General features: G+C 38.3%; 6 protein-coding genes across 13 annotated transcripts; 3 read left to right on the top strand and 3 right to left on the bottom strand.

Annotated features, from left to right (window-relative positions):
- Positions 1 to 6,921: 6,921 nt before the first annotated feature.
- Positions 6,922 to 14,803, bottom strand: zpax2 (zona pellucida protein AX 2). Of its 2 annotated transcripts, XM_079889040.1 has the most exons (21): positions 14,665 to 14,803; positions 14,538 to 14,590; positions 14,370 to 14,462; positions 14,163 to 14,287; positions 13,842 to 13,982; positions 12,487 to 12,540; positions 11,808 to 11,975; positions 11,637 to 11,733; positions 11,330 to 11,547; positions 11,105 to 11,255; positions 10,813 to 11,021; positions 10,619 to 10,736; positions 9,950 to 10,152; positions 9,646 to 9,760; positions 9,397 to 9,566; positions 9,220 to 9,317; positions 8,570 to 8,700; positions 7,852 to 8,041; positions 7,621 to 7,780; positions 7,395 to 7,506; positions 6,922 to 7,326 (listed from the first exon to the last, which is right to left on the bottom strand). In XM_079889040.1, the coding sequence occupies exons 1-21, from the start codon at positions 14,718 to 14,720 to the stop codon at positions 7,256 to 7,258; spliced, it is 2,733 nt and encodes a 910-aa protein (XP_079745166.1). In that variant the 5' UTR covers positions 14,721 to 14,803; the 3' UTR covers positions 6,922 to 7,255. The 2 variants fall into 2 exon arrangements, with proteins under 2 accessions (XP_079745166.1, XP_079745167.1); XM_079889041.1 differs by lacking the exon at positions 6,922 to 7,326 and having other exon boundaries at positions 7,469 to 7,537; positions 14,665 to 14,802.
- A 989-nt stretch (positions 14,804 to 15,792) lies between these two features.
- kcns3b (potassium voltage-gated channel, delayed-rectifier, subfamily S, member 3b) lies at positions 15,793 to 18,624 on the top strand. Its single transcript, XM_079889018.1, has 2 exons — positions 15,793 to 15,864; positions 17,164 to 18,624. Exon 2 carries the CDS (start codon positions 17,221 to 17,223, stop codon positions 18,511 to 18,513), a length of 1,293 nt encoding a protein of 430 aa, XP_079745144.1. The 5' UTR covers positions 15,793 to 15,864; positions 17,164 to 17,220; the 3' UTR covers positions 18,514 to 18,624.
- A 16,017-nt stretch (positions 18,625 to 34,641) lies between these two features.
- LOC307168974 (disks large-associated protein 2-like) lies at positions 34,642 to 127,671 on the bottom strand. 2 transcript variants are annotated; one of them, XM_079889294.1, is made up of 13 exons: positions 127,551 to 127,671; positions 117,831 to 118,978; positions 98,429 to 98,634; positions 85,454 to 85,610; positions 83,681 to 83,900; positions 62,951 to 62,986; positions 52,651 to 52,710; positions 43,399 to 43,733; positions 39,644 to 39,729; positions 39,024 to 39,427; positions 38,181 to 38,272; positions 36,337 to 36,489; positions 35,021 to 35,310 (listed from the first exon to the last, which is right to left on the bottom strand). In XM_079889294.1, the coding sequence occupies exons 2-13, from the start codon at positions 118,905 to 118,907 to the stop codon at positions 35,095 to 35,097; spliced, it is 3,042 nt and encodes a 1,013-aa protein (XP_079745420.1). In that variant the 5' UTR covers positions 118,908 to 118,978; positions 127,551 to 127,671; the 3' UTR covers positions 35,021 to 35,094. The 2 variants fall into 2 exon arrangements, with proteins under 2 accessions (XP_079745421.1, XP_079745420.1); XM_079889295.1 differs by lacking the exons at positions 62,951 to 62,986; positions 83,681 to 83,900; positions 85,454 to 85,610; ... (1 more) ...; positions 117,831 to 118,978; positions 127,551 to 127,671 and adding an exon at positions 54,443 to 54,783 and having other exon boundaries at positions 34,642 to 35,310.
- A 52,910-nt stretch (positions 127,672 to 180,581) lies between these two features.
- On the bottom strand, positions 180,582 to 184,658 carry grcc10 (gene rich cluster, C10 gene). The gene is made up of 4 exons (XM_079888152.1): positions 184,549 to 184,658; positions 183,878 to 183,966; positions 181,572 to 181,748; positions 180,582 to 181,497 (listed from the first exon to the last, which is right to left on the bottom strand). Exons 2-4 carry the CDS (start codon positions 183,927 to 183,929, stop codon positions 181,358 to 181,360), a joined length of 369 nt encoding a protein of 122 aa, XP_079744278.1. The 5' UTR covers positions 183,930 to 183,966; positions 184,549 to 184,658; the 3' UTR covers positions 180,582 to 181,357.
- Positions 184,659 to 185,145: 487 nt separating this feature from the next.
- On the top strand, positions 185,146 to 187,360 carry saysd1 (SAYSVFN motif domain containing 1). 3 transcript variants are annotated; one of them, XM_079888149.1, is made up of 3 exons: positions 185,146 to 185,243; positions 185,308 to 185,499; positions 186,341 to 187,360. In XM_079888149.1, the coding sequence occupies exons 2-3, from the start codon at positions 185,317 to 185,319 to the stop codon at positions 186,650 to 186,652; spliced, it is 495 nt and encodes a 164-aa protein (XP_079744275.1). In that variant the 5' UTR covers positions 185,146 to 185,243; positions 185,308 to 185,316; the 3' UTR covers positions 186,653 to 187,360. The 3 variants fall into 3 exon arrangements, with proteins under 3 accessions (XP_079744275.1, XP_079744276.1, XP_079744277.1); XM_079888150.1 differs by having other exon boundaries at positions 185,146 to 185,238; positions 186,341 to 187,335; XM_079888151.1 differs by having other exon boundaries at positions 185,163 to 185,221; positions 186,341 to 187,335.
- A 931-nt stretch (positions 187,361 to 188,291) lies between these two features.
- Positions 188,292 to 200,062, top strand: bpnt1 (bisphosphate nucleotidase 1). Of its 4 annotated transcripts, none has more exons than XM_079889299.1 (10): positions 188,330 to 188,427; positions 189,110 to 189,283; positions 192,174 to 192,278; positions 192,358 to 192,465; positions 193,517 to 193,565; positions 195,355 to 195,420; positions 198,237 to 198,328; positions 198,423 to 198,620; positions 198,702 to 198,807; positions 198,894 to 200,062. In XM_079889299.1, the coding sequence occupies exons 2-10, from the start codon at positions 189,164 to 189,166 to the stop codon at positions 199,043 to 199,045; spliced, it is 996 nt and encodes a 331-aa protein (XP_079745425.1). In that variant the 5' UTR covers positions 188,330 to 188,427; positions 189,110 to 189,163; the 3' UTR covers positions 199,046 to 200,062. The 4 variants fall into 4 exon arrangements, with proteins under 4 accessions (XP_079745424.1, XP_079745423.1, XP_079745425.1 ...); XM_079889296.1 differs by having other exon boundaries at positions 188,342 to 188,427; positions 189,156 to 189,283; XM_079889298.1 differs by lacking the exon at positions 195,355 to 195,420 and having other exon boundaries at positions 188,292 to 188,427.
- Positions 200,063 to 202,216: the final 2,154 nt, after the last annotated feature.

The raw sequence follows: 202,216 nt of genomic DNA, 5'->3' as shown, positions 1-202,216 counted from the left end.
AGGCGGTGAAGTGCACCAAAGACACAGCCATGTTTAGCGGGATCCGTGAGCTAGTGTCCGTGTGCTAGTGGTGGTGACGTTTCAAACGCGTCGAAAGCAGCGAAGAGTTGTAGTCCACAAAGTGCTCTCACACAAAGTCTAACCGTATCAAACTTCTACCCGCTAAATTGTAGCATTCTTTACAAGAAAAATTATATTAAAAATTCACAGACAACATATGTTCACATTCATGGCACAATTCAAACGGGACCAGAAAATAATTATTTTCTCCCATTCACTTGCATTGACGATTTTTCAACCTAGAGGTCCAGTGGGGTTAGCGGAAGGGGCGGGACTTACCAGCTCTATATGAACTACCCGTGGCGTTAGTGTACGCTGATTGACTGAACGCACGCGGAACATCAGCACCCGCCATTTTTAAAACAGCTATAATGTAAACACACAGATTATAGCCTATATATTTACTCCAGAAACTAACTATACAAACATGGAAAACAGCGATAGATGGGTCTCTAAACCTTTATGCTGAAGAGAAAATCCAACGCAACTTTGAGGGGACCAAGCCAAACATGATTATATTTCTGCCCAGCTAGCAACACTGGACATCAACCACACACGGCATAGGCTAATAACCTTTTTTTCATATACTGTCTACTTTCTATAACAATTCTATCTAATAACATGTTAAACAGTACTGTTAGACAGATCACTAACTAATGAACACAGAGAATGCAAGCATTGTTTGCTCCCAAGCGTGCCGCACAAGCCCTGAAAAGTGAAGCCAAAACGTCTCGATCGCCCCCCGGTGGCTGGTCCTAGTATAGGTCATAAGCCCCGCCTCCCCGTGTTATTCAACGGGACGCGAGACCAACTAAACAATTAAATTACACTTCAAATATCTTTTTCCAAAGGTGGTTTCTTTCATTTGCTGTCGTTTTTATCACGCTGATGTAAGTTCAAGTGTCTGTTTCAAAAATAAGTTGGTTTTTAGTTAGTTACGTGATGCGGTGGTGTAACGTCATGATTGACAGCTGTGATTGACAGGTTCTCCAAGCGAAGTCACTAAAGCACTAAAGTCGCCGTGCTTGCGTCACTCCCTTACCCCTCCTACAGTTCCTATGGCCACTTGGCCAGTGCGAACGCAAACAGCAAAACCGAGTTTGGGGGAGAGTAGTTCATAGAACGGTTTAGAAGTGGACAGTTCCTATAACTAAGTTCCTGTAACTACTTGGTCGGAAAGCGGCTAATGTGTTGGGGATAACAGGGGGGTATTATGAAGACCGAAATGTCGCAAAAATTGGGTCCAGATTTTAAGACTGTTTTTAACAATTATATTATTTGAATATTTCATTGGGGACAATGTGTATGGGAGGCATAAAAGAGCCACCAGGGAAGATGATATACATGAGGCATTCTCGATATGCAGCCAGGATGGGGAATTGACGGAGTTGCTTGGCTGGAACCAGTAAAGAGTGGTGCGTATACTTGCTGCCCAGTAATATATTAGAAAATTAGGAAGAGCTAGACCACCTAATTGTTTTATCTTCTGCAGAATGCCTTTTCGAATCTTTGGGGTCTTTTTATTCCAAAGAAAACTAGAAATAGAGCTGTCGAGTGTAACAAAAAAAGACTTTGGAATAGGAATACACTGAAATAAATATAAAAATTTAGGGAGCACGCTCATCTTAATACAATTAACCCTACCGATCAGGGATATAGGAAGGAGAGACCAACGATTAAAATCCTGAGATAGACGATTAAGCAGTGGGACAAAATTGTGGTCAAATAAGTCTGAAAAGTTTTTTGTCACATTTATGCCCAAATATCTAAAACTTTGTAAGGAAGATCTAAAAGGTAGGGATGCTAATGGATAATTCAAGGCAGCTGTGTTGATGGGCATTAATTCACTTTTACTCAAATTTAACTTATAGCCTGAGATTAGGCCAAAATCCATTAGCAAATCAAGCACCAAGGGAATGGAAGTACCAAGCTCAGAGACATATAAGAGAAGATCATCTGCGTACAAAGATAGCTTATGCTCCAACCCTCCCCTTTGAATGCCAGCCATCGCACTGGATCTTAGAGTGATTGCCAAAGGCTCAGTGGCTATTGCAAACAAAAGGGGGGAAAGTGGGCAACCTTATCTAGTCCCGCGACCGAGGGAGAAATACTCAGAAGAGTTATTATTAGTTCGAACACAGGCCAAGGGAGATGTATATAAAAGCCTAATCCAAGATATAAACTGATCAGGAAAGCCATATTTCTTCAGTGTATAAAACAAATAGTGCCACTCAACTCTATCAAACGCCTTCTCAGCATCCATGGAAATAACTAACTCTGGTGTTTCATTTAAAGAAGAAGAATAGAGAATATTAAAAAGGCGTCTAATATTATGAAAAGAATGTATTTTTAATAAAGCCTGTTTGGTCAGTAGAAATTAAAGTTGGAATGACCACCTCCAGGCGTCTTGCTAGGACTTTAGCTGATAATTTCAAGAACCATTTTTCTTATACCAAACGAAGAGAGTTGTAGGCTAGCATGCAGTAAAAAAATAAATCATATAGCCTAACACAAGTCCATGAACACATAACACACAAAAACTATTGTTCATGCGGATTTTCCTCCAGTGCGACCAGGTCATCAAAGAGTGAACTTAAAGGTGAACTTACAAAATTTATATATAAAAAAAAGTTTAACAAACATTTCCTATGTAAGTCGTTGGGGACCAGAAACTGTTTACCGACATTCTTCAAAATATCTCATTTTGTGTTCAACAGAAGAAAGAAATTCATACAGGTTTGGAACAACTTGAGTGTGTGCAAATTATGACATAATTTTCATTTTTGGGTGAACTATCCCTTTGAGAACCGATCAGTCTGATTCATAAACGAACCAGCTCAACCAATTAATTGCAATCTGATGTGAACAAATGACCAAATTTGTGTGAAATAATCATTTAAAAACACCACCAATTCATTCTCTGTCGACCACTGGGCTGGGAAACAAAAATGTAGGCTACTTACATCATGACAGTAAACTAAAAGCATACTCTCTTATAGCTGTAAGGCCGACTGAATGGGGAGGGGACTTAGCCTACTGCAAATATGTATGTTTTTCGCTACTGACTATTACATATGCCTACTGTAAGTTGACCTATCTGTTTCCTGGCAGCAGTTATGCTGTGCTTGGAAAGATAGCTCTCACGCACAGTTCATTCTCCTCTTCCAAACTTGGACACAGAGCTGTGCAGTGCGCACATTATTAATGCCATCTAGTGGAGACAGTGCAATCGCTCAGTGAGTTATTATACACAAGGCCAGTGTTTATGTCCACAGTAAACACATCTGATGTGTGAGTAGCGACGCAGCAGAAGCTAATGTAAAGTTAACCAGTGAGATCACTCTAGAGAGTCTTGACACTTCTGGTGACTGTGAACGTTATGTTCTTATTAAAAAAAAAAAAAACGTTTGTTTGTTTGTTTGTTGGTCAGACACAGGAACCGCAACTGACTGATATTTGTACATTTTGTACAAAGTGACACATTATTTTCACACAAATATTGAAATATTAGCCTAGGTGAATATTTCACTCTTATATAAGTAAAATATAATATTTTTTTATGATGGATTTATGATGGTATAGACTACTTTTTGTATAGCCTTCCTTTAGGATTGAAATTCTGGGTCTGGGACAAAGTTACAACAATAAAATAAAAATATAAATAATACATAAAAGTTGAAAAGCATCAACCTGTTCTAATAAACTGTTAAAGAAACATCCAGCTGAAAAAACAAACAAACAAAAAACAAGCAGACTGTATGCAAATAATTGATATTTATAAATTTGACAGGGAAGAGAAGAAATTGAATTAAGACGTTATTTTATTTGTTTTTACGCTCAAGAAGTATTCTCGTCGCTTCATAACATTAAGGTTGAACCACTGTAGTCACATGGACTATTTTAATGATGTCTTTACTTCCTTTCTGGGCCTTGAAAGTGGTAATGACGTTGCTGTCTATAGGGGGGTCAGAAAGCTCTCGGATTTCATCAAAAATATCTTCATTTGTGTTCCGAAGATGAACGAAGGTCTTACGGGTTTGGAACGACATGAGGGTGAGTATTTTTTATTTATTTTTTTTCCCAGAGGGTTGTTTGAATGTAAATATACACCTGCTATTGTCTGACTGGTGTGAATGGCATATGTGCTTTTTTTGCAAGGACAGAATCGAAACCCAGAGGAAAATGTGCATGTCTACAGTCTTGATCACTGCCGAGAACATCGAGGTCTTGCTGGTTTGTGGCCCAGTCACCAGCCCCTGCTGGTAGAGGCCATAACTACACCATTCTGGGGACTTTCAGTATTGAAGACCATTTGAAAGTAGTAGTTTTTTCAAGCAGTATATGCACAAAGCCCAACGGGTCTAAATACTTAGCTGACCTCATCGAAAGAAACTGCCATAATCCAAGAACTCTTTTTAAAACCATAAATGATCAGGATTTAATAAATGCCATTCTACAGAACCAGCACGTGTTAGGGTGAAATTACGTAATATTAATTGGTGCTACTGGCAGCTCTTTCGTGCTTGTGCTCTTAGATTTAAGCACTGGCTTTGACACAGTGGACCATACCGTCCTGTTGTCTCGCTCAGAAAAATGTGCAGGCATCCAAGGGAAAGCTTTGAATTGGTTTCAGTCTTTTCTAGGGTTCCATTTAGGCTCTGATGAATTTATCTCCCCCCAAAACAAGATAAAAATTGTGTAGATTCTTTACTAGCCTGACTTACTGATTTGAAAGCCTGGATGTCAGTACAATTTCTAAATTTAAATGAAAGTAAGTCGGAGATTATAGTATTTGGGCCCTCTGAGGCCAAAAAAACAACAAACACATCTAGGTCCTCTTTCCCAATGTAAAAACTTTGGAATATTTTTGGATAGTGCCGGCTACTTTTTTAAGAGTACTGCAAATTTGGACATACTTTTGTCACATACTGTTTTTCACCTACTATATATAGGGAAGTATGTGCTTTCGGATGCAGCCATTGACTCATTTCAAAGTCCCTTTCAAGGAAAGTCTTTTTACTTGGTGGACATATTTACAAAGCCTCCAGCCAGCTATTTCAGGCACCCAAGACAAATCCTTTTTACTTGAATGGGCGAATCCTGAAACTTCAAACTGCATGGTGAATTCACAATTAAATAACACAAAAATCTGACATGAACTGTCCCATAAATGTTGTTTCTTATGCTCAACTTCTAAAGCTTATTTTTCAGGCTTGACCAGACAATGTGCATGTGTCTTAAACGCGAGTCTCAGGGGCCGGTTGCACCAGCTAGAAGCACACCCGGGATGTAAAATGTGTTTTAAGTCGTGTAGAATTATAATACCTGTTGCACCATCTAGGCGTAGTGCACGTCTGAGATTAAATTTTACGCCTAGTCTAAGGTGTAAAATGAAGTCATAACTTTTTCAGACTATTGATTTTAAGAAAGACATGGAACTCTCATTTAACAGTAAAACACAATGAACCTGCGTCACTTTCACTTTTGTTTCAACAACAACATATCTCTTCAGGGAAACCCAATAAAAAAACATGCCTAGCGCACCTATAGTGTATAAAAGACAAAAAAAAAACCTACATGAGAAATTGCTTACCTTAACAGCTTTAACTTAAAATATACACAAGCTTAAGATAAATGATTCTGATAAGAGTTTTCCAACACAAAATAATAATTTCATTTCTGAATTAATTGTTACTGTGGACGTGAACTGTAATGTTAATTTGCACATAAGCGATTGCAATAGTTAAGATGGGTGTGTATTCTGCAGACACAGGTAACAACTGACAAAATTTATGTATGTAATTATGTTAGAAATATTAAATATGAACATATATTCAACATAACTTTTATAGGCCTACCATTTATCTTGGAGGAACAGAATGCTTGGAAATAATATTTAACGTCTTTAAGTCCATTCACAGCAAGCAATATAGCCATTACCACCAACACTGACTTATGAGGCGGTCATTGTAACTCCACAAGAACGTAATATGAAGTGTGCCATTTGGGACAAGGCCTATTAATTCTTATATTTAGTAATGTTTAGCTGCATACAGGTGACCCCAATACAAAACATATGAAGTGCGACTACCTGGCTGTTCAGGTTTAATCTTGAGGAACAGCAATAATCACTACTGTTCCTAGACTTTCTCTCGAGTTTAATTCATTTCAGGTTGTTCTGAATCAGTGAATCATCTGAAATTGGCTCGCTTTCAACCCAGCCTACACAACTGGACAGCTATACATTTAATAACCATGATTTTTGCATACTTAACCCTCTAGTGCTTTTCACATGGCAAAAAAAAAAAAAAAAAAAAAAAAAAACTTTTTGCAGTAAAATGTACTAGATTTTATTTTGTTATATAATAAAATCTAGTTGTTTTTCAGTTACAATCTGAAAAATGAAACTTCCAACTTAAACTGTCATACTGTAAATCTTGAATGCTTTGGAGCACAGACTTAAGTCTAGTCACTTTTTAAAAGCAACACTTGGCAGATTATTGGTTGAGAAAAAAAAAAAGTTCTAAAACTTCAAGAAAAATCAAAGCCATGCATCTAAAGTTGTGCTCAATTTGAGGTAAAAAAGAAAAGAAAAAGGCTTCAGTAAGATTAGGTGCAGTACCAAAAGTTTCCACTAGATTAAAACTGTTTCCCATTCATTTCCCAGAGAACCAAAGAGGGTCAAGATAGCCGTGTGTGGTATGCGTTCAATATTCCAGTACCTTCCCTGGTCACCTTTTAATTATTCTGGTTTGGCCAATATTTCCCCAATTACTGTGTTTTTAAACTTAGTCTACAGTGCCTGCTTTTTTCTTCAAAACAAGTCTTAAACAAATAAAAGACAAAATAACAATTGTTTGGGTTAAAATGCTTTATTCAACTTGAGACACCATCTTGTGGACAAAGCATCTACAGTTACATTATGTAATTGCAATGTGAATGCCAGTAATCTGTCCTTGCAAAAATGCCAGACATTTTATTTGTGAGAAATGATTTTTGAAGTTTCACAGGGCAGATATGCGATTCATCACAGAACATGTCCAGCATCATCTGCATCAGCTACATTACAACTTTGAGTTAAATGTTGCACCAAGCGGTATAAAAAAAAAGACAGGAGTCTCCTTGTGCTGATGCCTTCAGAAGTATTAAAGTGCATTTCCAGAGATAAATTGGAAAACTAAATGCACTTACATGTTCATATCAACAGAATGGGGCCAGCAGACACATGCTGCAGGGCTTCCTCTGAAAAGCTTGAACTTCTGCGAACTGTGGAAGAGTGTGAATGGTCAGAGTTGAGAAACTGTACTTTCACTAGATTGAATTTAGACCATTACCCCGTTTTGAGCCGCTCCCGATCTGATTCGGATTCGCAGTGCACTGTTTGTAACACCGTCCATCAGCAGTGTTTTCAGCATGACAAATGACAACGTCACAGTGGACAAATACCTATTTTGAATGTAAATTTAATCCACATTTACTAGAAATATAAAAAGAATAATGTAGAAAATAGACTTTTAGAAAACATTTGTATTTTTAATGCAAAATGAAAACTCAGCTCACCCGTCTGGCCATGTTGTCATCCTCACTTTCAGAACTCCCATCATCCTCTCTTAAAGTAAGTGCTTTAACCTCAAATCTCTTGAAGTGATCTGGGATGTCCACTCTGTCATCTTCACTTACAGGATGGATGATGGTCTGTTCAGGGCCAGGATTCGGACATCTGATTAGAGATGAAGAATTAGAGCCCTCATCAAGAAATGTTCAAACAAACAGTCAATGCTTCAAACATACCCATCAACAATTAAATCCCATTTAGGTTGGGATTCTCTGTCCTTGGTGAGTGTTGCCCAACAGTTTTCCAGGCCTACTGCTACCCTGGAGTCCCTGGAGTGATCCATACCCACCTCAAAATACAAAGGCTGTTTCAGAAACTTTAAAACAGGGTAGTCACCATCATGATAGAAGAGTCTGTAGACCATATCTTGGGAAAGAGGAGAAAAAAAAAAAAAAAAAAACTCAGACCATATATTTGCTCGGACTGACAGGCTCTCTTATTATAAAAAAAAAAAATAAAAAATAAAAATGAAGAAAGCCTGTCAGTCTGAGCAATATATGACATTTATATAGCAGCACCCTGGATTGTCAATATAATTTGTCAACATGAAATCATATTGGATCCCATTTACTTAGATATGCATTTCTGGTCTTATTGTGAATGACTCATAATTGCATGTTATTCCAAAGAAGAAAAAAAACTTGTGATCTTTGATAAATGTAATAACTTGTCATTTAGGAATTGTATTTGCCAAATTACATGCTGTCTGGTTCTGTTTTGGTTTCGTAACATTCACTTATGATCCAATACATTCCAAATGGATACATTGAAGTCCAATTCTACAATCTCATTTAATACAATTTTACTTGAAAATGAGTCAAAATGAATGCCAAAATATAATGGATTCAACTTTAAGTGGAACCATTAGTAAAACTAATGGAGTAGTTTACATACCCTGAGAGAGCCTCAAGCTAACAGTGAGTTCACCCTTCCCAACATCAGTCTCCGGCTCTTTAAAGTGTGAAACGGAATGGAAGATCATGCTTTGGGTGGAATTTGCGCTATAAACGCAGGACACGTAAATCCTGGATGAGATGAGCAGTTTCAGGAGGAAAAAGTAACATTTCAGTGATTGTTGTACTTCATACAGTTGCTCAGTATGTACACCTGGAATCACTGTGGTAGCTAAGAAGTCTTTTATAAAGAACTAAACATATGCTGATACTTTAACATAGCAAACTGAAAAATTAGGTGAATTCAACCATTTAAATGGACAAAAAATAAGTAGTTTAAGGTTACAAATGTTCATAATAAACATCTACCAAATGCTTGATATGCCCACTATAATTACCTAATTCTGCATTGATAAATTAAGTGACTTAGTATTGTATATAAAATATTGTGACAGTCACTGATAATGCAGCACTGAAAGCACATTTTTATTTTAGTGGACACTGTGGATTGTTTAGCATAATTTTTTTTTTTTTTTTTTTTGCCATATAGTTGATTTATTCTGTTTAAACAGAACCTTGCTTGTTTCAAGGGGCAAAGCTTACTGATGCATAAACTATAAAACTTTCACTGGGAAACCGCCCGCCCATAACCTGTATTCTGGCTCAGGTTGAAATTCGGAGGTCTGGGGCAAAGGCTCATCTTTCTTCCAGGTGACTACATTCTCATATTTCATGGTGTCCCCGACAAACTAAACAAATAAAAGAGTAAATAATTTGGTCACATAACAGCAGTAGTGTGAATGCTTGATGTGAGTGCCCTCATCGTACCGTTCGTGTGGTTCCACAAGTGGTGACATCAAAGCGAAAAAAAGCAAAGTGGGCTTCATTGTAGTAGGGTTTGCAGGCCGGGTCTCTTAGAGAGAGTTCACCGGGAAGCAGACGTGGTACAGATTCCAATTTGGGAACCACCACACCAATCGTTCCATTAGAAAAACACTCTGGCACAACAACAAAGAAACTAAATCGTAAAATGGCAAAAAGACATCATTAGAGAAGTAATGTCAAATATGAACCAACCTGACATTTTTACAAAAAAGGGGCAGGCAAGGGAGAAATCTTTGACTTGCAGATTATTCAAGGTATCATAAAGTTCCACATCAATTCTTCCCAGGACTCCAGTCAACTGAACAGACTTGGAAAAAAAAAGGTATGAAATCAGTCAGCAATGGGTTAGAAGCTACATGAGGCTTTAGCCAAATAGACTGAGTTGCCAATATTTGGATGAATGTCAGTTTAAATACAGGTTAACCACTCATGACTAGTAAACTGTGCAATGGAAACAACACTATCACCAGTGCAACGCAGGAAATCTGAAGAATACCTCGAGAGCCACAAGTGGGGCTAGGAACGGCACAATAATGATGAAATGGGTTTCATTTGAATGGTGTTCATACTCCTGTAATACTTCATCACTCAGCTCCACCTGACCCAGTTTGATCTGTAATTGGGATCTTGGGGTGCTTCCATATTTGACATGAATTCTGAAGATATCCTCACTGCATCTTCCCCCTGCAGTTGGAGGGACTGCAGAAGAAAAAGGACACCAAGTTAAATATCAGCACAAAGCCCAGCTCCGCACAATTCTGCTCTTAGTGATCTGCCTTTACTGCAGTTCAAATCAAAAAGTATCCATTATCATTCTCAGTGGCAAAGTGAATCAAAGAACATGATCTTACTTCCATTTTTGCCCATTGCCACTTAGTTCTTGACAATTTACTTTGAGCCTAATCACCTAATTGAGCCATAAATGCCATGTGGACAACTATTGAGCTGCAGGAAAATGATAGTCTGAGTCTGACCATGCTGATGGAACCTCAATAAGGCACAGTCTCAAAGCCCTTCACTAGAAATAATCCACTATCCATTCATAAGGCATTACTATATACTACCTGGATTGTGCCAACCAATAAACCTTCCCCCCTTGGCACAAAGGGAGATCTCCAGGAGCACTCTTGTAGTCAATATAGAAAAGTTTTTGCAAAGGCCTTACCGATGTCACTTAAAGAAGCTTCTAGTACTGTGGAGTATGAAAATGATGCCTGTTCAGGTAAGATGACAAAACCAAAGACAAGAGGAAGAAAGTAGGTTCTTCTATCAGGACGAAGAATCTGCATTATAGATGAAACCATGTTAAGACAGGGCAAATAATACAACAGCTTCATAAACAAGAAGTGAAATGCACACCTTTTGTTGAACATAAGGTTGAGAGAAGGGAACCTGGAGAGCAAAGGCTTTGGTGCCATTGGGGAAGCTTTGCTCTTGCAGGCCGATGCCTTTAATAATGACCTCAGAGACAGTGAGCAATTCTGAGCCAAAGGTGATATTCAGCAGCACAACATCAGGTAGAAAGTAACTCAGCAATGCTTCAAACACCTTCTGCTTGGGTTGAGTGTCTGATCACATAAAAACAATTCTTAAAAAAAAAAAAAAAAAAGGTATGTACAATAAGCCGTTCTGCCCTAAATTCATCACTCACTGTCTGTGATATGGGGGGGGCATGGTGTCAAAGGGGTGGTGATGGGGAATAAGACCTTATATGTGGTCTTATCCTGACCCTCCATCCACATAAGCTCAAGCATGGGTTCTATGGTGTAACTTATATGGTACTGGTTCTCAACAGCATGACTCTAAAAATAAAAAGGTGTTACTCATATTCAGGTTCGATGCATTAAGGAAAACTTAAGTCTGTAGAAAACCCAACCTTGTAGTATCCACCAGGAGCCCCAATAGGAATCTCAACAACTACATGGGACTTTGTGAAGATCATGCCGTAGTTATGGCTACTCATCTCTTCAGATGTGAGCCTTCTACCATCAACGCCCATGTGCACCTCCAGGATTTCAACTTCTGAGGACATCAAAGGAGTTAAGTGCAGAGGAAAGCGCCAAGAAATCATCTGACCCACAACAGAAGCTCCATCTGAAGTTAAATCAGAGCAAAGGACTTCAGGACTACATAGTCATGGGACACCAACGTGGCAAAATAAGTGTGTGAGAATGAAGTCTCACTGGTTGGACAGGCAGCTGTCGACTCCACAATAGCCATCATCCAACGATCTCTGAAAAGGACCACTGATTTGAACACAATCATATCAACATCGTCAACCTGACAAGGAAAAATACTTCAGGCACTGTAGGGAAATGAATGTGTTATCCACTGGCATATGAAACATTTCATACATTTAGGACAAAGTTTTCGGCCATGTTGTATGGGCTTCGCATGACCAGCCGTGTTGGAGAACTGTAAACATTGTAGCCCATCCCTTGGAGTGTCTCTCTATCAAAAGCCTTCTCTCCAGGGGTGTAGAGTAAGATGTTCCAGAGTTGCAAGTTAGGTATAACTGTGGGCTGTTACAGTAGGACAAATGTAAGAATCTTTATCAAAGTCACCAAAATCACCATTTTGATGAAAAAAATAAAACCGTGAGTGGTGCTTGCACACGCAAAACTCGCAACCAAAAGGCTATGGCAGTTGCTAGAAGTTTTTAGTTGTTGGCATATCAAATTAATATCCCACCCCCCCAAGTCTCTATGGTATTTTATTACCTATGAGGACTGCTAGTATAGCAGTGTCCATAATCGCATACAGAGTTGGAACCAAATTTGATAAAGAACTTCATGATTTAAAAAAAAAAAGTTGAAGTATATTCAATATAGTATGAATGGATGCAATCTAGATGCCTGCCATTTTGCCATTGTTTACAAGGTCCTTAAAACATGCAATTGCTGATATCATTCATGTGGTGTAAGTGGTGTTCAGGTCACACCATTTGTACCCAAAGTATGAACAAATTTTAGTGTTTGCTTACTGAAGCACCACTTAAAAAAAGTGAAAAGAAAAGAAATAAAGGGTACATACCCCCCCTTTCACTGATGCTTCCTTGAATTCTGGTATTGCAGTCCTTACAGATACCTGACAGAACATAAACAGGCATGCACAGGCTGTGGTAGCAATAACACTGAATTTCCATTGGCACATTAGAACACTCATTGTTCAAGATTCTCGAATTGGTTTAAAAATAAAGAGCATTCAAAGATTATTTTGTGGAGATCTAGCCATAGCAGGTAACACAAACCCTTTCAATGAGTTACTGATTGCATTGAGTTGCAGCAGTGGTAATCTTGGCCTACTTGAGGCCTGTTGCATGATGCTAGTTGAACAAACTCTGGGTTTCAGTTCAGAGTAGGTTTAGAGTTGACAAAATCATACAAATCCAGCATGGTTTAGATCAAGTTCAGCAGGCTCACAACGCTCTATATAAACGTTCTCGGTCAACTCAGGGTTTGTGATTAACTCTAAACCGTGTGTACCTGAAAGTGTGACACGTGCTGCAAACAGCCAATCAGACGGAACATGTAATTTGTCTCTAAAATGTTTAGGTTACGTTTACATGACAACAATGTACTAAAAACAGAAAAGTTTTTCCTTTTGCATTCAGATGACAACATTGTCAAAACGATCCCAGTTCACACAAAGTAGTGAAAACCACCAAAGACGCTGTATTATTCTTGCCAGGCCAGTAGTTGGCGATGTTACTGTGTAAAGAAACACTACGCACCTATAGACTGAACACATAATACGCATGTGCATTATGTCTCCATTTTTACAATGGTGCGTTTTTGTAGTTTACGCAGAGACAATAGCGGCATCGTTTTCAAAAAACATTTTACTTTGAATCCCATTTGTGGTTTCAGGTCGTTGTAAAAGAACGGCCAAAACACAAAAAGTTGAAAACAGTGTCATGTAAACAGCCCCTTAATTTGGAGTGTGAGATACAGGGGAAGTGGCTTTATTGCATCAAATATATGTCACTTTGCTCACAGCTGATTGGTCCAGTTTTGGTTTGCGTAGAGCATGTTACCATGGAAATAAAGCAAATAAAACCCAAAGTTTGCTCAAACTGATCTCAAACTTACCTGGCAGCAACATAAACCGGCTTCATGCAACAAGCCTCTGGAGTCAAGGAGAGATTAAATTCACTAATTTATATTTTAAGTATTTAAAACAAGTTCTTTATTTCAGTACAAGGCATGATATTTTAGTCAAATGCAAGTAAGGTGATCCACCTCAAATTAAGCAGCCATCAATCCCATAAACTATCCAGCTGCCATTGGTCAAACTTGATACATACAGACAATATGTAATGTCTAAGATGCCCATATTTTAGCCGAAATGACAAAATATTTTCTATATAAGAAAATGAAGTTACTTGCCTCCATGAAGTTTGTATCACACAAAATCTCACGTGAAGCCACAGTGTGACGGCAGGACTTGGACGCTTCAAGGACTTTTGCAGATAGCATGGGGAATTCATAGAGTTTAAACTGTATGGCTACTTTAAATTCCTTGTCTCCCTACAAAAATGAAAAATAAATAAACATGGTTGGGTCTATTTTATTTTATTTTTTTTCTTCTCAAACACCCACTCTATGGTGGACATGCACAAACCTTTCTCCTTAATATTTTCTATGATAAATAATAGTTCCAGTATTAGAGTTGGATAAAGGAATGCTTAATTTATAAAAGACACAAACCTGTTTCTCTGCAAAACAGTTATTTAGGGAAGCGGACACTCTAGTATTCCCCCAAGGATCCAATTTCTGTGTGTAGCCACACTGTGCCGCCAGGTGAGGTGTGAGAAAGACGGTCTGTGCGTTATCTGAAACGCCCAGAGAAGCTCTGAATTGATTCCTGGGGGTATTAAACTCATTGGCACACGAACAAAGGGATAATCAACTTACTGACTGCATAAACCTCTAAAGGACTTCCTTCACTCAGAGAACTAGGAAGAGTAAACTGCACCCTATTTCCAAGACACTCCGCTCGTATTCCACCTGCAAGAATAGTCCATTAAGTAATGAATTACATGACTTGACACACAAAAAGTTTAAATGTTTAGCATGGCTTACCTGCAGAGGTATCTGCATCAATGCTTATTATATTGACTATAAGCCAGAAAGCCCTAAAAGCATTATAAATAAATCAGCACATTTCTTGATGAATTCAAACACACTTATTTCCATAGCCAGAACATACCCTATTTCAAAGCATCCCATTCTTTGAAATCTTTGTTCATGTATTTTACAAACCATCAACTGTGTTTTCTACACAAACGAGTGACCTCACTGGAAGGTGATTAATGAACGGTGTCTCAAGCGCGTTTTGTCTGATTGCACAGTATTGCGCACAGGTGAGGAACTCAAACACCTATCATAGAACTCTCCGCCCAAAGGTGTGAACATGGATTTGAAGGTTAACGGGAAACTGTTGGCTCTTTGTAACCATGGTGATCATGTATTATTAAGTGAACGTTTCTTTTGCGTTTTGCGCTTTTTAAAACGTCAATGCGGAAAGGCACAAATGATTTGAAGCCGCGTGGGTAGGTATAGCAAAAAGTCTTAAGTTGATTTATTTTTTATTTTTATTCGCGGTAAGCATTGTCTCTTTTGCCAGTTTTGTTTGATGTCTTATTCTAGGTATGACTCATAGGGAGCACTGGGTCTAGAAGTTTCACCGTTAAAGGTGTTTTAAGGACTAGCTGTTTCTCAGTAACTAGGCTAATGCTTTTGAATAGCATAAATGCTTGGATTCTCTAGCAGTAATTTTTTTTCAATGTTTTTCAAACATCTTGGAAGCCAAAATCCCAGGATCATATTTGTTTTGCTATAGCTGTTGGTACATAAGTGAACGCAATATAAACGTGATACAAGAGTCAATTAATTTGGTAACTGTTTTCTCAGGACATAGTTATTTTCTGTATTTCTATTTTAAGTATATATATATATTTATTTTTAAATGTAAATATCATGTTTTCATATGTGTTCATGTTGTCATTTTTACGCTTACATTGCCGTTTCATCAATTGTTTAGTTGCTGTTTAGCTGCTGAAAGCAATTTACAGATTATTTAAGTTCAGTTGCCTTTATTCATTTACCTTTGATAAGATTTAGGCTATATATATATATATATATATATATATATATATATATATATATATATATATATATATATATATATAAAGCTAGCCTATTCTCAAATCAGTGTCAATAAAATGTCAAAAACACAGAACATTAAAACATAATCGGTGCATATCTGTCATTATGTTAAATGCAGTGTTGTATTCTGTTGCAGTGATGTGACGTCACCCTTTAAATATGTTGACTTACAGAATAGGCTAGACGAGACGTTTCGGTCGCTTCAAGTTTCGGTCTCTACGAGAGGATCTGTTTACAGCAGGTGAGTTGAGGTCAAGGAAGCCATGAGTTTAAATTTTATGTTATAATTAATAGAATTCTGATATATATTAATATATAATACAAACTTTTAAGATCAGTCCACACTTTGTGGACTTTTTTTCTGACAGAGCTCTTCAAGAAATGTGTGCAACAAATTATATATTTATTTATTTGATTGATGGATTGAAAATGTTATGATGAACAATCCTTCTGTCAAAAAGTCATGGCACACAAATGGCACAATTACCTGAAAATGCTCTGTCAGAGATTACATAAAATATTTTTAACATTCTTGCAAGCTTAAATGGCAGTCCAACAAAAAATAACATTTTGTCATGAGTATAAGTACTATGCAATCATTTAAGATATTTCTCCTTATATAGAACCTTTTTGACAAAGTGCCCTCACCCTCTGGTACTCTTGGCGTGGTGGTCAAAAATGACAGAATTATTATTTTCAATGAAATGAATGTACTATATTTTAGTTTGTATTTTTAGGGGATTATATTTACACAGTAGTTGTAAAAAAAATGTTTCACGTTTTGAGCATTATAGACCTGAAAATTACATTTCTAACTTAAACTGTCGTAAATATTGAATGCTTTAAAGCACAGACTTAAGTTTGATCTATTTTTAAAGATGACACTTGGCAGATTATTGCTGAAGTGAAAAAAGTTCTAAAAAAGTGAGCTTAAAAAAAGTTACAGAATTTACGTTTATTGTTATGAAAAATGCACAAAATTACTATTCATTTTTTTAATATGAAATCTATATTTTAAAAAACATGTTTTACTCTAAAACTGCAAGAAAAACAAAGCCATACATTTAAACATGTTGTGTTCCAAATTTGAGCTTGATATCTCAAAAATTTGCTTTCAGTAAGATTTTGTTTGGGGCAGTACCAAAAGATTTTACTAGATGAAATTCGTCTCCCATTCATTTCCATTCATTTCTGTCTCCCATGTCATTTCTGACTGCGAGGAGCACAAGTGTGACAGTTTCTTTCAGGACCATTTAACCTTTTCAAATCATGTCCATGATTTCTTGTGTGTTCACATAGCAAGTGCCAAAACCTTTACCAAATTTCGTACCATTCCTATGAAGTAAAAAAAAAAACAAAAAAAAAACAAGACCACCAGAATTGAGTCGAGAACCCTAGGGTTCTATATATAACCCACATTAACTTTTTTTCCCTAATAGTTTAGTTATTGACCAATTTATCAACTGAGTTCATTAGCTGATTGATTTAACAGTTTTTAGTGTTGTTGATGTAGCTAACATCCACATTTCTGTATTTTTAGTAGAGAATGCAAGTATATCATTGGCAAGACTTCCAGATTCAATGAATCCGTACCACCATGATGTATGGACAAATTCTCCACCATCAAGGCAGGGAGGAGGATCTCATTAACCTCAACGTTGGAGGCATCCAGCACAAGGTGGAGCGCTGCGTTCTGCTCCGGTTCCCCAACACACGTGTGGGTCAGTTAATCCAGTGCTGCAGCGATGCCGCCATCTTGGAACTCTGTGACGACTACAGCCCCACTGAACGGGAATACTATTTCGACCGGAGCCCTCAAGTCTTCCACTGTGTTCTGAATTTCTACCGTACAGGACACTTTCATGCTCTTGAGGAACTGTGTGTGTTTTATTTCAGCCAGGAGATCGAATATTGGGGCATTTGTGAGCTGGATCTGGAAGCCTGCTGTCTCGATTGGTTCCTTGAACGGAAGCAGAACGCTTGTGGCCAGTCTAGTAGTGGCGCGTCATCTGAAGATATCTCGGTTGTGAACAGTGACCTGTGGAGGTTTGAGGGCACCTGGTGTTCAGAAGCGCGTAAGCTCATGTGGCAAACTCTTGAAGATCCAAGTCACTCCAAATGTTCCAAAGGTGTAGCTGTGGTTTCTGTCCTGGTCATTTTGACCTCCATTGTGGCCATGTGTATCCACAGTATGCCGGAATTCAGGCACACAACTGGCAGTGAGAATTCTGTCATAGACTCTATGGAGGTCATCTGTATCGTTTTCTTCTCAGTGGAGTTTGTCCTGCGGGTCGTAGCAGCTCCTCGCCCATGGAGGTTTTTGGGAAACCCTCTGAACATGATCGACATGGCTTCTATCTTGCCTTTCTACTTGACGCTGGCCTTTGAAAATTTGGACGAAGATGATGGGGAGGAAAACCAGAGTCTGGTCAACATGGGCAAGGTGGTTCAGGCTTTCCGGTTAATGAGGGCCTTCAGGGTCCTAAAGCTTGCAAGACATTCAGAGGGGGTGAGAGCGTTTGGGGAAACTCTAAAGAACTGTCACAGTGAGCTGGGTCTCCTCATTCTTTTCATTACTGTTGGAATATCGTTCTTCTCAACTTTTATGCACTACACTGAAAAGGAAGACGCTTTGTCCAAACTCTCTTCCATTCCTGTTTGTTGGTGGTGGGCCATTATTTCAATGACAACAGTGGGATACGGAGATGTATATCCACTGACAGCGGCTGGGAGAATTGTAGCTACACTTTGCATTCTCTGTGGGATACTTGTGGTTTCTTTACCCATCACCAACATCATGAACACCTTTTCTAAGTACTTTGAAAGAAATACACCTAGGAGGTGCCTTTCAGAAGCTAAACCATTGGAAAATGTCAACCATTCCCTGTGAAAATGTTGAAAGGCTGGCTTGCTTTTTGCAATCTTCAGAAACATTAAAGGAAAAGTCATTGTTTTGTACATTATATATTGTATAGACATTCTATTAATCTTTACATGAATAAAAAATAATAATAAAGCCATCCGACATCTAGGGATCAAATACTTCATCATGTTTCTAAAAACAATGCCAGATATTTGGAACTAGTAAATTAATTAGAATACACTAAAGGCACCCACACACTACAAGATAATCTGGCTGATTTTGGGCCCAATTCTCCCCTTCTGACAATCCTAGGTAAAGTCCCATTTAACTTGATGGTTCTACAGATTATTTTATCAGATTTTACTGTGGTGTGATGTGGTGTGATAAGAGTGACTGAATCTGCTCAGAAGAACGTCCAGCCCAGGCACATTAGAAAAACTTACCTGTGGCAACAGTTTTGCAAAATGCAAAATACATTGCGTCCTGCACGTTTCGCTACAGTTTCAAAGTGAAATGTCCAGTGAGAGATGAACGTGATGAACGTGAAACAGATGAACATGAATATGGCAACATTTTATTACGTTGAAGTTCGTACGTATCACCGCAGTTCTGAATTGAAATGTCTGGTGAGTGGCTCTAAAACAGGGTTCACCAATCTCGGTCCTGGAGGGCCGCTGTCCTGCAGAGTTTAGCTCCAACCAGCTCCAACACACCTGTTTGAAAGTTTCTAGTATGCCTAGTGAGACCTTGATTAGCTGGTTCAGGTGTGTTTAATTGGGGTTGGAGCTAAACTCTGCAGGACATCGGCCCTCCAGGACCGAGATTGGTGAACCCTGCTCTAAAAGCTCAATGCTCCATTTTAAAATAACGTACACCTATACTAAACTCTAAACCTACCTTATAGTGTTAACAAAAGCAAATGTGACATAAAAACACAATCGTAACCATGGTATTTTATTTTTTGAACTCTTGTCTTATCTTTCACGGGATTGGTATCCGAGCTCTCTGCATTGCAAGTACAATTCTGTACAACTGAGCTACCGAATAAGCTTAGTAAGTCAGTAAAAGCGAACATATGGAGCTGGTTAATGATGCAAACTCAATATATATTAGTTTACAAATCATGCACTATGGTAAAAGTGTTTTGAGGTCATAACCTAATTGTGCAAGGAGCCACATTAAAACAAGTATTTATTAATCCATAATTTGCCCCTGTAATTATAATTGTGTGTGAAAACGATTAAAATTGCTAGCTGTTTTACTGCCTCTATAGCACACAAACATCTTATTTTATCTGTATTTTTTTAGTGTTTGCTCATCTGCAATACATCTCTGAGATGTCTCTTGTCAGATGTCAAATAGACATCTAGAAGATGTCTGTAAGATGTTTATGGTTTCGATTGTATGTAAAACTGATCATTCTCAGATGTTTATCAGATATATTTACACAGTTTTCCATATCTCCAGATCTTTAGCAGACATCTTACAGACGTACATGTGCTGTTTATTTCTGTTATAAACTGCAGTGATATGTGCGTATTGGTACGTATTTTGTGTTTTGCAAAAATGTTGCCACAGATACGTTTTTCCAATTAGCCTGTGTTGCGAATGTCAGGGCTACACCGATCTCGAATCGTAAATATCCAACATGTTGAATATTTACGATCAGTAATCCTATCGTGTTGGGGGAACCCTGAAGACAAGAGCGCACACACTCTGTAGATTGTCACATGGAACAAACCGATAGCCAATCAGAAAGTGAGCTGACGGAAGACAAAAGCAAAACACAAATTCATCACCTTTACCCCGCCCACAACCGCTGATGGACTGTCCCGTATTAGCATATTTCTGCCCTCAGCCATTTGTATACTGTCTGCCAAGGCAGCACTTTACATCGACACGCCCCACTGAAGAGAGGGGTGGGGTGAGCAGTTGCTCATTATCATTTAAAGAGACATGCACCGAAACAGGTCGCTGTGAACAGAGCTGTTTTTGAGGAGGTAAAAGGGTGTTGTTTTACACAACCATTAAAGGGGGGGTGAATTGCTGTTTCATGCATACTGAGTTTTTTACACTGTTAAAGAGTTGGATTCCCATGCTAAACATGGACAAAGTTTCAAAAGTTAAGTTGAACGTTTGAAGGAGTATTTTTGGAACAAACTTCCGGTTTGTCACAAGTTTCGGAAAGTTTTTTTCGAGTATGGCTCTGTCTTACGTAAGATAGAGCGGAATTTCCTTATATGGGTCCTAAGGGCACTTCTCCGCGGCCGCGCGCGCACTCGCAGACCAGAGAGAGAAGAGAGCGAAAGCAGTACGTTACCTCAAAGCGCTATGCTCGGCTTTTAGGGAAGTCAATGTCACCAAAGAAGTGGGTTTTTGGTTGGCAGGGCAAGACAACCCTGCACAGATTCCCAAAGAACCCAGCGTTAAGGGAATAGTGGATGGAGTTTGTTTTTTCGAAGCATCAACGGAGGTTGTGCACAACTCTTTGTTCCCTGCATTTCGACGATGATTGTTTTATAAACAAAGCCCAGATCGACTTATTTGCAGATCGTCTAATGCTTAAGGATCGAGCAGTCACGGTGAGTAAACTACTTCAAATGTCTCTCTGTGTTGTTGTTAGATCAGTTAGCACAGCTATAGCACACCGCCCACACGGCCCGCCCCCAGCCGCTCGTTTTTTTCCGGAAAGACTCGGTACAGTCAATCTTTCACTTATAAATATAATAAAACTAAAGACGTTTTGGAGATATGAAGGATGCAATACTACTCTATAGGTACTCAAGATTAACAGGAGATTGAGTGAAAATGAGCATTTCACCCCCCTTTAAGGAATTTTAACCAAAGTATGTTACAAACGTTCCATGAAGACCCTAAAGAATCATACCAACTTGAGGAAAATGGGCATCCGATGACCCCTTTAAATCTATGATTTTTTTTTTATCATCATGTTTGTGGTCTCTCACATTTTGAAAATCTGATAAGATTTTAAAAATCTTATAGTGTGGGCAAGTCTTAGCAGTTTATATTCAAGTAAATTATGACAGAAGAAATAAAAACGAGCAGCACAATTTTTTCTTTTCTTCAAAAAAGTTTAATAGGAGTTCTATGTACAACAAATTATCATATTTAATATTCAATTATTCAAAGAGGCAGATTGATCAAATCTGAAATTAGGCAGAATACTGAAGCAAAACTAAAGCAGAGAAGGACCAAAACCCTTCATACAATCCTCATCTGCAAAAACCCCAACATTTCATATTTAGAGATATGAATATGACTCAATAAATTATAGATAAAAAGGCAAATTAATTGTACAAATACCAAACTATTTGTAAAATGCCAAAACAACTAACAGCAATGAAACATCAAATCATACATTCAGTTTTTGTTACGATCCTGCATGCTGTCATAGCTTTATAAAATAATCTTGACAAAGTTCAAATAATCATGGGTTAGAGCAAAAAAAAAAAAAAAAAAAAAAAATTATCTATTTAAATTAGGCATATATTCATTTATCAATATAGGCTATGTATTTTTATATAAATAATGTATATTTGGCATTAGATTCATCCTCATTATTGATATATTTAATGATTCAAAACAAGTTTGAAGCTAAACCATTCTCAAAACTCTCTGTTATAGCCCATTTATGAGAGGTCTCATGTATTCAAACAACATTACATCAGATGTGCTGGAAAAAAAAAAAGAGTACATCCCTCCCCCTGATGAATTGGTTATGAAAAACTAAGACCAGAGTATTTTCATATTAGTGTTATGGTTAACCTTTGAGAGTAAAAACTGTAAATACATAGCAAAACTGCCTGTAATCTCTCCTCACACTCAGAAACGTCATCACAACACCACAGACAGATCTCAACATCCTGCTTTGTACAAGACTTTGATTATTCTGAGCATTTTAACCCTTAAATGCATGAATGTTTCGCCAATCATTATTACGAATTCGGGTCTTTAGGTTTCCGGATCTCTAACACGGATGGATATCTACCTGTCGCGATACTATAAAACTCTCCTGATATGAGAGTTAAAGAAGAATAAAATATAGCATATTTTGTTACCTTTTGGTTAATTTTGAGCAGATGTTTTATACCATCATCACTGTCCTCGTCAGAGCTTATTTCGCAGTACATTCAGCATCTGGCTCATATTCGCAATTTCATCATCTTCAAAGTCAATATTTTGATCGCTGACAGCTTTTTCACCAGATCCACCATCAAGTGACAGTGACAGTAATATTTGATTGTGTTCAGTACTTGATCTGCAGTAAATCGCTGAGCCATTTTAAGTTTTGCTGATGATACTTCCTATTCTTTTGTTTTCTGCCTGCAGTAACTATGAGTGAAACGTCACTTCATCATTGTGTAACAGACATTGACACCTTCTGGAATAAAGGTTAATTGAACTTATTCAGTCATCAAACATTCAATTATTGTAGTGCAGAAAAAAATAGATACTTACACTGTTACACATCTCGGGTCATTAGCGACCCCATTCAATTTGTACAAAAAATGTATGTGAAAACAGGCATCCTTTTATTTTTTTTCTTGTTATAGTGTTTTATAACAAATATATTGAGGAATATCACAAAGACTGATGTCTAACTTTAAAAAATGAACGAGGAGGAGGGTAGTGAATGAAGTCCCGGGTCACTAAAGACCTGTTTAAGGGTTAAACGGAAAGAATCACTATTTTCACAGTCTACCAAAGCGAGGATGTTAAATTGTGTCTGTGCCACGATCTTTAATTGAAACCATTCAGGTTATTGCTGAACAGGCAGCGAAACATCTATACTGAAGTTCTACACAGCTGAACACTCACTCGACTGCCTACGATATTGTGATTTCTAAGCAGAAAAGCCTTGAATAACTGACAAATGAAAAGGAAAGGTGGAGTGTGGTGGAGTAGAGAACAACTGTTAAAAGGTATGATTTTTATGTTTAATTTTGTATTCATAAGTACAATCTTAAAAAGATAATGGTGCCGTTTGGAGGGTGGACAGTGAGGCCTATACACTACTGAACATATTGTTTCTTTGTGAGAGCGAGTGTATTCATGTTGATTGTCCTGGTAAAACCAATCCGTGCCTATATGAATCCAACACACCTCTATGACAAAAGCACCAGTTTTAATCTCTCAAATGTCTCAATGTATTTTTAAACAGCTGTTTACATTGTTTCACATTTTCAGTAAAAGAAATAACAGCATTATTCATAGAACAATAACTGTCTTTGCATTATGGAGGAACTGACCCTCAAAGAGGAGAATCGGAAACTAACAAAACCTATTAAAGGGCTTCCCTGCAGTACGTCAGTAAACTGAAAGTGGCAGCGCAGTTTTTTTTTTTTTTTTTTTTTTTTTGTAATGATGTAATGCATTTGCTATACGTCTTTACTGTACATCTGTGCACACACTGGCCACAACTTTATAAAATGTTTTATAGGTGAGAAATGTCCTCAGGGGAAGTGGTGAATAAATAAACTCACGACCATGTTGAAAAGAGCAGCGTTGCTTGTCACCAGCATGTTGTGTTTTAGATGCGGTGAGTGTCCCTTCTTAACTAGCTTAACCAGCAGGACTTCCTACTGCCCTACAAATGCAATAACTATGGCAATAAATGACGTGATTGATTTATTTTACTTTTTTTGAACTCTTTCCCCACCCTCGATTGAATTTTCTGTAATTTCACTGTTGTATGGTAGGGAGCGCTATGACAACTTCTGAAAGAGTACAGAGTCTCGAGATTCAAATCACAGACAAAAAAGAAACAAGCGATAAAAGCATTGCTTAATGAAGTTGTAGTATTTAAAAAAAAAATATATATTTTGTTGCTAATTGTAACTTACTAACATTCAACTGTTGATAAAAAAATGCATGAAGCTAGAATATTTTGTTTTGTTTTGTTTTGTTTAAAAGCAGAGGCTCTGTTCTTTCTTTTGATATATTGCATGCTCATATATTCATACAACAACACAATGTTTTGTGAAAATTACCAAAAAACGCTGGCGGTGGCTGGCAACAAAAAAAAAAAAAAAAAAAAAAGGCAGACGGGGAAAGAGTTAAAATCCATTTTCTCTTTGATTTTGAGCATAGTTGAGCTAAATCAGACAGATCAATTTAAAAAAATAAAAAAAGTTGTAGGACCACCGTGATTTTGCCAATATTTTATGTTCCTGGGTCAACATATTTCCTTGATCCTGGAACAACATTCTTGTCCAAAAACATAGTCCTAACCCTACCCCTAAATCTAACCCTACCCATAAGTTATCCCTAAACTCAGAGGGAATCATGTAAGGGATAATGTATAGGGAGGCGGTTGTTATAGCGAATAACAACCCCGACAGGCTGAACGGGACCCTGACGCGAAGCGGTCTTGAATCAGCCTGAAGGGGTTGTTATTCGCTATAACAACCGCCTCGCTATACATTATCCCGCTTATTACATGGCTTCCTACAAAATAAAGAAATAATTTGACACAAATTATTGATTTAAAAAGGAGTTTATTGATTTAAAAAAAACGATTGTATTGCTTCAGCTAAAGAAAATAGTCCGTTCCGCATCCATAGCAACACTGTTTTTCATCGCAACGGTCTGTTATAGTTCGCAGTGGTCTGTTATCAAGAAATAACACACTGCATTCTACATTGGAATTCAGCCAAGCCATGTAATAAAGCTGAATAACACTGATGTAGAAGCACCTAACCCTGGTTATAAAGCCTAAACTTGACATAAACTCTAAACTTGTCCCTCAAATCTGATTGGTTGATTGGAATGTTGTTCCAGGATCAACAAAGATAGTGATCCAGGAACATGCTGTACTTGGTGAAATCACGTTCACTGTCAAACAGCTTCACAACACGTCTCACGTTTTTTGACTAGTATTGTTACTGGTGAACAGCAAAGCTATGCTGGTCCACTAGCTAGACCAGCATCATACCAGCTCTAATCTGTCTTTTCAACAGGGTTACAAGGCCTATTTTGTTATTCCTCAATAAAATATATTCACAAAAATGGGTAAAAGAAAGTTTCTGTGAATAAGTGTCTCTTATGAAATTCAAAAAGTCAGACTAGAGCTGCTGCATAGTAGAAAGGCATGACAAATAGCTCTGTTTGCCTTGAACTGATCGCAGAGAGACTCTACAAGTGCCAGTGTAGTGTCCTGCCATTAATACCACACACTAAGAGGTAATGACACCATGTGCCTGCCATGTATTTATACACTATTGCACATTCTGGCAAGTCTGGTAGAGTGTGTAAGCACGCGAGAGGAGGACACTGGCATTTAGTCTAATACTGTGTATTGTGTTTAATAGAGATGAACAATGTGAAGCCCTCATGTGTCCGTCATAACAGAGGACAGATATAGAACAAAACTAAAGTTTCTTGCATTTGACACTTTTCTCAGTCATAAGGTGCGGTCACACTTCAGACGTCATAATGAATATGGACAACCGGATATGATGTCAGTAGTTGTTAATAAATAATAAATCACAAATAACACATAGCCTACATTTAAAATCGACTCGGGCTCATTGGAAAAATATGCCTGTTTCGACAAAATTATATAACATTTTTGGGACACTTTCAAAGTGAAATATCCAGTGAGTGGTGCCAAAGGCTTTTTTAGTTTTATCCGAAACAGATGAACGTTACTTCAATGTTTTATTACATTGGTTTTTTTACATACTGTATTGCCGCAATTCGTAAATGAAATTTCCGGAGAATGGCGCTAAAAAGTGAATGCTCTATCGTATTCTAAATAGTGTTAATGAAAGCAAATGTGAGATAAAAGCACATTTGCTAAAGCCTTGATATTATTGTTTCCTTCTACAAGTCTTTAAGCTCTTTTATTGAGTGTTGTGATTCGTGTTTCACAGTACTTGAACAGTACCTGATAATCTGTGCCTTTAATCATAATTTGCATGAAAAGGAATACAAGTTTTTGGTGTTTTATAGCCACTAGTGCAGTGAATAGCATGTATATTGCACAAATATAGATAGAGGGAGAGGCACGTTTTTTTCAATGAGCATATGTTGCTAAAATGTTAAATGTTATATTTTATCCACTCCACCTTTCTATAACATACAGGTTTGAGGTTTGCATTCTTGGAACTGAAGACTTTTCATTAAATGAAAAGTCACTCACCTGTATTCACAATTATATGAATGCAAGTGAGTGGAACACAAAGTGTAATGTGACCACACCTTTAGACTTAAACTTTGATAATACACTATATTAATACTCTTAATCACTTTTTTATTTATTTATACTGAACACATCACTATCACACAGTCCTGATCAAATACAGAACCCACGATAGACCCACACGATAATCCAAGAGATGAAGCAAAAAATTCTCATCATAATGTCACCCGCTGGACAACGATCCAACGATCATGCATCTGTTTTAACATCTTTGAGCCCCTAAATGATCTGAAATGCATGAAAAGAAACAATACTGCAGGGTTTCGCCAGTCTTTGACCATAAGCGACATTTCCTCTGCATAGGTCATATCTCATGCAAATCATTTTAAGTCTCCAACACTGATTATAAGGCACCTATGGATGTTTCCACCTTTTATAATCACCGATATCTGCTAGATCTCTACTTTAAAAAAAAAAAACAACAAAAAAAAACAGACACATGGCATGTGTCAGGTGACGGCACTCTACAACTATTTACATTTACACAAGCAGTGAAACATCTATGCCACAACTTGTCCGCACTGCCTAAACACATTATTCCATTACAATATCTTTTAAAACAGGGCAGGAGGTTTGTGTTTGAAAAAGGGACCTAGTTGTAATATACTCTTAAGTTTAAATAAAAGATGCAAATCATTGAGAAAAACACCTGTCCAGTGGACTATCATATTTCAGCTGTTGTCTGTTCATATAAAATGTGCAAGATGATAACTGTACCTCAATGTACATATTTAGCAGCAGTTGGTAGCATGTCAATGTCTTTCCTCTGGGTGTCTTACAGTTGCCGCGAAGGGAAACGCAACAGCCGCAAAGAAGAACCTCAAGCACAAAATTTCTGAGTCCACCTTTCCCAGATAAATTCCTCTCAAGCTATTTGGACTAATTGGAAAGCGCTGATTGTTTCTCTGTGTACGTGGTGCTTTCAATACATTGAGACAAGAATTGAGACAGCAATACAGAGCCACTACAGTATGTAAAAGCACAGCATTACACACTCATCATATCTCACTTCAGCCTTATGCTTCAACAACATTGTGTTTCTTAAAGGGATAGTTCACCCTAAAATGAAAAGTCTATCATAATCATATCATTTAACGGAATGTTAAATGTTAAAAAAAAATATTTTGCTGAATGTCCTGGCTGCTTTTGTCTTTGCATTGAGGTATGGTGACCCAGACTGTCAAGCTCTAAAAAGGACAAAAATATATTCATGCACTATATTTATGCTCTTAAACATGAAAAGGATATTATATTTTCCATCTGCTTACTTTCAAGTCACAGATCAGGTGTGTGACGGCAAAACAATAACCACCGTAGTATGTTTATGCCGTTATTGTTATAGTTGTGGTGTGGACACTGCTGTTCTTTTACATTTTATAACAGTTTTTATAACTACATTTTTATCGTTATCATTATGATCCCTGATGTGGACGGGCCTTTAGTTCTGTAGGCTTTATATGTTGTTCTCTTCAAAAACGGCATTGATTGTTGACATGCAAAAACATATAGAATGAAATGTAAATATATTTCAATGGAATGAAGGATATAGAATGTACTGCATGTTAGCTTGGATATTGCGCTCAAGAGCTTGATTTATTTAAGTCCATGTCATGCTAACAATAAACTATGCCCCTAACTACAAGTCGAGAACTGTAGTTCCAACCACACAAGTTTGCAGTGCTGTTAAAAATATGGTTTCAGGAAATGGTAAATCGTTGATGTGTTAATAATGACGGAACTTGCGACAATAGTTGATGCTTTTGGGAAATGCACCCCAGTACAGTTGCTAGTGACTGGGGCTGTTTTGGTTCAAGTGAAATGGCATTTATGTTTTAGAAAATTTTGCTTAAAACCTTCCCATGAACAAAAATGGCAGATTTCAAACGTTCTAGTCTCAGCCTTAGATGTCACGCCCACGGGCTGATAGATGAACGTCTGATGTATATGGCACACAAAATGGGAAACACTTTTGTCATCTGATTGAAAGAATTCTCCAGGATTTCTGCGAGATGTATTTGTCACATTCTTTAATGGTCCGCCTGGAAACAAAGCCATTGTGACAAAAGAAAGCCCTTATGGAAAAAGAAAGCTATTGTATTTACAACTGTGACAATGAGCGCTTATCAGGATCACTGGATTTTCAAAAGTATGTGAAGTTCACAGAACCATTGTTGCGCCATTGTTGCAGTAAACTTGCACAACGTTCTTGAATGAATTTTATTTGGAGACCCTTAATGGACATGGTGGTGGAAAAAAAAAATGTTTTCAATGCTTTTGCGTTCCCTCACAAAACTTTTGCGTTCCCTCGAGAAACTTTGCCGTCGCTTGCAAAGAACTCAAATGTTCCTCAGGGGAATGCAAACATTTTGCTAGTGAACGCAAAGTCTCTCAGGATAACACATTTGAGAGAGAACGAAAAAGCATTAACAAATTTTTTATCTTATTTTTATTTATTTATTACCATGTCCCTTGAGGGTCTGCACAGAATTGCATGCCGGTCTTTAATTGTGAAGACATCGACTTTGCATGTCAATCAGAAGGCCTCCGGGCGGTCCTTGGCCAATGAAAGGAGCTATGGAGTCCAGAACTTCTGCTGCCCGTCTGAAAGTCTGGCTACGCGAGACCAACAGTAGTCCTGCATCATTTAAGCAAATGCCATTGAGAGGAATAGAAATATCTCCTACTTTTTTGCCTTTTTTAAATCTTCCCAGTTAATGGTCACCATCCTTTTTAAATGAGCGGCCTAAAAATTTGCTAAATAACACATTTTGTGTTCAATGGGAAGCAAAAACCATTGGGGTTCTGATCGACATATTGTAAAGATGAGGAGATGATCATAAGTAGATTTTTGGTTGAACTATCCCTTTCCTTTAACCATAGCTGTAAACAAATGATTACCAAATGCATTGTATTTCCCATACAACAAATAAGAGTTTACTTAATTTTTTTAATGAGCGCAACGTTATTGGCAGTTCCTTCTCTTCTTCTTTTTTTTTTCTTTTTCTTTTCTTTTTTGCAAGAGCAGGGCAGTACATTCACAATGCTTTCTGTTTAAGATGTTGTAAGGCTGCCAGGTAAAGGAAATAGCTAAAAAGCCAGGATTTATTTGCTGCCTTATAACGCCTTATGAATGTAAGCAACAGTAACGCTAAGAGGATAGATAGTAAGCAGCCCTCTCTGGGATAATTAGGCCTGGAACCAGGGGGGAAAAAACCCGGAATCATTTTATGCACAGTTAAAATTGTGGCAGTAAAGGGAAAAATAACTGCAAATGTTGTATTTACAAGTATAAGGTATTGAATCTAATGCTGCTGTTGGTTTGTATGTAGTCCACAATTAATGTAATAAAGAACCTCAAGCCAAATTTACAAATAAAAAGGGGCATTGTTGCCACCCCTCCAAAAAAAAAAAAAAAAGGTATTTAAATTCAACAGTTCATCATAGAGACCTCTGTCTATTGCACATCCGGGTTTCTGTTCTCGAAGGTGACAAGGCAAATGGGCACATCTTTGTGCAAATGCTGGACCGAAAATTGTGATATACAAAAAACATAACTGTCTAACCTAAAATAAATCTTATTTCTTTTCAACAAACCAGTGACCATAAATATGATAATCCGAGATGCATTGAGACACTGTTAAACCTCCCTTTAAAAAAGTCCACAGGTGGTTTATAGTGCTGTGCAGAAAGGAGAGGAGAGGGGCTTCTACATTTTAGAGTATAAAGCAGCACCATTTACAGTAATATTATTAAAGTTTCTTTTGCACCTTTATATATCACAGACTACCTTGAGGGTGAATGTTGAAGAAGATTGGTGTTGTAAATACTTCTCTGTAAATGTTTTTTTGTGTAGAACCGGTGGTCAGTTAATGAAAGTCAAGCTGTTACTTTATGACTGAATGATATCAAGGCCTTTTTGGGCTGAATGAACTTTAAACCTTAGTCATTGAATAAAAGGATTTCTTTAAAAAAATCTCTTGACAGTGCAGTTTAGTCCAGAACAAGATTAAATCTATTAATCCTGAAGCTAAACCTAAATTGAAGTCTAGAAGCAATACCTTCATGCAAATCCCCAAATGCGATAACATCACGAGGATCAAGATCAACATTTCCGTTGGAAATACAAATGTGGATAATTTAAGAAGTAAAACTGCTGTGTACATCTTTTCAAGAAGTAGAAACTTTATAATTTAGTTTGCAAACTAATCTTAATTTTGCTTATTTAAATCTAAACGCCACATAAAGCCACATTTTATGTTCGACTGTGGGAATAATGTTGTTGATGAAATGACTATGCTGTGACGTTTTGTGCCAGTGCTATAGAATACATATTCTGAAAGGAGTGTTAACTGTGCCTATGCTGAGGGCTACACTAGGCTTTGTTCAGACAGGTAGCAAAAATCAGATATTTTGGAATCCGATGTTTCCAAACTACAGTACATCCAAATGAGATCTGAAATCAGATTAAAATATTTTGCAATGTACCTGAGGAGTCAGATTACATTTCAAGTACTTTTTTCATCATTCCTGCAGTGTTGCATACTGTATGACTCTTTCTTTTTATTTATTTTCCTCATATAATGAATTAAGTGACATTCTACGGTGCCCCTAATGGGACATTAGATGGAAAAATTGGATTTCAATGCATTCTCAAAAATGTTGCATTTTCTCGCAAAACTTTTGCGTTACCCCAAAACTTTGCGTTCACCTGCAAAAGCATTGGAATACAGTTCCCTTTTCAAAGTGGATCTCAGCACTGCTTCGTAGATTGATGCTATGGGGAATGCTATCAGTGTCCAACGACATTCCATGACGGCACTAGCAGAGTGCCCGCAAGTATAAGAGGGTGCCTGTAATACACGTCATCAGCTTTTTTGTCTTCAGGAGCTGCTTGTTTGTATACTTGTGTAAATAAACACTGGATGTGCTCATTGTGTTGCATTTGCCGTAAGCTCTGTTCTTGCTTTATTCTTTCCTGAGGGAGGAGAATATAGCGTTTGCATGGAGTGTGTTTGGCTAGAGGGAATAGGCTGCACTCATGGTGATGCATTCATGGTAAGAAACTCTGTTATTGTTTGAGTCTCTCTAAACAATATAAGATTCTAGTGTATGTTTGGAGTGTGTTCAGCTCTCGAGAGAATGTGATGCATTCACGTAAGAAGCTCCACCCTGGCTTGACTCTCGAGGGATGAGAGTCTTGAGTTCTAATAAAAATGTGGCGGGGATTAGATGCAGGAAGAGTTGAGGTAAGTGTTATTAAGATAATAATAATAATAATAATATCTGCTTCCTCCGCTGCCCCGCAATTTCCATATTGAGGTGATGAAGGAATTTGTAATAATGTTATTCTAGGATGCCAGAGTTGAAGAGCTGCTTCAGAGCTATATCTCTCCTGGTGTTGCATCCTTTGTGAAGGCTCCCACCTTGCCAAAAGAGCGAGTGTGTTCAGCTCTGGAGGGGGCGGAATGTGCTCTCTGTTTTGTGACGCTTTGAGGGCGCTCCCCCTCACGGTTCAGGCCCCATGTCTGCTGGAGTAGCAAAATGTCAGCTTCGATCGTGGGCTCGTATGTGGGCAGAGTAGAGGCAGATATTATAAATTAAGTCTGGCTTCCTCTGCTGCTGACCACCTTGCGGATCTTGGCAAGGCATATGCAAAGACAAGACAGACCTGGGAGGCCTTGCACACCATGAAAAAAAAGATGTTGCAAGTGCTCCATGCCTGCCTTTTGTGGCAGCGTGCTCCTCTGGAGCCTTGATATAAAAGCAACCATTGCTGAAATGGCACAGAAATGGAGCAGGTTTTTGGTTAAAAGAAAAACAGGAATCAGAAACCGCTCTCTCTGTCGCTTGTTTCATGGTGTACGCTAAAATAGTGCTTGGTTACTTATGCATGCAGGTAGGTTTTTGGCAAGACACTTTCACCTGGTCCCCAGGGTGAGACTGGTTAATTGTCTCTGGAAGACATCTCTCTTGCTCTACCCTGATATCCTGAAAGGGTATCCAAGGTTGAGCTATATTCTCACCTATCTTATGGTCTAAAGGAGAATTATGCTCCCCTGTGAATGGGTTGCTTAATAAGTTACCCTCTTAAGGGTTGATGCAGGGCGAACTGGGTTATTTAGGGCAGTATAGATTCCCTACTTTTCCCTTCTACTCTTCAAGTACAGTTGGGTGTTGAAGTAGGAATGTATGATCCCCTTTTGGATGGGTGCTTCATAGGCCTCACTAATATTGCCCATGTTCAATATTATAGCTGGTCCTGGAAGAAGTGCCTTAATTCAAGTCAGGGTTGAGCTGCTCTCGCCCAGTGTAATGTTTATTTATTTATTTTTAAAGTAGAGAATAAGCTTCCCTGCAGCCTCCTTGAGGTTAGAGAATGGTGGATGAGAACTATTGGCAAACTGCAGCCTGCCTTTCTCTTGTCTGGGACATATCTTCCTTTTGGATGTCCCTAAGGGTTGATGCAAGGCGAATGGAGTTATATAGGGCTGTATAGTTTCCCTCTACTTTGTTTTCCTCCCTTTCCAACTACTGTTGGGTCTTGAAGTAGGGATATAGCTCCGCTTTGGAAGGCTCTACTATGGCCCTGATTTGACAATGCTAACAAGTAGAGGAAGTTCGCCTGCCGGTGTCCCTCCTTGTTATCTGTCACATACTATGGTCTGGTGCTAAAATAAAAATATGAAGCGCTAGCTATAGTAGGGCTTAGGTAGAGTGCATTTTCCCCCTGGGAGTAGCAATTTGTATGCCCTCCCTCCTGTTGTTGGGTCTTAAATTAGGGTCTATTTGCTCCCCTTTGGTGGGTTTCACAAGCAGGGTGTGAGCGCACTCCCCTAATTATTCCAGGGCATTTAAGTAGAGCTGGAGCTCCCCTGCAGTTTTCCTAGGGGTTGAGTTTCATGGCGAGAATCTTTGACAACTATATTTTGCCACTTGTATTAGCATCCCTTCTGATGAAAATTTGGGTTGCATTCTCGCCCTGGAAGTAGTGGTAATATCCAAGATCGTTGTTGAAAATATTCTCCCTTTGGTGGATACTCCCTAAGGGCTGTGTCAAGGCAAAAGAAACGGACATAGCTGAGCCATTTATTCCTTAGAGCTCTACTCTTGGGGCCTCATAAGGCTGACGACCTGACCCACAAAGGAGGAAGGAAGGTTGTAATGGATGGGCCCCTTTTTGATGCTCTGACTCCAGCTAAGTAATCCATTGAGTCAACTTATGCTATGCCTAATATGTTTGTGCATATTCACAGCTTAATGAGGCAGGCATTCCCTCAGCATGGCATGTGGGTATTTGTTCCCCATAGCGTTAATCCAAGAAGCAGTGTTGACTTCCACTTCGAAAGGGAACGTCTCAGGTTACAACTGTAACCATGGTTCCCTGAGAAGGGGAATGAGACACTGCATCTCATTGCCATGCCTTGGGGATGTCTGTGCGTCTCCTTCAAACAAAAGAGTTGATGACGTGTATTACAGGCACCCTCTTATATAAGCTCTCTCCGCTAGTGACGTCATGGACTGTCAACTAATAAATTTGGCGTGTTTGTCAAACGTGCTTCAGACACTGGTCATGCTGATGCCGTTCCCCATAGCGCCAATCCAAGACACAGTGTCTCATTTTACTTCTCAGGGAACCATGGTTACAGTCATAACCTGAGGCATTTTCCTCCGAAATCTTATTACAGTAGTCAACATTTGAAGTGGATCAAAAAAGTTAATCAAAGTTGTCCTAAGACAAGAACGGGTATTGTTCAAAACTTTGATGAAAGGTTTTGATCCACTTCAAACGTTTGCTGAATGCAACATTTTCTGGGAAACTCAAAAGTTTTAAGTGAACACAAAAGTTTTGTGAGAGAACGCAAAATTTCTCAGTGGGACACAACAAAACATGAAAGTGTTTAAATATAATTTTTCCTCCTATAATTTTTTTTCCATAACCATGTCTATTTAGGGGCTTCATTGTATTCACTATGTAGTGAACAGTGAGTAAGTGAACATGTCAGTGGTTTTGGAGTATGTGCATGAATGCGAATATATAAGAATTGTCAAATTGTGTCCTAAACATTGGATGTGGAAACCAAAATGGATTTGTGCACAGTGTGAACAAAGCCTTAGTTTTGTCCTCTGAACATACTACAATGAAATCCAAACTGGGTTGCAGTAGCTGCGGGTTTTGGAGGGCATAGACTGCCATGACCTTTTTGCATTGAGCTCTGTTTGAGGCATATATAAACTCACCACTGTTCTCAGCTCAGAGTAGATGATGAGCAGAGGAAGAATACGTGTAACAAATGTGACAATGTGTAAGGGTGGAGGAGTGACATGGAGCAGAATGATGTACCCTGTTGGTGAAGCGCATTGGTGAGGCATAGCATATGTGTGTTTCATAAACGGGTTTGGGCTTCAGGGATGTAAATCTCTATGCTGTCGGCCCGCTCTGTAGCTGAGTTCTGACGGAAAGATGCAGCCCGTTTAGCAGCCAATAGCCTGCGGCGGGCCTCTTGCCTCTGTCGGTCCTGCAGATCCAAGGAGCGCTCGCGCATAACAGCTCCGCGACCTTTAGGAGGCCTCTTTGTAACAGGAGGTGGCCATTTTCTTTCCTGTGGAAAAGAAGTAGGGTACATTAACATTTTATTTTACTATTTACTTGGTTTCTTAGAATTAGTATATATATATACTATGTACACACACACACACACACACACACACACACACACACACACACACACACACACACACACACACACACACACACACACACACACACACACACACACAGCCATTCAAAAGTTTGGGATCAGTAAGATTTTTAATGTTTTTAAAAGAAGTCTCTTCTGCTCACTAAGGCTGCATTTATTTGATTAAAAATACAAAAAGAAACAGTAATATTGTTAAATACTATGACAGTTGTGACAGTTTTATATTTGAATATATTTTAAAATGCAATTTATTCCTGTGATCAAAGCTGAATTTTCAGCATCATTACTTCAGTCTTCAGTGTCACATGATCCTTCAGAAATCATTCTAATAGGATGATTTGATGCTCAAGAAACATTTCTCATTATTATCAATGTTGAAAACAGTTATGTACAATTTTGTTTTCAATATTCTTTGATGAATAGAAAAAGCAAAAGCTTCGGAAGGATCACGTGACACTGAAGACTGGAGTAATGATGCTGATAATTCAGCTCTGATCACAGGAATACATTACATGTAAAAAAACTATCTATCTATCTATCTATCTATACACACACACAAATATATATATATATATATATATATATATATATATATATATATATGTGTGTGTGTGTGTGTGTGTGTGTGTGTGTGTGTGTGTGTGTGTGTGTGTGTGTGTATGTGTGTATACATATATGCCAAACTGCATTCTGGCACTCTCACACACTTCCTTTCACATACATATATTTTTGCTCTTTTGCTCTCATGTTCCCATACTTTCTAACGCACACATTCTAACATTTTACTCTTATATTCATATATTTTTTATCACACATTCACAGCCTACATTTTGTGTACTCATATATATTTATATGTATGTGAAAGGAGAATGTAAGTGTGTGAGAGTGCCAGAATGAATCATGGCTTGTACAGCCCCTATAATATACCTTCTTCTCCGGACTCTCCACTATCCTCCACTCGTTGCTCTTGATTTGCTGCAGCTCATCAAACTTGGCAGTGACATCATCGATGGAGAGCTGCAGGAGATCCCAAAACCCAGCCAGGTCCTGAGCCGTGGGGCGGGGCATAGCGCTGGGGTCCTGCACAAAACCAGAAACAGACCAATTATATTTCAAACACTGACACTCCTCACAAACACAAACAACAGTAATAAGTTACACTTCAGCTCAAACCCCATACACAATCTCAATTATATTTTTTAAATTATAATAAATGAAATAAAAACAGGGATCATAACAATGCATTTTGTTTTTTATTTAGCTTTGCCCTGATAAAACTATTGTACATATCGGAATATTTGCTATAAGTGTAAGTTCTTAATATATGGTTCTTAATCTCATATGTTGCCCATTGAGTGTAAATTATTGATTTGAATCTTTTTAGGTTTGTCCTGAGTACTGTGAGCAGTGAATCTGCCCGCTTGACAAAAATCCTCAGGGTACAGTAAGTTCTTTTGTGTCTCAGAATGCTCTGCACGTTTGAGCTCTTCCTCACAGTGGCGCAGTGATATCGAGATCCAGTCAGGACAATTGAGGGACTCATCCACTATCAATTATTCTGAAAAGGCTATGAGCAGGAGGCGGTACTGATAATGTAAACTTCTGAACAGCATAATTTGGTTAATTTCAGTTATATTTTGCCTGGTGTTATGGAGCTTCTTCGGGGTCTTACAAAATAATAATAGTAAAAACTTATGAGAAAGGGGTGTAAACTTATGACCCCTCGAGCAATCAAACTAAATAAGGATCCTGATCCCTATCTACGCATCACTGCACCAAGTGCCATGAATGAATAAATTACCATGAATAATCACTAGAGGTCGCTGTAGTCTAGCAGCTCTCATCCAAACTGAATATTTGACCATGTCAGGTACACTTTTGACATTAACATTAAAAAAGCACAAACAAATGAATGATGTATGTGTATTGTTAACTGACAGTGTTATGTATATACACAGAGTAAATATAATTATTTTCTGTTAAACCAATTATCGATTGAACCATTTCTCAGTTATGAATATAAATATTTGCTATATTTATTCTGGCTACATCCTCTCTTATCGTTTTATAATACTAAGCTAAACCGTTCAGTCTCTTGGACGCTCATAGAGAGGACAAGCTGGTCTCAGCCTGTCCATGTGAATGTATTACAACATCCATCATTTCACAATCTCCAGAGAGAAAGAGAGAGAGAGTGAGAGACAAAAACAATCACTGACCACTAAACAAACCCTTTAAAGTGTCATTCAACCCACCAACTACCAATTAACGTCAGGATCTTTTACTCTAACGCATCTTGAAAAGGGTTAAAGCTTCTTTCAGGCTAAAATTACATTTAGTGGAGTTGACACTGCAACTAATCATTGTGTAATTCTGTCAACTATCTTAGAAAACAATTTTAAACAGTATTTTGTATTGTTTATCAATACAAAATTAACACTGAATTCTGAAATAAATACTTTATGTGGGATTTTATTTTAGAGTTTTACAGTTAACAACAGTTGTACATAATACTATCTTGTACAATTTTGCTTCTCAAATTTTTAAGGATCTTTATTCATATTAACTTAATTTGAAATGCTAAAGCAGGAAAATTGTTGATGTATTTAATAAATGCAAGGTAAACACTCTCACCAATACTTTTTGATAAACTACCTATCAAAGAGGCATCCTGAATCTTTCATGACAGAACTGGTGCATGGCTGATGCATTTTATGATGCAAAGGGAGCATTAATGTATATCTCATGGGGATCTTAGAAATGCCACATACCAGATTTTGCTGACACAACCAGTAAAACTGCTGGAATTTCTGGGACATGAGGAGGTGAGCGCTGCCCACAGCACTCCGGATCTTTCCAAGAACTGCAATACATATTGAGAAAAATTGAGAAAAAAAAAAAGATCGGTTATACAATTTATATATGCACACATTTTGTCTGAATTGTCTATGATAAATATATAATTTAGATCTAAGAACTGTTTAGACCAAAATGTTACGAGGTGGTGATTTTGTATGAATTCGTATGATTTTTAGAAAAGAGTAAGGATGTAAGTAAGGCTCCACCCCTAAAAATAAACATCACAGGGGCATTAAGGCCTTTGCATACTTCATTTTTTCGCATTGCACAGTCGGGTTTGCACAGCTTTCGAAGTATACTCAACCGCGGATGGTTGCGGATCAACGATTTTTTCCTCCGAGGATAGAGGAAGAAAAGTAGAAGATCTGCCATTGCATGCAAAGTTTAGAACAAGAATCAAAACAAAAATGATGAAGAAGGATATGGTGCTTTGGTGACAGTTCTTGGAAGAAGGAAGCGCCAGAGATGGTCTTATTAGTGGGAGATACGAGGGTCCGTGGCTCTACCATTGGTAATAACGTAACTGCTAAATTGGATCACGTGTGCCTTGATAACCAATCACATTACAAGGAACACGGATGGCGGAGGTAAACTTTGGGTTTAAGCAGATCTAATGAAAATTAACAAATGAGATAGCACAAACTCATACGAATATGGAGCCACCAATTCACCAAAATGTAAAATAGTTATGAACTGCCTTGAGATTGTGTGGTTTTAGACTTATTATTTGTTTCTTGGATGTCCTGCACACTCACTCTCCTCCGACAGGTCGTGCTCCTCCGCCTCGCGCTCCATATCTTTGCACCATCCCTCCAAACGTTTGGTCTCGCTGTGCAGAAGCTGCATGAACCAGCTGCCATCGTGGCGGAGCGGCGACACGCGTCCGGATTCGGCTGTTTCATGAGCGGGTTCCACCAGCCAGGGTTCGGGCTGTGGGCTAGGCGGCCCGCTGGAGGGCCGATAGTCCTCACGGTAGCTGAAGAGGCCCTGTGTGCGTACGGTCCGAACCACGTTGTATTGTGTGGGCGTACTGGGCTCAGAATGCCGCTGAAATCCTCCAAACTGCAGACTCTTGTCTTCGGTCGATGGAAACCCCTCAAGCTCCAAATCAGCCTGAACTGCCGTCGTCACACTGTTGGACCGTTTAAAGCGCCCAAGTCTGAAAGTGCACATAAGAAGGACAATATTGACAGCAGTTTGTGTAGGCTATTTACACCCAGAATAGTGCAATCTATATTTATTTACCTATTCATTATCTCGCTTTATTTATTTTCTGAGCTACTGGCTCAGGGATCCCTAAAAGGGATCATCAATTTAGAACAACCTTTAATTCTGCGGATCAAATGTCCTGTTTATGACTGATCAGTAGACTTACCTCCTCTCATCCTCTACCTGGATACCCACGGACTGATACTGCGGGAGACCTTTACTATCTGTCTCAGAATCTGTGGCCGCTTCCACCTGAAGAATGAATAAGCAAAGGAAGAGATAAAAAAGGAGCACGTATGAGAATATATATATATATATATATATATATATTTACAAATGCTACTGAGTATCTGAGGTGAACCAGACAAGAACAGAATATAGCTGCAAGCTGCAATTATGGGGCAAAGAACATCACTAAGATAATGTACACTGCATTAAGCATGATCCAATGAAATAAAGCACCATGTTTTTTATGCCAATTATTGCAAAGATTGCAGATTTAACAATAATAATTTATGACAAGTAATCCCCGCCCCCTCCACGTGTTCTCATGTTGTGTTTTATATTCTCAAGTTGTGTTGCCAAAGCATTGTCAAGATACAGTTTCACTTCCAATTTTGGATTTAAAGTCCCCATCATCAATCATCCATTTTATTTTACCAACAATTATCTGGAGATTTCCCAGGTAACATCAGGGAATGATTTACAATTACACATACTAGTTTTCATTTCAATAGAGTGGAATAGAATGCTAAAAATATATATATTTTTATTAGGGCTGTCAAACGATTAATCGCAATTAATCGCATCCAAAATAAAAGTTTGTTTTACATAATATATGTGTGTGTACGGTGTATAATTATTTTCTATAATCGTTTGACAGCCCTAATTTTTATAGGACTATCTGGAAGTTAGCATCAATCTGGATCCCTTGAATAAAAAGACAATATAGGATTTTTTCAATGGCTTTTGAATTATTGAAGAAAATAAGTTCTGTGACAAACATTATGATTCTTACACATTTTCTTCAACAAGATAATGTTCACAGCTTTTATGAATTTTGAAAACTAAATACAGTCACCAGAAGTCAAAAGCTAAACGTGGTTATAAACTCACCACACCACAGTCGCATTACTTCAACGTCACCATCACTGAGCTTCCAACAACTCTTTTAGTCTTTATTTAAAAAGCATTTCCCCTGAAAAATTTACACAATGAGGCTGTAAATGCAGAAAAATCCCACTGGTTTTGGGATAAAAGTGCAAAAATACTAACTGATTTCCAGGTTTTATGCTCATTCCTGCAGCACTCTATATCTAAGCCACTGGTAAAATACAGCACTTTACAATAAAATCCAAAATGGCTGACAAGAAACACGGCCAATGTTTGAAAATCTTGGAATATCATTCTCTGTACCATTCACAAGGTTCTGAGCTGTACTCCAAATAACAAATGAGTCTCTCACAAAATGTTTTGTTATATCAAAAATCTTTAAAAACTTTTGATAACAATGGTCTCAAGATTATTTGTAACACATTTGAAAAAGATCAAATGAAGGCTATAGGAGAAGTTTCAAAAATATATTTGGGTGGAAATTGAAACCACTTGTATGACTGATGGCATGAACCAAGGATTCACAAAAAAAAAAAAAAAAAAAATGATATACCTAATGGTTTTAAGATCAATCTGCTGCTCCAAACTTGCTGTCATATTGGCCTAAGTTGAGATGTTCCTCTTAAGTGTTGAACAATATGGTTCTAGGAACTGCCATAGATTCTCAGTCAGTCAGAACGATAAATACAAAATTAACAGATAATAGTTTCACACCTTCAGTGAGTAATAATGAAAGTGTCAAGGCAATACTTACAACATAATACAATACTGCTATATGCAATATCCTGTGGGTGGCATGAACACATTAGCACAGACCCAGATGAGACAACAACAGCTTAGAGGCACGCATTTGAGACTTCCCAGCTGTCATTTCACAAACAATTTGTTATCGCAAGCAATTTATACCACACTTACTGTAAGGACAGCACCTAAAGCACCATGATCAAGAGCCCAATGGAAACGGGGATTCAAGTAACCAGTCACAGTTCATTAATGTTCACAGTACTATCCTAGACTGCAACCAATCATTGGAGACATGGCTTATTGTTTAGTAAAAGTCTTTCATATACTCAATCACCTTCCTCTGATTGTATCCCTTTTGCTGGTTCTTAGTTCTGATGGTGACAGCTACTAGTTTCCTCAGCATCCAGAGTAATGAATCCCTGCAAATTGCACCATGAACATACAGAGATGTATTTTAAACAAGTTCAAAGTCTTTTGGAGGTTTATGACTTATTGATGCATTTTCTGTCTTGTGCTACAGCTAGTGGTGTAAACAGAAGTCTTCTCTAGTCTCATGGTTAAAATCATCTAAAGTCACTAAAACGCATCTATACATTTCTAATTAGTTCTCATCCCAAGGCTTATTACTGTTTGGAATATGATTGTAGTTTAATACTTTTATCTTCCTGTCAAATGTTTTGTTGAGAAATGGTTAGGTTTAGGGAAAGGGAGTTGTGTTAGACACTCAAAAATGTTTATATATAAAGGGATAGTTCACCCAAAAATTACTCCCTCTCATGTTGTTCAAAACCCATATGACTTTTGTTCATCTTCAAAACACAAATGGAGATTTTTTTTTTTTAATGAAACCAGAGAGATTTCTGTCCCTAAATTGAATGCAACCAAGTCCATATGAATGGAGCAGTTTAACCCAAATCTTCTGATGATTTAATTTAGACTTTTATTTACATATAAATATTGATCAACGCACATACTGTACATAGAGCACATCAAATATGGTAAATTAAAGCTTTTACTTGCACTTACTTGATGCATGAGAACAAACCTCATTGGTTCTCGCTTGACGTGTTCTATGTATGTGCAGTGATCAATGTTAATATGTGTATAAAAGCCTAAATTAAATCTGTTCATAAAGCGATTGTGTCTCTTCAGAAGACATCAAATAAACCGCTCGATTTATATGGATTGCTTTTATGATCTCTTTAAGTGTCAGTTTTAGTGGAATGGATTCTCAATGGAGGGACAGAAATCTCTTAGATCAGTGGTTCTCAACTCCAGTCCTCGGGACCCGCTGCTCTGCACATTTTGTATGTCTCCCTTATTTAACACACCTGAATCAGATCATCAGCTCGTTAAGAGAGACTCCATGAACTGAACTGAGTGTGTCAGATAAGAGAGACATACAAAATGTGCAGAGCAACGGGTCCCGAGGACTGGAGTTGAGAACCACTGTCTTAGATTGTTCTGAATATGAACAATATGAGTGACATGAGGGTGAGTAATTCATGACAGAATTTAAATTGTTGGCTGAACTAACCCTTTAAATATATAAATGTAAAAAAAAAAATACCTCAAAATACTGTATGACAATAGAAAGGGTTGGTGGTTCACTAGATCAAATTTAGAGCCTTGTTTAAGTGAGCAGTGGAAGTCTTTACGGATGGGTGGTTTGAGTTCTGGATTTAGCTAAATAAGTCATTCCAGCCTTCGTGGATTTGGTTGTTAATGATGCATAGCTTTATAGGTGTAATATTTTCTTCATCTCCACAGCTGCGTTCTGCGTTTGGCTGCTGGTCATGTGTAGGAATAAGCCCACAGAGAGAAGCATCATCATTAATCTTTGTTGTTCAGGGTCAATCTGCAGTCTCATCTTCTCTGCCACAGAATCTGGCGATATGAGGAGACTTTGTGTGCACTTTCTGGGTGGGTGAGTCACAGTCTGAATGCTGTCGGCTATTTTTGGATTGGAGGCGAGACACAAAGCCATTGGAACACAGATTTTATACTCTTTTTACAAAGAGCAGATTTTAATGACAATAACTTAAAACCTTGAGGGAGGTTTACCTGAATCCCGATGGAAGAGCGTGGAGTCTTGAGGTATTCCTCTGCTTTGGACACCAGGATGGCCTTATCACAGGTTTGAACAGAGCTGTAGCTCCCTGCAGACGTGAGGCGCTTGGAAGCCGTCTCCATTGCTAGGGTCACGGCTTTAGCGCTGTCCAGACTGTCGGTGGAGTTGTAGATAACCCGTCCGACGCGTGGCAGCCGACCCTCGTGGTACGCATCCTGCGTCGACTCTGTGCTGCTTTGGGCTGTTACAGAAATCACCGGCTTAGTGGTGGAACGAGGAGGAACAGGTGGAGGAGTTTTCTTGTAGCCAGGTGTATATGTCACTACTGCTATAAAGGAACAGATGAACGATACGTTAGGCTTGAGGGTGTGGTAGATGTTTAATTTAAACCATTTTAAAGCTTCTATAACTTTTGAATGACAGAGGCCATGGCACACCAACAGACATCAAAAAACTAGCGCCAACAAAAGCTGACTGTGTTTGGGCCAAAAAAATGTACTTAAAGGGATAGTTCATCCAAAAATGAAAATTAGCCCATGATTTACTCACCCTCAAGTCATCCTAGGTGTATATGACATTCTTCTTTCAGACGAATATAATCGATTTTATAAAAAGAGTTATATTAAAAAGCTTTATAATGGCAGTGAATTGCTGTTTCTGTTTTGAAGTCCATAAAAGTGCATCTATCCATCATAAAAGTGCTCCACACGGCTCTGGATGGTTAATAAAGGCCTTCTGAAGCGAAGCGATGAGTTTGTGTAAGAAAAATATCCATATTTATAAAGTAGAATAACTAGCTTCCGGCCAAACGAACATACGAATTCCACTTAAGTGTAAAGCCCAACTTATGCGAGTAATGCGACGTACTGCTGATATTTACGCTACGCCATGACGCACTACGCAACTTCCGACGTCATGCGTTGCGTAAGTTGTGCATTAGATGCAAGTAGACTGCTTATGGCCGGAAGCTAGAATTTTACTTTGTAACGTGTTAAATATGAATATTTTTCTTACACAAACGCATTGCTTCAGAATTCCTTTATTGACCCCCCGGAGCCGTGTGGAGTTCATTTATGATGGATGGATGCACTTTTATGGACTTCAAAACAGAAACAGCAATTCACTGCCATTATAAAGCTTGGAAGAGCCAGGACATTTTTTTATATATCGAATAATGTCATATACACCTAGGGTGACTTAACGGTGAGTAAATCATGGGCTGATTTTCAGTTTTGGGTGAACTATCCCTTTAAACACACTACAAAGACTCCAGCCAGCAGTCAACTGTGTACTGGTTTGCTACAACAGTATCCAATTGCAGAGCCGCAGCGCTATACTTCACAGCCGTTTCAGGATAGCAAAGCCAGGCTAGCGGTCTCAAACTGGAAGTTAGGGTTGAGGTTATAGCCTCATAAAGGTTAGGGTTAGTGGTGGGGTGGGATTAGGCATTTGCTTCCGGTCTGAGACTGCTGGCCTGGCACTGCTGGCACCGCTGTCCTGAAACTGCTGTCACATATGGCGCTGCGGATCAGCAGTTGGACATTTGCTAAGCTGAACAGCCAATGAGAGTGATCTGTCTTACCGACTGCCCGACGTCGATTCAACATGCTCAAACTGCCAAAAAGCCGCCGACATGCATATGTCTAACTAATGGGAACGGTGCGGAACACAACCGCGAAACCTGAGCTGACAGATGCTCAGTGACGGCACGATGTTGGCTGGTGGTCAGCTTGGTGTGTCATGGTGCTCTTCGCTCATTATTTTTTTGTTTTGTTTACTTAATCGGAATGGTACGAAACTTGGTAAAAGTTTTGGCACTTAAACACACAAAAAAGTCATGGAGATGATTTGAAAAGGTTAAATGGTCCTGAAAAGAATAGTCAAAAATGACCGCATTGGAAATGAATGGGAGATGAATATCATCTAGAGAAATCTTTTGGTACTGCCCCAAACAAAATCTTACTGAAAGCTAATTTTTTGAGATATTAAGCTCAAATTTGGAACACAACTTGTTTAGATTTATGGCTTTGATTTGATATGGCTTGCAGTTTTAGAGTAAAACATGTTTTTGAAAATATAGATTTCATATAAAAATTGAAAATAGTATTTTTGTCCATTTTTCACAATAAAAAAGTTACATAAAAAAACTTTTTTTTTAAGTTCACTTTTTAAAACTTTTTTCACTTCAGCAATAATTGGCCATGTGTCGACTTTAAAAAGAGATTAAGTCTGTGCTTTAAAGCATTCAAGATTTACAACAGTTTAAGTTGGAAATAAAGGTTTCAGGTCTATGCTCAAAATGTTAATAAATATATTATAAATACAGCGTAAATAAAATCAAATACAACCCATACAAATACAAAATATTAAATAAAAAACGACTGTTGTCATTTTTGACCGCCATGCAAAGAGCACCAGAAGGTTAAAACTACAAGTTACTTATAGAGGAAAATTGTTTTGGTAATTACATGAGTTGAGCTTTGGCTCAGCTATTATGCAAGGATGAATCTGACAGCTTGAGGTGCACCCATGGATACAGATGATAATGGTATAAAAAGTGATAAATTGACTTAAACTTAAAAAAGGTGAGGAAACCTGTTGCCTTAAAATTAAGTAAATAAACTTCATGCGTATTGAAAAAATTAAGTTATGTGAACTTTTTTTTCCCCTTAATTTTAAGGCAACAGGTTTCTTCACTTTTTAAAAAGTTAAATCAACATCACTTTTTTCAGAGTGAGAATGTCACTTACGACATCAAAACTATCTTAATAACGGAAGATGGAAATCTGAAAAATATGTCTTATGAGTAGGTGAGTAGCTTATATGTCATTGTTATTTTGACTTAAACTCAATTGTTTTAAAATAACGTTAAAAAAGTTTGGCAACATTGACATTAGGCATATCAATTCATATTCATATCAGATAATGGTGTAAACTAGAACTTGGTAAGACTATTTATAGGCAAATACAACAAAGATTGAACTGGTTTAGGCATTGTTAGCAACATAAACATTGTTTTGTGGACCTAGTCAATGTACAGCAATTGTGATACTAACTATGTTTATACGTGTTTTATTACTGGTACTGTCGCTTTCCCTTTTTGCTTGCATACTCTTTTAGTTTATATGGCTTCAAACGACTTGCACTGCAGAGCTTTAATAACTTCAGCATGAGGACATCACAAGCTGGATAGCTTTTGAAAATGGAATAATGTATATAATGAGCAAATTGGACACTCCAGTGCTAGAAGTGAGTTGGTACTCTCTTGTGTTCACAGGATTTGTATTGTATTGTATTTGTACCAGCAGCTCTCATAAACTGCAGATATTCTCTTTTGCTCCTAGACAAAGACTGTTTGTCTTGCAAACCAATGTTTTGTCTGTTTACGTTGAATTGGGTACATACTGTAGTTTAATCTGGTGGAGAATAGTTAATTCTGATATGATTTTAATTAAGAGATGTTTAGAGTTGGGCAATACACTGTGAATTAAAAGTATTTGTTTGACAAATGTATCTCAAAAATCTTGAATATGTTTAAAATATAAATAAGGGGCACGTATTTAAATTAGAGATGTCAATAAACTGAGCTATAATTAATGTGTTTTTTTCTTTTTCTTTTGCAGTTACAGTTACATGATTACTGTAAATGTAAGAACATAAAGAAAAGAATGTGAAAAAAAACCCATGAGAACATAAAGAAATAAACCAATACACACAGATGATAAATGGCAAGTTTCAGCAAACTGTATTTATGTTATAAATATTTTATAAATATATACACTTCCATTTAAAAGTCTGTATTTGTAATATACTTTAATTCAGCAGGATGCATTCAAATGATAAAAAGTGAAAGACTTAGTGAAAGATTTCTAATGCTGATAAATTCTGTTCTCAACCAATTGAATGATTTTATGGGATGTTTAAAGTTGGCCAATACAGTGTGCATTAAAAGCATATTATAAAACGTATTTCTCTAATACTGACAGCCCTATTTTTTGTTTAGCCAATCAGAAGACTTTTAAATGCTTTCTGCCTGTCAGTCATTTTATGCATTGGTTGAAAGCAGGAATCAGAGTGTGTGGATCATTCAAGTGTCACTGTCCCGCTAGCGGGACGTTTAAGTTTACTTCACTATATTACAATTAAATCCTAATCTAATCATGACAAACTATATACTGTATCGTTGGAAAGGTCTAAGACTCCTAAATAGATATTTTAGGACTGTTTTTTGTTACAAATTATGTAGGGACAGAAATAGATGAATTTATGACAAGAGTGCACCTCAAAAAATCTACATAATAACAGGAGTTCTGACCTTTGTCACAAAAAGTCGATGCACACAGTTTGAATAATTGAAACGTTGGTTTTCATGCTAAAATTTCATAAGAAAACATATAATCTAGTATTTGTCAATAACAAATTATAAAATAATATTATCTTCTAAAAAGTATAATATATATATATTATCCTCTAAAATATAATATTATCTTTTTTTATCGCCTTTTTTTATTACATTACATGTTTTAGTAGTTATCATAAATTAGGTATCATTTGAAAGGTTACGATCTCAGAATTCATCCTGTGAAAACTGTTTTGAAATTGGACATTGTGTTACCATAGAAACGGTACTCTAAATTATTTTATCAGGCTCCTCCCCTTTTGGGCATCATTATGTTTCATAATTTATGATCAAAATATTTTCTAATCTTGACAAAACACATATTGTCAGAAATGTCTGAGTCTCAAGGTTCCATATTTTGTGACAGAAGTGATATTTGGACAGAAATTTATTAATTTGTTATGGCAGAATGCATACAGTTAAATTCAATGGAGTTCAATGGCACCCGGTGGCTATTTTTGGTATTATGCCTAAACAAAATTTTTGTGATATCAACTTTAAATTTGGAACACAACTTGGTTAGATATATGGCTTTGATTTTATATTAATTTTATAGTAAAAAATAATTTGTAAAATATATATTTTATATAAAAGAAAAATATTAAATAAATTATATTTGATTTAATGTAAATTTAAACTTCCATAACTTTTTCAAACTTTTTCATTCATGCTTTCACTTCAGCAATAATCTGCTATTTTTTTCCCTTTAAAACAAGACCAAACTTAGGTCTATACTCCAAAGCATTCTTGAATTACAACCATTTAAGCTTGAATAGTGCATTTTAATGTCCATTCTCAAAAAGGGGGGTGACAGTTAAGGGGTTAATGCCATATGCAACTACATTATAGCAGTTGTCAGTTTATTCTCAGTACTTTGTCACTATTTTGCAAGTCTAAAATCAAGAATAAAGTCACCCTGACCTCAAACAGGATAAAACACTTTTTAAAAAGCATATTTTTAAGAGAGGAATTGTAGACCTACAGTGTGACTCTTCAGCACCTTCAGCTTGGATTTTGACAAAATGTCAAAATGCCTTACTGTGCTTAAATGTAGCAAGTACAAAACAATCTACACATGACGTGCCAATCAAAAGCATAGCCTGCAAATAGCACACTATTATAAAACTGCTCAATGAGTCACAGACTGAAGGGAAAAATGTGGGAGAGAGACGTGTGATTCATACAGAGGAGTAAAACGCTTCCAAATATAGAATGTAGGGTTGTATAAGAGAGGAACACAATAATCCATTCATGACCTGTTGTATTGATGCTCCGTGTCATAATTCATTCTGTCATCAGCATGTCGAACTCTTCATCAGCTGTGATTAAATATAAAAACTCCCAGAGCAACAGAATATGACTCATCTCTGCAACCAACTCTCTGAAAGTGTGTAAGATTTAAAACTGAACTGTGCCATTCTTTGATTGTTAAAATATTGTCTCCTATCCCAGCTATATGCAGAGACAACCATACTGACACACAAAGACCAAATATAGTATATACAGCAGATTTTTTTACTTTTTTTGTTTTGTGACAGTGTCCCAGATAGTACACACTTCAAATTACCAGTGTTGAAATAATAATATATGATATATTTTCTAAATAGTCCAATTTTTAAGGGATGTTTAGAGTTGGGCAATACACTGTGCATTAAAAGTATTAGTTTGGCAAACGTACTGTACACTATATTGCCAAAAGTTTTGGGACATCTGCCTTTACATGCACATGAACTTTAATGACATCCCATTCTTAATCCGTAGGGTTCAATATGGAGTTGGCCCACCCTTTGCAGCTATAACAGCTTCAACTCTTCTAGGAAGGCTTTCCACAAGGTTTAGGAGTGTGTTTATGGGAATTTTTGAGCATTCTTAGAAGAATGGAGATGTTGGACGAGAAGGCCTGGCTCGCAGTCTCTGCTCTAATTCATCCCAAAGGTGTTCTATCGGGTCAGGTCAGGACTCTGTGCAGTCAAGTTCCTCCACACCAAACTCGCTCATCCATGTCTTTATGGACCTTGCTTTGAGCACTGGTGTGCATGTTGGAACAGGAAGGGATCATCAGATAGAAAGCGTGATTCGTCATTCCAGACTGCTCTAGAGTCCAGTGGCGACGTGCTTTACACTACTGGCTGAGTTGTTGTTGTTCACAATTGCTTCCACGTTACAATACCACTAACAGTTGACTGTGGAATATTTAGTAGTGAGGATATTTCATGAATGGACTTATTGCACAGGTGGCAACCTATCACGGTACCACGCTTGAATTCACTGAGCTCACAGAGCGACCCATTCTTTCACAAATGTTTGTAGAAGCAGTCTGCATGCCTAGGTGCTTGATTTTATACAATTGTGGCCATGGAAGTGATTGGAACACATGAATTCAATGATTTGGAGGGGTGTCCCAATAGCTTTGGCAATTGTAGTGTATATGTGGGAAAATGTATATCATTCCAAGAGAAACCTGTGATGTTATTCTTGAAGCAGTTTGTGACTCGAATTTATGCGTTTCAATGGCAACGCTATCAAAACCGAAATGAATCTGCAGCAGTCAGGTTGTTCTTTAAGTTGTTTATGTTCATTATTATTGAAATGTTATGTGCTTTGAGACATGAAGTAGTTTAATGCCGCCTCTCGTGATGCTTTTGTTTGCTCCCTGCTGTACGCGTTCATGTGTTTTGAATTTGAAGGATGCGTGGCTTTGGAGATGCTCTGAGGGGAGGGTGGGATCTTGTGCTTTCAAAGCTTGCTCGCCATTGCTAGCCTCTCCGAAAATCGCCTACCCTACCTTTAGCGTGCGGTCGCACTATTTAGCAAAATTTTGTCAATAGTGTAGCAATATACTGTAAGCACAGCTCACTCAGAAGTCACTTTCAGACCAAGCAGATGTCTGTTGGTCAAGGCGACGAATTCACACGGCCAACTTGAATCCTCATGCAAAACATTCCTGGTTGTGTGGATTCCTATTGAAATGACTGGATTTCACCCTTGAAATTTTGCTGAACAATGGTGTGATTAAAGTCCCCACTTTACTGACTGGCTGTAAACATATGAATTTGCATCTATAACCAGCAAATACTGCGGGCAAAAGCAGAGTAGGTAAGATTTTTGGAGTTTTTGGTTTTATAAAGGTTGTAAAGGCCCTTTTCCCCATCTCTCTGATAAATCAATGTCTTGTTAGCTTGTAAAAGCAGTTTCATTGGCCCAGTTTTCTCTCAGAATACCCAGTGAGAGGCTGGTGACTGATCTGGTGTCTTGGCAACAGTTATCTTGGGAGTATCAAATGCCACACAGGTGCTAAACACAAAAACAAACATAATATGCATGATCAAAACCATGAACCATGAGAACAGAATGTTTTTTTTTTTTTTTTTTTTTTTTTAAATAAAATATACTCTTAGTACATTTATTAAATACAACATACAACATATCTAAAATATACTATTTGTTCTATTTATTCATTGATTTATGCCTTTTTTTTCAGTGAAGAAACATGAGTGAAGAGTGAAGGAGAAAATCCTGAATCAAACCTCAATCCCTACAAACATAACATATGCTCAATAAAATAACAGCTCAATAAAATATACATTCTAATGGAAAGTCATTTTTGCTTTAGCTGAGTCATGTAAATTGATAATTAATTTACATTAGCTCAGGTGCATGTGTATTCTCCATTACACACAGAAGATACCCTTCTGTTGCTGAATGCCTCAGGCTGTGTTGGGCTGATATTTCAGCCAGCTATGGCATGAACTAATTACACTCTAATTTCTAATTAACGTATGTGAAGCTATAGCAGTGTTAATGTGTTAGTTTCAAGTTTTGCCTAAACTTGTAAATAGCACATAAGGTTGTGAACTGAAATCTTGAACCATTTATCAGTGCATGTGTTAAGTTGCGTGTTCTGCATTTTAACGCCAGCTTGAATGGGTTATAAAACTTTCAGCGTGACTGTTTAATCAACAACAGATGTTCAGTCTCCACTAATATCAGCTATTCAGTACATGTGGTGCATAATAAGAGACAGTAAAACAGCAGCCCAGTGATTCAACAGCATATATTCTGATAATGTATTTACAGAGCCTTAGCAGCATTGCAGTAACAAAACTTCAAGATAAAGCAAGCTGAGTTTTAGGTGTCATTGGTGTTGTTTTGTTTTGTTTTGCTTTACTTTGTTGTTTTGTTTTGCTTTGCTTTGCTGTTGCTTTGCTTTGCTTTGTTTTGCTTTGTTTTGTTTTGCTTTGCTTTGATTTGCAATGCTTTTTTGCATTGCTTTGCTTTGTTGCTTTGCTTTATTTTGCTTTGGTTTGTTGTTTTGCATTGCTTTGCTTTGTTGTTTTGTTTTGCTTTGCTTTGTTTTGCTGTTGCTTTGCTTTGTTGCTTTGCTGTTGCTTTACTTTGCTTTGCTTTGTTGTTTTGTTTTGCTTTACTTTGTTGTTTTGTTTTGCGTTGTTTTGCTTTGCTTTGTTGATTTGCTTTGTTTTGTTTTGTTTTGCTTTGATTTGCAATGCTTTTTTGCATTGCTTTGCTTTGTTGCTTTGCTTTGGTTTGTTGTTTTGCATTGCTTTGCTTTGTTGTTTTGTTTTGCTTTGCTTTGTTTTGCTGTTGCTTTGCTTTGTTGCTTTGCTGTTGCTTTACTTTGCTTTGTTGTTTTGTTTTGTTTTGTTTTGTTTGATCAGCATTTTCACTGAATGGAAAATATTAGCTTTGACATTTTATTTTGTGTTCCACGAGATAATGTCATATGAGTTTGATGTGACATTAAAATTTGAGAGGGTTTGAATGGACATGACGCTCCTGAACTTGAACACACTATGTGGTATGACTTAAATGGAATGTGTGGCTTTACCTGGAGTGGGGGCTTCTGTTCGATCCACACTACAGGCAGTCGGGAGACGAAACTGGATCCCTGAAAAGAACAAAAGTCATTAGCAGTGCTCGAATAAATCAAATTATGTTTAGGTGCAGTCACTGCACCCTGTCTCCCAACATTTCACATTCATCAATAAGACATTTTAAACAGTGAAGAATAATATTCAATCTGACACCAGTTGTTTGGGTCTCCAGATTTCTCTCAGTAGCATATTTTCTTAAGTATTTTCTTATTCATTTTAAAGTAAATGTTAAAAAAAGCATAATTAAGCTATAATCAGTGGTGTCAGATTGTTGAAAATAAACAAAGATACAAACATTTAAAAAGTCACATGTACTTAAAATGACAAACGGGCCAGAACATTTAGTTATGAATGAAGAATTGGTAGTTTATAGAATATTTGGCCAAAAAAGTTTTCCTCACATTTTTAAGCAATTCTCAATGGTTTTCTCACCAGAATCTGTCATGTAGCTATTGATTCAAATATTAGTTAATGTCCACCCTTGTGAAAAAGAAGTATCCTTTAGCACATAAAAAAAAAAAAAAGAGTGCCTATTACGGAATAGTGCAAACTAATGTTTTCAGACACTTGCATGTCAATTTCAAATAAATGAAAATGTATTGTATTGTAATTTAAAATTATATTAAATGCCAATTACACAAAAATCATAATTACTTCTGTCTTTGAAATATGTTTATTGTAATACTGAATGGACAAACATTTATTTTAAACAAAAATATACTTAAATATTGTTAGAAATTATAATCAACTTTAGTTTTGCTTTAGTATGTTAGTCAAAACATTAAAATGAGTGTACTTCTTTAAAGCATGTCAAAAGATGAAAACAATGATTTATAGTGTACTTTAAGTAAAGCCAATTGAGGGTGAGTAAATGATGACATAATTGTCAATTTTGGGTGAACTATCTCTTTAATTAAGAAACACAATTATGAAAGTTTATTCTCTTTAAGTACACATAAGTGACCTTTTATTTTTTATTTCATTTATTTTATTTTAGATTATATTATATAAAAAAATCTTAAATAAATTAAAACATTTAAAAGTATATTAAAAAAAGAAAGTACACTACAAGGGCACAATCAATATAATTTAGCACGCTTATTTTTCACAATGGTATTGTCTCCTATGCCAATTAAAAAGATGTTCAGATCCAGTCGATATAAATAGCATCATTCATCCATCATTTGTAGTTGTGTCTAAAAGGAAAACGCTGAAGTGTGTGTGGCACTTGGTCATTTGCCAAATCGGCAAGAAAACCATTCAGAACCAAACCATTATTACAGTAAATACACTTTTAATACACAATTTTATTTTAATATATATTTTAGATTTTAAATAATATTTTAAAACTAAACAATTTCTGAAAAACAGTAAAACAAAAGGTAATGGAGGCAAAAATGCAAAACAAAGAGACAAAAACGTTAGTATTTTAAACTAAAATTCAAAATGAACGAATTTGCAAAACACTGAAAAAGAAGTTAACTTAAAAAAAACTAACAAACTAAATGATGTTCATAAAATACAAACTTTTGTAAGATTTTTACTTTAAAGTCAATTTAGATTAAATTAAAATGTAGCAATAAAAAAAGTAAAAAATGATATAACATAAATTATATGACTGCATTTATACAGATTAAAAACAACATTCTAACGTATATCCAATTAAAATACACAATTATTCACAGGAATTGGGTCAGTGTCAGATTTCAGTTCCAGTGCCTCCACATAAAAGGGGTTAAAATTCACCGTAGTGCCAGTTCATTCACTGAAGATTCCAGTAAGAGCGTCGCTTGATCCTGTACGTTTCATCTGGGTCGTCCTTATCATGTGTGCATGGGCTCTGACAGTGCTGAAGTGATATGCTTAGTAACTGTGTGATGACATGAATGAAGGATGATATGAGACACAAGAAAAATAGGCCTACATGAAGACTAATGTTTCAAAACATGAATTTTAATTTCATTTAATTTCAAGTGCACCTACTGTACTTCTGCAAGCCTGATTACAGTATGTGGCTAATGAAATGCTATATGCAACTGTATACTGCACAGTATGCAAAATTATATATTTGGATTTTCCATGCATACAGAAATTTTGTTTACTGTGCACAGAATACGTACTGTAGACCGTATAAGTAGTAGGATATTATACTATTCTAAACATATTAGTTTACCGTGCTAAAGAAAGGTTCTTATTTTAAAATCTGATCGGATAAGCAATGTCCAAAACTGATGCAAAAGACAAAAAGAAAAAAGCTTGTTTGACAAAATGTTGACAAATGTAAACAGCTGACAGTTGTTACTTCGTGGTTCACCGTCTAACATCATGGCAACCCACAACAACTCTAAACCATGGTCAAATCCCTGTAACCTTTCAATAGAGTTTGACATTAGCATATTTCAAAGCTATTGACAACTATGGCAAGCAGGACGGGTCCAAGAGCCGTGGGAATGGAGCGAGGCCGGTTGCGCGATTGCTAATGCTACAGAAATATCAGGCAAAGTAGTTTTGATTGAACTACTTTATTTATAATATAAATATCTACATTAAATATTTATATGTGACTTGATCAGTAATCACTACATTTGGCAGACGTCACAATTTGATGACGTGAAACTGTAAAAAGTTGCGGCCGACGTGCATGTAAACAGTATGCAGATGAGGCTTTTGCGGCACGTTCTGCTTTGTAACTTCGTGAAACATTAGTAAACCATATTAAATCTTAGAGCAGGTTGTCTCAATTCAAACAAGCCCACACACATATGATGTTTAGATCTTGAGCAAATCCTAACGGAGTGCCATTACATGCTGCTTGGCTATAGGACTTCTGGGATTCGATCACATCACGATCATGGTGCAGTGTTTTCCAACGGCATTTGAAAGTTCAACCAATGGAAACTGGATCTCGGGTATAGTGGGTAAGGATGAAGTGTTGAGACCATTCGGACACTGTTTTACAGATGGAATGTGTTTGGATTGGATCGATCGCTCTGGGGTTTCCCATACAACAACATAACTCACTGCTTAACTACCATAGTATGATGCATCCTTGAAGAAATCAACTAGTCACGACGGTTTCCCAAAACCGTACTGTCACAAACTGGTCGTTCAACCACATTGGTTAATGATGTCACGCAGGTGTTGGAGTAATAACTTGTTTTAATGAATCTGTCTGTGATCGAATTAATGTTAGATGTTTTGCTATACATTATGGACATGGCCTCTGAGGACTATTTCACATTTTTCTCAGTTATTTTGCTTTATTTCCAGATTCAATCATAGGCTCGTTCTTACTAGAGCACGTCTGCACATGCGCACTCTTCAAAAATGGTGCTTTAAATCTCTTGACAAACTAAAAGACGTAAATGACATTTGTATGTATTCTAAATAAAAGATATAGATTGTACTGAATGTCAGCTTGCTTATTTGGCTCAAGATAAGGATTTATTGAGTCCACATGTCATGCAAACAAGAAACTCTGCTTCTAACCACAGGTCGAGAGCTGTCGTTCCAACCACACAACTTTGCGATGCTGTTTGCGAATGTTTGTTCGAACTATGGTTTCGAGAAACACTGACTCGTTGAACTATGCTGATAACGACGGAACTTGCAACCATAGTTGGCTAACGATGCTTTCGGGGAACGCACCCCTGATTGACAGGTCTGGATTTACCGTAGAATAGGAGCGCACAGCTGAAACAGCGCTGGAAGATCATCACTCATCCAGGATCTTATTACTTATTTTTGTGTTTTGTGGCATTTACACATCTAAGTAGTTCTTCTGTTCATTAACACTCAGATCATTTGTTTGGAGAGGCTTTTGGACTTTTAATAAAAAGGCTGCCTCGGTTCCAAACCCCGTAACTTTTGATTGCTTTGAGATATCAACAAAAAAAATTTGGCCCAGATGCAGATAAGATAAAAATCCTGATCGGAGCATCCCTAGTTAGTATACTAATATCATAGTATACTACCAATTTCATATAATAATGCTCAAATGTCAGTATGATTAAATTGACACATTAAATTTATCAGAAGTCACAGTAAAGACATTTAAAATGTTACAATAGATTTCTATTTTAATTAAATGTAGTTCCTTTTTGTAGTCACTACGAGTTACGTCGTGACGACGAATGGGGTTTTGCTTAGAAAGCCTCTCACCTTCGAGAATATAAAACGAGCCAATGGCAAGAAAATGTCATGGGTCTGCGGAATTTGCATATCGTAACTCCGCCCCACCTCGTGGATATATAAGGAAGTACGCTGGCAACATGCAGTTACGCTTTCGCTTCAGAGCCAAGAGCTTTCTTCACTCCCACAAGCCATTCTGAATTATCTTCACTCTATGAGACGAGCAGCTTTCCAGTGTGTTGGTGCAACGGCGCGTTCCAGCGAGATCACATTGCCTGCTACTGGTCTGTGCAGTGATCTGCCGACAGTGTGTGTGCTTCTCCCTGGGCGTTTCAGGACTCTGCTGAGCTTTTTCCTCTCTCTAAAAGAGCTGCACGTGGCACGTCTTTTTCAAGACGGCTCGCCCGTGTGTTTTCTGGATGTGGGTGCATGATTCATCTGCCTAACGGTCACGAGTGCTGTTTGGCGTGTTGGGCTTAATCACGCTCGGCAGCGCTCGTGGATGAGTCATGTTTTCTTAGCGGGAACATGACCATCACAGTGTTTAGATCGAGACTCAATGATCTCCGTGTGGGTAGAGTCCCCTCTACCACACCCCAATCTATCTCTTCCTCGATACTTTGGCTGGTGGCCAGGGTGATCTGAGGGTTACGGTGTGGCACAATAACCGACGAGTCATCCCTCGGGCCACGCCCCCTCCACATCGCAAACAGTGGAGCTTCCGTGTATGCCTGGTTCCTCTCGGGGACCCAGTGTTTTCATTCGGGGCTCCAGCGGATGATGTCATGTCACTCACAGCATCACAAGGCGGGCTTGATTCCTCTGGAAATGAGGATTCGTCTGCATTGCCTCCCACGGGAGTGCCAGCGTTAGCCGAGTCAGATCCAAAGCTGACGGCCATGCTTTCCCGGGCAGCCGAAGGCATCAGTAGGAGTGGCGCCGCCCTCCACCGAGCACTGTAGGCTGGACGATTGGTTCCTGGGCCCGCGCTCAGGAACCAATCATGTGGCCAAGACTGACAGAACGCGGAAACTCGACCACACCCCCACACAGGGACGCTATGCCTCCCATGTCCGGGCTGGTCGATCCGCCCCGCACTGTACGGACCTCGCTCTATGGGCGATATCGGTACCTGCGTGATCCCTGGCCCAGGTGATGTCCACATGTGTGGTCCAGGAATGGGCTCAGCCAGGTCTCTTGAGACCAGGTTTGCGAACACAGGGACCTCGTGCTCCGGCACCTAGCCCGTCTGGGCCTTCGGGTCAACTGGGAGAAGAGCAAACTTTTCCCTGTGCAGAGGATCTCTTTTCTTGGTATGGAAATCGACTCAGTCACCATGTGCGCACAGCTTATGAGTGAGCGCGCGCAGTCACTGCTGACTTGCCTGAGATTGTTCTAGGGCAAGAGTGTGGTTGCGGCATATGGCATCCACAGCCGCAGCAACGCCGCTCAGATTGCTTCATATGAGACCGCTTCAGCTCTAGCTTCGCGATCGAGTCCCGAGGTGGGCATGACAACAAGACACGCTCCGAATACCAGTTACTCCGACCTGCTGTCAGACCTTCACCCGAACCTCAGGTTTCTATGGGCCGGAGTGCCCTTAGAACGGGTTTCCAGGCATGTTGTTGCCTGGACAGCACCCCAGCGCCTTTGGCATGTCAATTGCCTTGAGTTGCTGGCGGTATGTCTGGCTCTGCACCGCTTCCGTGTGTTGCTCAAGAACCAGCACGTACTAGTCCGATCAGACAATACCGCAAAAGTAGCGTACATCAACCGACAAGGTGGTCTACGCTCCCGCCGTATGTTGCAACTCACCCGCCACCACCTCCTATGGAGTCAGAAGCATCTGAGGTCACTTCAAGCTATTTAAATCCCGGGAGACCTGAACTGTGCAGCCGACGAGCTCTCACGGCTTCAGCCTCTTCCTGGAGAATGGAGACTCCATCCCCAGTCGGATCAGCTGATTTGGGAACAGTTTGGGGACGCACAGGTAGATCTGTTTGGCTCCCACGACTCTTCCCATTGCAGCCTGTTTTACTCCCTGACCGAGGCACCCTGGCGCACAGCTGGCCGCAGGGCCTCCGCAAGAATGCGTTTCCCCCAGTGAGCCTTCTTGCACAGACCCTGTGCAAGATCAGGGAGGACGAGGAGCAGGTCATATTGGTTGCGCCTCATTGGTTCTGGTTCTATTGGACCTGGTTCTCCGAACTAGTACGGCACCTCCTTTCTCAGAGACGGGGCACCCTATGGAACCCTCGTCCCGATCTTTGGAACCTCCACTTGTGGCTCCTGGATGGGACGAGGCAGGTTTGAGTACCCTACCACCAGCGGTGGTGGCTACCTTCACTTACGCTAGAGCATCGCCCACGAGACATGCCTACGCGTTGAAGTGGAACCTCTTCGTCACCTGGTGCTCTTCTCGCTGAGGAGACCCCAAAAAATGCCAGAGCAGAGTCGTGCTTTCCTTCCTGCAAGAAGGGTTGGAGCGAAGGCTGTCTCCCTCCACCCTGAAAGTATATGTTGCCGCTATCGCCGCGCATCACAACGCAGTCGAAGGTAAGTCCGTGGGAAAGCACGACCTGGTCATCAGGTTCCTGAGAGGAGCGAGGAGACTGAATCCTCCTCGCCCTCCTCTCGTACCCTCTTGGGACCTCTCAGTGGTTTTAACTGCCCTGCAGAGTGCTCCCTTCGAGCCTCTGCAATCAGTGAGCTTAAGTTCCTGTCAATGAAGACAGCGATCCTGGCTGCTTTGGCCTCCATCAAGAGGGTAGGGGACCTGCAGGCATTTTCGGTTGACGAAGCGTGCCTCGAATTCGGGCCGGCCTACTCTCACGTGATCCTGAGACCCCGGCCTGGATACATGCCCAAGGTTCCCACCACTCCCTTTCCAGACCAGGTGGTGAACCTGCAAGCGCTGCCCTTGGAGGAGGCAGACCCAGCCTTGGCACTGGTCTGTCCAGTACGCGCCCTCCATGCTTACGTAGACAGAATGCAGTGTTTCAGGACCTCAGACCAGCTCTTTTTCTGTTATGGTGGGAAGCTGAAGGGAAAGGCTCTCTCCAAGCAAAGGTTGTCTCACTGGTTAGTGGACACCATTGCTTTAGCATACCAGCAGCAAGGTCGACCGTGCCCCCTTGGTGTGAAGGCTAACTCAATCCGGAGTGTGGCTTCCTCTTGGGCTCTAGCGCATGGCCCCTCGCTAACAGACATCTGCAGAGATGCAGGCTGGGCGACACCTAACACTTTCGCAAGATTCTAAAATCTCTGAGTGGAGCCAGTGTCCTCTCATGTACTCAACCAGATTCAACCAGCCAGTACTAGGATCTGCTCAGGTGTCTTCGCTTGCTCGCCATTCCACTCTGCGGACTGGATACGTGCGATATTCTCCTCAGGTGAGCCTCCCCAAGAAGCCTTGAGTTCCTCCAGCGCTGTTGATGTCAACGCCAGAGTTATGCCACCGGCAGCTTTCGCGTTGGCCAGGTGCCTTCATGTGCATGGTTCTCCCTCAGGGCGACCCCCATATGTGTATTTCCACTGTAAGCCTCTCTCAAGCGTGTGTCTTTCCCTTGGCAAACCACCTTGCCACCCCTGGGGTTGAAACATTCCACCCTGCGGGCTGGACACCCCAATGTTTTTCCATATGCAGCCCCCTTCCGGGTCATATGTGTATTCTGAACCCCCCCCCCCCCCCCCATATAAGCATAAAAAATTAAGCATATTAGAATGATTTCGAAAGGAAATAAAACAAATTAGAATAGAAAGCTCTAAAATGTTTTTTTAAAACTGAAATAATATTTCATGATATTTCTGTCTTTATTTAATTATATAAATGCACTCTTGGTGAGCATAAAATACTTATTTAATTTTTGGGTAGTGAATTTATAATCCCACTTTGTCCACCATCTTGGATTTTTTTTTCCGCCTCCAATAGACTTGTTTACGTATTTCAGTGATGCTTGTGTGGTGGATTAGACATATGGTGAGTGAATGAATGAATGAATGAAGATGGCTTGGAAGATTTACATGGATGGAGAGAGGGATGAGCAGTTCTCTGTCATGTCTAGTCCATCAGAGCCAGTGTCATTTCCATTTTCTCCCGTGGAGGTGGAGGATGTGTTCACACACCTCATCTCTCAGTGGCGATCGGAATTTAGAGTTGGCTCCAATTTTTTTTTTCTCAACATACATACATACATACATACATACAGTGGCAATGCCCCCATGAATGCAGAGTGGATGTCATTATGACTACGATCACTACAATCGATTAAATCCTTCCACACATGACAACCTAAAGAAAACTCCAGAAAATTCACTTTTTTCAGTTTGTACCATTTACATCATTATAAATTTATAACAATACATTTCCTGATAGAGCTTCCCTATTCTTCTGTAATTAGTGATGGTTAGAAAATTGATTTCGCTTTCTATAGCTATTATTTGGGGCAAACATTGTAAATCTTGAATTATTAGAAATACATTTGACAAAATTTTCCATTTAAATATTGTTTAAAAAAGGTTTAACCTTGTATTATCGGCTAAATGTGCTAAACCAGTGGTTCCCAAACTTTTTAGAGTGGCGTACCCCCTGAGGTATTTGTCAAGTCAAGTCAAGTCATCTTCGTTTATATAGCTCTTTTAACAATGTAGATTGTTTCAAAGCAGCTTTACAGAGATACGCGTATAATTTAAGGTAACAGAGATTGTTTTGGCTTTATAGCGGTTCTTTAATAAAGTTATTTTCCAGCTAAAGTTAGTTTTGATTGATTCGCTTCCGTCGCAACGATCATTTGCTATTAAATTAGGGGCCGCTAAGACGACACCATTCTCTCTACACAGACTTTAAACGCGAACCTGTGATAAGCGCTGATGGCATTCACATGCACATTAAGAATTGGTTCTATAGTTATGTGCATTTGAATATATATGCGCAGGTTTGTAATTCCCTACAAACCAAGCCTAAACAAAGTACTGGTCTTTCCTTATAAATTTTGATACAGAATTTTATTTTATTTTGTCACTTCGGGGTAGGTACGAGGTAGGTATTTAATACCCCACCTCTCTTAAGACTGCAATCACACCTTTACGGGACAATATTTATCCCATAATTTGTTTTTAGTGGATTTTTTACCTTTATAAATACATCAAGAAAATTTTATTTAAAATAAAAAAAGGCTCAAGTGATACTCTTCAAATAAAGTCACTGTCTTAATGAGTGAGCCATCAAGTTATGCATTCATTCAGTAACAAAGCAAGTGGCTGTATTCATGAATGGGTCATTGGATCATTGACTCTCCCTATTCGTTCAAAGCCACAGTTTGTTTAAGAAACACTTCTGTGTGTTGCAGTTCTGCAGTGGCTTTTGTTTTAATGTTATTTTAAGGTGGTTTAGAATTAAATGAACAGCATTCATTCCGTTCCCTAAAACTCAGCATTTTGCTTGCATACTCCCTCTGTCACCCTCTGTTTGGGAACCACTGAGCTAAATAATAATATCACATTTTACTGAGGACCACTGAAGTTATATCACTAACTTATTAAAAAGTTATCCAGTTTAATTTATATTACTAATGCGGTAATCATGCACGATCCCCTGTGAATTCAAATAAGAAATCATACACTGCAACAAAAACAAAAAATAAATAACAATAATAATAATGTCTAAACACAGTCAGAAACCATCTAAGATGTTAAATAAGAATAAAATAAAACAAACTGAAGTCATTTTATTTTTACTTTATGTAATAAATATGTAAATGTAAATGTAAATATCTGCCTCAAATGGGTGCCAGGAAACACTTTATTTTACAGTGTCCCTGTTGCACATATTATGTGTAAACTTATAAGTAATAATTATGTGTAATAAAAGTAAAGTATTCATAATTACAATTAACTAACTCTAAACTAAACCACTAACCCTAATTATATAGTAAGTACATGTTGTTGTTAATTACTCAGTACATATTTGTATAATTATACTGTAACTAGGGCACCTTAAAATAAAGTGTAACCAAGGTTTTTGATACAGATAATAAATTTTGCTAGATAATGTGAAAGTAGACAAAACAATGATGTGAAATGAAGTACAACAGGTATATTACAAAAGAGCCCTTTCAGACCTACCGTACATTCTACGCCCCCCAGCTAAGCTACGGGCCCCTAAAATGAAAAAAAAAGGGTGATAGCTTAGTAAGAAGGAAATTTAAAAGAAAGAAAGAAAAAAAACAACTGGCCAAATAATTCAACACTATGAAAGATAAACACTGCTTCTGACTCATGCATTGTGTCATGCGCTCTCTGTAATAATGATATGTATGTGTCTTCATCTTAATTAAACAAAGAAACAACAAACAAACAAACAAACAAACACAATTAGGCGAATTCACAAAGAATTCCGTGCATGTGCTGTTAAGTGTTTGGCCTCTAAACTACAGCAGGAAGGTAGAATATTGCATTTGGTAAAATATTACGTAAAAACCTAATTATACTAATTGACTCATTTAATGCTTGTTGTAATCAATATTAGCATAAACCAATAAATAGCTAAATAAGCCTGTGAAAGTTGTGCAGGCACAATTATGCCAAATATGTCTTAATACATCCCAATTTAAAGTCAAATTAATAAAGTGAATGCTTCATTTATTTATCATCAATTATGTGTTACTTAGTTACTGTAAGAGATATGCAAATGTTAATTGTTAATCGAATGTCACTATTAATACGTGATTAATATGTAAATGATTCCATCATTTTAATCATATTTCAATTTGGCAAATCAGGAAACTGTTAAATCTTGAATGCCTGTTATTATGGATCTAGCAAATCACTTTAGTTCTGTGAAATTCTGCCTGAACATAAACAACTCACAAATTTAACAAGAAAAAACAAATAAAACAATTATAACAGAAATAAACACAGAAAACACTGGAAATTTTGGGTTCATTGGGCAATTTTGATGTCTGTTTTTCTTACTGACAAAGACACAATGCTTTCTCTAAATATTGTATCATAACTTCCATTCTCACAGTAATTGGATTAGTTTTGTTGCAAAAGCCTGTCCCCTCATAAACTTCCGAAATTAGTTAGTTAAATTAGTAATTATTTTCCGGGAAGTGATATGGCTAAACTCTATCGATCGTACTGAAATAAGGAAAAACTAAATTTTACAGTCAGCATTCACAATTAAAACTAATAGTTTTAGAATAGTTCAGAATAGTTTCTGCAACAATTTAAATGGATAAATTCAGAATTTCACAGGATTTCAAAGAAAAAATCTCTGCACTGCACTAAGCGACTTAAGCCAAACTGGAGTTGATGTCCATGTGAATTTAGCTCTTGGTGTACAAATAGCATGTGAGATCAGAAAAACTTCTCAGATAACATTATGTAACCCGGTTCACTTTGAGGGGATAGAGCCACTGTGTCATAATGTTGGAGCTATGGGATCACTCCAGCGTGAGCCAGTGTCTGAAGCACATGTGGAAACACGTCAATTCTATTGGCCAACAGCGTGGTCAGGAGACATAGTGTCAGCACATCACAGAGACCATAAATTGATGCCTGAAATGCACATCACCAGATTCGAATTGTCTGAAGGAAGACATTCTCAGGCTTTACGCGAAGTATGCTGCACGCCTCATAAGCAAAGTCAGAAATGACCAACCAATAAGGTTGTGATTTCTTTTTTTTTTCTTTTTTTTTATGAACCTTATGGCCAGAAAAAAAGAAGGATTAACCAAGAAGGACCTGAGGTTAAATCCATATCCAAACTATAAAACATTATGAATGTGTGCATTGAGGATCAGCTTGCCGCAGCACAAATGTCTTGACACAGCTTTAGCTAGCGCCTTAGAGGAAGCCACACTCCAAGTGGAGTGGGCTCTGATGCCTAGAGGCAAAGACTTTCTGTATACCTCGTAGCCAATAAAAAAAAAAAAAAAAAAATAGGATGCAGTAGGATGCTTGGAGACGGGGCGAACCTCTGCCATGGCCTCCAAACAGACCAGTAATTGATTGGATTTAAGCCACAAGCCTTAACAGTCAATGTAAACCCTCAAGGCCATGACTGGACATAGGAGAGGAAGCATTTCTTGTTCAGGCAAGTCAAACAACAGGGGAGAAAACCTTGAAGGACGACCAGACGGATGGTGAAAAAAGCAAAGCAAGTTAGATATTAGGGGATGCCTCCCACAGAGGCTCCATCGATGTGGTCGTTGCAGGCAGAAGTAGTGGCCACATACACATTAAGCATAGGATGACACTGAACCAAAACAGGCAGTGGACTGGGTCAGGATGGTGCTGCACACACCATGACTCAAAGAGATGGCACTTCAGGGCATAAAGTTTCCTTGTGGAGGGAGCTCTAGCATTAAGAATAGTTTCTACAACCAACTTGAGAGACCGGAATCTATGAGCTGGTACCAACATCCAACCTTCCAACAGCTTCCACATCTCGGGCCTGGGGTGAAATATCGTGTTTTAGGCCTGGGAAAGAAGATCCCAGGTAGAGCATCCAAGGAGAGATATCAGGTCCAAGAACCAATGCACAAAGGAAAGATATCAGGTCCAAGAACCACACTCAGGCCAGCAAGAATGGAGTACCTAGCAACATCTGCACCATGGCATACAGTCCTAATGGAGCTGGAGGTATGAGGGCGACCAAAGGGGACAGTAGGTCCTCTCCTCAGAGACAAACAGGTCCAATTGCGCTTTGTCGAGCCCCTGCCAAATTAATTCCACCACCTTGGGGTGGAGTCTCCATTCCCAGAGCCTGAGCCCCTGCCTCAACAGGATGTCTGCACTCACTCATAGAATGTAGAGTGCCCTCAGGGAGAGCTCTCTGCTTTGAGACCAGGATCTGCTGCACCATCCTAACGCCCCATTATAGTGATGGGGACATCCAGTGTCATCCTATGTAACTCCAAACGATCTTGGAGTAACGTTTGATAACCAGCTGACCTTCACAGATCACATTTCAAAGACAGCTCGATCATGCAGGTTTGCACTGCACAACATCAGGAAGATCAGGCCTTTCCTTACTGAGCATAAAACACAACTTCTCGTCCAGGCCCTGGTCATTTATAGGCTTGACTACTGCAATGCTCTTCTGGCTGGACTTCCATCATGTGCAACCAAACCTCTACAGATAATCCAGAATGCTTCAGCTCATCTTGTCTTCAAAGAGCTCAAGAGGGCCCACGTCACTCCTCTGTTCATCTCTCTGCACTGGCTACCTCTCGCTGCTCGTATTAAGTTCAAGGCATTGACGCTTGCTTACAGATCTATCACAGGCTCAGCTCCCTCCTACTTTCACTCACTCCTACGAGTCTACATCCCTACCAGAAGCCTACGATCGGTCAAAGAGCGACGTCTTGTGGTTCCATCGCAGAAAGCCACAAAATCACTTTCCAGAACATTCTCATTCACAGTTCCATGCTGGTGGAATGCTCTCCCCACCCTCATCCGGAATGCAGAATCCCTGACAACATTCAAAAGACAGCTGAAAACCCATCTCTTCCGTGAGCACTTAACCGCATAAAAAAAAACAGAAAAAAAAAAACTTCCCTTTCCCTTTAAAACCTCACTTATCGGGCTTATGCTACTCTGAATAATGCCCGAACTTCGTATTTTGAGCACTTCTTGCGTTGTTTTTGCCTCTTCATGATGACTCGATTAATTTAGTCCTAATTTGTAAGTCGCTTTGGATAAAAGCATCTGCTAAATGACTAAATGTAAATGTATACTGTCAAAGAGCACCGTCCTTCGGATGAGACGTAAAACCGAGGTCCTGACTCACTGTGGTCATTAAAAATCCCATGGCACTTCTTGTAAAGAGTAGGGGTGTAACTCCAGTGTCTTGGCCATATTCTACACATTGGCCCTTGCCAATCATGGCCTCCTAATAATCCCTATCCACTAAATTGACTCTATCACTCTCTCTCCTCTCCACCTACATCTGGTGTGTGGTGAGCGCACTGGCGCCGTTGTACTGTGGCTGCCATCGCATCATCCGAGTGGATGCTGCACACTGGTGGTGGTTGAGGAGAGATCCCCTGACATGATTGTACCGCGCTTTGGGTGTACAGTAGTACATATGAAAGCACTATATAAATGCCTCAATCAATTAAATTCAACCTGAAAAGGGGGAGAGAATGCAGTCTGCCCAAGTGATTTATGCAAGAGACCTGTCAGCACTAACACATGGTAACACCTCAGGTCTGGGAGGAAGTACCTGAGAGCCAGATATACAACCTTCATTTCCAGGCAATTTTTGTGCTGAAGAAGATGTCAGTCTTCCCAGTCCCCTCGGGCTGGGCGACCATCCAAAATGGCACCCCAACCTGTGAGGGGGTGCACCAGTAGTCACCATCTTGCAATGACAACGTGTTCACATGTGAGGAACTGCGGTCTCCTCCACACAGAAAGGGAACAAAGCCCTCTGCGTGTTACCGTTATCTTCTTCAGGGGGTTGCACAATGCACAAAGCTATCATGTTGGCAGTCTGATATTTTCGGCCAGAAATTTCTTGACTTAGCTTGACTTCTTTCATCGCGGTCAGAATGGACTCCATTCGAACAGGAGACAGTGCCTGCATGAAAATTGAGTCCAACACCACTCAAAGAAACATTCTGTCTTGGCAAGAGAACAATCTTTTTGCTGTTCAGTCTCAAACCTCAAATTCTTCAAATGAGTGAGAACGATATCTTGATGCCGAACTGCTAACTCTTTCTACTAGGTCAATATGAGCCAGTCGTCCATATAACTGAATACACGAATGCCCTGGATTCTTAATGGAGCCAGTGCAGTGTCCATGGACTTTGTGAAAGTGCGGGGTGACAAGGCTAGGCCAAATGGAAGCACCTAATATTGGTAAGCTTCGCCCCGGAAGCGAACCTGAGATTCTTCCTGAGAACTTCTTTTGCTGTTGCAGAAGTTTGATATGAAAGTATGCATCCAGCATCCTACTATGACAAACCAATCCTCAGATTGAATTTGAAACATGATATCCTTGTGCATTATCATCATGAACCAGTAAGTCTGCAGAGTATGGTTTTGAGCCCGCAGGTCTAAAATCTGTCACTTTACACACTGGCTCTTTGCCCCTCCCGGAATGCTGCTGATTGCTTCTTAATCGCCTGAAACCTATTGACAACAGCATTGACTGCGTCGTAGAATAGGCCAGACGGTGAAACCGGGGCATCCAGCAGAAAGTTTTTTTCCTAGATACCAGAGAGGTTGAGCCACAGAAGTCTCTCCATGGCAACCAACGCAGACATCAAATGGGCGATGGAGCAAGCCATCTGCTTTGTGGCATGGAGAGCAAGATCTGTGGCCTGGTGGTGTTCCCTCACTCCTTCACGAGAGTCCAGGACTTTTAACAGGTCAGGCTGGTACGCCTGCAAGTTAGCCATCATATGCAGTGATGCACCAGCTTGATCTGCTGCCTCATAAGCCTTACTCATGAGGCCAGATGTAATTCTACAGGGCGTAGAGGGTAAAGTGGGCCTCTTCTGCGATGATGCTGAAGCAGGGGAGAGATAGCTAGGCCCACATCTTAACCCGTGGCATCACCGCATACCCATACTCCTTAAACCCTATGATAGTCATATCATTTGACATTGCATGTTTATGAATGGGTGCCAAGTACGGGATGCCCCAGTACTTCGACATCTCAGTGTGAAGGTCTGGGTAGAATTTTTATTAATAAATATTTTATAAATATTTTTTTCTCATCTGACCATTTAAGCCTGAGTTTATCCACCACACAGGTAACCACTTCGAGCAGTTCCTTGAAAGCACAAGACTGCGATGGCTGATGAGGGGTACCTTGGCCACCCAACACCTTAGAGCCAGAGGCGGCTGACAGTAGGTCCTTGTCTGGATCAGAAGAAATCGCTAGGCAACTTCTGAATCCAGAAAAAGGTCCTTAGAGTTTGATGAAGGAGCAAGAGAAAGGGCAGTGTCCGTTTCAAGCTCATCAACCAGCTCCGTCTGCAACACACATGATTTGAGCCACTGTGCCGCCTCAGCATAGCCTGACTACGTCAGACTTCCTACTTCCGCTAATTTCATTTCGCTCCTGTAGTCAGTCTGAGATAGCAGCGTATCTTTCAGTTTTCCACCGGCCTGAAAACAGCCGGGCCAATCAACGAACAGAGGGCGGGCTGAGAGCCGTGACGTAGACGCTGATTGTACCGTGGTGGATGCGTACTTGCGTAGATTTACTTCACATAATCTGCAAAAGTCGTTCACAGCCATGTTCACTCCGGTATTTCGCTCGATGGTTTAGTTTTTGCATCATACATGTGTTTACAGTGGAAGTTAGATGCGGCTGAGCATGCGCATAACACACGCCATAACCAAACGTTATGTGATTGGCTTACGGGTAACCAATGATTTTAAACTTCAGACAAGCGCCCCCCCGCGAGAGAGAAAACACTTCTCTATTATGCTATTCCAGACTCTCTCTACGAAGCAAAGTGAAGTAGCAGAGTCTGGTATTACCAGGCTAGCCTCAGCAGGCATGGGACCCGGATCACTAGGGGAGAGCCAGGCATGAGTGGAGCTTCCTCATTGTGTAACATTCCCAAAGAGGGCAATTGCTCCCTCAAGAGATGACCTAGCATGCTCCGCTCCCAAACATATTGCATATCATGTTTGTCATACCTTGTTAAGAAGTGAGGGCATGATGGAATACACTGCTTGTAATTCTTGGATGCCATTATGTTGTTGTGTAACAAAGAAGCTGGTGATGTGCATTTTAGGCACCTATTTGTGGTCTCGGTGACGCTGTGGCACTACATCATCTTATAACGCTGTTGGCCAATACAATCAGCATTTTTCCACAGTTGCTTCAGACATCGGCTCACACAGGAGTGTTCCCATAGCATCAAAGTCATGACGCAGCGTTCAGTTTCACTCGAAAGAGAGATATTGGTTAATGGCATACAGGGTCAGGACATTAGCAAGTGACTTTAATGTATGTGGTTCAATAATTCTTTCAAGTAAACGGTCAGAGAGGTGTATGCATTTGTAATATTCTTTTTTATTAGTTTTTTTTTATTATGCCTATTATGTCAATATGTTTACTTGTAAAAGAAACATACTTTCAAAATGGTTCTTTTTTTTCAACACATCTTTAAGCACAGCAGTGTAGCTATGATCCCACATGAAATTCTGATGTCAAATGAGTGAAAACATCTGCACAACCCATGTCATATCTGTTAATCATTTCCTTTGTTTTATGTTTATCACTGAAAAGAAAAAGAAAATACATAAGGCATGTATACATTGAAAAAAAATCAAAACAAATCAAAATCACAGTTAGTTTGTAAAGAGAAGCACATATAACATGTTTTGGAGAATTAAATGACAAATTTATGTCATTTACTCATACTTAAATCATTCCAAACATTTGGTTTTCTTTCTTTCGTAGAACATGTAAGTCATACAGGTTTTGAATGACATGAGAGTAAAAAAGGACATAATTTAAATTTTGGGCTGAAAATTAAGTCCACATAATCTCAAATACTCAATAATTATTTTATTATTAGAATTCCTGTCCTATAAATAAGAATGTAGTTTGATCAAATATGACATCTGTTAATAGTGTTAATAGAAGGGGCATGTTATTTCATTGTAAATTTGGCACTAAATTATAAGCAAGCTACATTTTTAAAAATCCTTTTTGATGATACAATTAAATCTCAGTATCTCAATAAATCATCATCATGACATCTAAATTTCACAGCTACAGAGGACACACTGCCTTATTCCTTTATAACCATACTGTACACAATTGTTCTTTACTTGCTGTATTGACAATGGTAAAAATGTAGCTGCTACATTGAAACAGAATGAATTAGCATAACAAACAAATGCAAATACTTATAACAACATTATCAACAGCAACAAAAGAAGCAAAAGGTTACAATAAATGCCTGAGATTCATGCAAGGTTTGTCAAAAAATATCTAAGGGCTGCATCTTGCCCTTTAAGTGCTGTTTAAAATGAAATAGACACATGCCAGTGACTCATACAGAAAAACACAAGACTTGCATAGAATGAATGAAGGTCGTAAGATTGAAAGAACATCTGCAATATCATCAGCACCTTTAAACAAACAACTTTTCATTCCCTGAACATGTCTCTTAGGAAATCAAAAACAGAAATTAAAACTGGAACAATTCATCAGTCCTCTGTAGGTATAAACAGTATGGTGTCTATTGTGGTTCAATTGTTTTAGAGAAGAAAGTATAAATATAAGCAATATAAACCATTAAATTATATCTGAATGTTGAATAACAGTTCATAGGTCCTTTACACCACAAAAAAATAAATAATGCATCATACAAATTCTTTTATAATTCTGTCGGCCTTTTAAGCTGTTAATTTATTTCTTATGGCTAAACCCTTGTTGGGTAAAGCTCATGTTAAAATATACAGCATATCATTGATTCCCACACCATGGACATTTGCAATATAATGGAATGTTCTATTATGCTTCAAAAATCCATACATTTGTTTACACACATTCTCTGTGTCACTGTTTCAAAGGGATTCTCTTATTTCTGACAGAATAAAAAATGAGGCAAAAATCCAAATAACACAGAGCAAGTCAAGAGGCCCAAACAATATATCTTCACTATTTGAATGAATAGTTCACCCAAAAATGTAAAATTCTGTCATCATTTGCTCAGCCTCATGTCATTGATTCTTCTCAAAAGAAGATATTTTAAAAAAAATGTCACATGAAATGTCAATTAAAGTTAATAGGCTCAAATTTTGTTTTGGACCTGACTTTCATTAAAGGAGTAGTTCACTTTAAAATGAAAATGACCTCAAGATTTACTCACCCTCAAGCCATCCTAGGTGTATATAACTTTCTTCTTTCAGACGAATACAATCGGAGTTATATTAATAAACACCCTGACGCTTTCAAGCTTGATAATGGCAGTGAATTGCAAACATCAGTTTGAACTCAAAAAAGTGCATCCATCCATGATAAAAGTGCTCCACACAGCTCCATGGGGTTAATGAAGGCCTTCTGAAGTGAAGCGATGAGTTTGTGTAACTTTGTAAAGTAAAATTCTAGCTTCCGGCCATAAGCGAGTCTACTTACGCCTAACTTACATGTCAGCATGACGTCAGAAGTAGCATAGTGCGTCATGGCGTAGTGTAAATATCAGCAGTACGTCGCATTACTCGCATAAGTTGCACTTTTAGACTTAAGTGGAATCCATATGTTCGTTTGGCCGGAAGCTAATTATTTTACTTTTTTTCTTACACAAACTCCGTTGTGAGTCGTGTGGAGTTAGTTTATGATGAATGGATGGATGGATGGATGCACTTTTTTAAACTTCAAACTGATGATTATCAAGCTTGGAAGCGTCAGGGTGTTTATTGATATAACTCTGATTGTATTCGTCTGAAAGAAGAAAGTCATATACACCTAGGATGGCTTGAGGGTGAGTAAATCATGGGCTAATTTTCATTTTAAAGTGAACTACTCCTTTAAGGACAAAATAGTAAAAACATCTTTTGTGCTCCACAGAAGTAGTACGTCATACAGGTTTGGGACAACATAAGTCTAAGAACATGATTTCAGAATTGTCAGTTTTGAGTGAACTATATTTTAAATGTGTGCATTGTCTGAAAAAAGTTTTTGAAGGCATTTTGAACTATAATCTCATACTCTTTTAATTAAGCCAATTTGAGCAGTTAAACTGTCACCAAGCATGACAAATCAATATCTCCATTTGCAACAGGACACACATCAGCAAGACCCTATTCGTAGATTAATGAGCTAAAAAAATAAAAAGCCTAGAAATTACATCACTAGTGATGACGGTGTCAGTACATTCAAACCGTGCCACTCTGTGCTTTGCAAAGGAGCAAGGACATTTGATGGTGTCTGTAATGCCAAATAATTGGCTAGCTCAATGACAAAAAACAAAACAAAAAAACAACAACAAAAAAAAAAACACTGGTGGCAAAGAGCTAGTGGATTTAAGATGGTTTCATTGGATAGTTGTTTTCATGAATGTTGGATGCAAAAAAAAAAAAAAAAAATTGGTATTTGAAATATTTTGAAATTGGTATTTCTAAAAAGTTAGAAATGCTAAAATTGATCTTTAAAGTATAATGATGTGAGTGAATTTTATCATTTACTCAAGGTAAATAGAGATATGTCTATCGCAAATGATGTTGTGATTAATTTCTTGAATATTTCTGAAATTCTTATTTAAGATTGCAAACTTCTGTTACAACCACTCAAGGTAACACTGGCAAATCTAAATAATGAATATTGTTATAATATTCCAAATTAAGCATTTTTCAGAAATGTGACCCTGGAACACAAAACCAGTCACATGGGTCAAATTTTTTTGAAATTGAGATTTATACATCATCTGAAAGTTGAATAAATAAGCTTCCCGTTGATGTATGGTTTGTTAGGATATGGCCGAGAAACAACTATTTGAAAATCTGGAATCCGAAGGTGCAAAAAAAACCTGAAACATTGAGAACATCGCCTTTAACGTTGTCCATTTATGTTCGCGATTTTACTGCATTCACTTACGGTTGGAAATGTACAAAATATCTTCATGGAACCTGATCTTTATTTAATATCCTAATGACTTTTTGGCATAAAAGAAAAATCGATAATTTTGACCCATACAATGTATTGTTGGCTATTGCCACAAATATACCCGTGCGACTTGTGACTGGTTTTGTGATCCAGGGTCACACATGGCTTTAAATATACTTAATTTTCAAAAGACAAATATTGCCTTAAACTTTGGCATGAAGAGTTATTTTATAGTAAACAAAATAGTTTCATATAGCCTCTGTTATAAATAAACTACTTAAACCTAGTACATAAAAATATATTTTATTAAGGAATGTTTATCTTATATTTTTCAAAATTATACTTATTTTCTATGTTAACTATATTTATAAATGGTGGACAAATGCAATTTTTCCATAAGTGTCACAGTGACTCGCTTACTATAATATAGTGGCACATGGAGATTGAATGTCCTGCAAGTAAACCCCTAAATAAATAAATAAATAAAAGTTATGTTATTTAAATAATTTGATTTAAATACCTTATGTACATTTTGTGCATATAGAACTGGTTACGCATGCTGTGTGTGTCCTGTGGAGAAAAATTCAGATGGTCCCTTAAATGCAAAAGTGACTTACAATGAAAAGCATCTTTAAAGTAGAATCACTATCCAGGGAAATGGACTAGATGATTAGAAGGAATCCCAAAACATGAAAAAATAACAGGAAAGGGTGATTTAGCATATTTTTCACATTTTGTATTCTTGATTAAAAAAAAATAATGGTTTGCGTGGGTGAGGAAGTCAAGGTCACAGTTACAGAATATTTATGAGAAAAAGCAATCATTTTGTGAAGCTACATAGAAAGTACCAAAATTACAGTAGTGCTGAGCGATAGTCAGTTCATATTCAGGGAATTATGAAATTATGAAATTATCTGTGAGTTATGTGGGTTTTTCATGACATCACATTTATGAAAGGGACATCATATTTTTTGACCACATGATTTAAAGAGAGTGGCAAGTTTCAATTACAACCTTATTCAGACATACTTTGGAATAAAAATGTCATTGGTTATTCATATTTTTTTGTAATTATAATTTATGATTTACAAGGCACAACAAAAGTGATTCTTACAGTGATTTACAGTTATATATAAATTCTATAAATTGTAAACATACTAACGGGTTGAAATAAAACCATGTTTTAGTGTTGGTAACTACTGATACCTTGCACAGCTGTAACTAAATATTTAGGACTGAGAGTAGAAGTTAAAAAAAGCAGCCATAGAGAAATCTGAAATTTAGAGGGATACCCATCGTTGTATAGTTTCAATGAAATAAAATGCATCTCTTTCCATCCTTGATTAAAGTATTATAATCATAAAATACCACTCAGCACTACTTTGTAAATAGTCCACAGATGCTTACTAATATATATATATATATATATATATATATATATATATATATATATATATATATATATTGGCTAGTAATTGTACACTGCAGATGCAGAGCTACATTAAATATGTTAAGGGCTTATGCTTGAATTAAAATACCATTTGAATTTAGTGACTTCTAATCCATCTATACATGACTTTCCTGGGAGACTGAGAACATAAAGTAGATTTTCAAAATTAACTGAATGCCAATCTGATAACACTAATGTCCCAGTGTTCCATTCTGGTGTAGCTTAACATGATTGCTGTACATGGTTCATCATTTTCACTTGAAATGAAAAGCAAAGCGTTGTGTGACGGCTATAGAGCGGTTCACTTTGTAGTCCAATATAATGGCCTTCCTATAAGGTTTTTAGAATAGAGAATTTCGATGTCAAGTAATGTTCAAATATGTTGATCTACAGCATAAATTACACAAAGTCATGGTTCAAGTTTGAAACTTAAAAAAAAAAAATGCTAGCAAGTTGCTACATAAGAATATAAATGGCAATCCAATTTATCAAGCGGTCCTGCTTTATATTATGTGTCTTTAAGTACTAAGTACTCTCTTCAATAGATCTATTGGTGCAATGTACTTGTGTTTATGTTGCAAAACACTGCTATTATTAGATGTAATACGGCTAAGGTTAGGGACAGGTTTAGTTGTGTGGTTAAGGGATAGGGGTAGTGTAATTGCAATGTATTTACATGTAGGATTTTTTTTGGTTACACTTTATTTTAAGGTGTCATTGTTACAGTGTAATTATATATTTAAGTACTGAGTAATAATAATTAACAACATGTACTTACTATAGGGTTAGGGTAGGATTATGATTTGGTTTAGGGTTAGTTGCATGTAATTATGCATAATTGACTGTTATTACTATGATAAGTACATGTAACATATGTAACAAGGACACTGTAAAATAAAGTATTAATTTTTTTATAGATAAGTACAACATAACAACATGTAAATGCAATTAAATGCATTGTATTGTGAATTGATTAATTTAAAATTGGGCTTTCACTAATGATTATTTTGGTAATCGAGTAATCGGTCGATTATTTTGACGATTAATCGAGTAATCTGAGTTTTTATGGTAATAAAAATAGACTTAAGCGAAGACCTAAGCCTTTGAAATTACATTAAATACATAATAACAACGAGAAAATAATATTTGGTTAAAAAAGTATCAAAAACAAGTAATCATATGGTTTCATAGAACACTGTTAAAATACATAATATAAACAATCATCTTGTGTACATTATGTATTATAACAAATGCCTGCAGAGTGCGCCAACGGTTGTTGTTACACTTTACGGTAGATCAAATCCTTGTTTAATTTTGGCCAGACGACATTTAATTCAAATGTTTACTTAATCTGTAATATTTGGCCACTTCTTTACAATAGAAATGCTACAGCCACTGTAATTTCTTGAACAAAACTAAATTCATATTGAGGGTTTAAACTTTTATTTAGAAATCACGATGAACAGTGTGCATATTTAGAAACATATTGTTGTATTCTCCTGTGTTGGCATAGGTTTATAAATGATTTACGTTACAAATCTGATGAAATGGCGCACATTGCGTTCCCAGATGAATGTTATAAGCAACCCAAACTCGCAGCATATGCAGAGATGGAGTTTGAGACATGTAAATTATAACAGTTCACGTGGAGCAACATTTACTGTGAACTGAGCCGCTCTGAGACTCAAATAAGTAACCTACAAACATGTAAATAAAGCGTATATTAAACCCGTGGGTCATTCATATCTTTGTAAAATCACAATAGCACTATGCTATGGTTTTTAAATGGTTTTAATACATTGTGCAGCCTTAGAAAACGGTCTAATAATGCGGTTTGTGGATTCTTGCACCATCTCTGGTATTTTGCCGTTTACTCTCCAATTTAAAAATCATTTAATCAAGGAATCGTGATAGCCCTAATTTAAATGATCATAGTAGTACTTAATATAAAGTGGGTTCCATCATGCATACCGTAGTTCTTATGTAACAACTTGTTAGCAACCACACGGTGGTTTCAAAGTTCACGTTAGAGGTATGAGTGTGTGTAATTTATGGTATAAAACAAAGTGGTTGGTGCTAATGTCAACCACAGATGTTATTATACTTAGAAATTGAAAAGATCCATCTTTATCCTTCAACTATGTTCATAACCTCTTTTGGTCAGATTGAGTGGTGAGATCATTCACCACTGTCACACAAGAACTGTTTTAGCCATGGACAAAACATTGACAGTGACAGTCAGACAAATTGTGACATTCCCTACAATGATAATAACATTCATGAATCATTTCCGTGGTGATGTAAACTGATTTTATGATCTGGCACAGCCAATGCTTCCATCTAGAATAGCTACACTATCCTCGTTTCGCCAAAACGGCACTTTCTCCTATATCGGCATCTTTGCAAAGAGAAAAGCGACAAGCTCTTCTACGGGCGCAGGGTTTCCCCCAGGTGTATAGGGTTGATTCAGAAACAAAGTCAATGCTTGGTCCAGTGATGAAAATGATCAGAATGATAGAGATAAGTAGGACATTGGTCCACTAGTGTACTTTCTGCACCAGAGTTCAAGGCTGGCACTTCTTTGACCGTCCGCTCGACTGCAGTTCTTCTTCTTCTTCCCAGTGTCTAATTTGGATCTTCCCAGCGGCTTGGTCAACGGTGGGCCGATGGGTCGATCAGGACTGGCAGGGCTGGTTGGGCTGTTGGTGGCCGAGGTTCCTTCAGGAGTTCCCTCTGTGATCTCGATACGCGGAGGCTCCATCAGGTCAAAAATATTGAAGGCAGCCGGTTCGGGCTGACACATGACTGAAGCGTCTGCAGTGTTTTGTCTCACCAGACCGTTAGCACCAGTCTGGACGCCAACGGACACCCTCTCGCTCGACTGAGTGGAACTGGTGCCGGTGGCAGCCTCCCGGCACATCGTCCACATGTTGTAGCACTGGGTGAAATTAAAGAAGTTGCTGTTGAAAGTCTTGAGCTCTCCGCAGACGTCCCTGCGCAGCTCCGCTAGCTCGTAGCGCATTGCCGATATCTCCTCTTTCCACTGCATGTTGAAGGCAGCCACCATATTTGCCGACTCCTTGAAAGCCTGAATAGCCTGCGGGACGGGAGGATCTGGTGGAGGCTGGGACGGGGGCGGACATGGGACTCGGTAGCCGTGCGAGGAGGTCGGTGGAACAGAAATAGCCGTGACCGTCGAACTGGTGCTGTGTTGACTACGTCCAGCATTTTCTCTTTCAAACCTCTCGATTTCTTGATACGCTGAGGAGCTGGCGCCATCATCGTCCTCAATATCCTCATTTAGCAATGAGATGCCCTCCATTGCATCATACCCCTCTGGAAGACAAATTTGAATATAGAGATAGGGAAATTCAAAGGGATGAACAGCTGTGGAATTTGGCGAAGCCTCTCAATTTATCTAACGTCAACACTTGTTTTATGTCTCATTAGCAGTATGTGAGTAAAGGCCCTGTACACACCATTCTCAACTGCATAGGTTTCGGAGAGTAAATTCAGGAACTTTCGCAAGCATGGAGTATGAAGAAAGACTCAAGAAAAATATTGAGATTTGCATGAGATTTTGATTTCATCAGAAAAAGTTTTGGGAAGTCTGTTTTGCTGTTAATGCAAAAATGTAGTTTGTTTTCACAGGAAGCAAGTAAATATATCTGTTTGAGACTAGGGGCCAGATTTACTAACAACTTGCGTCAGCGCAAACCCTCTTTTGCGTTAAAAAAACTACTGTCAGGATTTACTAAAGACACTCTAGGGCCCGGTTTCACAGACAGGGTTTAGATTAAGCCAGGATTAGGCCTTAGTTCAATTAGGACATTTAAGTATCTTTTATAAACGTTCCTTAGAAAAAGACATTGCTGGTGTGAATATTGAGACAAAACAATGGCACTGACATATTTTAAGATCTATCAGTGCAAGTTGCTTTCAGGTAAATAGCTCAATAATGCATTTTAGTCTGGGACTAGACTTAAGCCTTGTCTGTGAAACCAAGGGTAGATTTACTAAAGAAAAGGCATGGACACAGTCAATTTTGCGGCTGACCTTATTGCATATGCATTTGTAGGCGTTTCCCTTTCAGGCGCAACATTTATGGGAGGAGTGTATTTAAATGAATCACGCAAGGTGATTTACTAAGGTTTGCGCTCGTAAATATACTGGTGTTTTGCGCCATTATTTACCACCCAAAAAAAGCACATCTTAAACCAGGCAATACCTGGTAGATTACGTTGGTCATTATGGAAATGAACTGACTGCGTCTGTGTTCTTTAATTTGCACGTCGTCAGTAGATCAAGCGCAGAACTTTCTACTCCCATCGGCATTCGGCACTGTTTTGGAATTGCGCTCTCACGCTAATTTGCCCTGTTTAGTAAATCTGGCCCTAGGTTTAATGCAGGGGACAGCCCTGGGTGAATTTCAATATGAGAATCTTTTTTTTTTCTGATAATATTCCAGCCATCATTTCATGCACTTTATATCAGCTGTTTAGAATCAGAACTAGCGATGCCAGATTTGCAAATTAATCAAACTTTGATCTAATCGGACAAACAGGTATGCGAAATTGTTCACGATTCAGTCTGATTTATTTGGGCAGTTCACTCACACACTGAATTGTTTGCAGCAGTTCCTCACACAACTGGAGGGTCACTGTCCTGCAGAGTGTAGCTCCAAAACACCTGGAAGTTTCTAGTAATCCTGATTTATATTTTTTACTTGATTAGATGGTTCATCTGTGTTTAATTAGAGTTGGAGGTAAACAGGACAGTTGGCCTCCAGGAATTTGATACCCCTGGGATATTTTATAAGACAGTAAACAAAAGAGCGCTGGATGAGGTTGATATTTACCTACAATACATTGTAGGAAGCAAAACATTTTTCTTTCAAATGTCTTCTATTGTCGAACAAAGCAGCACTTTATTGCACATGCTGCTTGAGAGAGACTATCCATTTACTGTATATCCAAACTGTTGGCACACTTTTTTGATAGTGTACTGTACTGACGAAAGGCTAGAATCGCCACTGGTTTAATGAAAGTGTTCATTTGAAAACCAAAAACTCAATATGATATATTGCAGTCGAGCACATGGTGTTGTCAGGGTCTTTCACTTTTTTACTCACATACATTTAGCCTTCAGATGTGTGTTTACACTGCCTTCTCACTCGCGTCAGAACATCTCATCTGTTCAGCCTTTCCATCTCTTCACAGCATAACCATTAAAAAACAATATTTCAATGCTATCAACCAGCTTTTATCCATTTAACAAATCACAGAGCATTGTGGCAAATGTGGAGGATTTTAGTGTTTTTTGTTTTGTGCAACAGAAAAGATGAAAAGGCAATAAAATATCACTCAATCATTCAGGCAAGGAGATATGAACCCTATTGAATATGTTAAAAGCTCATCTATAGAGCTGATTGGACCACGTGGAGATTATAGGGGCGATATTAAGAAGAAGTACAATCCAATAACATTGTTAGGTCTTTGTGAGGGCTGCACCAGGCAGAGGCTGCAATCCCACTGTCCATCACAGCTGAAATCTTCCACACCAGCTCTTACTTCCAACCGCATTTTGCTGGCCATGTTTGATCTTCAAGGATGCCAAGGTTGGTATAAAAATGGAGAAAAATGTTAAAAGTGACCCAACCATTTTTTTTTTTTACATTCTAAGAAATCCTATCCATCCACTGTCGTAAAAAAAAAATAAACAGCAAAATGTAAATTTAAAATTAATTGCTTTTCCCATTCAGTCTTTAACAGAAATGTTCCGGGTTCAATTTAAGCTGTAGTGACAGCATCTGCAACATGATGTCGATTACCACAGAATTTCAACCCATCCCTCAAAACATGCATTTGCACGTACAGTAATATACTTACAATGAACTTCTGGGGCAAAGCATTGGACCAGTATAAATACAAACTGGTGCAAAAATATCACCACAAGATTTTCACATTTTTTAAAACCTTTTAGAATGTCTTGCCCCATAGACTTTTATTGTAAGTTTATTGTAAATGTCTTACTGTAAGGACATTTTTGTTATAGTCAAAAACAAAAATTCTGTGGCAATCAACAGCATTTAAAAAATAATAAAATAAAATAAAATAATTCAAAAAAATATTTGTGAAATGCCTTTCATGGAAAAGCATTGCTACTTTGGCAACTGAACACTGGTTGTCCCTAATCTGACCTTTAGTTATGTGTCTTTCAAAGGACTAGTCCTGATTTAGTTGAGAAGGCAGTGCAAAAACACACATATCCATTGAAAGATGTATGCGTGTTGACATTATAATACCTGTGACAGGCATCCCTCCAGCTGCTCTTTTCCCCTGGATCTCCTTCCTGTGATGGCCAATGAAGGGCCATGCCACCCTCCCTCCCTTTCCACAATCACAGAACACCCAACACCTTACTCAATATTTCCCATTGATTTTAGCCGCAACTAAATTTAGCTTCATCTACTTGGTGAATCTATGGGGTTTGCTTGATAACATTTATCTGATAGGTCAGTGCTTTTGAAGTGCTTTTTCTATTAACTACAGAACCAGAGAGCATCAATACCAGAGCTTAAGCAATTATTTAAGCTTTTAAAAGTCTTTAAGGGAAGAAAACATCTAATTTAGCTTCTAACAAATACACAAAGTATGGCTATTTTTGTAAAAACCAAAGTAGTACAGGACTGCTGGAACAAGAAGTCCTCCAGAGTGAAACAGACTGGATGAAATCCTTTTGAGAAAATGGTTTTGTCCTACAGCCGGTTGACGTGAGCTGACAGGGATTGCGTACAGAGCCATATGTGGTGAAAGCACTTCAGCAGAGTGAGACGGTGGGATTGGAGAGCTCTCCTTTCTCCTTAGAGTCTTCAGTGTGTGGTCAGTATGAGTTTTTGACAGTGTGAAGGTCCAATCAAATCAAACTCCAGTTTGAATAAACACAAAGAACCCCACATTTAATGAAAGAAACAAAGTTTGACTGGAGTGACCAAACAAATCATACAAAACAAATTAGCATTTGGGTTTTAAAAATATAAACAAATGAAAAACAAAACAAAAAAAACAGGTATTTTATTGTCACAATATTTGACATCAGTTTGTGGTATTTCAATAGGGTTCATAGCTTTACTCCATGTGTACACCAAACACAGCAGGGTTGTTGGGGAGGGTGTAGAGACGGGCATTCTGATTGCACAAAGAAACTGTGACACATGCACACTTTCTGATAAGTATGTGTTGCACAAAACCTCCACACCTGCTCTGTCAGGACTCCTTAAACTCATTTTGGTTGGGGGAAATGTACTCATTAGTAAGGATTAATGGTAAAACTGGATTAGGATAATGGGATTTGTTTTCAGCTCCAGTTACTGAATTCATAGAGAGATTAATATATCATAATACTCTAGCTAATTCAATTAGCACATTAACAAACCACTAACATTTCACCATTTTCACCATTTCACAAGTAAGGGAGATAAAGCCTCACATCCATTTTGGCGTGCTTTTCATCGAATTCGCTCGCGCATTGTTCGAGAACGGTTTGACAAATCAACTTGAATTGAACTTTTGTAAGCATTGTCTGAAGATGATCTGGTTAATTTTTTGTGAAAATCAGAGCAACGGTCTAGGAGGAGATTGCAAAAGTAGGTTATTTGGAAAATTAAAAATGGCAGAAATGTTCAATCGAACCATCTTGAGCCAAGAATCAGAGGAAAAAAGAATTTTGTTTCTAGTCCTTTGGTCACATTGGACAGTTGGTGGTTCTACAGCGATTGAGTTAGAGACTCCAAAATTGCTGTGGTTAAAGTTCAGACTGTCCTCTATCTGTGTGCCAAATTTCATAACTTTCCCGTAATCGATTCTATGGGCTGCCTTAGACTTCCAGAGCGAAACAATAATAATTCTTAAGTGCCTTCGGTGCTTGGCCCCTAATAAACTGATTCAATTTATCTAAATATTATGTCTTGAACACTAATTAGCATTTAGTTCATGTAAGAATGTGATCTTTCTTTCTGGGAGAACTTAACACCCAAGTGCAAATTGCTCTATTTTGTATTTTTTATTGAAGGACAGACTTTTTTAATTAGACACTAGTTTTTAATGAAAATATTTTGATTTGAGTTACTTTTATATCACTTTTCTTTGACCCCACTTCTGAAGCATTGTGAATTTCTTTCCACTCACTAATGTAGATGTTTTATGCAACACATAATAACACATTAAATTGTTTATGTAGTTCACAGTCATTGCTTTGTGCATTCAGGAATGAAACAGCCTTCAAAGTTAACTAAACTGAACCGAAACATTTATTTTATTAACTACTAATCCATTTGCAGAATATAGAAGATAGAAAATGCAACCATTTGTAAAATATAAAGAACATGTCTAAAACCTGTCCAACCTTAACCTTACGCTCTGTGAAAACACTTCCCTGTGGTGTTAATGTTGTTTAGTGTTAAATGTTACATATTCAGCTGCCTATTTCCCTCTGACCCCCAGTCTAGCCTCTCAATACCACCAGACCCAACCAATCAGAAGCCCAGAAAAGGACGCATGACTCGTGCAAAAGGGAATTGCAGGCAACCATCTTTCAACACTAGGGGAGCACAGACACAGAAAAGCAAACACACACACAACAGACATGAGCCGACAGAAACAACATTCAAGTCAGTCATCTCCCAAGCACAAGGGAATCCCACTGTACATATGTAGGTATGCCAGAGAATGTAGTTCAGCATGTGCTGAATGAATGGCGAGTATGTGCTCTAAGCCTTTTCTCTCTCTCTCAGGTGGGATTTGAGGCATACGGTTACCTGTTGTGGATCTGAGAGTTGAAGTGACAGTAGAAGATGTCATTGAAGGCAAGCAGTCGTCATCTTGGGAATACCCAGCCTGAATTGCACGCAGGTAACTGTGGCTTCGAGTGCGGAAAGAGCCGGGCAGGTCCAAGGCCTCCACGGCCTGGGATTCTACTTCGCTAAAAACGGACTCGCAAACTGACTCAAACTGGCCATTGACCTCAGTCTCACTCACCTGAGAGACAAAAACAGGAATAGCAGTCCTTAATTTTTCCTCTTCCTTTCTCTTTCTCACTTTGATTCTTCCCCTTTGCACAGTAAATATGAAGGAGTGTTAGCAGGAGGAATATACCACTGGCAATTTCCGACCTTGAACGTCTCAGTAGAATTATGTCAAAAAGCAACAAGATAAGAGAAAACATTTCAAGCTGGAATATCATCTCATAATAGGTAAATAAAGAAAAGCAGATTGTTTGATGAACTTTCGGAGGGAAAATGACAGTCAAACAGTCAACAGCAGCAGACAGCAAGAAAGCTTGATATTCAAAGATTTTCATAAACCAAGCAAGAGGATAAGAGGGATAACTTTCCTAAATTAAACCAAATCAACATTTAGCTAAATGATATACAGATTCTAAACTCCTATGTAACTCTTCAATTACTGCCTGTAAGTCACCCTTGCACTATAACATATGTTTAAACAATTACTTTACCCTAATTAAAAACATTTTTTTTATATGTTTGAGAGTTAGCATGTTTCATAAAGCCTCCATAAAACATCTCAATTGTAACCTACTCCATCAATAAAAGCCTATAAATAGCTACCTACATAAAGCTCACAGGAACTAACACCACCACAGCTCAACAGACCTTGACTTCAGCTTTCTGGAATACTGTTTTAACAATTGCTTATATGAAAAGAATTTAGCAAAGCTAACCTCACCATTTACATTTGCCTTATTCCCTCTCTAACCAAACATGATAAAAATGAAGTCCTAAAATAAATATCTCCAAAACCCTGTCGGGAAAATCAGGTCATACGATCAGGTCATTCATCTAAGTCAAGCTGGGTATTGGAACATAGTTAATCAGCTCAACCTATTCCCTACTAGCTTAGTCAAGATGGTCCACAAGCTATAACCAGGGTGACCAGATACTGGGTCTCAGTGGCCCTGTCAAATGGTAATTTGGGGGTTTCAACCACCTAAATCAAGCTGAGTTTTGGAACATAGTTAATCAACTCAACACATTCCCCAAGGCAGCCTACCAATTCTAATCAGGTTGAACAAGATGACTTACCAAGTCGTTCTCTTCCCGGCCAGCTGGTAATTATATTGGTTAACAACCTAAACCACCTACATAGTTTTGGAACATTCTTAATCAGGCCAATCTGTACTGCCACTAGCTTGACAAAGGTAGTCTACCAACCCAACTAGGTAGACCAAGATAACCTACCAGGTTGTACTCGACCCCAGCTGGTAGTTCAGCTGTTCAACCACCTAAATCACCTATGACTAGGCTTGGAATCAGCTAATGACTAGTCAACCAGTCAACACCTTAAGTTGGGTTTTAAGTGGAAAGTTCCTAATCAATCACAGATAATATAAAGTCTACAAGAAGTCTACTCTTCAGCACATCAGCTCAAGACACAATCTGAGAAAAGAGCAGGACATCTTAGACAAGAAGTACAGCTAAAGCCCTCTGCTTGAAACCACTTACTGTAAGTAGATTGTCCTTGCTTGTACCTGTGTGTCAGTGCCGTGTGGTGTTTCGAGTGGTTAGACTCACCTGGCTGACACAGCTCGCCTGACTGAAGGTACTGACTGCACGCATGTAGCTCTGGTTTCTGGAGCGAAACTGTGGAGGGTTGAAGTTGGTTGCTGGGTCCAGAGACACGCTGGGGTGAGGGCGCATATCTCTCGCTGTTTGCAAGTGGTAGCCCGAGCTAAATGGAGGGAACAACCAAAAACTAATGTAGCCTACTCAAAATTAGATTGAAGGATCACTCTGGAATAACCATCAATAGTGAACTTTCGGAAAACTTTAAAGATATGATTTGAGATAAAGTGACTTAGTTACTGTCATGAACCCAAATGTGAGAAATTTCAAGTGTGCAAACCTGTAGGCCACAAATGAAAGCAGATGAACACAAAATTGAAGATGCTGCAAGCATCCAGTAAACTATTTCCCCAAAAAGTACTAAAGAAACATAACACAGTATGGTTTGGATACATCAAAAGTAACTCACTAATGTTATCAACCATCTAATTTTTATTATGTTCATGAAACAATACAAATAGGCTATTGCTTGGACTTTAAATGGTATGATGGCCTAACCCAGAAAACCTGTCATGAGAAAGACTCGTAAGACACGTTACATTGAGGCCTCAGAAAACATATTTTTAGTGCTTCTAGTCTCAGTTCAGAACCACGGACAGCAACTATCTGTCAGCAGAAAATGCCAGACAACCATATGGACAGGAGAGAAAGTGTGGAGAGAGCGAAAGAGAAATCGGATGACACTTTTGAAGCCTCTAACACTTCCTCACTGCCAAGCCATCTCAAACATCAATAGCATTCCCTTCATCATCAATCCTCTCATCAGCAGCTAATGTGTGAATTCTCAACTACTTTCATACGAACATGAAAAGAAAAATAAGCTTGATCTTAAATCCTTTATCCTTAAAAGTGAAGTATGCAATTTCTGGGGCATTCGAATCACCAAACATTTTTTTTTTTTTTTACTTACTGCTATTGGTAGGACAAACAGATCCCACTCCCAAATAAACAATTGATTGAACCAGTCTTGCTATGTTTGGCTGTTTGGGATGCTCAAACAAACTTTTCAGGGAAATCAGCTTTTAAATGGTTTACAAATGCAATTTAAAGGGTTAGTTCACACCAAAAATGAAAATGCTGTCATTAATTACTCACCCTCATGTCGTTCCAAACCAGTAAGGCTTTTGTTCATCTTCAGAACACAAATGAAGATCGTTTTAATAAAATCTGAGAGCATTCAGTCCCTCCATTGACAGCCCTACCACTTTCAGAAAGGTAGAAAATCATAAAAGTAATTCAGACCTGAATTTTATGAAGCGATGCGAGTGCTTTGTACAACATTTTTATCTCCAACACGCGTTCAGGCAATAACATCTGCCCTCGCATCAACACGACACGCATGTGTCATGGTGCTCTCTTGAACGCGAGTTGGAGATGAATATTTTGTAAATAAATTTGGTAAATTATGTTTTTCTTTTTTTGCAGAAACAAAGCACTCGCATCACTTCAGAAAATTGAGGTTAAACCACTGGAGTCACATTTAATGATGTCTTTAATACCTTTCTGGTACTTAAAAGTGGTAGTTGCGTAGGCTGTCAATGGCTGATAAAAATATCATAATTTGTGTTCCGAAGATGAACAAAAGTCTTGGTTAGGTTTGGAACGACATGAGGGTGAGTAATTAATTATAGATTTATTTATTTATTTTTGGGTGAACTAACCCATTAAAGCAAGGAGAAAGTGTTTTGAAATACAACATAAATCAAACATAATCCAAAAGACAGTCATATAATCTCCTCCTACCCTATATCGTATCACCACACACACCAGTCAAGACTTTATACCTCCAAATATATATATAAAAAAAACATCCAACCATGCCTCCTCGTGTCCTTCTGCTCTTTAATGAATTAACTCCTCCCAGCCAACACAATGCAACCAACACACAAGTTCGGAGATATTAGAGAATTACTAAGAACTCATGAAGGAAATGGCCTGAGATTAAAAACTCTGCTGCACATGTACTGTATGAAAAGCGCTACAATACATAATGAACAGTTTAGAAAATTACTTGTGCATTTAATGATCAAAATAAAAAAATTGAATGCAGGCAAAAGCATCAGAAATGCAGTCAATGAAGCCCTGTGGGCGTATATGTATTTTTATAACGTGTATGGAAAGGAATGGAGAACATGGTACAATGCGAGAATGTAATAAAACAGAAGCTGTGATTTGATTCTGTAATTATCTGTAATAATAGACATTAATTCCCTAGTTGTTAGCTGATTAATTAGGCTGAATTTACTGAAATAGAGAACGTAACATTATGTTGGTGCTTTACTTTCATGCACCTAAACCATAAAAGAAAGAGCTACGGCCTACAGACTTGAGTCTATTAAATGTCAATGGTTAATATAGGGTTAGTGCGGCCAATGAACTGGAAAGTTGTTGAGATTGCTGTTGCCCTTCAGCAAGATACCAGGTTATTCCAGGACTGCCATTCCTCAACAGAAGTACTATGGATGTAAAACATCTGCTAAATGTTACATAACTACTGTATACTAATATACCCCAGCGTGATCAGATAATGTTTTAAGAGGCCTTCCCTAATGAGCTTTCACATGAATATCAAGGTTAGAAGTAAACCAAGAGAAACAATTCCAATATATGTGGCTTTTTGTCATTTTTGAGCTTGACATCCTGACTCCCCTTACTTTTATAAAATAAACCAATACTTTCTTTAAAACTTCTGTTATACAGAATAAAGAACATCATATATGTTTGGAAAGACATGAGAGAGAATAAATGGGTAAAATGTTCATTTTGGGTGAGATATTTGTTTAAAATAATCTAAAAACCAGCAGACATTACATATAAGTTATTATTATTATCAAATTATCAAATTAAATAATGATTTTTAAAAAAAATCAATTAATGATACAACATAAGATACATCATACAACATACAATTTTGGATACAACACAAGTAAATGTGGATAATGGTACTGACATGGTTAATGATTCTTTTTCCTTTTTAAGTGTTCACATAGAACACAAATGTAAAAATGAATGTATTTTACTGTGTCATCAGCAGCTATATGAACCCCAGCTTATGGGTTTCTGAGTGTGCAAGATTTATAGGCACCATGGTGAGACACGGAGCAACTATTTTGGGAAATACAAAGTTTGCTGGTGTCTCTGGACCTTGAGCCTCATGTTGTTTTCCATTTTCAGCGATGTCGCCTGGCACCTAAACAGATGTCCTTCTTATCATCAGTGTGACAGCAAATGAAAATGCCTGTCTGGACAATGTCCCGACACAATCCTTAATATCACACAGAGCTGTGGGCTAGCATTGGGGAAAGTTACTCAAAGAAGTACTCAATTATCAATAACTTCATATAGTTACTCTTTCTGAACAGTTCCTAATTTGACTATTTTATGTGCCCATGTTGCTCTATAAAGTGCTTTAACAAATTGCCTGGGCTGTTTGTGATTGTGATTGATTTGCCTAAGCATAACTTACATTTCATAGTTCTATTTTTATTTGCAAGTGTTAAATGAAGTACAAATAAAAGTAAAGCAATTATTTTCATTATCCCAAATACTGTCTGTCCATACAGCAAAGCAAACAAACCATAGTTGAGTAAATCAAGTAAATCAAAGAACAAATACACAATTTTGATAAAAACAAACAAACAATGGGTCTCATTCACTAATAGTTGCTTGGATTATTAGTATTATATTATATTCGTTATGAGAACTTCTCACCTAATTGAATAGTCTTGTGAATAGTGAATAGTGAAGTGAATAGTGAATAGACTGATGGGTTCTTAACGCAGTCTGCAAACAATGACATCACATGGCTCCAGCTGATAGGACTGATTGTGCAGCAAATTAACTTGCTGCTTAACTTTTAAATAGTTCAGTTCTGTGTTTGCTGTAAGAAATTTTGCAGCATGCTACAGTATCTGAAAGAGTTTGCAGCGCACTTCCATTATTCCTCTGAAATTCAAGGTCTAAGATAAGAGAATGTTCTTTTACACCTTATCGCTGTGCATTATTGCGTGGTCTGCCTAATTCCCAATGAGCAACCATACACAAGTTTTAAAACAAGTGTCATGTTTTACAATTCTGCATTCGATGCAGGAGTTCATTACTAAGCATTTAAGCAGCTGCAATTTCATTATCATGTTTATACAGCAGCAACAGCAAGTGGTTTTTGTAGTTTGCTGTGGGAATACAGTGACTAAGCATTGCAGATATGAGAACATATTAAAGTGAAATAGACTTCGCACATCGCCTTCACTATTTTCCAAGGGCAATATTTTCATATTCTACGCTGAGTGCATTAGTGCTAAATTCAGCTGCATACAGTGTCAGGATCAAGTCACACAAGTTTGAGCCATATTGGCTTAGGCACATATAGCATTAAGCCGTTCTGAAAAAACAGGCCCAGGCACACATAGCATAGCCCAACAGCATCATGTTTTTCATGATCACAGCAGCATGTCTGTGGATGTATTAGCAGTAGCAAGTCTCTGCACTTGCTCTGCAGCAGCAGCAATTATCAACAGCAGCAGCAGCAGCAGCAGTGTAGCAGATCTATTCTGCCAAGACTAAAACATTACATTGTCATTTTTATGTTGTTGTCAGAGTTGTCATGACTGAAATATATTCTTTTAGTACAAGGGTTACTGATGAATCATGATTTGTTTGAGGAAACATTCATACAGAGATTAGCTGGACATTGAATGTAGGTTCTTAGAACGAAGTGAAACGAGACGATAGGCTACATCATGGAGTTGACGCTATCAGCGTGACTGGTGTCTGAAGCATGTGTAAATCCAATAATCACTGGGAGATGGCAGTCCATGAAGTCACAAGCTGAATACCCATGAGTACAAAAGGGCACCTGAATAACATGTCATCAGCTTTTTTTGTCTTCAGGAGCCAATTGTTTGTACGCACATTTGCGGTATGCTCTGTCCTTGCCATGCTTTATTCTCTCCCGAGGGATGAGAATGTAACGTTTTGCACGGAACGTGTTCGGCTCGCAAGGGAATGGGTAGCAATGAGGGCGATGCATTCATGGTAGGAGGCTTTGTTATTACTTGATTCGCTCTTAAGGGATAATAATCTGAATGCTATAATTTGGATGTATTCACTGTGTAAAGCTCAACCCATGCTTGACTCTCTCTTGAGGGATGAGAATTGAGTGTCAGCACCTTGTGATTCAGATCCCATGGCCTACGAGGCGACAGGGCAGAATTAATCGTGGGAATTGGAGGCGGGGCTTAGGGCGGAGTCTGACTGGAGTCTTTTCCCTTTTGGGCTGTTTTCGATAGATCTGCAAAGCAACTTTCATGTCAACTTTCAGGAAATGTGTAATAGAATAAGAAACTGCTCTTTCTGTCGCTTAATTCATATTGCACACTGAACAGTGGTTGACTGATAATGCTTGCCTGCTCGTTTTCTGCAAAGATTCTTAAGATCAGGATGTAGGATGGGCATATGTCTGAGGACATCTTAGCCCCCTCACATGACGCCCAATGTGAGAGCGGCATTGTTCAGTGGTTGTGGGTGGAGACTGATTGTCTCTGGCATCTCTCTTGATCCACTCTGATATTCTGAAGTATCTTTTTCCAGCGTTGAGCTATATTCTCCCTTATGTTAAGGTCAAAAGTAGAATTGTAGATACCCCCTTAAGGTTGATGCAGGGTGAACAGAGTTATGTATGGCAGTGGTGAACGTGATTTCACCAAGTACCACATGTTCCTGGATCAACATCTTTGTTGATCCTGGAACAACTTTCCAATCAACCAATCAGATTTGAGGTACAAGTTTACAGTTTATGTCAAGTTTAGGCTTAGAACCAGGGTGAGGTGCTTCAACATCAGTTTTATTCACCTATCATTTCCCTCTGATTTTAGGGAAAAGTTATGGGTTGGGTAGTCTTACTTGGCAAAATCACGGTGACCATATGGCAGTATAGTTTCCCTCTACTTTGTTTACCTTCCTGCCCAACTACTGTTGGGTCTTGATGTAAGGATGTATGGTCCCCTTTGGGATAGGTGATTTATAGGCCTCTTTAGTATGACCCATGTTCAATAACCTGATAAGTAGAAGTAGACAGCATGTGGGGTGTCCTTTTTGTTATCCCTTGCATACTAAAATAAGCGCTGGAGTAAAGCATTGTCTATAGTTGGTCCTTTCTCTAGAAAAGTTGTGTGAAGCACTTGAAGTCCTTGAAAAGTGCTTGAATTTCACTCTCAAAAGATTGTACGAACCCGGAAAAATGAAAAACAAAAATGATGAGAGTTACTGGGCAAACTCCATTATGTCCTGCTCTCATATGCCTCCATTTCCTGAGTAAGGCTAAGGATATGTGCTCACCCTTGGATGAGTGGCAATACCGAGGGTTGTAGCCTGAGGTGCTAATTACTGTGTTTTTTAGCACCTTCCATGCTCCTTTTGGTAGAATGCTCAAGTACCCTTTAGGGTAAAGCAGGGTGAACTGAACTATGATGGGCAATTCAAAAGAATCCCTCAGTTTTGTTTACCTCCCTCCCCAACTGTTGTTGGGTCTTGAAGAAGGTATGTATGCTCCCCGTTGTTGGGGTGCTTCTATAGGTCTCTTCAGAAGATCATTATTATAAATTGATGAGTGGAGGTGGATCACCGTTTGTGTACCTCCTTGTGATTGTAGAATTTTAGTTTATCCATTAAAGTGAGTCCTGGAGAAGGGCCTTTACTCAAGTCAGGGTATGGGATGTTCTCCCCTACTTACTCTAGGGCCGTTAAAATGAAGTATGCTCCAGTCCAGATATGACCTGTGATCCACACTGATTTATTATGAATAATGCAGAGAAAAGCTGATGAGGTAGACATGTCCTCTCTTTCCACAGCAACCAATCGCCACTCTAAATTAACGCATACACCTCACTTTTCGTGATTTTGGTTCAACTTTGCTTTTTAAACCGGAAGAATGAAATAGCTGAGAAAAAAAATAAAATAAGAAACACTTTCCCTTAATAATAAACAGATCAACTAGTGCTATTTTTGTATTCATTGATGTGCAACCTATACATATCTGTTAACATCTCAAAAAATGCCTTTTAGGGTTTCATGGCTCTTTCAGAAATCTTTCAGTTAATGACGTGTAATTCAGGCACCCTTTTGTACTTGCGGGCACTCCGTGTGTGACGTCATGGACTCCAGTCTGCCAATGATTACTGGCATTTGTTTATACATGTTTCAGACACCGGACATGCTGATGCCGTTCCCCAGTCTCATTCCCCTTCTCAGGGAACCGGGTTGCAAACACAACCTGATATACAGGTACATGCACTGAGCTGTCTTAATTAAATTTACCTAATGTTGTTTAGTGACGTATTTTGCCCATAACATCTCATAGCGCACTATAGATGCAGTCTCCCTGGGGCAATGTGGGTTAAGTGTCTTGCAGGAAGGGCACCATAGTGATAAATTATGAACTCAGCAACTCTCCAGTTCCTGAAACACACCTGCATGGGGCAGAATCAATCCCAAAACAAACATACGCATCACTGCTGTCGCCAGCAGTCATGCCTTTTCAAAAAAAAAAAAAAAAAAAAAATCACAAAGAATGCTGTCGCTCTTAAATACTGAGATGGCATGAGTGAGTACTGTCACTTTTCTAGTTTTAAAGTGCACAAAATAGTGACCGATGTATATTTGAAAAGCAGAGCTGTGAATGACAGCTGCTCACTCAGGCTCAGTGAATCTCTCTGGATACCCAGACAAGATGTTGTTTGATGTTGGTGTTGATTTTGGGTGGTTGCTACAAGGTTGTTAAAACATTCTGGTTTGCTATGAGGCTGCTAGAGTCCTTTGGATGGTCCAATTTTAAACATTTCCAGCTACAGCTTCTGTATACTCTACCAGTCAAAAGTTTAGAATAATTAAGATTTTTTAATGTTAAAATGTTTTCAATGTTTAAAGTCTCTTATGCTCACCAAAACTGCATTTATTTGCTCAAAAATACTTAGTGTATTTATGGTCTTCGTCATTCGTACATTTGGAGGAGTGATCCAGCTATCAGATTTAATCAAAAATATCTTGATTTGTGTTCCGAACATGAACAAAAGTCTTACGGGGTTGGAACAACATGAGGGTGAGTAATTACTGACAGAATTTTCATTTTTGGGCGAACTAACACGCGACGCCGCGACAAAAGGTATAATTTCCATGTTAATCAGAGTTTTTGTCCTAACCAGCCACGACGGCGACATGCGACAATTCTATTTTAGAAACGGTTTCTATTTTTCTGCAACGTCACGCAGGAACTTCAAACACAAAGGGTGGCAATGATAATCTCAGGAACTGTTTATCTGCTTTATTTAATGTTAAAAGCGTGTAATATCACTTTGAATATCCTTTAGTGCTTCCAGCTTTGTAGCCGTAAAAGCAACAATGGATATAATTCACCTCAGATGTTGAAATGAAACAAATAGTCAGGGGGCCAATTCTGAAAAGGGCTTCCGTTAAGACTTTTGCGGACATGTTTTGGTACAAGCTGTCACCCTATTTTTTTAGTTAGAAGACACCCATAGGTAAGATATTAGGGTGGTTGTCAAGCTGAATTTTTTTTTTGTTACTTGTACAAGCAATTTCAGGCCAATTTTTTGGTTTCCTGCTCAACACGACATGCCAACAGTAAATGTTGAATATCTCCACAACCACAAGGACCATATTCATAAAAATGGTATCAAATGAAAGCCAACACTCATGGGATGTCTGCTGAAGTGTCAGAATGAACATTTATTGTACAGTGTAAGAGACAACAGAACTAGAACATGAAAAAAACTATCTCCGCCTAAAGAGAACCAGTTTTCAAAGTGAATATCAGCTTGGAAACATAACCTAGTATCCCAAAACCTCTATCAATCAGTACCCATATCTATGGGAATGAGTCAAGCCAAGTTTAAAGCTTGTAGGGAGAGACAGTGCAATGCTGCACAAGTTATAATACTTTAATGTCAAGGCGGAAATTTAGAACTGTAGATGATGGTCTATGGTGCTATTTGACTTAATTAGTGTACCAGGTTGTAACACAAATTATATTTAATTCACTATATTTAATCACTATAGTTATTAATTCCATCCTAACAAAACTGCTCTCTCACTTCTTTAGCGTTAGGGGTTAGTAACTAGTTAGTAGTAATAACTATGTAATAGTCGTATGGCAAAGGTATGTTTTCCCCCATCAAAGCAGTGGCTCTCAGGTTGGCTCTCAGGTTGTCAGTCTCATCCCTTTGAGACTGAATGGATTGAATAAGCAAGGTCAAGCTAAGCGCAATGCAAATAATGGTGTGTGTCTATTATATTGCAAAAATATTGCACAATATTATACTACAATAATCTCCAGAAAGAGCACAAAGACACCACTTCCTGAAAAATCACTTCAATCAAAGGGCTTTATCTTGGCTGTATTTTCCATATTTGTCTTGACAAATGAAACATTTTTCCCAATCAATATCTCTTCCTATTTGTTTTTCTTTGGACGCTAGGCTTACAGCTCCCTCTGGATCCATGTTATCTAATCTGAAGGCAAAGAATTTTTTCACTACAATAGTCTGATTGGTTTCTGAGTGGATCACTACAATGTCCTCTGACATAAGCTGAGGGCTTTGCTATCTAACAAACTCATTAGCTATAGCAGACTGTAAAATAGGCTGCTGTGCAGCAAATAAATTAAAAACATAATATTTCCATTACACATCTGCACAAAACTTAATTTACCTATTAGTAAGTAAGCTAGTAATTATGAAAGTAAATTAGCCTAGCTATACACTCACCTAAAGGATTATTAGGAACACCTGTTCAGTTTCTCATTAATGCAATTATCTAATCAACCAATCACATGGCAGTTGCTTCAATGTATTTAGGGGTGTGGTCCTGGTCAAGACAATCTCCTGAACTCCAAACTGAATGTCAGAATGGGAAAGAAAGGTGATTTAAGCAATTTTGAGCGTGGCATGGTTGTTGGTGCCAGACAGGCCGGTCTGAGTATTTCACAATCTGCTCAGTTACTGGGATTTTCACGCACAACCATTTCTAGGGTTTACAAAGAATGGTGTGAAAAGGGAAAAACATCCAGTATGCGGCAGTCCTGTGGGCGAAAATGCCTTGTTGATGCTAGAGGTCAGAGGAGAATGGGCCGACTGATTCAAGCTGATAGAAGAGCAACTTTGACTGAAATAACCACTCGTTACAACCGAAGTATGCAGCAAAGCATTTGTGAAGCCACAACACGCACAACCTTGAGGCGGATGGGCTACAACAGCAGAGGACCCCACCGGGTACCACTCATCTCCACTACAAATAGGAAAAAGAGGCTACAATTTGCACAAGCTCACCAAAATTGGACAGTTGAAGACTGGAAAAATGTTGCCTGGTCTGATGAGGTCTCGATTTCTGTTGAGACATTCAGATGGTAGAGTCAGAATTTGGCGTAAACAGAATGAGAACATGGATCCATCATGCCTTGTTACCACTGTGCAGGCTGGTGGTGGTGGTGTAATGGTGTGGGGGATGTTTTCTTGGCACACTTTAGGCCCCTTAGTGCCAATTGGGCATCGTTTAAATGCCACGGCCTACCTGAGCATTGTTTCTGACCATGTCCATCCCTTTATGACCACCATGTACCCATCCTCTGATGGCTACTTCCAGCAGGATAATGCACCATGTCACAAAGCTCGAATCACTTCATATTGGTTTCTTGAACCAATTCTTGAATGAGTTCACTGTACTAAAATGGCCCCCACAGTCACCAGATCTCAACCCAATAGAGCAGTGGTTCCCAATCCTGGTCCTGCGGACCCACAGCTCTGCACAGTTTGTATGTCTCCCTCATTTAACACACCTGATTCAGATCATCATCTCGTTAGAAAAGAGCTCTATGAACTGAACTGGGTGTGTCAGATAAAGGAGACATATAAAATGTGCAGAGCTGTGGGTCCCCAGGACCAGGATTGAGAACCACTGCAATAGAGCATCTTTGGGATGTGGTGGAACGGGAGCTTCATGCCCTGGATGTGCATCCCACAAATCTCCATCAACTGCAAGATGCTATCCTATCAATATGGGCCAACATTTCTAAAGAATGCTTTCAGCACCTTGTTGAATCAATGCCACGTAGAATTAAGGCAGTTCTGAAGGCGAAAGGGGGTCAAACACAGTATTAGTATGGTGTTCCTAATAATCCTTTAGGTGAGTGTAAGTCTGGTAAGTATATAGCTAGTTGGAAAACAGTTTAGCTTACCTGTTTCTGGCAACATTTGATGGTAGAATGGTAGAATCTTGAGGTAAATGTTTGTGTAGACAAATAGATCAAGTTAATCTGTTGTGTGATTGTGTGATTCACTCCTTTATAAAGTTTTGTTCAGACTGTACTGTTGACACCTGCTGTGATCATCTTCTCTGGATCTGCTGCCTCAATCTGCTGCCAAATCACAGCTGTGCTGACACAACAGTGCCCCTTGTGGTGTGATACTCTTGTGGTATTTATTGATTATTATTTTTTAATGATCATGCTTGCACATAAGTTGGATTATATTGCACATTTGCCCAAAATTACAATAGGTAACATGGAAGAAAATGGAAGCACTTTGGGAAAAAAATCCGCTTTTACCACTTTTAAGATAATAGTGTTAAAATGGACAAAAAAACATTTTCTAAGCTGACAACCTGGCTAGAACACATGTTGAGGGGTTAAATATTAATACTGGATAGGTTGTATACTTGTACCAAAAAGTGTCCAACAAAGTTTTAATATCAGTTTTGGCCCCCTGACTAAAATGCAAATAAGAACGTTTAAACTGTGACCAAACAAGTGCATTCTTTAACAAATATTGTTTTAGTAACTCAGTATTTATTTTTAATAATGTTTAAATGGTGTAATATTTGTGAATTTGATTATGTAATTATCCATTTTCTTGTGAGTGCCGTCAAGATTCTCTGGTGCAGTGCACTTGCCGCGAGAGCCCGCTCACGGGCTGTTCTGATTGGCTGTGGGTTTTGATTGATTTTGACGCAACTTGTAGTTGCGTTGCTTCTGGTGTGGACAGACAAATTGCTTGTCGCAAGAATCTTATCGCATCGCGTCTGGTTAGGACACAGTGTAACCCTTTAAGTCTTATGTCTGGACTAACAACAACTTATCAAATATTTCTGCAATGCTCTTAAAAATGTATTTTTAAAATATTTTTATGATAGAAAATCCATCATATAAATAATAACTATGATATAAAAAGTATGATAATCTAAACAAAGAATGAAATCACAACTCAATGTAAATAATAATTGTGTGTCAATTACTTATATAATTCTTTACTATTCTACTGTAATGTATGTACTGTATATACATTTGTTTCCAGGGCTAAAAGTGCCAATATTTGAAAATATGCTGATGACAACACAGTAAGTTAAAATAATTTAAAAGAAGCAGATGTTAAGAGAAGCAAATGAACTGCCGCATATATATCAAAAGCATATGCAGAAACGATGTACAATAAAGCACATAATCTGATCCAACTGTTTGTTACAAAACAATCCCACCCCTCCATATTGCACTTCATATTTCAAACCACCCAGAGCCCAAACTGATCATGCATCAGAACCACAAACAATTTCTGTTTCAACAATATCTGAGGCACAAACATAATATGCAATATATAGCATTCAGTACAAAATTCCTCTGCACATTAATAGTGTTCTGTACTCAGCTCATCAGACACCAACATCTACCCTTAAAATCTAGAGAAAACCAGCTAAGTCTAAAAAGTGCTTCTGCAAACACACCTTGGAAAGAGCTCAAGCTTCTAAAACCGAGAAGAAGAAAAGAAAGGTAGATAAGGCAGGAGCATAAACAACAGGCAGGCAGTCAGTGTGTGCACAACGCAGCGTTGAAAATGAGAACAATAAAGATCTAATCAGACTTACCTTTGGGTGTCTATATGTGGCCTCTGCAAGGCTGATTTGAGGACAAGGGCATCGGACCGCACAGTCTTCTGAGGTGACGTCTTGGGGCTGGTATCAGACTCACCGCTATCTTCATCTCCCATGGCTTTGACGTAACTACTGCTCCGCATCCGGCGACATGGAATCTCCTCCTCCCCTGGATAACCTCCCCACTCATCCTGAGGCACCTGCAGATAAACAAACACACACCATCAAAGCCTGTACTCGCACACAGAGCGAGAGGATACCGCACCTTTCATCACCCATCACGTCAAGCTGTTCCTTAATCCCACCAGCTGCAGATAACTTTCCGCCAATGCAACCATCAGAATTAGTGAGGAATTCCAGGAACTCCCAGAACACCCAGTGGCTTTATTATTGGCAAGTATAAAAATGTAAATAAATAAATAAATCACTTTTTTTATTGACAAATGTATGCATTTAAAATTATTTAATTAAATGTAACAATAAATTGATTTTAAAATTGTAAGAACGTAGTTGGTGAATGGATTAAGAAAAGCAGTTTAAAAGTTGCTTTTAAAAATGATTTGATGGATTATTTATTGTTACATTTAATGAAAATGTAAAAAAAAAAAAAAAAAAAAAAAAAATCTGTTTAAAATGTGTCTATACACTGATGAGCCAAAACATTACACTGGACCTTGGAACAGAGGAAGAAGGTTGCATGGTCCCATTTTCTTTTACATAACGTAGACGGCCGTGTACGTGTGCGCCGCTTACCTGGGGAAGTGATAGCACAAGGATACACCGTGGGACGATGACAAGCCGGTGGAGGGAGTATGATGCTCTTGTTCGGCTGGAAAACCCTATGTCCGGCCATTCATGATGGGTGTAAATTTGACATGTTCTACCTGCCTAAACATTGTTGTAGACCAGGTACACCCAGGGCCTAAAACTAACTGTTTGCCACACCTGCCAATGGCCGGTGACTTCAGAAAATGTACTGGCCATAAATATATTTTACCGGCAATGAAACGGTAATGACACCAACACTTTAGATACCAGTGATAATTCACAATTCTCTATTCCAATGTGATACCACAGCTAAAACTACTAGGCAAACTAATATAAATATAAATTGTAAGCACACAGTCAGTTGTAAATTAAAAAAACAAATAATCAAATTACAAGCAAAAGCACAAATAAATCCTTATTAAAGTTACAAAAGTTACTCAGTCAAGAGCAGTGAGTGATTTTTTCCTTTGTTGTTTGATTAGCATTAAAAGCAGACAGCAGCAAGAATATTAGGCTGCTGTCGCTTTAGAATCTGATATACTATTACTGTAGACGTGTGTTTAGTTCCTCAACTGTTCACGTACACTTTAGACATAACCAACTATGTTTACTAGGATACGTGCTATTTTTTTTACATAATTTGCTGTGAATTTGTCCGCTCAAGTGCAAGAAGACATGAAAGAGAGCTTCGCACGCTGTCTAAGACGTGGATTTCTGGGTGAGCGCTTTGGATGTTTGCACACCCAAAACTTTCCACACAGCGCGGGAGTAACAAAATTTAGAGTTTTGAATATTGACAATGCAGCGCTGGCCAGTCAATTGTCCCAAGCGGCGTTCATGTTTGTTCACGTTCATGCAGTTAGAATTCATAAAAATGTTACCAGCCAGCTTGCGAGTGACACCGTTTTATATACTGTAGGGCTGCACGATTAATCGAAATAGCTCACGATTTGGCAAAGGCTGCGATTATTTTATGCGCAGCTTGTCAGTGTAGCACGGCTCTGTTATCAGTAGTAAATGCTCAGTAGTAAAAGCCAGAGAGCGCTCTCACGCAGACACGCCAAAAATGCAAAGCAGAAGCAGAAAACGCCTAGCCTGGCAAGCCAGACCTACATCAAGATGTTAGGTCTGGCAACTCACCATAGACACGGCTCAATCCGAGGGGCGGGATAAACGGCTGTCTTTCAAATTCCCTCTGCACGCAATAGGACAGCGCTTCAACCAACCAGAACGTTTTCCCAACAGCGGAGCTAACGTTAGTTGATAGATTCAACTTTTGAATCTGGCCGGCAAAACTACGAACACATCTTCCTTTTTTAAGAATGACTTAAGTGCCGTTCTTTGCTCTTTTCTCAAAGAAAAACTTAACTCCAAGTCCCCCAGAGTCGCGGCCAAAGCCGATTCGAAAGACTGTTCTCCAGCAGCAGCCACCATTCTTTGTTTTCAAGTGGCAGGTAACCGTCGCAACTCTGTCGTCATTATGTTAAGCCCGCCCCGCCTACTCTATACACGATGTGATTGGCCTGACCTAATTTAGGTTTTTACAGCTCCGAAAGTCAACGGAGAGTTGCTAGACTACCCTGGCTTCAAAATAAATTTTGCTGCCGCTAGGGTGCGTCTAGATTTCTAGGCTAGAAAAAGGCGCCGGTAATTCCAGGAAATCCCAATGGGCATCATACTACCTCTGTAGCTGAATAATCAGAAGATTGAAATGCTTTAATTGATTAAACATGACATTTACTACTGATAACAGAGCCATGCTGCACTGACAAGCTGCGCATAAAAAATAATCGCAGTCTTTGCGATTTCATAATCGCGATAAGCCAAATCGGTTTAAGAGTGATTTCATGTTAATTGCAATTAATCGTGCAGCCCTAGTTTCATATACTCATATATTTCATATATTCATGTTCAGCTTATGCGTCTTAATGTACTGTATGTATATCAACATCAAGTAATTTTAATTAATTAATGATTTAGTTGTAATTACATTTTTAGACATTTTGAAAATGGTTTATTTGTTAATTTTTCCTCATTAATACAATGATATTTGAGTCATTTTATTTTAATGACGCTCTCATATCCCTCCAAAAACAGAGACCAATTAGCAAGAGGATATGAAGAGCTGAGTCAGAGAGCTTTGGACCCAAAGAAAACATGGATCCCACACAAGCTTATCTTGCCGTCTCTTGGTAGTAATTAGATAGACTGATTTATTTTGGACTAATTTAGTCGTATCAATACATTATGACTTTTGTATTCTAGAAGAAATTATATTTTTGTAATTTTGTGAGGAGATCAATAGCGTTCATCTCAATAAATGGACTGGGATTCAGCATTGTTATATTATGCAGGTTTAAAGAGAATATAAAGTGATACTGTATAAATGAATAGCGGAAGCACACAGTTCTCTTTAGGACAGTAATTGTTTCTCAGGGTGACATTAGTAAAATTATATTTTCGCCTGTGATAAATCTCATGCTTTCTCAAGTAATTCATGCTGGAGTTGCTATGTAATTTTATTAAGTTTAGTATGTACACAATGCAGAAGGTTGTCACTCCTATGTGCTTAAACCCGTTGAGTATACACACAAAAAATGTCTGTTTATGATAATGAAACATTCTACAATGGAACTTACTTAAAAAAAAACTGGCGGTTTACAAGAAATGGCTAAAAATAGCTATCACCAAGCATGTTAAATTGTTGCCATTCATATTTATCGTTTACAGCCGTGAGATGCCAAAACATAATATTATCAATATGTGACTCCATTATTCGCTCACACCCCATGTGAAAAAGAGGTACACATTAACATACTTTTAAAAAGAGTACTTATAGAAATAATAAACTTTAAAGGGATAGTTCACCCAAAAATGAAAATCATCATTAAAGGGTTAGTTCACCCAAAAATGAAAATTCTGTCAGTAATTACTCACCCTCATGTTGTTCCAACCGCGTAAGACCTTCGTTCATCTTCGGAACACAAATTAAGATATTTTTGATGAAATCAGAGCTATGTCTCACTCCTCCATAGGCTGCTATGTGACCGAAACTTGCTGGCCCAGAAAAGTTATTAAAGAGATCGTTAATATAGTCCAAGTGACTCCAGTGGCTCAATCTTAAGTATATCAAGCGACGAGAATACTTTTTGTGCGCAAAAACAAACAAAAATAACGACTTTATTCCACTTTTCATTTCCTTCTCTCTGGGCCTCGTAGTGTTTTTGCGCTGCGCGTCTGTGTTGCACGTCATCACGCATCACACACATGACCGGCGTCGGCCAATAGTGAGCATACGTGGTGACGTGAACACAGACGCGCTGCGCAAAAAGACTACGCGAACCAACTAGAGGCCCAGAGAGAAGGAAATGAAAAGTGGAATAAAGTCGTTATTTTTGTTTGTTTTTGCGCACAAAAAGTATTCTCGTCGCTTGATATACTTAAGATTGAGCCACTGGAGTCACTTGGACTATATTAACGATCTCTTTGATGACTTTTATGGGCCAGCAAGTTTCGGTCACATAGCAGCCTATGGAGGAGTGAGACAACTCTCAGATTTCATCAAAAATATCTTAATTTGTGTTCCGAAGATGAACGAAGGTCTTACGCGGTTGGAACAACATGAGGGTGAGTAATTACTGACAGAATTTTCATTTTTGGGTGAACTAACCCTTTATGGCAACTCACCCTGCTGTTGTTCTAATGCTGTATGTCCTTCTTTCTTTTTCAGACCACAAAAGGAGAAAAAAATACATACAAAAAAAAAACAAAAAATTCCCTCTCACGCTCGTCTTTATATAATGGCAGTGAATAGCGACCAGCCTCAAGCTTTAGGAAAAAAGAAAAATGCTTCATGCTATTAACTGCCATTATATGACCGAGCGTGAGTGGGACATTCATCAGGATGTGAAGAGAGTAACAAAAAAGGGTTTATGAAAAACATGGCTTACCTTTAATTCACTTTTTACATTTTTTTTTTACTTTAGACACTTTTATTAACAGGAAAGTAAAGAGAAAAACAGTAGATAACGGTGTGAGAGTGAGTGGGAACAGAATCAGGAAATGTTGTGAGCCAGATTCAAACTCATACTGTATGCACGCTAGCTCATGGTATACACGCAAACTGCTATTGTAGCTCATGGGTCCTTTTAAATGTCATATTCTGGCCATAGACAGTTCCCTAACGTAAAATATGATTTAAAGCAGAACACTGGCATAACAAAATGACTGTACTAAAGCTTATTGGCAGTAAATCTTCAGTGTGAAAAAAATGGGTCAGCGAACCTAAAGACCTCTTAACCTTTAAAGAAATCTCTCTGAACACAGCATTTGTTAACACCTCCAGTTTTGTTTTCAAGGGAGATGGTGTTAGAAAATTGTGTAGGATGTAGCCATAGCAACCACAAATGAATGAACATTAACACAGCATGCATATGTAACAGTGCAGCTAAGACTTCAGATGAGAAATAAAGATTGTTTATACCGGAGGCAATCAGAGCAATTTATTAAAAGGAAAACAATTGCGAGAACTCCATGAAAATGTCATTCAGCAAGGAATATCGAGAGGAATGAATACGTTTGCGAACCCTTTGAAAATAGCTGATTGTCTCCATTTATTACTCCATTTATTAAAATGTGGTCTGATCTTCATCTAAGGCACAACTATAGACCAACATAATCTGACTAAACTAATAACACACAACCAGTTGTACAGTAAAAACGGCCCCTATTATGGATTTTTGAAAATGACCTTTCATGTAGTGTGTAACATACCTTCAAGTGAATGAAAACATCCTGCAAAAAGTTATTGTCTTTCAAAAGTAAGAGTCGACTCTGAGTCAATGAAATTAATTGTTTTTCAAACGAGTCATAAGCCGCTTCGTTGTGACGTCAAGACGAAACATTAGCATATTGCCCGCCCACATATTGCGCGCAGACACAAGGGAAAACTTGAACCTCAACCCTGCAGCTGATTCCTGTGGATACTGGACAGCATCATGTCGAGAAGATGCTGTGCTATACAATTTGAAGGTGAAGCCAGTTTATTTTCACTGCCCAAGGACGAACGAGCATGTGAAAACTCAGTGGTTAAAATTCATCTTTACCATGATATCACAGCAGTATAATGCTAAACTTTTGCTGTGTCCCCTTTATTTCACTGACGACTGCTTCTCAAATCTCGGAGTTCAATGCAGGATTCGCAAACCGCTTGCTCTTGAAAGATGGTGTTCAAAATACTTAGTTTTGAGTTTTATATTGTGTAGGTCTCCTGCTAACTGGCTAACTCACGTTATCACTGTCTTAAATGCTTCTACTAATCAGTTTGTGGGCCACTATTACCTATAACTGTGTCTATTAATGCAGATTGTCTGTCATTCTCACTACTTAGCGGAAAGATTAAGCATGGAGCAAGATTTGTTTTACCAACATTTGTTACATCAGTCATTCACATCAGTCATTCACGCTAGAGCTCGTTGCATGTATGCTAATGTATACATTCATTGCATACATGCACTGTTATTGATACAGCTTCCACGTGTTCACCGCAATATATTACGAAAATACTCTGTAAATAAATTAGTACAAGTAAAATAATCGGTTTATTGATGGACATGCATTTGTTAATGCTGATGGTGAGGAATTACAGTTGCAATATCTCATAATGTACCTCAAACTGAGTAGTGTATCACTGAGAAACGTCCTGCTCAAGTCGCCCTTGTGATGGAGGTTCGGGTTGAAGAATAACTAGTTCTTCCAGTGTTTCATTCTATATAGATCAGTGGTGTAGGAAGCCTCAGGACAGCTGACGTTGTTATGGCAATGGGCGTTTTTGTTTTCGACGCGCGGGCTGTACGCGGTAAACCAATCACAACAGACTGAGCTGTCTGGCCAATCAGAGCAGAGTAGCTCACGGTAAGGCGGGATTTAGAGAGACTGATTCATCTGACGAGTCATTTGAGAATCATTGAAAATGTGGTGATGTGCAGAGATGTATATTATGAGGAAATGAAACAGTTTTTTGACCTTTGATTCATGTAAACATGTTGTAGGAGACTCCAAAACAACATTAGGAAACTTTAAAATAGCATAATAGGGGCACTTTATCAAATCTGGTCTTCTCAAGAAAGAGAAGTTAGTGTGAATCATGCCTAAATCCCACACTGTACAAATAATTATATAACCATTAAGTTCTGACAACATATGTTTTACATTACTTTAATTCATTAAAATAACCTAAGCAAATTTCTTAACTCGTATAACTTTTTACTTTTTAAGTTATACAAGAGTCAACTCATTTTTTAAAGTCAGTTTAATGTAATTTAAGTTGAAATGACTTATACAGCTAAGTTGATTGTACTTAACTTTTTCCCTGTGCAATAGCTTAAAACGCATTAAAGAGATGGAAAAGGTTATACAACCTAGGTGCTCATAATCCATTTTAAGTGACCCTGTGTACAAATGCAGAAGATTTGGACTGTTGCTACTGTCCCTTGAAGCAGACCTCCTGCAAAGATCACTGTAAGAACACAATGGTCAATGCCCAAAGGACAATAAGAAGGAAATCGCTGCCGCCAAAGAATATTGAGGCATGGCCAAGCGGAAACCTTCTGCTCTCTCTCTTGAATCCAACACGAATGTGACTTAGACTGCAATTCATCAAGTGGCCACTAGAAACAGGCTCCAAAAGAGAGTCAATCCCATAGACCCCCATGTTAATATGCCCATCTTTACAGCAGAAAAAAAAATGTTTACAGCATTGTGCAAAAAGTGGTTTTGGTCTATATAGCTAATTTTGCCCTTCATGACAACTGTGAGGGGGGTGCATTTTTTATAGCTCATCCGTTTAAATTATATTAAGCCTTAAAGTTCTGCATAATTAAGGGCGTGGCCACTTGAGTGACAGGTGGATTGCCGCTGCTGTCACTATTAGCCGTTTGCCTGCTGTCTGTTAGCCATCATGTAACCTCAGCTAATCCCACCTCTTTGCCCAATTTTGGTTATCCGGGAGTGACGCGTGATGACGATCTGCCAAGATGGCGATGGAGCCCACTTTGGGCTTCAAAAATGCTCTACATCTGAGGGATGTTTTGGTGGTGTTGGAGTGCTGAAATTGTAATTTCATGGTTGGAAATCAACCCTCGGAATTTTTTTTTACTGCGGCAACAACTTAAAAGTATCCCAATTCCGCGGGAAAACCTCGGACTTGGCAACAATGACGGTATAGACCGCATTAGAAGGATCCTTCGAATTGGGACAGCCTTCGTCGCGCCGTGTGATCTCCTGTGACGTAATCGGCCTTCAAATGCAGCCTTCGGAGGATGCAGCCCCTGAATTGAGACAGCTTTAATGTAAATGAAGTTTCTCTTGTTGCAACAGCTGTGGTTTGTATGTTAATGAAGTTGTGACACCCCATTGTTTGAGATGGTTCTCTGTGTCCCACACCCATTCCCATTCTACAATTGACCATTTGTTCAGGATGTGATCAACCCAAATGGTGAAGAAATATAATTTGACTTTCTTTCATCTCTATGATAATTAAGCCATTTTGGGGATGAGCTCATGTCGGTAGACTCCTCATTGAATCTAAGTACTGGTATTTTGCACGTACGAGGTCAGAACATGCTGACGTAAGAAGTAATTTGGGCCAATCAGAAGCCGTTGAAAGGGCATCTGGGCCATCCGTAAAATTATGACGCAGATGACGTGTTTACTCAGCACTGTTTACCAATGTCTTCAATTGGAGGGATACTGAAACTAAAGCTCTTCTCCTCGTCCGGGCGGATCAAGAGATTTGTCAACAACTTTAGAGGTTACTTCCAGTTAATGACATCATCACAGAGTTTACTGGTATTTTTGAACTGATATGTGAATGGTCTGTTCCCGGTAAAAAGCCAGAACGCGGTTGCTTGTGTGAACAGTACATTTTTTAATTTACTGCTAAAATCGCTCTGGCAATTTTACAGTAGTTTACCGGGATTGCTGTGTGAAAGGGGAAAAATGTACCTAAAGTCTTAGGTAACACTTTATTTTGATGGTCCCCTTTAGACACTATTTTGAGTATAATGTTGCACCTACATGCCAACTAACTCTCTATTAGAGTATTAGTTAGACTATTCGGGTTAGTAGAATAGGTTGACATGTAGTTGCAAACTTACTTGTAGTCAGTAGAATACCTGTCGGGGGAGCATCACAATAAAGTGTTAGCAGATATTAAGCAAACAGTTTATTAATACTCAACAGAATGTATAAAGGAGACCAGGCCTTATTATAAACAGCTACAGAAATGTTTGGTTCAAGTTTTGCTGCTAAAAGAAGATTTACAAGTTAATAAAATTGACTAAATTCTCTAGAAACATGAGAACACACAGGTGAAAAGCCATGTATCCGAATGGGGTTCCAAAGAAAAATCCTGCAATCTAGATACTATACCATCAAATACAAAATAGATATGCAAACATGTATCCAAGTAAATATTTATATGAACTGAAGACATCAAACGCATCAGTCATTACATTATGCATTATACTTTTGTTTGTATTGTTGAGTAACAATGTAGATTTCAAAATATTGCATTAGACGGTGACACAAATACAACACTGTAACAAGAGGACATGATGAGCATTAAGTTGATGTGCTTAATGTTGTGAATTATAAAATGTATAGCTCTGGTCCTGGCTTCTGATTGGTCAATACCAGTTTCTAGCCATGCTAAAACACACAATAGCCCATGTTCACTTCTCATAATGGATCATTAATTTATTGCATATAGCAACAAATGGTATCGCCTACCTATTGCACACCATTGGGTCGCAAATCAGCCTAAATGGATCAAATTGGTTGAAATTGACAGGCTATTGTTACAGAGTAAACAATTCATGCAATTGGACATGTGGCTACTTCTTAATCTAAATTAACTCAAAAGATAGTCTTTAACCCATTGACAGACCATGTTCTCCACTCTTATTAGGAATATTCTTTGCTCAGTACAAATTCTATAGAATTTGCTGCATAATCTTAATGATTACCACAACAATTTATTTCCACTTGTTCATCCTTTTCTTGAAATAAACAAACAAACAAACAAACAAACAAACAAACAAACTAAAAACGAATATCTGGTTGAAGTGAGGCAATTACAATGTAAGTGAATGGGACAAATTCATAAACATTAAAATACTCACTGTTTCAGTAGTACAGACATGAGACGTAAACTGTATGCATGTTAAAAGGATTTCACGGTGAAACATTTTTTTAACCTTAATCCTCTGGGGCCGTATTCACAAAGAATTTTAAGGCTAAAAGTAGCTCCTAACTGGCGAATTTAGGAGCAACTCCTAAAAATAATGGGCGTGTCACTCGTAACTTTAGGACTCCTAATTTTTTGGACTAAGAGTAATTCACGAAGCATTTTAGCCCTAAAAGTAGCAGCTAAGCCTGGGACAGCTTAAAAGAAGGCCAGAGGACTCCTAACTCACTAAGACCTATTCACAAACCGCTTTTTGTGCCATTTCACGTTGCGATGTTTTGAAATGCGTATGCGGCGGCTACAGGAGCTTCCAATCGCGAGGGAACAATTTTGCATTGTAGGCATAACTAGGGATGCAATAACGCCACCAACAAAAAACAAAACTAGGCTACTCATTGCATGTAAACTAATTGTAACGTTTCATTGTGAATCAAATTAAAATGTTCTTCTCTTTGCAAACGTAGGCAGAGGCATATAGTGACAGATTAATTCAATAATGTTGCAAAGATATTGCATCAATCCATATGTTTCATTAGGCTACTAGGCTATTTGTTTTGCCTTACTCTTTATTTACCGTCCTTCGCACTACTTGTGTAGCGCACGCATTCTCAGACCTGTCACCTGTCACTCATCATCGTAGGGGAGGTGTTTGGAATCATTCATCAAAAAAAAATCGAAATCATCGAATCAGTTACAATCATCAGCCAATCAAGGTGGTCACTTCAGTCAAGCTCGTGCATGAGTAATGACGTCATCCATAGCAACGAAGACTCACTCTTAGTTTAGGAGTTGTCATTTTTATTTACTAAGAGTAGGTCTGAAAGGCGTTGTGAATAACTTTTAAGAGAAAACTCCTAGCTAAAATATTTTAGTGCTATTTAGGAGTACTCCTAGTGGTAAGATAAAATGCTTTGTGAATACGGCCCCTGATGCTCATCTGTCCCTTTTGACAGAAAAAAATTACGTTTTTTTGTTTAATCTTATTATTATTTACTTCATCGGAATGGTACGAAACTTTGTAAAGGTTCAAAATGTTCAAATGATACTGAAAAAAAATAGTCACACTTGTACTTCTCATGGTCAAAAATGACCGCATTGGAAATGAATGGGAAACAAACTTGATCAAGTGGAAACTTTTGGTACTGCGGCCAAACAAAATCTTACTGAAAGCTCAATTTTGAGATACGTTTTGGAAAACGATTTGTATGGCTTTGATTTCCTCGCCATTTTAGAGTAAAACTTGTTTTGGCAAATATACATGTATATTTCATATAAATATTGAAAATAGTATTTCTGTGCATTTTTCATAACAATAAACGTAAAATTCAATAAAATTTTTGTTCACTTTTCAAAACTTATTTTTCTCATTTCAGCAATAATCTGCCAAGTGTCCTTTAAGTTCGTGCTCTACAGCATTCAATATTTATCACAGTTTAGGAAATTTCATTTTCAGGTCTATGCTCAAAAAGTGAATAAATGGATTAAACTATATCAACGAAATAAACTACTGCATAAATATAATTTAGTATCATTAAATCTCCTAAAAATACAAAATATTTAATAAAAAACATTTTTGAACTAAATTGTAGTACATTAATTTCATTAAATGGTCATTTTTGACCGTCACGCAAAGAGCACCAGAGGATTAAACCTTTTTTTGTCCAATTTTACAATCAGATTGACATAAAAATGCAACACTATATACCCAAAAGGACTAAAGCAACTCCTAAAATGATTCCTTAAACACTTAAGCAGAAGTTTAAACAGAAGAATTAATGTAAGCACTTTCACTCTCATTGTAAGTGCTTTATCGTAATCTCCTTTTCATGTGGTTAAAGACAAGGGCCCTATCAAACGTTTGTAGGAACGAGTCAAAGCAATGTTTGTGGTAATTAACATTATGCTACAAATGCAGTTGACTGATATTATTTTTTTATTAAACTTCCCTTTAAACTGAGTCAGACTAATTCAACTGACTTATTCAGTGGCAGTTTAATGTTCTCTGTGACTGGATTCTGAACCACATCACTATGATAAAATCAAAGACAATGTCTAGACAGTGTCATGAGAATAGCATTCATCTCCTCAGCAGAGCGTAACAGACAACAGGTTCCCAGTTCTATCTCTGATTGTGTTGTAGAATATCTCTTTTCATAAGCCTATGCTTCATTTCACTTTCAACAGTGTCATATCAGTTTTTATTATATCATATTTTTCTGATATAATATTAGTCTTTAATACTAATAATAATCATAATTTCAACATTACCAGCACCCTCTCTCCAGTTTTTGGACTATACTGTCTTGGTGCATGTATCTGTGCGATGTCACAAAGTGTGTGAAGTTCAAAGTTATTTTTACAGTTTAGTTTCAACAAACAGGGAGGAATTTCTGAAAGTTGCAGTATATTATCATAATTATCATAATACATCGAACTCTTTCATTTCAAACAATCAATGCAATTAGTTTGAACTTAAGAGTGCTTTTCTGAACCACTTAAGTTCAGCATCTTTACATGTAATTTCATAATTAATTGTATTGTTTTTGAAATATGGTTAAATATACTGAATTTCTTTCTTCTGCTGAACACAAAATAATATATTTTGAAGAATGTTGGTAATCAAACAGTTGACAGTAGCCATTGATTTCCATTGTTTTTTTGTTTTTTTTTCTTACATACTATAGAAGTCAACTTTCTATTTGGTGCATTAACTGTTTGGCTATCAACATTCTTCAAAATATCTTCTTTTGTGTTCAGCAGAAGAAATTGATACAGGTTTGGAACAACTTGAGGGTGTGTAAATGATTACAGACTCTTCATTTTTGAGTGAACTATCCCTTTAAGTGACCTTCAAATTCATTAATATTATATTACCTGCAAGTACAGTTTTTTAAAATATACTTTTAAGATTTGAAGTACACTACAAGTGCATATTTATGCGCACTTCTTTTTCACATAGGATGTTATCTTTATGATTCTTCTCTGCTAGAAGGGGGCTACATTACTCCACCACAAGGAGGCACTACAGACAACACACTCGTATACTGTAAGTGAACGTTCATTTTGCACTGACAGTGAAGAAGTGCAGATAGAGATATAACTCCACTCAAGAGCAGGATTAGAGGAATCAAAACAAGATAAAACCATCAGATGGTGAAACGAGGCCTGCAGAATACTTTTAGACATTTCCACTCAATGTGAGATTGCATGCTATCATTGCAAATTCAGATTGAGTTCAGGTCCTTTCTCGACATTTCGCTTACTCTATTTGCTGGGAGATAGAAATGTCTCCAGGGGTTGGAGTTGATAAGGAAGTTAAGAAAATGAAGTTTCAAAGAAACAGAGCTGTGCTAACATTTATGAAGCTAGATGATTAATCAGGGTGATGTTTAGCCGAAGACCTTTGAACTCTTCTTTCCCAGATTTCCTTGGTAAATCAGCTTCACAAAAAAGACCATGCTAAATTTTGGTGGTGAACAACACGGCTCGACTAACTAGTCCAGTAGCAAACCAGCACTGAAATTCATCTGATCTTTTCAGTAGGGCTGAGGTAATCTCACACGTGACTCCTTGAGTTTCAGAACAGATCTCAATAATGTCCCAAGCTGTGCTCAGATTTGCCAAGATACCAAAATATTCAAATCAATTCAATCAAACAGTAGGCTTAATGCTTCCAAGACCAAATTACAAAAAAAAGCCCTATATAAGATTTGTTTTTTAACTGAATATAAAAATCATCCATTTGGATTGCACAGTTTTGACATAAATTAAGGGTACGTTTGCACGACAACGATGTACATTTCAACGATGTACGATGTACAAAAACATTTCCTTTGTGTTTTACGCGCACAGACGGCAACTTTGTCAAAATGATCCCCGTTCACATGAATCTGTATTATTCATTCTAGGCCAGTATTTGGCAATGTCACTTTGTAAAGAAACACTTTGCGCCAATAGACTGAATACGTAATATGATTGCGCATCACCGTTTTCACAAATTCATGTTTTTGTAGTTTACACAGAGACGATAACGGTACCGTTTTCAAAAGTTTGCGTTTTCAGGCCCCCAAAACGCAGTTGTCGTTTTTTCAGTTTTTAGTTGAAAACGGTGTTGTGTAAACAGCCACTAGTAGACTTAACATAATTCATATTTGAGTCAGTCATACATAAACAGGTACGATTCCTGTCATAGAACAAATAAACTAATGTGATTTAAATATACAATAACAAGGTTTATATTTATCATCAATAAATCCAATTTGTATTAATCTCATACATTTTAAAGGTATAGCGGAGGATTTTCCCGAATTTTAGAAAAGAACCGCCCACTCCACTTTTTGAAAAAATGCACATGCGCAACACTCTACCTGCTCCCGAGAGGGAACGCCTATTAAACGTGTGCACGAGAGAGCATGCACGAGCTAATCATAGCTTACGTTAACTTTTACTAGCAGTGATTTTAAATGGATTTCTCCAAATAGCATGCCAAACTTTACCTGTCAAGTAGAAACTTCGCGACTGAAGCCCAACCTGTGTTTTGAGCGCATGCCATCGTGTGAATCGTGTGCACGAGCACGTACGACGGCCTTACGTAAACATATCACCAGAATGATTGACACTTAGGAGGACCAATAGTCTTGATGATCCACCCGGAAAAAGAAAATCCTCCGCTATACATTTAACTAACTGAATATTGCTGGTTCCACAGCTAGCCATATTTTAACAATGTTCAAACTTTTTATCTGTAGTAATGTAATTGTTTTCACAGTGAACAGATTTATGCTGATTCTGCGCAATTCGAATAAATGCATTTAGAAAAATCAAATAGATGCAAATCGCTAATAATTAAGGGTACGTTTACACGACAACGATATGCTTAAAACTGATAAGTTTTTCCTTTGAGTTTTCCGTGTACATTGTCAAAACGATCCCCATTCACACGGATCCACGAAAACGACTAAAAACGCTGTATTTTGCTGCCAGGCCATTCGATGTAGACACTATAGACTGAACACGTAATACGCATGTGAATGATGTCATCGTTTTCAGAGATTCGCATTTTTGTCTTTTTACAAGGAGACGTTTTTAAAAAAGTTTGCATTTTCAGGCACCCAAAACGGCATTGTCATGTAAATGAACGGCCAAAATGCATAAAAAGTTTTACGCTTTTAGTTGAAAACGTTGTCATATTTCCAGCCCATTATTATATCCTGATTTCATTTATGTATGACTGACAAATATGCATTACGTTTATTAGTGTATAGAATACTGTGTATTCCAAAAGGACGGGAATTTGATCTGCAGTTCAAACACATACATTTAAAATTTGGGCCTACATTTTTTTTTCTGAGTATAGTATCAACATTTATTTCATAGCAGTATATATTTACTATCTACCAACAATTGCCTAATTTGTTGACAATGGGAAAGGGGAATTGTATAAGAAAAAAATTAGAGAAAGACTTGCCTGGACATGTCTTTTTCATCAACTTGATTCAAATTCCCACAAAGCCTAAACTACCGTTTTGCACGTTAAACCACTACAACCCATATACACATCTGGCTGGTTAAACACACTGGAACACAGCTGAATTACAATGAGATCAAATCTGAAGTTCATGGCTATCTCTGAATGGTTAATTAGTGAGTGTATCTATTTAAATGTCACTTAAAACTCACCCAGGCTGTCATCTCTCTTGAGCACTGACAGTTTCTAATGAGGTCGACAAAAAAGGCCTTGCTTTTTTTTTCCTATGCAAACATGACAATGCTGTAGAACAGTATGTGCTGACGATTTGTACAAAGTAGTCCTCAGCTCCTCAGTACAAGGAGTCTACTTATGCCATAATTAAGCTTCAAGGAGGAAGATGTCATTTTGATGTCAGGAACTGATTAGCTGAATAACACTATGTAGCAGTCAGCATGACCTATATTTGCCCCATGCCATAATTCAGATTGAGAATCAGAAGCAGTATGCAACAAAGCACAATGTGTGAAATACTATATCCCACAATGCAATGTGTTTGAATTGATCTTACATTCCAGTGTGAAAGTTGATTTCATTAAGATCTGTTAAAATCATCAGAATTAAATTAGCGATGGAATGACATGTCAATATCTTAGAGCAGGGTGGACGATTAAAAGCTGATGCATGTAATAGCAACCTATTTCATTTAAAGATAACACATGCTGCAATGAAATTTACATTTATTTTACATTTACTACATCAGAAATAAATTATTTGAAAATGAATCAATAAGAAAAAATGAACTTGATGAGAAAAAATGTAAAATAAAAAGAATTATACTTTAGAAAGCAACTTCTTTGTGTATCTTTGTAGTGTTTTTCTCAAATTGTTAAAAACATGCTGGCGTTTTCTCCACTGTCAAAATAAAAGTACCGCTTCCAACAATTAACGGCCAAAAAGAAAAACGTATTTGCCAATGTCATTCATTTAAAAAATGCCAAATATCTGCTGATACATCAGCCTTGCCAATATATCGGTTGACCATTAAAGGTGCAGTAAGAAATTTCTGAGAAACGCAGTTGAAAATTGAGATTAACAATTGTGTGTGTGTGTGTGTGTGTGTGCGTGCGTGCTGAGAAAAAAAAACACGTTACGATCAGACAAGTTTAGTTTTTTTTTCTTCAGTAGAACAGTACAGAAGGTTTTTAGCTGAAACCGTGGTCCTTGCTGATTAATATAACGCAAGTCAGTGGTTACCGTTACTTTAAGATTTAAAAACTACTTGTGGCTCCTGACGATACATTGAGATCTTATGAAGAGAAATTATCGTTCTGTGCAAGAAACTGAACATTATTTACAACATTATTCACTGTAATCCACAGCCTCGGCAAACGGTCCGGAGCGCGTTCACTACAGTCTGTGGTATGAGTTTTCTGTTGCATTTTGAAGTATGCTCGGGAACAAGAGAGGTAGGACACGTGTGTTGTATTGTTCATCAAAATGGTACTTACTTGTGCTTATCCTGGAAGCAACCTATAAAAAAAAATAAGATTACGTTTGCTTGCGTGATCTCAATCGGGAAGATTGACTTTTCACAGATTCCCAATGTTTGAGCTCCCACGCATATGTCTTAATGCAACAGGAAGCTTGCGCTCCAGACTGTCGTGAACTCGTTCAGGACTGTTTGCCAAGGCTGTGGATGACAGGTAATAATGTTGTCAGTTATGCTCAGTTTCTTGCACAGAATTATCGTTTTACTTCATAAGACCTCAATGTATCATCAGGAGCCACAGGTATTAATTTTGTTTTGCCATTGACTTGCATTATATGAATCAGCAAGGACCACGGTTTCAGCTCAAAATCTTCTGTACTGTTCTACTGAAGAATAAAAGCCACTACATCTTGGATGGCCTGGGGATATTAACAGCAAATTTTATTTTCTGGGTGAACAATTCCTATAATACTTACTGTACAATTACTATTTTTAAATAACAGTAGGTAACATACAGTGTATACTACACATTATTAAAAGGATGGTTTGGAGTAAAATCAACCTAGGGTCCTTTGCACCATGACCTCGAGCCAAACACCCACCCCCCCCAGAAGCCTTTTTTCCCTTGGTCGAACATTATTAAAGTTAGAGTTTATTTAGAGATATCAGCCGAATGGCTTAGTGCAGGCGCTAATGGATCCTATGATGTATCTCGTAAATTACCCCACTAATAATGCCCAGAATGGTACCAAACTTCTAGAGTAGTACAAATAGGTTCTGTACTCATAAAACGAGGCATTGGAAAGTTTGTAAGTACATCAGGAGTTTATTTAAATAACACATGCCTGATGGCTTATGCTACCGCTAACTCGGACGTCAAGGTCACTTCAGTGGTTTGGGAAAAGCACGTAAAAGTCCTGGCAGAAAGCGATGCATAAGGATGTAGTGTAACGACGCCCATTTCCAGGAATGCATTAATATTTTGTTGGTAGTACCAGTTTGCAACAATTATTAGTTAACACTAAGTTGTCAACACTTCGGGAAAAAAAAAAAATTCGTCGTTACACTACATCCTTATGCATCGCTTTCCGCCAGGACTTTTGCGTGCTTTTCCCAGATCACGGAAGTGACCTCGACGTCCAGGTTAGCAGTAGCATGAGCCATCAGGCAAGTGATATTTAAATAAACTCCTGATGTACATACAAACTTTCCAATGCCTCGTTTTAAGAGTACAGAACCTATTTGTACTACTGTATAAGTTTGGTACCATTCTGGGCATTATTAGTGGGGTAATTTACGAGATACATCCTTGGATCCATTAGCGCCTGCACTAAGCCATTCGGCTGAACTCTCTAAATAAGCTCTAACTTTAATAATGTTCGACCAAGGGAAAAAAGGCTTCTGGGGGGGTGTCTGGCTCGAGGTCATGGTGCATGGTGCCCTAGGTTGATTTTCCTCCAAACCATCCCTTTAAGTAGTCTTTTGATGAATTTGTCTTGCTAGATCTTGACACACGCAGAACAAACATTAGGCCTACAGTGAGTAAGAAAATACATAGATTTACTCGAGATTTTCTGTCCATACGAAACAAAATAAAACTGTTTCACATCATTGCTTTTATTTGATCAAACATGTTCTCACTATCACATGATTTAACTGCAGTCTTTCACTACATCACGGATCATGTTTGTATTGATCCCCTATTCTTAGGCATCAATGTTTCCCACGGGCCTTAAACAATAACAGTAGATAACACTAGATAATCAATTACTAGATTCAATTGCATCATGGCCCACAAACATCTGTTTGGATAAAAGAAAGTGGACTAAACAGACAGTTGTTCCCTACAGTTATGAAAAATGCACAAAAATACTGTAAAAGAAGTAATTTACGCTAATAACCACTTACACTGTAGCACCGATTGCGTCAATTCTGAAGTGCAACGAAGCTACATGAAATCAGCGGTTCTCAACTCTGGACATTGAGGTCTACTTTCCTGCAGAGTCCACTTTCAAACATACCCGAACAAGCTTTTCAAGGTCTTCAGGATTAGTTGAAAGTTATACTAGGCAGTTATGTTTTGGGCTTATGGGTAGCCAGCCCAGAGTGAAATCTCATTGGTCCAAAATCCTGTTCCACAAAACAGTAATTTAAACATCCGATACATTTTGATTGGCTTTGTGTTGTGTTGTGTTGTGTTGTGTTGTGTCGTGTCGAGTTGTGCTGTGCTGTGCTGTGTTGGCACAGCATTTCCGTTTTCAGTGTAGACAGCCAAATTACTTATCCCTGGTAATGTGTCACGTCACACCATGATACACTAATTATAAATGTGATTATATCACAAAATCATGACTGGTTAATTTCTGAACAGCAGTTGTGGCACCATCATGACATCTTCTCAAGGATGAAAGCCATGACTCACCTGTAGGTAGTGTGAAGACCGGAATGATGGTTTAAAGTCCTGATGCATCATGGGCTTCTCCAGGTTAAGGGAGGACTTTCGATAGGCCTCTTTGGCCTGACTGACGGTAAGTGTTGACCAGGAACTCCTCTTCATGAACTTTCCCTCAGGTGCCATGGATTCGCAGGCCGAACACTTGACGTCGTTGTTGCTTTTGGAGGTTTTGAGCGAGTGGTCTCCAAAGTGACTGTGCATGGATTCTGGGAAACTGTGACCGACATGTTCGTGATGGTGGCGGCTCAAAGCGCTGGCCGTGCGGTAGGTGCTGTCGCTGTCTAGGTTGTCATCCGAGCTCCACCAGCCCCCCGTCCCCGACCGGTGCCTGCGCTCCTTGCTTTTACTGCGTTTGCTGCCGTGCTTGGATGAGTGATGATTGCCATGGTGATGGTGATGGCTTCCCCCACCTCCACTGTCACCTTTAGTGCCATTCATCTTGGACGATCCCTCCAGTGAGTGGGACTTGGTGAAGAGCTTCTGGACGGAGTGCACCAAGTGTCGGATACGACCGGGGCTCTCGCTGCGCTGTTCCCCTCCAGTGCCGGCGGATGTGCGTTGGTACTGCAGCGTATGGAAGCCGTCGCGATGAAGCGGAATCTGCTTTTCGAATTGGTCCAGCAGATTTGCGGGGATGCGGTTGCTCTTGCTGCTGCCATGGTAAGAGGCAGATGTTGCAGCAGCGGTGGCGGCAGATGTGGCTGAGGTGGTGATGGCTGCACAGTCTTCCCGGGCAGCTGGGTCGTAGTACTGTGAACTGTAGTGCATTCTGGGAAAGGTGCTGCTGGAAAGGTGGTCGGCAGGGGCAGTGGAAGGTAGCACCATGGGTGACATGATCATGCAATCAGAGTGAATGGAGCTGCGGGGGGAAAGACGGTGATGGAAGTCCATGACGCAGGTCTCCGTGGGGCTGAGCAGGTAGTGGTGGCGCAGATCGGACACATGCATGCCGTGCAGGTCATGGAGATGCTCGCACTCCGCCAGTCCACACGGGGGCAGTGTGGGAATATGGTGCGGTGCGCGACCACCTGATAAGCCCTTCATGTTCCTGGGTGGAGTGAGGCTACTATCCACATTGAAATTTCGGGATGGCGACCAGGAGGAACACTGCTGGTCTGGAATAAAGAGAAGGACATTCAATATTAGCAATTTTACTAGATTGTTGAATTCGATCAAACACTATACACTAACAATATCTGTCCTGGCCAACACACTCTCATACCATATTGATGCTTTTTCACTGCATGGTACGGTTCGGTACAGCTCACTTTTTGGAGCTTTTCCACTGCATGGTACGATTCGGTACGGCTCACATTTTGGCACTTTTTCAACTCCATGATACAGTTCAGTACGGCTCGCTTAAATAGTACCACCTCGGTTGAGGTTCCAAGCGTGCCGTACCAATACTAAAATGTTACGTGTAAACACTGCTGATCACTGATTGGTCAGAGAGAATCGTCACTACCAGCGTTATTGGATTTGGGAAACAAGACACCAAACCCGCTGGCAGAAACAGCCACCGCAGTATCATTTGTTCACACAACTTTTTTAAACGACTTGCTTTAAACGACCGTCACACGCAACATGAAAAAAGAAATGGCTGAATCATGGTCAGTAGACGAGGTGCAGACATTCCTCTCGTTGGTAGCCGAGGAGCGGATGATGTCACGGCAGTAGGTGGCACCACTATAACGATCAGTCTATAATCCCACCCACTTTGAAGCGGTACTAAACTGCAGTGGAAAAGCAAACCGAGCCAAAGCAAGCCGTACCGTGCCAAGCCGAGCCGTACCACGCAGTGGAAAAGCGAAACGAGTCGAGCAGTGCCGTACCATGCAGTGGAAAAGCGAAATGAGCCGAGCCGTATCATACCGAGCAGATTTATCCTGAATAACAAAAACATCTTTTTTTTTGGAGGATTCCATTACTTTACAAAAATTCTATCATTTGCTTATAAAAAGTAACATTTTTGCTCAGTTATTCTGGAAAAATAACTATCATAAAAGTAATCTAATGCATTATACTTCTTGTGAATATAGAGTCATGCAGTTGCTCTGAATATGGAGATATTTTTATTTTATTTTAAACCACTGATATTAAATGCCACTGTTTCTTGTGCATCTACATCTATCTGCCCATTCTTTTTATTACTGTAACAGGGCAAAATTATTTAATATAAATAAAACTTAAAACTCCTTAAAACTGCAGTGAGCCATAGACAGTCTCAAAAACGTGGTTTGAAACCGCAGGTGTTTCTTACGTCACAAACTACATTGTAACCAATCACATCAATGTGTGGGCCGGATTTAGCATATCATTAAAGGTCCCGTTGCATGCGATTCCATGTTTCAAAGTTTAGTTAGTGTGTAATGTTGTTGTGAGTGTATAAATAATATCTGTAAAATTATAACGCTCAAAGTTCAATGCCAAGCGAGATATTTTATTTAACAGAAGTTGACTACAAAAAACGCCTGGATTGGACTACACCCCTCTACATCCTGCTTTAGTGACATCGTTTCTCTTAGTAGGATGAAAATAATCTTACTTAAACTGTGATTAATATACAGAAAGCGATCACAGAACAATCCCTTTCCAATCGGCCAAGCTGTGACACACAGCGCGAGTTTATATGGACACTTGCCAAAACTCGTTATGAAATCAATGACGCTGTTACACTGCACAACGAAGCTCTTACTGTATTTATATACCTCATGTTTGCATTGGTGAAATCATTAGTGAGTGCAGAAACTGCGTTGCAATGATAAGATCTTTCACGCGATCAACAGGCTGTCATCTGCTCAATGCTCATCATCACTGCAATTTTCTATGTGATTGAAATAGATCTAAATACTTTAAAAACTTCTCACGATTCGTTAATCCCGATAGCTGTAATAGTAAAAACGTATAATAGCTGTAATAGTAAAAGTTTTCCAGATAGTTCCACATGTAATGCCAGATATTTCATATGCAAGCATTTCAGCCAATCACAGCAGAGGGCGTTTACACTGAAGTCTCACAGCAGACACGCCCCTTCAAACAGGGTGTTCAAACCAGGGAATGAAATCAGGCTAGGAAATATGCCTTTTACTTCTAAATTATAACAATTTTTGATCTAAAAAACATACTAACATTATAAGGGCACCCCTGGAAACATGATAAAATAATAAAAATAATCCATGGAATGGGACCTTTAACTATGCTGAGAAGCAGGGGAGTCTCAAGAGAAGACAGGTTATCCCGGTATATTTTTACGCTGATAACAAAAATCTGGTAAATTTAGCAATATAGCGGGTGAATTATGTATATGATGTATATTACGATGTTATGATGAACTATATGCCTTTCTCCACTGACTTTCTATGATGTTCAAAGCGTTAAGGATGTTGATTTTTTAGAAGAATTTCCAAACATGTACTTCCATGACTGCATGCACCATCCAGGCCACTGGATTTGAAATAAATGGGAATGTATCCATGTAAGATATACCTCCTTACTTTATAGAATCACAATGGTAGGATGTCCCATTAAAACACCAAAAAAATCCATAGTGATAGTATTTAACTTTCTTTCAGAGAGACTCCCTTTGTTCTGACTAAAGGGATCCAGCAGGAAACTTCTCTCTCTTTGCATTCAATTATATTTTCTAAGTTTTGATTGTGAGTTAAACTAATGTTGACAGTAAAGGAATCTTCTTTCAATTCTTTCAAAAGAATGATGATCACAAGAGAGGAAAGGTTTGCATCTTTCTGATGTAACATTTGGAAAACCTGATTGCCTGATATGCCTGAATTAAATTCAACAAGCATAAAACACTGAAAAGCGATGCCTTGAACTCCCAGGAAAGCCCAAATCTGTAGTTTAGTAACAAGTATGGATGCTTTAATCCACAGCACATGCATTAAAGAGACAAGGTTAAATGTATTGCTCAAGGTCACGGTGATAACTTACAAACATGGATTGGGGCTCAAACCTGGGTCTTCTGTCTAACAGTCCAATTTTAACCACTACACCACACCTCCAGGTCTGTTGCAGTCTCTTTACAAAGAGAAATGTAGGGGTGGGTGGTTTGTTTTGGAGTCTTCTAAAGCCAGCTTTGTGCTTTGTGTGAGGAACCGACATCACACTGTAAATCAATTAATTGGTTTGAGTAAGGTAAACTTAAATTAAATTAGTTCAATCAAATTAACTTTTATTGAGTATTTAGAACTTTCTTTTTCTTTTGAGTTCACAAAACTGAGACATTTAAGTAATCAGAATTGTTTCATTGTTTTGAGTTTTATGAAATTGTTTCTTTTAATTTAAACAAATAAATTGAACTAAAACTGGACTGGGATTTCAATTTCCCAGCATGCTTTGCAATGACACTCGAAAGGGAGAGTAAATGCTAAAATTAAGTGATACACCATGTTTGTTTATGCAAGATTAATATTAAGTTTGAGATTTAACAGTGTTTAATATTTTGCTATGTTAATTTAGATGGGTTTTTGGGCAGTTACCATCATGGTGACGAGTGAGCATGAGCTTGGTTTGAGAACAGATTTCTGTTAAATGTTATATATTACTGTACTCTTTCAGCAATTGATATGCTATGCTAATGCTATCAAATCATTGTGTTACCAATTAGCAAGTTAGCAGTTATTGAATTAGCAAGTTAAAGCTAGTCAAGTTTCCAAATATTTTAAGTTAAGAGCAATTAAAATGTATGAGTGCAAAATAATCTGCCTGCTCTACTTACTTCAACTTTGAATTTCTTAACTTAAAATATGTTATGTAATTGATGACCAAAATTTTGGGGGGTTTATCAACTTATTCGGGTTTACAGTGACAGGATGCACTGAAAATGTATACTTTGGACCAACTAAAAATACTAATACATTTAAACAATTCTATGGGGAGTGTTATTTGCTTTTAGAGAAACTGAACAAAACCAGAAAAGATGATTTTCGATTAGACCAATAACAAAATGCAGTCTAAAATGACAGTTGTTTCAATTTGGTCAGTGTGTAAGAGAAACACAAACAGCCAGTCTAGCATCATCCAAACCTTTTGTTCACATTATAACAGCTAATACCAGTAAACGACAAATTAAAGATAAAAAAAAAGAAGAAGAAGATAGCGATGTGTCAGAGGAGAAATCAGAGCAGGAAACACCTTTAGCGCTAAATCTCCTCTTACATAATGCCTAGGGACTATAATCCATTGCAGCATATCAAAGAGAATGAGATATAACACAGAGTTGTCATAGTAACCATTGCTGAGGACTCTGACCATGAAAAGCAGATTTTAGAGTTTGTTACACAAGGATGACAGTAATTCACAGCAGGACTGCTGTTCACAGCCTTTACTGTATTTCAATGAAGAAGCATTTATTTCATTATTCCAGTTTATACATCTGTATATTTCAAATATGAATACAAGCCATCTAAAGAGCTCATAAGGCCAATGAGTTTAGGAGGCAGTAAATGAATCTTGATGGAAAACTATTATTAAGCTTCTAAGCCAAATTAGCCCACAAGTTTGAGGAAAAACTATCCCAGTTAGGTTTATGCAACCTTCCCAACATTTCCCGTTTCTCTATTTTTACAACACATTGCTACAGGAAAAGAACATGTGGTTGCTGTGGCAACTAAATGAGTCAAAGAATGATAAGCCTGCAGAATGATACAATACATGTATTCTCGCATGTAGCATCTCGCATGACACACAATTACACACAATGACACATTCAGGGTACCTGAGCAATGAGGACTGATTTGTGTGATCCAAGAAAAAAAGATATATGTCACAGATTTCATACCAGAGACACTAATACAGACTGTTATATAATCTACAGTCCTCAAGGTAAAGTTATTTCTTTCTATGAATCATTGCTGTATACAGTATACATATCTTATCTATATATCTATATATCTATATATCTATATATATATATATATATGTCTTATGCTCATCAAGCCTACATTTATTTGATCAAAAATAAAGAAAAAACAGCAATATTGAAAAACATTATTACAATTTAAAATAATGGATTTCTATTTAAATATACTTTAAAATATAATTTATTTCTGTGGTGCAAAGCTGAATTTTTAAAATATAAATATTTTGTAACAATATACACTTACACTACCATTCAAACGTTTGGGGTCAGTTTTTTTTTTTCCTTCTTTTTTAAGTAAATTAATACTTTTATTCAATTGATTAATATTTTATCAATTGATAAAAAGTGATAGTGAAGATTCATATTGTTAGAAAAGATTTCTATTTTGAATAAATGCTGTGTTCTTACCCTAAACTTTAAATGGCCTAAACTTTTTATTCATCAATGAATCCTGAAAAAAGTGTCACTGTCAGGGTTATACACTGTCTATAGTTAACTTTTGAGTTTTGGTTCAGTCAGTCCTCATTGTTTTCTGTGTGACAGTCTCTCTTGCCTAATCAGTTGCCATAGTCGTTAATTGAGTTTCCCAGGTGTTGTATGTCACTTTAATGATCTCTGTGTGTATTTAAGCCCTCAGTTTACTCAGTTCTGTTATGTGTCCTTTATGTAATGTGGTTGTGTTTTCCTCTGAGCTTATCCTGTGTTCATCTGTGGATTATATTAAAGACTGTTTCCTTTTGGGCCATTCGTCTTTGTGAGCTACTTTGCTGTGGCAGTCACAGGTTCCAAAACTATATTAAGCAGCAGCACAACTGTTTCCAACATAAGAATATTAGAATGATTTCTAAAGGATCATGTGACTCTGAAGACTTGAGTATTGGCTGATGAAAATTCCGCTTTGCATCACAAAAATAAATTATATTTTAAAGTATTTTATTTATTTATTATTTTCCATCATTTTAAATTGTAATAATATTTCAGAATATTACTGGGGGTTTTTTCTGTATTTTTGATCAAATAAATGCAGGCTTGAAGAGCGTAAGAGACATAAAGAACATTAAAAATAGTAATGCTTCCAAACTTTTGTCCGGTACTGTGTGTGTGTGTGTGTATGTATGTATATATATATATATATATATATATATATATATATATATATATATATATATATATATATATATATATATATATATATATATATATATATATATATATATATATATATATATATATGTGTGTGTGTGTGTATATATATGTATATAACTCTTCTAAAAAAAATCTTTTTGTATAGTAACTCTACACACAAACCATAAAATTATTAACCATATGCCAAACTACACACAAATATGACAAATGTAAAACACTATACACATAAGTAAATTGTAACAAATGGTTAGCTAGTTAAGGCCACTTAATATACAGTAAAGCTTCAGAGAGTAACTTCAACTCTTATGTAAGCTAACTCTCAAACCTTCACTGAATAATGGAATAATAACTTTAGCTCTTTATTTATATCCTCATAATTTACTTGCTATCATATAAAACATATCGAGTTATAATCAATAAAGTGCCAGAGCTAAAACAGAGCATATTTTCAGAACTCTCCACTGGCATACCCTTTTATATTTCTTCCTTAAAATACAACACAATCATGTGTTCAAAAAGTACTGCAAAACCAGAATGACCCAGGAGGACACTACAATTCACCCAAGCACCCAACAGATGAGACTATTTACTTAATTAACCACATTTACTTAAAGTCCCCCAGTAGTTAATAATTTTATCCCTTAAAACTCATCTTTGATCATCCAAATTACATATTTAAAGGTGCCCTAGAATGTGAAATTGAATTTATCTTGGCATAGTTAAATAACAAGAGTTCAGTAAATGGACATGACATACAGTGAGTCTCAAACACCATAGTTTTCTCTTTCTTATTTAAATCTCGTTTTTGAAAAACACCCCTGAAAAACAGGCGAATCTCCACATAACACCGACTGTGACGCAACAGTCGGGATCATTAATATGTACGCCTCCAAAAATTTGCATATGCCAGCCCATGCTCAGTGCCAGGCGAAACTGCGCAGCCGGATCATCAGAAGTTCTGCAGGTGAAGAAACAAGCAGGAGGAGGATCATAGGGAAAATGGCAGATCTATCTATAATCTATCTATCTATCTATCTATCTATAATCGGATACCGCTACAGTTTAATTCGAAGTTGTTAGTTGCTCTGCCCATTTCACCACGGACTGTTTTTCTAACCTGGAACAATATCAAGCAGCCAGGCTTCTCTCGGCGTCTCAAACGGACGAAGGGGGCAATTTCAACTAACGTTATATTCCCGCAAGCGGTAATTAGTGATTTTATTAACGATAATTTACACTGTGTTATCTAGATCCAGCGCGATATTGTTTTTTCCTCGAGAGACATCGTGGCTTGCAAACGAGCGAACGAAGCATGGCAGTTGCTCAGTGTTTGGATGTACAAATGAACACAAAAATATTTTTTTAGCTCCTTCATCCGAGCCTCTGGAGAACCAGTGGGTTATGTGAATTTCTGATGTGTAATTGTTCAAGTTCAGACAGATAATCTTTCTCTCAAAGTCGTTCAACACTGTTTATGCATCAGTAAATCGCGTTGCAGTGATTAGATCTTCATTCACGCGATCAACAGGCTGTCATCTGCTCAATGCTCATCACTGCAACCTTTTATGTGATGGGAATAGATCTAAATACTTAAAAAAACTTCTCATGATTCGTTAATCCCGATAGCTGTAATAGTAAAAACGTATAAAAGCTGTAATAGTAAAAGTTTTCCAGATAGCTCTACATGTAATGCCAGATATTTCATATGCAAGCATGTCAGCCAATCACAGCAGAGGGCGTTTACTCTGAAGTCTCTCAGCAGACACGCCCCTTCAAACTGAGTGTTCAAATCAGAGGATGAAATCAGGCTAGGAAATATGCCTTTTATTTCTAAATTATAACAAATTTTGATCTAAAAAACATACTAACATCATAAGGGCACCCCAGGAAACATTATAAAATAATAAAATAATCCATTCTACAGCACCTTTAAATTACATATTGTGACGTCAGAAACGTTTGTCTTTGGTTCACTGCAATTTTAAGGAGAAAATACTCAGCAATGGTGTTGACTTATGAATTTGCACACGGTTTGACTTAAAAGCATATTAAAAACACCACATAGACATAAACAACATTAAAAACTTGATTTTCACCACAAGGGGACTTTAAAGGAAAGCTGCACTTGTATCTTCTCCAGGGCTAGTTGCATAACTCAGAATTATGAATTCTTTCCACCTCCACACCAAATCTCCAGTGAAACAAAAGATCACTAGCATAGAGAGCAGAGCAACAGGCATCAATCCACCGGCACGTGAGCTAAAAATATTGCAACAGGGAGGGGTTCGCCTTCCTGTAGGGGGTCACTGAGGTCCCACAAAATAATATGCCATTAGTGTAAATACTGGTGTTGCACCATGCTATTGGCAAAAAGCTAATGGAGTAAGAGCAGGAGAGCTCGCCTCAGTAACTAACACTCGAATAAGACAGACAAGAGGTTTCAGGCGCTAAGCTCCTCTTCAGCGAAGTGACGGTAATCTAACCCAACACCTAAAAGAGAAAAGGCAGCTGGCTTTCTCTTCCATTCAGACAAATCAACGTCTGAGAGAGAATTAAGTTTACAGTCAGTTCTTTGTGTTTGGTCCCAATAAACTGTTACATAAAGCTGAAGGAAGCGAACGCCAGAGAAAAGAGTTGCGCTGGGTGCCTGAGCAAGAGCTCACCTTTGATTCAGTCTCCCACTCACGCCCACCGCTGCCCTCGCACACACAGGACGGTGGCGATCTGATGGCGGGACCCATCGGCCCCTGCTAGCGAATGCCTCACCCAATAAACAGCTCCTCACTTCATGACAGAGGGAGAGGAGAGAAAAGAAAAAGGTCGAAATGAAAATCACAAAAATGACGGGATGAAAAAACTGATCTAAGATCGTCAGATTATAAAGGGGTTCACTGTCAGTTAAAGTCCCACTGTAGTCAATCCTTTTATCGCTTAAAACTCACCTTTGATCACCAAAATGACATATTTAAACGTTTTTCCTTGAAAAAAAAAATCGTTATGCCTTAAAATAGCTTGAATGTAAATCTACCCCCCTGCCTAATTTGGTATATGCGGTTCAATATGCAAATTAGCCCCGCCTCCAATCGTTGACGCTCACACGTTGACGTGATTGGTTAGGTAAGGTAAGGCAAGGTAAGGTATTAGGTAAGGTAAGGTAGTTTGTGACGTCAGAAACACCAGCGATTTCAAACCGTGTTTTTGAGACTGTCTTTGGTTCACTGCAGTTTTAAAGAGAAAATACTCAGCAATGGTGTTGACATGAATTTACACATGGTTTGTCTTAAAGCAGAGTTCTCAAACCGGTTCCACGGAGGGCCTAGTGTATGCAGGTTTTTGGTCTTTCCCTTCAATTAGTGCCCAATTAAGACCTAGACTACCAGGTGAGGGGAGATCTTAACCAATTAGTGACCTACTCAATCAGTTTGGTTCAAGGTAAAAGAGAAAACCTGCATACACTAGGCCCTCCGTGGAACCGGTTTGAGACCACTGTCTTAAAGCATATTAAAAACATCACATAGACATATAAACAACATTAAAAACCGGAATTTTCAACACAGGGGGACTTTAAGAATATATTTTATACTATGCAAATCCAATCTGAATAAACAACCGTTTTTCGGTTGTACCAACCTTTAAGAAAATGGTCCAACTGTTTTGGACTGTCCAAAACAGTCAACTCAACTGTCCAAATGGATGGCCATTATCCAACATGAACTGAACACTTTCCACCATATTACTCAGATATAATGCTGTTTCAACAATAATTTGATAGAAAATATCTATAAAAGGCTATTTAGGAATCATAAAGAATAATAAACTTCAAGAGCTATAGATGTACACAAGGGCCAAAACTGACACTTTTCGAGTGCCAAATGTAGAAGTAAAATCTGGTTATTGGCCATAAAATGGATTATATTGCAAAAGTGATACTCTAAAGAATTTGTCCATTTATTCTGATGGTCCACTTTTGACATTCTATTAACTATAAGTAATTTTGCAACTACATGTCTAACTCTCATTAGAGTATTAGTAGATTATTTGAGTTAGAAAAATAAGTTGAAATATAGTTGTAAAGTTACTAATAGTTAGTAGAATGTCTAAAGTAGACCATCGAAAGGAAGTGTTACCAGGTCTTCTAACAATTTTTACCTCAGTGGAAAATTTACCATCAGAAGTTTATATAGGATGCCTAGCTTTTTCAATTGTGATGGAATTGACAGACAGTATAAACAAAGTAAGATAAAACGATAGAAATGATAAAATGAAGACCTCCAATGCAAAAGCCTCTAAAAGCCACCTCTGTCAAAAATGAGATAATAATATTGAGTGAATGCTCTCCGCACATAGTATACACTCATCAAATACTTTCACTTCAAACTCACTAAATCCCAGCCTCAGCCCATTCAGAAATGTCAGTACTTGGGTAGAAACCTTTACATAGGTGTCTGATAAAAATGTTAATATTAGGGCTGGGGGAATTAATCTTGGCGTTAATCTTTGCGATTAATTTGAGATGTTTAACGCGTTCAAAAAAAAATAACACAATTAACGCAGCACTTTTTTTTTTGCCTCGTTTTAATGATTTCCTGTTGCGACTGCTATTGAATCCTGTAAACCTGTAAACGCTCCGTGTTTGCTCTGCGTGTTCTGCTCTGTCGTTCACGGCCCAAACGCTCCAATCATGTACCGATCACGCACTGGAAAAGCAAAATCCGCTCAAATAACGTGAAATTTCTCTGTAGTAGACTTCTGTTTGCTGAGCTGGTAGCCTGGGCAACAATGGTAAAATTACCTGCTCTGATCACATGCTCTGGTAATAATAGCTTTGTAGGACTATATTTTATTTTGATAATTAGTAAAAAAAAAAAAAATCTGTTAAATTGATTATGTTGATTGATTATTGAAAAAGAATAATATATTGATATATTGATGTTTAATATTATTTTAATATAGGGCTATTTTCTGTTCCTTTTTTCCTGTGTTGTTTAATTTAATTAGGTGATTCTAAGTTTAAATATTGATGATTACAAGCTTGGGGGAAATGCAATTAATTGCAATTAATTACAGCAAATTGTGCAATTAATTTGTTTTGGTTTTTTAAATCGATTCCCAGTGTCACTAGACCAAATTAACCTTTGAATATGTGAAAATTGTATTCATAGATTAGTAAACAAAACTAAGGAACACCTTATTTTAACAGAAACCTGAGAGTAAGATAATGCTAACTGAAGATGTTTCTGTCTTTTCTTGCAGGGTTCTGTCAGTTCATCAGACATGTAATACTGAGTATTTAAGGGATATTGTTTCTATGGGAACTATAAAAATCTATTTTTTCTCTCCTAAACTGACACTCAGTTTCTCTTAAAGTAGGTTGAGAACAACAACTCCTGAGGATCACATGTGAACTTAATACAATTTTGAAAAATACCATATAACAATATTACATAATATTTTTGAGGATTTAAGGCCATCTTTAGCTTTTTGATTCTTTATTTATTTATAATGTTGAGCGTGTCATTTCTGCATCACTATAGCGCCACCAAACGGGATTTGTCAAAAAACACTCCTTCCACCTGACATTAGTCGGCCAAACAGATAATACTGCCCTAAATTTACACCTTTTGTCAATCTAATGTTGCTGTGTCAGGCTGGTCAGGATGCTGTAATTGGTCCTATCCGGGTCATGGCACCAACGTAACTGATCCTACTCGCACCCACACCAAGTGGGTTTTAAACCATCATGGGATAATGGCGCACTAACAAGGAGGCTAAAGACCAAAGCCTCTAGAGTCAGTGCGCCTCTTAAGGCCAGGGGAGTGGGGTTTACCTGCACAACTCTTTACTAACACTACTCACCCTCATAAACCTCACTACTATCCGGGTCACGGCACCAATGTAACTGGTCTTCCCGTAACTTCTAGCGTCAGCCGCTAGTATGCCTCTTGAGGCCAGGGCAGTGGGGTTTACCTGCACGGCTCTTTACTAACTGGCCTCTGGGCTGGGTATTGACACAAATTTCATGGTTCAATTCGATTTCAATTCACAAGCTTGCGATTCGATTCAACTTCAATTCAATGTTGATCATTTTGTATATATATCAGGTATAGTATATGTGACCCTGGATCACAAAACCAGTCACAAGTAGCACGGGTATATCGTTTGACTGATGACAGAGCTATCAGAAAAACGGTTTTAAGCGACAGGTATTTTAGATCCACGGAGTCTAATGGTTCAAAGGGATGCGCTTTCAGGTCCTCTAGGACCAAAGAAAGATCCCAAATAGGAACCGATGGGGGCCGTGGGGGATTCATCCTCCTGGCTCCTCTGAGGAAGCGAATGATGAGCTTGTTTCTTCCTATTGACTGGCCGCGCGTTGGCACTGCGAACGCTGCAATAGCCGCCACATACACTTTGAGCGTGGAGGGGGACCTGCCCTCGTCCAACAGCTCCTGAAGGAAGCACAGCACCCACGAAACCCCACAAGTACGTGGGTCCAGATTTTTGTCAGCGCACCATGAGGAGAACACAGACCATTTTGACGCCTTCTCGTAGAAGGAGCTCTAGACTGCGTGATCGTGTTCACGACCCCTTCTGGCAAAGCAACGGGTATCCGTTGATTATCCATGCATGCAGAGACCAGCGCTCTGGATGGGGATGCCAAATTGAGCCGCCGGCCTGAGAGAGCAGATCTCTCCTTGCCGGGATCAGCCATGGGGCTACGTGTGACAGCCGCATCAGCTCTGGGAACCAGGTCTGGTTTTCCCATCGCGGGGCTATGAGGAGCACCAAGTGGCACGCTTCCCTGATTCTCCTGATTACCTGTGGTAACAGTGAGATTGGAGGGAAAGCATACAGTGGGAGGCTGGGCCAGGTTTGGGCCAGCGCATCCTCGTTTTGCAAAAAGAAATTTGGGCAGCGAGTGTTGTCTTTTGACGCGAAAAGGTTGACTTCCGCTTTGCCGAAGAGGCGCCACAGTAGCTGGACTGTCTGAGGATGCAGGGACCATTCTCTCGGGGGAATGTTGTCCCTGGACAGTCTGTCTGGGCCGTCGTTCAGGTGGCCCGGCACATGCGCGGCTCTCAGGGAGCGTAGCGAGTGCTGAGCCCACACGAGGAGGAGTTCCATTAGATCACAGAGATTCCTGGATCTGACACCGCCCTGGCGGTTCACGTAGGACACCACAGATTTGTTGTCCGAACGGACTAGAACGTGGTGGCCCCATATGTATGGGAGAAAGCGCTTCAGCGCGTTCTCGACCGCTATCATCTCCAGACAGTTTATATGAAGGCGTTTCTCTCGGTCTGACCACAGGCCAAAGACCGGTCTGCCCTCGAAGAGAGCGCCCCAACCTAAGTTGGAGGCGTCCGTCGAGATGACCTTTCAGTACGAGACAGCTCCCATCGTCACTCCTCGCTGGTACCAGTCAGCCACTAACCAGGGCTCCAGGTCTGAAACGCAGCTCTGAGTCACTCTGATTCGTCTGCCGCCGGAAGCCCAAGCTCGGTGAGGCACTCAAGCATTCAGCCAGCACTACAGCGGGCGCATACGCAACAAAACCAGCTGAAGCACTGCTGCAGCTGACGCCATACAACCCAGCATTCTCTGAAATGTTTTCAGAGGAGCGGTGCTGCCCTTCTGGAAAGACGCGGCCAGGTGTTGAACACGGCACGCGCGCTGTGTCGACAAACGGGCCGTCATAGCCACAGAGTCCAGTTCTATTCCCAGAAAAGAAACTGACTGACTGGGCAGTAATGAGCTCTTGGTCCAGTTGACCGTAAGACCTAGGCTTTCCAGATGGCTGAGAAGCACTGTCCTGTGAGATATAAGTTCTATCTCTGACTGTGCTAAAATCAGCCAATCATCCAGATAGTTCAAAATTCGCATACCCCAATTTCTCAGGGGAGGGAGTGCCGCGTCCAAGCACTTTGTGAACGTATGGGGTCCTAAAGACAGGCCGAACGGAAGGACGGTGTATTGATCCACTTGACCCTCGAAGGCGAATCTCAAGAATGGCCTGTGACGGGGTACTATCTGAATCTGAAAGTACGCGTCTTTCAGATCGAGAGAAATAAACCAGTCCCTCGGGTGAATTTGCGCGAGTATCTGTCTGGTTGTGAGCATTTTGAACGGACTTCTCATGAGAGCTTTGTTCAAATATCTCAGGTCTAAGATAGGTCTTAGAGCTCCGTCCTTCTTGGGTACGAGGAAGTAACGGCTGTAAAAGCCTGACTCGCTCAGAGAAGGAGGTACTGGTTCTATGGCCCCTTTGCACAGTAGTTTTGTTATTTCTGCACGAAGTAGGTGTGCTACTTCCGTATTCACTGTCGTCTCGTTCCATGCTTGGAAGCGCGGGGGACGGCGAGCGAACTGCCGCAAATAGCCCTGTTTTACTGTGCTCAGCACCCATTCTGACACACCTGGAATAGATTTCTATGCTTCTGCATGTACAGCTAAGGGCAGAATGGCCTCCGGGTTTCGATTGCTGCACTTCGTGGGCTCGATAACCTGACTCGGAGGTATGAGCGCGGGGCGCGCTCTCAGTGCTTGGATACGGCGGCTCGCTGACAGCGATGGCTGGTCGTTTTACGTTTTGCTTTGGGAACGGGAAATATTTTGTGGGAAACCCGGGATGCGTGAGCAGCGCCGGGGGTAAAGTGTTTGTCAGTAAGTGTGAGCGCTTGTGAGCGGGCACAGGACTTACATTTATAACATGACCGGTGAGAGGTAACTTTGGCCGTGTGACAGAGCGGGCAGTGAGTAGGTGTGGGCATGGGTTCGTGGGCACATTTCCTACTTTTAATACTCGGCGGGCATTTGCCAGCTTTATGAGAGTGGGCTCTGTGAGAGACACGGGGGTTATCGTGTTTGTGTGTAGGGGTGAACACTGAGACGAGGGCACATTTTCTACACTCAACGGCATGAGCCAGATAACCAGACATTACACTATTTTGAGATTTCTCTGGGTTGCCGTGAAAACGGTGGTTGCGTGCAGGCGAGCGGGTTGTATTACCGGCTTGTTGGCTGCAAAATACACTTCTGCAGTAGCCCTACTAAGGGGACTGACAGACAAATGCTTTGAAGGCTCATATGTTTAGACGCTCATAAATACTCGCGGGAGGGTGCGAGAGGCAGGTTTGCTTTCTGTATGCAAGAAAGCTGGCCGCGAACTCGGAGAAGCGAACAGCATAATTTTTATCTGCCGCCGGAGCCAGGATTCGAACACGGGTCTCTGGCGTGAAAGCCTAGGGTTTTGCCACTGAGCCACAGGGGGAAAACACATAAGCTTTCGGTCAGCGCGAGCATTTAAGAGAGCGTCATCATGTTCTGTGTCGGCGTTTGTTTGCAGGCGTGCATGTATTATAACAGGCTCATATACTGCAATATTAATATTTCCAGCCACCTGAACTTAAGAGGGGACTGAGAAATGTCTGAGAATTGGAGGTTGGTCCGGCCTCGGCGGGACTAACAACACTCTCTCTCCTCCTTTCGCCGGTGAGTGAGGCACGCGGGGTGCTGAACATTGCTTGTGACCGTCCGCTCTGACCTCCCTTGTGAACGGCGCAGTTTGCGCGGCTCAAATAAAGGGAGAGAGAGCGGGAAGAGGGTCATAATAGGCGAATAGCCAGAGAGCATCAACATGTCTTGTGTCTGCGTTTGTTTGCAGGCGTGCATGTATTATAACAGGCTCACTACTGCAATATTGATGTTTTCAGCCGCCTGAACTTAAGAGGGGACTGAGAAATGTGTCAGAAATGGAGGTTAGTCCGACCTCGGCGGGACTAAAACACTCTCTTTCCTCCTTTCGTCGGTGAGTGACGCACGCGAACGGGGCGCGAGGGCGGGGTAGCTTTCTTGTAACATAAAGAAAAACTAGCCCCGTGACCGTCCGCTCCTGACATCCCTTGTGAACGGCGCAGTTTGCGCGGCTCAAACAGAGGGAGAGAGAGCGTTTTCGGTGGTCTCTGGGAGCGGCGCTTCTTCTTGCGCGGCCCGGCAGAGACAGGCAATGGATGCAGCCTCCCAAAGACAGAGCGAGGGCTGTGTGTTCTTGCTATTCGCTTGCTTCGACGGCGGCGGCTTCTCTAGTCCAGCGATGCGTAGAGCTTCGCTGAAGAGATGAAAATCAGGGTAGCAGCCCCCGAGCCCTTCCTTATATACGCTATAGCCACGCCCATTCTGGCGGGCTCTAACGTGTGAGGGCGCGCACGCCCCCATTGGGCGTGACGTCACGCGGGGCTCAGTGGTTGGCTGCTGCAGTTGCCGCACGGCAGCCAATGAGCGCGCTAGACAGCCGCTCTAGGTCTGCTAGCTGCTGCACTGCGTTGACAATAAATACAAAAATTAAGGATAATTTTTTGGCTTCATCTCTCGAGAAAAGATGACTTTACCCGTAGAGTAAGCAACTTACGCAATACGAGAGAACCTCTCGTAAGAGAACAACTTGTAACCCACTCGAAAATAGCCTACTAACAGGATTACGTTATTTTAGTTTAATATCTAATTTCTTGATTACTTTTAGTTATGTTTTCCCTGCTCACCGTATTTGTCCAGTAGGTGGCAGTGGTGGCGCTGCACAGAGGGGAAACTGCTACACTGATTCTTGGAGAAGAAGACAGAAATTGCGAACAGCTGTGCTGCGTTCCAGTCCAAAATTGTCATGCCCTTCACTCGCTAACTTCCCTTCGTCTCGTTCACTCGGATGTACGTCATTGCGAGTGCCCACTACTGGCGGAAACTGCAATGGTCTGAACTGGAACATCCTAAGCCCTTGATCACTTGGAATCAGCTGTGGAGTTGATTTATTATTTACATTTTGTTCCCTTTAAGAATTTGTTTAATGCAGCATCCAAATGTTTATAGGTGTGTTTGGGTTGTTTTAAATTAAAAAAATATATAATTAATATATCATAGAGTTGTCTGTTGTGGTGGTGATTAGACGAGATCTGTGGTGACGTCACAATCGTACTGCATTGTGGGACATATAGGTGACTGAAGTGTACATTTGAAGTAGACTCGCTCCCTCGGTCAAAATCGAGGGAACGAGGGTCTGTCCATATAAACTTCCCTCGTCCACTTCACGAAGTGGAACGCACTTCAAAATGGCGGCAGGGATTCCCCCGAGGGGAAGTGCTTAGGGAAGTTCGCAAGTGCGTGTCTAAAAGTGGACTGGAACGCAGCACAGAACGATAGTGAGCTGAAGCCCTATTTAGATTTTCCACACTGAGTAATAAAGTTAAAAATAACATTTAAGAGCTAGTTAAAAGGGTTTTTCTCACCAAACCTACTTCTAAGGCAGGAATAACAGAGCAAAGGGTCGAAATTACGACAAGGAGTTTACCTACTTGTTTGATTTTTCTCCGGTGAGTGTTTTACACGTGTTTGTCATTTGTGTACTAGCAGACATGGCGTGATAGATGTGATTAATGAGTTAAGCACGTAAAAGTTATCTTTATTTTTCTATTTTGCTGTAACTCAGTTGTTTAATGCATTGTGTGAAAATGTATTGATGAGATATGTACTGCATAAGCTAAAAACCAATCGGAGTTGAACATGAGTTTAATGATTTGAAGTGCTATTTCATGCTATGTTGAAGCCACGTTACTACGTGATATGCTAGTGCTTGAGTTTCATGTATGTAGTGAATGTATAGATTGAAAATAAGAATTTAAGCTACTACAGTTCATGAATATGAGTTATATTTCCAGATCTGGTAAAATTTATCAAGAGAGTAATTGAATGTTGCCCTGCTATGCAGGGTTTTTTTTTTTTTTTTTGGATGCATGATTTGAGAGAGAGTTCCATTGGACAAATTCACCATCGGCAGAAGAGCAGAGGGCGCGAATGATCTCATCTTGCCAGCAACACGAACTGCTTCTACTCACCATTTCTTCATTGCATCGTACAGATAAGCGCGAGATCTCACCACACTTTAAAAAAAAAAACATACTACCCGGGTAGATGGACTTTGGTTTATTATTTTGAGGCTATTTCATCAGAGCTCTGAGGTAATTTTATTTCATATTTTCCCAACTTGTGTGAAAAAGTTGAAAACTAAGAGAAATACTGATTTTCACAACTAAAAGGACATTACAAAGAAAAGATAAACAAGGTCATACTGGTTGATATTTGATGTTCAATAAATGCCGGCTATATGTTCTGAGTAAACTATTTTTGTACTTTCATTTGTCTACTCCTCCTGTGAAAAGTTCCTTAGAAAGGCAGCACTTCACTCTACATTATAATAAGTGCCCCTTACAAACTGAAGATAAAAGAAGATATTAAAGGGGTGGTATAATGCCCTTTTCACAAGATGCAAAATGAGTATCTGATGTCCCCAGAGTGTGTATGGTATGGTTTAACTCAAACTACCCCACAGATATTTTTATATAGCATATTAAAATTGTCACTTTTTGAGGGTGAGCAAAATTGCATAGTTTTTGTGTCTGTCCCTTTAAATGCAAATGAGCTGCTGCTCTCAGCACTTAGGGCGGAGCTTCAACAGCTTATGTCCTTTTACCTCAAACAGACATGCACTGAAAATTTCAAAAACGTTTAGCCTTTTATGTTCAAACCGGAGTCAGACAAAGATGGAGAGACTCAAGAAGAAGTGACAACATGTAGACAACATTTCTGAATGGTTAGCCTAATTGAATTTATGTAGCTCAACAATGGTGACCATTAAAGGGTGATTCATGCCGCAGTGCATGCTGGGAGCCATGGATAAGTTTTGTATTATGATAGTACCCAGCATGCATTGCAGCATGAATCGTTTTTTAATGGTCACCATTGTTGAGATTCATATGCTGATTCTTGATGTCTATGTTAGTTTTAGTAATGCCATAGATGAAAACATTTTGTGCACACACTGTTTGTAAAAACAGCTGATGTCACAACACTGCTGGCACTTATGCTGAAATTTTGAATAAAACAGTTTTGAATAAAACTAATAGTATGTTGCCCGTTTAATCAGATATTAAACTCTGAATGAGATCAGTGAATCAGGTCACTACATGATGACTGTCATCATCAATACTTAACCATCAACATCTGATCATATTTTTTCTTGATTTTTGTGCCATAACAAATGTGCTTTGTAAACACACGGGTTACAGAAGCCAGAGAAAACCTTATGTGCAAAAGTCAAGGGTCAGAAACCCAACTAAAACAAACACTGATCTCCATCATGGTGACTTAAACGAAACTCCATAAATCATCAATCTAAACCTCTGTTAATTCTCTTAAGAATTTCTGTAGATGTCTGACAGAAATAGTTAAGTCAAACTGGTTAGTAATAAGTGAAGATGGTAATGCAGTTACCATCGACGTGCTGAGATCTTGAGAGATTTAATATCTTCTTTTATCTTCATTTGATTTCATCTAAGGCTGTGGCTGGAAGTCAATTGTAGTTCTTGTGTTTCTCTTTTCTTCAGTGATTCTGCTTGTTAACAGTAGGTGTTCATCAATAATGCTCGGTCATCACTTAATTAATCACTTAATTATCCAATTATTATCCAGTTATGCTGGGATCTAGAAATGTTCTATAACTCATTCAATTTCAGTTCTGTTTCAGTCATTGTGTCCACATAACTTTCGGTAATATTTGAGTGCAGTGAACTCAATTTTATTTAGTACATATAACTGTTAGGTTTTACAGTGTGGTATAATAACACTCAGATCCCTGCAGCACTTTATGTGGTTCACACTGAATGACACACAATGTGTGAGAAAAGACTCCATTATCCTATGAAACAGGTGCCTTTGATAGGGCCATTTTTAAAGTACAATTGTGTAAGATTTTAATATCTTGTTCATTCATGAAACTCTAGATGACGCAGGCTGACATATCATTTACATGCCATCTGCAAGCAATCACATCATTAACACATAGGATCTGATTGGCCTCTGCTGATCCTGCAGCCAATGAGATTGCTTGCTCAACGTTTAAATAGTTCAGTGTTCACCCCCAAATAGCATTTGTGTTCAATTATGTCGTTAGAGCTGCCTAATTTATTATTTATTTTTTTATATAGTGTTGGTCAAATTGAGTCCATTTAACCCTCTGATGCTCTTCAGTCATTTTTTACAGAAAAAGTTTGTTTTTATTTATTTATTTATTTATTTTACTTCATTGGAATGGTACGAAACTTGGTAAAGGTTTTGGAACTTTCTATGTGAACACACACACAAAAAAAACCTTGTCTGAAGTTAAATGGTCCTGTAAAAAATAGTCACACTTGTGCTCCTCGCGGTCAAAAATGACCACATTGGAAATGAATGGGAGATGAATTTCATCTAGTGAAAGCTTTTGGTACTGCAGCCAAACAAAATCTTACTGAAAGCTAATTTTTTGAGATATCAAGCTCAAATTTGGAACACAACTTGTTTTATGGCTATGGCACTTTTACAGTAAAACGTGATTTTGAAAAATAATTTCATATAAAAATTTAAAATTGTATTTTTGTGCATTTTTCATAACAATACACTTAAAATTCTGTTACTTTTTTAAGTTCACTTTTTTCACTTCAGCAATAATTTGCCACGCGTCGACTTTAAAAAGAGATCAAACTTAAGTCTGTGCTTTAAAGCATTCAAGATTTACAACACTTTAAGTTGGAAATTTAATTTTCAGGTCTCAAAAAGTGCATAAATGGAAATACAGCGTAAATATAATTTAGTATAAAAAAATCCCCTAAAAATACAAAATGTTAAATAAAAAACACTATCAAACTATAAAAATATAGTACATTCATTTCATTGACAAAAAAATAAACAAAGAAATCTGTCATTTTTGACCGACACGCGAGGAGCTCCAGATTAATTGTCCTTTGAGAGACTAAGAGCTGTTTTAATATGAACCCATTGTAATAACAAACAGATAATTCACCAATTAGTGTTGGGGCTGATGGTTTTTTATGTGTGGTGGTTTAGACTACGACATGCACTCAGCTATTTACCCATTTAAACAAATGTGTGCCTTATTTCCCCGGAGTTCATTTGAGTGCTGAGAAACAGATATGATTTTGTGGCAGCAGCATTGCAAAGAGACACTTTCACTCTAATGGCCCAAAGTGTTTCTCTCTTCTCACTTAGGTCTCCCGCAGTGGAATGATTGTCTGACAGTTTGAAACTGACATTTCTTATCAAGCAACACATGGAGTTGGTGGGAAATAAGACTCCACCCCTGAGATATGAAAGGGGCTTCGTGCAGTTCATTAGAATGTCCCGTCATGTTCAGCTCCACCTGTGAGACCAAGACAGCCTGAAACAGTTGAATGGTTTCCAGAGACTGTCATTCCAACAAGAGCAACAAACAGGCTTGAGTTCAAATGCCACTACTGAATGTTTTAAGCACAGAAACATTGACGATGAATAATTTTAAGACCATTCACACTGATAAATAGTAAATTCAAACTATGCAATGAGGAGGGGCAGCTTTTTTTTAACAAACATTCTCAAATTTCATGGGACTGATATTCGTGAACACAATAGGCAACTGGCACGGGTAAGCGATAGCAAATGATGGTTTATGTTACCAATACCACTGAATGGTAAGACAATCCACATCACTATATACTCTATAGAGTGGACACAGATACAACATCTGTGAGTCATTTCAAAGCTTATTGACTGACCTTGAGAAACTCACCATGCATCAATCACACACACACACATACACACACGTTGTGTATTCATGTTTTATGGGGACTTTCCATAGACATAATGGTTGTTATACTGTACAAACTGTATATTCTATCCCCTTACACTAACTCTTCCCCATCACACAAACCTTTCTGCATTTTTCCATTTTCAAAAAAAAAACACATTTCATATGATTTCTAAGCTGTTTTCCTCATGGGGACCAAAAAATGTCCCCACAAGGACAAAGATTTTGGATATTGCCATCTATGTAAGGACATTTTGTCCCTATAATGCAGGGTATAACTGAACCACACACCATCTGATGTACTAATATCAAACATGCTATTGTTGTTGTATGTTGAGGAACCAAATCAATCAAAGCCTCTTGCTTGAATCTAAATGGACAAGATGATTCTAGTATAAACTGTCTCAGAATTCAGCCTCAGCTATTAGCAATTACTGCACATCAGCAAAGTGTCTATATAAGCCAAGATTAAATGCATATGATCTCCTTGACTATATGGCATTGGCAAAAAAAAAAGTGTCTTTTAGTCACTCGTATTATAAAGAGTTCCCAATTATAGCACATAATCACTCTACAATCATTGTCATGAAATGGACCAGAAAAATTTCACTCACAGGAATAGTGAAATTGCCGATAAAACGTATTCTAGAATGTATCACCGGCTTCTAAAACTTTCAATCTGAAATGCATGGTCCGTGGATGTAACTACTAAAGTCTCTCAGATAATTAAAATAAGGAAAAGTTATCTGAAATGTGATGCACTGACTTCCTGTTTCAATAGAAAATATACAGAGGAAAACTATTTCATGGGGTCTTTAGGTAATTAGGTTTTTCAAGATTGAAGTCATGTACTATGACTGGTTATTGCTGATCTGATAGTTTTGCTTTACACAAGGAGTGTCCATTCCTGGTCCTGGAGGGTCACTGTCCTGCAAAGTTTAGCTCCGACCCCAATTAAACAGACGTGAACCAGCTCTTACTAGGCATACTAGAAACTTCCAGGCAGGTGTGTTGAGGCAAGGTGGAGCTAAACTCTGCAGGTAGATAGTCATCACAAAAACTTTTATAAAACCAAAATATTTGTTTAGATATCCCATGCTGTTTTGCAAGAGCTCTAAGTAATGTGAACACAATTATGTTGCAAATGACCTCTACCTGTGACTAGTCATTAAAAATAACTACCACATTTTCAGTTTAAAAACCCCAGAGCTGAGGGATCATTATTCGGGCTGTGGATCTGAAGGACACCTGTGAAAATGAGGTATAAAGTAATTGTAGATTAACTACAAATGCATAAATTAAGGAAAGAGTACAAAACAGCATCCGAGTGCTGAGATGTCCCATTGGGCGCTGTTTGTTCAATTATCAGGAAGTGGAGTTATATCAAGGTACACAGATAGTGCCTAGGAAAGGCTTTCACTCAAAACTCTCAGTGGGAACATAAAAGAGAAGCCAGTGATCACTTTGAAGGAGTTACAGAGAGGTGTTTTTGAGAATGGATAAAAGACACACCACTACAAACATATTGCAGCTAAACAGCATGCAAAGCTGGGACATAGACATCCCAAAAGACCTAAAGCTGGCTTTACTGAAATAGAAAGCTTCCGCATTTATCAAAATGAGTATTGAATACAAAAACTTTTATTTATTTGTTTGTTTGTTTGAACTACAATTCATATATGTAAATTAACTGAATGTACCTCAACTATGATGTTCATGTAGTTATTTTCTGAATTTAAATTAAATTTGGTTAAAGGTTCAGTAAGCAATTTCTGAGAAACACTTGATATTTGAATTCAACCCAATAATACACAGCCCTCCCTTCATTGCTCCACTCCCAAAATGCAATGTTATAGTGGATGTCTCTTTATAATAGCTGAAACAAAGCAAATTAATGATTCACATTAAGCGAAGATGACGATCGAACAACAAGAAAAAAAAAAAAAAAAAAAAGACAGAGTACACTGAGGTTACAAGCAAGAGTTGGTTGTTAGTCTCCAGCAGCACAGCAACTCCAGATGAACAACAACACTCAAAACTGTCATGTTACTAGAGCTAACGTTACAACAACAGCATATCTTGGTCCTTTGAAACATTACTCACATATGGAGCAGAAACAACACAACCCTGCGTCTGTTTTTAGGCCTTCCCGCTCCGGCGCTGGAAAGCTTTTATAATATTAACGCGGGTCCTAAAGCTCTTGCCTGATCATAACCATTATTTTGCCAGTGATGTTCCTTTGATCCTTTCTCTTTTGTATTGTCTCTCAGCCATCTCTCATTCTAAAGGTTTCTTTAAATCTCCCTCTTGCTTACTGTCTCTCCTACCCCGTTATAAGTGGACACGCCCCCCACTGCTGATTGGCTCACTCTCTCCTCCCCCATCATGGACGGACATGCCCCCTGCTGCTGATTGGCTCACTCATCCCCCATTATGAGTGGACACGCTCCCTACTACTGATTGGCTCACTCTCTCCTCCCCCATCATGAGTGGATACGCCCCCCTACTGCTGATTGGCTCACTCTCTCCTCCTCCATCATGAGTGGACATGACCCATACTGCTGATTGGCTCACTCTCTCCTCCTCCATCATGAGTGGACACAACCCATACTGCTGATTGGCTCACTCTATCCTCCCCCATCATGGGCGGACACGCCCCCTACTGCTGATTGGCACACTCCTCCCACATCATGAGTGGACATGCCCCCTACTGCTGATTGGCTCACTCTCTCCTCCCCCATCATGAGTGGATACGCCTCATACTGCTGATTGGCTCACTTTCCCTCATCCATCATGAGTGGACATGCCCCCTACTGCTGATTTGCTCACTCTCTCCTCCCCCATCATGAGTGTACATACCCCCTACTGCTGATTGGCTCACTCTCTCCTCCTCCATCATGAGTGGACAAGCCCCCTACTGCTGATTGGCTCACTCTCTCCTCCCCCATCATAAGTGGACACGCCACCTATTGCTGATTTGCTACAAGTGTCTTTTGCTGCTCGGTCCGATCTACTTTCAACAGCGTTTCTCAGAAATCGCTTACTGCACCTTTAAGTAAAAATGTCAACGTGAGAACTGGTTAGGATCAGTCTTGATAAACTATCATAGTGAAAAAAAATTATAAAGACATTATAAATTAATAATTCATGACATTTGTAAAATAAAATACTTTTACCATGTAATATTTATTCATTTATTTATTTAAATCATGTGTAGGAACTATGTTATACTTTTCACTTGATGGTTTTCACATGACATTTTTTTAGACATTAAATGTGAACTTGTCTTGTACATGGTCCAAAAAAATTCTTAAACCATACCAAAACAACATGAATACAAAGAGTACATTTCTAAGGACTTACATTAAAGTGCTTGTAAAGCAATACAATTAATTCGTCAAGGGCCTGACACCTTTGCAAGGACGTGTGCATGGATGCGAATAGTCGACAAAACAATAATTCTAATTCCTAATTCATTGTTAATTTCCTTTCATCCTCTTACAGATCAAATCAAATTCTGTTTACTTGCCGAATGTTCCCCATCAAGGGTCAAAGAACACAACAAACTCAGCAAATGTGAAATCCGGAGAGGCATAGACATCCACAGCATGGAGTCGGCCGTGACTGTGGACAGTCAATGGGTGTGTTGTGAAGCACATATTGATCGCGGCGACTCGCATAGCGATTTATCTCGATTAGTGAGACGCCCCAGGAGCAGCACAGCATCAAGCATCAACAATGAGACACGACCCATTTTTAATTGATCAGGCTCATCATACTCAGGTTGAATATAACAGTCTAACAGGATTGAGCCAAGCTGAATCGCAGCATGTGCTCACATTCAATCATTACCACCAACACTTGGCTTGTGTACGACTGTACAATGGATTTCTCAAGGGGCTGTGCTCTGGAACGACGCCAGGGTGCTATCAGTTTGATCTAATTAGAGAAGCTTTTAATCATAGAGCCACAGGAGCTCAATGTTTGCTGAGGTACCATTCAGCAAGCTTAAAGAGCTTCAGAGAAGCATTCTGTTGCCATCAATAACCACAGAATAAGTAATAGTTGTACACTGTAAAAAAAAAAAAGTTGTAAAATAAAACAAAGATAAGCCTGTTGAAGTACAAGGATATACTATGTCAGTCTTTCTACTTCAAAATGCAACATTTTATTCAATGTTACTTGCCATTTCTTTGTAATTAATTGTGAAATTTACTAGCAATTTATAGGTGAAAATTGCTCCTCAAATATTTTTGTTTTATGTAGAGATGCACCGATGCCGATATTTTAACTTTCATAAGGAAAAAAATCTCTTCCAAATAATGCTGCAAACTATACAGGGAACCCTCTCATTTGGTGCATTACTATAATATTAGACGTTAGAATTAAAAAACAGAGCTATTATATTCACCTGCTATTTATTTTCAGATATAATTATTACACTCAAATAAAAACTGAAATGTTTGTATGCAACTCAGTTGGACATAAGTTTTCATAAACACTTATCTTCATGGCAAATTTATTCAAACCTACATATCATTGACAGTAAATAAGCTCCTCTCTACTGTTTATTTATAGCTAACTATTGAATTATGAACCTTGGATAACTTTTCTGAGGTGAATGCAATGTTACGTGACACAAGCTGTTTTATTGACACCTTCCTGCGATTGAAACACTGATTAAACAATTGCAAGAGACGTGATTCATTTCGGTGAGTTGTATTATATTTTTCAACATACCTTCTGATGTTCATGCATGTTTTTTTCGAGCTATAACTTGTGTTAAAGTGGAAGTACTGCCGCTTGAACTGAGGAGCTACAGCGATCTGTCACACCACATTTAAGAGTGGCAAAAAGCCATTTATTGTTTGAATTTCATGATAAAATGGGCAGAATTTCAAGGCTGAGACTTACGTACTTAAGACTTAAGTAACAAAGCGCAAAGCTCTTTGCGATTATTGGATGGAAATCGTGCAACAATACATTTTTGAGTAGGGGAAACCGCAGACCTGGCAACCCTGGCTTAACCTAAGGGTGATTCATAGGGTCAAATAGAGCCTGCTTTAACATCACTATTATTTTTAGGTTTTCTTCACACACAGTATGAGTTGCAGTCTAAACACGTTTTTCTGCCCCCGTTTGATTGGCAGGATAAAATTGACACTGATCATTGGCTTTTTTAAACAATCAGCAGATACTGTAGTGAAAATAATTGCTTTTATCGGCCGATACATCTCTAGTTTGAAGCGGATGTCATAATAAATGTCAGTAGACAAGGGAGATTTTAAAATGAGCGGTTCATTCATAAATCCGCAATATCTTAACTTCATGCTGTGGAAATACAAATCGGAAGACAGAACACAACGAGCAACGCGCTGAAAAGGGGCGGAGCTAAATAAGGTCTATAAGAAGTATTTTAATTATTTGGTAAAATCATCATATCTAACACTAACTCTCTCTAAGTACTAGTTATTTTGAAGTCTCAACATTCAATTTACATTCAATCATGTTAACTGAGGGGTACTTCAAATTCAATTTAGCAATTTTTAATTTGGCACGCAACATAATCTTGAAAGTTAAAAAGATAAAATGAACCCGTTTACATCAGTTTCCTTACTAATGTTTATAACTCATACATGATGCATTTCATGTATAAAGATGCATTTTATATAAGTTTTAATCCCTGCATGAATTCCACAGAAGAATGACAGCATAAAGCTTAGCAATACATGCTTCTGTCCAAAATATGGAAGGGAAAAGAAATCCACACAAATAACCAATTATTATAACATGTATTATCAACTCTTATCAAGGTAACTCTATTCATTAAGAAGTGCATTAAAATGCATAAAACCTAATTTAAGTCTCTAATAACATATATGTAATATATGATATTGAATATATTAAAAAGCTAAATCTGTGTATTTTTTCTTTGAGTAAAATAATTCTCAACTCCCTGTGTCTTCGACAAAAATTATCTTCGAAATATGAACAGCATCCCTCAGATGTGGGTCGGGCATCTTTACTAATAGCCGTTTCAGTGATGTAACATCAGTCCCACCAGGGGCCTTGAATCTGCCCCTCCCACACAAGGGCCACAATGGAGCCAAACCGTTCAGTGTAAGAGGATGGAGAGAGAAGCCTTGATCAGCATGTATAATACATACTGCATGTAAACACCCACAGAGCGAGATCAAGGAACCGCTCTCACTGTCTTTTTTTGGGGATATGGGGATCCTTCCTCTAAGAGCTGTAACCGGTTGCTAAGCAACACACAGGATCTGCTACTGTATGTCAATGGCATTGTAGCATTGATTTACAGTAGGTCTCCAACAATTATACCAGAGCATATCTTATTGCCGAACAGAGAGATGTTAAAAAGAGCTAGTATCACGGGTATCATGGACAAAGAAGGAGCAGTGCAAACATAATTATTTTATTTACACTGAATGTAAAAAAAAAAAAAAACCTGTACGATGTCACCTTGAAAAGCATGTGCTCCAACGGGTTTCATGCTCACTACAACCCCATACTAGTTCAGGTCATTGACCCTGTGGTGAATTTATGATGCTTCTTGCACGTTTCACAACAGTAGCCGCGTTTCCATTACCCTTCAAATTGCGCAAATTGAAATTACGAATTGAAAATACGCCCAATGGAAACGTAATTTTCGCAAAAACTCCCATATATCGCAAAAAAGTTTTTATGCTCGCATGAGGTGGTTTTTCAGGCAATTTGAAAAATGAGTATTTTGCAAAACTGCAATGGAAACAGTTTTTGCGTATTTACAGGGCACCTGACGTAGATGACGCAGTGTGTTTGGAAAGAAGACGAAACCGAGTTCTTCATTAAACTCATAAAAGACAAAAATATTATGGGAATACTGGATTCTAAATAACAAAGAAATGCCACAATTTATCAAGACCTTGAAGCAGAAATGAGGGCGAAACACCCAGAAACACCTCATATGTGCCGCTCCCAGTATAAGGGGCTTTACTTTCCATTAATGCTTGAATAACATGCCTACGACACCTTCTATTAAAAATAATGGCTAGTTACTGGGATATACGTAAACCTACCAACATCCGTTGCCATGATTTTTGGAATGACTTATCGAGAGGAAAAAATTTAGTTTTAGTCGCATAACATCGGTTAATGGAAACACCGTCATTTTGAATGTTTTTTTTATCGACATTTAGAAAATATCGCGAAAGGTAATGGAAACGGTAATTGATATTCATTAATGGAATGGAAAAGAATATCGCAAATCTGTAATGGAAACGTCTAAAACTGAGGGATTTGAAATGTTGTAAAAGCGACACAGAGATAGCGTTTTTATTAAAATGTCCACCTTTCTCACTCGTTGTGACAACTAACCTCTGCCACTCCCACATTATACAAGCATCAAAGTAGCCGAAACAACTTTTCTATATTTATGAGACACACACAGGCGAGTGACATATTTACGCAACTTCCAGTAAAATTCACCCCACCCGTCTAAAGTATAAACACTTATAATAGGCTTGCCATAGTGAATCAAGGTAAGACAAAAACACGTTTTGGGAAGATGATCATATGTTCATTTTGAACAAAAAAGTTACACTGTGTACCTTTAAATCACAACAATCATGATCAGTAATCAAGATTACAATTTTGAGCAAAGTAATTGTGATTTTCAGCCATTATGCAGTGTGACTAAAATATGTCCAAGTTTTCATTGACTCAAGGTACGTTTACACAACACCGTTTTGGCCATTTGTTTACAAGAGAACGACATTTGAGTGGCTGAAATGCAAACTTTTGAAAATGAGTTTCAAAGTGCACGCTTTTGAAAACAGTCACTGTGTAAACACCAAAAATGTGAATCTCTAAAGACGATGACGTCATGCACATGCGTATTACGTGTTCAGTCTATAGTGTTCCATCACCATCTAATGGCCTGGCAGCAGAATACAGCGTTTTTAGTCGTTTTCACGGATCCATGTGAATGGGGATCATTTTGACAATGGTGTCGTCTCAAAGGAAAAAACTTCTCCGTTTTAAGTATTTTGTTGGCGTGTAAACGTACCCTCAAACTATAGACTATAGACTTTAAAATAGACTAATTTTAAACTAAATTTAAAAGAAAAAACAGCTGACAAAATGAACGCTAGTCTGAACGTAGCCTAAGAAGAGCTCCCGCTCAAACAGAAGCGCTGGACTGTAGACCTGTGCCAACACACCACTGCTTTATATAGCCTGTGGCTGGATGAGTGTCCACTCAGTGTCTCTCAGCCCTCCTGCTTTCTCTCAGGCCAGCTGCTATAGGGAGGACTGAAGACCTTATCATGCCTGTCTGCTCCACACACACACACACACACACACACACACACACACACACACACACACACACACACACACACACACACACACACACACACACACACACACACACACACACACACACACACACACACACACACACACACACACACACACACACACACACACACACACACACACACACACACACACACACACCAGCTGGGTCTATCCCAGGATCCCACACTTTGGAATCAGGCTCCAACACATTTAGTTTCAGGTTATGTCACACCTGTGCTGTGCTTTATCAGATACACAGTTGTTTAACTGGATATTTCACACAAAAGTCATTGTTTTAAAACCTGCTAGATATTCATTAATATGTGATAAGAAGTTGGGGTATAAAAAGTATAGAGAAATTCCATTTAGGTGAAGGTATGGATACTGCATTAAATGTTATTCATTAAAACATCAAACAAAGTATGTAACCAAAAGCATACTTGAGTGAAGGTTAAAAAGGTTTTACATTAATTTAACTTACACTACAGTCAAAAGTTTGAAATAATTAAGATTTTTTAATGCTTTTGAAACATGATGACATGGTCCTTATTAACATTATAGTATGCTGATTTGGCGGTTGTTATTAATGCTAAAAAAGTTTGTGGAAACACATTGTGATACAGTACGGGGTTTTTTTTCGTTTTTTTTTTTTTTTCTTTCTTTCAGGATTCTTTGATGATTAGAAAGATCAAAAGAACAGCATTTATTTGAAATGGAAATCTTTTGTAAAATTATATGTCTTTATTGTCACTTTTTATCAATTTAATGCATTCTTGCTGAATAACAGCATTATTTACTTATTATTTTAAATCTTACTTGCCCAAAACCTTTTAACTGTACTGTATCACAAAAATATGAATCAGCTCAACTGTTTAACATTAATAATAATACAAAATATATATTGAGTCTCAAATCAGCATATTAGAATGATTTCTGAAGGATCATGTGACACTGAAGACTGGATTAAGGATGCTGAAAATCAGCTTTGTCATCACAGGAATATAAAAATATATAATATATAATATATATATACATATATAAATATATAATAATACTTGAAATATATTCAAATATAAAACAGTTATTTGGAATTGCAATAATATTTCACAATATTACTGTTTTAACTGTAATAATAAATGCAACCTTGTTGAGCATAAGATAGTGTAAGTATAAAAATATTTTTTACAAGTACATTTTTCTTTGCTGAAGAATAGTCTGATGAAATCAAGAGACATACTGTAGGAGATTTGCACAAACTTTGCAGAGTAACCTACATTTCTAAGATTGTCCTCAATTTCTCAAAGACTTTGTACAGAAACTATACATCTTTATAGTTTATATATAGTTAATGTAGTGGCTGTTTATGGTGGCCATTTTTATTTACAGGACAATAGAGGTGGGTGGGCGAGAGAGGGGAAATGGGGTTGGGACATGATGACCCAGTCCAGAGTCAAACCCATACCCTGTGGGCCAGTTCTCCTCAAGAGCGAGTGCACTCACTTCCGCACCACTGCTCAGACACTCAAGCTAATTTCGCCCATCGTAAAACGCATTGCTTCAGGACAGAAGCTCTGCTTTTGGCTGCTGATATTGTGCTGAGTTATGAAACTTCTCTTCACAAGGACAAATGATAATAGTCAAAAGTTAAAGGTAGGGTAGGCAATTTCGGAGAGGCTAGCAATAGCACGCTAGCTTTGAAAGCATAAGATCGAGCGATTTTTGCAGGTTGTGCAAAAAAAAAACATGAAAGTGAGTGGTATTTACACCCACTCGAGCGATTTGTTTGCTAAACTAAAGAAGCCATTGAGCATCGTCGAGAGGTTTAAAGGAATTGGATTGGATTAAACCCACCAATAATGCGCCAGGTGGATAAGCCTGTTTGTGATTGGTCCCCACAAATTTGTAATGGAAGCAGGATAGAAGAATGTACAGGTTTCCAGCCTGAGCTGCAGGGCGAAATCAAATAGCCGGCAGATCGGGCTGGGTTTACCCAGTCTAACCCTACCTTTAAATAAAACAATTTAATTAGCTTGTTAGCTCAGTAGCGGGAGGGAAGATACTGATATGTGTGCAAGAAGCAAGAGCAAGAAATGACTTGTGCGACTTCTGCACAACATTACGCAAACCTGCAATAATTAAATGTTTAATAATACAAATATACAGCACTTTATGTATTTAATCTCACTTTGTTAACCAATGTCTTTGCTGCTGACCTTCAATTATTCAATTTAACCATACCAATAAGTAAAAATTACTTAAAATAAACATCCCATTTGTGTTTCATTTTTTGCTTTTATTGCTGAAGTGTGTTGAACCTTCTTCTCCTGCATCCTGTTCTTCACCAATCCAGAACAGCAGCAGAGCTGAAAGGTTTGTTTGAACTGTGCCCTCTACTGTACAGGCGTGAATTTGCATTTACTTCAGCCTGAGACTTATTCATTTCACTTTTGGTTTGAAAGGGTCTTTATATTTGTCAAAAATACAACATCTTTTTTTTGTTTTTAAAAACAAGCAAGCAAGCCCAGCTAATAAAAAGTAACACAATGCATTACTTTCCAAAAGTAACTAAGTAACACAGTAGTTACTTTTTAGGGACTAACACAATATTGTAATGCATTACTTTTAAAAGTAACTTTCCTTTTGTAGCTAAGCAATTACCCAAAACAATGCACATATTTTTCAATGCAAAGCCAGCTTTTGCAACACTCTTGATGTCAACATTTCATCAATGATATATATATTTTTTTAACCAACACAAGTTTTAAAAAATGATAGACTGCTATGAGACCAAACTGCAAAAAAAAAAAAAAAAGTTCCATCATCCCTAGAGTACTACGATGAATTACCATAATTTGAGTCACTCTCGTCCTCTGTGATTGCAGCTTCTGTTCTGATCTTTGGCCCGAAACATGAGGGAAAAACATAAAAGTGCGCATCAGCCTACGTATGGGTCGAAGTAAATGTTGAAAACTATGTTATTGTGCTAATTATTATAGTAAACGTCTTAATGATGATAATAATACTAAATGGAATCTCAGAAGTGCAAATTAAATCTTAGCATATAGAAAGACATGCAGTTATTATTGCAGTATTTTGCTAGCACACAGCTCAAGGCTCCACTTTAAATTCTAAAATTATTTTCTTATAATAAATATTGAATCTGTTTGTAGTAAGCGATTGAAGGTGTCATTTCAAATGGCTATATGTACTACATGCAGATTTGGACAAAGTTATGAAATTTGTAAGGCTCTCTTCCAATATGAGTTGGAATTTGAATTAAAATGGCCAATATTCCCCAAAAGCTGATCCAATGTATTTATACTAGGTAATGAATTGTAGTGTCTCAATAGCCAGAAAAAAAACCTACGCCAGCACTCCCGGGAGTCCACCCATGCGAACAAGGTAATGAAGTTGTCACATTAAGATCGAAAGACTTTGCAGCTTACATTTGAGCGAAACCTCGAGCCCTGAAGCAAAGCCCAATGCTACATGAATTATAGCTTTAGCTTATAAATGTATAAATGTGGAAAAATCTTTGTGTTTGTTCACCCCTAGAGCCAATAATGTTGCAATAACAGTTGCAGTGTCAGTAATGTTGGCAGAAGGACTCTGTATCTGGACTGTCTCTGATGGAACACAGATAAATATCCTTGCAGAAGCAACTGGAGTCCAATAACTGGCTGGCACAGAGGACATTTCTAACTACTCTTTTGGAGATCACTGATACAGTACAAGCCTTATGGTTGCACTCATCTGATAACAACTCTTCATTCACTACCACTCAAAGGTTTGGAACAATTCAGATTTTTTTAAATGTTTTTTGTTAATCAAGACTGCATTTATTTGACGATCAGAATATTATAATGATTTCTGTAATGATGCTGAAAATTTTAAAGAATATAATTTATTCCAAACTTTTGACTGGTAGTGTATACCACAAAGGTATATTTTAAATTATTTTATTTTATTATTCTATAACTTCAGCATCATCAAGCAGAAAAATCCTAGTAACAACATCCTTTGTTTTAATCAAAATCCTGGCACAAACTTCTTTATTTGATAATCCATGAATTCCTCAAACAACTTGTTTCCGACCCCATTATTTTTCATATTTTGTGGTCATATGGGAGAAATTTTCATTTGTGTATCACTACCCCAAGAATGCATATGTAAGGGTTATGTTTAGTTCTGTTAGTTCATTTGTGTTTTAGTTGGGTTTTGTTCTGTTCGCCTCTTTTCCCAGTGATTGTTTGTTTCTATGGTTACCAATGAGTTTATTGTTTAGTCCCACCTGTCTCTTGTTTAGCTCCTAATTATCCCTGAGTTCTTTCTTTGTCTTGCACTTTATCTTGTTTTATGTTTAGTACTGCACAAAATCCCTCTCCTCTTCACTTGTTTACCCAACTTTGACAGCATAAAGGGGGTCAAAATGACCCTTATTCATTTCCCATGAATTTTGCATTTAAAATTTGATCGTTTCTACTGCATATAGACAAGAAAAGTAAACAAACATGTTTGACATATCAAAACATTTGTGTATCATCAGTTCTTTTAATCATTTTATTAACAGGACACTGATTTTATGAAGAAAAGTCCAATGTGTGTCATTTTGACCCCCTTTATGCATTTGTGTAGGTTTTTTGGTTTGTGAATTCTAGAGTTAACTATGTTTTCCAAGTGTAACAGACTCTTTTTTTTAAATTGTGGGTTGGCTTTTCCAGTAACAAGGCTATTTTTTCAACAACGAGCAGTGAAGTGTGATAAACAGCTATTGCTATTTTTAATGTCACATTGTATTGCACACACAGCAAACGGAAGCAATAAACAAACACACTCTTTTAGTACGTTCTCTATCAAGTAGCACTGAAAAGTCTGAATCAGTTGTTTTATAAATTGTATTCAGTAAACGTTTCTCTGTTCAAATGTGCCAGATTATTGGGCTTAATTATATATATATATATATATATATATATATATATAACTTTTTTGTGAGATGAGGGGAGAACATTTCTGTAGAAAAAGCATTAGTCTCGTCTTTTCCGCAGTATGCTTTTCTGTTTAAAGACTCAATGAATCAATAAAATCAATAATTAAGAGAATGATGAAAATGTTTTAAGAAAGAGTAAACAAGCTCTACCATCTGCTGCCTGCTTGACATTTGACTGCTCACAGTCCTGTCCTGCTAACAGTCCTCTCTCGTATGGCCGCTTCCAGGCGGAATCTTGTCTTCCCGTGTGAACGTGACACGCAGCCTATTGAACACCGGCAGGGCACTTGGCAATAGAGCAGGAAATGGAGGGACGCTTAAGTGTGTGGCCAAAGGACAGACAAGCAAAAGCCTGTTCTAACACATATGAATCCCATTTCACCAAAAAAAAAAAAGAAAGAAAAAAACCCTTGTGAAAAAGAAGTGTGCTTATATTGAATGTGTACTTGTAGTGTTAAAAGTATGTTAAAAAAATACTATATTTGCAGATAATATAATATTAATGAAATAAAAGGCCACTTAAAGAGAGTCCACTTTCATGAAAGTGCACTTTGTTATAATGACAAATAAAAAGTTTTATATTAAAATACTTTTTAAATCATTATGTTTTGATAACCTTTTGTTGTGCTTTTAAGAAGTACACTTATTTTGATGTGTTGACTAACATACATGATTTTTGCACATGTAAAGTATACAATTGTAACTGGAGTGTGCTATTTGACATTAAAGTTAATATATTTTAAATGTTCTAAATGGCAACTTCATCATTACAAATGTGTAATGACAAAGATATTTAAATTCATGACGTATTATTTAAGTAGGCATACAATTTCAATAGAAATTACATTATACATATTAATTTGCATATTAATTAAATAGAAGTAATTATGAAGTTACATATAACAATGTACTTAAGTCCCACATAACTGGGTCAAACGGCACGCTTAAGTTCAACTAATTGCATTTAATATAAATGTAACCTATAAAACATTTTCATTTAATTGCAATTAACATCCAATTTAAGGTCCGAACAAAATATACATTCCAGTTCGCACTTGAGTGTATTTTTTAAAGATATTACTTTATATATTATATACCTTTATAACCCCCCGAGGGTTGCAGAACAGTGGCTTAATTGAGAAAAAAGCACCATTAAACCATTATAAAGTATAACTAGTCCACCCAACTTTTGTACTACATTCTGAGTCTTCTAAAGCCATATGATAGTTTTTACTGAAAATCTTGCTTTATAGACATCGTATGGAAAAGAGAAGCTTGGAAATTCAGCTGAATAATTTATCTTGTCTTCGGCAAGGGTTTTGTGCTTTGTAACTTTGTATATTTGTAACTTTATTTGTAAATTTTTGGAGAGGTGTACATAAATCCTTCCTTTGTTTTAATAATCCATGATAATCCATAATAAAACCCTCAGCATACGTTTGGTATCGTTGAAGAGCGAAGCATTCCAACTTTGTGAATATTCATAGCGAATTCTCGATGGCATTAGTCTGAACAAATGAAATGTGATTTTCAAACCCATGCTGATGTAAACAAAACCAGCTTGTCGCAATAATGCCTTCGGTGATTAATCAAAACACTCCGCGCATGTATTGTGATATCATGACTATATACTACTTCAGTTATAATGTTCTTTTTAAAAAAGAAAGGAAAAAAATGACTGACCCCAAACTTTTGAACGGTAGTGTTAAATGTTTTCAAAAGATTTCTATTTTAAATAATTGCTGTTCTTTTTTTAACTTTTTATCCATCAAAGAATCCTTCAAGTATCACAGGTTTTAAAAAATGATCATGTGACTGAAGACTGGAGTAATGGCTGATGAAAATACAGCTTTCCATCAAATAAATAAATTACATTTTAAAGTATATTCAAATGTGTTTTCTATCAAATAAATGCAGGCTTGATAAGTATCAGAGAATTCTTTCAAAAACATTACAAATAGTAATTTTAAGGTATGGTTTCTACTAGGTGATTTTGCTTCGGAACCTTCAGAAAACTTTATCTTGATTGTTCTCAAAATTGACTTTGCTGACGCTATCGTCGTTTTTGTCCTTTTCCAACAAATCATACTTTTAATGGAGAATGTTTAAATAACAATAACTCATTTTGCAAAATTTGCTCATTCTGACTCATTTTGCCAGCACGGGTCACATATAGTGTTTCTTAAATAAAGAAGACACTCTACTTACTCAAAGAACCAATTCTTTATTTACCCTTGCATTGCAAACCAGCAAAGACACTCCGAACTTTGTGCAGCACTTCATTCACAATAGAGGCGGGGTGGAGATATGAGTTTTGACTGACAGTTTGAGGATTCAGTGGAGTTACGAGGTTAAGTCACAAGCATTATTTAACACTTTTCATTGGTTAAATATTTGCAAAACCCACAGACAGATATAACGGGGTGACCAATAGTAAGGATTTATGAAATAAATAAAAATGACAGAATATGGAGATACAAGGTTTCCGCCTGACAGTGAAGATATTTAGCATTTCAGTATTCCAGAATTTTATCAAGTATTTCAAAGAGATTTGTATTCAATGCCTGCTGGCGGTTGAAGAATCTTTGTGTTTCTTTTCAGCTTGATCTGACACAGTCGAAGCTACACTGACCCTTCTTGCTAATTATCTGCTGAGTCATTAAGAAGAGCTGGGGTAAGGGCAGATGTTACGATCTATGGCCCGATGTGTCATCAGGCTTTTGTAAATCTAAATATAAATGCGAGAAGAGAACAGCCCACATCATCTGCTTCATTATGGTGGAGATTCACAATATTACAGAGGATTCGAGTGGAGCGGAGCTGGTCGCCACCCACTCCTGTTAGCTCCCACCCACCCACCCACCTACACACACACACACACACACACACACACACACACACATAGGCATAGACTTAAGTAATGCCAGTTAATCACAATTCCATCAAAAAGCAAACAGGCTGCTGAAGTGACTACACACAGAGAGAATCCATGATCTGCTGCGAATCCAAAAAGCACTAGCTCCATTCTGAGGAATGTGCTGAACGAAAAGGGAAACACATGCGCACAACACACACACACACATATACATGCTCACGCGCACCCTCGCACGCACGGTCTCCATGGAAACAAGCGGAAGAGCGGCCCGTCCCACTCTCTTCTGTGGACCGACAGAGGATGATGAGAAAGAGAGAGGAAGAATGAAAAGAGATTCAAAATACAGAGAGAGAACAGCAGAGACAGAAATAAAGCAGAGAAAGCATCACTTTGTAAGGGACTATTGCATGAAATCAGGCTCGGTTTGTGTTACAGACAGTATCAGCACACTGTTCAGAGTGTGTGTATCTGGAATCCCGAGCAGAACTCGAAGCCAAACGCTGCCTTGACACCCAACAGCTGAAACGGTGGGAAACACTGCACTGCACCACAGCACTAATGTATACAGCATCCAGGAAACCCCCTCTTGTGTGCACTGAATACTAATAACCATGATATGATTGGCTAGCACTGATGTACGACCGGTGTTCTCCGGTAAAACCGTGTCACATACATGACTTAGATGCTCGTATGAAGTTTCCTAGAAAGGGAAAAACGAGCAGCCTTTTGTACAGTGAAAAAGAACAGCGGAGGTACCATGGTACAGTCAGGGAATCACAAGGTTATATCATTATATTGTTAATATTTAATGTACTTTGTGATTACCTTATTCATATGCAATTGTATTTGTAAAGTACACCTATCTATATCAAAGAATACCATGGTATTACTTGTACATGTAAAAAAAAAAAAAACATGGTAAAAAGTAGCTTCCCAGGCAACTCATTACTTTTACATTCATACATAGGCTACTAACTATTATCCAAAGCAACTTAAATTGCTTTACTGTTTGAGATTCATGCTCATAATTCAAAATACTTAAATTGCTCTTAAATGTTATAAAATTATTGATTAATTGAAAAAAATATTAATTATATATATATTAGTGCTGTCAAATTGTTTAATTAATAAATTATTAATAAATTGATTAATTGCATCTAACATAAACGTTTGTAAATATACATAATATATGTCTGTCTTATATATTAGTGCTGTCAAAATGTTTAATTAATAAATTATTAATAAATTGATTAATTGCATCTAACAAACATTTGTATATATATATATATATTAGATGCAATTTATCAATTTATTAATAATTAATTCATTAATCAGTTTGACAGCACTTACACACACACACACACACACACACATATATATATTCTATAACATTTAAGAAAAATGTAAGTATTTTGAATTATGAGCAAGAAGCTCAAACAGTAAAGCAATTTAATTAGCAATTTGTTATATATATAAAATAATAAATATAAATCATATGAATAAGTATTATGTAAATTAATCCAATTAATCCAATGAATGACTCATTAAATGAATAATTTTTTGAACTGAATTATTTACACAAACCATCTGACAAACTAATTAGTAAAATTATTTGGGCTTCCAAGTGCTACATTTGTGAGAATGGTAATTTCTGCCTGTAAAGTTTATATATATTATAATGTGATATTAAAGCATTGATGCACTGTAGGTTGTAAATGTAAATGTTTTGTCATGCTACACACTCATTGGGAAAAGTGCTTGTTTCTGGAAAAAAAGGGATGTCAAAAGTTACTCTGATACCAAGTCAATACTAAAATGATAAAGATAAGAGTCTTTCTGTGGTATTGTTAGTAGCAAATTCAATTGGCACTCACACAGCATCTGATTAACCGGTGGCTTTTGCTGACGTGTGTTTGCGCACATGCCCTGTGGAGAGCCCTCATGACTCAAATCTGATTTGGATAAAAATATCAGAGCTGTGAATTAGACCTAAGGCCTGTTGCATGAAGCTAGTTAAACAAAGTCTGAGTTTCAGAGTAGGTTTAGAGTTGACAAAACCAAAAACAATCCAACCAGGTTTAGATCAGATTCAACAGGCCCGGAATAAACGTTCTCTGTCAACTCAGGGTTTGATCCAGAGTTTGTGATTAACTCTGAAGCGTGTACAACCGAAAGTGTGACACGTGCAGCGAACAGCCAATCCCACAGGACATGGAGAGCGTCAGATTGATTCACTTCTCGCGAGAGAGCAGCACAATTAACTTCTCTCTCATTTATTTATTTCTTCTATGATACACTTACATCCCATTATTTTTGTCCATACTGTACAATTAAAGTAAAGTCAACAAGTTTTAGTGTTGTTTCGACCCCACTGTTCTTCAAAATATCATATTTTGTGTTTCACAGAAGTAAGAGATACATACAGGTTTTGAATGACATCTCTTTAAATAGTAACCCAGCATTGTCATGGAAATGTCCAAAAAACGTGGTGTTACTATGGTGCATGTCAAAAAAAAAAACTTGACTACAATATTTAAAAAAAAAAAATGAATAAAATTACATTGCATTACAATGGTGCATGTTCAAAATGGTAATATGGTAAAACATGGTATAGTAAATGTGCATTAAAAACATGACATATTACATGTCCAAAAACATGGTAATATGTGGTATTTTTTGTTATTGGCAGTCTAAGTGTTTGTAAAGTTTCAATGGGTATGTCATTTTTGTATATATAGTGTGTGTATACCTGTTCATTGAGTTTTTCATTTGCCAGCATCATACACAAATATTATATGCAGGTGAGAACATTGTGTTTCAGGCTGGAGTCGTGATTGAGCGCGTGCTTGAGATTCTGAACACTATCGGTTAGCAAATCACAGGTCTTCACACTATAATGCTTCTCGTACGAGTTACGCAGTGACAGAGGTAGAGCGACAATATTTACACAGTCTTGCTCACTTGAACACATAATCTCATTCACACTAGCACACACAGTCTAACACACTCACACACACACACACACACAGGCGCGAGTGTGTGAGAGGTGCTGATGGCTGTCAGATGCTCAGCCCCTGCAGTGTGGAGAGTTTCAAGTGAGCTGAAGACGCAGCAGACGTTTGGCTCAGTGTGTAACAGAGCGGCCAAGGGAGAAAGACAGAGAGAGATAGAGACAGAAAAATAGAAGGATGAATCTTCATCAGTCAACCCGAGCACAAGGGTTTCACACGACTTCTCGTGCCGGCGAGCATGGACCCGAGAACCTTACACAACCTCTAGTCCGCCTCCTACCGCGCACCACGCAAACGCACGGGAACTCGATGTGCCCCGCGTAGCTGTTGGCATGTCCTCGCGTGAAGGATGCCCTGCCGTTAGGCAGCAGAGCATAAAATCACATCTCTCTGCTTGGAGAAGGTTGCAGTATTGCTAGGCAACGTTCCTGCAACATTCCCACTCTCTTTCTGGCCTCTCCAGTTCAGAAATAGCGGTACAGCCTGTGCCCGCTACACTTGAGCAGATGTTAATGTCTCCATTGAATTAGAAGATCACACGGTAACAGCGTTGCAACCTAAGTCACGGACACCTGTACCAGAAATGTGCTCACTTAGATATAGACCTATGGCGGTTTACGAATCAAACTGAAAAAACGACATTCAGGATTAACTCTGACACATTCCCCAACACCAAATCAACAGGACAAGCTTCATTCATTTCTCAGAGCAACTGGTTCTTCAGTGATACAGACTTGTTCTGATTGGACTTACCTCTGTGCAGGAAGCATCACATATAAGTCTTCTTCAAACCATCCCAGAAAACCAAAGGATAGTTATGAGAGAGAGAGAGAGAGAGAGAGAGAGATTACCAGGGAAAAATAAAAAAATAAAATCACACACACAGGCTGATAGTCCAAGCAGCCTGGGAAAAAAAACCCCAGCTACTCTCTGTCTTTTCCCGTTTTACCGTTCCCCCCTCTCTCTGCTGTCTCTCTTTCCCGTCGCCTCCCCAAGAGCAGAGGAGTGGAGAGGAGAGGAGCCGATCTCCCCAGCGCTGTGTTAAGCTGTGCGTTTAGAGCTCCTCTGCAGCGATCTCGGCATCTTCCACGGACTCCACTGGTACACAGCAAAACATGGAGCCAGATACCGGATTCAGGATCGTTGATTGCCACTGGCCCCTGCTCACTCAGGAATACTAATCTGTATTCTTCTTACTTCATCTCTATCATATGTCATCCTATTCTGCTCTCAATGTAAATGTCAAAACCATGCCTCATATCCAGTCGAGGGGGGGGGGGGGGGGGGGGGAATCCATCCTGTTGAAAAAAGGAATCCTCTTTCTCTTATGATGAGGATGATGATGGTGATGATGTCACTGTTTCATTTTTTTTCATTTCTGCATCATTGTCATCACTGATGGACGCAACCTGAGATGGCCGCATTAGGATGCCCGTAATTTCCCTTTGGGAAACACATTAGTGCACTTAGAAGAGATGCTAATCTCTAGGTTGTTAACAATTACAACATGTTTTGTCTTGAAAACCTTATTGTCGCATCTAATTTTAAGACAGAACAGAGTTGATTGCAGTATCTGGTGCTAATATGAGACTGGGCTAGCTTAGCATTGAACTTCGGTACTCTCTTCAATTATACTGCCAAATATGATAAAGTCTGGCCTCTAGCAAACATTTGCTAGTACTTTTGCTTCACGTAGGTATTTTTTCCCATCATTTGGTGTGCAACACGTATATAATGTTAAATATTGTATGATGTTTTATTAAAGGTGCAGTCTGTAAGAATGACAGCTAGTGGTCGAAATCTGTACCCCTCCTCCTCAGGCTCAATGTTCACGTGGGTTGCCAGTTTAAGGACACGCAACAGAAACGAGCGCAATTGACAATGAAAGCCAAGGAGACTTACACACTTGTAAGTTGATGAGTTGATTTATCCGCGTTTTAATATGCTGAAAGTGCGTAGGCACCTATTGAAATCATTGGTGTTCTTATTCTTCTTCTTCTTCCACTCTGGAAGTCTATGACAGCCCATAGAATCGCTTGTGGGAAAGTAATGAAATTTGGCACACTGATAGAGGACAGTCTGAACAGTCACCATAGCATATTTAGAGTCTCTCACTCAATCCTTCTAGCGCCACTAACTGTCCAAAGTTTCACTCATGTTTATGCTAATAACTTTTGAACCGTAAGGGCCAGTAGCAAAAATCTTTTTTTTTCTGCAGCCTATGACGTCATTTTCCGTCATGAAAATTTTTTCGCCATTTTGAATATTTTGAAAAACCTACTTTTTCTAACTCGTCCTTGACGGTTGCTCTGATTTTCACAAAAATTTAACCAGATCATCTTCAGACCATGCCGACAAAAAGTTATGGAATTAAAGTTGATTCGTCAAACTGTTCTCGATTACCGTGTGAACTAATTTTACATAGCGCTTGCAAAAACAGGCGCTTTATCGTATTCAGACCAAACTTGGTAAATGTCATCACAAGCATGACTTGAGGTGACATGCAGCGTTTTGGCGCAGCACCACCTACTGGTCCATAGATACGAAAAATTGCAAGGGGGTAATCTTTGAAGGATGAACAAATTATGTTTTGGTCATCACATTAAAAATAACATTTAAATATGATAATATTTGAGTTTTGAAGTGCTGGAAAAAGATGTGTGACGTAGGCCTACTTGAAAGCATTTTACTATTCCTGCCAAACTTCCATGGTTACAGTTAGTGTTACTACATTAAATCCATGGTGAATGTTAATGATATGTGGACTTAAAGTCTATAACTAGTTCATTCATGGCACAATGTTTCTCCTGGTATCCACGTCAGTGCTGTTCGATCCGTTAATGACGGAGAAATTTGAATGCTTCTCATTAGATCTCGCAGCGATGTTATTACTTCTGTGGCGAATTCAAATGCAAATGCTTCCTTTACTGGACCTCTTAGCGCCGTGTATTAACAGTGTCGCTTGATCAAGATTGGCTTGCGGTGCACTGACATTGGTCCAAACTGATAAACAGTCCGAGAAGCACAAAATATTCATTTCGTTTCATTCTGCTTTCATTACATTTGCCATTTGATGTTGGGCAACGTTGTGGTGGCCAGCAATGCGCGCGTAATGAAAATATCAAGCGCTATATCGAACATTTTTAATATCATTACCAACAATGGTGTACTGTCGATAAATAACGATACCGTTTTATCACCCAGCCCTATATTTTAAGGTGCTTTTAATTACAGTGTAATTATACAAGTAAGTGCTGAGTTATTATATAATTAGGGTTAGGGTTAGGATTTGGTTTAGGTTTACTTGAAAGTAATTATGCATAATTTACTGTCATCAATATAGTAAGTCCAAGTAAGCTGTATAACATGGACACTGTAAAATAAAGGCTGAATCCGAAATCGCCCCAAAACCCCCCCAATCACTATTCCCTACGTTAGTCCCATAATACTGTTTATTTGAAGGAGTGGATGAAAACGAGTGAGCGAATTCGGACAGCTGTTGAGTGTACATTGTCTGTATACTCTTTATTGCAGAGCAATGATTGAATGAGTGCACTCAATTAAGTCCACTATGGTTTTGGGCACCACTGCAAATGGCTGTCCCTTCAAATAATGCCCTATTTGAGGGTATGGGCTATGGGGGGAGGGCGATTTCGGATTCAGCCAAAGTGTTACCCAATTTAATTTCAGGGTTTTTTCAAAGAGTGACTGCGGCATAGATGTAGCATTCATTATGTAATGAACAGCGAATTGAATGAGGGATATTGGACACAATATATGCATGGATGTGTTAAGTAAAATAATGCCTGTAACTCTTATGTTGTCTGACGGGTCTCGTGAGTTCATGTTCTTGGCTTTTCTTCATCACTATAGCAACCAATGTAGATATACTGGATATTGACTTCAGTCTTAACAAATGGACTTGACTCATCACTTATGAAATCACAGTGCAGACAACCAGTCCTTTAGATTAAATTAGAAAAACAAAGTGGAATTGGATGAACAAAGCGCTTGGTACAATCCACTTAAAACACAAAGCAAAGAAACTTTGATTCTTAGAAGCCAATGACAGACAAATAATAGACATTTCATAGCAATAGACAGGCAGCCCATTCAAATTAAAGGTGAGAGGTTCAAAAGATTAATTAAGGGCAATGGAATCCAACAATACCATCCATTTCAGGAGATGATGCATATTTTAAGCCCAAGTTGTAAAAAAGACACTCTACTGCAGTGAAATTCACAAAGGGCATTTGGACTTTGGTGGGTATGAATGCTTACATGAATCCTTGACCATTTCACAAGGGTCTGATGGCCTACATGCTTGAACAGAGAGAGATGCAAGAGAGAAATAAAAATATATACAGTAACAGGGTCCCATTTATCACAAAGAAACTTGAAATCAGAATATTGGAACAGTTCCTGACTGACAGTGGCAAGCAACCTGACCTCTTCTCTAAAGACTTTTCTGATGGCATAACAGAGGAACTTGTATACGACCACACTGTAAGTCATTTACCAATTGTAGAAACTGGTATTGCATGCACGCAAATCCAATGTTGACAGAAATCTACAATTTATTCTAACTGTAATGTAATTTTCTTAACTTATTTTAATGTATTTAATTTGAAAAAAAGTAGGTAACGCTGTAGGATAGTCCACCATTTGGCTGAAAAACATGGCTCAAAAATAAAAACTCCAAACATTGTCCAGAGAAAGCAACACTGGTTCAGGCAATAGCGTTAGTTTAGGGCAGGACTGTTTGTTTGCTGACCAATGGCAGACAGGGGAGTGTTTGGAAAAACCTGTTTGAAAACAGATGCTCTCTTGTATATATATATGAATAAGTCAATGGGGTAGCATGTCCAAATACACAGTATTTTCAAAACAATAGGTGGAAAATACCCGAATGACATATTGCTTACTATCCAATGAAGCCACGCGAGAAGGGTTGTCGTATTCGTAAATGGCAAGGACACAGCAACTTGGTGGATGTCGTAGGTCACATGATATTCCAAAATGGTGGATTTTGTGTGAATGGATTGTATTATAACACATACTACACGCTATTCAGAAGTTCTTCATTAAAAAAAAAAGAAAGAAAGTGATGCAGAAATTATACAAAATTAGCTAAAATTAGCTTAATGTTTTTGGGAATTAATATTTGGAAAGTTGTTCGGAAACACCAACAAAACCTATAAAATGACATTGAGTTTGGCTGTAAGTTTATTACATGTCTCAAAAATTTGGTAAATATTTTTAACTGTCACACATTTTTGAGAGGTGTTTTTGGTTCACTGGATACACTGTCATACAAGACAGTGTTGGCCTTTTGAATGCCTTTAGCAGCCAAACCATACACAACAGAATCGACTGCCTGTCAACTATCTGTTTCTTGACTTACACTCATAGCATAAACTGCTTCACATGAAGAAAGTCTGCAGTTCAGTTAAATATAACCTTAGATCAAGGCTCTGCTGTTTGCTTTGAAGGAACAAAAGCCGTAAGTGTGAACCGAGAGACTGTTGCTGAGTACTGTCATAACACTTAAGGTTCAAACTCATTATCATCATTAGTATCAGGGTGTGTTTACACTCCCACTGTGACAAATATATCATTAACACTCCTTATTAAGATCACGAAACGGCACATTATGAATGTTAAAATGTCCTTATATGTCACACTTTCTTTGTTTTACAATGCAAAATGAATAAACTGTTTTGACTGGTAGGGTGTGTGTGAGTGTGCGAGACATCTCATGACAGCCTCCCCTTCAATGTGATTCGCTTCATTTATTCAGAGGGCAGATCTATCGGGCTGCTCATTATTTTGTTGCTGCATCCCATTTGAATAAGCTGAATCTTAATCACAGCAGAGGGCAAAACGAGGGCCTTTTGGGTAACTACTACTTGCTGTTACCATAGACAGCTCAAGGACAAAATATGATTAGACTGATCGTTTTGCTTTAGTGGAATTCCAATTGTCTAATTAAAATTATTATTATGCTTCTCTTTGAAACACTTGATTCTGATTGGTCTATTGCATACTGCTTTCAAAAATATTACAGCTGCCTGATTAATCGAAATAAAACCGGAATCGCGAAATGGCTTTGTGTGATTATCAGATTACAATGGCTTTGATTTAATTAAATAAATGCGCTGTCATGAAGAAACCTCATATCTCCATATCACCTTTATTGAATATGAATAAGTTTTCTTTACTCAAGAAACACTATATATATTCAAGCAAAATAGAAGAACAAACTGGTTTGATTTAATTTCGCACAAAATCAGCCCAAAACGAAGTTTGTTTTGTGTTCAATTCGAGAGTCTGGAAAAGTTTGCTCTGGCTGGTAAACACCTTTGAACTACCATTGGTCCAACCATTTTTACCCCAAAACGAAGAAGAAAAACAACTTTGCCTTGCCTATATTGGGTGGCCGTTTACACAACACCGTTTTCAACTAAAAACGGAAAACTTTTCATGCGTTTTGGCCATTCATTTACACGACAACTGCGTTTTGGAGGCCTGAAAACACAAACAATTGAAAATGGGTTCCAAAGTGCAAGTTATTGTCTCTGTGTAAACTAGAAAAATGTGAATTTGTGAAAACGGTGACATCATGTGCACACATATTACATGTTCAGTCTATAGACACATAGTTTTTCTTTACAGTGACAATGCAACCTACTGGCCTGGCATGAAAATTACAGCATTTTTAGGATCCGTGTGAACAGAGATCGTTTTGACAATGTTGTTGTCTGTACGCGAATATCACGAAGGAATTTCTTTCAGTTTTTAGTACATCATTGTTGTGTAAATGTCCCTTTAGTCTAGAATCAGACACTTCATAACCAGATCTGCGGATCCCACCCAGCCTCCCTCTCCCGCCTCCTCTCCAGACCTCAGCCAGTCCTTCTACCAAGTCTCCGCTATCTCCCGTCAGCCCCTCTGTTCCTCATTAGCCTCCTCACAGTGGCATGGATCCACCTCGGGCCTTCCAGCTACTGTGGATCAGCACGTGGATCTCCAGCACGTGGATCTCCTGGCTCCGCCTCCAGCCGCTGATCCAGTTACTCCACCTCAACCCATCACCCTGACTCGTCTGCCTTCGCTCCTCCTTCCCTCGGCTCCACCAGGGACCATCGGGCTTGTGGCTTCACCGGATCCCTTGGACTACTGGCTTCGCCTTGGTCAGACATCACCCTGCCTACACCACGGACCTACGAGACATCTGCTGTGCTCCGTCTGGCTCCACCCTACCTCTGGCTCAGCCTCAGCCTTTCGGTACCAGGGGGTCGTCATTTCAGCTTTGTCAGGGCCTCCGAGGCCTATGGTGTCGTTACAGAACATCGGCTCTTCATCTGCGCCTAAGGCTCCACCACCATCGGCTCTGTCACCATTGATCATCACCATGACCGCATCAAGGGAATCCCCCCCATGGCTCCTCCCTGCATCGACGCAGTGGGTTTTCATCCTGGCTTCCCTTGCTCCTGTCTTCTCCCTGGCTCCTACCACCATCTACACCACCGTGGTTTCCTCAGTTATCACATCACCTTGATTCCCATCCTCCACCAGAGCCTCTTCCTTCCCCTGTCGACGAGGGGTCCCGCCTCTTCGGGAGGGGGCGTACTGTCAAGATTCTATTATGTTTGGACTTTCTTTGCCGCTTAGCCCAGCCTGTCTTGTCTTTAAATACCTGTGGATACTATTAAGGATTGTTTGCATCTAATTCTTCATCGCTGTGTGTCTTCCAGCAACCGTTGGTGACAGAAATAAAAGCTTGATGTTTTAACATTTGAAAGGTAATTAAAATAGCCTTAAATACTCGTATGGAAATTTTGATACAAAAGTTTACTGTAAAATATTATTATTATACTATTTTCTTAAATACAGGATTTTATTTGTATTTTTCTGTGAATATATTATTTTAGTAATGTTTCTTATTTTTGTTTAATATTTTAATTTAGCAATATTATTATTGTCATTGTTTATATTTTATTTTATAGTCATATTGACATTCAATCACAAAATTGTGTACAGTACAGCAATCACATTTTAAACAATTTCTATCAGAAAACAAAATCGCGATTTGATCCCCAAATCGAGCAGCCCCAATTGACCACTATACAATTTCCAACTTAATTGTAAAAAGTCTAAAGACAAATTCTTTTGTTTTCCAGTTTAAAAACTATAATTACGGATTATACATGGTTAAGATTATACAGATTAAATATTGGTTGAAACCTGTGATTGGTTAAAGGGGGGGTGAAATGCTATTTCATGCATACTGAGTTTTTTACACTGGTAAAGAGTTGGATTCCCATGCTAAACATGGACAAAGTTTCAAAAACTAAGTTGTACGTTTGAAGGAGTATTTTTGTTCCAAAAATACTCCTTCCGGTTTGTCACAAGTTTCGGAAAGTTTTTTTCGAGTATGGCTCTGTCTTACGTAAGATAGGGCGGAATTTCCTTATATGGGTCCTAAGGGCACTTCTCCGGTAAGATCGCGGCCGCGCGCGCACTCTTAGACTAGAGCAAGAGAGTGAAAGCAGTTCGCCATCAAAGCGCCCTGCCCGGCTTTTGGGAAGTCAATGTCACCAAAGAAGTGTGTTTTTGGTTGCCAGGGCAAGACAACCCTGCACAGATTCCCAAAGAACCCAGCGTTAAGGAACCCGTGGATGGAGTTTGTTTTTTCAGAGCATAAACGGAGTTGTGTAAGACTGTTGTTCCCTGCATTTCGACGATGATTGTTTTCAAAGCCCAGATCGACGGATTTGCAGATCGTCTAATGCTTAAGGATCGAGCAGTCACAATGATAAATGTTCGCGGTCGTGCGTTGGAACCGGACGGTGAGTAAAACTGTTTGTTGAACAAATGTCTCTGTGTGTTGTCACTAGCTTGGCGCGTTAGCACAGCTAAGCTTCGCCCACAGGGCCCGCCTCCAGCCGCTCGGTTTTTTCCGGAAAGACTCGGTACAGCCTATCTTTCTGTTAAAAATTTAATAAAACAAAAGACTTTTTGGAGATATGAAGGATGCAATATTACTCTATAGGTACTCAAGATTAACAGGAGATTGAGTGAAAATGAGCATTTCACCCCCCCTTTAATCTGTCTGATTACTTCTACCCCTGTTGAGTCTGTCAAATAGAATACGTTCCACATGAAAATGAAGCATTACAAAATAACTATGAATTTACATTAGGCGAAATGTACGATTCACCACCCATGGTTTGGTTCTCATATCTGACGATGTTGCCTTGAGACTTTTTTGCTGTTTACAGAACCCAAACATTTCACAGAGACAGGCGTGATTTCTCAGGATGCCTGTTTTCAGTGATGTTTGACAGGTAATAGGGACATATTACGCAAAGGCTGTTTGCACTCTGATGCCTTTTAATTAAATAGAAAGTGAAGACAAAAACCAATGGTAAGAAGAGTGGGGGGTGGTCAAAAAATTTCAGAAGCCGAATTCAAACTCAGGTCATCCACACAAAAATACATGCACATGCTGTAACCTCCAGGCCCTTCTCTGACAGACATGTTGCCATTTTTTTGCTGATTTGTACTGATATTAGCTGTGCTGTACCCCTAATAATGATTTATAAAATATTGACTAAATTCTCCATGTTTTGCTTCAACCAAAAATGGCACCAGAGTTGTCAATTTGTTTAATCTGCATGAATAACTTCAAACTGTCAAACTTCAAACAAATTAATTATTTGCATCACCACTCAAAAATGTTTTTTTTTTTCTTGGCATCAAAATAACGTGATTTTAATTTGCTATATTGCCCAGTCCTAGTATGTACAGTATGGAGAGAAGCCAAATATCAGTGTGCAGCACCATATGACCATTAGTTAGCCATTAATAGCACCTGACCGACCACTGGAAGAAAGCCGAGAGATGGCATGAGGAGGGGTACTAAGTTTATTTTTATCCCGAAAAAGGAAACGATGATGCACATATTGCTGTTCATTATAAGTCGTGTCAAATCTATAACTCTTGCTTGCATATGAACCTGATAAAATAACTATCACAAGTGTAGTGCATCTTATTTGATATTTTATTACCTTTTTTTCTAGTCTCAGCTTTCACTGACCCTCTGAAGTATATTGCAGGAAAATGGCAAGTGCTGGCGGAAATCTCCAGATACAATCTAATATTGTAGCTGTTGGGTTATAAAGACATCAAATCTTTGAAAGATATTCAGATTTTAGTTTCAGGTAAAGATCTGACAGATAAATCTATTTCACATAAACCCGCCTCAAAATGGCAAGCAAAACAAAGGTGGTTTACAGTTTCAGTCACAGTCTCTAAACCCTCTGGTGCTCTTCACGAAAAAGAATTATTTCAAAGAAATGAATGCACTGTATTTTAGTTCAATAATATTTATTTATTTATTTTTTAGATATATTTTGTATTTTTAGGGGATTTTATGGAAATAAATTATATTTATGCAGTAATATTTTTTTTTTTTTCACTTTTTGAGAATTTTACGTTTATTGTTATGAAAAATGCACAAAACTGCAAGAAAATCAAAGCCATAAATCTAAACAAGTCGTGTTCCAAATATGAGGTTGATATCTCAAAAAATGTACTTTCAATAAGATTTTGTTTGGTCGCAGTACCAAATGTTTCCACTTGATGCAGTTCGTTTCCCATTAATTTCCAATGCGCTCATTTTTGCCAGCGAGGAGCACAAGTGTGAATATTTTTTTTCAGGACCATTTAAACTTTTCGAATAATGTCCATTGATTTGTGTGTGTGTGTGTTCATAGCAAGTGCCAAAAACTTTACCAAGTTCCATTGAATTCTGATGAAGTAAAAAAAAAAAAGGTTAAGCCATAAGGTTAAGCTACAAAAAAAGCTGTAATTTGGACCAGACTTTATATCCCATAGTCAAACGTCAGGCTATGCAAGACTTTCATCAAATACATCTTCAACCGAACACTGATAACTTCACACAATTCCAGTTTCAGAGATCTCAGCATGTTTGTCCTCCAAAGCCCATTCACCCAAGTCTCACAGGTCTCCCCGGAGGAAGATAATCGCAGCAGGGTTTCAGGAATCCCCCTCAGAAACCCCTCAAACCAGCAAGTCTCCCCATCACCATGGGAACAGCTGAGAGATCCACTACAGGTGGCTCTTCGTCCCTGAACCCATTTAGTCCAGCCAATTGAATCTCTTGAAACGCCTGACATGAGCCTTTTAGGCCTGACATTCACACCGAACACCTAATTTTGTTTGCTCGAGGGGAAGCCCAATGTTTCCTCTCTGTGTCTCTCAATCTCTATGTGGATATTGTACACTATATAAAAAATGATACTTTGGACCAACTTAATTTTCTACTTTTCTACTTTCTACTTATCTTCATTTTCAACTCGTATTTTCCTGTTTATCATTGTGAATCTGCTTTGCAACAATTCGTATTGTATTATAAAGCACTAAAAGTGACTTGACTTGACTCTAATACTCTAATTTGTTACAGAAAATGGAGTATAGTTGTTTTCACATTATATGATTTGGTGAAAACCTATCATTTTGATTTAATATTAATCAAAATTATTTATTTTCCCAAAAAAATTATAATATAAAGACCATGACCATATATATTTTCTTTAGATGTAAGCCACAATGTTACTAGGATTTTCAATTAGACCATATAAAATGCACATTAAATAAATGACATGGTCATTTCACTTTTTTTCAGTGTATGGTCTGAAAATGAATTTAACAGTCCAACTATAAGTATCTTTTCAAATAAGAGCGATATCAGGATGCAATTATTTGTGAATCTGGGCCATAGTCAGTTTGACAGTAACAGAATCTCATAATCCAAAATGAATAATGGGATTTGCACCTACAGCATTAATGAATACAACATATTAGTAAACCAACATAAAATAAATGTCTCTGACAATGTTCAGGGCAGGCTAAATATACTTTGTTAATGGAGACTGAAATATACTTTATTGACTTCTCTTCTCTTCTCTTCTCTTCTCTTCTCTTCTCTTCTCTTCTCTTCTCTGATGACATGTTTACTAGCGAGAGGACACTCATATGACATCGACCAATGCCAACCAAAACCATCCAACTGTCTAATCAAAACCCCACAGACAAATAAACTACAAAAACGTGAATTTGTGAAAACGTTGATGTCATGCGCATGCGTATTACATGTTCAGTCTATAGGCGCATAGAGTTTCTTTTCAAAGTGACATCGCCAACTACTGGCCAGGCAGCATAAAACAGCATTTTTAGCATTTTTAGCAACCACAGCAAAAGCCTGAGGAACTGAAGCAAATCACCAGCACTACTTCCTTTCATACACTGTTGTGTGTTAAAGACAGTTATATTTATCCCTCTGGTGGCGAGATGAAGCCTATTTCAGAACAGTGTGAACACATGACATTTAAACACCAATCAATTCACAGCCAAAAATCGAATATACTACTAACATAAAAAAAAAAAAAAAGAAACTGGAAGCACACATCATGGATACTGCCAATTTGTCTACATAAGCACTTTTTTTTAATCCAACCACCTGAGATACAGGAATTTGCAACTAATTCTGGACCATTTTACTGAATTCCCAGCAAACAAGCAGTATTAATTTTGACAGCAAATTTTGATTTAGTTATAGTCATAGGATGCATCCCAAATGACGCACTATACACTACACACTTATAAACTACTGTATGTACTTATACACTATATACTCATCCGTGTAGTGTATGAACTTTATAAGGTTATTTTGTCATTCAACATCAGAGTCTGATAGCCCCTACTCCTCTGCTACGTAGCCTAATTAAAGTTGCGACAGTTAAGTGCATGAAGTGTCCAACATTCCACACTTCGTTTTTTTTCTGTCAATTTAGTGCATCATAGGGGTATTTAAAGTGCACTTTTTTATTTTAGGAACTTTCAGTGTGAACACACTACTCGCAGTATTTATACTTAAAACGTCATAGAACAGTAGCCTGGGTGCCAGCCCGAACCCCGCCCACAACATTTTTGGTCGGGAAGTCGGTCTGGACTCGATCCATTGAGGAGTAATTATGCTCGGCTCCCAGAAGGCCGAGCCAATCAAATTGCCAGGGCGGGCTTTAATCGATGATGGACAGATGATCTGCGGTTACGTAATCACCCACGTCATCAAATAGCTCTTGGGTTGAATTGGTTTTCAACAAAAGATGACTGCAGATGGAGAATTAAGATGTTTAGATTCCGCTATCGCGTCTGTTATAAAAGGAAACGACAGCGCATTAATTTTAAAAGACAAACAGAGAACTGGTGGTGGGCAGATCGAGGCTTCGTGAAACAATGAAACAGTTGAAGCAAATGTGCCATATTGTGTCGAGGTTTCGAAACAATCCGACACCCGTCTCAACGGGCGACACTTGCAGGTGCTGGTCTGAAACAACCTTGACGAGCCATTAAAAATGTGTTTTTTTTATTATTGTATTTTTCTAATATGTGAAGCTTGTAACCTGTAGGCTCCTCACTGTGCATAATGTTATTTTGGTCATGAAAAATTAATATTAATAAAAGAAATCAAGCCACAATGTCTTACTTTTTTATAGATTTTTATTAAAAAATATGAATTTCTCTGCTGTGGAAGGACTTAGCCTAATTCTTTTTTTAAAGATAATTTCTCCAGCCTTTGACAAACTCCTCTCACAAAAACCCACGAGGTCAAGATGCGCTGACTTCACTTAATACAGATGTGCGAGTGTATGGTCTGTTCCCCGACCCTGTTATATAAACTTTGACATATCCTTTTATTGAAACAGGTGCTTTTCTGTGCTTTTACTTTCACTTTTGCCGAAGAAACCCTTTTATGTCCTATAAATGTTTCCTATTTTTGATAATCTGCACAGATTTCAGCTGATGATTCTGGTTAAAGTTATTAATAATGAATCATGAATGAAAGAGAATTTACTGCGTTGCTCTGATTGGTTGTAAGTCTATCCAATTGAGTGCAGAGTTGTTGTTTTTTCCTGGTTCGGTTAAGACAGGCCTTATAATCAAAGCTCTATGGAGCAGTATCAGACTCACATTCTGCCTAGAATATGAGTATGACGAAGACAGGCTAATAGAACAGTGCATAAGTACGCAAATTGGAACGCGTGTACAATCTTTTAACTAAGTCATATTTTAGTCATAATTTAGTTATCTGAAATGTTTTAGTTTTAGCCTAGTTTTAGTCGACTAAAATCAAATGGATTTAGTTAAATTGTAATGCATCAATTAAGCATTTCTCTAAAATGTCAACACTCCCCAGGCAGCAACATAGTGTCGGCTCAGATCCGGCACACATCCACGTGTACCAGATGTAGGCCGGACAATATTTTGCTGTCTGGGTCATTATATGCTCCTGGAGAAAACATCTATTAAGCTGTTAATATGAATGATATAAGGTTTGAACAAGCAACACAGACTGGATCACTTCCCAAATCCTCCCTCCCCAACTTCATCTCATTTTTATTCGTTGACGAAATTGTCAATAGATTATCATCATAGTTTTTGTCATTCAAATCTTTTTTTTTTCTCGTTTTCATCAATGAAAAAAAAAAGTCATAGACGAAAATTATTCGGCGATGAACTTAACACCGCTAACAGGAAACTTTCGCAGAACTTGCGCAAATTCTGGCAAGGTTTTCTTTGTGAACAAATGTTCTTCCAGTAACATTAATAGAATGTTCACTTTAATAATGTTCTCAAAAGGCTATAGCACAAAAACATTATTTATTAATTGTTCATGGAAGATTTTACCTGAAACATTTAGTGTGAGGATGTTGGAGGTGGAGATTTATAGCCTTTTCTCACAGCACTTGATATAATTAAACTTTTCAATTTGATGGCAGATCCAGAAAGGTTCAAACGGCAATCACCAGTGACAACTGGAGATTCACCCGTTGTAAAATGCAAAAGACTTCGGAGTGGCTACAGAAAAAAAAGAGACTGCAACCGGCCCATGCGAAAACAATTATAAATATAGGAAGGGCCTTTGAAAGGTGGGGTGAACTCCTTGTTTTGAAGGGGTTCAAAACGGACGCAGAGACGGCTTTTTTTCTGCTGGACAGGTTAGAACCATTTCTAAGGAACATTCATTTGTTGGTATGACAATTAGAAATTAGACTGCACAGAAATGGAAACTGAACTACAGGTAGCCCTAATACACATTAAATGTAGTCACGCAATGCTGATGTTGTTAACATTAACAATTTGAGAGTATAATTTGCATGGTTTGACGTGATATGATAAGCGATCGTTAGATTTAATCAGCGCGATTTACCGCAATGCTTTTTTTCCCTTAGTTGGTCAGAACAGAAGTGGATGTTACTTACTTGTTCAGATTACATTTTCCAGTGAAAATTCTTATGTTGGTCATACTTTCAAAAAGTAGAATCTGTGATTGCGAATGACAGTATCCACACCGGCGCAGTGACTGACAGCTGCAAATTCTCCTCAAAACATTGGATTCATCCGCGCTGCGCTGTGCCGAGGCACAACCCACTTAAAGTTGATAATTCCGCGAAAAACTGCAATTGCAGATTTCGAACAGAGATGGCGACAAAGAGGAAAACCTACGGACTGCAACTTTAACATTCGCATAACCAAGAAAAACGTTTAAAAGACTGGACACTTCTATAACTGGATGGGAACGTTAGCAAAACGTTTTTAGGACATACTGTTGTTAGCTGCATTGTGCCTGGATTGTGTCCTAGCTGAACTTTTGTCCTGTGCTGTAGTTCCCCCTCGTCCCGCTTATCTGTCCGTCCATGATTAAAGTCTCTCGAACTACAAAACTAGAGTACAAAAGAGTGCTTCACAAACTGAACAACTGCTGTTGAGATGAATAGGACAACTCACAACTCAAAATATCTGAAAACGGCGCCATCTAGTGGGTCAATCCCAAACACAATCTGGGGAAATGGGGAAAAACTGAATGAAATCAAAGCAATCAGATGAGTTAACAAAATGATGACATAGCTTTATTCTTTTCTGTATTGCCCTGAACTCAACAGTACAACATGGAGTCAGTAAGGTAGATTATGATAAGCACAAATGTGCTTCGAGACTTCAAGAAAATGCTGAGCCAGGATGAATGATTTGGGGAGGGAAATGAATTCTGAGACATTTTCTCCACCCCTCTTCATGAAACAAATGAGCCGTTAGAAATATGCTTTCACAAATTGTTGACATAAGGATTGCTCCTGGATCTAGTTTATGAATACCGATGGATTGTGTAGAATACTGCTGAATACACAATCAGCGTCAGATACTGGCTCACACAAACAGATCTGTGCATGTTCAGGATAACCTCCAATGACATCAGCCTCCCTTGTCTCCATAGAAACAGCAGCAGTCTCAAAACATTCACTGGTACACTGAAGTAAACTACAGCCATGCAGGACATTGTGGGTTGATGCATTTTAGGCTGGGCAGCTTGCCATCAATCATATGTAGGCTTAAGATTTTTTTTTTTTTTTTTTTTTATTGCATGAGGTGGTTCATCAGTAACCTTGGGATTCTTTGAACCCTGACAGAGAGGGGTGGGTTAACACTGGGCGTCCCAACAACTGACAGAAGCTTCAGACACAGTCCGGACCAAATCATGCATGGGTTCATGATAATGGTAAAGACATTCACCGGCAAACACAAGACAAGCGTTCACGGTTTAACTTTACAATGAATAAAGTAAATGGCATGGAGAGAACACTAGGAAAAGAAAATGGCTTTTTTTGATGGTTTGGGCTTGTCACATTTCAAAATAATCCACCCCACCCTGAACAAACTTCAAGGAACAGTTCACCCAAAAATGAGAATTCTTTGTTTTCACCCTCATTTCTATAATTTTCTGAGAATGTCACTTGTTTTCCTCTGCTGAATTTGGTCCATTTGACTTTCTTTCTTTGGTGTTACACAAAAGGAGTTCAAAAAGTACATACAGTGAAAATATAATTTTTTCCTGTGATGGTAAAGCTGTATTTTCAGCATCATTACTCCAGTTTTCAAAGTCACATGATCATTTAGAAATCATTCTAATATGCTGATTTGCTCTTTTTATCAATGTTGAGAATACACTCACTGGCCACGTTACAAGGTACACCTGTTCAACTGTTCGTTAATGCAAATATCTAATCAGCCAATCACATGGCAGCAACTCAATGAATTTAGGCATGTAGACATTATCAAGATGATCTGCTGAAGTTCAAACTGAGCATCAGAATGGGGAAGAAAGGAGATTTAAGTGACTTTGAATGTCTCATGGTTGATGGTGCCAGACGGGCTGGGCCGAGTATTTCAGAAACTGCTGATCTGCAGAGATTCTCATGCACAACCATCTCTTGGGTTTACAGAGAATGGTCAGAAAAAGAGTAAATGTCCAGTGAGCAGCAGTTCTGCTGGTGAAAATGCCTTGTTGATGCCAGAGGTCAGAGGTGAACAGCCAGACTGGTTTGAGCTGATAGAAAGGCAACAGTAACTCAAATAATATCACTCTGTCTGCAGAAGAGCATCTCTGAACACACAACACTTGAAGCAGAGCTACAGCATCAGAAGACACACCAGTGACACTCCTGTCAGCTATAAGAACAGAAACTGAGGCTACAATTCACATGGACTCCCCAAAACTGGACAATAGAAGATTGGAAAAACGTTGCCTGGTCTGATGAGTCTCGATTTCTGCTGTGACATTCAGACGGTCGGGTCAGAATTTGGCGAAACCAACATGAAATCATGGATTCATCCTGCCTTGTATCAACAGTTCAGGCTGCTGGTGCTGTAATGGTGTGGACATTTTCTTGACACACTTTGGGCCTCATCATTTAAACACAGCAGTCTACCTGAGTATTGTTGCTGACCATGTCCATCCCTTTATGACCACAGTGAACCCATCATTCGTTGGCTACTTCCAGCAGGATGAAACGCCACGTCACAAAGCTCAAATCATCTCAAACTGGTTTCTTGTCAATGTCAACAAGTTCACTAAACTCAAATGGCCTCCACAGATCTCAGCCCAATAAAGCTCCTTTCGGATGTGGAGGAACGAGAGATTCACATCATGGATGTGCAGCCAACAAATCTGCAGCAACTGTGTGATGCTCTCATGTCAATTCAGACTAAAATCTCTGAAGAATGTTTCCAGTTCCTTGTTGAATCTATGCCATGAAGAATTAAGGCAGTTCTGAAGGCAAAAGGGTAAAACCAGTACTAGCAAGGTCTACTTAAAGTGGCTGATGAGTGTAGTTGTGCTGCTTAAAGTCCTATTCACACCAATGATAATAGCTATTACTATAAAGTTTTAAACTACATGAATATTTTTTTTTTTTTTTTTTTTCTTCAAGCTAATGAACAATAAAAACATTGAATCCACCCGACTTTAAAGAGCTTGAGCATTTAAAGCAGCAGACAACAACACTCCAGTGTGCTTATAATAAACATAATGTTATTGTTCTTGTTGTGAATAGGCCTTAATAATTTTGAGTTCTTTGATGAATAGAAATTTTAAAAGAAAGCATTTATTTGAAATCTAAATTATTTCAGAAGTGTCAGAAGTCGTATGGATATTCATGATGCTTTTTTGTAGACCACAAAAGAAAGTAAGTCATACAGGTTTGGAACTTGGACTTGAGGGTGAGTAAATTACGACAGAATTTTCTATTTTGGGGTGAACTATCCCTTTAAATCCACAAATAATTGCACAGCTCTCTCTCTCTGCTTGGAGTTAAAGGGATAGTTCACCTAAAAATGTTAATTTATTTACTCACCCTTTGTTGAACACAAAAGAAGATATTTTGAAGAATGTTGGCAACCAGACAGTTGACGTTAACCATTGGCTTCTATAGCATTCTTTTTTCCAACTATGGAAGTCAATGGCTACCGTCAACTGTTTGATTACCAACATTCTTCAAAATATATTATTTTGTGTTCAGCAGAAGAAAGAAACCTATACATGTTTGAAGCAACTTGTGGGTGAGTAAGTGATGACATTTTCATTTTTGGGTGAACTATCCCTTTAAGATGACGGGGGGGAAATGCCCTAAATATCACATCCTGTCTCTTACCTGGACTCTTGTCAAGGAAAAGGCAGCAATGTGTCTGCAGTATCCATGGTAACACCTGTGGCAGATGGAGAAATGAAGATGGAAATAGTACAATGGAGTAAATTTCACACACAGAGAACGAGACAGTCAGTGAGTGGAGGGAAGAGGATGAACAGATGAGATAAACCATTTCACTGTGACAAGGGCCATGATAACTCAAGTTTATGGACTCTTCGACCTCCTGATGCTGCATGAGCAAAAAAAAAAAGAAAAAGAAAAAAAAGAAGAAAAAATCACAAACATAGGTACTCCTCCACAATCCACAGCCTAGAGATATTTAACTCTCAATATTGCCTTGCAAAACCCTTTGCATACAAACAGATACGATTCTGTACTTATTCTGATAATGTTACGTTGAGTTAATATTATGTGAGATAGATATACATGATGTCATCACTGTTTAAGGCAACAGCAGGTGGGTAAAAAAAATTATTATGACTATTTATGACATCAGCAGAAACGTATGTTTTTGAATGACACGTATAATTGCCATCATCTAGTTATAACTGTCTTGAATTCGACTGGAACATCAGAAGGCTACCGATTATTCGAATACTGCTATAATAACACTATTTTATTTCCATATCTGCAATACCTTTTTCAGAGCTGACATTCTCCAGGGGTTCGTTGCATCGCTTGCATGCGGATGTTTGTAAGCACAGGATCAGGTGTGTATCAGCAGTCCATGGCTTTCATAAACACACACGTGTTCAGCTGCAGTCCGTTCGCATCAGCACAATCCCCGCAGACCCTCCGCATCATCCGCCCGCTCCAATACACTGCGTTATCATAACTCATAAATACATCTGATTAAGACACTGAGCTTATAAAGAAAGAAGGTGGTCATGGTGGAGACGAGGCATTCAAATAAAGCGTCATTGCCATAAATAACTTGACAACTTTTGAGACGTTTCGTCCACTAGGGGGAGCAATAGATAGATAGATAGATAGATAGATAGATAGATAGATAGATAGATAGATAGATAGATAGATAGATAGATAGATAGATAGATAGATAGATAGATAGATAGATAGATAGATAGATAGATAGATAGATAGATAGATAGATAGATAGCAGTGTAGCTGTTACTGATTACATAATTGCATGATAAAAATAGTAGGCCTGGTTAAAGTAATTAATCTAATTTGACTACTTTTTGACAATTTTTGACCTAACGTACCATATTGTTCTTGTACCATAATGATATGAAAATACAAAGAGAAAGAAACTATATTACATTCTTTATCAACAACATGAAGTGCTAAAACATTACATTAAGTTATGGTTTCCCAGTTTGTGAAGGAACCGCAGGGTTCGTGATTTGATGAAAAGATAATTTAATCATAAAAACGTAAAATAAAAATGAAAAACAATTAGAAAAAAAACACTAGCTAATAATAATATACATTTTCGGTTTTCCTGCATGTCATGTTACCATTAACCGACATTAATGTGAATATGTAATTAGAAAAAAAAGTAACTAATCTGATTATGAGCATTTTTAAATCATAATAATCTAATTACAATTACTTAAATTTTGGAATCTGATTATGTAATTCAGATTACTACCCAGATATAACATAGAAATCAGTTACTACCCAGGACTGATAGATAGATAGATAGATAGATAGATAGATAGATAGATAGATAGATAGATAGATAGATATTTTCAATGTATTTGTATTAAATTATTTATTAATGTATTAGCAATTTTACCATAAAGTTACTTCTCTAGTTTGGTAGATGCCTATACAAAAAAACAGGTTCTATTGGGAAAAAACACTGATTGTTTTTTATTATTGCCCCAACAACATAAAAACTTCAAAGAAAACATTTTTCCATTGCTTTTTTCTTGGTGAGGATGATAAAGGTGTATGCATGTTTACGAGAATTAAGACAAGAAATCTAACAGTATTCATCACATGAACAAAATCAGTCATTTCATAAGAAATATCTTTCCATTGTGTAAAAAAAAAGACTTTATTGGATAAATACTGTTTATATGACAATGATAATTTTTTCAAACAGCAATGATCATAAGAAGTGTCACAGGTTATCATGTATAAATGTGATCCATATGTCAATAATATGGGCAAATCGTGAATTATTAATGCCAACAGTATAAAACAAACAAATAAGACCTTCAAAGGGCCTTAACAAGTTATGCTCATAAATATGCACATTCAACATTAGCAAAATGAATATAAAAAAAAATGTGTGAGAGAAAAAAAACAAATGCTTTGAATACTAATCATTTCAATGAAAGAAAATGGGAATGTAGATGTTAACTAATAATTGTTTACTTTTTATTCAAATATTTTCCCTCAGTTTAAATGACCCTTGAAAGAAGCGTCAAAACAGACTTGAATTTTGGAAACCCTGAATGTGTTTGCACTATACAAAGTTTTAAAGTCGATACGATTTTGAACTTTATGAACTGGGAGTTTGGGCTTGTTCTATGAGGTCGGGATGCCACTGCCGATGGGAGGAGTGGAGAGGGGCGGCAGGAGGAGACTCTTGAGTTTCAGTGACATGGCTGCGATCTCTGGGTCCTGAGTTTCATACATCTTCACCAGCCGCGCGAATTTGAGAACACCTGAAAGGCAAAACGCAGAGGTTGAAATGACAGCTTTTTATTAGTGTTTGCGTGTTTTGCGTCCTCAGTCTCACCTTCTCCCTCATTGTTGAAGCCGTATGCTTTGATGACCTCCTGTTGGATCTGAGTGGCTACAGGAAGCACCAGCTGCAGCATCTTGCCCATGTCGTTGCAGGCGCTTTCTCTGGCTTCCTCCATGCGGGCTGCGTTCTCAGGCACGGAGAAAGCCTGGATCACCTCACTGAGAACAACTGCAATGGATGAATGGGACAACAGTTTGGCTCAGTGTTCAAGTCGTTAATGACGAAAAATGTTTGTTGATGAATTTTCTTTTCTAAGACGAGAAGACATTAATGGACAATTCTTGTATTCTCGTAGAATTTATTATAAATCTTTTTTTTATTCACGTGCCCTTGTAATCTTTAACTAAACTAACTTCCCCTCCGTCTTGAAGCGACATCTCTTCTCTGATGATGTGTTCACTGGCGTGAGGGCGGGACAACCTGTCAATCACATCACATCACAGCTATAGCGAACCACAGCCATCCAATCTACTCCCGATGGACAAAATCAAGTCTCACCCTACATTTTTTTTGTTTGTTTGTTTGAGAAGCCGTTTCTCTCAGATATACGTCACAATAGAGAAGAAAAGTACAGAGACCCGCACATGACATGCAGACAAAAGTGCATAGGCTATATCATAGCTTAACATTAAGTTAAATCAAATTTGTTCCCACAATTCATTTAAATCAAATTCGCTCCAACAAATTAAGTTAAATCAAACAAATTCGATCCTACAAATTAAGTTAAATCAAATTCATTCCCATGAATTAAGAATTCACTCCCATGAATTAAGTTAAATCAAACAAATTCGATCTCACAAATTAAGTTAAGTGAAATATGTTCCCACGAATAAAGTTAAATCAAATTCATTCCCACGAATTAATTTAAATCAAACAAATTCAATCCCACGAATTAAGTTAAATCAAACTAATTTGATCCTACAAATTAAGTTAAATCAAATTCATTCCCATGAATTAAGAATTCACTCCCATGAATTAAGTTAAATCAAACAAATTCAATCTCACAAATTAAGTTAAGTGAAATATGTTCCCACGAATAAAGTTAAATCAAATTCATTCCCACGAATTAATTTAAATCAAACAAATTCGATCCCATGAATTAAGGTAAATCAAATTTGTTCCCACTATTAAAAATTCGCTCACATGAATTAAGAATTCACTCCCATGAATTAAGTTAAATCAAATTTACTCCTGCAAATTAAGAATTCACATTAAGAAGAATTCTTAATGTAATTCTTCACCCCCAAGAATTTGCCCCCATGAATGGTTAAATCAAATTCATTCCCACTAATTAATAATTAATTAGTGAGTACTGTTTACTTACTTACTGTTTTGATTTAAATAAAACAAGGGAACAAATTATTTCCTATGGCTACAAAATAATTCCCCCCCACCCTATCAAATAATTATTTTTTCACAAATAAAAAATTTGTTTACAAAATATGGGTTAAAAGGAAGTAAACTGCAACAAGCAGGGCACTCAGTCATTTAGTAAGTCCGTGCGCACTGGGAATCATATATCTGACACAGCCATAGTGAGCATCGATGCTCCCTGGTTTTTACAGTGTATTGTGGTACTTTTTAGGGAGCGAACGTTTCAGTGCACTGGAAGGATTCTGCGATTGAGACAGCCCTTATAATGGCCGACTCCCTGATCAGTGCCCTACCGAACTAGGGAGCTGATTGAGACGCACCCGGAAACAGTCATCAGTGTCCCAATGTCTAGTGAGCCAGGGTCCTTAGCAGTGCCGAATTAGTGCACACGATAAACTGATTTACGACCAAGGGATTGAGATGCTGATGAAAGTTTCACTGAGTAAAACTAGACTAAAATTCCCAGACTTTTAGTCAACTAAAACATGGATAAACAAAAAAAGGATAGGTTAACTAAATATGATAATAAATAAAAAAGGACTAAGTCTAAATTAAAAATACAAGTCATGCCAAGTCGTTAATGAAAACTATGATGAAAAATGTTTGGGGACACATCTTCTTTCCATGACTAAGACGAGAAGACACTGATATCTAAATGGACAATTCTTGTATGCTCGTAGAATTTATTATAAATGCATTTTTTATTCATGCGCCCTCCGAATCTTAAAGGAATTCTAGCTTCAAAACAGAAACGGCCATTCACTGCCATTATAAAGCTTGGAAGAGCCAGGACATTTTTTAATTGAGCTCTTGATTGTGTTCGTCTGAAAGAAGAATGTCATATACACCTAGGTCGGATGACTAGAGGGTGAGTAAATCATGGGCTAATTTTCATTTTTGGGCATGTAACATCTCTCTCTCACCTCTTGCCTGCTCCACAGTGAGCGAGGGCTGCTGTGCTGGGGCAGAGGCCATGCCGGCTCACTCCACGGGGCAGATTCACCACAAATGACTGCAATGGCAAATTTAAACAATTATAAAATCGCTATGACATTATTTAAGCATACTCTAATAATCAATGAAGAACACTACATGAGCTTGACTGTTCATCTTTCTCCAAAAGAACAAATTTTCAACATCAGCGTGAGAACACTGGCAGCTGTGTACCATTACGGTATCACTACGTACTGTATTCATAAAATATAATAATAATAATAATAATAATAGCCTAATAGAAGAATACAATCTCAATATTATTATGGTTGTCCATCTGTAGTTTTCATTGTAGACCACATCAGGTCTTGGTAATAATCATGGGCAAAGATTAAATACCCAACAAATACTTAAATATACGGAATAAATAGCGGAACATATTGCTTTCAATCAGCCTCAACTTATATAGATTATTAACGTTAGACCCGTGTAATTTTGATGTTATGAAGAATGAGACCTATGCAGGGTTTAGCTGTTATTGCTATCTATCACTGGCATGTTAGTTCCGCTTACCGCAATTGATCATTGTCTCTGAGCTCAAAAGTTAAATATGTCATTATATTTTCCCCTAATGATATTTTTAACATTTCTATGTACTTACATCGTTGAAGCCAGAACCTGATCACAGTACCTCTCCTGTGACGCGGAGTCGCGGACGTGCGCACACTTCCGGTCGGTACAGCCGTTAAAGTGTCCGTTGGAAACAACAACAACAACTGAACCATAGAAATAAGATAGAATGGAAATGTAACTATCAACAAGTTCTAAAATGGGCGAGGCTTTGAGGCCCGAATTTAGTTTCGGATTGGTGAAGCACGATTGGTCTAAATAATACTTCTCTAATTGAACTCTTCACTGTGTATTTTCAGTCAAATGAAGTGTCACTGTAATTGCCATTATTATCCGCACCTTGCTGAAAGAGTGTTGTCACTTGATACCTGTTACTTTTCTCAGCGCTAGTCAGACTGGACCAGTAACAGAGGTCCGCGATTACAGACATATGTGTCCATTTAAATGACTTTATACAGATTGCTGCGCGCTTACAATTTCATTTATGTCATATATTAATCATTTGAATGACTAAACTTAAAACATTATATGTTTTATGTGATATTGTTTTTCATTGAGACAAAAAACGTCCTGAAATTTGAATGCGGTTAAATGAAGGATTCGCTTTTTGGACCACAAAGCGCCCCTACAGGAAACACATTTTAGTGTCATAGACAACAAACAGTCATTTGACACAGCAGCGTTTGTCGACCGGTGCAAAATCAGTACGGATTCTACGGAAGTCTGGTAATATACTGACACGTATTTTTATTTAATGACCACATACATTTTGACTCTAATAACATTTCAGGTATGAAATATGGAACGCAAGCTGGCTGAATTCAGAGCCCGAAAGAAAGCCCAGACTGAAGCTGAGAAACCTGCTGTTCGTGAAATCCAGAGTGAAATGAAAGCAAAAACAAGCGATGAGTCTCCGGCAGTGTCTCCTGACACAACAGAGTTCCTGAAGCCCAAAACCAACCCTCAGAGTCCACACAAACAGGTCTGGTCGCAACTTACTACTGTAAAAACCATGCACAGTAACACAGTGATAAATAAAACTATGGAAGCTTGTTTCCGCCACGGAATAAAATCAAATAAAAAAAGGTAATGACGACCTTTTACCTCACAAGTCTGACTTTTTTTCTCGCAACCAGTTCTGACTTTATAACTGTCAATTGCGAGTTGATATTATAGTTCTGAGGACATTGCTAAAAAGAAAATCGCAATTACTTTGTAGTTTTATACGCGAGTTTATTGCCCATTTTCTTAATTTTGCGTAAATATTTCACAATTTTGAGAAAAAAACAAGTTAGAATTGCGGGTTCTAAACTGGAAGTTGCGAGAATTAAAGTCTGAGTAACTTAAAAAAGAGTTGTGAGATAAAAGTCAGAAGGACTTTTTAAAAGTTTTTTTAATAAACCCTTTTTGTTGTACTGGTTGAAACTCTCTTCACATCCTAATAGCAATCAATAATATAAGTCTAAATATATCATAATAAAAAAAAAATGTACATATATCTTCTGTGGAAGTCAGGACCAAAAAAAAGTTTATCCAATCATTGCATTTGGTCTGAATGCAATGATAGGATATCCTACCTGTCTGTCAACCTGTATTTCCAAACCTCCGCGCTGCTTGCACAGACATTATCAGCGTGTTTTGTGAGGCTATCCAGACAAACTGTCTTATGCTCTCAAAGCTAGCTTTCTATTGCTAGCCTGTACGAAATTGCCTACTCTACCTTTAATGTCTTACTCGGAGGAGGAATAAAGTTTCCATATAAAACTGAAAACTGACCATGTCATTCTTGTCCAACTAAATGTAATATTTTCCTGTTATTTCAGGATCAAAGTGATCTTCTGAATACTACATCCGGTTGTTGGCTTCAGCGTCTGGTTCTTACCCATCTGACCCTGTTTAAAGTGCTGCTGTGGCTTGTGCTGTTGGGGCTTTTTTCAGAACTTGAGTTTGGCCTGCCATTTTTTGTCATATCATTATTCTACTGGCTCTATGAAGGCCTTCGAAGCCCAAAAGCCAGACAACCTGGAGAAATGAGCGCATACTCTGTGTTTAACCCTGATTGTCAACCCATTCTGGGGACTTTAACAGCCGAACAGCTGGAAGGAGAGATGGGATTCATGGTAATCAATTCTTGATGGCCAATACATGAACATGTTTAAAAGTCATGCATACTTTGCAGCCAACTGTCTGGACCACAAGGAAGATCGTCTAAATGTGGACTTGGGAAACTTATTTGCATTATATTAATGTATCTCAGTTCTTTAATGGTTTACTCGTATTTACCTAAGTAAAAAAGCATTATTTAATTAATATATCGTTAGCCTCATAGCATAATTGCCTATAAGTCATTTTTTGTTTTTCCTTGTTTTCCAAAGACATTGAAATATGACTTAGGCAATTATGCTATGATATGAGGCTAACGATATATATATATATATATATATACACAGATACACCCCCTTCTTACAGTTTTTTCCAATCATACATCTAGCAAATGAGAACAGGTCACATATTTTTAAGTTAACACTCTTAACTTATAGGTTCTGTTGTCCAAACTAATTTAATATCTGGAGCTGAAATGTATTAGCCTACTGAGTGACATAACTTTTTGATGACTGCATATACAACTGCACTAGAATAAAATCTCTCAGATTCAGATGTATTTAGTGCTCTTTGACTTAATTAAGTTCAGTATTTTATCAGAAAACACTATTAAGCCTACTGCTACTACAACCTATACTAAAATAACAGTGATGCCTTACTGTACACACTTTTAGGGAGCATGGTTATGGTTTATGGTTTAACTCAAATGTATCTTATGGAAAATAAAGTAGGCTACATACAAAGTTTGATTTATAGTTTTGCCATATGTTACTATATATATATATTGGCCATATATACACACACACACATACATACACAGTATCAGTACACTATCAGTATATTGGATCTATGTATTAGTCTTAAAGTGACAGCAACCTAATATTTCTGCTGCTGTGTCTGTGTTAGGAAAAAGAAAAATCACTCACTGCTCTTGACTGAATAACTTTTGGTAAATTTATATTAGTTATGCTAGTAGTTTTAGCTGTGATATAGAAATTGGAATAGAGAATTGTGAATTTTCACTGCCTATTTTTGCAAAAATAGTTTCTTAGAAAATATGTATGGCCGGTAAATTTTCTTAAGTCACCGGCCGTTGGCAGGTGTACCAAAACGTTAGTTTTAGGCCCTGTATATTATAATTATACTTCTATAAATGCAATGACTTGTTGAAATTGACATAGGAAAACCATATCAACATTCTTCCCCTTACCAACATCATAATTCATTCAACAAATTATTGATTTTAGGAAGGTTTTTAGGTGTGCGAATTAAAGTCAGCATGAAACGGAAGTTGTAATATATTTTAGTCCATATTGTGATCTATTCATGTCAAACATGGAATGGCTTCTTGTACAAGAAAAGATATTGGGCAGAATTTTATTTTGTCCATCGGGATGGGAAGTTATTTTATTACAGATTACAAGAGCACATGAATAAAAAAAAAAAAATTCATAATGTGCCCTGATAAATTATAATAAATACTGCAGTGTTCCATAAAAACAGGAATTTGTCTATTTTGATTTCATAAAGACTTTAAATGAAGTTCACCCTAAAAATCATAATTTACAAACCCTCACTTAAAACCCGTATGACTTTATAGAATGATAGAAATTTGGGTGAACTATTGCTTTAAAAAGAAAGCAACACAACGGGCACTAAGACACTACAAGACGAGAACTACAAAACACTACGATGTACATCATTAGCTGCTACGCCTTCCTGTCCTTCAGTGCTGTGTCCGATAGGAATCTGTGTGTGCTGTCAACCGCTGATCTTTCCTGAACTCTGGACACGGACTGCGATTAAAGTAAGACTGCAGTTATAGAATAAGTCATCAAAATACACAATTATTGCTAAATAACAGTCTGCACCGCAGCTTTGTACGCGAGTAGCATATCGCCCAGGAATGCATGCTGAATAAATGTTGAGAACAAGTTCAAACGATTATAGCTAACATGATTTAAGAGTTAAGAAGTAGACTTAGCCTATAAGTTTTATAAATGTCGTGAGTGGTAACAAGTATGAGTTTGAGTTTCAGGCACGAGTGTTAATCATTTGGACAACAGTGCCTTATAGTGTCTTCCATGCTGATTGTTCAGGAACTTTAGCAGTGATCTTCACCCAGTGACATTTTTCATAATTACTCATTAACTATCTATACAGTTCGTGAAGTATTGTTGTCAAGGGGCATGTGCTGACTCTGGTACTGAGACAAAACAGGTCTAGGTCTATTCTCAAACTTCAATTTCCTCAAAATGTGATTTTACTTGCCTATACCTCAATTTGAATCACAACTGTTTAAAACAGTCATGATGTGCATTATAAGAACAAATCTAGCATTAACTTTGATGAAAAGAATTAACTGAACTTAGTTCAGCTCCATCTGTTGCATTGTATTGGCTAGAATCCCATTCCTCTCGTAATGATCAGATAATCATGACATTGCAATACTTCCATTGTCTTCTGACTTTTCCCCTGGTTGTTTGCAGGAGGTGTGTCTTTCTGAACTGCAGCAAGGTGTGCTTTCTGTTTCAGCTAGTGTCATGGCGAGCAGTCCTGCAGTGCTGATGCGGTTGGTGGCTTCAGCCTATGCCGTGGCGGAAAAGGCTGGAACTATTGTCCGTAAAGTGCTTCAAAGTGGAGAGCTCGGTATCGTTGAAAAGGTACGGCAAGTAGTGGCATGTGACCAAGAAGTGTTGATTCAAATACATTTCCTATTTGAGATGACAAGTTGATGAATTTAGTTGAAGAAGATATTTTGATGAATGTTGGTAACCAGACAGTTGACGGTAGCCATTGACTTACATAGTAGGAAAAATATACTATGGAAGTCAATGGCTATCATCAACTGTCTTGATTACCAACATTCTTCAAAGTATCTTCTTTTGTGTTCCACAGAAGAAAGAAACTCATACAGGTTTGGAACAACATAAGGGCGAGTAAATGACATAATTTTCATATTTGGTTGAACTATCTCTTTAACCCCAAATCAGACACTAAAATCTGATTTGTTTAACAAGGGTACTGATCAAGGAACAGGGCTGCCCCTGACCAGAGATTTTGCTATTTGACTAGTATTCGTTAATTTAAGTGTTAAACTTACATGTTATGATAAGCCATACTTGAGGTTGATGAATGATAGGTGAACATTTGAATTTCCTGCCTGGCATAATATCCACGTGGACCAGCCGTGTTAACGATCTGTCCGTTTGGACTGCGTAACTTCGCCACTTCCTGTGGAGTTTGTTTTTTCTGTGACCCACTGACCAATTAAAAATTTGTCAACTAAGCCTCTTCTCATCAACTAAAGGCCCCGATATACTCACGGTAAAGTTCTTTACCATTCTTAGTTTAGGGGTAAAACCAAGTTTGAAATACATGTGCAGCGATATACCGTTAGCGAACATCCAAAGCCACCCAAACATCTGAGAGCAATGGCTAGATGAGTAAATATGTGCTGCACGCTTTCCTCTCCATAACAAAATAAACACAACAGAATTGAGAAAACGGCAAGAATTTGAATAAAGTGTAAGAAAAGCATCTGATCTTGGCAACGTGGATATGTTTGCACGAGTTCTGCAATTCGGCACTCTAGTAAAGTCAAGTCAATTTTATTTACAGTGAGGAAAATAAGTATTTGAACACCCTGCTATTTTGCAAGTTCTCCCACTTGGAAATCATGGAGGGGTCTGAAATTGTCATCGTAGGTGCATGTCCACTGTGAGAAACATAATCTAAAAAAAAAAAATCCAGAAATCACAATATATGATTTTTTAACTATTTATTTGTATGATACAGCTGCAAATAAGTATTTGAACACCTGTCTATCAGCTAGAATTCTGACCCTCAAAGACCTGTTAGTCTGCCTTTAAAATGTCCACCTCCACTCCATTTATTATCCTAAATTAGATGCACCTGTTTGAGGTCGTTAGCTGCATAAAGACACCTGTCCACCCCATACAATCAGTAAGAATCCAACTACTAACATGGCCAAGACCAAAGAGCTGTAAAGACACTAGAGACAAAATTGTACACCTCCACAAGGCTGGAAAGGGCTACGGGGAAATTGCCAAGCAGCTTGGTGAAAAAAGGTCCACTGTTGGAGCAATCATTAGAAAATGGAAGAAGCTAAACATGACTGTCAATCTCCCTCGGACTGGGGCTCCATGCAAGATCTCACCTCGTGGGGTCTCAATGATCCTAAGAAAGGTGAGAAATCAGCCCAGAACTACACGGGAGGAGCTGGTCAATGACCTGAAAAGAGCTGGGACCACCGTTTCCAAGGTTACTGTTGGTAATACACTAAGACGTCATGGTTTGAAATCATGCATGGCACGGAAGGTTCCCCTGCTTAAACCAGCACATGTCAAGGCCCGTCTTAAGTTTGCCAATGACCATTTGGATGATCCAGAGGAGTCATGGGAGAAAGTCATGTGGTCAGATGAGACCAAAATAGAACTTTTTGGTCATAATTCCACTAAACGTGTTTGGAGGAAGAAGAATGATGAGTACCATCCCAAGAACACCATCCCTACTGTGAAGCATGGGGGTGGTAGCATCATGCTTTGGGGGTGTTTTTCTGCACATGGGACAGGGCGACTGCACTGTATTAAGGAGAGGATGACCGGGGCCATGTATTGCGAGATTTTGGGGAACAACCTCCTTCCCTCAGTTAGAGCATTGAAGATGGGTCGAGGCTGGGTCTTCCAACATGACAATGACCCGAAGCACACAGCCAGGATAACCAAGGAGTGGCTCTGTAAGAAGCATATCAAGGTTCTGGCGTGGCCTAGCCAGTCTCCAGACCTAAACCCATTAGAGAATCTTTGGAGGGAGCTCAAACTCCGTGTTTCTCAGCGACAGCCCAGAAACCTGACTGATCTAGAGAAGATCTGTGTGGAGGAGTGGGCCAAAATCCCTCCTGCAGTGTGTGCAAACCTGGTGAAAAACTACAGGAAACGTTTGACCTCTGTAATTGCAAACAAAGGCTACTGTACCAAATATTAACATTGATTTTCTCAGGTGTTCAAATACTTATTTGCAGCTGTATCATACAAATAAATAGTTAAAAAATCATACATTATGATTTCTGGATTTTTTTTTTTTAGATTATGTCTCTCACAGTGGACATGCACCTACGATGACAATTTCAGACCCCTCCATGATTTCTAAGTGGGAGAACTTGCAAAATAGCAGGGTGTTCAAATACTTATTTTCCTCACTGTATATAGCACTTTAGCTTTGAAGTGGAAACCGCACACACCTACCTAGTATGCAATCGCCACGGACCAATGGTTGGAAAGTTTTTCTGGAAAGTTCGCTTTGGCAAGCTGTTTCGAACTTCCAAAACAAACTCCAAACTGCCTGATTTCATTCTTCGATTTCACCTTGAAGTATATCGAGGCCTTAACGTTTGGTGGACTATTGGGGGGAAGCCCTAGAGCCAAGACATGAGAAGAGGACGGCTGATGAACTAACTCTGGATTGTGAAATTATTTGCTCGTTTTGACATATGCTTATGACGTATTTTTGTAACCTTTACTTTTGGTATAGACAGGAGCTGATGATCTACAGACACTGGCTGACAGGCTTGCTCAGAAGAGTATATGTGCATCCCTGTTGAAAAGCTTCCCTAAAGTCACTATCATCGGGGAGGAGGTGTGTAGGTCTCGTAATATGAAGATGCTCAGCCTGTTTTGGCTCCAAACAGTTGTCTAAACTGCTTTTATTTGTGTAGGAATTACCAGATGAGTCTGTTGAGGAAGACCTGATAGAGAACGGGCACAGCAGCCTAATCCTACAAAAATCCTGTCCCAATCAGTATGCCAGCCTGAAGGAGGAAGAGGTAAAGAGGAAGAGGAACCAGAATGTGGCCATAATGCATAAAACATATAATAATTGTATGTAACGGAGCCAAGCCAGTAAGAGCTGTGCGTGTAAACCTCACTCCCCTGGCCTCAAGAGGCGCACTAGCGATCGACGCTAACGGCTGCGGTCTTTAGCGTCCTTGTTAGCGCACCCGCCTCCCAGCGTCTCACTGAATGCCACTCGGAAAGGGTCGTGTAGGACCGGTTACATTTGGTGCTTTTTACATTTCGAATCCCGCTCAGGGGTTCGTTTCCTGTACAACGATGTAACTCACTGCTTAACTACTATAGTACGATGCATTGTTGAAGAAATCAACTAGCTAGTCACGACTGTTTCCCAAAACCAAATTGTCGCAAATTGGTCGTTCAACCACGCTGGTTAATGATGTCACGCAGGTGTTGGAGTAATAACTTAATGAATCTGTTTGAGATCAAATTAATGTTAGATGTTTTGCTATAAATTACGGACATGGCATCTGAGGACTATTTCTCATTTTTCTCAGTTATTTTGCTTTACTTACAGATTCAATCATAGTCTGCACGTCTGCACATGCGCACTTTTCAGAAACGACGCTTTAAATCTCTTGACAAACTAAAAGACGTAAATGACATTTGTATGTATTCTAAATAAAATATATAGATTGTACTGAATGTCAGCTTGCTTATTTGGCTCAAGATAAGGATTTATTGAGTCCACATGTCATGCAAACAAGAAACTCTGCTTCTAACCACAGGTCGAGAGCTGTCGTTCCAACCACACAACTTTGCGATGCTGCTTGCGAATGTTCGTTGGAACTATGTTTTCGGGAAACACCGACTCGTTGAATTATGCTGATAACGACGGAACTTGTGACCATAGTTTGCTAACAGTGCTTTTGGGAAACGCACCCCTGAGCGGGTCAAGTAGGACCGGTTACATATAGAATATACCATTTTTAAATTAACTTATTCTGAAAGAGTTTTAAAATAGTAGGAACATAAAAGTAACTCAATATGTTATTTAACTAAGGTTTCATCTTTATTTTTCAGCTGGTTGTGTGGGTGGACCCTCTTGATGGCACTAAAGAATATACAGAAGGTGAGCAGATAAACAGCTTTCAGCATTACTCAACTCCCACTTCCATTTGAGTTTTGGTCTTTTTCAGCTGTGTCTGTAACCAACATTGTGCAATAAAGCACCTGGTATTAACATCTGTTTGGAGTGAAGTGATCACAAGTGATCTACATTTTGTCATCGATTATACAAACCACATTTGCAGGTAGAATTTGTAGAAAGAAAGTGTCATAAACGAATGTCTTGTTATTCTAAAATTCTCCTTCCACTCATTGTCTATGAAGTGGAGCAGAACAACGTCCCATCAGTCCTCACATCATTGTTCCCGATTAAAACAAAAGATTTCCATGTAAACATAGCCATTGACTGTCTATGTTCTACACTGTCTAGCACACAGTTAAGAGCACAAGCCTTTAGATTATACTCCATTGATGGTGAACACGGATGGACATGTCCGTCTGCGAAACAGAGTTAAATACGGACAAGTAAAGTGTACTTCTCTGACAACAGTGAAGAATGGCTTACTCGCTTGCCACCCAGCCAAAATCCAACTACAAGTATTTATTAGTGGGAGATTGAAGTTAAGATCAGATGTAAATGCCCTCGGCTGATCGAATCACTCAAGGTGGATGTCGATACCAGGTGTAAATAGGCATTTACCATTGCTCTATACAATTTTGCAGATGAAATTAAAAAGAAATTGCATGCTTGGGAGTTGTGTGAGGGTGAAAAAGGTCTATACAAAGATTTTGCTCTTGTTCAAGTTGGTCACACAAACACTGACCAACAGAAAGGTGCTTGGTTTGAAAGTGACTTCTGTGTGAGCAGTACTTCATACAGTGCTAGACTGTTGAAAATGGACCTTTTTTGCCCGCAAAATTTTCCCGAAATATTGCCAGTATGACTTCCGTGTCACACCAGTTGTCACTCCAAATTCCGTGTCACACCAGTTGTCCAGGGGTGCAAAACTCAGTTCCTAACAGTTCCTAACAGAGCCCTGCAGGGTTCAGCTTCAACCTTAATTAAAAGCATATAATCCAGCTAATCAAGACCTTCAGGCCCATCTGAAATCATATCCTTCCCTACTATATAGTAGGCAAAAAACAGTATGTGACAAAAGAAGTATGTCCAAATTCAAATTACGGCGAGATTCTGAAGTGTTCATATGATGGACTCTTAGCTGTCCCATGAGGCCACGGGAGAAGATTTATGAATGACAGTGAAGTGACACTGGAAGGTTACATGATAATGCCAACATGGCAAATGTAGTATGTCCGCATTACATTCATACTACACACACTCATACCATATCGAACATACTTTTTTAGCGGGCATGAAGTAATTACTTATTCAAAATAAGTACCTACTCAAGAGAGTATGCGATCTCAGACGCAGGTTTGAACCAAACTCTGCAGGGCTGTGGCTCTCCAAGAGTTTTGCTCCTCTTGAGTTAGTCCCATCCACATCAGAATCTTTTTTTCAAAATCCAGATCTACAGTATATACCTGTACTAAACACCAGTTACCATTTGATTGGCTTTGATTGATTTTTGTCCCTTCCCGCAGAATTTCACTTTCAGTGAGGACAGAAAAATGACTTGACGTTCATGTTGCGCCTAGTTAGGGACCTAGTGTTGCAAGCATGCCCTCTGCAACAGCACTATCCCTCCGTTCTCTTCTCTCTCTGATTTTTTTGTCTAACTCTACCGCCACTTGACCTCCATATGTCCAACACACCTGATGCTGTCACAGTGATCTGCTCTCTCTTTTCCCCTCTTTCTCTCTCTGTCTTTGTTCTCCTGTCTCTGTTGTAGCTGCAAGGGTTTTGTACAACCCAGTTTACATACAGAAGCCAGTGCAGCCCCACAGAGCCCCTAACCGTACGGTGATTTAATGTTTTTTTTTTTCTTTCTTTTTGAGGCATGAGATGTCACCGTGAAATTAGACAAGAGTAGAAGGTTGCAGCCAATCAAAAACAGCTGTTAAGTCAGGCATTTACAATTTCTCATAGTTGACCAGAAACTACAAATGCATTGCATTTGTGCTCTTTGTTGCTGATGAAGTGCAACTGAAAAATGGTTTTTACATTAAGTTATCCAGTGAACCTGTTAAATCTTGTCCATGCATCCCATTTTAGTTGGAAGTTACCACCACTTTATTGGAAAAGTACCTTATCAGGCACACAAAAAAAAGACAGGAAATTTTGAGGTAAATATTGGGGAAAGGGTTAGGGACATGGATGGACTCAAACCTGCATTACTGGCATGAGCACTAAAGACACCGATATACTCACAGCAAAGTTATTTTTTTAGTTCTTCACTTATGGGTAAAAAGACATTTGAAATATCTGAGCAGCAGTATATTGTTAGCAAACATCCTGATGCTGTAAATTTGTGCTGCTCGCTTTCCTTTCAATAACAAAATAAACACACAACAAAAATGGAAGCAGTGAGAAAACAGAAGTTAAAGGGTTAGTTCACCCAAAAATGAAAATTCTGTCAGTAATTACTCACCCTCATGTTGTTCCAATCCCGTAAGACCTTTGTTCTTCTTCGGAACACAAATTAAAGGGTTAGTTCACCCAAAAATGAAAATTCTGTCAGTAATTACTCACCCTCATGTTGTTCCAACCGCGTAAGACCTTCGTTCATCTTCGGAACACAAATTAAGATATTTTTGATGAAGTCTGAGCTATGTCTCACTCCTCCATAGGCTGCTATGTGACCGAAACTTGCTGGCCTAGAAAAGTCATCAAAGAGATCGTTAATATAGTCCAAGTGACTCCAGTGGCTCAATCTTAAGTATATCAAGCGACGAGAATACTTTTTGTGCGCAAAAACAAACAAAAATAACGACTTTATTCCACTTTTCATTTCCTTCTCTCTGGGCCTCTAGTTGGTTCGCGTAGTCTTTTTGCGCAGCGCGTCTGTGTTACACGTCACCACGTAGGCTCACTATTGGCCGACGCCGGTCATGTGTGTGATGCGTGATGACGTGCAACACAGACGCGCAGCGCAAAAACACTACGAGGCCCAGAGAGAAGGAAATGAAAAGTGGAATAAAGTCGTTATTTTTGTTTGTTTTTGCGCACAAAAAGTATTCTCGTCGCTTGATATACTTAAGATTGAGCCACTGGAGTCACTTGGACTATATTAACGATCTCTTTAATAACTTTTCTGGGCCAGCAAGTTTCGGTCACATAGCAGCCTATGGAGGAGTGAGACATAGCTCTGATTTCATCAAAAATATCTTAATTTGTGTTCCGAAGATGAACGAAGGTCTTACGCGGTTGGAACAACATGAGGGTGAGTAATTACTGACAGAATTTTCATTTTTGGGTGAACTAACCCTTTAAGATATTTTTGATTAAATCTGAGAGCTGGATCACTTCTCCATAGGCTTCTAAGGCATTATAACTTGCTGGCCAAGAAAATGTATTAAAGACATCGTTAATATAGTCCAAGTGACTACAGTGGCTCAATCTTAAGTTTATAAAGCGACGAGAATACTTTTTGTGCGCAAAAAAACACAAAAATAACGAATTTATTCCACTATATATTTCCTTCTCTCTGGGCCTCGAGTCTTTTCACGTAGTGTAACTGCGCAGCGCATCTGTGTTGTACGTCACACGTAGGCTCACTATTGGCCGACGCTGGTCATGTGTGTGATGCGTGTGACGTACAACACAGAAGCGCTGCGCAGTTACACTACGTGAAAAAACTTGAGGCCCAGAGAGAAGGAAATGAATAGTGGAATAAAGTCGTTATTTTTGGGGGGTTTTGCGCACAAAAAGTATTCTCGTCTCTTTATAAACTTAAGATTGAGCCACTGGAGTCACTTGGACTATATTAACGATGTCTTTAATACATTTTCTGGGCCAGCAAGTTATAATGCCTTAGAAGCCTATGGAGGAGTGATCCAGCTCTCAGATTTAATCAAAAATATCTTAATTTGTGTTCCAAAGATGAACAAAGGTCTTACGGGGTTGGAACAACATGAGGGTGAGTAATTACTGACGGAATTTTCATTTTTGGGTGAACTAACCCTTTAAGAAAGCTTCTGATCATAGGGATGTTGATATGTTTTCACCAGCAGTTCGGCTCTCCAGTAAAAGTCATATCACGTTCATATATGACTTCACACAACAGATTACTTTAAACCAGCAGCTTTACAGTGATACACATGAAAAAAAATAAGATAAAAAGAAAGATACACCGTAAAGTAAAAAGATACACCGTTGCTTATTTCAGTTAGAATTAGATCTTGAATTTCTACCATAAAGTAGCTCTCCAGTGTGTTTATGTTTTTACTCATGGATGCTTGACCTCAATGAACCCAAAAAAAAAAAGAAATGAACTGTAGTACATTTCCATGTCAAAGTAAGCAGAGCCTCAAAGCCACACCTACCTGTTCTGTAATCGCTGTAATGTTTACCAGCCAGATGTGAACATTCCTGGAACGGTTTGGCCTGCTTTTGATCAAATTGACATATCAACAGTTTGTTCTTCGATTTTGCTATAGTATATAGGTACTATAAGGGTTGATGCTCAAAATTGCTGCACCACAACTCCGTCTTACTCATACCGTTATAAAAAGGAGGACATATAAAAGAGCATAGAGGGGTTAAAAAATATTTTCATTGTTGGGCTTGACTAATAAGTACTTTGCGTAATGTTTGTTTGCTGTTTCATTGCAGGGCTTTTGGATCATGTGACAGTGCTAATAGGGATTGCTTATAGAGGGACAGCCATTGCTGGAGTCATCAATCAGCCCTTCTACAACTACCAGGTCCAACCGGTTGATGGGGTCATACATGCTACACTAGATTTGGTAAAGGCTTGGATTGGTTAACCTGTTTTTTTTGTTCTCTCTGTTCACTCAGATTGGGGCTGGTGCTTCTTTGGGCAGAACTTTATGGGGAGTTCTGGGTTTGGGTGCATTTGGGTTTCAACTCCAGGAAGTCCCAGATGGTAAAAGAATCATCACGACCACACGGTCCCATAGCAATAAACTTGTGACCGACACAGTTCAAGCCATGGAGCCTCATGATGTCATCAGAGTGGGAGGAGCTGGGAATAAGGTGGGACACTAGCCTTGATTCGGCTGAGTCAATATTGGCATTGAAATTGAACTAATCAGTTCTTCATTCTGGGCCTGGTAGATTATTCAGATAGTGGAGGGAAAGGCCTCCGCTTATGTGTTTGCCAGTCCAGGATGTAAAAAGTGGGACACATGTGCGCCTGAGGCAATTCTGCATGCAGTTGGAGGTGAGTCATTGTTTGCATGTTTTGCTTGATATTTAAGGTAAATATAAAGTATATTTAAGCGGTTTTTATGTTGTTTTCATATACAGGCAAACTGACAGACATCCATGGTAATGCATTCAGATATGATGCCAATGTGAAGCACATGAATTCTGCTGGAGTTCTGGCGACTCTACGGGATCATCAGTACTATATAAGCAGAGTCCCACAGGCTGTCCTACAGGCTCTCCCCTCTGACTAAACCATTACACGATATTAAGTCATACTGTAAACTTTTGTGCCTCAAAGCTGTGATATGTCCTTGCCATAAATTTAACTGTTTAAGATTATTAGGATTTAATGAGTACATTCACATGTTTTCAACCATGTTTATAAGGGGACCAAATAAATTTATTTTAAAACATTTTATTATTTGTAGTAATATAATTTGTAGGTAATTTAAAACAAAATTACTGTCAACATACATTTATAAATACATGTCCTATTGCATATATATTATTATGGTCATAACTTTTACATTTTTAATTTTTTTAATTCCGTGTTTTGCCTTAAACATTAATTTGTCTGACAGAATTGATTATTGCCTTACGGCATTTCTGGGAGATGCATTTAGTTTACTTTAGTAATACTTAAAACCAGTGTTTTCAGTACTAAGTTAAGCTTTTAAAATTAGTTCTGTAATCATTGTATTAAAAGTTGCATCAGGAAAGTCTGAACTACCCTGCTACTCTGAAATGTAGTGTGTGTATTTTTCTTGTATCTTTTTGACAGTTTTGCATCGCCAGCCATAACCTAAACATTATAATAACAGGCCCACAACAAAAGTGCACTAATAACATTACTTTGTTGCTTTAAGACAAACATGACAATGAAATGTGCGCAAACTGAGTAGTAGGTACAACCTTAACACAAGGTTGTGTTGTACCAACAGTATTCTACATCTATGTACATTTAGGAATGATTATGTATATGCATGTAAATTGGTTCTACCACATTTATAAATATTGCTTATCCATCTAGGGGTAACTGAGTGAGAATATTTAGTTTTGTCAGTTATTTTGAACGTAATATGTATGCCCTGCAGCCCCTGTTTTCCATCTTTTGTCTATTGTAGTATAAATTGAAGCTGCTACTCAGGTGGATCTATATTTGCATTTTTGCTACATGCATTTAAAACCCAATGTGATTAAAAACAAGACCACAAGTTGAATGAGAAATCATCTTTATTTTAAATGATAGATATTTTATTAAAATGTCCAAAAAAAAGAAAGAAGTGGTAATCATATTTTTATTAATGCATAGTATGAAAAAGGCTTACCTGAGGTCTATGCTGTCCGAAACTTTTCCTATATTTGATAAGCAGATCCAGTGGCGGCTTGCAGGCCATCTGTTCAGCAGTTCCAAGACATTCAGACTTAAAGGCATAGTTCACTCAAAAAAATGATTTACTGACCCCTCATGTCGTTCCAAAACCACATATAGAACACAAGTAAATGTTGAAGAATGTACTGGCCATTTTCCCCCACATGATGTAAGCGAATGAAAATACAACCAGTACCAAAAGAAAAGACACTGTTTCAAGAAGCTACAAAATTGGACTTGGGCGCTACATTCCAAGTCCTCAAAAGTCACACATCTTTGTGCAAGTAACATCCAATTTTAAGTCACGGTTTACTTAGAATATGGATACCCTAAAGGGACATGGTGATGGTAAAAAGAAGAAGAGAGATTAGAGGTTTTCTAGCAAAACCTTTGTGCTTCCATGAAAATGTGTGTTGTTCACTCACAAAAAAGCTTGTGGTGGAAATGTGAGGTTTGAGAAAAAACTCTGCTTTTGCAAACTTAGAAGAAGATGATTGTTTTGAGAGCAGACGCAAAGTTGCTCGGGGGAATGCTAAAAACCATTGAAATATGCTTTTTCCTCCCATTGCATATTTTTCCATCATGTCCATGTTAGTGACGTCATAGATGTTGCAACTAAAAGTGGCATGTTTAAATTGGATAGATGCAGACAGTGGAGTACAAGATGGTCATAAAATAAAATAATTATCACTGTTCCTTGTTTTATAAGACTTGAAATGTACAGCAGGAGTCATTTTATGGCTTGCTATGAGTTATTTTATAATTCCACATTCTCTTTTATTATGTGAAGAGGGGCCAGCACATTACTCCAAATTTCTCTTTCAGTGTTTCACATTAGGAAGGAAGTCACACAGGCTTGGAAGGACATGAGAACAAGTAAACGATGTAAAAAGATGTATATTTTCACATTTTTGTGATTAATCCCTTTAAGTCCTGCAACGTCAAGATACTGCACAACCTCCTTAAAAACCCAGGCTGCTGTCATGCTAATCACCCTTGAAATAAGAAAAGAAACAGATACAAATCATTATTGGCTTTATGTATTGAATAACTCGACAAAAAGTTATCTATTCCAGAGGCTCTCCTGGGTATAATAGGTGTGGAAGAGGAATGAAATGGGGTTCATTCAATTGGCCTTGATGCTTTATCTATTTACAACAATTAACTGCAAAATAAATAGTGCAACGTAATATGACACCTAACAGTTTGCATGACCTACGGCCTTAGTAGGGCAAATTAAGTTACCCATGTGTGTATGAAATGGGTTACAAGTGTGTAGTGCAGGGGTTCTCAATTTTGGCACTAAAGTTCCTCTTTTCTGCAGAGTTTTGCTCCAACCGTGATCAAACTCACCTGAACAAGCTAATCAAGATCTTCAGAATCTAGAGAGTTACAGGCAGGTGAGTGTGATCAAGGCTGGAGCTAAACGTATATTCAAGTTAAACAGATTCTCCAGCGAAAAAAAAATTAGGATGCCTTGCTATTGGTTGATGTCATGTGAGTGAAGAGGTTGCCCCGCCCTCACACCAGTAAACACATCATCAGAGAAGAGATGTTGCTGCAAATGGGAGGGAAAGTTATTTGAATAATTATAGATTATGAGTGCACATGAATTAAAAAAAAAAAAGTTCAAGCACGGATAAATTATTTATAATAAATGCTGCAATCTTCATAAAATATGATTTCTGAAGACTTTATGTGCCGGTTGCATTAAAATATGCAAGTTGCTTATCACAAACCTAAAGCCTGAAAACACAGCAAGGTATACATTTTAAACTTGGGGAGATTTTTTCTCTCTCCATGAATACAGGATAAAATAAAAATGTACTGCAAATTTAAATGAGAAAATATTGAAAACAGTGAAGATTTGAAATCTCGTACAAATCCTTTTTTTTCCAGAATTTGTCTTTTACACATTTTGTAACTGACAAAGGTAAGAACAATGTAAGAACACAGCAACAGTAATTAATTTGTATCGGTGTAGAGTAACAGTAATTTATCAGAATGTAAATAAAATAAGAAAAACACAACTAATTTATTTTTATTTTAG

The sequence above is a fragment of the Squalius cephalus genome (assembly GCF_949319135.1).
Source record: "Squalius cephalus genome assembly, chromosome: 12".
Classification (NCBI taxonomy): Eukaryota; Metazoa; Chordata; class Actinopteri; order Cypriniformes; family Leuciscidae; genus Squalius; species Squalius cephalus.
Note: the sequence above shows the minus strand (reverse complement) of the source record. Positions and strands in the feature narration are given on the sequence as shown.

Bases quoted from the DNA above. Each gene is read 5' to 3' on its own strand.
- grcc10 (XM_079888152.1), bottom strand. From the start codon at position 183,929: ATGGCCTCTGCCCCAGCACAGCAGCCCTCGCTCACTGTGGAGCAGGCA. The intron at 181,749-183,877 runs GTGAGAGAGAGA...CATCCATTGCAG, and splicing joins CACTGTGGAGCAGGCAAGAG to TTGTTCTCAGTGAGGTGATC. The intron at 181,498-181,571 runs GTGAGACTGAGG...TTTGCCTTTCAG, and splicing joins CTTCAACAATGAGGGAGAAG to GTGTTCTCAAATTCGCGCGG.
- LOC307168974 (XM_079889294.1), bottom strand. From the start codon at position 118,907: ATGAAGGGCTTATCAGGTGGTCGCGCACCGCACCATATTCCCACACTG. The intron at 62,987-83,680 runs GTAACCGTATGC...TTTTCATTTTAG, and splicing joins AACTCTCAGATCCACAACAG to GGGCCCGTAGCTTAGCTGGG. The intron at 38,273-39,023 runs GTGAGTGTGCAG...TATGTATTGCAG, and splicing joins GCACGACCTGTCGGAGGAGA to TTCTTGGAAAGATCCGGAGT.
- bpnt1 (XM_079889299.1), top strand. From the start codon at position 189,164: ATGGCGAGCAGTCCTGCAGTGCTGATGCGGTTGGTGGCTTCAGCCTAT. The intron at 189,284-192,173 runs GTACGGCAAGTA...CTTTTGGTATAG, and splicing joins AGCTCGGTATCGTTGAAAAG to ACAGGAGCTGATGATCTACA. The intron at 198,329-198,422 runs GTCCAACCGGTT...CTGTTCACTCAG, and splicing joins AGCCCTTCTACAACTACCAG to ATTGGGGCTGGTGCTTCTTT.
- kcns3b (XM_079889018.1), top strand. From the start codon at position 17,221: ATGATGTATGGACAAATTCTCCACCATCAAGGCAGGGAGGAGGATCTC.
- zpax2 (XM_079889040.1), bottom strand. From the start codon at position 14,720: ATGGTTTGTAAAATACATGAACAAAGATTTCAAAGAATGGGATGCTTT. The intron at 11,256-11,329 runs GTTGGGTTTTCT...TTTTATTTTTAG, and splicing joins CTCCTGGTGGATACTACAAG to AGTCATGCTGTTGAGAACCA. The intron at 8,701-9,219 runs GTTATGGGCGGG...CATCTCATCCAG, and splicing joins CAACCTGAGCCAGAATACAG to GATTTACGTGTCCTGCGTTT.
- saysd1 (XM_079888149.1), top strand. From the start codon at position 185,317: ATGGAACGCAAGCTGGCTGAATTCAGAGCCCGAAAGAAAGCCCAGACT. The intron at 185,500-186,340 runs GTCTGGTCGCAA...CTGTTATTTCAG, and splicing joins CTCAGAGTCCACACAAACAG to GATCAAAGTGATCTTCTGAA.